The sequence below is a fragment of the Rattus norvegicus genome, chromosome 10, assembly GCF_021556685.1.
Source record: "Rattus norvegicus strain SHRSP/BbbUtx chromosome 10, alternate assembly SHRSP_T2T, whole genome shotgun sequence".
NCBI classification, from domain to species: Eukaryota; Metazoa; Chordata; class Mammalia; order Rodentia; family Muridae; genus Rattus; species Rattus norvegicus.
Window position 1 is genome coordinate 21074915 of NC_141543.1, and position 227961 is coordinate 21302875.

The window sequence follows — 227961 nt, forward strand, 5'->3', positions numbered from 1 at the left end:
AGCGCAAGGCCCTGGGTTCGGTCCCCAGCTCCGAAAAAAAGAAAAAAATAAGATGAAGAGTGATTGAGGAAGACACTAGACACTTTTAAGATGTCAATTTCTGACTCCCACAAACACAGGCACACACAGTTGTACAAACATAGGACTGAAGCAGAATTGACGTCCATCCCAGGCCAGAGGCAGAAACAAGACAAAGAAGGAAAAGAGAAATAGCAGCTATTTTTTCCTGAAGAAGTGTTAACACCTTATTTAGACAGACAAGAATTAAGGCAGAAAGATAAGGCATTGCTCTAACCTTGCATGGCGAGGCCACACCCTGGAGCAGAGGCAATCATCACAGAAGAACTGGATTGCTCCCCTGGAGTGCTCACAGCCCGAATGACCACCTTGCAGAACCAGAACTGACACGTGATCGATCGGACCACACCTGGACGTAATTGCCTGGCCCCACTCATCCTCTACTTAAAATCTAACGCATCTAATGCTCACACCAATCCCAGGAAAGTGGGCTTAGGATCCCTGATTCCGCTCTGTTCTTTCCACTGTGGCCACATTAAGTGAGTCCTCCCTTTTCTGCTTTTCACCTCACTCATCTTTAATTGGCATCTCTGCAAGAGCAGCCAAGACAAAAGTATTATTCTAAAAATTTCAGGGGTTGGGGATTTAGCTCAGTGGTACAGCGCTTGCCTAGCAGGCACAAGGCCCTGAGTTCGGTCCCCTGCTCCGAAAAAAAGAAAAAAAGCGTTTCGAAAAAAGCGAAAAAAAGAAAATGAGCGTTGAAGCCTAGGTCCCCAAGCTGGTGGCACTATTTTGGGATGTTCTGGAAATCTGAAGAAGTGGGGCATTAGGGATGCATTCTTAGAATGTGTGGACTCATGCATGGGTGAGTGTTGTCTGTCTTTCTGTCTCCCCCATTTCCCGTGTGCCACGAGGTAAGAACCTGTTCTGCTGCTATGCTCTGGGAAGAGCAATGGAACCAAACACCCGTGAGAAAAGTAACTGCCAGGACTGTGGTGTGCTTTGAGTGAGAACGGCCTCCATAGGCTCATGTGTTTGAATACTTGGTCCTTAGTTGGTGGAACTGCTTGGGCAGGATTGGAGGGTGTGGCCTTGTTGGGGGAGGGGGTCTCTCTGCCTCAGTGTTGTGTCTGGAGACGTAAGCTCTCCCTACTGCTCCAGTGCCAAGCCTGTCTGCCTGCCTGCTGCTGTACTCCCTACCATGGTGATCATGGGATCTAACCCTCTGAAATTGTGAGCCCCAATTTAATACTTTTTCTTTTTATAAGTTGCATTTGTCATTCATGCTGTTTTATCATAGCAATAAAAAGAAAAAACAACAGTTTAACTTGTAGTTTTTCTGTTTCATTTATGCCTACATTGAGAAAACTCATCTAGGCGTTTGCTTTTTTTTTTTTTTTTTTTCCCCTGGAGCTGGGGACCAAACCCAGGGCCTAGCAGGCGCTCTACCACTGAGCTAAATCCCCAACCTAGGTGTTTGTTTTAAATGCCTTTCTTCTTGGGGGAGAGTGAGTGTGACTGCTCAGGTGTTAAGAGCACTTGACACCAAGCCTGACAAATTGTGTTAAATCCCCATAACCTGGGGCTGGAGAGATGGCTCAGTGGTTAAGAGCACTGACTGCTCTTCCAGAGGTCCTGAGTTCAATTCCCAGAAACCACATGGTGGCTCACAACCATGTGTAATGGAATCTGATGCCCTCTTCTGTTGTGTCTGACAGCTACAGTGTACTTTCATAAATAAATAAATCTTTTTAAAAAAAAAAATTCTCCACAACCAACAGAGAGGAAAAAGAGAACTTACACCAAGTTGTCCTCTAACCTCCACATACCCCATAACAGATATGCATGTTCACACACACACACACACACACACACACAGAGAGAGAGAGAGAGAGAGAGAGAGAGAGAGAGAGAGAGAGAGAGAGAGAGAGAGAGAGAAGACATAAAACAAATAAATAAGCCTGCTAAGCCACCGGGAGGCTGTGTGTCAGGGCCTCACCTCTCAGTGCTATTGTCCCAGGGGCCTGACCCTGAGCAGGTCAGCTCCACAGAAGGTGCTGAACCAAGCCCTTCAATAGATGCTGGACCGAGGTTGTGGGTGTGTTTTGCCACCATCAAGGTGATGGAAGAGCGGAATGGGTGAGACCACGCAGGCACAGAGGGTCTACTAAATGAGTTCACCGGGCTTGTCGTCTACAGCCAGGCTTGCGAACTTCGCCTGCTCTTTCAGCAGATCACGCCTCCGCTACTAGAACTTTGTGTGGAGCCCCTGTCTTTCCCACTATTGAGAGTAGTTGGTAATCTGATGTTCAGTAGTGTTAACTCAGATTTACAAAGGACGATCTTGGGAATTGCTTTTGTTGCCCTTAAGAGGAACATATAAGGTTTGCTTCAAACAGCAGCAATATTTGCATCAGGCACACCACAAAAATCCTAAATTATTCAGAGCAGGGAGAGGCATAAATCTGACTTCTGGTTATTCTGAGGCCTCTCATCCTGACGAGCCTGCTGTGTTCTGATTCCATCATTGATGCGCTAGTGGAGACTGGCGGTAAGCTCCTGCTCCTATGTTCTAAGAGATATGATAAAGCACGCAGGGCAGGGGGAAGCCTCTCAGTAATCACAGAACCTAAGTCACGAGTCAGCTCTGTAATTTGTACTTCTTCCACAGCAGTCGGCTAAACCATTATTTTAGCGTGGTAAAACTGAGTTCGTTCCTATTTCTCCAGACAAAAAAATATAAAGAAAACTGTACAAATATTAAAAGTGGACGTGTTGTTTATTCTGACACCTCTTTTGTGTATATTCATGTTCACTGGTTTCTTAGAAACAGCACCTCGATGAAAGTTTGTGTGCCCTTGTGTGTGTGTGTGTGTGTGTGTGTGCGCGGGCGCATGCGTGTATGTATGCACTTATATGCTATATACATGTGGGTACCTCAGGAGTTCAGAAAAGGGTGTAGATACCCTGGAGCTGGAGTTACAATTGAGCCCCTTGACATGGGTGCTGGAAACCAAACTCAGGTCCTCTGGGAAAGCAGCAAGTGCTCTTAGCCAGTGAGCCATTTCTCCAGCACTGAAATACCTTTTTTTTTAAATTTATACTTTTCAAAGCTAGGTTAACATTTTCTATTTGACAAGCAAACTTAGGTGAGAAGTCAATTTTAGGTCCATGTCACACACCCCTGGGGCCTCCAGCACTCAAGGGCACAGAGCCTCCCATGTTTACTGATATTTTATTTGGTGGGAAGGATTTTTTTTTTCTCACCTTCGAATTTGGCAAAGTACATCTCTTTGAGTAAAAATAGAGCGTGAGTTTGTAAGGCAGAGTTTAATTCCTCCTGACTCAGCCTGAGGATTTGCTGATTTTCTTATTTTAACATCTCATGCTGAAGTTGCTCACACCCACCCCTGTCTCCCTGGGAAGGCGCAGCAACTCCAGCCCCCACATTCTCCACCTACCACGCCTCCCCGCCTCCCCTCCACACCCTTTCCACACACACAGCCTGGGGCAGGAGAACTGGCTGCAGGAGAGCTGTCTTCTCTGTAGCACCCATCAGTTTCTGTCCCTGGTTGGAGAATGCTTCCGTCCTCCTCGTCCTCCTCGTCCTCCTCGTTGTCTGGATACCATGTAATTACATACGGAACAATCCCAACGTGATTCTTCCTTCTGTTTGGAAACAGAGTCTTGCTATGTAACCCTGACTGACATGGCCCTCTATGTTTAGCTCAGGTTGGCCCCAAATGTTTGCCAATCCTCCCAACTCAGTCTTCCCAAGTGCTGGGAGTAAAGAGACCACCATGTCTGGCTTCAACATCAATTTTATTTATGTATTCCTTTACAGCCTCAGGTAGCTCAGCTTGCTCTTGAACTGGCTGTGGGGCTAAGAATGATCCCACACCCCGATCCTACTTCCTCCTTTAGCGTCCTGGGATTACAAGTATGTGGTGCCACCATACCCAGTCATAGTTTCTGGGTTTTTTGTTTTGTTTTGTTTTTAAATAATCTCTTGCTCTACTGCTCAAACTTTACTTAAGTAAAGATTTGCTTATTTATTATACGTGAGTACTCTATAGCTGTCTTCAGACACACCAGAAGAGGGCATCAGATCTCTTTACAGATGGTTGTGAGCCACCATGTGGTTGCTGGGATTTGAACTCAGGACCTCTGGAAGAGCAGTCAGCGCTCTTAACCACTGAGCCATTTATCCAGCCCCAAACTTGACTTTTAATTGGCAGCCCTCTTTTTAAAAAAAAAAAATTTTATTGTATTTTTATTTACATTTCAAACGTTACCCCCTTTCCTGGTTTCCCCATCAACAAACCCCCTATCCCACCCCTCTTCCCCTTCTTCTATGAGGCTGCTCCCCAACCCAACCACCCACCCCTTCCCAACTGACGACCCTCTTCCCTCAGCCTCCTATGTGGTGAGATTACTGCTCTGGACCGTGACGCGCAGCAACTTTTTTTTTTTTTTTTTTCTTTTCTTTTTTTCGGAGCTGGGGACCAAACCCAGGGCCTTGCGCTTGCTAGGCAAGCGCTCTACCACTGAGCTAAATCCCCAACCCCGCAACTTCTTATTTTTTTTTTTTTTTTTTTTTTGGTTCTTTTTTTTCGGAGCTAGGCAAGCGCTCTACCACTGAGCTAAATCCCCAACCCCGCAACTTCTTATTTTTTTTTTTTTTTTTTGGTTCTTTTTTTTCGGAGCTAGGCAAGCGCTCTACCACTGAGCTAAATCCCCAGCCCCGCAACTTCTTATTTTTAACAAATGTTCCTCCTTCCTCCTCTGGCTGCCATCAAAAACCACACTTTGGGTTTCCAAGATTCCTTGGCACCAGAGAAGGAGTACGATGCACGTGGTCACATGAAAGGACTCCAAAGGAACATTGTATACCCTCAGAACTAGAGCATAGCTTGTGGCTGGGGTCTGACCCAAGCTCTTCCGTCCCAGGTCTGGTACTCTTGCGTTGTGCGTCTTCCCTGAGACCTGGCTTGTGTGGTACTCAAGGATCCAGGGTTCTCTTTAGATCTTTGGGGCCAGAGTAGATCTGCCTGCATCCAAGTAAAAGCCTAATGTGTCCTGAAGGCAGTGCCTCAGAGACCATGCCCAGCTGACAGCTGGGGCTTCCAGGAGGTCCTGACACAGGGCCACTTGTTCAGTGTTCTACAAGATATTGTGTGAACCAGAGTCAGACAAAACACCATTCGCTGCACCTACACGTCCATTGGAGAGCTTCACCATGGTAAATGTGGTTTAATCTGTCCCAGGGGAGAAGGAGAAAATGATGCAGGCAGGGTTAATCCCACTGGTGGAGAATAAGGCCACTACCACACTTTTTTAAGCCAGATTTAAATCAAGATTTTATTAAATACAAGCCAAGATGATGGACCTCGGCCAGGTCCATACCTTGAATTCTCAGAGTACAAAGGTGAATTACATTAGTAAGGGTTCTATAAAAGCCAAACCCACAAGGCTGCCGTACTTCCCACCTTTATCCAATCAGAAACCAGCACACATCTTTATGTACTTCCTGCCTACATACCTCTTGTGCAGTCGGGGCAACCAAGCTTGTTTATAGAAGCCATGTGTCTTGCTGTTATCTTACGTGAACAACAGCCTCCAGCATACAGGAAGTCATCTGTTCTTGGGCAAGTGAGGCTTACAGGTTGGAGGCATTTTTGTGTTATAGATCACTCTCTGTCTCTCTGTCTCTGTCTCTCTGTCTCTTTAAAAGATTTGTTTATTTTATGAATATGAGTACACCATTGTTGTCTTTACACACATCAGAAGAGGGCATTGGATTCCATCACAGAAGGTTGTGAGCCACCATGTGGTGGCTGGGATTTGAACTCAGGACCTCTGGGAAAGCAACCAGGGCTCTTAACCGCTGAGCCATCTCTCCAGCCCCCGTCTTATAGATCTCTTAAGCGCAGTAATTTAACCTGAAAACATTTTAGCCATCATGTTACCTGTTAAAAGGTACATCCACTGGCCCTAAAATGGTACGGCTAAAGTAGTTTTCCAGAAAATACCATTTCAGCTTGTCTCTCCTCCACTCAGTCAGTAAACCCATATAGATACAGGCAGAGAGACTTTTTTATCAAAAGCTACAACCACAGACACCAGTGAGGTTCAGTTCACACACTCTGGGTTCCTGACACTTGGTATCTAGAGTGCCCACCAGTGACTGGACCCTCCTGTCAGCTCTTCTGTAGATACTAACTGAGAGCCAGCCATAGCCTTTCAGATGAGTAAGGCTTCAGACAACACTGAGACAAGGTGTTCATCAGGTTAACAGACAGAGATGTGTAAGCCATGCAATGAGAGGAAGAAGAGGAATAAATAGGGGAGCTATTAACTAACTAGTCTATACGTTATAACGCCAATGAATTCTTATTCATTGGGCAAATTGGTTTGGACGTGATGGTTGTCAAGTTGAGAAATGGTCTTTTTTTATTTAAATGGGTGTGCTCATTTCAACGACCTTTATTAATAAAAATGCATTTCAATGTCAAAAAAAAAAAGAAAAAGAAAAAAGAAAAGAATTCTGGCTGCTCTTGCGGACGACCTGGGTTCAGTCCTAGCACTCACATGGCAGTTCACGGTGACTCCCATCCCAGGGGATCTGATGCTCTCTTCTGGCCTCTGCAGGCACTGCATACAGGTGGTGCATAGACACATTCCGGAAAACATTTTTTCAGACGTGTAAAGTAAGTAACGCCCCCCTCCCCCAATAACATTAAAGTGAAGAGATCATCTTCAGGGGCCGATGAGGTAACTCAGTGCGTAAAGACACTGCCAGCCTCACAACCAGAGTTTGCTTCCTGAAACCCACACAAAGGAAGAAGAGAACGGACACCACCACAGTTGTCCTCTGACCTCCGCACATATATGTGCTCCCCTCCCCACACTGTGTACTCACACAGTGAGTATGGGCCAGCAAGATGCTCAGGCCACCAAACCTGCCACCTGAATTCAATCCCCAGAACCTACTTGGTAGAAGGAAAAAAACAAATCTCTAACGTTGTCGTCTGATCTCCACGTGAGTATCATGACACATGTGTGCCTACACATATACATGCAAATAAATGACAGAGAAAAGCAAAAACAAAGCAGAGAGGTCCCTTCAACCTGTTTCCTATGCTTTCGAATGGTGGCCCTGCTCTGGTAGACAGAGAGGAGGACCCAGTGCTTGGGAAAATCCCCCAGGGAGACAAGTGGATTTTAGTGCCAGATCTTGTAGTGCATATAAGCCACAGCCGGGCTGCTCCAGGTTACCAAGGCAACAGAAATCAGTGGAGAGGAACCCCCTCCAAATGAGCACTGTTTATTTTGGGCAATTTTAAGGTTTTTGTGTTCTGGATAGGCAAAGATAAACACACCCAGACCTTCATTTGTAGCCTATGGAAATCAATGACACGCTAGAAATCACCTGTATGGCTCAAACCAAGGCACGGGGGTGAGTAAACACTGTTTTGTTTTTCCTTCATTTAACACATACAACCCAAGGCACTTTGTTCTTTTTCTGTAGGAGGGAGGATGTGAGGGCTTTTTTGAGACACAGTTTCTCTGTAACAGTCCTGGCTGTATGTCTTAGGGTTTCCCCTGCTGTGAAGAGACACCATGACTGAGGCAACTCTTATAAGGAACAACATTTAATTGGAGCTGGCTCACAGGTTCAGAGGTTCGGTCCATTACCGTAATGGCAGGAAGTATGGCAGCATCCAGGCAGACACAGTACTGGAGAAAGAGCCAAGAGTTGTACATCTAGATCCAAAGGCAGTCAGGAGAAGACTGACTTCCAGGCAGCGAAGAGGAGGGTCCCAAAGCCCACCCCCACAGTGACACACTTCCTCCAACAAGGCCACACCTACTCTGTCAAGGCCACACCTATATTCAAACCACCACACTGTCCTAGACCTCACTCTGTAGACCAGGCTGGCTTCAAGATCTCACAGAGATCTGCCTGCCTCTGCCCTGAGAGATTAAAGAGGTTCGCCACTGCCACCTGGCTGCTTTACCGTGCTGATTTGAAGATAGTTTTGCTATGTATCCCAAGCCGGCTGATAGTCAATCTATAGCCATGCTGACCTTGAAGGGTGGCAGTTACACTAGGATTACAGTGTATACCACCAAGCCTGGAATGTGGTTGTTGCTGAGGGATTTTGGTTTGATCTCACTGTGTAGTCTAGACCACCCTTAAATCAGACTTCCTGCTTCAGCCTCCTGAGTGCCGGGATTACAGGTATGTGACATCGTTATGGACGAATGCTTTTTTAAAATCTGCATGGAGGGGGGGAGCTGGATAAATGACTCAGTGATTAAAGCTGTATCCTCCTTTCAGAGAGGAATGGATTTCAATTTTCAGGACCCATGTCATGGGACTCAAAACAGATTATAACTCCAGCTCCAGGGGATCTCACAGATGCCCTCTTCTGGACTCTGAGGGCATCTACACTAACACATTCGCATATACTCATAATTTAAAAAGAAAATAAGGCTATAGAGATGGCTCAGTAGTTAGGAGTTACTTCCAGTTCTTCCAAAGGAGCTGAGTTCAATTCCCAGCACCCACGTTGGGCTAGGAACGCCGACTCCAGGTGTTCTGATGCCCTCATCTGTTGTCCAAGGGTATACATTTCACATGCATGGGATATATTCACAGATATATACACATAATGCAAAAATAAAAATAAATTTTACAGAGCTCTGCATCTAAGGAGCCGGAGAGATGGCTAGGCACTTGTTACTCTGGCAGAGGACCTGGGTTCAAGCCCCATCACCCATATAGTGGTTCACAACCATCTGTTATTCCAATTCCAGAAGATCTGAAGCTCTCTTCTGACCTCCTCTGACACCAGGCATGCACATGCATATGCAGATGTCCATATAGACACACATGTGGGCAAACAGTCATACACATAAAAATAGTATTTTAGGAGCTGGAGAGATGGCTCAGTGGTTAAGAGCACTGACTGTTCGGGGCTGGGGATTTAGCTCAGTGGTAGAGTGCTTACCTAGGAAGCACAAGGCCCTGGGTTCGGTCCCCAGCTCCGAAAAAAAGAACCAAAAAAAAAAAAAAAAAAAAAAAAAGAGCACTGACTGTTCTTCCAGAGGTCCTGAGTTCAACTCCCAGCACATGGTGGCATACACCCCTCTGTAATGATATCTTGTGCCCTCTTCTGGTGTATCTGAACACAGTTACAGTGTACTCATATATAATAAATAAATAAATCTTTTTTAAAAATCTGCATTTAAATTGAATGCGGTGGTACAAACGCATAATTCGGACCCTGGGAAGCTAAGGCAGAACGATCAGTTTGTGTTTGAGGCCAGCCTGAGCTACAAAGTGAGTTCCATGACATCCTGGGCTACCATGTGAAAATCTGATCTCAAAAACCACACTTGCTCTTGCAGAGGCCCCTGGTTTGATTCCCAGCCACCGACACGGTGACTTACAAACATCATAATTTCTGGCTCCAGGGGAGCTGACACACTCTTCTGACCTCCAAGGACACAAGGGACACATAAATACATGTAGATGAAAACTCATTCATACAAAATAAATATTTTTTTCCGGAGCTGGGGACTGAACCCAGGGCCTTGCGCTTGTTAGGCAAGCGCTCTACCACTGAGCTAAATCCCCAACCCCAAATAAATATATTTAAAGACGAATGAACTGATTAATTATGGATCTAGAGCATACATAGTAGCAAAATCTTATAATCTTGCGACACGAGAGGCTGAGAAAAAAGGATCATGAATTCAAGACCTGGCCTACACTGCAAGACCCCTTCCCTCCCCCAACCTCCACCCAGAGCTGAGAACCAAACCCAGGGCCTTGCACTTGCTAGGCCTGCACTTTACCACCGAGCTAACCCCCAACCCTGCAAGACCTCTTCTCAACAAACATCCTCCAAAAAGAAAGGCTCTGTAATTATCTGGTACTGGGGTCGCCCGAAGTCTTACGGACAGTGAGCAAGTGCTTTGCCTGTGATTCACACCTACCCAGGGAGGATACTCTTTTATGTGAACTGGATCAGAAAGTTTTCTGAAACTATCTGTAGAAGTGAATATTTATCCCTCCAGAATGCTCAGCTTCTGCCTCTGATGTCTGTGAAGATGTTCAACTCTTATCCTCTGCCATGGTTTGAGTATGCTTAGCCAAGGGAGTGGCACTATTTATAGGCACTTGTTGGGGTAGGTGTGTCACTGTAGGTGTGGGGTTTAAGATCCTATCCTAACTGACTGGAAGCCAGTCGTCCCCTAGCAGCCTTCAGATGAAGATGTAGACTCTCAGCTCTGTCTGCACTATGCCAGCCTACATGTTGCCATGTTCCCAGCTTGATGATAATAGACTGAACCTTTGAACCTGTAAGCCAGCTCCAATTAAATATTGTCCTTTATAAGACTTGCCTTGGTCATGGTGTCTGCTCACAGCAGTAAAACCCTAAGATATCCTCTGAGGCAGAAAGACAAATGAGGCAGAAAAAGCTTCGTCCTTTGAAACAACGCATAAAACAGAACCAAGACAGATAGCTGCAAACCATCGTGTCTTCGTGGTGAACATTTCAGGAACAGATGTACATTTAACTCTGTGCAATATTTGAAATGCTTCTGGCAGCCAGGCCTAGGCATAAAAGCCTAGAAACTCGACTGAGGCTGAGGTAAGAGAATTATAAGTTCAAGGCCCATCTGGACCATTTAGTGAGACCCTACCCCAAGATAAAAAGTAAAAAATAGGTCCTGGGGTTAGAGAGATGGTTCTGTGGGTAAATACACTACTTGTCGCTCTTGCAAAGGACACAGGTTTGGTGCCCAGCACCTACATTGTGTACATGGTAATGACAACCATCTATATATAATTCACCAGTCCCAGGAATCCAGTGTCTTCTTCTGGCCTCCATGAATATCAGGTATGCACACAATATATGTATATATACACAGGCATTATACATACATACATACATACATACATACATATATATATAATGACATGTACAAATATAATGACATATATATAATCACACACACACATATATATACATATAAAATGATAAAATGGAAAAAAGTTAGGGTTGAGCTAAGCAGTGATACTATGTTTGCCTAGCATGTATGAGTCCCTAGATTCAATCCCTAGGACCCCAAAATGCTCCTGGAATTTTATTTTTGTCTTTAAGGAGGTTGTATTGTTGATTCTTGCACTATGAAGCACCAGCTGGCCTCAAAGTTATGGTCCTCCTAATTCAATTCAATTTCCTAAGCACTGGCCTTACTATGGGTACACACCATGATGTTGCTAAGGGGATTTCAGAGACTGTTGATGTGAATGGAGATAATGTAGTTCTTCACCCATCATTGTGTTATAAAATATTTCCACAGAGTGATATAGCCAGGCCCAGGAGCCAGATGGCATATGCTGGATCGAATACCACTATCCTCCTGGCCATAGAAACCTGGGCTTTCTTGCCCTATTGTCTGTCTTCCAAGCCTTGTCAATAGAAAAGTGACACTTGCTAAGGATGCCTGTGACTAGGAAGTCCCCATAGCTGTCCTAGGCCTGCAGGCCTACAGATCTGTCAGTGTCTCTGAGCCAAATGGACCTCTACACACAGGTATGAAACTGATTCCACTCTGGGCATAGAAAATGGTCTGGCTTTAAAGCGCCTGCTTCTGAAGTTGGCTGCCTTGATGGACGAGAGCTCATTAAGGGGCTGCAGGACAGGTCCTTTCCACAGTTTTCTACTTAGATGGGTATGGAAACACACACCTTTCATCCCAGCACTTGGAAGGGAGATGCAGGCACATCTCTGTAAGTTCTAGACCAGCTACGGCTACATATAGGGCTAGAGAGGTAGCTGTGCTAAGAGCACATACTGTTGTTGTTGTTGTTGTTGCAGAGGACCTGAGTCCAATTTCCAGCACTTATGCTAGATATCTTTACAATGCGAACACACAGACCCACACACACCTTTTTTTTTTTTCGTTTTCTTTTCTTTTTTTCGGAGCTGGGGACCGAACCCAGGGCCTTGCGCTTGCTAGGCAAGCGCTCTACAACTGAGCTAAATCCCCAACCCCCCCCCCCATTTTTTTTTTTAATTTATACTATGTATGTGAGCACACTGTCACTGTCTTCAGACGCACCAGAAGAGGGCATCAGATCCCATTACAGATGGTTGTGAGCCACCATGTGGTTGCTGGGAGTTGAACTCAGGACCTCTGGAAGAGCAGTTAGTGCTCTTAACCACTGAGCCATCTCTCCAGCCCCTCCATGCATGCCTTTTAAAGTTTAAAATTTATTTTTTACTGGAAACATTTTACTGATGAGACCCCGCCAGCTGCACGAAGTACTCCTGGCATCAGGCACCTTCCTCCTTGGCAATGCGATCTTTCTTGAGTGGTCCCATGAACGCTTTCTTCCCCTCCATGGTCTGGAAGTGACCATGTCCGAATTTGGACGTGTTGTCAATGAACTTCAGGTCAATCTTCTCCAGAGCCCGACGCTTGGTCTGGACCAGCAAGGACTTCCGAAGAGTAAGCACTCGCTTCTTGGTTCCCACCACACAGCCTTCAAGCATGAGGAAGTCATTGGTCACCTCACCATAATGGACAAAGCCACCCAGTGGGTTGATGCTCCTGTCAGACAGGTCGTAGTCAGTAGATGCATTGTTCTTGGTCAGCTTACCATCCTTGATGAGGTAGCCTTGACCGATCTTGTAAATCTTCTTGTTGGTTTCTGTTTGGTGATGGTAGCCTTTCTGCCCAGCTCGAGCCACAGAGAAGGCTACATGGGCAGGGAGCCAAGCTCCAATACAGGCAACTTTGCGCAGACCTTGGTGGGTCTTTCGGGGTGGCTTCTTTGTATGCCAACGGCTGGTCACCCCTTTGTAGCCTTTGCCCTTTGTCATGCCCATGACGTCAATCATCTCACCCTGCCCAAACACCTGGTTCAAGGGACCTGCTGCTCCTGCCGCCTCTCTGGCCCAGTCTAGCTTCTCAGCCACAGTGCCCCATTCACCTGGATCTCCATCAGGTGTGCCTTCCTCTGGCGCAGAGGAAGCAGACGAATCTGAGTGTGAGCAATTATGCGGATGACCTGGCAGCCTTCATGCTGTTGAAGTCCTTCTCCAGCTGCTTCTTGCCTGTGTCACCTCGCCATTTCTTACAGCATTTGGTAAAAGCCTTCTTCTTAGATGCCACTTTTTTTTTTTAAGATTTATCCATTTATTATATATAAGTACACTGTAGATACACCAGAAGAGGGAATTGGATCTCTTTATAGATGGTTGTGAGCCACCATGTGGTTGCTGGGAATTGAACTCATGACCTCTGGGAGAGCAGTTGGGTGCTCTTAACCGCTGAGCCATCTGTCCAGCCCTAGATGCCACTTCTTATAGAAACGCCTTTTACACTCATCAACTTCTTTCTTTTTTTAAATATTTATTTATTTATTTTATGTATGAGTACACTATAACTGTCTTCAGACACACAGGGCATCAGATCTCATTACAGATGGTTGTGAGCCACCGTGTGGTTGCTGGGATTTGAACTCAGGACCTCCGGAAGAGCAGTCAGTGCTCTTAACCACTGAGCCATCTCTCCAGCACCCACAACTTCTTTCTTGTTCACCTTAGATCCTGGCCAGTCAAGTTCCCAGACAATGTGGGTCATGCCAGCCTTGTACCCTAGAAAGGCTGTGAGGTGAACAGGCTTGGAAGGGTCACCCTTAGGGAAGCTCCTCGCTTTCTCACGATGCCGGCTGCTGCGCTTCTGAGGCAAGAAGCCCAAGGACCCATGCCTAGGCGCTGAGAATTTCCTGTGAGACATCTCGCTGCCACACACTGCCGATAGAGCAAAATTTAAAATATTTAAGTTACTCTATGTGTATGTGCGTGTGCGTACCACAGCGAACCTGTGGAAGTCAGAAGACAACTTTGTAAAGTCAGTTTCCTTCTTCCAGGTTTACCTGGTTTACGAAGATCAAGCTCAGGCCACACAAGCCATGCCTAGAAAGTGCTTTGCCAATGGCGCTGTCTCACTGTCTCTAACCTAGGTTGGCCTTGAACTCACTGCCGTCCTCCCGCCTCTGCCTCTCCAGTGCTGAGAGTACAGATGTGACCTACCACACACCTGGCTCAGTGTTGGGTGATTTCAACAAGAGGATCGCATGGAGTCCGCACGCCACACCTAACATCCTGCCTTGGTGGACTTTATAGCACCGAACTCGGGCCTTCAGGACATGTCAACGGCAACTGGTGCCAATCACAAAATGCAAAGTACTCTCTGTAAGTGGCCTCCCTAGGCTGGCCAACCATTTCCCTGCATCTGGTGCCTCCTTCCAGGGTGTGGGGTTGTATGTGAAGTGCGTACAACCTAAAAGCAAAGCAAACTGACAGATGCAAATGGTATTTGGCAGGGAGAGGCAGCAACCTGGAGGCCTAGCTGTCCAGCCTGCAGAGGTAGGCCTGCACAACAGCCTTTATGGAAGCTCGGGGGTCAGCTCTCTGAGTGACTCAAAAATAAACATGGTACCTGCCCCAAACCGATTTTGGCTTCTCTAGGACTGCATTGCTCAACAAGGCCTTGCCCAAGGCTTCGTGCATCCTGTTCTTCCTGGGCCTATTCTCTGGAGAAACACTGTGTTTCGTTCAGTTCTAGAGAGCAAAGGAAGCTTGGAGGCAGTCTCCAATGAAGCCACTGTAAGGCTCTGTGTGACGGCAAGCATGGGCAAAGGACTAACACCCTGAGAAATAATGAGCTCTCATTGGTCTGCACAGTATAACCACTCCCAGGAAGGTGCACTGGTTGTGCAGAGGTACCCTTGAGTCTTTCACACACCCAAGTCTTTTTTTTTTTTTTTTTTTTTGTTCTTTTTTTCGGAGCTGGGGACCGAACCCAGGGCCTTGCGCTTCCTAGGCAAGCGCTCTGCCACTGAGCTAAATCCCCAACCCCCACACCCAAGTCTTAAAACATTAGGCAGCAGACGCAGGTTCCAGGGGAAGCCACCCTCTTGTCAAGACCCCTCAGAAAGAAGCCTCATCTGGACTATCCAGGGTTGCTAGACAAAGCTGGACACCAAGTGCTCTGGGTGCATCAGCATTGTGGCCACATGCTGTAGCTGGCAGCTAAGTGTAGACCCTTATCTGACACCCGTGGATGGGGCAGCAGGACTGCTTGTACTTTATACATTGAGTGAGAACTGAAATGGCGTCCTCCCTGAGCTGGCCCAGCAGCTAAGAGCTCAATACTGTGCTGGCCAAAAGGGCCTGGAGTAAAACTCCACAAACAGCAGAGCATGCTCAGGATTTGAAGTTGAGCTGGGTGTTCAAAGATGACAGGTGATGGGCTGGAGAAATGGCTCAGTGGTTAAGAGCACCGACTGCTCTTCCAGAGGTCCTGAGTTCAAGTCCCAGCAACCACATGGTGGCTCACAACCATCTGTAATGAGATCTGATGCCCTCCTCTGGTGTGTCTGAAGACAGCTACAGTGTACTTACATATAATAAATGAATAAAATCTTTTTTAAAAAAAAAGATGACGGGTGACTAGAGGGCTGAAAGGTTTTGGGGGCTGGGGGGAAACGCTCCCTCCCACCAGGGTGGGCGCAGTGCCACACCTCCCTCTGATCTGTATTCCATTGCTAAGAAGTCAGGGAGCTGTGCTGCTGGGGCGGCTCGATATGGGAATGTGGTGGGGAGCACTGGTCTCTGTTGGTGGGAAGAGGGTATGAGGGGGAGGACTGGGCTCAGTTGGTGGGAGGAGGGCACAAGAAGTAACCAAGCTGAAGAGACATGGAAAAAAAGACAGGAAACACAATTCAGTGACAGAATCAGTCAGCAATCTTTTAAATTTTCTTTCTAGAAACTTTTACAAATTCCAACTCAGCTATTTTTACAGTAAAAAAGATGATTTTTTTTTTACAAGAAAGTGCATTTTTTTTTCTGGTAAAATCATAGTAACTCTTCAGATACTGTAAGCAAGTATCAGGCTAGGCTCACAATCCGGCCATTTCTACTCAGGATGTGGGCAAAGGAGAGGCAGAGCTTGGAAATAGCTTGATCCCGGAGGAAGGGCAGGTGGGCTTGGATTTCCCAATCAGATTCAACATTCCTCGTGTGACTATAGACCTATGTGAGACAGGAAGCCTTCCCCATGAAGAACACGGCCTCCTCAGTACAACTTTCTTAAGCGCAATCAATGTTTATGTGTCAAAAAAGGTATCCTGGGGTAGAGGACGTAGTTCAGTTGATTCTGTTGCTTTAACATGCTTGAAGCCTTGGGTGTGCTCTTCAAACACTGCAAAAATTGGCATGAGAGATCTTCTGTAAAATCACCTTCAACTACACAGTGTACATGAGGTCCTGTCTTTAAAAAAGAAGAAGGCAGATCTCCACGGAAGGACTCCCCTTCTCTGAGAAGAAAGGGAGGGGGAGGGGAGTGGGATGGGCTGGGAGGAGAGGAAGCTTCAATCAGGATGTAAAGTTAATTAATTAATTAATAAAAATTAATCATTCATCAACATTGAATAAACTTTGTCCTCTGATGAACTTACGAGGAGGAGGAAGAAGAGGAAGAGGAGAAAGAGGAGGAGAAGAAGGAGAAGAAGAAAGTGGAGGTGGAAAAAAGAGAGAGAAGAAAAGAAGAGAAGAAAAGAAAAAGTTGGGCTAGAGAGATAGTTCAGCAGTTAAAAGCACTGACTGCTCTTCTTGAGGTCCTGAGTTCAATCCCCAGCAACCATCTGGTTCACAACCATCTGTAAAGATGGGCACCCAGGGCTGGAGAGATGGCTCAGTGGTTAAGAGCACCGACTGCTCTTCCCGAGGTCCTGAGTTCAATTCCCAGCAACCACATGGTGGCTCACAACCATCTGTAATGAGATCTGATGCCCTCTTCTGGTGTGTCTGAGGACAGCTACAGTGTACTCACATATAATAAATAAAAAAAAAAAATTAAAAAGATGGGCACCCAATGCCCTCTTCTGGTGTCTTCAGACAGTGACAGTGTACCCACATACATGAAATAAGTCCAAGAAAGAGAGAGAGAGAGAGAGAGAGAGAGAGAGAGAGAGAGAGAGAGAGAGAGAGTTGTATCCTAGCATGTACTTCTGTAATCTCCACACTTTAGAGGCTAAGATAGGAAAACTGCAAATTCAAGGCTGTATTCCTCCAATAGGAACAAGGATAAGGTCACTGGGGAAAACCCAGTGTCAGGAGCTCACTTTCTTCACCTTCTTTGAGACTGTGTCTGCGCACCTGGCACAGGGCCCCCTCTGTGCCAGGACAAGGGGAGGGATGCTCCTATGAAAACATGGCTGGTAGTTTATAGCTGCACTTAGAATAAAAGATGGGGGGGTTGGGGATTTAGCTCAGTGGTAGAGCGTTTGCCTAGCAAGCGCAAGGCCCTGGGTTCGGTCCCCAGCTCCAAAAAAAAAAAAAAAAAAAAAAAAAAGAAAAAAGAAAAGAATAAAAGATGGGACATCCAAGAACTGGGAGCAATACCTTACCTACAGCTTAGCAGAGGAGGATTCAAACTCTAGCAGTCGCCCAATGTCATTTGGGAGCGTCATCCAGCTACCACCATCAACCACCAACACAATCCCTGAGACATAGGAAGCCAGAGGGCTGGCTAGGTACAGCACGCTGTGGGCGATTTCTGTCTTGGTTTCGAGTCTTGGAATAGGACTTGAAAGATACTTAAATTTCGAACTGGCCTTGGGGCCTCCTGGAAAGCAATAGGAAGTCAATGAGCTCCTACACCACTGGCATCTGCTGCTCTCTCCAGCTAGTTCTCTCCCTGACCCAGAGCATCTGGAAACAGCGGTTGCTCTACCAAGGCCAACAGCAGACTGACTGAGAACCCACATGAGGGAAAGTGATGTCCGTTGGACACTGAAGACCCTCAGAGTAGGCCAAGTTAGACAGGGTAGAAGGTTAAACATTTAGATAATTTTTTTTTTCGGAGCTGGGGACCGAACCCAGGGCCTTGCGCTTGCTAGGCAAGCGCTCTACCACTGAGCTAAATCCCCAACCCCAAGATAATTTTTTGACTTGAATAAGAAGATTGTTGTTGTTGTATTTGTTTTAAGACAGGGTTTCTCTGTGTAGCCCTGGCTGTCCTGGAACTCACTCTATAGACCAGGCTGGCCTCAAACTCACGAGATCTGCCTGCCTCTGCCTCTGCCTCTCAAGTGCTGGGATTAAAGGCCCATGCTACCACCACCCAGCGAGACAGAATGCTTATATCCTGCTACGCTTCTAGAAGCTTCAATGGATGCCTCAAGCTCCCAGAGAGACTCACCTAATCTCCGCAGACCCTCAGTGCCGCTGATGGCACCAGGAGCCAGGCTGTTGACACGGATATTCTGGGGACCCCACTCCACAGCCAAGTGTCGCGTCATAGCATCTGCGTGAAAGAAATACATATAGGAGGGGAAATTCTGAGGCTGCTCTGCTCTGGGGTAGCCCAAGTGCCAGGGTGAGCTGCACAGTGTCCACAGCTAGGATCGAGTTCATGTGGAGATCATCGGCCTCCAGGGAGAGTTAAGGGAGGCAGCCCATGAGGGCACTCATACCCACAGCCGCCTTGGCAGCGCCTGCATGGAGCTGCAGCACCTGCCCCCGCATACTGAGGGTGGCGGTAATGTTCACGATCACTCCTCCATGGTCCTGAAACATATAAGGGAGGGCGATGAGCAGGTAGCCAACAGGAGGAAACCGCACCACCACCACCACCACCAGGAGGATACCCACCCGGAAGAACTTCTCGTAAAGCACACGAGACACATTGAAGGTGCCAAGGGTGTCAATGTCCACCACAGTCTTAAAGGCATTGAAAGACAATGCACTGGCAGGGCATAAAAAGTTCCCTGCAGCACCTAGAGAACAGAAGGGAAAGCTGGTGGACTGTGGTTCTGAGAAGACAAGGCGCTCGCAGGCTAGGCCCTGTCAAGAACATGAAAAGGAGGGGTTGGGGATTTAGTTCAGTGGTAGAGCGCTTGCCTAGCAAGCGCAAGGCCCTGGGTTCAGTCCCTAGCTCTGGAAAAAAGAACCAAAAAAAAAAAAAATATGGGGATAGACAGACAGACAGACAGTCAGTCAGACGGATGACAGACTGTTGGTTTGTTGGTTGGTTAATATTTTGTTGTTATTTTGTTTTGTTTTGTGAATGTGACCTTATTTGAATATAGAGCCTTTAACCAGGCATGATGGCACACATCTTTATTCCCAGGAAGCAGAGATAGGCAGATTTTCTCTGAGTTCAAGGCCAGCCTGGTCTACCAAGTGAGTTCCAGGACATCCAGGGCTACCCAGAGAATCCCTGTCTCAAAAAACAAACAAAAAAATCCCACAAGAACAGGAAACAGAATGCTTACTATCAAGTTGAGGTCATGCTGAATTAGGGTACACACTAACTGATTTCTTTCTCTAAGAAGAGGTAAGGGGATCTGGGGTGTTGCTCATGAGGACAGAAAGAGAATATGTAAAGACAGAAGAGCCACAGGAAGATGAAGTCAGAAATTGGGGTGACACAGCCACAAGCTAAGGGACACTAAGAAGTGGTACAACTCTGAAAGCTGAGGTAAAGTCACAGAGTGATCCCCGTCGGCAGCCTGCAGACAGCACAGTTCTGATGACACCTGATTTCAGCTTGTGATGGCCTCTAGAACTGAGGGATGGCAACTCTTCTTTGAAGTCACCAAGTTTGTGGCACTTTGTCATTCCAAAGAGGCTAACATACAAGATGTCTGCATTTTTTTTAAATTTTTGACTACTTTTTAATAACATATATGTATATAGTTCTCTTTACTTTGTGTTAAGTGTTAGCCTGCCTGTGTAACATGTGACCATCTGGTGCCCATGGAGGCCATAAGACTGAACCTTGATATATGATCATATTATCAATTATCCAGCATGTAAGTAACATTTGAGTAGTAGCAGATCCAGTAAAATGATTATATAGAATTCTGTTTTGTCTACTTAATTATTCTGAAAGGCTATGAAATCGACTCTCTTCTCAGGGCTAATGAGAGTAACCGGGGCTTTCTGTGTGCTGAGCTCTGTTCCTAAATCTATTACATTGGTTTATAGGTTTATTTGTTTATTTAGAGACAGGTCTCTTATGTAATTCTATCTGTCTTGGAACTCACTATGTAGGCCAGGCTGGCCTCACACTAAGAGATCCCCCTGCCTCTGTGCCGTGAGTGCTCAGACTAAAGGCGTGTGCCACTATACCTGGGAGCCGGCCCATACTTTTAACATGTATTTGCTTTGTGTACATGTACGATGTGTGTAGGTGTGCATGTGCCATGGCATACGTGTGGAGGTCAAAGGACACCTGGTTGTAGTAGATTCATTCCTTCCACCACGTGGGTTCCAGGGGTATGACTTAGCTCTAAGCTGCTGAGCCATCTCCCCAGCCCACCCACGTTTCTGTTGTTACTGCTGTTTTTTGTTTGTTTGTTTGTTTGTTTTTCAAGACATAGTTTGTGTAGCCCTGGCTGTCCTGGAACTCACTCTGTACACCAGACTGGCCTTGAACACAGAGATCCTTCTGCTTCTGCCTCCTGAGTGTTGGGATTAAAGGCTATGCCACCACTGCCAGGCCAGCCTGCTTTTTAATTTTTTAGTTTATTTATGTTTACCTATGTGATGGTGTCCGATCTTGGCATTTCAGACAGTTGTGAGCTGCCATGTGAACGCTGGGAATTGAACCTGGGTCCTCTGAAAGACCAGTCAATGTTCTTAACCACTGACTCCCTCCAGCCCTCAGCCAACTTTTTTTTTTCTAAAGTAGGAATTTCAGTACACAAAAGCACCCTGTATGTGACTTAGCTGTGTTCAGAGGGCATCCAGGGTAGCTTAGGGTTTGCTGACCCATGACTCGGAAAGAGTAAAGCTAGTCCTGTACTCTAGACGGTGGCTCTGTCAAGTGGAAAGGTCATGGCTGGGCCAGGACAGGCGCTGTTACCTGAGTAACTGTAAGGCCACAGTCAAGCCAAGACAAACACCTAGGCTTTCTGTCACATTGCTACCCCTGGAACAGAGTTCTGGAGCTTCCAAACCGCGCTTCCAACTGATCAGAAGACTCCGGCCCCGCTGAACCTGACTCACAGTTAATGAGGATGTCGATTTTGCCAAATTCTTTCAGCGCTTGGTCCACAGCAGCCATGACAGCTGGGGGAACTCGGACATCCATAGACAGAGGGAGACACCGCTTTCCAGTGGCAGCAACCAACTTCTTAGCAGCCTAAGACAGCAGAGAGAGAGTTGGATAGCAGCCTTAGTCCGGAGAAGCAGCGTCAGCCTGGAGTAGCATACCCTTTAGAAATTCATGAGAATGACTCATCTAGGTTATATTAGGACCCCAAGTTTGTTGGGGTACCCCGCCAAGGAGACTTAGCTTGAAAATAGGCACCTCTGGGGCGAAACCCCTGGCGGATGTTGGTTAGACATCCTGCATTCTCTATAGCCTGTCACCTGTCCCAAACTCCACTCCTTACTCCAGGCCATTCCTCCTGGACCTAGATGGCTGGAACGATGGCTTTTAATACTGATGATCCCACTGAACCATTCTGGAACCATATTACTTCTAAAACTGTGACCCAATAACCACGGGACCCCAATAGACAGCCAAAACTTCTAAAGAAAAAAGTCAAGGGTATCTCTAAGGGTCTGCTTCCACTGAGTTCCTCTATGCAAGAAGAAACAGATTTTAGTTTGCTTCTATCCTCCGGGTCTCAGGACTCTTCCCCACAGCCTTCTTCTCACCTCGGACACTCTCGGCAGACTCCTGCTGACGATGACAGTGTGGCAGCCATGCCTGCAAACCGAGAAGGCAGGTCTGAGAAGAAAAGTATGAGGGACACACCCTGGGGAGCTCCCACCAAGTACTACTGCAGAAGGAACTCTCCAAGATTCTTAGTTTCTTGGCCTGAGCCAGGAATCAAGACTGAAACATGGCTGGCGGTGGACACAGCTGAGTAACCCTAGATAGACTACTGGATGCTATGGCTGTCCACTCCTAGGGTTCTTTGATGCGTCTCTGGCTTGGTGTACCCTACCCCAGATACCATGTACATACAGAGTGGGTGTGATGGGCTACTGGTACAAATTTGTGCAGGGCCTCCTGGGGCACTGGAGTGAAGGACAGGGAGCCCATTTTGAGAGAGGGAGCCTCCTGGTGACACAGTGTATGTGACCTGTTCCAAAGGTTTTCACAGAAGCTACACTAACTTATCTAATCTTCATGACTCTGAAGAGACAGAGCTTTGTTCTACTAGGAGAAATCGCATGGAGCCACCAGCTCTGAATAATAACCTAACCTACTCCTTGGGCCTAAGTCAAGGCGTGTGGGACTCGCATCCAGTTATAAAAAGCTGAGTACTGAGGAGGACTGGAGAAGGGTTCTTCTACCTCCACCTCAGCCTAATCCTGAGCCTCCACCAGCTTTGGTAGCAAAGCTCTCAATGAGGCCACAGAACCTGTGTCCAAGAGACACTGTTCTCCCACAATAGCAGAACCCCATCAACCTATGTTGCTCTGAGGCTGGGCACACAGTCTCATCCACTTCTAGGAGACCCTAAAGGTCCTGTCTCCCTACCCCCACCCCCAGGGAACATTCAACTACTCCCCAAAACCCACCAGGATCCAACCAAAGGGAAGTAAGGCAGCAGGGAGGGTTCCAGAATAGTGTGTACCTCATGAAAATCTCGGCGATCCGGAAGCCAATCCCAGAACCACCACCAGTGATAAAAGCCACTTTGTCCCTTCGAAAACAGGAAAATGTAGTCATTTTTAAAAATATTTATTTGTTTTACCAGTATGAGTGTTTTGCCTAGGTGTCTACAGAGAGTTGAGTCCTCATGTGCATACTGAGGATCGAACCTGGATCCTCTGCAAGAACAGTAAGTGCTCTGAACTTACTCAGCCATCTCTCTAGTCTCTAGAATCTACTTTAATAAACAATCTTTTAGCTTGATGCGGGAAGCGTGCCTGGGATTCCAGCATGTGAGAGGTAGAGGTAGGGAGACCAAGAATTAAAGGCCAGACTGGTCCACAAAGAGAGTTCCAGGACAGCCAGGGCTTTACAGAGAAACCCCATCATGAAAAGCGATAGATAGATAGATAGATAGATAGATAGATAGATAGATAGATAGATAGATAGATGATAGATCGATCGATAGATGACTGTCAACCAAAGGTCAATAGATAAGTGGCCATGGAGGCCTTTCACCCCATGAACTTCCACCTAGTGTCGTTGTGAAGGAAAATATGGTTCTGATGAGGAAAAAAAACTCAATGGATTTGCTAGACACAAATCCCCAACCCTAAAACTGCAATCTTTAAAGTCGGCTATTTTTAGACTTCCTAGAACTTTGGAGGTGAAGGAGACTATTTAGCCTAAAGTTTTCTGCGAAGTCAGTTATCAAGAAAGACATGTTTTCAAAGGTGAGCAAGCTTCCTCTCACAGTCCCTCATCCCTTCATTCCAGAACCCCAAGAAACTTCAGCTCTATGATTGCCCAGGAACAGGGTACAGAGCGTCTGTCCTCTGTGCTGTCACATCCAGTGGCAGATTCGTTTTTGACCCGTGCCCCTACTCCGGATCGCTCCTAGTTCCCTGCTTTAGCTCACTGGAGAAGGTCCGGGCAGAAGAGGTGGTGGTATTCAGAAAGACAGTCATCCTCCTCAACGTCAGGCGGCTGCTGGGTCATGTTTGCTGTGTGCGGTCGCGGGTGGGGAGTAGAATCGGGAACCAGATGCACCTTTTCAACGCAATGCACAACGTTTTGCGGGTTGCTCGCCCAGAAAGATCCAGGATCAAAGTCCTGCCCCCACGCCACTCCGCCCCCCAGACTCCCTTCGCGCCCTCCTATCACACACCTTCCTTCTACTCCCAGCTTCCACCTCTTCCCACTCAACCAGGCCCCACCCTCGGTGGCGCGCAGCCTGCTGGGACTGCGAATTGGGAGGAGGCAAGAGGTAGAGGGGTGCTCCGGCCAGTTGAATTCGGTTTCCTTTCCCAGTTGGTGTTGGTGCAGCCGCTTAGTCCATGTACCCAAGCTGGCTGGGTGGCGTGGTATCAGCCGTGGAAGTCGGGACTCCGGACAATTTTGGACACTCCCTCCCAGTGCAGAAGATCTGGAGCTTGCAAACACAGTAGCGCCCTCGCGTGGCTAACCCGGGTGGAAATTCCAGAGTGACCCTCTTGCTGGCTGGCAAGGATCACTGCTCTGAAATTCAAGTAAAGCTGCTCAGGCAGAAGCCAGTGCTGAGAACCCAGAACTGGGTTCCATTGCCTAGATGTCAAAGAGTGAAATGACTTGTCAAATTAATCTCAGAAGCTGTCATAATGTATCTGCTACTGTATCAGTGACTCCAGAATCAGTGGTGAGATGTGACTTACACGTGTCAATGTGAAAATAGATGGACATCAGGCAGTGGTCATCATCATGGTCAGGAGGGAAGGATGCTCTCCCGTGCCTGGGTTGCATTGAGGGAGAGATGAGAGTAGCCCTTGGAGTGTAAGCCTTTACTGTTCCAACTTCAGGAGACATGACACACAATACCCACAAAGACTGGTGTGCGCTCCTACTGCAGGCTCACTAGAAGCCTCAGGCCCCATCTGTTCTTTGTTGCTACCCTCTCAGACAAATCAGATGGGAGGGAGCTATACCAGCACCAGCCAAAGAACTCTGTTTGGATTCTCAACTTCATGGGCCCTGGACTCTTGCTGGTTCATATATTTAACCAAAGTCAAGGGATCTTCCTTCTGGGGGAGTTAAGCACTAAGCTTCAGGTCTTTTACACCATGTGTAAAAGCACTCATTAGAGTGCTTGAGTAAAGCAATTTCCTGGGCTGGAGAGATGGCTTGGTGGTTAGGAGCACTGACTGCTCTCCCTGAGCTTAACTCCCAGCAACCACATGGTGACTCACAACTATCTATAATGGGATCTGATGCCCTCTTCTGGTGTGTCTGAGGACAGCTACAGTGTACTTACATGCATAAAATAAATCTTTAAAACAATTTCCTATGGGACATGGAGCATCATTGCTTGGTGACCTATAGTTGTGACAATGAAGTAAGTAGAATGCCATGGTACCTGGGACTAGGGTGGCACTGGGGGAGTAGTAATCCAGAGCATTACAGATTTGTCTTAACCCCACACCTAGTGCCCCCTATTCCCAGTGGTTTGGGGGCAGGGATGCCAGGGTATGTAAGAGGTAGGTTAACTGAAAGCAGGATTCCACCAGGCTCGTTGTCACTGGGTGGGGGGAACCTTTCCGTGATTCAGCTGTTCCGAGGTCACTCATGCTTCCATCCACGTTCCCATAAACCATTCCAATGAACTCATGGGTTCGCCAACTGGGAATGGTGGGAACTGTTACTCTGCTCTGTAATTGGTGCCCTACCAGAGGGTGGGGAAAGGTCACACAAAGCTGAGACAGCAGAAAGAGTAAGTAGACCATTTCCATTTTAAGCATAAAATTTTAATGTCTCTCCTTTGAGGCAGGCGAGGTCACCTTTGGCAATGCCCCAAAGGTTGCCGGGCACTTTTGTGCACAGGATAAGGTCCAATATTTGTGCTGGCTTAGGATACAAAAAGGCACATAAAGTTGAGGCTTAGACTCCCCTGGGCTGGCGTTGGACAGAAGGGGAGCAGGGAATGGTTTGGGGACATGGGAAACATGTGGGCTTGAGTTCTTGTTGCCAGAGGTAGTTGGTGGTTGATGGGCAGACCCTCAAGTGCAGAAGGCAGTGCAAACTCTCAGGCAGGGTAGCAGCTGCTGTGGTGACCACCGTCTGCCCAGTTCAATAGTTCGCTGCTCTGAAACCATAGCTCGATCTCCCTCTGGGCCCCGTCCACGGAATCGCTAGCATGAATGACATTCCTACGAGAGATGGGAATGGTGAGGTCCGTGCCTCAGGGATAACTTGCCTCTAGCCTGCTGCCCTCTGTCAGGGGATCAAGGTGACTGTATGGAAGAGAGATGTTCTGGAGCTGGTTACGGTGCTACACGCCTATATATAACGCAGCGCTGAAGAAGCAGAGATTGATTGCAGGATTGCCTTTAGTTCATGGCCAGTCAGGATTACAGAGGGAGACCCTGTCTTAGAAAGGAAGAGAGGGGCTGACAGATGGCACAGCAGCTAAGAGCACATCCTGCTCCTGCAGAGAACCTGACCCTTGGTTCCCCGCACCCAAATACTGTGGCTCACAACGACCTGTAACGCCGACTCCGGGGCATCTAGCGCCCTCTTCTGGCTCCCACAGGCACTACAGGCATATGCACGCACAATTAAAAATGAAATAAAAATAAATAAATAAAAGGGAGACCGGAGCTAGAGATGAAGCTCAGTTGATAGAGTGCTTGCTTGCCTAGCACGCATAGAGCCTTGATTTTGCTCTCCAGCGCCATAATCCAGTACTTGGGAGGCAGAGGCAGGGGCAGGGGAAGTACATATTTATGGCTATGCTCAGCAATATAATTAGTTTGAGAACAGCCTAGGGTACACGAGATCCTATCTGAAAAACAAAACAAAACATGAGATCCTATCTGAAAAACAAAACGAAACAACAAAAACAAAAACAAAAAGCAAACGGAGGAGGAAGGAAACAGGGTGGGAAGCAACAGGGGCTGGACATTTCCATCTCTCCTGGCCTTAGTTTCTTCCAAGCTCAGAGGCCAGCCTATAGAGCAACTTCTGAGAGCTGCCTCTCCCTAACAGGTATCGGAGATGACCCTCATGGTTGGCGACCAAAACAGAATACTAAAGAGCCAGGAAAAAGTGGTTTTAGTCAGGCATGGAAGCCTACTGTAAGCTCAACACTCAGGCAGTAGAGGCAAGAGGATAAGGAGTTCAAGACAACCTGGACTACACAATACGCTCAGAGCTAGTCTGGCCTACCTGAGAACATATCTGGGAAAAAAAAAATTGTCTTTTCTTTCACCCTAGCAAGATACCAACTTCTCAAGGATCTTTCTTTCTTCCTTTCTTCTTTCCTTCCTTCCTTCCTTTCTTTCTCTCTTTCTCTCTCTTCCCCCTCTTTCTTTCTTTCTTTCTTTCTTTCTTTCTTTCTTTCTTTCTTTCTTTCTTTCTTTCTTTCTTTCTTTCTTTCTTGCCACAGGGTTTCCCTGGCTGTCCTGGAACTCCCTGTGTGATCAGTCTGTCCTCAAACTCACAGAGATCCTGCCTCCTGAGTGCTGGTATTGAAGGCTTGTGTTACTACCACCTGACTAATACTGGCCTTCTTTACCCTATATGGGGAGACTAAAGGTGTCAGGGTCTCCATACCTGCTGATGTGAACACTGAAGTCGCCCCTGATTGTCCCAGGGGCTGCCTCTGTTGAGTCCGTGTGTCCTATCATGGCCCTTGAGATGTGGACCACATTGTGGCCTTCCCAGACCTGCATCACAGATACAGAGGTTCCTGCATGAGAAGCTGGGGATCCCAGGTGCTCTGAGCTCAATCCAAGCCCTTTCCTTTGCTTGGGGGAGGACACCCCAAACCCCGTTCCATTGCCCCTGTCCTGCTGTACCATGGCCACCACTGGCCCAGAGCTCATGTAGCTGATGAGGGCTGGGTAGAATGGCTTCCTCTGTAGGTCCCGGTAGTGCTCAGCAAGGATGCTCTCTGGTGCCTGTGTGGAAAGAGGGGTGAGAGCAACCCTTGGAGAATAAAACCCCAATTGGTGTCCTGAGTTTGGGGGCACCTTTCAGACACAACTACATAATCTAGCTCCCACAAAGGTTACCTCCCAACCCTTGCAAAGGCAGCCAGTCCTAAGAGATGGATACCTGCAACATCTTCATCCCCACCAGCTTGAAGCCCCGCCTCTCAAAGCGGTGTATCACAGTCCCCACTAGCCTCCTCTGTACCCCATCTGGCTTCACAGCAACCAGGGTCCGCTCTTGGGGCCAGGGGGGCCCTCCTGTAGAAAAGGACAAGTCGGGGGTGAGGATGCTCTGTATTTTCAGGTCTCCCCCACCTAGATCCCTGACAGAGCTCAGACATCACAGGACTGGAAAGTGCCTGCTACGACACAGTAGCAGAAGCTGCCCAAGGTGAAGATGGTCTCCCTGAAAAGGCTCAGATAACTCAGGGGCCAGAGAGGCCTGGTGATCCCCCCACCCCCCAATCCCACCCCCGTGTCGTGCCTCACATGACCCCAGGTACTAGTTGAGCCCCAGGCCTGCCCACAGGGACTTATCCTTTGGGTGTGGAGAAACAGCATTGAAACCAAGGAGTAGGGGCTGGAGAGATGGCTCAGCGGTAGGAGCACTGTCTGCTCTTCCAGAGGTCCTGAGTTCAATTCCCAGCAACCACATGGTGGCTCACAACCATCTGTAATGATATCTGATACCCTCTTCTGGTGTGTCTGAAGACAGCTACGGTGTACTCATATAAATAAAATAAATAATTTAAAAAAAAAAAAAAAGAAAGAAAGAAAAGAAACCAAGGAGTATTAGTGTACGATGTCTAGGCGGGCTGAGTGCTGGGGACCAAGGAATTGAGGACAAGGAGAGAGGATGATTCACAAGGTAGGAAAGGAACTTAGCTCCGAGGCTGGCCCTGGGGAGAACACTTAAGGGAGTCTGCAGTTGTCAAGCTCCTGCTTCGGCCAGGGCATTAAGGGTCTTCTCCAAGATCGAATGCTACTTCCAACAGTCCTAGCCCCTGGTTGTCTCACAAAATGTACCAAGTTAGGAGAAACACCAAGTTAAGAGAGGAGGGATCAGGCTCTATCCTAAGGTCACAATGGATGCCCACTAGACTCAACAGGCTGAAAAGGAGGGGCGTCTCCCGAACTTGCAAGTTCCCCAAGTGACAGGAGACTCAGGGTAGCCCCAGAACGCTGATTCCTGCTGGTCTGTACCTTGTTGAGACTATTCAATTTCCAAGGTTCATGAAAGGAACACCGGTTATCTGGCTCTCAGAAAGCGTTCCATAAATGGATAGCAAGGGCCGAGACCCCAGGAAATGGCGGGGGTTGTCTTAGGCCTGCTCTGGCTCAGGTTTCAATACCCTGGCAACAACCGTTCCATGGGGAGAACGTGACCCCATAGCTTTAGGAGTCACGCGTCTGCTACTCTCCCAGCTCAGGCTCTAGTTTTTGCTGAAAGCCCTGGCCCTTGGCTGCTGAGGGTTGTACTTGCACAGTCCTCCGGGACGAGACCAAGCCTTTGGCTGCCACACGTGCGCAAACAAAGGCCGAGCAGCCGCCATCCGCCCAGTTCCCCACCGGCACAGGACTCACCGGAACTGGGGCGCACCAGCAGGCACTGAAAGCGTGGCCCGCACAACAGCGCCCGCAGCGCGGCGCGATCGAACAAGCAACCCATGGTGCGGGCTAGCCCGGAGCTGCACGCAGCGCGCAGAGGGCAGTGGGCGGTGCCACGCATCAATCCGCCCCGCCCTGCCTCCACCCCAAGGGGCCCACTGGGGCCCCCTCACCTTGTCCCCTGGAGCTAGTGGGGCCTTCTAACACTAATCCCCGTTAAAATCAGGGTGCGGCTCAGGGACGGAGCGCTTGACTGTCATGCGTTCCATAGAGAGAACGTGACCCCATACTTGGGCTCGACCAACCCCAGCACTGCAAGGAAAAACATTAATAAAGGAATAATTTATACACACACACACACACACACACACACACACACACACACACCCCACACACAGTCAAATATTATTATCTACTTTATAGAGGAGTAACCATCGCAAATACCAATTGGCTCTAACTAGGTTTGACAGTTGGACTATACAGTTCTGTTACTACATCTTATTTATTTATTTATTTATTTATTTATTTATTTATTTATTTATTTATTTATTTATTTATTTATTATGTATACAGTGTTCTGCCTGCATGTATGCCTGCAGGCCAGAAGAGGGCATCAGCTCTCATTATAGATGGTTGTGAGCCACCATGTGGTTGCTGGGAATTGAACTCAGGACCTCTGGAAGAGCAGACAGTGCTCCTAACCACTGAGCCAACTGTTACTACATCTTTAATTTTTAACTTATTTATTTATTGGAATTTTTAAAATTTTGTTTAAACATCTCTCTCTAGATTAAAGAAAATTTTTTAATTTGCTAGCAGGGTGGTCAGCAGGTAGAGGCAAGTTCTCTGAGGAATTCTTTCTCAACCCACCCCCAAAGAAAAACGATTTACATTAAACAGTTGTGAGCTGTCCAGGATGGGTGCCAGAAACCAAAAGCAGATCCTCTGGAAGAGCAGCACTGCCCTCTTAACCCCTCAGCCATCTCTCCAGCCTCACCTGTGTACCACAGGTGGGAGCTGGGAATTGTTTTGTTTGCCTTTATGACAAAGGTGTAATCCTTGTTGCTGTACCTGCTATCCATATGTAGGAGAGGCTGACTTGGAACTCATGGCCTTCGTGCCTCCCGTGTCCTTAGTGCTGGGGTGAGAGGAATGCTCTCCCAGACAAGACTCAAATTATGTATTCATTTAACATTTATTTTATTATTTCATGAAATAGACTCTCACAATCTGTGTGAACTTGAAAAAAATACCCTGCTAAGACTAGGGAGGTGGTCCAGGTCTTAAGAGACCTGGCTGGTCTTCAGAGGCCCATGCTTTGATTCCCAGAACCCACACAGTAGCTCACAACCATTTCTAACTCCAGACCTAGGGGATATAACAACCTCCTCTGAGCTCATCAGGTGCCAGGCACACAGGCGGTGCCCAGGGAAAACATACACAGGGAAAATGCCCATACAACATGGACTAATTAAATGAAATTAAAGAAAAAGTTCTGTTATAGTCAGCCAAGGCTATAACTATGGCTGAGGGAGAATTGCAGGTTCAAGACCTACCTGGACAGGAATTTGACTTTAAGACTTTAAATTTAATTCCAGCCCTGTGGGGAGGGGGTGGAGAACAGGGAGGAGAGATGAGGCCTCTCTCTAGTGCTTAGGTTGACTCCAACTCCTGGGTTCAAACTCTCTTCTTGCTTCAGCCTCTGGCTTACACTACCCTTGCCTCTCTCTCTGCCTTTAATTTTAGTACTTAGACCGTTAATATTTCAGTGTTATTGATAGGGATTTAGGTATATTTATTTATTTATTTATTTATTTATTTTCTTTTTTTCGGAGCTGGGGACCAAACCCAGGGCCTTGTGCTTGCTAGGCAAGCGCTGTACCACTGAGCTAAATCCCCAACCCCTAGCTATATTTATTTAGTTAGTTTTTTATTTTGTTTCTTTTTTTGTTTCCGTTGTTGTAAGACAGAGCCTCATGTATCCCAGCTGTTTATTCTCATGTATGTCTTTTTCTTCCTTCCTTCTTCCTTCCTTTCTTCTTTTTTTTTTCTTTTTTCAGATAGGTTCTAATGGTGTAGTTGGCCCAGAACTAGCTATGTAAACCAGGCTGGTCTTGAACTCACAGAGTTCTATTTTTTATTTTATTTTATTTTTTTCCGGAGCTGAGGACCGAACCCAGGGCCTTGTGCTTGCTAGGTAAGTGCTCTTCCACTGAGCTAAATCCCCAACCCCTCAGAGTTCTATTTAAATACCAGGATTAGGGCTGGAGAGATGGCTCAGTGGTTAGGAGCACTGACTGCTTTACCAGGGGTCCTGAGTTCAAATCCCAGCAACCACATGGTGGCTCACAACCATCTGTAATGAGATCCAGTGCTGTCTGGAGACAGTAACAGTATACTCACGTACATGCAATAAATAAATCTTTAAAAAGAAAAAAAAATAAATAAATACCAAGATTAAAAGCATTGCCAGGGCTGGTTAAGAGCCCTGGCTGCTCTTTCTGCGTTCAATTCCCAACAACCACAAGGTGGCTCACGACTATTCTACAATGGGATCTGATGCCCTCTTATGGCATGCAGGTGTACATTCAAATAGAGGACTCAAACATAAAGTAAATTTTTAAAAAAATCCTAAAAAAAAAAGAGTACTGCCACTAACCTGACAATGGTGCAGCGCTCTGGTTTTTTGTTTGTTTTTGGGTGTTTTTTTTTTTGGGGGGGGGTTGGTTTTTGTTTGTTTGGTTGGTTGGTTTGGTTTTTTCAAGACGGGGTTTCTCTGTGTAGCCCTGGCCGTCTTGGAATTCGCTCCGTAGACCAGGTGCCTCTGCCTCCAGAGTGCTGCAGTTAAAGGCTTGCCTGGCCACTGCCCTGCTAACAGCACACTCCTTTAATCCCAACACCCAAGAGGCAGAGGCAGGCGGATCTCTAATTTTGAGCCCAGCCTGGTGTACAGAGCGAGTTCCAGGACAGCCAGAGCTACCTCGAGAAACCCTGTGTTAGGAAAAAAAAGCTCTCTTCCGGGGACGGTGCTTAGAGGCACTGAGGACGGTCCAGTGTTTGACATACCGTCGTAGGCTTTCCTCCAATACAGCCTCTAACAAAACTAGGCTGTCTGAAACCCCTGGCAACAGGATTGTTTACCTTTACACCAAGAAGGGTGGGAAAGCACCTAAATCCGAATGTGGCGGATGCCCAGGCACACTGTGAAGTCGTGCTGTGAGACCTAAAGTCCTTATGAGATTTTCTAAGGCAAAGAAGCACGTCAGGGCCTATGGTGGTCCTATGTGTACCATGTGTCCATGACATATCAAGCGGGCTTTCCTTACTGAGGAGCAGAAAATCGCTGTGAAAGTGTTGAAGGCACAAGCACAGAGTCAGAAAGCAAAATAAATGTGCAACTTTTTTAATTAGTAAAAGTCAAAGCTTGGCAAAAACAAACAAACAAACAAAAACAAAACATAATAAAGAAATAAAGGGAAAAAAGGCATTGCCACACACTCAGCTGCTTTTCTATTTAATTTATTCATAGAGTGTACGTGTAGTGTATGCACGTGTGTATGAGTGTGTATGTGATGTATGTACGTGTAGCAGATGCACATGTATATGTATGTGACATGTGTGTAAGAGTATGTGTCGTCGTGGGGTTGGGGATTTAGCTCAGTGGTAGAGCGCTTGCCTAGGAAGCGCAAGGCCCTGGGTTCGGTCCCCAGCTCCGAAAAAAAGAACCAAAAAAAAAAAAAAAAAAAAAAAAAGAGTATGTGTAGTCTATTCATATGTATATATGTGTGTGATCTATACATGTGTGTATGAGTATGCATGTGTGATATATATGTGCATGTGTATGACTGTGTATAGTGTTGTATATGTGTGTAATATATGTGTGTATGAGCATATATAAGTGTGTGTGGCATAGGTACATGTGTATGAGCCTGTATGTGATGTGTTCACGTGTATGAATGTGTATATGTAGTGTATTCACATGTGTATATGTGTGATATGTATGTTTATGAGTGTGCATATATGATGTATACACATGTATATGTGCGTGATATATGCACATGTATATGTGTAATATATGCACATGTGTATATGTGTCTAATATATGTGTGTATATGAGTGTGTGTGTGTGTGTGTGTGTGTGTGTGTGTGTGTGTGATGTAGGCACATATGTATGAGTGTGTATGTCTCTGCACAAAGAAGAAGTCATTGGTTGCGCTGGAGAGATGGCTCAGTGGTTAAGAGCACTGACTGCTCTTCCAGAGGTCCTGAGTTCAATTCCCAGCAACCACATGGTGGCTCACAACCATCTGTAATGGGATCTGATGCCGTCTTCTGGTGTGTCTGAATAATAAAAAAGAAATACTGGAGTTTCTTGTGAAGAAGAAGAAGAAGAAGAAGAAGAAGAAGAAGAAGAAGAAGAAGAAGAAGAAGAAGAAGAAGAAGAAGAAGAAGAAGAAGAAATAAGAAGTCGTCACTGGTCGTCCTTCTCCATCACTTTCACCTTATTCTCTGGGGTAGAGTATCTCCCAGAACCTTGAGCTCTCGTTCCTTTCGGAAGCTGGCAGTGAGCAGGTCGTCAACCCTCCTGTGTTCTCTATTCTCGGTATGGCTGGTGTTACAGTCCTTCCCTGGCCCATCGCTGGGTGCTGGGATCCAGACTCAGTGCAGCACGTGCCCTTAAGCATGGAGCCAGATCTCCAGCATCTGTTGTTACGATTGTTGCTGTTCGGACAGGATTCCTTGTAGCCTAAGCTGTCCTCGAACTCATCATGTAGATAAACTGATTCTCCTCCACCTCCAATGTGCTGGCATTCCAAGCATGGGTCACTACACCAAGTCCGTGCCTTGCTGAAGTTTAAACCCAGTGCCCGAGCATGCTAGACAAGTTTTCTACCACCCCCAGATGAATGCGTTTATTTATTTTAACCTGTAGGTTACCCTGACAGCTCTTGATTTTAAAATCTTCCCAAGTATTGGGAGAGCTGGCTTGTAACACCAGGCAGGGCTCTGCACTGATTCTTTTATTTATTTATTTTTATTTATTTATTTATTTATTTATTTATTTATTTTTGGAGCTGAGGACCAAACCCAGGGCCATGCACTTGCTAGGCAAGCACTCTACCACTGAGCTAAATCCCCAACCCCTATTATTAATTTTTTAGAAGATTTATTTATTTTATGAGTGTTCTATCTGCATGTACACCTGCAGGTCAGAAGAGAGCATCAGATCACATGATGGTTGTGAGCCACCATGTGGTTACTTTTAACCAATAAGCCATGTCTTCAGCTCTCTCATTGTTAATTATTACTATTACTTTTAATTTTTTATTCATGTGTATGTTTTGTACCTGCATGAGTTTGTGTACATCACACACATGTAGGTGTCCTAGGAGGCCAGAGGATATGAAGTTATGACTGCCACATAAGTACTGGATTCTAGGTCCACTGCCAGAACAGTAAATACTACTGATCCTTCCTTCCCTTTAGATTTATTTACCAGAAGAGAGCATCAGATCCCATTATAGATGGTTGTAAGCTACCATGTGGCTGCTGGGATTCTAAAGGTTAACTGGGCTGTTCGAATTGGTTAATTAATGCCTTTCTTCAAGTCTGAAAAATATAGGTATTTCAACCAATATTTTTTTCTATCTCAATCTCTTTCCTATTCTCCTGGAATTCCTTTAGCCCTCTTCCTGCCCTGCTAAAGTTACTGCTGGAAGCATGTGGGAATGAGGGCTGCTTTCACGTAGAAGATCCAGGGTAGTCACTCCCACTTGCCGGGTTGGGTAACCTGCTGAGAGGCACCAAAGGGAGCCTTCAAGGCAAAGCACAGTGCTTGATGACCCCCTCCCTACATCGCTTGGAATAGGGCAAAGACACTGGCACTGATCCCCTGTTCCAGGACAGATGGACCTTACCCCAGGCTTACCAGGGGCCAGAATGTTTTCTTGAGGTTGATGGCCTGAACCTTTCATCTTCTGGTTCATTGGTGCCCAACATCCAAGACAATTTTTTTTTTGTCCACTTCGTGGTTAATCTTGTTAGTCAGTGTAATAGGATCACAAGTGATCTAAGAGACAAGCCCATGAGTCTGGTCTGAGATCACAGCTGGTAAGTATTCACAGGGAAGACCCTCCCTCAGAAGACCCTCCCTCACAGTGGCAGCAACATAGTTGGCTGGGGTGGGACTTTGGGGGTGCAAATAAAAGGTCAGAGGCAAGAGCTGGGCTGTTTGCTGGGCCTTTCGTTTTTAAATTTATTTATTTATTTTATGTATGTGAGTACACTGTAGCTGTCTTCAGACACACCAGAAGAGTTTGTCAGACACATGCTGTACCACCAAACTCCACTTCCTGTTCTCCCTGTACACAAAGCAACAATTAATAGACATGTGAGTACACTGTAGCTTTCCTCAGACACACCAGAAGAGGACATCAGATCCCATTACAGATGGTTGTGAGCCACCATGTGGTTGCTGGGACTTGAACTCAGGACCTCTGGAAGAGCAGTCAGTGCTCTTAACCACTGAGCCACCTCTCCAGCCCCTTGCTGGGCCTTGGGAGGCAGAGGCAGATGGATCACTGAGTTTGAGGAGCAAGTTCTAAGACAGCCATGGCTACACAGAGAAACCCTGTCTCAGAAATCCAAAACCAAAAAAAAAAAAAAAAAAGCCAAAACTAACAAACAATCAAAAAAGACCCCAAAACACAAAAAGCAAACCCCTCCTGAAATTGTATATTGTTACAAATGGGAAGCAGTGGAGCCACAGCGATGGGAATTGATTACCTAGATGAACAAAGATGTCCAAATACAGCTCTGATTAACCCAAAGTGAGCGGAAAGTGGAGAGTGCAGGGGAGGAGGGGCGGTGAGGCTCAGTGAGTAAAGCCTTTGCTGCCTGAGGATGCACCCTAAGGACGTGAGTTCAATCCTCAGCATCCACGCAAAGGTAGAAGGTGACGGCTGACGAGGTTGTGCAGTGGCCTCCACAAGTCCACTGTGCCATGCACCAAACATGTCCACATCATGTGTGTGCACGCACACCATGAAGGTGATGATGATGAATTAAGGGAAGGCTAAGCATGTTGAGATACAGTTTTCATCTCAACACTCAGGGGAGACAGGTGAATGTCTGTGAGTTTGTGGCCGGTGTGGTCTGCATAGTTAATCCCAGCCAGGGGTATACAGTGAGACCTTTTGAGAATGAGGAGGGGGAAAGATAGATGATAGATAGATAGATAGATAGATAGATAGATAGATAGATAGATAAGGGGGGAGAGTATCAGTTCTCATTTAGCATACCAATCTTTAAGGTATTAGAATTTGGGGCTGGAGCGATGGCTCGGTGGTTAAGAGCACTGACTGCTCTTCCAGAGGACCTGAGTTCAATTCCCAGCAACCACATGGTGGCTCACAACCATCTGTAATGGGATCTGATGCCCTCTTCTGGTGCGTCTGAAGACAGCTACAGTATACTTACATAAAATAAATAAATAAATCTATAAAAAATTTTTTAAAAAGGTATTAGAATTTGACTCAGTGTGGCGTAATCCTCCTGCCTCAGTCTTCTAAGTGTGGGGATTGGAGGTAGGTACCGTCATACTCTGAGCTACTAACCACTTAGATGAGTCTAGACAATGACTGTGGAGGGAAAGGGCAAGGCAGCCCACAACTTCATGCTGAAATCCTTCCCCTGTGTGACTAGCATCATGGGAACAGTGGCTGCTCTGGCAGAAGCAGAAGCAGAGGTGGACACAGAGTGCTGACTCACAGGCACAGAGGCAGGAGTCCCTTTGCACAGGAGAAACTGCTGACCACGGCTGTGCTCAGATCACAAGCACTTTTAAATTTGGAACTTGCTCTTATTTCTTGTCAGTAAGCAAAACCTGCGTACCCAGAGAGATCTCCCTGGAAATGGGCGCTTTTAAAAAAAATTTATGATGTCTTTTATTGGTCAGAGCACTTTGCCTGCACATATGTCTGTACACCACATGTGTGCCTGGTGCCTGAAGAAGTGGTGAGCCTCCATGTGGGTTCTGAGAATCACTAGGGAGTGCTTTGTAAAGAACAAGTGCTCTTTTATTTTTTTAAAGATTTATTCATTTATTATATATAAGTACATTGTAGCTGTCTTCAGATACACCAGAAGAGGGCATCGGATCTCTTTACAGATGGTTGTGAGCCACCATGTGGTTGCTGGGAATTGAACTCAGAACCTCTGGAAGAGCAGTTGGGTGCTCTTAACTGCTGAGCCATCTCTCCAGGCCCCAAGAACAAGTGCTCTTAACCACTGAGTCAACTCCAGCCCCAAAATGAATGCTTTGAAGAGCTTCAGTAGGGAGGCTGGGGAGATGGGCTCAGGGGTTAGGAGCAGTGGCTGGCAGTTCTTTCAGAGGACCTGGGTTTGGTTCCCAGCACCAACATGATAGTTCACAATTGCTTGTAGCTCCAGGTCCAGGGCAGCCAATATCCTCTTCTGGCATCTACTGTCACAGGCCCATAAGGGGTGCACAGATATACATGTAGGCAAAATACCTGTACATGTAAAATAAAAGTAAGGAAAGAAGGAAAGGAAAAGAAGGAAGGAAAGGAAAGGGAGGAGGGAAAGGAAGGCAGGAAGGAAAGGATGAAAGGAAGGAAAGGAAGGAAGGAAAGGAAGGAAAGGAAAAGAAGGAAGGAAAGGAAGGAAAGGGAGAAAGGAAGGAAAGGAAGGAAGAAAAGGAAGGAAAGGAAGGCAGGAAGGAAAGGATGAAAGGAAGGAAAGTAAGGCAGGAAGGAAAGGAAGGCAGGAAGGAAAGGAAGGAAAGGAAGGCAGGAAGGAAAGGATGAAAGGAAGGAAAGGAAAGGAAGGAAAGGAAGGCAGGAAGGAAAGTAAGGCAGGAAGGAAAGGAAGGAAAGGAAGGCAGGAAGGAAAGGATGAAAGGAAGGAAAGGAAAGGAAGGAAAGGAAGGCAGGAAGGAAAGTAAGGCAGGAAGGAAAGAAAGGAAGGAAAGGAAGGAAGGAAAGGAAGGAAAGGAAGGCAGGAAGGAAAGGATGAAAGGAAAGGAAAGGAAAGGAAGGCAGGAAGGAAAGGAAGGCAGGAAGGAAAGGAAGGCAGGAAGGAAAGGATGAAAGGAAGGAAAGGAAAGGAAAAGAAGGAAGGAAAGGAAGGCAGGAAGGAAAGGAAGGCAGGAAGGAAAGGAAGGAAGGAAAGGAAGGAAAGGAAAAGAAGGAAGGAAAGGAAGGAAAGGAAGAAAGGAAGGAAAGGAAGGCAGGAAGGAAAGGAAGGAAGGAAAGGAAGGAAGGAAAGGAAAGGAAGGAAGGAAAGGAAGGCAGGAAGGAAAGAAAGGAAGGAAAGGAAGGAAGGAAAGGAAGGAAAGGAAGGCAGGAAGGAAAGGAAGGAAGGAAAGGAAGGAAGGAAAGGAAGGAAAGGAAAAGAAGGAAGGAAAGGAAGGAAAGGAAAAGAAGGAAGGAAAGGAAGGCAGGAAGGAAAGGAAGGAAGGAAAGGAAGAAAGGAAGGAAAGTAAGGCAGGAAGGAAAGGAAGGAAGGAAAGGAAGGAAGGAAAGGAAGGCAGGAAGGAAAGGATGAAAGGAAGGAAAGGAAAGTAAAAGAAGGAAGGAAAGGAAGGCAGGAAGGAAAGGAAGGAAGGAAAGGAAAGGAAGGAAGGAAAGGAAGGCAGGAAGGAAAGGAAGGCAGGAAGGAAGGAAAGGAAAAGAAGGAAGGAAAGGAAGGAAAGGAAGAAAGGAAGGAAAGGAAAGGAAGGAAGGAAAGGAAGGAAGGAGAGGAAGGAAGGAAAGGAAGGAAAGGAAGGCAGGAAGGAAGGAAAGGAAGGAAGGAAGGAAGGAAAGGAAAGGGAGCCGGGTGATGGCGGCAGCAACATCAGTGGTCCATGCTTTGAATCCCAGGATTCAGGAGGCAGAGGCAGGTAGATCTTTGAGTTTGAGGCCAGCCTGGTCTGTAGAGTGAGTTCCAGTAGAGCCAGGGCTACACAGAGAAACCCTTTCTCAAAAACAAAACAAATCAAAACAAAAGAAAACAAAACAATACAAAAAACAACAAAAACCCCAAAGAAACGAAGAAAGGACTGCAGTAGGTAGGTGTGGTGACACAGGATCAGAAGTTCAAGGTCATCCTTGTCTATACTGGGAGTTAGGAGATAGGTGGAGCTACGTTAGACCTGCCTTTTGTTTTTCCTTTCCTCTCCCTTCTTTTCTTTCTCCTCCTTCCCTCCCTGCCCCTTCTCCCCCCACCCCCTTTCCCCCTCACCTCCCCACCCCCTCACTATAGCCCTGACTGTCCTGGGAACTCAACAGAGATCTAGATCAGCTCGCCTCAGTCTCCCAAGTGCTGGGACTAAAGCACTCATATACATGGCTACGTTTTTTAAAAACAGTGTTGCAGCAGAGTAGGGCATCCTCTATGGTGGAATCTCCCTTGCATTCAGAGAAAAAAACTAGGGTCTGGAGAGGTAGCTCAGTGATTTAAGTGTTTGCTGTGTAACAGGAATGTATCCTGTCTTTTGGCTAATTTGTGAGTTCTTTTTTCCAGCCTTCTCCACCCTTTCAATCCCCTAACAATGGATAGGAGAGAAAACAGGATAGAGAGGAAAGAAAAGAGCTTCCTGAGGACTGGAGGGATGGCTCAGCGGTTAAGAGCACTGACCACTCTTCCAGAGGTCCTGAGTTCAATTCCCAGCCACCACATGGTGGCTCACAACCATCCGTGATGGGATCCGATGTCCTCTTCTGGTGTCCAAAGACAGGGAGAGTGTGCTCATATATACATTAAAAAAAGAGCTCTCTGAATAAAGTCACAAGTTGGAAAGGTGTGGGATGATGTCACAGGTGAGGCAGGTACAAGATAGAATGAGGCCTGTCATTGGATGAGAAGGAAAGATGGGCTGGAGCAAAGTTTGAAGGAAGAGGAGGAGACAGGAATAGAAGAGAGGAGGGAAGGAGAGTAGCTGCAGCAAGGAGGGACCATACAGAAGCTGACATTAAGATTCCACACTGTACTTTACAGGTTGTTATGAATGCTCTTAATTGACGGATGTATATTGATTGGGCTTTGTATGTTTAGGTGGGTAATTATATCATTTTTTTTTTTTGGGTTCTTTTTTTTTTTTTTTCCGGAGCTGGGGACCAAACCCAGGGCCTTGCGCTTCCTAGGTAAGCGCTCTACCACTGAGCTAAATCCCCAGCCCCCGGGTAATTATATCTTATCAATTGGATCAAAGGTTATTGTGTTGTGTGTTCTTTCATGTGTAGCGATTTAAGTGTAAGGGAGTGTGGGATGGCTGGTCTGGGCCACCACGGATTGGGATGTGTGTTTCTGACAAGAAATCTAGGAGATTATCTTGGGGCAGCACAGTGCCAGACCTAGTGGGGGATAAAAGACAGCTTTTTTTTTTTTCCCCCTTCGGAGCTGGGGACCTAACCCAGGGCCTTGTGCTTGCTAGGCAAGCGCTCTACCACTGAGCTAAATCCCCAACCCCAGCTTTTTATTTTTTATATATTTTTTTTCTTTTTTCTTTTTTTCGGAGCTGGGGACCGAACCCAGGGCCTTGTGCTTGCTAGGCAAGCGCTCTACCACTGAGCTAAATCCCCAACCCCAGCTTTTTATTTTTTATATATTTTTTTTTCTTTTTTCTTTTTTTCGGAGCTGGGGACCGAACCCAGGGCCTTGTGCTTGCTAGGCAAGCGCTCTACCACTGAGCTAAATCCCCAACCCCTATTTTTTATATTTTTATAACAACAGAATGGGGGTAATGTCATCTTTAGACTGCTTAGGGGCACTGAGTTCCTTGCAGTAACTTTGATCTTCACTGTCAGGATATCTAATTTCTTCTTGTTGTTTCTTCTTTCTGCAGGACTACTTAACAAACCATGACCAACGACAGCCAGCAAACAAACAACAAACAACAACTCCACCTCCCCAGGGCCTTAGCATTTTTTTTTTTTTTGGTTCTTTTTTTTTCGGAGCTGGGGACCGAACCCAGGGCCTTGCGCTTCCTTGGTAAGCGCTCTACCACTGAGCTAAATCCCCAGCCTGGGCCTTAGCATTTTATACACTCTGAAAAGACCCCAGAATTCCAAACATCACACAATCACAGAAAACTGTCTGCAGCTGGCAAAATTGTGCCTCTGCTAGAGCATGAGCCAAATCATAGTCAGCTGCTGGGGACAGTCTGAAGCAGCCCCGTATCCCACACCCGGGATTAAAATGAAAACATATTCCTCCTCCTCCTCCCCATCCCCTTTCCCCTCCTCCCCCTCCTCCTCCTCCTTCTCCTCCTCCTCCTCTACCACCACCACCACTACCGCTACCAAGAAATAAGCCAGAGAGGAGCTTGAGAAATGGGTCAGCGGTTAAGAGCACTGACTGCTCTTCCAGAGGTCCTGAGTTCAATTCCCAGCAGCCACATGGGTTGTAATGGGATGTGGGGCCCTCTTCTGTAGACAGCGACAGTGTATGCATATACATAAAATAAATAAATCTTTTAAAAAAAATCTATTCTTTCAGTGTATATGCATTTCTGTGTGTGGTGTGTGTATGTCACTGTTGAGTGTGTCCATGTATCTGTGTGTGTGGTGTGTGTATTCATTGTTGAGTGTATCTGTGTATCTGTGTGTGGTGTGTGTATGTCATTGTTGAGTGTGTCCGTGTATCTGTGTGTGTGGTGTGTGTATTCATTGTTGAGTGTATCTGTGTATCTGTGTGTGGTATGTGTATGTCACTGTTGAATGTGTCTGTGTATCTGTGTGTGGTGTGTGTATGTCATTGTTGAGTGTGTCCGTGTATCTGTGTGTGGGATATGTGTATGTCATTGTTGAGTGTGTCTGTGTTTCTGTGTATGAGAGGTATGTGCAGGTGCCCTGGAAGGCAGAGGAATCTGCTCTTTTTGGAGCTGGAGTCACAGATAGTTGTGAGCTGCCCAATGTGAGGTCTGGGACCTGAACTCTGGCCCTCTGCAATGGCAGTGTGTGCTCTTCTCCACTGAACCATCTCTGCAGCACACAATGAATGATTTTTTTTCAGGTCTCAATATAGATGTTTTGTTTTTATTTTGTTTTATTTTTTTTTCTTTTTTTTTTTTCGGAGCTGGGGACCGAACACAGCTAGGCAAGCACTCTATCACTGAGCTAAATCCCCAACCCCTTTATTTTTTTATTTTATTTTATTTTTTTAAATATTTATTTATTTATTATATATAAGTACACTGTAGCTGTCTTTAGATACACCAGAAGAGGGCATCAGATCTCTTTACAGATGGTTGTGAGCCACCATGTGGTTGCTGGGAATTGAACTCAGGACCTCTGGAAGAGCAGTCGGGTGCTCTTAACTGCTGAGCCATCTCTCTAGCCCTTATTTTATATTTTTAACATAGAGAAATTATTATAGAAATTTACAACTTGCATAAAACAACTAACTGTGGGGTAATGAACCATCTCTACAACAAAATTCCAACACTTAAGGGTACAATGAATGATTTTAAGGCTTGTTTTTTCATTATGGAGTATGTCCTTCACATTTTCCTCTGAGAAAATGATCTTTCCTTCCTGAACTTGTAGAGGGTAGTGGAATTTGGAAAAATAAATGTTTTAGTGTAACTAAGGTTCAGAATTTTTTTCTGTTTGGAAATAAAGTCTTATAACACCCCCCCCCCCCACACACACACACACACACACACACGAGCTGGGGACTGAACCCAGGGCCTTACACTTGCTAGGCAAGCGCTCTGCCACTGAGCTAAATCCCCAACCCCAACCCAGGGTGATCTTATTCTCAGCAATCCTCCTGCCTCAGCCTCCTATATTTATAGTACTATAATTACAGTACTAATTGTAGTACTATATTATCTTGCCCAGCAAGGTTTAGAAATCTTATGCTGGTGAAGTAGAGTAAGGTTAACAAGACCAGTGATTAGATATTGATTTATTGACTTATTTAATGATTTACCCAAACGCGGTTGTACACCCATTTGCTGCTTCACTTGCTCTCTGAAGAATCCACCGGAGGAGTAGCTGAAACTATTGGTTACTGCTTTTAACCTGTTGAGTGCCATGTATGCTTCTGCAAAAGAGCTCTTTTTTTTTTTTTTTTTTTTGGTTCTTTTTTTCGGAGCTGGGGACCGAACCCAGGGCCTTGCGCTTCCTAGGTAAGCGCTCTACCACTGAGCTAAATCCCCAGCCCCCTGCAAAAGAGCTCTTAATTACCAGCCCCATCTATAAAATGAGAACGGAAACCGGAGGTGGGGACGAGACCTTTCAGGAGCAGTCATGGCTTCCATCCACATGTGTCGTCTGCTCTCTTCCACTCTCTTTGGTGTTGGGGTGCTTATCACAGAAGGAGTCTCACAACACTGACTGCGAACACTGAACATGAGACCTACACAGCCCTGGTCTACTTCTAACTCATTCTAACAAGTTGGGGTACTGGGGAAGGAAGGGAAGATAGAGAGAATATCTGTCTCCCCTCCTTCCCTCCAGGTCACACAGAATACAGCTTGGTGGCCTTGAACAAACACACCCTCATCCCTTTGTGAGGCAGTCGGGAGAGAAGGTCTTCACTTCCTTTCCTCTGCAGGAGCTTGGAGGCATCCTTAAAATCAAAGCTCTATAGTACTTCGTCCTGTTATTTGGTTCAAGGTAAATTATAGAGGCCCTTCTATCCTCTCTCCCTCCCTTTCCTTCCCTCCTTTCTTTTGATACTGGGGGCTTTGTGCGTACAAGAGAGGAACATTATAACTTAGCACTAGATTGGAATCTTTTGTTGTTAAGCTTTTGAAATTTGTACCCAAAGCATGAGACTGAAGGGCACATTGTCTGAGAACAGATACTGTGCTAGGGAGTGGGGACCAAGGGTTTCTAGTCAGCCTGGAAGTAGGACAAATTCATGTTTTTCAGCAACTAGATCCTCCCAGTGTAGCAATCATTCCTCCAGAAGATCCACAGATAGACCTAAGAGCGTCACAGAAACTCAGAACGTGCCAGGTGTGGTGGTATATATCTAGAACCCTGTAATGAGGGTATGAGCCTGGGGTTGGGGGTTTGAGCTGGGGGTCAGTTGTCTAAAGGTTCTTCCCTGGGGGACAACTGTCCGGGGATTCAGGCTCTTCCCAAGAGGTGAATGAATAATTGGACACCAAGTACTAGAAGGAGCAGAGACTCAGAGAAAGCAAAAGCAGGTGACTGAAGCAGGCAGTGAGCACTCTTCAGGAGAGGTGGGGTCTCTGGAGGAGAGAAAGGCCTCATGGAGGATAACTGAGTACCGAGTGTTCCATGAGATGAGGGTGTTGTCTCCTCCTCTGGCCTCTCTCCTAACTCCCTATTCCCAAGGGACCCTCTCTCAGGGTAAAGTTAGACCTCTGTCTGAAGGTAAAAGGGCAGTGGCTGTGCGGGCTTCTCCAGGCCGGGTGTACTGGAAGTGTGGGTCCTGAGAGGGACAGCCTTCTTAGAGGTTGGAGGGTGGCAGATAAAAGTCCAGGGGCATAGTCATAGTAGGTTCTATGTGGACCACCGTTTGGTAATTTAATGGCCTCAGTGGGCTGAGGGATGAACCTGGCAACACAAGGACAAGACAAGGACAGAACTTGAGGGCCATAAAGAGTATAATCAGAAGTCCTGGGAGCCATGACAGCACAGCCCTTAATCCTAGCACTCGGAGGCAGAAGCAGATGGCTCTCTGGGAATTCGAGGCCAACCTGCTCTACAAATTGAGGTCCAGGACAGCCAGGGCTGTTATACAGAGGAATCCTGTCTCAAAAAACTGAAAATAATTAATTAAATGAATAAACAAATAAAGGGTTGAATTATTTTTCCTAAACACAAATTTTAAAATATTTTATAGAAAAGGCTCATATTTGATATTTCTTAGGTTTTCCACTATAATAAGGGTTAAGGGGCTCCTTTTTTGACTCCTTGACTGTCACTGCCCAGTTTAGTGGTTAATCTCAGTAAGATTTCCGTGTGATATAATCAGACCCAAGTTAGATTAGACTCCATCAGCCAAACCAAAGGGGTCCAAACATTGTAACCCTAGCACTCAGAAAGTTGAGGCAGAAAGATCAAGAATTTCAGCCCATCCTGGGTTTCATAGTGGGTTTTTTGTTTGTTTGTTGTTGTTTTTTCAGATTTATTTATTTTGTATATAGTGTTCTGTGTTCTGCTTGCATATATGCCTGCATGCCAGAAGAGGGCGCCAGATCTCATTATAGTTATGAGCCATCATGTGGTTGCTAGGAATTAACTGGAAGAGCAGCTGGTGCTTGTAACCTCTGAGTCATCTCTCCAGCCCCAGTTCCCATCGCGTGTGTGTGTTTGTTTTTTTGACTTATTTTATATGTATGGCTGTTGCCTGAATATAGGTTTGTATACTATGTCTGTATGGTGCCAGATGAGGCCAGAAGAGAGTCACATCCCTTAGGATCTGGTACTTTTTACCTTGGCTTGGTTTCATTGACCTTGAGTTGCATTCTGGTCAGTCACACAGACAGGGTCATCACTAAGGAGCTTCTGTTTCCCCATTTCTTTCCCTACAAGGCTAACAGCCAAAAGAACCATCATCTTAAGCCTGTAGTCTCCTTGGATTCCAGAAACAGCAAGGCTTTGCAGGCGGGATGGACAAACCCATTTCTGGATGCTCTTCCAAGTTTGCAAATTGAGGGGAATTCCTGTGTCCTTTCAGGGTCCCCAGCTGAAGATGAACAGGGAGTGTTCCCCCCAAACAAGGTCAGCTATTTATAATGGAAAACCTGCGTTCTGAGTACATAGTTCTGTTGGAATCAGATCAGTTCCACTAGGTGAAGACGGTGATTAACAGATCAGACAGCAATTAACAGCTTTTAAAAACGTTTTCATTTTTAATTACTTGTGGCTCACAAGGGCCTGCGGAAAGCAGAAGAAAGGGTTGGTTGGGGCCATCCGGATGAGAGTGCTGGAAACTGAAATTGTGTCCTTTGTGAGAGCAGTTCATGTTAGACATGGAGCCATTTCTCCAGCCCGGATTAGCGACTCACCAAAAGACATTTCCGGACTGACACTGAGATAATGGGGGACCCACCCTTGGACTAGGATGGTTTAATTAGGTGTAACTATTGGCCTCCGTTTGGATTCTTTATTCCTGAAGTTCACATCAGTACCCTGAAAATGACCCTGGAGTCCCCGGACCCCTTCATCTGTTCTGATTAAATTGTCTTTGCTTTTCACCATTCCTCCTCCTCTTCTTCCTCCTCTCTCTCTCTTTCCCCTTCTTCTGGATACATGGTCTCACTGTGTAGCCCTGGCCGACCTGGAACTTGCTTTGTAAACTAGGCTGACCTTGAACTCACAGAGAACTGCCCACCTCTGCCTCGAGTGGTAGGACTAGAAGAGTACACCACCATGCCCACTGTCTTTGTCTTTTAGTAAACACGTTTTTATTTCATGTGTATGTAGATTCGTCTGCGGGCATATATGTGGACCAAATGGATGCAGTGCCCAAGGTAGCCAGAAGGCAAAGTGTCAAACCCCCTGACACTGGAAGAATGACGGGTGTTGAGAGCTGACATGTGGGTGCAGCTCTACACTGAATCCTCTACAAGAGCAGGAAGTCCTTTGATGAGCCATCTCTCCAGCCCTATTATTCATCTTTTTAAGCTGCTGAAAGCAGGGTTTTTGCCCTAAAATTCTGCTTACAAGACGGCTGGCTCACAGTCCTGCAGCAAACTGGACTGTGCTAACTGCCAGGCCAACACAATAAAGTGTGTCTTTGCATTTGCTGTTCCCTAACCACAAGTGTAATTTCCTGGTAGGGTTCATTGCTCAGCTGTTACTCAGCAGAGGCCCTTACTCAGACTGTGCGCCAGGGCTGAGTGTTCACCCGCAAGCTCTGTAGCCCTAACATGGGCACCGCTGGGTGTTCTGCTGCCTGTTTTCCACCTGTAAAGCACAGCAACCCTACTTCACACTTCAGTACTGACCACATCTGCCGCCCGCGATGACTGTGGAAGTTTCAGCAGTACTCTGAAAACACAACTCAGCAAAGTCCCAAATGACCTCTGTCCCTTTAAATTGAGAGCAGCTGGAGGGCCCCCTGCAGCTGGGGAATGGAGGGCTCAGCCTGGATTCCACAGCAACAAAGGGTATCCTCTGAGTTGGCTACAGTGCCTTCCTTCCTCTGTGGCCAACACCCTTCACCTGCCCTTCGGTCCGTCGGCTTCAATGCCTTGTTGCTAGCTGGCTTAACTCTCCCTTCCCCCTACTTTGTAAAACATTCAAGAGATAAAAGCAGGTATGGCCCCGCCTTCTATTCCTAGCACCTGTCTCCCCTCCCCCAAGGGCCCAGCAGAGTGGCCAGACGCCAACTTCTTTGACAAATATTCCGTATCTTTGATACATAGACATGAAAATTTATTTTTCTACAGGAGTGGCCAAGGAGGCCAGAGCAACTTATCTGACCCTCTGGAGTTTCAGTTGGTTATGAGCCACTGATTGTGGATTCTGGGAAGTAAACTTCAGCCCTCTAGAAGAGCAGCAAAGGCTCCTAACCTACGGCTATCACTCTCTGCAACACAAGATGTGAATTCTCCCACCCAATTAAAACAAAACAAGAGGGCTGGGGAGATGGCTCAGCGGTTAAGAGCACTGACTGCTCTTCCAGAGGACCTGAGTTCAATTCCCAGCAACCACATGGTGGCTCACAACCAACTCTAATGAGATCTGGTGCCCTCTTCTGGTGTGTCTAAAGTCAGCTACAGTGTACTCATATATAATAAATAAATCTGTTTAAAAAAGAGAGAGAGATCCCGGTCTGGGTGCTGGGATAAAGGTGTGCTCTGCCCAGTCATTCCTCACGTGACCACAGTATTCCACAGTCACTTTCAGTATGGATACTTTATGATTCTATACCCCTCCCCTAGTTACCAATTTAGAGATGCATCCCCCATTAGAACAGTGGGTAGACGCAGGAGACAGAGGAAATAAAGTGTGCCTGCAGGCCAGGGCTATTTTTGGAGAGTGCAGAGGCTCCTTGGGGACATTCCTAATCTAGGCCCCATCTCCCTGAAAGATCAAGCTTTTTTTTTTTTTTTTTTTTTTTTTTTTTGCCAAAAAGATAAAGATGGCCGCCACGTCCTTTAACATTCTCTAACCCAGGAGGTGGTCCTGCTCTAATTTGCACAATGTTTTGGAATCCTGTAGCCTGTAGCACTTTGACCTTTACTTTTTTCAGCTTTTCAAAACAGGGTTTCTCTGAGTACCCCTGGCTGGCTGTCTCTGCCTCCTGAGTGCTGGAATTACAGGCGTGAGCCAGAACCGCCCAGGTCCTTCATCACTTTCCTAAGAAGGCAGGTAATACTGACGAAGGGAGCACTCTGCAGTATCTGTAGGCCAGGCTGGCCTCTCGAGGGGTACTTTTCTTGCTATAGTCTTACCAGCACTGGGACTTCAGTTGAGATCCCCCATACTCAGTTTTACATGATTGCCTTTTGAGCAGGCTGCAACCTGTCCTGGCGTTTCTTCTTCTTTTTTTTTTTTTTTAAGATTTATTTACTTACTGTATGTATATGCATACACTGTCGCTGTCTTCAGAGACACCAGAAGAGAGCATCAGATCCCAATACAGATGGTTGTGAGCCACCATGTGGTTGCTGGGAATTGAACTCAGGACTCAGGAAGAGCAGACGGTGCTCTTAACCACTGGGCCATGTCCTGGTGTTATTTATAAATTGTTTTTTTTTTTTTTTCGAGACGGGGTTTCTCTGTGCAAAGCCCTGGCTGTCCTGTACTTTCTTTGTAAACTAGGCTGGCTTCGAACTCACAGAGATCTGCTTGTCATTGCCTCCCCAGTCCTGGAATTAAAGGCATGGGTCAGTGGTGCTTGGTTTATTTTTGTACATATATTTTTAATGCCCTGCTTTACTTTTGTTGTTGCATCGAATCCTTTCTGGAAAAAGCCTCAAGTTCACTTTTAGGGCTTTCAGTTTGCAACCATATCTTTAATATATTTGGAATATATCCCTTTGGTACCCAGAGTAGTTCAGGTATCACTGACAAGAAACTCAGTTACTCAATTCTCAGAGGTGCAAAGAGTACCTTCCCGGTTCCATTTAGTCTCTTATACTTTTGTGGCAGTTTGTGGTTATGGTGTGAGGGGTCCTGAGGTTCAGTTCTTCAAGGCAAGGTCAAAGCGCACCTTCTGCCATACATATTGCTGTGCTCTGTACTATGGCCCTCCGGCTCGAACATCCTATACATTCCAGTTCGCATCTACTCTACGCTTCGTTTTGCGTGGCCCCTCTGTTTGGTTCCCATTTCTTTTAGAGTCATTCTTCTGCCTCCCGTCTCCAAATGAGTCCGACATAACACTTCTATATGCTCCCATGCCTTCCATATGACTATTTTATCTGTGTGTCCCATGGTGCCTCCCCTACGACCATTTCCCCCAACTTCCAAAGCCTCACGTCTCCAGTCCAGCGTCCTTTCGTGTTCCGTTTGGCCCCTCTGCCCTGAATTCACCCAGGTTCCGAGTGATCCCTCTGCTCCTCATCCGGTCTAGTGTCCTGCCTGGCCCCTTTGCCCGGCATCCCACCTCGCCCCGTGTCTCCCACGTGACGTCTGTCGTCTGGTACCCCAAAGCGTTCGACAGGACGCTTCATCCTTTGCTGCCCGTCCCCTCAAGCTGAGTGATCCGCTGTGAATCCAAGTCCCCTTCAAATGCGACCTTCCCGGCCCCCTGCGGTTCGCCTCCACTCTGGCCAAGGTGACGCGGTCCAGCATCCTCAGGGACCTAGACCGCAGGCCGGCTCCCCGCGGGGCGGGGCCTCGGAGGCGGAAGTGCCCGGGGCGCTGGCGGCAGGTCCATCCGAGCCATGGGAGCTCCGGGCAGAGGCAGCGGCGGCGGCCGCAGAGGCGGCAGGGGCTGCCCAGGCGGGGGCGAGCGGCGCGGGACTCGGGAGGGGTAGCACGGGCCAAGCGTGGAGCCATGGGCCGGGTTGGGGCCGGGAGCACAGCGCGGGTGGCAGCAGCCGGGTCACTGCTGCTACTGCTGCTGCTCCTGGCTCGGCCTCCGCCTGCCGCCGCCCGCAACATCAAGGAGAGCGGTGAGCCCGCGGGCCTACCGCGCCATCGGCGGCGCGGGCCGGGGGCAGGGGGCGGGCGGGGGGCGGGGCGGATTGTGACTCACGGGGGGCACCTGTGCGCTCACCTGGCGCGGCGTTGAAACGAGGTTCTCATCCTGGGTTGCGCCCCCTGCGGGGCATCCGGACCAGAAAAACCCCCCATGCCGCTTTTCTGTTCCGGGCCCGCCGAGTTCGCTCAATTGGAGCGTACCCTACCGGTCCGTCTCTCCTGTGCTTTAGAGGCGCGACTGTGGCAGTCGAGCTGGGAGGTAGAGGAACCCATCTCCGAAGAATAGCTGAACCGTGGTGACCCAAGGACCGTCATCCGGTAGAAGGGTAGAGCTAGAGAAAGTTGGGCAGGCCCTGTACTAGGGGTCTAGCCTGCATTTTGTTTATATTTCCAATCCCAGGAAGGTCACTCTTGATTGCTGATTTTGCTTCTCACCGTCTGTGCTGCCAGCTTGCCCTAAAGAAACTGACTGACCAGAATGGATGTAACGAAAGGGTACTCCCTTATAGGAGAGCTTTTCAACTGCATTTTGTATTTCTGCTCCCTAAGTGGGAACGTCTTGGTCTACAGTTTAAGGAAACAGTTAGATCTTTGACCCTCTGGGTTCTGCTTGAGGCAGGACAGTGGTAAGCAGTCCTGCCTACCCCTAGACATTTAGAAATAGGAAAGCTGAGCATCTTCCCTTGTCCAGTGTCGCCTGAAACTCCCCCTTTGTGCTACCTGGTGTTCCTTAGACCGTTCCTGATGGTCTCTATGTCCCGTTTTCACCCCCTGCCCCCGGCCCCATATTTCAACGAAATATTGCTCCTCGGAGCTCTAGTTTTCCTTGAGGACTGTTCCTTCTCGTTTCTGAGCATGGCACAACTTGAAATGAAAGGCAGTGTTCCCTAAAGACCTTTAAATTGCTCCATACCACATTCTATTTGCTCCTCTTTCTCCAGCCCTGGGATTAAGTTTAAGAACTCGGATGGCTAGGTGAGGGACAAGTAGCTCTGTGGTCATGGCTATTTTCACATGTAGGTGGGCAGTATCTCTGACAGTTGCTGGGGTTTGGAAGGTGGGGGGATAGAGTACTTTCGCTTAAGTTCCCAGGGAATGTTCAGGACTTCCTTTTCCCACTCCCTACACAACTTTATGCCAATGGGGGAGATGTCTGGGGTAGGCAGGGGCTTGCCCAGCTGGCCCTCCCCATCCTTTCTAATGTTGCTTGTGGCTCACCCTACCGTGCCAATTGCCGAGTGTGTGTTTCATCAAGGAATCCTGGAGGGGTTATTTAGACATGAGAGTTTGGTACTTGGCTTTAAGGCAGATGAGTAAGGGTCATCTAAGTATCCAGACATCACAGATGTTCCAAGTGTCTCCCATTCACAAAGGCTTTGCGGGGCCTAAGGGCTTTTCCCTTAGCAGGTTAAGGGTGCTGCACACTGTAGGGTGATCTCTCCCACCAGGCTTCCTCAGAGGTTTGGGTATCTGCCTATCTGAGACCCCACAGTCCTAGGGGGTGGGGATCCTGTTCTGCCTCAGCTGGGAGAGCAATAGTCTGCCTCCTCACAGAATCCCTCTGCTCCATTATCATGTTACCATGTAGCAGCTCCTGGCATTCAGTCCTCAACCTGGTGAATGGGACCTGCAGATACCAGAGAGCTTGGAATTCACCGAGGGAGCTTCACCCTGCCCCCACACCAGGGTCCTTTGCAACTCCCTCAGCTCTCCTCCAGCAGCCTGCTGCTGTCTTTTCTCCAGGTGCCTGTGTTTGGAGGAGTCACGTGGCTGGCAAGAAAGCCAGCTGCTCACCTGAGTCCCTTTCCCCTCTCCTGGGGGAACCAGGCACCACTTTCACAGTGGGGGCAAAGGGAGGCTTACCAAGTGGGAAGGGTGCCAAATAATACTGTACTTCCCTTAAAGCACTTTATTACTCATTAACCTGAAAGGGACAAGCAGTCGGCTTTAGCCTACCCATGGGGATACAGGGATCTAGAAAGGTAAGGGACACCCAAGATCATGCAAGCACAAGGCCTGAGCTGGCACTGGGTATGGGGTAGGAGTCTGTAAGATGATGCAGAGTCTGAGGCCACATGATGTCCTAGTCTGGGGGGCTTTAGGGAGTTTATCTGCCTGGGCTTTTGTCTTTGTACCTTGCATGGATGTTGCCCTGAGGGCAGTTGGAAGGCTTACCCATTTGGAACAGAGAAGCCACCTGCCCCTTGGTTCTTATGGCTGTCCAGGCTTCTGGACTGTAGTCCCTCATAGTCTTTTACTGGGTGGAGATCTAGCTGTGTCCTAAGTCATAACAAGTTGGAGAGACAGCCACCTTCTGAACCTAAGCCTCCGTACCTGCCCATGTGATTCTGGAACATTCAGAGGAGTCAAGGTGGGGGGTGGGGGAGAAATCTTTGCTGTGGTCCTGTGTTCAAGGTAGATATTAGCAGGGTGGGGTCTCCTTCCAGACTGCCTCCTGCTGTCTTCTTGGCCTGGATGTACCGGGGGTACAACTGACTAGCTTGCAAAAAGACCCACCCTGGGAGGGTGCCTCTGGAGGTGGTGGTTGATAGGGCTACTGTTTACAAGTTGTTGTATTGTGAGAAGGCAGAATCCCCAGCCATCTAGGGAGAGGAGGCCAAGGAATAACTGCTCATTGTTAGGAGAAACTTCAGATACTGCAGACAACTCACAGGTGCCGGGAGGCATTTTCTACTTCGGCTAGGGTCAAAGTCTGAATGAATGACAAAGTTCAGGGTGGGTCTAAGACTTGATAGACAAGTACTTCACAGCCACTTGCTTCCTACCTGCCCCACCTACCTGGCCCTTTACCTTTTCCTTATAGAGGCTGGACTGGTGTCTGAGCACTTCTCACAGGCCCCACAGAAGCTGTCCTTCTATAGCTGGTATGGTAGCACCCGGCTTTTCCACTTCCGTGTGCCCCCAGACACCGTGCTGCTTCGATGGCTGCTGCATGTGTCCCAGGGAGGTCCGTCATGCGCCGACGTAGAGATCACAGTGTAGGTACCCAGTGTTCTGCCCCTAGCACCTAGGCCTGGTGGAAACCCCGACTCTGACCCTCGCTCGACATAATCTCTTGCAGGCATTTCCGCTATGGCGCCCCTCCTGTCATCAACCCGCTGGGCACCAGCTTCCCTGACGACACCTTGACCCATGCCTCCTTCCATATCAGGACACTGCTGAGCACCATGTTACTGGGCAACACCTCAGTCAACATCTCCCACCCAGCCCCTGGGGACTGGTTCCTGGTGGCTCACCTCCCTCCCTCATCCCAGAAGATCCAGGTGAAGGTGAGGGGGCTGACCTCCCCCGATGGAGGCCAAACAGACCCCTCGATGCGCGGAGGACCCAGACCTTACTCTTAGCTACCCGACTCTAGATTCAACTCCGTTCCCTATCTTCTTCTTTGTCCTACATCCTGCGCTCTCTAACCCATCACTTCCTGCTTTATTTCCTCCCAGGGCTTTGTTCCAACCTGTGCCTACATCTTCCAGCCTGATATGCTGGTAATGAGGGTGGTTGAAGTCTCCATCCTAGAGCCCGACATTCCCCTCCCACAGACGCTGCTCTCCCACCCCAGCTACCTCAAGTGAGTGGAGATCAGGGGAGGGCAAGCCTGTCCTGTAGCCCCAGCCTTTGGGTTTAGGGTGGGTGGTAGTGCCATCTCACCTTGCAGGTGAGAAAGCTTAGAGACACCCTGGGAAGAGCTACCTCCCCTAAGCACCTTAGAAGAAGTAAGTACCACAGCGCCGGCTAGCAAGTCTGAGTCACCACCTTGCCACAGGATCTTTGTCCCTGAATACACCCAGGAGCTTCGCTTGGAACTGCAGGGCTGTGTGTCCAGTGTGAGCCCCGGCTGCCCAGTACGTCTCACAGCGGGGGTGACCACCCTGCCTAGAAACTTCCAGAGGGTATTGACTTGCACTGGCCTTGCTCCATTCTGCCATTTGCTGCTGTCCTCTCCGCCCTGGGGCCGGTGGTTACAAGTGACAGTGGAGAGCCTGGCTGAACCTCACGTGACAGTGGGCTTCACTGCTAAAGCTGCCTTTACAGGTGGGCTCCATGAGAGGGAAGGAGGGAGGGCTGGACTGGCTCTATCTGCCTCCCCCCAAAACTCCGGGCTTTCTTCTGGCTGATCCCCTTGTCTTTTTGACAGCGTGTAGGCCATGGAGTGTGACCTTCCATCATCTAATACAAAACAACCCAAACCAGACTTACGATACCTCTGCAGTCCAGCTGTCCCAAAGTGCTGCCCACTGGGACCTGGGCAGGAGTGGCCCCTTCTGTCTCCTGAACTATCCAGTCCTGAGGGAGGACACAGATGTGGTGTCTGTACACTTCCAGCCCCTGAATGGGGCCTTCGTGCTGGTGCATTCAAACATGCCTTCTGTAATGCAGCTCCGTCTTGATACAGGCATGGACAGCGGGGGCTCCTTCATCATTGTCCTGAGGGCTAACAAGGTATTTCCTCTGGAAAGCCACTCACTGAAGCTGTCTACAGCTGCCTGTGACCTGGGCTTGGCTCGGGGCACAGGGTAACTTCAGCATTTGAGACTGGGGTGAAGGTGCCTTTCAGGTCATAGTGTGATACCAATAGCATAGGCCAGAAGGGGATTCCTCTGAGGAGAGAAGACTTTTCCCCTAGCTGCAGCCCTGTCCCTGTCAGAAGTTATAATTGTATCTGTCAGAACAGGAGATAGCTGAAGAGAATCCCGGCCATGATGAACTTTGGGCTAGCAGGAGGCTCCCCTCCCCTCAAAAAAGTACCCAGCATGACTGAGCTAATATACAAGGTTGTGGGGGGCAGGCTGCTCCTTAGATGCCTTTTGAGGGGTGACAGTGACTAACCTGCACTACTTCCCCTTCCAGTCAGAGGTCACAAATGGCACCTCGGTAGCAGCTTGTGTGAATGTTGCCTCACCTTTCCTCAGCTTCAACGCTTCACTCAACTGCACCACAGGTATTCTGGGCAGGCAGTTTTGGCGGAGAGACTGACTGGCCCCTCTAGCCACCTCTGACAGGCCCTCCCACCCCATGCAGCCTTCTTCCAGGGCTATCCCATGTTTCTGAGTGCCTCATCTCACATGGCCAACCTCATCATCCCCTATCCGGAGACAGACAACTGGTACCTCTCCTTGCAGCTTGTGTGCCCTGAGAGTCCTGAGTATGTGAATCTGGGCCTGGGCAACATGGCATGGGCTGGTAGCAGTGAAGAGTGGGACGTATCTATGAGTTAGGAGGGGTTCTCCTTTTCCACCTGCCCCCATCCCACAACAGCACAAGCAGGGGAAATGGGAATTTCAGCTATTGGAGCCTGGAGGGCTTGGCTCTAGGCTTGGGAGTCCTAGTGATAGAGCTGCCAGCAAGAGCACTACAACCAGCCTTCTCAGGCCACCTCTTTATAGGGATTGTGAACAGGCTGCGGTTCGCGTGGAGACCGTCTTGTATCTGGTGCCCTGTTTGAATGACTGTGGGCCCTATGGCCAGTGTCTCCTGCTCCGTAGATACGGCTATCTGTACGCAGGCTGCAGCTGCAAGGCAGGTGAGGATGCGCTTGCTGAGCAAAGCAAGGAGAGCACCCCCTCCCTCTCCTCACTCTCCCATGGTTCCTCCTGACTGTAGCATTGCCTGCATCCTGCCTGCCCTTGATTGCCCACACCCACCCAGCGCCTACAGCTGTTTGCCTTGCCTACTCCTGTCTGTGCCGTGTCCTGCTGCTTACACTTTTCTGTGACTGCATGCTGATTCACACTTTTTCCATGATAGTTTCTACATATTCACACTTGTTTCTGTCTGTCCATACGTGCCACACTGGCTCCTATGTGTCCACATCTCTCTATATCTGTCCCTACCAACTCTCATCATACCTGCCCCTACCTACACATACCTGTTCACATGTAACCTTTCTCCATGTTCATGCCTGCTCACAGCAGGACATAATTGGCCACAGCTACCTATGTCCATGCACACCCGTCCATACCTGTACCAACTATGCTTATCTCTCCTTCTCCACTCCTGACCATGCCTGCTGTGAATGCACATACTAGTCCAGACTCCCCCACCCCCACCCCACGTGCCCACGCCTGCCCACCTTGTGAATACCGGTTTTCTATCGGTGCTGACTTCCTATTCCATTGGGCTTGTCTATACAGCCTCCCTCCGGGTGAGTAAGGGGCCCTAGAGTTCAGAAGCTCACACCTGGGTATGGTTTTGTCCCCCAGGTTGGCGTGGGTGGAGCTGCACGGACAACAGCACAGCCCAGACTGTAGCCCAGCAGAGGGCAGCAGCACTTCTGCTCACGCTTAGCAACCTCATGTTCCTGGCCCCCATTGCTATATCCGTGCACCGCTCCTTCCTGGTTGAGGCCTCTGTCTACTTTTACACTATGTTCTTCTCAACGGTAGGCTTGGCCCTAACCCTCTTGGGAACTCTGGGAGGGGAGGTCAGGCCTGCTTGCTCATTGCTTCACCTTACAGTTCTACCACGCCTGTGACCAGCCTGGGGAGGCTGTGTTGTGTATCCTCAGCTATGACACGCTGCAGTACTGCGACTTTCTGGGTTCTGGGGCATCCACCTGGGTGACCATTCTTTGCATGGCCCGTCTGAAGACAATCCTGAAACAGGTGAGTGTCTTCTGATGCCAAACCTGGGCTCGGGGGAAGCAGAGGCCCTCACATACACTGTGCGAAGCGGCAAAGACAGATAAAACGGAAAGAGCTGGACGTCAGATCTCACACGAGAACTCGTGGAGGAAGTCTTAGGAAGCTATGAAAGAAGAGTGTAGGCATCAGAGGGATCTAGGAAAGAAGACGGGGGACCAGGACTCTAGTCTCAAAGAGGAGCCGGGCCAGGCCTCCCTGAGAAGCCTCAGCCATGCTCCTGGGTTCCTTGTCTAAGGGCACTCGGGGACTTTATACAACAGCTGGACAGTAGGGGTGACTCTTCACTGTTTGTGAACCGTGTTCTCTGTCTACAGCCTGGGTACTGCCCATCAGGGGGGCACCCTTATCATCTCAAAGAGTGGGCAGAGAAAGTTCTGAAGTATGGGGATCCGGCGGGCTGAAAGTATGAACTTTCAGGCTGTGGGCAGATGGGGTCCGCTCCCAGGGAGCATCTAAGGCCATCCTGATTACAGATTCTGGAAGGCTTGGTATGCAGGATCATGCGAGTGTGTACAAGACTGCCCATCAGGAGTGGGCATCACCACCTAGTCCTCGAAGGGTCCTTTGGACACAGTAAAGGGACTAGAGGAAGGACACTTCCCTCCCAGGGGCTGAGCAGCAATGAGGCAGAATCTTCCAGTGACACTTAAGAGGAGCTGGCAGAGGAGAGCGGCCAGAATGGTGGGAAACTGATCTGGGTAACCAGCATGCCTGGCCACCAGTACCAACTGTGTCTTGTGCCATCACCAGTGATTCCAGCCAAAGGCTCCCATGATTCCACAAACCACTGTGTCTCTCCTAGGTACTACTTGTCCTCGGCCTACTGGTCATCGCTATGTCCTTGCAGATGGATCGCAGGGGCATCTGGAACCTGATGGGACCTTGTGTCTTTGCCTTTGTGATCATGGCTTTCATGTGGGTAAGGAACAGGGCATACACGGTCTCCCATTCAGACTCAGGGAGAAGAGATCCAGGCCCTTAATTCTAGTTATGCTGGGAGGGCCTCAAAACCCCACATCTGTTCAGAGCTAGTAGCAGCTACCCATAGAGCCCCAGGCTGGCCGTGTGCCTTAGCTGATATGAGCTAAGCATATCACACTAGGCATGAGTCCATATGAGTCCAGTCCTCCTGCCTAGATCTAGGCAGACTCCATAACTCCTGGCTCTGGGCCTCTGGGAACTATAACTGACTTGGCCATCCGCTCTAGATATACCGCTGTGGGCACCGACGTCAGTGCTACCCTACCTCGTGGCAGCGCTGGGTCTTCTACCTCCTGCCTGGCATCTCCATGGCTTTTGTGGGCATCGCCATGTACACTTCAATGATGACCAGCGACAACTACTACTACACCCACAGCATTTGGCACATCCTACTGGCTGGCAGTGTGGCATTTCTTCTCCCTCCACGAGAAGAAAAGGCTGGGTCCTGGGCCTGTTTGCAGAAGTTCCCCTGTCACTACCAGATCTGCAGGAATGATCGGGATGAGTTGTACACAGTGACATGATAAGGCTAGCTCACGGACACCCGAGACTCTAATGACCTCTTCAGCCAGGACAGGAATGAGAGAGGTGCCTGTCTAGCCCCAACCAGGTTTCCATCTGAATAAAACTGTCCTGAGACCCTTGGCTTCTTTCTCCAGAGGAGAAGACCCTCTCCACCCATAAAATCTTTATGGCCGTTGCCAGTCAGAGCTGCTTCCACCTGGAGATAGACCACAGGTGCCACGTGTGGGCAGAGCACTCTGTTATGGCTGGAGACACAGATAAGGGGTTCCCGTGGTCCCCTTCCTTTGGGAAGCTGTGATGTGAGAGCCACAAGCAAGGAAGGCTGAGTGCACAGAGACCACTGTCCATGACATCGTGTACCCTTGAATGCCACCCTGCCTTGGCATGGGGATGCCCTGCTGCTGCAGTTGCTATGGCAGAGGCCAAGGTCATCAGAGAGCTGATTAAGACCTGGGGTGCTGTGTGCTGTCCCTCCCTCATTCTCTGTTGGAGTGGGGGATCCTGGAAAGATCCTGGGGTAGCAGGCTGCTCAGCTGTATGAGGTGTGGCTCCAGAAGGCACACAATGCTATGCCAGTGTCCTTCTCACCCTAAGAGTCCTAGGCCCCAGTCTGGTGAGCATTCTCTTGTGCTGTCCTAGGCACTAGGTTGAGGCTGACCCCTACTGGATCAATCGAGGTTTGAGGAGTGGGTTCTGGAGCCCTGGTCCAGTCTTTCTGGTTTCCTGGGATCACTGAGTTGGCAATGCAGTGTGCTCTGTCTGTATGGTTCCCACTATGAGGCCCATCTGCTCTGAGTACTAGGATTACAGGTGTAGGCCTCTGGGCTCCTTCCCAAGCTATTAACATCCTTTATTTGGCCACCAAAGCACACTTTAGTCCCTGAAAGGGGAAACATGTATATATTGTTGGGGGGAGGTGGTAAAATGTTACTGTTCTAAGATATGAAGGCATATTTTTATGTAATTGGTGAATTTAATATTCTACAATGATTTTTTCAAACCAAATGAGTGTCTTTTTTTTTTCTTGCGTCTCTGGAGGGAAAGGGAGATTGAGCTTAGGGTAGCCTTTCCCAACAGGCCTACCAAAGCTGCTGGGGAACTCCTGGGCTGCACTTGGCAGACGGTGCCTTGTATCATTGCATTCGCAGTAATTTCTCATGGTCCCTAAAGGAGGCGGAGGGAAAGGGATTAGTTTAGATGGATAGGCATAGCTGCCAATCGGCAGTGAGCAAAGGTGCACATTTGGTGACGCTATTCCGGTTCCGGCAGGCGCGGGCGCGCTTCTTCCAGAAGTAGAGGGTCGCGCAATGCCGCTGCACAGGTATCCTGTGCACCTGTGGCAGAAGCTGCGGCTGCGGCAAGGCATCTGTGCGCGCTTGCCCGCCCATTTCTTGCGCTCACTGGAAGAAGAACGGACGCCGACCCCGGTACACTACAAACCTCACGGGGCCAAGTTCAAGATCAACCCCAAGAACGGGCAGCGCGAGCGCGTTGAGGACGTACCCATTCCAGTTCACTATCCTCCAGAGTCCCAACAGGAACTGTGGGGTGGAGAGGGCTTGATTTTGGGCTACAGATACGCCAACAACGACAAGGTGGGTGCGGACCATCTCGGTGGTTCTGCATGCTTTGCTGAGCAGGCTCTGCTCTGGGCGTTATGGACCGCCAGCCTGGCTGACCCAAGCGTTTTGTTTACGGAGCACGCTAAAACGTGATGCGGGGAGGATTTGAAAAACTCCACTAGTAAAGTCTAGTGCGGTCCTGAAGTGGGGTGGTCCTGGATCAGGTAGCCGTCAAAAGTAAGGATGGAGTGGGTGACAATGGAGAAAAGAAAGGAAGAATAGATTTGAGGCTTGTGCTGAAGAGGAGGGAGAAGTAAAATCTGGTTGTCACCTGCTAGTTTCTATGCACATTTCCCTAATTCTTGTGACAAGATACCTTTGCTCCTTGTATATAAAAATTACAAAGGCCGAGATGCTTACAGGGCAGAGCCTGGAGTCTATCTCTTCTGGTGATGCTCTGCTCCTAGCCAAGCCCTGTTGGAGGAGAGTGTATGTTTCCGGCCTTCCAAGGTGTGGTTCACTTGCCTGTGCCTACTGAGTTTCAGCTGTGTGAGAGTCTGGAATAGTAGCATTAGGGCTAGCCTGAGAGAACCAGACATCTAGGTGGGTGGGTATCCGGAGCCAGCCCAGGAGCCCTGACTAGCTAGCATCAATGGTCCTGAGGAGTTTCTGAGGAAGTGAGAGGGCATGGCTTACTTAGCCCAGCTTCCAGAAAGGGTGCTTTGGGGCCCACTTGGCTGTAGGGAAACAGCACGTTTCTCTTGCACACTTAGCTCTCCAATAGGGTGAAGAAGGTGTGGAAACCTCAGCTGTTCACTCGGGAGCTTTACAGTGAAATCTTGGACAAGAAGTTCACCGTGACTGTGACCATGAGGACCCTGGATCTCATTGATGAGGCCTATGGATTCGACTTCTATATTCTCAAGGCAAGCAGGGGTTAGTGCACTACAAGTCTTGTTAAGACTCAAGGGAAGGGGGGCTGGAGAGATGGCTCAGAGGTTAAGAGCACTGGCTGCTCTTCCAGAGGTCCTGAGTTCAATTCCCAGCAACCACATGGTGGCTCACAACCATCTGTAATGGGATCCAACGCCCTCTTCTGGTGTGTCTGTGGATGGCTATAATGTACTCCTATAAAAATAAATAAATTAAAAAAAAAAGACTCAAGGGAAGGGCAGAGAGCACTGCATGTGCGTGGGAGTGTGGAGCACCCAGGATAGCCGTAACAGGTCTTAGCGATACACAGTGGGATTGAGTCCTCATTGGTACAGCCCCTTGAAGCTTTCTGTCTCGACATGGTCACTCCCTGTGAGCTTCTGACTTGACCAATGATCCTGGACACCTCTTACCCTTCTCTTGGGGTTGCCTTGGGCCTGACCCACATAGGCTTGGGTGCTTGGATCCCAATGGCCCGTTCTGCTGTCGTCTAGCTTAGGGCTGCTGTAGGTCAGCTGATGGGGTGGGGTGGGAGCCTGCTGTAGCACCTGGCCCTATGTGAACCTTCCGCCAGACCCCTGAGGAGGACCTGTGCTCCAAGTTTGGCATGGACCTGAAGCGAGGGATGCTGCTGAGGCTTGCCCGCCAGGACCCCCAGCTCCACCCTGATAACCCCGAGCGGAGAGCAGCCATCTATGACAAGTACAGGGTGAGAGTTTCCCCATACTGCTTGCTGCCTGAGGCTCCTGGCCTGGCCCCTCCACCTCACGCGGTTCTCTCCTGCTTGTTCAGAACTTTGTCATCCCAGAGGCAGAGGCCGAGTGGGTTGGCCTGACGCTGGAGGAGGCCCTGGAGAAACAGAGGCTTCTGGAGGAAAAGGTGAGCACCTGTGTACCGGCCGACCTCAGGCCACTGAAGTTGAGTGGTGAGGGGGGAGGAGGAGACTAGCATTTAGGGACTGCCACATGGAAATGCTGCCATACCTTTGGTTCCTGCCACTTTGATGAAGCATGGCGTCTCCTGAAGTCCTTCCCACTCTTTCCCCCCTCAATGCTCAGGGATCTTTGACACTAGGTGTTTACTTAGCCACTCGGCATCACCTAGGACATTCCATTTGTGTCTGTTTCCCAGAATAGTCAGGAGCCTGTGGTGGCCACCAGTTACAGAAAAGATAGGGGTAGGCATGTGAGTTTTGGTGTCCTGTCCTGGTGGTCAGAATCCCTCACCATGCTCAGCCAGAAGCAGCCGGCTACCACCCTCCTTAGAGTTCCATCCCTGGGCTACATTGAGCCTTACCATGACCTCTCCCCTTCAGGACCCTGTGCCCCTGTTCAAGGTCTACGTAGAGGAGCTGGTCCAGCGGCTTCAGGAGCAGGCTCTGTCCAGGCCCGCAGTGGTGCAGAAGAGAGCTGGTGACCACGTCTGACCACTGGGCTCAGCCTCCCCTGTGGGCAGAGGGCGAACCCCTGCTTGGCATGTGCTGACTGCACAGCTCCTGTAGTAGACTTTTCAGAGAACCCTTCTGTGCCAGGACTCGTGGAGGTCTGGAGCGGAGCAGATGCCTGTCTGAGCTGGTCAAGTCCTTGCAGCATTATAGTTCTTGGGCTGAGCTAAGTCTGAGGCAGTCTGAGCCACAGTAAAGTGTTGGTTTGCTTGGACATCTGGAGTCCTGTGTGTTCTTGTTCTGGTCATTCCTCTGTCCCAGAAACACGGGTGGACTGTTTGCACTGTCCAGCTGTAGCCGCTGGCCCTTTTGGGATGTGGACTCTGAGGTCCTCTTTGGTGTTTATATCTAACCTCAGGGCAAGGGTTCCTCGAGTGTGAGGCATCAAGGACCTAGCAAGTTTGATTACATCCAGTGTGTGCCCCCTGCCTGCTCTGGAATGTTTTCCAGGACGCAGGAAGGGAGCCTTGGCATGGGCCAGACCTGGGGAAGGGTCTCTGCAGTATGCCTGAAGAGCTAAAAGGGGGAAGCTTTCTGGGTCTCCCCTGAACTGATGCAGAAGGTGGGGCGCAGTGGACTTAAAAGGCCATGACTTCAGCACCCCCATCCTTAACTACCCCCATTACTTGTGGTTGGGGCTATGGCTCGAGGTAGGAAGTCCGGCCAGTTAGTGACTTGGAGCCTGTTTTGCCCTGAGAGCTTGGGACTCAGAGGCATTAGCACTGAAATCCATTCTTTTCTTTGGGAAGGACAAGGATGGTCTCCTTAACCATGTGTGGAGGAAGATGAGCTGGTAGTGGGAACTGGGCCATCAGAGCCCTACATCTGGCTGGTGTAAAGGGGAGCATTAGGTACCTGCTTGACTTGGGCCTGGTCACTGACTGTGGGATCCCTGATGGGGAACAATAGGGACGCGCCTGTGCTTGGCTGTGTTCATGATGCTCAGTCCAGAGCTGGCATGCAGCCCTTCTTCCGGTGTTAGAGGGCCCACACAGACACTTATAAGGGCTGGGGCCCGCCTTGGGGTCAGAGCCTAAGGGGTGTACCTAGGTCTTTGTCTCTTCTGGCCTCTCTGTTCCTGCACATCACATAACATTCTTGCTCTGTGTATAATTGTTAAGTTAAAAGTTTTCCAATCACATTTATCTAGTGTGTATGTGTGCTTCCATTTGCCATGGTACATGTGGAGGTCAGGAGGCAACTTGTGGTAGTTGATTCTTCTACTTTGTGGGTTCCAAGAATCGAGTCAGGCCATGAGGCTTGATGGCAAGTGTCTACTGGCTCACACATCTTGCTGAGCGTAATTTAAAGGTTTTTTTTTTTTTTTTTTTTTTTTTACCTGAAGCAAACACTACTTGGCCAGTTATTGCATTGGTGAACCCAAAAGGCTCACCCTAACTGTTTAAATCATCAGTATGGTTCCCATATCACTGTCTTTAAATTTGAGTTCTAAATATAAACCAGTATCCACCAGCTAGGGCTAGGTCCTTGTTGGGATGGGAATAGAGTGTCCTCACTGTCTGACTCAGTTCAGTCAGCTCCCTGTCTGATTGTCTGTTTTATTTACTGCCAAGGCCTGGGTCCAGTAGGACCTGTGTAGAGTTTTTGTTGTTGTTACTGCTTCTTTTTTTTTTCTTTTTTTCGGAGCTGGGGACCGAACCCAGGGCCTTGCGCTTGCTAGGCAAGCGCTCTACCACTGAGCTAAATCCCCAACCCCTACTGCTTCTTTTTTTAGAGGAGCTCTCCATTATGTAGCCCAGGCTGGCCTTGAACTGCAGATCTTCATGTCTTTTTCCCCCATGTGCTGGAACTGTAGACACTAACTATAGATGTAACACAAACACACACACACGCACGCACGCACACGCACCTACCTCACCATCCCACTCCTGAGGCCTGGCTAGGTCCTGTAGGATATCGTGTGTCAGTTTCCTAGGGCCCCAAGAGACACTGGCTACCTTAGGAAAATAGAACAGGGCAAGGGCTACACTTAAGATCTTACAGGCTTTGACTTCTGTCAGAATAGGTCACTGCCAGTCACTGCTAGCCACTTCTGCTGAGGTCTAAGGCAGTTTCATTTTCCTAAAGAAGGCCAGGCAGAACTCTGTGGCCCTAGCCTTGAATCCCAGAATAGCCCCATTCTAGTGGGATATAGTATTTGCTTTTGCTTCACTACATCCTCATACAGTTTTTTGGTTTTTTTTTTTTTTTTTTTTGAGACAGGGTCTCATTTTAGCCCAAGAAGGCCTGGGACATGAGGTATGCTTAATGCCTCAACCCTTTTGAGTTCTACGATTCTAGGTGTGGGTCCTGCCCAGCTTCACTAGCATCCTTGGGTCAGGAAACTGTGATGCTCTACAGTAAATGATTAGCTTATCTCCTCTCCCAGTAAAATGACTCGGGCCAGAGGTGGGTCCCAAACCATTTACACCCTGTGCTGCCTTCTGGGGTGCGGTGAGGGAGAGTCCCAGCTTACAGAGTGGAGCTGATGTAACATAGAGTGTCCCTGCTCATGCGCTCATGCACGCACGCACGCACACGCCCAGGCCATCCCGTGTTAGTACTGTAGCACACTAGACTAGGGGCTGAGAACCTGTCAGGAGTCCTCAGCCTCCTCCACTCCAGCTGCCTTAGCCACTCTCCTAGGCTCTTTGTGTGCCCCATGAACCTGCCTGTCCATGTGCTGTGTGTTTCAGAGCCTGCACTGGGACTGTGTACTAAGACCAACTGTCAAAAGCCAGAAATACCTCCCGCTGTGTTTTTTTTTTTTTTTCTTTTTTTTGGAGCTGGGGACCGAACCCAGAGCCTTGCGCTTTCTAGGCAAGCGCTCTACCACTGAGCTAAATCCCCAACCCCTCCCGCTGTGTTTTTAAGACTACAGTCTGAGGTCAGCCTCAATGTCAAAAGGACTGCAGCTGGTTGTGATGAGGGTCACAGGAGGCTGTACCACTGCTGCTGAGATTCCTCACTGCTGCTATTCTTGTTCACTGGGGGTTGGGCATTTGTAGGCCTGAGAAGCTGCGACTCCATCATTCCAACTAAAAATGACACCAAGGCCAGAAAGAACCTTTGATATTCAAAAGTGAGATGACCTAAGGTGGTCTGTGAGCCCAGCACAGAGCTCTGTACCTGACTTGTTTTGAGAGTTTGTCATATATGTTGATTCCTACGGTGGTCTCTAGAGTGGTAGGGGAGTGCAGATGGGCCCTGGGGAGTTGCTTAAGGACCTCTGATCTTGTTCTGTGCCCTGTCAGCACTCTGGGAGACCTTGCTCTGTGCTACCACCAAGGACTCCTGGCAACTTGAACCCTTCCTGCAAACACCAGTCAGGTTGTATGGTACCCACGCCTTCTCCTGTCTTTTCTGAGCCATCCCACGTGGGATCCCTGGGCCCGAAGAGCTTAGCCAGTTGGAGGAACACCACATCACCCCAGCTCATCTGATGCAGATCACCCCAACCTTCCTAAACTCACATTGTGCTGTAGAGTGGACCCTTTCCCACAACCAGCTGGCCGGGGCTCCCATTCTCACCTAGACCCTGCCCATGGATGAGATTTGTGTATTGGTGGCCTCCAATATGGTAAGGGGACCCTTCAGTTCTAGGTGTTGTTCTGTCAGCTCAGGAGGCACCAGACCTGAGCAGTGTGAAGCAGTTGAGCCATGAGCTATGCCGGGATTGGTCCCCAATTCAAGCTTGGGGCCCTGAGACCAGCTCTACTTGTTCTCACCCTGCTTCCTTGGATGCAAGAATCCCGGGACCTATCCTGGCTCTCTGGTCTCTTTGTCTTGGCAGGACCCTCTTTTTTGGCCACTTAGGTTTCTGGGGCCTGCACCGGCTCTGGCTTTCTCTAAGGAGCTCCTGGAAGCCTGGGAGGAGACTGTTCCACAGGTGTGACCTGGGCTTTACCTAGAAAGTGGGATGCAGTCTGACAGCTCCCAGAGGCCTTTGCAGGGCTCTCAGCCAGGCTGTGCTGCTCACAGGGGTGTCTTGACCAGACAGGGCTATTTCTGAATGTCCAGAACTGGGATGTTGATGGCTTCCAGGTTGTTCGAGGGTCTGTAACGAGGACAAGCAGCCTGTGGAGGTTGCCACACCACATCCTTGCTGAGAATCTGCTCTAGGGGTATCCTGGAATGTCTCTCTAGGGACTAATATTAGTTGGCTCTGGAGGTAGTGTTCTCCAGAAGGATTCCAGAGTCTTTCCAGTTCGGGGACCCAGGTCTGTAGAGAGCAGGGCCATACTTAGGGCCTTGGGAGACTCTTGGCAGCAGGCGTGTATTCAGCAGGCAGTGACATTACCATAAGAGTATGGAGTGCTTTGTGAATAGAGGCGATGTTGACAAACTTTCATCTGAGGTAGGTGGAAACCTTGTCTCTTCCCACCAGGGGCTGGGGTGGGCCTTCTCCCTGTTCTTCCTCCTACTGCAGTCCATTCCCCATGTCTCACTGGCTTTTCACCTGCAGTGGCTTGGCCTTCAGCCCCTGGGGCAAGCCTGACCTGAAATCCTTTTCTCGTAGGGCTTCAAAGATGGTTGTTTGACTTCTGCCAGGGAATCAGGCAGGACATGGAACAGCTCAGGAAAGGCCATAAGGTGGACAGAGACCCATACACATGGGACATGCATGAAACACATAACAAAAATGCTTAACAGCTAGTGTGGGGACAGTTACCATGTAGTCAATCCCAGTCGCCCCTCTGAAGGGACACTGGCATGGGGCCACTGGCAGCACTGCCTGCTCCCTCCGCAAATAGGAGTGGCTTGGGGGGTGGCGGTGTCTAAAGGGGCTGGTTGCCATGGCTACCATAGGGTTCTGAGGCCCGTCATCTGGTCTCTGCCTCAGCCAATAGGCGGCAGGAGCCCGAGCTGCAGCCTAGAGTCACGCTTCTGCCTTCCAGCCACACAGTGGCCAAGAGCAGGGACCGGCTTCCTGGAGTGGCTGAAAGTGCTCGGACGGACAGCCAAGCCCATCATGGCGGACAGCGGGACAGTGGGTCGCGATCAGGCACTTGGAGCCAGGCAGGTGAGGTAAGCCAGGCGGGTGGACAGATGGATGGAAGAATGGGTGGACAGGTGTATGTAGGTGGTCCTTGTAGCCCATTGTTCTTGTGGTTGTGGCCCTGCCCTCAGCCCACCCCACCCTCAGCACACCCACACTCTCCCACCGAACCTTCACTTTGGATCCTCACTCCACATGGTCCATGGAAGGGTCAAGGGAGGAGACAATAGAAAGTCTATGAGCAGAATGGAGCCACACCACACCACCACGGGCCCGAAAACCGCCTTGGTTGGTCTCTCCCGTCAGATTCCATACAGAGGCAGCTTCAAAGACCCCCCCCCCCCACTAGCCCAGGCCCTTGGTGTCCTGACCACCATGCCAGGGCTCTGCGGCAGCCGCCTTAAATCGGCAGTTGTTTTTTTTTTTTTCAATAAGGGGGAAAAAAAAGAAGCAACAGAAAAAAATGTCCACCTATAACAGGGGGAGCAGCCAGCCCAGATAGATCAGAAGCGCCAAATCCCATTACTCGGGACTTCAGAGCACAGCCCTGCACAGGCAGCTGCGATTAAGAGCTTGTCAATGGAGTCCCCTTCGGAGATCAAAGGGGCATGCCTGTGAGAGAGTGTGTGTTTGTGTGTGCGTGCACGAGCGCGTGTGCATGCACATGTGTGTGCATGTATGTGTAGGAGCACATGCTGTGGGGTGACAGTGGAGGGGCCATGTGCTGTAGTACAGAAGAGCCTTGTGTATCACCTGCCTCCTGTGGCCACCCTCCATGTTGCTTCTGTCCTTGCTGCTGCTGTGTATGACATGCGTGGATGCATCAGGGGCCAGGCTGGGCAAAAGAGAGGCCTGGTCCCTAATGCATCCCCTGTAAGGCAGTCCTGGCTAGACCTAGTCCCCATTTCCGGGCCTTTACCCTTTACTTGGTTCATGTCCCTTCCCCAAAGTCTACCTATAGGAGCCTGGAGGAGCTGGGAAGGCATGCTGGCCATGGGCAATGGTGGGTGTGAGGATGGGCTGATCAGGGTATATATGTAACTACTACAACCAGGTCCTGCTGCCCACGGGCCATGAGCTCTCAGCTGCCCTGGTAAATGCATCCTGGGGGTTGAAAGCTGCTGTCGATGTGATTGGTAGGTTGTTAGGTAAACTCTGAGAAGCAAATCTTTTAATCCACTGTGGCTAATCCAGTGCACTTTTGTTTGCCAAGACAGATTCTGCGGCAACAAAGGGGCTGGAGGGACCCCAGCATACATAATCACATACTTAGAACTTGGCCGCCGCTGCCCACAGGGTTCCTAGGCAGCAGAGAGAGACATCTCAGGACAGCAGTGTAGAGGGTAGGAGGTAGAAGGAGGGGCCTTCTGGACTGAAGGTGTGTTGGCCACTAGCCTTCCTAGGTGATACCTTTTCACCTGTTTGGATAGCCCCTGACTGATGGGTACTTTGCAAGTTTGTGGGGGCAGAGGAGCAGAGCCAGAGAGATGGAAAATTAATACCCAATGCACTGTACGAGAGTGCCTGGGACACAGGCTTGTGAAGATGTAAGGAAGCTGGGGACGATGGCAAATGACATGGGGGGGTAGGGTGGGAACAGAAGGAATAAGGTGGCAGTGGGCAGCAGGAGAGCAGGAAGAGAAAGTGGCTTGGGTATAGCGAAGTAGGAAAGAACACCTGCAGAGTATCGTTAGGGCCTGGCACGCTCACAGGGGAGAACAGTGCTGACGCTGGACAAATGGTACTGAGGTTAGGGAGGCCAGCAGGCTCCTTCCTCTTTCTAAGACGTATACCAGGCATAGCAGGAGACTTTACTCTGCCACTTGATCTTATCCGTGCAAAGCTGTGCATGGACCTCTAAGGGAGCCTCACTCTGGCAGACACAGCAGGTATTCAAGTCTCCGGAGTGGCTGGTGCCATTCCCTTGTGTTCCTGAGGTTTCCTAGTTTGGGTACAAGGGGGGGGGGGTACGGGGCTTGGTATCGAGCTACCCGCCCCTACTGTTTACTGGGCTGAGGAAGTAAAACAGAGCTTAGACCTCCCATTTTCCATACCTACCTGCTGACCCTGATCGACTTGCCTGCTACCTTGGTCTCTGCATTGCCCTTCCTCCCAGATGCCCCCAGACAGATGACTGCCCTTAAGACAGTAGGGACTCAGACCTCAATAAGAAAGTGTGAGTTGGTTGGGGATTTAGCTCAGTGGTAGAGCGCTTGCCTAGCAAACACAAGGCCCTGGGTTTGGTCCCCGGCTCCGAAAAAAAGAAAAAAAAAATCTAAAAAAGAAGGTGTGAGTTGTATCCTGAGAAGGGTTTACTTCTTGGGGTCCCCTCAAAGGGCGAGCTAGTGCAGCCCCACCTTCATGCCCGTTTACCTGCTTTCCTGCCTTCGTGGCTCTTGACTCCTGTAGGCTGGCAGGGAAGTGGTATGCTGGGTCAGACGTGCTAGAGAGGAGGACATGGCTACGAGGACCCGGAGTCTAACTCAGGGGATAAGCATGCTAGCTACTGCAGTGTCCATCTCTGAAGAGGCCATGATAGCAAGGCAGTTACTCATTCTCTAGTCCTCTGTGGACAGATGCCTCTTACCCGGGAGGGGAAGGCAGACACTCAGCTGTAACAGCATTTTGAAGCAGGAGCCATCAGAACCCTCCATTGCAATGCTGGCTGGCATAGAACCTGTTATTTAGATGTCTCAACAGTGGTTAACACTGCAGCCGTGTTGAACCATATCATTTAGGACAGTCATGCTCCTGTTGGGCGAAATACAAACACCAGGAGTAATGCAAGGGGCCAGCTCAGAACACACATCACCAGGAGTGATTCAAGGGGAGCAAGAACTTGGGGCCGGCAAAATGGCTCGGCGGGCAAAAGAGTTTGCTGCTAAACCTGATGACCAGTGTTCAATCCTGAGGGCCCATGTGTAGAAGAAGATAATCAACTTCCAAAAACTGTACTCTGACTTCTACATATGGTCCCTGGCTAGCTTGTACCCGTACACATTAAAAATAAATAAATCTGGGGCTGGGGATTTAGCTCAGTGGTAGAGCGCTTACCTAGGAAGCACAAGGCCCTGGGTTCGGTCCCCAGCTCCAAAAAAAAAAGAACCAAATAAATCAATCAATCAATCAATCAATCAATCAATCTGTCATGGGTCATGCCCGTGCCAAGGTGGCAGCTGGCACAGAGTTAAGGCCTCGGGCCCTACCCTGGAGTGAATACAGAAACACATTAGCTAATGCTGCCCGTGAGCAGTTTCATCCTTCCAGGGCTCACTTTGCTATTGTGTTGTTCCTATTACTTATGCATCGATGTCACTGGAAGGTAATAGCCACTGCAGAATTGTCAAGGCTTCCATTTCATTGTAAAGGCAATATTATTGCAGCACTCTGCTTTTTCTTGTTTCGGGTTTTCAAGACAGTTTCTCTGTGTAACAACCCCGGCTCTCCTGGAACTCGCTTTGTAGACCAGGCTGGCCTTGAACTCACAGTGATTCACCTGCCTCTGCCTTCCGAGTGCTGGAGTTAAAGCCATGTGCCACCACAACTGGCTCTGCTGCATTTTCGTGAAGAATAAAATAGGGCTGGAGAGATGGCTCAGCGGTAAAAGCACTGTCTGCTCTTCTAGAGGACTCGGGTTCAAATCCCAGCACCCACATGGCAGCTCACACCTGTCTATAACTCCAAGATTTGACACCCTTACATAGGCATAATACAGACAAAACACCAATGTACATAAAAATAAAAAAGAATAAATAAGATGCATGCTGGGCGTAATGGCACATTCATTCCTGTATTCCTAGCCCTTGGAGAGCTTGGAGCACCTTAAGTTTAAGGCTAGCCTGAGCTATACAGTGAGACACTGCTTATTCTCCAGGGACCTACATGAGCCCTCTTTTGATAAGCTCTTCCTGCTTTCATAGATACTTATTCTGATACAAAAATTAGCATCTGTGTTTGTGCCATTACGGCTTTTCTCACTGTTGCAACTCACTATCCTTATAGCAAAGAGGTCCTGGACACCACACTCCCACACCTGAACTCCTCAACCCTAATCTCAGAAATGATGGGAAAGAAGATTCATTTGAGGGGTGGAGAGTGGGGGAAAACATAAGCTGGGGTTGGGCTAGGGCAGGAAGGTAGCTGGTTGACAGAGGGAGGAAATTGGGCCACCTAAGTCCTCTGAGCATTCTGGGTCACATTGGGTCCAGATGGCTGCTGTATTCTAGAACGGCAAATAAGACATATGAGGCTACAAGGAATTCAGTTGCATCCTACCACTACCTACTACACTTCTGCACTGGGTAGAGGGGGCAAGGGACAGACAGAAACCAGCTGAGCCTGAAGCCCCTCTTCCCCTAGAATTGAGGATCAAAATGGTCCCTCTTTTCCTGAGCTGTGACATCAACAGTGGCCATTCATGTCTGCCGCTGGCTTTCTGCTGTGCATTTTCCTGCAATGTATCTCTGGGCCAGACCCTCTGTTGCATGCATGCCAGGTGGTGCCCGGTGACCTTCTTTGTATCACTTTATTTAAAAGTATTCCTAGGCGAGACAGATTGTTCAGAGGTTGAATGCACTGACTTCGCTTCCAGAGAGCCTGAGTTCAATTCCCAGCAACCACACAGTGGCTCACAACCACCTGTAATGTGATCTTGGCGCCCTCTTCTGGCATGCAGGCAGAACACTACATAATAAATCTTTTTTAAAAAAGTATTCCTATGGGGGGTTGGGGATTTAGCTCAGAGGTAGAGCGCTTGCCTAGCAAGCGCAAGGCCCTGGGTTCGGTCCCCAGCTCCGGAAAAAAAAAAAAAAAGTATTCCTATGTCAGGCTGGAGAGATGGCTCTTCCAGAGATTCTGAGTTCCAATTCCTAGTAACCCCATGGTGGCTCACAACCATCTGTAATGGGATCCGATGCCCTCTTCTGGTGTGTCTGAAGACAGCTACAGTGTGCTCACATACATAAAATAAATAAATCTTTTTTTAAACAAAAAACATTTCTATGTCTACATTGAAGAAAATAATTTCTGCTCATGAGTTTGGGTTTTTGGAACTCTTTGATTCCTGGCCAAGAAATCTGAACAAATGCCATGAAAATAAAGTTAAAGCTGCTAATGGCAATTGTGGGTGGAGCAAAGGATATTGCATTTGTAGTTTAAGGTCCCTATCTCTCAGAATGAAGGCTCCCAGGTACTGTCCTTAACCCCCCCTCATTGCAGAAGTCCCCTCAAGGTCTTTATAATTTAGCCCTTTCACCCCCTATTTATAATTTCTCCTCCACCACACCCCCACAGCCCTCCTTAGCAGGCTGTTGCATTTCCTCCAGGCTTCCTGATTCCCTTCCTGTCCCTGCAGGGCAGGGGTCCCGAGGAGCTGGAGGCCCGAGGGTCCTCTTCTGGTCCCAGGGCTTGGGGATACCTACCACCGTGGGCTAGCAGGAGGATGGACGTGGACTTGATCCCGAGAGCCTGGCCTGGCCGCAGCAGCAGCTCTACAGAATCAAGGCAAGCGTTGGGGCCCGGGTTTGGGAGTGGGGAGGAAGCCCAAGGCCAAGGCTATCCAGTGCTCACTCAGTGGCCATGATTGGTTCTTCTAAATGATATGAGGCTGAATGGTCTGGGACTTCCAGCCCGGAGGGCCTGGGACCTGGGGCTGCATCAGTTGGACAGATGTGAACAGGAAACCTGTCCTGGGATTTGAGTGGGGCTGTGTTGGCTTAGCACTGTCTATACCCCAGCCCCAATCCTGAGGCTCAGTGATGGGTCAATGAGAGGAATTTGGCAGGCTAGGTCACCCTAGTAGCTATAGTTCAAGTGGTTCCTTCTCTATACATAGTAATTCTGGGCCTCAGCACTGTGCTAAGTCCTCTCAAGAGACAGGTGGCAGGGTTAGGATCACTTCAAGCAGCTGGGTGGAAGATGGCCTGTGGGTTTAGAGTCCTAAGCCAATACTACTGCTTTTGCCTGGAAGCCATGATGGATAAGGGACCAAACAACGAGGGAGAACAAAGCCCAGAATAAAACATAATAGTGGCACTAGCAGCATGTAGATGTAGGCACTAAAAGCATGTAGATGGGCAAGTGCGGATGCAGCCAGGATAGATAACTGGAGAGGTTCTGAAAGAATTTGGGGGGGGGGGGGTTGGGGATTTAGCTCAGCGGTAGAGCACTTGCCTAGCAAGCGCAAGGCCCTGGGTTTGGTCCCCAGCTCCGAAAAAAAGAAAAAAGAAAAAAAAAAAAAAGAATTTGGGTACCAGGACTACTCTGGTCAAGGTGAAGCATTGGGTGTGTACTGAGCATGGGTTGCAACCTCTTGTCTGTAAAATGGACTACCTGAGAGGTGTCCGACTGTGCTCCAGAGTCCCGATTTGACTGGTAGATGACATTCTTAAGTGCAGTAATTCCTTGTGTACACATCCATCTTCTTGGGGCGTGGCTGACCGAGGGTTGCGGCCTGTCAAGTAGAGAGCTGGGTATCCATGTTCCTGATACTGTGGCCTTGTGTACGTAAGCCTGTGGTGGGGCATCATGGAGTTGGCTCGTTGCGCCTTCAGACTCAGCAAGAGCTGCTTTGGGGGACCGTATATCTGTTATGTGTGTGTTTGTGTGGAGAGGTCCGGTTACCCAGAGGCCGTTTCAGGGTAGCGTTTGCGACCAGACATAGGTGGTCTGCCTTCAGTGTACTGGCCTAGGGTTCGGTGATGGCCGAGGTTGTTGAGCGCGCTCAGGGCTGTTTCCCATGCCACCTTTCGGGACGAGCAGTAGTTGCGGCCCCATTGGGCATCCTCCGCGACTACGTTCCAGCGGCGCTCCTAGTTCACGCCCCGCCTCCACCACCGCAAGACACTGCTTGGCTCCGGTTTCCTTCCAATCTTGAGTACGCCGCAGCCCCGCCTCTCAAGACCCTGCCCCTTACTCTTCTGGTCTTCAGCCTCCCACCCCGCCCATGTTAGAAGCTCCGCCCCACACCGTGGTTCTGCTTTCACACAGAGACCCAGCCTCCGCAGCAGTCCCGCCCCACACCACGGCCCCGCCCCCGCACTTCCGGGCGGCGCCGGCGGGGGCGCTCGGGCCTGGGCTTCAGGGCTCTGGGCTCCCGGCTCAGGGAAGCGCTTGCGGCCGTTGCGGCCGGTGCCGCCGCCGCCGCAGGAGCCTGCCGGGGTCGGGCTGGAGCCTCCTTCCAGAGTGGGCTGGTGAGAGTGAACAGCGGGTCTTGGCGGCGCTCTGCGGCCTGCCTCGCGCCGCCTCCAGGCCACGGGTCGCCGAGCCGTCGCCGCCGCCGCGATGGGGGCCCCTCAGGGCCGCGCCCCCGCCGTGGCCCGCCCGCTGAGCCGCCGCTGAGCGCATGGGCCTCGCCGGGCCGGGAGCCAGGCCCCGGGCCGCGCCTCCACAGCCGCCGCGCGCTGGTGAGTAGTGGGAGCCGGCGGGCGCGCTCCTGTGGCGCGGAGGCCTGCTGCCCGGGGCTGCGGGAGTAGGCCGCGCTAGGCCGGCGTACGCGGACCCGGAAGAGAGGGGCGCGCGGGTTGCGGGCGGGAGGCGTGTCGGAGCGTGGCCCGCGCTGTGCGAGGTTGTGCCCGGTGTAGGGAGAACAGAGCTCCAAGCGGACGCTAAGCAGGAGAGGTGGCAGGTTCCGCAGTATGTGTAGAGGCGTGGGGACTGCCTGGTATGCTAGACATATTGGGGAGAAGGGCTTTGAGGGGGCGATGTGCTAGGGACGGGATGATAGTAGGGCATGAGGAGAGCAAAGGCCTGTGTGAACAGGACAAGGGAGTACGGAAAACCAAGGATTCTAAGAATGGTCTACAGTTAGGTGTGTGTCTGCTGAGCGTGGTATACTTGTTCATGGGCCGGGGACTCGTTTAGGATGTGGGTGAGTTGGTGTTGAGGAGCTGCTGGTGGTAGACTATGTTTGTGTCCTCCGAACTGGGTGTGTGTGTCCTTCCTTCACATCATCCTAATCCCTATGAAAAAGTAAAGTAGGGTCAAGTAAGAACAATCCAAGGAGGGCACTCTATGGTGTGGTTTGACTGGCCAAATACCCACTTGTTCTGGTGTCCATTGCCTTACTTATGCTCCCCCAAAACAAAATACCCCCCTCCCAACCGAAACCCAAAGTGCACATTTTTAGTTGGGCATAAAGAAAGTAGAAAGAAAAAAAAAAAACCTAAGGATTTTTCTCAGCTCATCTTCAAGATAAACGTGTGCATTTTTCCCTTTTACTCTGACAAGTCCATTTACTCACAGCCAGTTTGGAGAACATGGGAGTCTGACTTTACCTGAGAGAGGCAGTACTGGCTGATTTCAGTTTTAGAGCTTCACTTCAGGATCAAGAAAGTATATGAAGCACAGGGATTCTGTTTGATTTTTCAGCAGTATTGACTTGTGCTACATCTTTTGGAGAAACAAAGTGGGTTTTATTGTCCGTTAAGACTTTATTTGAAGGGGTTGGGTATTTAGCTTAGTGGTAGAGCTCTTGCCTAGCAAGCGCAAGGCTCTGGGCTCGGTCCTCAGCTCCCCCCCCCCAAAAAAAAGGACTTTATTTGATGGGTGACTGGATTAGATATGAAATGAGAACCCTGACCTTTCAAGAATTTAATCAATGGCTCATTAGTAAAATGCTAGTCATATTATTTTCACATTCAACCTAAATCATAAGCTTATACTCTTTGTGTGTGTGTGTGTGTGTGTGTGTGTGTGTGTGTGTGTGTGTGTGTCAGACTTGTATATTACCTTTATGGAGTTACTTTATAAGTGTTGGTTGCAGGTTTGAGGCTGGATTTGGTACTATGGGTTTTAGACTTATTGAATTATCATAGCTGCTTTTTGTGTGGTATTTCTGTGTACCTTACCTGTTAGGTGTCCTCTGTGGGAGCCCAGGGATTATTGGAAATTGGGCTGTTTTAATGTTAGTAATTTGTGGGAATGTTGATGTTCAGGGACAGGTGCAGGAGTGCAGGCCCCTCTTTCCTATGATGATATCTTAGATAAGAGCAAGGAGACATGATGGGCTGCTGTGGTGTTTCAGATGTCCAAGATGCTTACCACATGTAGACAGAACTCCCAGAAAGTGACTAAGTTAAGGAGAGGTATAGGAGGTCTGTGAGCAGCAGGAGACCACAGTCATCGGCTGTGACCTTAAGAAACAGGCTGATCCTGCTGAGGCTGAGATTATAGCTTACCTAAGAAGTCATTAGTTGCAGAAATATCATAATTGTGACCCATCTTTTATTTGTACATGCCTCTTCCTTCTAGCCATTAGTAATCTAGTCATCAGCATCGTTAGCAGGTAAAGTGTGTATTGTGTGAGAATGAACAAAAGATGGATTTCATGGAAGTCAGGGCTCAGCACTGTAGAATGGTGACCAAGGACAGCATCTCCCTTTTTGGTTGTTGATGTGTATCATGTTTTTTGTTTTTGTTGTCTCTTGTACCCCAGACTGCCCTCCAACTCTGATGTAGCCAAGAATAACCTTGAATTCCTCATCCTTCTGCCTCTACCTCCACACACTCATTTTTTGCAGTATTGGGGATCTGGGGATGAAGCCCAGGCCTCAAGCTTGCTAGGCAACACTCTGCCATCTGAGCTACATCCCCAGCCCATGACCTTGAACTCTTTGATTTGTTTTATTTTTGAGACAAGGTTTCTCTCTATAGTCCTGGCTGTTCTGGAACTCTGGCTGCTCTGTAGACCAGGTGGGCCTTGAACTCAGAGATTCACGTCTCTTAACCTCCCAAGTTCAGGGACCACCCACCATCTGGCTGACCCTGAACTCTCGATCGAGCCTTGAATTCTCCCTCATTTTTTCAAGTGCTGAGATGATAGATTTGTGTCAATACACTGGGTTTATTTATTTATTGAGACGGGTCCTCATTTTATAACCCAGGCTTGCCTTGACTCAGGATGATCGTCTTCTTGCCTCAGTCTCCTGAGTGCTGAGAGTACAAGCATGAACCATGATGCCTGTCTTTTGTTTTTAGGATTCATTTTGTTCCGGTTACCTGACCCTGACATATGCCTCTCTAGCTCACTTTAGCTGGGACCAATTGGGGCTTTGTTGCTGTCTCCCCTTTGGATATGTTGAGATATATCAGATGTAGCAGAAAGGACCAGAGATCATAGCAGGGTCCAATCCAAATTTGAACAAATTTGCTCCCTTTTGCACACCCCACACGGCAACAAAGGTATAGGTGGTACAGTTTTCATTTGGCGGAGCTAAATCACATTTCTTGTATGCTTCTTTATTGAAAAAGCATACTTGTATTTGTAACTGATTTTTTTTTTTTCTGTACCTTTTCTGTCTTTCCAAAGTCACCATATGCTATCAGAAGGGAATCTTCTTGTAAGAGAGAAATTAGCAGCCAAGTACAGCTTTCTGAATCTCTAAAGTTGTCTGTGTAGACAATGCATAGATGCCTCTGAGTGTGGACTGTGTTCTTCCATCACTGGTCCAAGGTGTGCAAGGTAGCCAGCCTATGATCACTTGATCTCTTACTTGTTGAGAGCTGGAAGGACATCTTGCTGTGTGGTTGCTCATAAGGCATGCCAAGTATGAAAAATAATAGAATAGACAGAAAATAGAGACTCTGTTAAACTTGCCCTATGCCTGTCTACCTGAGGATCTGTAGTGTGCCTCTTCTTTGTTTCTGAGTGTCACTAGGGCAAGTGTGGTGATTGTCTTCATGGATGAGGGACCAACTGACTGATGTGATGCTGGTGACTGGGGACAGAGGCACCTTTTTCTAGCTTTCTTGTCCTCTTGACATTCATTTCTTTAGCCAGGATGGGTGATCTTCAGGCCTTACCACTGAAGGCATCCTTTGAAGGAGAGATGTCCCCCATGATCCAGACTTTCACTTAGTGTGAGAGGCAGTCTTGTAAAAGTTCCAGAAATTGCCTTAATGATAGAGCAAAAATTGTGGCCAAAATATGTCTCTGCTAGAAGTCTGCACTGAGTCTCTGCTCCAAGTGGGAGTGGGAGGGCATCCCTGCACATCTCAAGAGAACCTCTGGTGTTTCCATGGACCACCTTTCCTAATCCTTGTCCTCTTAATGGTTTTAACAGGAGAGATTGATTCCCTTGGGAGCTGTAAGTACTGAGGTATTAGGGTGCAGCGCTCATTGTTCACTGATGCAGAGTCCCAAAATGAATGTCCAGGAGCAGGGTTTCCCCTTGGACCTCGGAGCAAGTTTCACCGAAGATGCCCCCCGGCCCCCAGTGCCTGGAGAAGAGGGAGAACTGGTATCCACTGATTCGAGGCCTGTCAACCACAGTTTCTGCTCTGGGAAAGGTACCAGCATTAAAAGTGAGACCTCAACAGCCACCCCAAGACGTTCAGATCTGGATCTGGGATATGAGCCTGAGGGCAGTGCCTCCCCCACCCCACCATACTTGAGGTGGGCTGAGTCACTGCATTCCTTACTGGATGACCAAGATGGGATCAGCCTGTTCAGGACTTTCCTGAAGCAGGAGGGCTGTGCTGACCTGCTGGACTTCTGGTTTGCCTGCAGTGGCTTCAGAAAGCTTGAGCCTTGTGACTCAAATGAGGAAAAGAGGCTGAAGCTGGCAAGAGCCATCTACCGAAAGTACATCCTGGATAGCAATGGCATTGTGTCCAGACAAACCAAGCCAGCCACTAAGAGCTTCATAAAGGACTGCGTCATGAAGCAGCAGATCGATCCTGCCATGTTTGACCAGGCACAGACAGAAATCCAGTCCACCATGGAGGAGAACACCTACCCTTCCTTCCTTAAGTCTGACATTTATTTGGAGTACACAAGGACAGGCTCAGAAAGTCCAAAGGTCTGCAGTGACCAGAGCTCAGGGTCCGGGACAGGGAAGGGCATGTCTGGATACTTGCCCACTTTGAATGAAGATGAAGAATGGAAATGTGACCAAGATGCAGATGAGGATGATGGCCGAGACTCTGTCCCCCCCAGCAGGCTCACCCAGAAGCTGCTATTGGAGACTGCTGCCCCGAGGGCCCCCTCAAGTAGACGGTACAACGAAGGCAGAGAGCTCAGGTGAGTTCGGCACAGGGTGTCCATTTTCTCTACACAGCTCAGAGACCTGGCAAAGGAGCGAGGGAAAGGTGTTGGTAACAGGTGGCCTTGTTTTTAACCCCAGCTGAGATCTCTGCTGCTGCTGCTGCTGCTGCTGAATTATAGTTTTATTTCCTACTTAGATACTTCATACTTGTTATTAGATACCTTCTTATATTTTGTGGCATTGAGAACGCAACAAACAAGACTTGCCAGGTGTAATCCCACCTACTTGGGAAGCTGAGGTAGGAGAATCGAAAAATTGTGTGTCATTCTGGGCAACTTGTAGAGATTCAAAATGAAAAAGAGTAAAGGCTTAGGAGAGTTCTTGCATAGCATGGAGGAAACTCTTTGAGTTCCCTCTTTAGTAACACGTGTACTACTAAATATAGGGCTTTGTGAATTATAAGCATATGGCTTGTGAATTATTAGAAGCGTGAGAATTCTTAGAAGCTATAATGGTTTGGTTTGTTTTTTTTTTTAAAGATTTATTTATTCATTATATATAAGTACACTGTAGTTATCTTCAAACATACCAGAAAAGGGCATCAGATCCCATTACAGATGGTTGTGAGTCACCATGTGGTTGCTGGGATTTGAACTCAGAACCTCTGGAAGAGCAATCAGTGCTCTTTTTTTTTTTTTTTTTTTGGGTTCTTTTTTTTTTTTTTTCGGAGCTGGGGACCGAACCCAGGGCCTTGCGCTTCCTAGGCAAGCGCTCTACCACTGAGCTAAATCCCCAACCCCGCAATCAGTGCTCTTAACCACTGAGCTATCTCTCTAACCCAGAAGTCATAATGTTTAAACTTTACCATTTAGCACAAAATTCATGTCTTCTTGCATAGAAGGATCTTAACCCTTAATAATGAGAGGGAAATACATTCAAATACATAGACAATTATAATTACTTTATTTTTATTTTAGATTCATTTAGTTTTTTTATGGGGATGAGTGTTTTGTATGTATGTATGTGCATATGTATGTGCACCATGTATGTGCCTGCTGCCCAGAAGGGGGTGCCAGATCCCCTGAGACTGGAGTTAACAGATGGTTGTGAGCCACCACATAGGTGCTGGTAATCAACTCATGCCCTCTATAAGAACAACAAATACTTTTAACTTTTCTTTTTCTTTCTTTTTTTTTTTTTTTCAGAGCTGGGGACCGAACTCAGGGCCTTGCGCTTGCTAGGCAAGTGCTCTACCACTGAGCTAAATCCCCAACCCCCATACTTTTAACTTTTAACCCATCATTCCACTCCCTTCCACATCTTGCTAATTTTTTAGTCAGTACTTTGGATTCTTTCTGGAGGATGAGACAGTAGTGGGGCAGTTTAGTCTGTGTAGACAGTTGTTGGAGGGTTCAGAAACTCCTGATGGCTGTGCTTGGATTTCTAGAATTGGACCTTTTCCCTCCATGGCGTGATCTGCTGAAGGGAGTTCTGATTGTGTGTTCTGATGTATGCAACTTGAGCAGCATGATGGTGCTCTCCAGAAGAGAGCATAGCTTTGAAACTTGTTTCTTCACCTTTCTCTATAAAAAAAAGGTATTTTTACACTTATTTGTGGTGCGTGTGTGTGGTGTGTGTGTGTGTCCATCCACCTTATATGTGGATGGGGGAGGCACTGACTTCAGGCTCAGGTGGCTAATATGTGGTAAGAGAAACTCCTTATAGGGGGCATTTTTAATCCTGTGAGTTCTGTGGATTGAATGTGGTCATTAGGCTTGGTGACAGACCCCTTTCCCTGCTGAACTGTCTTATCAGACCAAGCGTTGCTGTTTTTTAAATTCAGAATCATTGTGGTTACAGGAGGCTGGATTGGCTGGATTGGTACTTACTGCACTTATGAGCAGAGTTTGCGTTTTTTTGCTTATTTCCCTAGAACTGATGATTAGATACCGAATTTACTATTGTTCCCAACCTGAAAACCATTTCCAGATGTTGAGGTAATTGTTGTTTAGAACCAGGACTGAGCTGGGTGTGGTGGCTCAGGGATTAAGTCAAGTGGGTTCTCAAGAAAGGAGGTTCATTGAATTCTGAAGAAAAGCAGTAGTCAGATGTGTTGGCACACACTTTTAATCCTAACTCTCAGGGAAGCAGAGGCAGGGGGATCTCTGAGTTTACTGAGCTAGTTGCAGGACAGCCAGGGCTACACAAGAAGTCCTGGGGTGTTGGGGGCAGTTTGTACATGGACACAGACCATGGCTGTTCTTTAAGTTTACTATGAACACAAAGAAATTAAAATTGGTCACTTTTACAAAGCCACAGAATTAACACTTCTTTAGTTCAAGAGACACAGTTCAATATGTACTGTTTTTATTCATTGTCATTAGCCAAGTGATATTTACTTAGCAAGATTTTAAAGGACAATTTGTTTTGTTTTGGAGACAAGTTCTTATTCATCCCAGGTAGGCCTCAAAAATTCCCTATGTAACTGAGAATGACTTGAGCTTCTCCTGCCTCAACCTCTAGAATCCTGGGCACAGGCATGTGCCAACAGTTTACGCAGTGCTGAAGATTAAACTGGAAGCAGTGGATGTTGACAGACATGTGACCAATTGAACTACATTCTCAGTATGTTCAGTTTTTGAAACAAAGTCTTTTAGAGCCCTTTAATGTGCTGTATAGCTGAGGATGACCTTGAATTGCTTCTGTGCTGAGGTTACAGGCAGGTTCCATCACACCTCATTTCCAACATGTCTTTTGTTGGTATTTTTTCATGTTTTTGTTTTCAATGTTAGTGATTTTATTTAAGACCTCATTTATTAGAGGCAAGTGCTTACCAGTAATTTACACCCGCCCACCAACTTTCATATTTGAATACATTCTGCGTTTCATGCAGTGGGCTGTAATTAGGAAGCACTAGATTGGGAATAAGAAAATCCAGTCTAGGGGGTTGGGGATTTAGCTCAGCGGTAGAGCGCTTGCCTAGCAAGTGCAAGGCCCTGGGTTCGGTCCCCAACTCCAAAAAAAAAAAGAAAGAAAAAAAGAAAAAAAAAGAAAATCCAGTCTACTGGGATTAATTTTTGACTTAGTTGGCTAGTGTTTCATGTGCTTTGATCAGAAATTCAACACTTTTCTTTTTCTTCTTCCTCCTGTTCCTCCTCTTCCTCCTCCTCTTCCTCCTCTTCCTCTTCCTTTTTTGTTTTTGAGACAGGGTCTCACTATTTAGCTCTGGCAAATTTAGTACTCTTTGTAGACCAGGCAGGTCTCAAACCCTCAGAGATTCCTCTTCTTCTTTTGCCTCATGATTACCAGGACTAAAGTTCGTGTGCCACATCTGACTAGCACTTTTCTTTATAGTTTAATGAACCTGCTTTTTTTTTGACAACCCACTTGGGGTCCCTTGTGGAGGTGGCTACCTCTGTGAACATATGCTCTTAACTACCCTTAATTACAAGACTTTCCCACACCAGTGAAGGAAGGCTCTTTACTGGCTCATAGTAGGGAACAATTTTGCTGCTATGTCCTGCCAGTCCTTGAATGCTTAGAGCATTCTGAACTTGTGGGTCGTGACCCCTTTGGGGGTTGTCAAGTGACCTCTTCATAGGGGTCACCTAAGACCATTGAAAAATACAGCTATTTGCATTATGATTCATAAGAGTAGCAAGATTACAGTTATGAAGGAGCAGCAAATATAATTTTACGGTTGGAGCCAATACAGCATGAGGTTGCAGGTTAGGATGATTGAGATCCACAGACTTAGAGCCTGATGATGTGCTGTTACACTTAAGCCAAGTAGGGCCATCCAGTAAGGAAAGTGGGGAACTTTACCCAGACAGCATGACTGTTCCCCAGTAGTGGTACAGGTAATGGGGGAGGGTCCTCTAAAAGAAGATTGGGGCTGATAGGAATTGGGAAAAGATAAGTTGATACTGAATAGGTGACTAGCAAGTGTTCACTAGGAAGGAGGCCCTGGAACTAAGTCTTCCTGGGTGTTAGCTTTACAGTGAATGGCATGTTAATAAGATGCAAGGAGCCTGATGAGGTATAGATGGTATCAACAGACTTGGGTCACTGGCCTCCTTGCTTGGTGTCTCTGTGGTTTGGTGCTCTGCTCTGCTCTTGTTGGTGGCTATTCTGCCTTGGCAGGAGTTGCCATTGCTGTCCTCTTGTGCTACTGCATGTACATGGTGATTTTCATATAGATGATTTGAGGATACTGTCAAATCTGAGAAGTCGTGATAGTCTCACATGAAAACAAGAAGACACACAATACTCTTGATTGGTTTTCAAATTCATTATGCTCATGCAGCATCTTTTCATGTATCTCCCCCCACACACGCTGTTTTTTTGTCTTGTTTGGTGTTTTGAGACAGGGTTTCTTTGTGTAACCTTAGCTATTCTAGAACTAACTGTAGAGATCAGGCTGACCTTGAACTCACAGAAATCTGCCTAGTTTTGTCTCCAGAGTGCTGGGATCAAAGTATGTGCAATCACTAACTGGCTGTTTTGATCCTTTTGAAGACACGGTCTAGAACTTGCTACTTAGCAAAGGCTGATCTTGAACTTCTTTCTCTTCTGTCTCTTAAGTCCCAAACCTTGAGATTTTAGGTATATGCCACCATATCTGATCTCTTTTTTGTTATTTTGTTGCTTTTTGAAGTTTTAAGATGTAGCCAGGTGGTGGTAGCACTGGGCAGTGGAAACAGAGATAGGGGGATCCCTAAGTACAAGGCCAGCCTGGTCTACAGAGTGGGTTCCAGGATAGCCAAGGCTGCACAGAAACCCTGTCTTAAATCCCGAAAAGGGCTGGAGAGATGGCTCAGTGGTTAAGAGCACTGATTGTTCTTCCAGAGGTTCTGAGTTCAATTTCCAGCAACCGGGGTTGGGGATTTAGCTCAGTGATAGAGCCCCTGGGTTTGGTCCCCAGCTCCGGAAAAAAAAAAAAAAAGAAAAGAAAAGAAAAGAAAAAAAAAATTTCCAGCAACCACGTGGTGGCTCACAACCATCTGTAATGGGATGCGATGTCCTCTTCTGGAATGTCTGAAGTCAGCTACAGTGTACTCACATATAATGAATAAATAACTTTTGTAAAAATAAAGCCCTGAAAAATTCTTTTTAAAGGTTTATTTGTTCATTTGTGAGTATGGGCACAGTGCCTACAAAGCCAGAAGAGGGAATTAGAAACTCCGGAGATGGTTACAGGAAGTTCTATGAGCCACCTTACTTGGGTGCTAGGGACTGAACTTCAGTTATGGGCTCTGAACTGTAGAATCATCTTCCCAGACACTTTTACTTTTTTGTTTTTTAAAGATTTATTTCATGTATGTGGGTGCACTGTCGCTATCTTCAGACACACCAGAAGAGGGCATCAGATCCCCATTACAGATGGTTGTGAGCCACCACATGGTTGCTGGGAATTGAACTCAGGACCTCTGAAAGAGTCGTCAGTGCTCTTAACTGCTGAGCCATCTCTCCAGCCCAACTTTTTACTTTATGTCTTCTTTTCTTCCTCCCTCCCTTTCACAGGACTCACCTTGTATGCCTGGCCAACTTGGAACTTACTAGGTAGACCAGGTTGAACTCAGAGAAATCCATTTGGTTCTTCCCCAGTCCTAGGATTAAAGGTGTGTGTCACCACATTGGATCCCTTTTTACTTCTTAGCTCACATTGGTCTTGAACTTAGCAGTCCTATCTCAGTTTCCCGAGTACTGGGATTATAAGAGAGCCTCCATACCCACTTATTACCCGCTGTTTGTCTTTTTTCAAATTTTATTTATGTGTCTCTGTGTTTGTATATATGTGCATGTAGTACAGAGCACATGTGAAGGTCAAAGGACAATGCAAGAGTCTCTCCTTCCACTATGTGATTCCTGAGGTTTGAACTCAGATTGGCAGGCTTGGCAGCTAAGCTAGCTCCTTTACCCACTGATCTAGTTCTCCAAGGTTTGAATGGCATAGATGATGGGGTTTTTTGTTGTTATTTTCAGTCTTAGATTTTATTATCTTATTTTTCATGCTTGTATGGGCATTACTAGATGGTTGTGTATGAATGTGTACTACATGTAGGAAGGTACACTTGGAAGCCAGAGTGCTGGATTCCCTGGAACTAGGATAATAATTACTTGTGAGCTTGATGTACCTGCTCTGTAGCCCCAGAGTTTTAACAGGTGTGAGTTAGCAGGGTCCTGGCAGATTCCTGAATGGCTTGGCACTCAGGTCTGGGGATTATGATAACTGGCAGACTTGGGTTTTACTCTCTTTGGTAAGTGATCCTGGCTCATAAGTGTCATTTGATTTTGGTTGGGTTTCTTGGCAAGTCTTGATGATCAGGTTTAAAGTAAGCCTGCTATTTGCTGGTTTTAACCCTTAACTTCTGAAATGATCTCTTCTTACATTTATGTTTGCTCTTCTTATCATTCTTGCTAGCTGTGTCCGTCCCTGTACATAGAGTCTCCTGGCTCTTTTCCTAATGTCTTTTTGAGGCCAACACTCCTGGTCAGACTTGGTTGCTGCTGCCATTGACATGGAGTGGACTTCAGATGGTGTTGACAACAGGAACAGTATAGTGGCTTGGCTGGGTTCCTGCCACACAGCTCTCTCCACTCAGAAAACAAGAGGATCTTTTAGACATGGTAACTGGTCCTTGCTCTCTTGCTAGAGGAACTAACTATTAGGCCTACCTGTTAATGTACTTAGTGTTTCTGATGATGGCTTAAGTAAACAACAAAAAGAGAAAGAAAAAAAAAATTTTTTTTTTTTTTGGTTCTTTTTTTCGGAGCTGGGGACCGAACCCAGGGCCTTGCGTTTGCTAGGCAAGCGCTCTACCACTGAGCTAAATCCCCAACCCCGAAAATTATTTTTTTTTTTGGAGACAGTTTCTCTGTATATCTTTGGCAGTCCTGTTTACTGTTAAAGGCCAGCTTTGACAACCAAAAGTTTAAACTGATTGGGGTTGTTGCTAACAACAACTGATGGGGTGGGGGTGGGGTCAGCCCTGGTAGTGCTGCCATGGGAGCAAAAGCCAATTATCTGGGGCTGATAATCTCTGTGGCTGGCAAGAAACTCAGAATTCTTTAAACTCTAGGGATGGCAAGAAAGAAAAGAGAAAATTCATACACTCATACACACAAACTTAGTGGCTGAAGTGTATCAGGCTCCTACAAGCAAGCTCCAGTAATCAAGCTCCAGCAACTTTATACATACATACATGCATGCATGCAGACAGATACACATTCATACCTTGAGTGAATAGAGCAGAGCTCTAGCGAACAAGCTCTAACCATTTATATACATACACATAGTTGATGGACAGAGCAAAAGTCTAATGAGCAAGCTCGAACTATTTACATATACACATATATACATACATATATCTCACACACACATTTGATGGATAGAGCAAAATTCTAGTGAGCTAGTTCTAACCATTTTACATATGTACACAGTTGGTAGGTAGAGCTCTAATGAGAAAGCTCTAACAATTTATTTTTTCTCTTAGCTTTTTTATACCCCCAAGACTAAGTTCTTTATGTAAAAGGAAGAATTACCTCATTAAAAAGCAGATAAAATACAAAAGAAAAACAGATAAAATGTTATACAAGAGGAGGTTACAGCAGGATTGTTAAAGTGCAAAACAGTAGTTTTATCTATCATTCGATAAGCTCAGTAAAGCAATAGTTTTATCTATTTTCTACTTCACAAATTCATTATAAGTTTAAAGCAATAGTTTTTATGTCATAGATTAACAAAATTTTACCAAGAAACAAGTCATCTGTCTTATTTTTGAAGTCTAGCTAGTCATCCATTCCCTGTTCGTACACTCATAATAGAGTTACCCACTCCTTCTCCAAGACCTTACTTACCCTGATGCACACCTGTGGCCTCATCCCTGGACCTAACCTAGAATGAATGTTTTCCTTGATCATTAGTTTGTTCCAACCTGATTTTCTTTATAGTGAAATGTATATGTTTGTAACTCATGAAAATTACTGTATTCCTTTTCTATGAGGAGGAGCACATTCTATTCTTGATTCTAACATCTTTCTGGCAAAACAACTTAAACCATCTCCTTAAACTTTCTATCGATTATTTTATCTCCCTAAAACTATTTAAATCAAATCAAGAATACTGTAAAATCATTAAGTCATTTAAACAATAAATTTTATAATATTGTTCATCTTGGGGAGTTCATCTTGGGGCTGGAGAGATGGCTCAGCAATTAGAGCACTGACTGCTTTTGCAGAGGTCCTGAGTTCAATTCCCAGCAACCACATGGTGGCTCACAACCTCTATAATGAATATATGCAGGCAGAACACTGTGTATATAATAAATAAATCTTATAATAAAACAGAGTTCACTTGACGTTGATCTACAGGAAATTTGCTCAACAGAATAGGCTAACATCCAGGAAGCAATCATAACAGAGTATAGGCAGAAAAGGTCTTTCTTTGTGTAGTCACACCATGTCAGAACAATGAGGAATACAGCCATGACACACATAAGAAGCAGATCAGCAGAAAGAAACAATCCTGAGACAAAGGCCCTGAGGTGGTGCCTTTCCAGGGTTAACCCATCGCAGCCATGCAAAACAGTGGGCCATTCCCAGGAGGCTCACTTGTCTATTGCAGCTCTTCCTGCATGGCGTCTGCCAGTAGACCAGGCTGACCTTGGACTCCTAGAGATCGACTTGCCTCTACCTCCCAAGTGATGGGAGGGTATGTCTATATCAACCAGTAGAAAAAAGAAATTGAAAGAGGAAGCACCCAGTAGGTGCATAACTCTGAAGGTTAACTTTGGATCATGATTTGAGGGAGTCAGAGGCTCCAAAGAGAACATCTGGTCTCACTTGATCTTATCCAAAAGGCCAGAAAGGTGTGAGAGAACATCTATCTAGTTTCAGAGGAGGGTGTAGTCTACTGAGCCTGCATTTGAAGACTTAGACTGACTTGACCTATCTCTTCATGGCCATTTGTGACTAAAAATTCATCATTTAGTCTGACTAAAATAATTTTCTCTTGGTACTCTTGCTATTGCCTTGGACATGGGGTTAAGGAAAGCTAGTCCCTGTTGCTGGCCTACCATTTTTCAGATGTCTGGTTGGTTCTATGGAGTAAATTCTTTTTTTTTTTTTTTAAAGATCTATTTATTTTATGTGTGTGAGTACACCGTCGCTCTCTTCGGACACACCAGAAGAGGGCATCAGATCCCATTACAGATGGTTGTGAGCCACCATGTGGTTGCTGGGAATTGAACTCAGGACCTCTGGAAGAGCAGTCATTGCTCTTAACCACTGAGCCATCTCTCCAGCCCAGAGTGAATTCTTACTACATGACCTCAGAATGAGGAGCCTCCTAGACTGTCTTAACATACAGATTTGGATTCTGGGGAGGAAACCTGAGATATCTCACCCTTGGTGTCTGAGTGGCTCCTTGGCTCTTTTTTTTTTTTTTTTTTTTTTTTTTTTTGGTTCTTTTTTTCGGAGCTGGGGACCGAACCCAGGGCCTTGCGCTTCCTAGGTAAGCACTCTACCACTGAGCTAAATCCCCAGCCCCGCTCCTTGGCTCTTTTAAAACTTATTTCTCTCCCATTACTATTAAGGAATGTCTGGCACAGAAGCCAGTGGGTAGCCCTGGTTTTACTTAACTAGCGGATGTACACTTTCCCTATGTGAACGAGATCCAAAAAGTTTTTTTTTTTTCAATAATTTATTTAATCGTATGTGCATTGGTGTGAGGTTGTCAGTTCCCCTGAAACTAGACAGTTATGAACTGCCATGTGGTTGCTGGGAATTGAACCTGGGTCCTCTGGAAGAGCAGCTAGTGCTTATAACCTCTGAGCCTTCTCTTTAGTTCCCAAATCCAAAAAGTTTTTAAAACAAAACATTGTCTTATGTAGCCCAGATTGTCCTCAAACCTGTTCTATAGCTGAGGATAACTTTAAACTCCTGGTTTTCCTGCCTCTACTTCCTAAGTACTGGGATTACAGGTGTAAATCCTCACATACAGCTTGAGAAATTTCAAAGGTTATTTTTAAGTGTGCGTATACGTGCACACATGCACACTTGTAAGTACACATATACACACAAGTCCAGGGACCCACTGAAGCCAGAGACATAGATTCCTGAGAGAGATGGAATTATAAGCTGTTGAGGTGCCCAACATGGATGGTGAGAATCAAACTTTGATCTTCCATAAGAGCAGTACATTCTACTAACTGCTGAGCTATCCTTCCCCCCCTTCTCCAGATTTTGTCTGTTATTATTATGTGTGTAGATGCACACATACCGTGGTGTGTGTGGATATCAGAAAACAACTTTGTGGAGTCCATTCTTTCAGCTTTGTGTAGTGTCTTAGGGTTTTATTGCCGTGAACAAATACCATGACCAAGGCAACTTTTATAAAGGAAAACATTTAATTGGGGCTAGCTTACAGTTTCAGAGGTTCAGTTTATTATCATCATAGTGGGAAGCATGGCAGTGTGCTGGCTGACATGGTGCTAGAGAACAAGCTGAGAGTTCATCTTAATCCCAAGGCAGGAGAAAGAGATTATCTTCTGCTGCCAGCCAGAAGAAGGGTCTGGTTCCACACTGGGCAGGAGCATAAAGCCCACCCCAACTGTGATACACCTCTTCCAACAAGACCACACCTACTCCAATAAGGCCACACCTCCTAGTAGTGCTATTCCAGGTGAGCCAAGCATTCAAACACATGAGGCTATGGGGCCAAGCTATTCAAACCACCACCTGTGGATCCCAGGGATTGAACTCAGATTGCCAGACTTGTTCAACAAGGACTTTTACTCATTGAGTCATCTCATCAGCCCTTAAGAAATATTGTGAATATCTAGTGGAAAATGCAAAAATTCTTTCTTTTTTTTTTTTTTTTTTAAGATTTATTTATTATATATAACCACATTGTAGCTGTCTTCAGACACACCAGAAGAGGGCATCGGATCCCAGGATCCCAAAACAGATGGTTGTGAGCCACCATGTGGTTGCTGGGATTTGAACTCAGGACCTTTGGTAAAGCAGTCAGTGCTCCTAACCACTGAGCCATCTCTCCAGCCTGCAAAAATTATTTAACTAAGTACGTAGAACTACCTTTTCCCTTTAAGTTGTTTTGAAGTGCTCACACCTTTAATCCCACCGATGGCAAAAGAATCTCTGTGAGTTCAAGCCCAGCCTAGTTTGCTTAGAGAGATCCTGTCTGTCTTTTTGTTTCGTTTTGTTTTCGAGACATGGATTCTCTGTATAACAAAGCCCTGACTATCCTGGAACTGGAGCTCTGTACACCCTGATGTCCTCAAAGTCTCAGAGATCTTGCCTGTCTCTGACTCCTGAGTGCTGGGATTAAAGGTGTGGGCCATCATGCCCTGGATGAGAGAGCCTGTTTTAAAAGTAAGAAGAGAGAGAAAGTCAGTTTTGTGAGGGCTGGTGAGATGATTCAGTAGTTAGAAGATCCTGCCTCTGAGCCTGAGGATCTGAGGTCTGAGTTCCATCCCTAGGATCTGCTTAGTGAAAAGAGAGAAATGACTTTCACATGTTCTCTGATATGTACAAACACACCATGACACACACCCCCACACATGTACACATCTCTACAAATACATTAATATGCAAGAGTTAGGTTCATAGTGACTTTAGAAACCCCAGTTTAAGCCTGTTTTGGTGGCACATGCCTTTGGTCTATCCTAGCACTAAAGGGAGGCAGAGGCAGGGAGATCAGTGTTGTGGTAACTATTAATAAAGGAATCTAATACCATCTGCCTTAGTGCCGGCTCAGGTGGGCCACATGGCATCTGCTGGGTATTTTCATCTCAAAGAGCAAAGCATCAACCAACTCACCATCTCATGCTGCCGCCAGTTACTCTCTGAGCCTGCCAGGCCACTGCCATGCCAGTTCCTCACAGAGTCTGCCTATTTCGTGGCTTTCTTGCTGTGGACTCTGATCACATTCCCAGCATTCACCTCCTGTGGTATAGTATATTCCCAGTATCCCGTTAAATCAAAACTCAATAAGCTTGTAATTTAGCAATCATATTTATATCTTAAATTCTCAATCCACAAAACGTCCACATAATAAACTCACAACCAATTGATAATGATATAAACTGCCTACCTAGATAAGACAAATTGTCCTATAAAAATCTATCCCTTAAGAAATATTCATAACTACTTGTAGCCATTTAAGGCCATACAGATCTCGATAGTCCTTCTCTGCCTTCTCTTGGTTCTTCCTTTTCCTCTCCTACCTTAAAGAAACTCTGTCCCTGCCTTACTTTTTCACAGGCCATGCCTTATCTTGTGCTTGCCCTCACTAGCATATAGACATCAACTACAGATCTGCATGAGTTTGAGGGCAGCCTAGTCTACGAAGCAAGTTCCAAAACAGCCAGGCCTACACAGAGAAATTCTATATCAAAACAAAAAGAAACAAAGAAGGAAAGAAAAGAAAAAGAAACCCTAGCTTAATAAGTTCACAGGCTTTATTTTGTGAAATTGACTACCTTCCTACTGTGCTTTTTATGTTTTTTATGTATTCTGCAGAATAAGGATGTTGTAGAGAAGCCATAGATAGATAATATGTGGGAAGTGCAGAGATTCTTACCAGATGACTGTTTACCTCTACTTGGGCATTGAGCCTCCTGAACAAAGTTTATGTTTAGATGCTGGTAGAATTAACGTCTGAGTTTGCAAAGGTAGGATGGTGCATGACACATTGAGGGTTCTAACACTAGGTCTTCCTTCCTCTGCCCCAACTTGGTTTTTGCAGCAGCCCAACTCTGCTTAGCCACCTACGTCAGTTTAGCTGCAGCTCTGATCCTACCACATGAGCTACCACATGAGTGCAGGGAATTGAACCCAGGTCATCTGGAAGAGTTCTCTGTGCCATCTCTCCAGCCCCATTAGAGCAAATCTTAAATATACTATCCCTTGTGCCAGTGCTGCAGAGATTTCTTATGAACCCCAATGTACCCACCATACTATCCGTACATGCCTGTCAATAGTCATGCAGAATTCCACAGTCTGACAGAACTCCACAGCATCCATGAAATACAATGGGTAGGGGTTGGACAAAGAAATTGAGATTAGCTCCAGTCTTGAGCTCCCAGGCCATGAGATGCTGGTACTTGATATTACTGGTTCGCTGGGTTTATGAATGGGAAGCACTTACAGGCAACACAAGACTGAACACTTTAATCCCAGAACTTGGGGCAGAGACAGAAAGATCTCTCTTGAGTTTGAGGCTAACCTGACCTACACAGTGACTTCCAGGACAGCAAAGGCCATTAAGAGAGACTGTTTCAACAACAACAAAAATCACAAACCACAACAAAAAAAATGGGATAGCTTAACATTTTTTAAAAAGATGCATTTGTTGTGTTGGAAAGATAGCTCAGTGGTTAAGAGCACTGATTGCATTTCCAGAGGTCCTGAGTTCAAATCCCAGTAACCACATGGTGGCTCACAACCATCTGTAATGGGATCTGATGTCCTCTTTTGGTGTGTCTGAAGACAACGACAGTGTATGCATATACATAAAATACTTTTTTTAAAAAAATGCATTTGTTTTTTGTTTTGTGTGTTTTTTTTTTTAAAGATTTATTATATATAAGTATACTGTAGCTTACAACCTCTGTAACTCCAGTTCCAGGCAGGGCATCCAGTTCTCTTTTCTGGTCTTCATGGTCACCAGGCTCACAACTAATACACAAACATATATGCAGGTAAAACACTCATACACATAAAATAGAAAGAAAACACATTGACATTATGTTCTCGGAAAAAATACAAACAGAATGTTACAAATTTATGTAGCAATAACTACTTCACATTATACAAAAGGTACGTTAATCAAGATAATACAGCCTTTAGGTTCTAAACTAAAGGATTTTTTTAGTTTTCCGCAGAATCCTTAAAGCTTGTGACACTTAAATTTGCTAGCCTTTCTCTTGGGAGATAAACTATTATATTTCAGCAATGATAACAAAGACTAACAGACTCGTTGTTTATTATGAATCACTAAAACTGTGTTCAACCATGGCTAAAATGTCTCATGTTCTTGTTCTGTTGATAAAGCTGTACTTCCCAGCTATTGGCTGGACTATTTATATTTGGTTCATCTATCAAGAGACTGAATTGAGATTAAGATAGAAGATAGTTATGTTAAAGTCCATCAACTCTGAAGAATTTCTAAACATGTTATCTGATGAAATACTTTGGATAAAAGCCTAATAATTGTTTATTTAAATGTTCTTTAGAAAATTCTGTTGGAAGGTGCTGACTTACAGAGTTTCCTTTCTGTTCCAAGTATAATCGGGCTCCACTGAGTAATATTTTCAGTTAGGGTGCCATTGACCCCTGCTCCCCTCCCCCCCCAGGTGGGTTCTCTTGAAATTGCTTGAAGTCCCTTTATTCAGACTAGGGTTGGCATGCTATATAATTTTCTTCATGGTCAGTCTGAAGTAGGTCCTCTATGTTTGCATTTCTGTTCCCCAGTGATCAAATCACTTTTTGAGATTTATTTTATTTATCTATGTGAGTACACTGTCGCTGTCTTCAGACAAAACCAAAAAAGGGCATCAGATCCTGTTACAGATGGTTTCAAGCCACCATTTGGTTGCTGGGAATTGAACTCAGGACCTCTGGAAAAGTAGTCAATGTTCTTAACTGTTGAGCCATCTTTTTTGTTTTTGTTTTTTATTTAATTAAGAAAACATTTTATGTGTATGGGTGTTTTGCCTACATATATGCTTGGGCACTGTATACATGCCTGCTACTTGCAGGGACTAGAAGAGAGCATTCGATCTCCTGAACTGGGTTACAGATGATTGTAGTGGCCACGTTGATGCTGGGAATCTAACCCTAGTGTCTCTGGGAAAACAGCCAGTGCTCTCTTCACCTCTGAGCCATCTCTCCAGGCCCTAAGATTTAAAATTTTTATTTCTTTATTTAAAATTGTGCATGTATATATGAGTGAACACCCGGGGACCTAAGGTCTCAGATCTCTAGAGCTGAAGTTACAGGTAGTTTTGAGCTACTCGACATGGGAGCTGGGACTAGACTCAGGACTCCCCGCCCCTTTCCAGCCCCTTTTTAAAAAAATTTAATTTGTGTGTGTGTGTGTGTGTGTGTGTGTGTGTGTGTGTGTGTGTGTGTGTATGTGTACATGTTTGTATGGATATTCAGACTGAGTGCCTTGTACTTTTGGATGTAAGAGAGTGTTGATTCCCCTGGAATTGGATTTACAGACTTTAGTTGGTATGTGGGTGCTAGGAATTGAAACTAGGTTCTTTGTAAAAACAAGTACTCTTAACTACTGAGTCATTTTTCCAGTCTCTTCATGAATCTTTACCAACATGAAGTGCTATATTTTGTGATATATGAGTAATAAACTAGTTTTTCCTGAACATGTTTCCCAAAGCCTTCTGTGTTCCTACTCTAGCTGAAAGAATTAACCTGTAGGCATTTTGTGTCTCTGAGTACTGTAGTACAAGGTACTGTGTTGCCTTGGTGCTTGGTGGTGTATATGATGTTCAATAGTGTGGTGCTAGGTGCATGGTGTCATCAGTATAGGTGTCCTAGATGCTCTCTGAGTTCCTGAGATACTGTGTTATGGTGTGCTGTGTTCAATGCTGTGGTAATACATGGTGTGGTTGAGTGCTATGGTACTACTGGGTGTTAGGTTAGTAATAAATGATACTAGTTGCTGTTCTTTTTTTTTTTTAAGTTTTTTTTTAATTCTATGTATATGAGTACACTGGTATGTCAGACACACCAGAAGAGGGCATTAGATCCCATTACAAGTGGTTGTGAGCCACCACATGGTTGCTGGGATTTGAACTCAGGGCCTCTGGAAGAGCATTCAGTGCTCTTAACTGCTGAGCCAGCCAACTCTCCAGCCCCTAGTTGCTGTTCTTGTGTAGTTGTCAAACTCACTTTGTGGACCCTAGTTGGGTAGGATTTAATTGGGTGGCATGTCTCTCAAGTGTATTATACCTTTATGCTGGAGTTGAACTGGTGACCCTTTCTGTGGCTATGACTTCTTTCCCAGGATGGCTTTTGAGACAAGGTCTTGCTGTGTATCCTAGATTAGCCTAGGACTTGAGTTATGATCCAGGCTGGCCTTATACTTAAAAGAGATCCTCCTGCTTCCACTTCCTGAGTGCTGATGTTATTATTTTCTTTTTTTTTTTCCCTCCATCTTTATTAACTTGGGTATTTCTTATTTACATTTCAATTGTTATTCCCTTTCCCGGTTTCAAAAACAGTTGTTAGATGCCACGAAGTAGGTGGCAATGCCTTAACCGTATGTGTGTTGTTAGGCCCAAGGGCCTCTTCCATTCTTGTCAAGGGGAGTGCTAACCTTCTCTCCTTTCATACAACACGCTGATGTTATTATTAACAAGTGTTGACTGCCACACTTGGCTTTCCTGTTTTCTTTAAGGTGTTGGGTATTGAATCTGGGGCCTTAATCATGGTAGATAGACACTCTGCTGCTGAGCTACATGCTGACCTTACCCTGAGGATGGATGTCTTTGAATGTGTTCATTGTTGTTAGTGTTGTTAGTGTTCTCTCGTAGTATTGCAGGTTTTTCCCTTTAAGACTTTTTTCACTTGAAGAAACTTGTCTTTCAGTTGTGTGATTGATCTTTTGATAATTTCTTCTAATGTCATTTTTTGAATACTTTCGTTCCTTTCCATCTCCCTGTTTTTTGTTTTTCGTTGTTTGTTTTAATTTAGAGAGCCTGTGCATTATAGATCTCGATCTTATGAAATGATGCCTTTCCACCCTTTTTTGGGGGAGTGTCTTACCATGTGGCCCTGGCTAGCTTGAAACTCACTATGTATCCCAGGCTGGCCTTGATCTGTGGAAGTCATCATCTCTATGCTTCTTGAATGCTGGAATTACTGGTGTGTATCACCATATGTGGGCCTTTAAATATTTTTTAACAGAATTAAGAGGAAAAGACATGTAGACTAGCTAGTTAGAGAAAGTCAAATGTGACACCCATGTAGCATGAAGATGGAGGTAGAAGGTCATATTTGTTATACAAGCTCATTATGAGTGAAAATTACATCCTTCTCAGGAGCATAGTGTTCTGTGTAGCAGGTTTTCCTACATGAGACATAGCTAAAATCTTGGCTTGTGTGTGTGTGCTTCCCATTCTTCTACAGCTCAGGGGTTCTACCTGATCTGCTAGAGGACCTTTGCTCATCACAAGAAAATTGGGCCTGGCCTGGGTGTTGCATGCACTTTATCCCAGCAGTTGGGAGGCAGAGGCAGCCAATCTCTGACTTTGAGGCCAGCATGCCAGCCAAGACTGAGATCATCTCAAAAAAAACTCAGAAAGGAAGAGGAAGGAGGGAAGGAAATTGGTTTCTTAACTCAGATATACTTATCTCTGCTTCCCGAGTGGGGACCGAACCCAGGGCCTTGCGCTTCCTAGGCAAGCGCTCTACCACTGAGCTAAATCCCCAACCCCTAGGTACCCATTTTTTAAATTGTTGTTTATTGTATGTATGTACACCATATGTGTGTATTGAATTTTTTTGTGTATGCGCAGGTGTACATGTGGAGACCAGAGATTGTCAGGTGTCTTTTCTCTCAGATATATTGAGGCAGATCTCTTACTTGAACCCATTGTTAGCTCCTTCTGTTAATGTTTGCTTCACTTCCCAAGCACTAGGATTATGGGGACCAGGATGGAGGAAGGCAGTGGATCCCATCAACCTGACATTTATATGCCCTATTAGATATGAGGAACAAAGACCCCTTAGTGAAAGCAAGACAGTTTTAAAACTTTGCAAAATTAGGTATCAGAGTCAGCTCAGAGTTGGGTTTTATATCCCTAAATAGAGCTTCATTCTTCTTTTCCTCATTGGCTTCATAGTCAGGAGAGTACATCTTAATGTCATCTACATCTTTTCTTTCCCTCTGCCACCTACATTTGTCTAGTTTCAACAGATCATGGATGGATTCATTTCTGTTTCACATTCTGTTTATTTTAAAGCTTACCAGACATGTGACTGTCATATCTGTAGTCAAGTTTGACTGTTAATTTTCTATTTTAAACTTCTTGTTTAGGTGAGGGGTAAGCTAAACCAGCAACTTGGGTAAAGGGGTATAGCTAGATTAGCAGAAGCAAGGAGAGTCTAATGGTTTTTATTTGTATCTGAGCCTAAGCTGGCTCAAGACACTTTGGGTGTATGTATGTACGTACGTGTACAGGAGCCATTGGAGTCAGAAGAGGTTATTAAACATTCCCTCAGATGGGGGTTATTCTGAGCTGCCATGTGGATGCTGAGAACCAAACTTGGGTTCCCTTTCAGAACAGTGAGCACTTTTAACCACTTTTAATCTCTCCATCTCCCCTGCTCCCCTTTCTAAATTTCTTACATGGAGATCTGAACTTGATTTCTTAAATGCCAAGCCTTTTAACACCGAACCATCCCCTAGTGCCTATAAATATCTTTTAACTCTAAGTTTATAGTTTTAACAAGTTGTATTTTACACTACACACATACACGCATGCTTAAGGTGAGAATGCTAGATGAAGGTGTACCACCACATCTTTTCAGTCCTTCATGGCTGTTTTTGTATTCATGATGGATACATATCTCTCTCTCTCCATCCCAAAGAAGCATAAGACTTGATGAAAGCTGGGTGTTATAACACATATCTTTAATCCCAGCTGTTGGAGGCAGACACAGATGGATCTCTGTAAGTTCAAAGCTAGCCTGTTCTACATTGTGAGTTCTAGGCTAGCCAGGTCTACACAGTGAGACCCTATCTTAAAAATAAAACAAGAAAAAAGGAACGAACAAGCATCTGCATGTGTCCCAAAGTTGAAGCTCTTTGGTGGTTGCTACTTTACAGTACTTATTTGACTATCTTGAGTCTATGAAGGAGAGTTGGCATGTCTTTGGAACTGACAGTCCTCTGAAATATCTGCTTATTAGGACAAGGCTAGAGTGAGGGACTGACATCTCCACATAACAATATTATATTTTATATTATTTTATATTAAATAAGACCTTCCCTCTCTTTTTTTTAAAGATTTATTTTATTTATTATCTATGAGTACACTGTAGCTGTCTTCAGACACCAGAAGAGGTAGGGCATCAGATCTCATGGTGATCCACCATGTGGCTGCTGGTATTTGAACTCTGGAAGAGCAGTCAGTGCTCTTAACCACTGAGCCATCTCTCCAACCCGACCTTCCCCCTCTTAAGGCTTGCTATCCTTCTACTTCAACCTCTTACATGCTGAGATTACAAGTTTGTATCAACATTCAGCTATTCCATTTATTTAATCCCACTATTTAAATCTCAACTTCATCAGTTAGAGTGTTTATTAGATTTGTGACTTACAGAATTATTCTGAAACCATTTATATGAGTCTAGGCTCTTGAAGAAAGTGATAGGAGCTGTGTAATCACTCAGGTGCAAGCAGAAAAGAAAGGGGTCTCTAGGGCCTCAGTGCTTTTGAGCCCTGACTAGCAAGTCCAGTGTATAGTTTTACAGAGCTTTCTCCTTTTATTTTTTTTAAAAATTTATTTATTATATATAAGTACACTGTAGCTGTCTTCAGACACACCAGAAGAGGGCATCAGATCTCATTACACATGGTTGTGAGCCACCATGTGGTTGCTGGGATTTGAACTCTGTACCTGGAAGAGCAGTCAGTGCTCTTAACCACTTAGCCATCCCTCCAGCCCGAGCTTGCTCATTTTAAATTCCTCTTTGCATCTATTAGTCCATAGTTTTCACTTTGATGTTAAGAGATACATGAAATAGATAGATTTGCTGCAGAAAAGAGAAAGTAAGGTAAACAGAGGTGTCTTATCTTTCTGTCACCCAGAGACAACCTTATATGGCCTGGATTCCTCTAGGTTTTTCTTAATACATAGTCTAGTTTTTAGTTCATGCATGGTATATGTGTGGCATAAAAGGACAATTTTCAGTAGTTCTCTCCCACCACGTGTATTTAGTGATTGAACTCAGGCGGTTGGATTTGGCATTAGGCACTTTTACCATCTAGGCTACCTTGCTCATCCTTTAGCAGTTACTTTAAACATTTGCTGATTGGGTTAACACTGGAATGTGTAGAATTGGGCTGGAGACGATATGAAATCAGATATGGCCCTCACTTGCACACTTTCTATTCTGTAGAGCCATGGTAGAGTCAGCAGTGCTTGGGTCCTGAGGATCTGTTGTTCTGACTTCAGAATCTTGAATTGGTTGCATATTTATGTTATTTAGCTGTGGCCTGTAACCAACTTTTTTTTTTTTTTCTCTCTCCTTCCAACTCTGAGGGATGCAGGGCCAAAGACAGTGTAGTCTATGTTGAGGTTCTTCTGCATTGTTTTCTGAACCCTCTCCAAGCACTGAGTACTGTACATTTACTAAGAGCTCAGAAATCCTACAGAGAATCTATTGTCCCTCCCTCCCTCCCTCCCTTTCTTTTTAAATTTTAGATAGGGTTTTTCCATGTAACTCTAGCTGGCTTAGAAATCACGTGTAAATCAAACTGGCCTCAAGCTCACAGAGATCACCCTGCCTCTGCCTCCAGAGTGCTAGGATTAAAGGCTTATGCTACCATGCCTGGCTGACCATTATCATTTCTGCTTTACAATGAAGAAATGGTGACTTAGTGGTAACAGGAAATTCAGTCAGAATTCCTCAAGGCGTGATGACATCACCTCATCTACTGCATTTGCACAGTGGGAGCCATGTACCCTCTTTACCCCCACTCAGTTAGGTTGTTCCCAGCCCAATCAGAAGCTGCCAAGTGGGTTTACAGTGAATGGCAGGCTGCTTCAGATTCTAAGGTCACCTGGGCCTGTTCACAAGGGTTCTAACATCTGATTGATGTACTATTGGAGGGTGCTGGTGACTGATCCACACAGGGGAGAAAGAGGCCGGATTCCTAATGAGGGGATTTTGCTGGCTACTGGTGGGGGTTGTGGATTGCATCCAGTAGGATGTTCTTTTCCCTCTAGGTACAGAGGTGAGTGAGGTGCTTGTTCTGTACGTAACTATATTTACACAGTAGGGTATACCCAGGAAGATCTTGTTTGTGAGCCAGGGTTTTGTGGTAATTTAGAGTGAGATGTTCCCTCTCACCCTTCTAGTATCATCACAGGTTCTTCTGTAGTTCTGAAGCCCTGTATGAGAAGATAAACTCTGGAAGAGGAGATATCTTGGGAAACTAGTCTCTTGTCCAAAGGATATAGCATAGGGAATGTGGAATGAAAGATATATTGGTGTCACGGTCATGGTGATCTAATGAGATGGACACAGTCAGAACCTAGACATCACCACCTTCTATGAGTGGGTATGCATTATAACATGGATAAATAATAGTTGTCATCCCTGGGTGGACACCATCCAGATATCAAACAATATGTTTTTTTTTTTTTCTGGGTGTGGTTTCTCTGTAGTTATAGCTATCCTGGAACTCAGTCTGTAAACAACTTCTGCCTGCTACATGCTGAGATTAAAGACTAAAGGCATTCACCAACACGCCTGGCAATAGCATGCTCCTTCCTGTAAGTGGATGTGCATCTGAGCATGGGTGGCATGCTGTCACTCATGAGTGGACAATGTTAGGACTTTAATGATATGCTATCATGCTTTCTGTTCTTTGATGTCAATTGCCTTCATCTATTTGGGACCATAGATGTAGTATCAGAGACTGAGTATTATCTCTTTGTTCTTCTGGAATCACAGCTTGTCTGAATCATTACATGGATGTTAGCAGGGTGGGTTCCTGTTGTGATTGGTGAGGGGACTGAGACTCTGGGATTAATGGTTCTGAGCCTGGAAGAGGATGTTCGTTACTCCTGCATGTGCACCTTATATTTACTCTTTGCTGTTCTCAGGGCAAGATGCAGGCTGGTATTGAGGGTAGGAATGCAGCTGAGGGTAATCTCTGCCAGTCAAGTGTAGATCTAGGTTCAGATAGGAACGATGAGCTTCAGGGACAGGTCTGGAGACAATGGTCTGCAGGTAGTGGGGCATGGTCAAGTCTACTCACATGCCCTTGTTTGGCTTCTATACTCTGCTAAGACACTGTCCTCACCACTGCTGTCTGAGCTCCAGAGATGTCATAAAGAACCAGCAACTATTGGATGAATTCATCCAATTTGAGTTGAGTCTCTGGGATTTAGTTGGCCAAAGACACAGGACTGGGGTGGGGTGGTCTTAAGAGTTAGACAGACCTTTTCCTCTAGCCCACATCCCGTTCAGTCCAGGATGTCCCCCTGGCGTAAGACAGATTTGTCCATAGGTACCAGGGCAAGGGGCTGGGACAGTAGGAACAAGCCTTGGGAGAGGATACATATATTTGTTGGTTCTTGGCTTATGCCCATTTGGAGCAGCAGAGTAGGCAGAGTTCAGGCCAAGTCTACCAGCATAGGAGCTCAAGGCCTCTGATTCTCAGGAGTATTCCATCATCTGTCACAACAAATTAAAGCCAGTAGAGCCCCTGCCCCTACCTATGGATGTTAGGTTGCTTTCTCAGGAGACTGAGGCAGTCAAGTGATCACTCAGCACAGGAGAGAAGAAAGAACAAAACCAAAACAAACAGCAGCAACAAAAACCAGTGCTTCAAGCTGGGCCTGCTGTAGTACATACCTCTTAGGAGGCTGAGACAGAAGAATAAATGTGAGTTTAAGGCCAATTTGGGCTGTATATTGAAGCCTTATCTCAAAACAAAACAAAGCAAAACAAACGAGGAGCTGGAGAGTTGGCTTAGTGTTAAGAGTTTTGGCTACTCTTCCTGGAGAACCCTGGTTCAGCTCCCCGCATCTTCATAGCAACTCACAACCATCTGTAACTGAAGTTCCAGGGAATCAGTAAACCTTTCTGGACATGTATGTGGTACACAGACTTACACGCAGGCAAAGCATCCATATGCATAAATAATTTTAAAATTCTCTGTGTGTATGTCCGTCAGTCCATCTGTCCCCTGGCACTTAGCCACATCTCAGTCCTGCTTGCCCGTTAAGGAATGTGCTGAAAAAGTTGGTTGTAAGCTCTGCTTTTTCTTTTCCGTTTTTCTTTTGTTTTTCTTTTTCTTTTCTTCCTTCCTTCCCCCTTCCCTTCCCCCTTCCTTCCCTCCCTCCCTCCTTCCTTCCTTCCTTCCTTCCTTCCTTCCTTCCTTCCTTCTTTTTGAACTGGGTAGTGATGGTATACATCTTTTTTTTTTTTTCTTTTCTCTTTTTCGGAGCTGGGGACCGAACCCAGGGCCTTGCGCTTGCTAGGCAAGTGCTCTACCACTGAGCTAAATCCCCAACCCCCATACCTGGCTTTTTATGAACGATGAACTCAGGTCCTCATGCTTGCATAGCAGTTGTTTTATAATTGAACTATCTCCCTAGCCCTAAGATAAGTGTTTTCATTGACCCATGTTAGAAGATATCCTAGGAAGCCTGAAGAGCATTTAGTCACCAAGTAGCTTCTAGCTGGGAGAGACAGATGAACCAGGTATTAAGACGCCATAGCTGTGTCAAATGTGGGTTTGGTTCCCAGCGCTCACATCAGGCAGTTCATTCCTGCCTATACGTCAGTTTCCGGAGATACAGTACCTTCTTCTTGCCTCTGTAGGCACTAAGCGTACACATCGTGCAAATGCATATATGAGTATATCTGTGTGCACTCTGGGTTGGCCACGGATGACCAGATTGCCACTCAAAATAGCCTGAACGTCAGCTGATATGTGGTGTTACAAGGGCTGGAAAGAAGCACTGATGCTCAGGACACTGTGTCAGGGCCTGTTGCTGAGTCAAGGTGGGCAGAGGCCAAGTGAATGGAGTGTGGAGCATCCTGAACACAGGAGCTGCAGGGCTTGGCTTGGTGTAAGTGTGGGATGTAGATAAAAGTTTGTTCTTTGGGTCTGTGCATGTCTAGGTGCCATAGCACCATTTATTAAAAAGACTGCCTTTTCTTCATCAATTTGCTTTTGTACTTATGTCAAGATGGGCATGTTTGCGTGGATTCCATTAAATTTTTATTTTGAGAACTTTGAAAAGTGCAGTGGGCTGGAGAGATGGCTCAGTGGTTAGGAACACTGACTGCTCTTCCAGAGGTGCTGAGTTCAATTCCCAGCAACCACATGGTGGCTCACCACCATCTATAATGAGATCTGATGTCCTCTTCTGGTGTGTCTGAAGGCAGCAACACTGTACTCATATATAATAAATAAATAAATCTTTAAAAAAGAAAAGTGCAGAGTGACTATAATGATGTACACCTGTAGCATCCCTGCCACCGCTGCGTACTTGTAGGTGGTCAGAGGATGCATGTGGATGGTTAAAGGAGGCCTGTTCCCTTAGAAACAGTTTGGGTGTTCCTCATCTTCCTACACTGAGGGTACCATACAGAGTGCCTGGCAGGCAAGTACAGTCTATGGCTTACTGCTTAGTGGGAAGGGCTCTAACCCTAGGATCTAAGATCCAAACAGAGAAACCTCTTAAATAGCTCCATTTTTGTTATTTTCTATTTTACTGACTTCAGGTACAGTGAATAGAGTTATTGAAGGCCATCACTATATAGCCCTGGCTAGCCTGGAGCTCTATATCAGTGGTTTTCAAGCTGAGTCATAATCCTTTTGGCAAACCTCTGTCTCCAAAAAATATTTACAATTTATAATTCATAACAGTAGCAGAATTGCAGTTCTAAAGTAGCAATGGAAATAATTTTATGGTTGAGGGTCATCATAATATGAGGAACTCTATTAAAGAGTCACAGCATTAAGGTTAAGAACCACTCTACAATCTGATACCCTCTTCTGCTGTGTCTGAAGACAGCTACAGTGTACTTATATATAACGAATAAATAAATCTTAAAAAAAAAAAAAAAAGAACCACTCTACACAGACCCAGAATTCACCTGCCTTTGCCTTCCAAGTGCTGAGGTTAAAGGGGAATGCACCACCATACTCAGCCATCTTTAGAGAAGAGACTTGTCAGGAGGCCCTATGTAAATCAGTGGTTCTCAACCTTCCTACTGTGAACCTTTAATATGTTTCTCATGTTAGAGTGACTCTAACCATAAATTATTTTTGTTGCAACTTCATAACTGTAATTTTGCTGTTATGAATCATATAAATATCTGATATGCAGGATATTTGATACGTGACCTCTGTGAAAGGGATATGTCACACACACCCCCAAAGGGGTCTCTTCCCACAAGTTGAGAACCACTGCTATAGATGTGCAGCTGCTACAAGTTTGTCTCTCAGCACAGCACCATGGATCCCAATTCCCACGTTAAAAGTCAAGTTAGGATATGGCTAAAAGCAGCATTTAATTTCTAATCATGTAGTAGTTAGTGTTACCAATTGGCCATTCATTGTGAATTCAATAAAATGCTTGTTATGTAAGTGTGAGGACCTTAGTTTGATTCCCAGCACCCATGTTAAAAGCCAGATGTAATGATCAGTACTGGAGAGATGAAGACAGGATCCTTGGGAATTACTGGATAGCTATCCTAGCCTTATCATCAAGCCCTAGGTCCCAGTGAGAGACCCTGTCTCAAAATAAGATGGATAGTCTTCTAAAGAACACTCTCGGGTTGGGGATTTGGCTCAGTGGCAGAGCGCTTGCCTAGGAAGCGCAAGGCCCTGGGTTCGGTCCCCAGCTCCGAAAAAAAAGAACCAAAAAAAAAAAAAAAAAGAACACTCTCAGGGTGGATATTGGAAGCCTGGGTGGTGACATATAGATGTAACCCCAGTATCTGAAGAGTTAAGGCAAGGGAATGTGAGTTGAGCCAGCCCGGACTGCATAGTGAGACTTTTCTTAAAACACGAGCAAAAAACTGCTGGAAGCTTGATATGATAGGTCATGTACTTGGGAAAGCAGAGATAAAACCAGTACAAGTTCATCAGCCAGAGCTAAATCTCTGCCTCAAGAAAATCTTTTAATTGTTTTAAAGAATAATAGAAGAATATGTTTATGACCTAAAATTAAAAGGCCTGTGTGTGCTCAATACAAAAAGGGACCAGGTATGGTGGTACAGTCCTGTAATCCCAACTACTCAGGAAAACTAAGGCAGGATCATGCATTCAAGTGACCAGAGTAAGAGGGCCTTGACTGTAAGAAAAAGTATGTTTAGGGAGAAAATATTTTGCATGCACTACTTATATAGATAAATATTAATATATATTAATTATAACACACACACAGTAAAAATACGTCTGGAGGGCTGGAGAGACGTGACTCAGTGGTTGAGAGCAGTAACTGCTCTTGCAGAAGACCTTGGCTGGGTTCCTGGCACCTCAACAGCAACTCACCACTGTCTCTAACTCCAGCTCCAGGAGATTCAGTATTCTCTGGATTCCATGGACACTAGGCATGCATGTAGTATACACGAGTGCATGTAGGCCAAACACAACGTGACAGGGTTCCCCCCCCCTTTTGTTGTTTTTCATTGGTTGGTTGGGGTTTTTTTGTTTGTTTGTTTGTTTTTGAGACATGGTTTCTCTGTGTAGTCATGGCTGTTCTAGAACTTGCTCTGTAGACCAGGCTGACCTTAGACTTAGAGAGATCCACCTGGCTCTGCCGCAGAGATGTGTGTCCCCACACCTGACTGAGGCAGGTTCTCTGTGTAGCCCGGACTTCCTGGAGCCCACTTCTCTGCTCTCTGCAAAGCTTGCCAGGTTGCCCTGCACTTACAAGATCACCTGTCTCTAGGAACTGGCTCTGTAGACCAGACTGGGTTTAAACTCATAAGATATCCACCTGCTTCTGCCTCCAGAGTTGTGAGATTAAAGGCATGTGCCACAATGCCTAGCTAATTTTTTTTTAACTTGAAAACTTGTAAAGTGTTAAAACAACAACAACAACAACAAAATAAAAATTCCAAAATGTAACAAATCAGCTAGTAGGCAAGTGCCAAATGCTGTAGAGAGATGAAGAGAAAAATAAGTATAGCAAAGTGCCCTTACAGAAAATTCAGGTTATGTTTCTTGTTTTTGGCCAATCACAGAGCAACAATCAGACTCTGTTACTTTAGTAGTGGGGCTTTGATCTTCTTCCCACACCAACCAGCAACAGATTTCATTTGTGTTTTTTGTCCATGGAACATCATGATGCCTGACACCCAAGGACTTGAATTAGAGTCCTGGTGGCTCTGGCTGGCTGATCCAGAAAAACCTATTGAGTTGGGCCAGAAGTGGGTTACTTTGTAGTTGTAACAAAGATAATGGTTTCTTTTTTCTTGTGCTCTTTAGTAGAAAGATGGAGTATTGTCCGCTACCCAAGTGATATGCTGTGTTTATGTACCTAAATGCCTTTTAAAAAAAGAGGAAACATCTAGAAAGAAAGAGTTTAGACCTCTTTCATCCCTTCCTTGGAATTGGGAAAGATGGAAAGAGGGGAAGAGGAAGGGGATGGAGGCACGTGATCTTCTGCTCTGTTTCAGATAACTGACTGTGTGTTAAAACAGAATAATTGCTCTGCTGCCACTCACTTGCCTTTCTTATTCACAGGTATGGATCTTGGAGGGAGCCTGTCAACCCCTACTATGTCAACTCTGGCTATGCCCTGGCCCCAGCCACCAGTGCCAATGACAGTGAGCAGCAGAGCCTGTCCAGTGATGCTGACACTCTATCCCTCACGGACAGTAGCGTGTAAGTCCCATGCGTGCTTGCTGTGTGCTTCAGTGTTCTCTGCTGATCTAACAGGCTGCTCCTTACTGATTGATGCTCTCAGAGCTTGACTGAGTTGTTCCTAAGGAACAGACATGAAGCTGGCCACGGCAGAATATATTTGTAACGCCAGCACTGGGGAAGCTGAAGCAGCCTTGCCATGAGTGCCAGGTCAACCTGGGCCAAGAATGAGACTGTGTCAAAACACAAACCCTAAAAATAATGACAGACTGCCCTATAAGTGCTTATTCTTCAAAACCTAGCCCAAGGGCCAAGGTGTAATTCAGTGGAGGTCCTGGTTCAGTCCCCAGCACAATAGCAACAAAAGCGGTTTAAAAATCCTGGAACAGAATCCAACCTACAGATGAAGTTTGTATTAGCTGACAGTCTTGGAGGCCGCAGCTTCCTGCTGCTTTTAAGAGTAGTGGACTCAGAGTTACAGCTGCCTGTAAGAAACTTGCGGTTTGTTTTCTCCTAGCTATAGAATGGGGATTTCAGTGAGAAGACAGACACAGGGAACAATCAGACCAGGCGGTCTTCTCTCCTGGGAGCCATCAGTCTGCATAAATGGGTTTCTTGCCTGTGTTGTTCTTCCCTGCATCTTTTTATGATACAGACTCTTGATAGATCATGAATGGTCTGGATCAGCTGGGGAGCCTGCGTTCTGTACTAAGACTAGTTCCCTGAGAGCCTAAGTTCCAAGCTATGGAGGCAGATCTTTCCCTCCACATCCCTGATATGATCACAATTAGGAACTTGTTTTGTCTTGTGTGGTCACATTCCCAAAAGCCCTTGTAGGGTGGACCTGTCCTATGAACCCCTTCCTGTGGGTGGCTTTTTGGAGCCTTGGTGACTATTAAATAATTAAACTAAATAATTGAGTGGCATAAAACATTTTGTTGAATTGACCATCCAGACCCAAGGTTCCTGGGGTTCTGACTTGGTCATGTTTGGGCTGAGCTTAACCCCATGCCTGTGCTTCCTCCAATCCTAGTGTTGCTCTAGCTTGTGCTCATTACTTGTGATCAGAGCCAAGTCTTCCAATTGCTAGATGGCTCTTAATTCATGACTGCATAGGGTCCCCAAAAGGGTTCTTGGCCCAGTTCAGCAGTTCTGCCCTGATTTAAAATTTCATTTTTTAAAAATTTATTTTGGGGGTTGGGGATTTAGCTCAGTGGTAGAGCGCTCACCTAGCAAGTGCAAGGCCCTGGGTTCGGTCCCCAGCTCTGAAAAAAAGAGAAGAAAAAAAATTTTATTTTGGCTCACACCTTGTAATCCCAGCACTTGGGAGACAAAGGCAGGTGGATCTCTGAGTTTAAGGCCAGCCTGGTCTGCCCAGTGAGTTCCAGGACAGTCTGAGCTATATAGTAAGACTCTGTCTTAAAATACATACATACATACATACATACATACATACATACATACATACATACATACATTTTGTTTCTACATGTATGTATTTGTGCCATGTGTGTCTGGTACTCTTGAGGGCAGATCAGAATGTCATATCTTCTGGACGTGGAGTTCTATATAACCACTGTGTGGAAGCTGGGTCCTCTGGAAGGGCTCTTAAACCACAGGGCTGATTCCACAGCCCCCTAAATTTTTTAAAAAATTTATTGTGAAGTAAAAAAGAGTATATAAGTGCATGTGTGTGCCATAGCACATGTGAAGGTCAGAGGGCAACTCTAGGGAGTTGGTTCTCTGCTGTCCCTTGTGGTTTTTAGGGATTGAATTTAGGTCATCAAGCCTATGGTGCTCCAAAGGGCCTCTACCTACTTGCTGACACTGAATCTGGAGATCCTGATTCAGTAAAACTAACTGACCAATGAGCACCAGAGACTGTTCAACACTAGGATTATAGGTATATACTACCATGCCCAGATTTGTTTTGTTTTTTTAAGTAGATGCTGGGGTGTAAGCACTTCACATCTAAGCCATCTTATCTGCTCAGCCACCTTATGGCTTAATTAGTAAGGGGGAGAATATTCCCTAAATATTTTAGACAGGAAACCAGCTGGGCAAACTTCAAAACTTTTCGTTTCCATGTCTGATGTCAAACTGGTCTTTAGCTCTCCAGTTCCTTTTTCATGTTTGTTGACTGTAACAAACTTCTTTCTCCTGGGCTGGTTGCACTCTCTGTTAGCAGCTTTCCTCAGCAGACACAGCTCATGGCTCTGGCATCTCAAACATCTTGGGGTCTCCAAGGCAACTTCAATGTTACAACTTTTTTTTTTTCTTTTTTCTTTTTTTCGGAGCTGGGGACCGAACCCAGGGCCTTGGGCTTGGTAGGCAAGGGCTCTACCACTGAGCTAAATCCCCAGTCCACAACTTCTTGTTTCAATGTCTGGGATCCACACATGATCTTCTGGGCTCCTCCAAAAGACTGGTGCTCTGCTCTCTGTAGCACACTAAGCTCAGGTTGACCCACTCCACTGCTGCTGCTGTTCTTGGTGATCATCCCATGGTACTGGCATCTCGGATATGCTAGGGTCTTCCACTGCAACTAGGCTTCACCATAGCCTCTCACAGGCTCTCTCATGGTGCCAAGCCTCAACTCCTTTGCATGACCCTTTCATCCTGGCCCATCAAGTGCAACTGAGTTTGCACCTTCTACCAATGGCCTTCCATGGCTTCACACAGAGAAGTGTGAAGGGAATGCCAAGCCTTCAAAACCAGTACCACTTGGGTGACTCTTAGACCTTACCAAGTACAGCTACAGCATGGTGTACAACCTTGGCTATCTCTGGAACACAGCTTCTTTGTGCTCTCAGAAAACACTTCCCAGAAGATTTCACCTCAGTGATGCTGGCTCTTCTTAATCACCACTGTTTTCTTAGCTCCACCTACCCAGCATCAGCTGTCCCAGTCGTCGTCTTCTCTAGACTATAAAGCCACAGCCACATGGCGGAGTGCTGAGCTCTGCTGCTTGCAGGGAATAGGACATGGCCCCTTGTTCTATTACATTATCCCCAGCTTTCTGTTTTCCAACTCCTCCTCCACTGTCTAAATTTAGCTGTCCTGGAACTTGCTCTATAGACTGACTTTGAATTCAAAGATCTGCATGCCTGTCTCCTGGGATTAAAGGTGTGTACCACCATGCCTGGATCTAAACTTAGCTAGGTAGGATCTTGTCCCAAACTCCCACTCCCTTAACCTACTATCTTCTAGAACACAGGCTTCAGCTCCATTTCACTTCTGGTGCCCCTTTAATACTGGAACCATATATTTTATATTTTTCCTTTCTAAGCTTGCTACAATTGTTCAAAATGCTCTTCATGAGACTTAACCAGAGAACAAAAGAGAAAAAAGCTGGGCTTTTAAAAGACTCCCTTTACCAATGCAATTAATATTTATCTCTTTACCTCAGCCTTAGAAAGACTCTTCAGACAAGGTTACCAAAATGCCACAAAAACAGTCTCTAAGCCACATACTGACTGAAATTCTTCTCCTCTGAAACTTCTTGGACTAGATCTGCACAATACTCAACAACAGTCTTCCATATTCCTACTAGGATGGCTCATTAAGCTGCACTTAAACCATTCCATTGTTGGGGTTGGGGATTTAGCTCAGTGGTAGAGCGCTTGCCTAGGAAGCGCAAGGCTCTGGGTTCAGTCCCCAGCTCCGGAAAAAAAAGAACCAAAAAAAAAAAAAAAAATTCCATTGTTGGGGCTGGAGAGATGGCTCAGTGGTTAAGAGCCCTGACTGCTCTTCCAGAGGACCTGAGTTCAATTCCCAGCAACCACATGGTGGCTCACAACCATCTGTAATGGGATCCGATGCCCTCTTCTGGTGTCTCAGAAGACAGCTACAGTGTACTTATATATAATAAATGAATAAATCTTTAAAAAAAATTCCATTGTTTCAAATCCACATTCTTCCAAACAAAAGCATGGTCAGGCTTATCAAAGCAATTCCTCTGGTACCAGCTTCTGTCTTAGTTAGGGTTTTACTGTTGTGAACAGACACTATGACCAAGGCAACTCTTTTTTTTTTTTTTTTTTTTTTTCTCCTTTTTTTTTTGGAGCTGGGGACCGAACCCAGGGCCTTGCGCTTGCTAGGCAAGCGCTCTACCACTGAACTAAATCCCCAAACCCCCAAGGCAACTCTTAGAAAGACAACATTTAATTGGAGCTGGTTTACAGGTTCACAGGTTCAGTCCATTATCAAGGTGAGAGCCTGGTAGCATCTAGGCAGGCATGGTTCAGGCAGAGCTGAGAGTTCTACATCTTCATCTGAAGCTGCTAGTGGAAGACTGACTTCCAGTTATCTAGGGTGATAACTTCCAGTTATCTTAAGCCCACACCCACAGAGATACACCTATTCCAACAAGGCCATACCTCGTAATATGGGCCAAACTTATAGAAACCATCACATCATATTCTGACTAAATGCTAACTACCCAATCCTAGATGTCAGTTCTTTTTAAGTAGTATATTTTTAAAGCAACTGTAATCAAGAAAGTAAACCTATTACAGAATGATTTTTGCTGTTGTTCATTGCTGGGTCTAAAATTTTGCCTGGCTACTAGTGAGGGGCCCAATACCTGTTAAATGAGTAAATTCCACACTGGTTTTGCAAAATTTACAGGCATTTTTTTAAAAAATATATATGGTTTGGCTATAGTTGTATTGATTCATAATTAAATCAGTATTAAAAACAAATTTGAACTGGTTGGTAGTGGTACATGCCTTTAATCCCAACACTCAGAGGCAGGCAGACCTCTGAGTTTGAAGCCAGCCTGTTCTACCAAAATGAGTCTCCAGGACATCCAGAACTACAGAGAAACCCTGTCTGGAAGAAGGAAAACAAAACAAAACAATTTTGAAATACTTGATACTATTTTAGTATGGTATAGTGTTTATAAAAAAAATAAGGCTAGAGGTTTGAAATTTTGCTGCTGGAAATTTTGTCTTTATTCAAGAAATCTGTAGCAGTTTTTAGGACTCACTCCAGAAGTCGAACTAACATGTCAGTAAACCAGTCGAGAAGTACAGCAGCACCAGATCAAAAGACAGAGCTGAAGACTCAACCTGCAGAGGATTTTGAAAACTCATTTATCCATGACTTGCAGTAGTTCATAATGATTCTGTTTCCTCCAATCTCCATATCATCATCTCCTCTGTCCCTAGCACAGCTGGACCCCTTGCCAGGCACTCACCTCTATTTCACTGTCACCACATTTGGTGGTTTGAATAGGTATGGCCCGCCTTGACGCATGTGTTTGAATGCTTGGCCTTAAGAAGTTGGTGCTATTAGGAAATGTGGCCTTGGGGTTGGGGATTTGGCTCAGTGGTAGAGTGCTTGCTAGGCCCTGGGTTCGGTCCCCAGCTCCAAAAAAAAAGAATAAGGGGGGAAAAAAAGGAGATGTGGCCTTATTGGAGTAGATGTGGTTTGGTTTTTTTTTGTTGTTTTTTTTTTTTTCCAGAGCTGGGGACCAAATCCAGGGCCTTGCCCTTGCTAGGCAAGTGCTCTACCACCGAGCTAAATCCCCAACCCCTCGGCTTGCTTTCTTATAGAACCCAAGACTACCAGCCCAAGGACGGTACCACCCACAGTGGTCTGGGTCCTCCCCCCGTGATCACTAATTGAGAAAATGCCTTACAGCTGGGTCTCATGGAGGCATTTCCTCAACTGAGACTCCTTTCTCTGTGATAACTTCAGCTTGTGTCAAGTTGACACACCAAACCAGCCAGTACAGTCCCCCCTTAGCATCATCATCATCATCATCGTCATCATCATCATCATCACATCCTCCTCCTCTGTTCCTCCTCCTCCTTCCTCTTCCTCCTCCTTCTCATCCTACTCCTTCTTCTTCGTCGTCTTCGTCTTCGTCTTGAGATACGGTCTCTTCCTGCCTCTGCCTCCTGATTACTAGGATTAAAGACATGTGCCATCATGCGCCATTTTTGTGGCTGGTGCTTTTCATCTGCCTGCCATTTTACAGTCTTCCAATACTTAACTTTTAAAAATAGATTGTGCCCAACCAGGTTTCCACACAGAGAAACTCTGTCTTAAAACAAACAAACAAACAAACAAACAAACAAACCGCATGCCATCTCCTGCTGCTCAGAAGCCAGTTTGGCTGCTGCCATGTGGCATATATTGGGATGTTTGATTTTTTTTTTTTCTTCTACTACAATAAGCATGTGGTAGTAACACAAGGATAGCCTCTTTTCTCTTTGGGTTTTGTTATATCTGAGGAATGTCTCATATCCTTCTATTTTAATTAATTAATTTTGAAATAGGGTCTTACTCTAAAAAGCCCTTGCTGACTTGCAACTCACTGTGTGGACCAGGGTGGCCTCCAGTTTGGAGATTCACTGCCTCTCCCACCTTAGCGCTGGGAGTGAACGTGTGCCGCCATGCTTAGCTTTGTTTCAGTGGCATTTCCAGCAACACTTTTTTGAAGTTTCTTGAGGTTTTTGTAGCTTCTCACTTAAAAAGTATTTGCCAGCCCCCGTCCCATCAGAAGAAGACAACAAGCTGTGTCTGTAGCACCTGATTTTCCTCATCCTTGGAATTGATGAATCTTAACTTCTAACATAGTTTGTTTCTGAAAACTCTGAATATTTCCTTAAGAAAACATGTTACCCAAATGGAGAAGGTTAAAATCCATGTAAATGTGTTTTATTTTAGGGATAAGAGTTTCATGTAAACAAGGCTGCTTCTGCCTCCCAGGGCCTGAGATTCCAGGCATCTGCCACTCTACCCAGTTAATGCAGAGCTGGGCTCAGACCCACGTCTTCATACATGTTAGGCAAGCATTCTGTCAACAGAGCAATGGCCACACACTCAAGCATAGACAAAGTTTCTTTGACAATTTTGGATTTTATTAGGAGACCTAAGAATCTAGGATACAAAATCTCCATCTATATTTGAACACACATCTGAGGTAAAGACATGAAATCTGACCATATCTGCTGGGTTGTTCACGAGTTTCCCATGTTGGAGTCACAGTTGGATCACACAACTGTTCAACAAGGTGTTTCCTAGTATGTCACCCATCCTTAGATGTAGATTTTGAGGACAAGCCTAAGCCCCAAATGCTAGGGATTTTAAAGTGTTATATCTAAGTATGGAAGAAACAGGTTTCAGCTCTTGGCTTTAGGCCATCTACTATCCTGACTGCCTGGAAAGCCAAGTCATATGAATTTTAAACTCCCATTCCTCAATCCTCTGTGCCTCCTTTTTGTCTATAAATGGAAAAACACTGTAATACTACCCTCTTGCCTGGGCACACTGACCACCTGGGCAGGTTGCTGGGGCAACCCTCCCTTGATTGAGGCTGTGTCTTTTACTGATTTTACTGAAAAATACTCCAAGAGTATTATTGTTGGGTTTCCACTGTCCTTAATGGCTTCCCACCTTCTCCAGGGCAGAGTACACAGACCACATTCCTTAACTGCTGCCCTATAGAGTCTTTCATTAGTAAGATAATTTAAAAATGCATCCCATTCAGGTTGGTGATTATAGTCGTCCCCCCCCCCACCCGCCTGCATTCTTGTCACTAGAGAGCTATGGTGAGAGAGCTATGGTGAGAACACCAAGCACTTTTTTTTATCAGCCTGTCTTTTCTGGGTTGTTCGTTTCAGTTAGTGCAATGATTATTTCTAGAGCAGTTCCAAAACCATGGAATGGAGGCTAGGCAGTTTCAAGTTTGATGTAGCATCTATCTTGAATGAGCAAAAAATAGCTTGGCCTTTTAGTGAACTTAGTCCCTGGATTTATAGCTACCAAAGGCTGTTTCCAGTTTGCCTTACATGTTTATTTCACTCTTCTAAAAGGATGACCTAGATTCAAGCCCTAGAATCCACATGCTGAAAGTTGTCCTCTGACCTCCACACATGCTGTAGCACATGTACTCACTACATGATGTGTGTGTAACAAAAATTCTTTTAGTGTGAAAATCATTCTTAGCTACAATGTTTGAGACTTTGTAGACTCGGAGATCATAATGTGAGAGTGGCTGACCTTGGTTGAAATGCTGCATGAAGAGTAGACAGAATAACATTCCATGGTTGAGTTCTTGGGCTTTGTTATCATATATAAGTTGTGGGCTGGAGAGATGGCTCAGCGATTAAGAGCACCCGACTGCTCTTCCAGAGGTCATGAGTTCAATTCCCAGCAGCCACATGGTGGCTCACAACCATCTGTAGGGAGATCGATGCCCTCTTCTGGTGTGTCTGAAGACAGCTACAGTGTACTTATATATAATAAATAAATAAATCTTTAAAAAAAAAAAATAAGTTGTGTGCGTATGCTGTGTAGTGCATATAAGGATATTGGTGTCTGTGTTTATGTAGTTCCATGTCTACATGTACATGGGATGATACAATATGGAAATCATTACTATCAGTAATGGCCATGGGCTGGTAACTGTATGATGTTCTGCTGAATACCTTGTTTTCTGATTGAGCTAATGACTACATCTTTTGTCTATGCAGGGATGGAATCCCCCCATACAGGATCCGTAAGCAGCACCGAAGGGAGATGCAGGAGAGTGTCCAAGTCAATGGGCGGGTACCTCTACCTCACATTCCTGTAAGTGCTGGATATTCAACAGTACCCTGTATTTTCTCCTGGTGCTTAACTGGTTTCCACTATGGCACCAACCAGTGGGAAAGGTACCTGGTAGACTTCCTAAAACCACAGCTTATCTCTGGGCTCAGCAGGCAATCTGAGTGATGTTGGGGTGAGAGATAGCCTTCCCAGTAGATAGTATAGGATAGCTCCCAATGTGTAGAGGGCTTCTTTTGCTTAATAACAGGAAGTCCTCCAGATACATCCTCCTTTCGTTGCACTCCTTTCCCTGTAATGTGAGATATCTCTCTGATAGTCACTGGCCATATGCTTCGCTAGAGGGTAAAGGCTTTAAGAAATGGGTGACTTGGGGCTGGGGATTTAGCTCAGTGGTAGAGCGCTTACCTAGGAAGCGCAAGGCCCTGGGTTCGGTCCCCAGCTCCGAAAAAAAGAACCAAAAAAAAAAAAAAAAGAAATGGGTGACTTTTCTGCCTGAGCAGTGGATGCTGCCATGTGGACATCTTAGGTCAGAAGCTGCCCAGCTTCACCCTTGGGTGATAGCAGTAGCTTTTCCTGAGCCTGTACTATGAGGCTTTGTTGACTATATGTTTGAGCAAGCGTGCATAGCACTGACCACTGGTGACAATCACACAGAACAATCATTTCTTCTTCCGGCACATGGGCTTGGGCCAGAAAGACTTCTAGGAGAGGCTGGGAGCCTGTGGCAGTGTCCTCCACCCATGACTCCTCTGCATGTTGTTTATAGAGCCTGTATAGGGCTGATGGGCACTTCAGAGCATCACATCACCATTATCATTTCTTTTGATTGGTTTTATTGTTGTCTTGAGACAGCAGCTATGTAGCTCTCGCTGACCTTGAGATCACTATGTAGACTAGGGTAGCCTTGAACTCACAGAGATGCTCCTGCCTCTGCCTCTCTGCCTCTCTGCCTCTGCCTCTCTGCCTCTGCCTCCTGAGTTCTGGGATGAACGGTATGCACTATCATTCCCTGGCTCATCAGAATTTCTTAGTTATAATCTTTCAGCTTTTTGACTGCATCTTCAGTTTTAGGGAGTAAACATTTGTGGTTAGAAGATGGTGTTTGTTCCTTGTATCATGAATTTTGTCTCACTAGTCACTATAACAGAGTTTAGAGTCCCAACGCTCCTGAGTGCAATCCCATCCTGCTTACACTCAGCCATACATCAGTGCTCCAGGATTTCATTTGAAGAGGTGTAAGCCTGGGGGATGCTATGGCTATTTTAGGACCACAAGTTCACCCTAGGATCTTCTCGTGACCAGTGCTGTACTAACTCATCTTCATCCTATGTTTGCACTGAGCTCTTCCCCATTTATGTCATGAATGTTTCTTTGTGACAAGCTGGGAGTATTCAGTGTAGAACATGTTGGCCAAGGCATTAACCATCGCCTGTCTGGGTGTTCATGTACACATGAACACTCAGGGGTGCCATAGCCAGTGCATACCAGGACCCTGCTCAGGCCTCCAGGAATGTGATTATGAATGGCTAGAAAGCAGTCTACATCTTCACATCAGCAAAAGAGAACAGTGAGGATGCTAGTGTTCCAGTGAAAGGGAACAGTAAACACCTGCTTTTAAAAAAGCTATGACTAAGGCTGGAGAGATGGCTCAGCGGTTAAGAGCGCTAACTGCTCTTCCAGAGGTCCTGAGTTCAATTCCCAGCAACCACATGATGGCTCACAACCATCTGTAATGGGATCCGATGCCTTTTTCTGGCACACAGGTGAAGATTCAGATAGAACATTCATACTTAAAATAATTATATAAATCTTAAAAAAAAAATTTAAACATATAACCAGCAGGGTTACTTAGTGGGTAAATATAACATTAAAAACTTTAAATAAGGGCTGGAGAGATGGCTCGGAGGTTAAGTTCAAGTATCACTTACTAGAAGGCTGTTACTGTGCTGCTCCATAAGAGATGCTATATCTACTGACTGTTGTATTTCACCACAGCGCACTTACCGAATGCCAAAGGAGATCCGGGTAGAGCCACAGAAATTTGCTGAAGAGCTTATTCACCGTCTAGAGGCTGTCCAGCGTACTCGAGAGGCTGAAGAAAAGTTGGAGGAACGGCTGAAGCGTGTACGCATGGTGAGTAGACTGTGTGCTAGGACCATGTTTAGGCCACTATTTCTTGTGGCTTACAAGTCCCACATTTAGGGAAGCTTCCATTCTGAGGTGTTCTGTTCAGCCTTCTTCTCATTGTGTTTCTTTGGCCTGCCTTCCTTCCTTCATATTCCATACCCTGTTCTGTCTCTTTTACCAATAAATGAACCTAGTGCTTACCCCTAGCAATTCCTTTTCCCAACAGAAGCTCCCAAGGCTTCTGACATTTGAAGAAGACAGGAAGCTGACAAAATGCCTAGCCTTAGCAGTTAGCACAGGAACTGAGGAAGGCACAATAGGGCCGTGGTATGCAAGCGAGGCAGGCAGGTGCAAGCGAGGCAGGCCTTAAAACTCCCTGAGCTCTGTGGAGTGCCAGGTAGAATGGCCCTGTCCCTAATAGCAAGGATAGCAGCAGATGTAGAGTCTGAAGAGTAACACCACAGATCTCTAGAGAGAGAGAGGCTAGGTCAGTGCCGCAGGTGAGAATGGTGCTATTGTTGTTTTTATCTGACAAATCACTAAAATGAAAAGCCCTGAGTGACTGACCCTGATAATCAGCTCAGGAAATAACCTGTGGCCATTGGCCCTCAGGCTTGATGGGCTGCCATATATGCCCCAGCCTTTATTTTTGTGTCATCCTATCCTGAGGTGTCTCCTGTTGAGTGGATGACCGTGTAACCACAGACATAGAATTTTGTAGCTTGCATACATTGATATGTTTACATTAACTGTAGATTTTATTCTTTTGGGGGAGTGGTTCAAGACAGTGTTTCTCTGTGTAGCCCTGGCTGTCCTGGAACTCACTTTGTCAACCATGCTGGCTTCAAACTCAGAGATCCACCTGCCTCTTCCTCCTGAGTGCTGGGATTAAAGGTGTGCGCCACCACTGCCCAACATAATTACCCAGTTTTATTTTTATCCAAAACCTGAGAAAATAAAACTTCTGAAAAGGTCTGAAGAAATGGCATGCTCATCAGGACTAGAGTTCAGATCCCTTTACTGGAAGAGTGTGCTGGGTGTTCCCAGCTAGGAGGAGTGAGGGCTAGAGAGAGGGGACTACCGGACTTGTCTGGGTTCCAGCCTGTTTGAGAAAGTCCCTGGTCAACGAGAGACCCTGCTTCCTGGAAATGAGTGGAAAGTGACAGAGGAAGATACCTGATAGTCTCTTCTGCTCTTCCCGTGTGCCAGGTGAGATGCCTTACAAATTCCAGGTCAAAACTGAGCAGTGTAACACATGTCTTTAATCTCAGCACTCAAGAAGCAGAAACAGGGTGCTCTCTGAGTCTAAGGCCAGCCTGGTTTACAGAGCAAGTTCCAGAATAGCCAGGGCTGCACAAAGAAACCTTGTCTCGAAAAACAAAATAAAAATTCCAGCTTAAGCCTAGGGGAGCATGATGTACTCCCACTTGTGTGCACACATGTGTACACACACACACACACACACACACACACACACACACACGAGAAGAAGAAGAGAGAGATCTTTAAGGAAAAAAAATAAAGCCAGACAAGAGCTAGTTCCAGAATAGCTAGAGCTACATAAAGAAACTCTGTTTAGAAAGAAAAGAAAAAATAAAGAGAGAGAGAAAAGAAAGGGCAAAATAAAAGAGAGAACATAGGGTATCCAGGAGTCAACACCTCTCCTTGACCTGGCCACACTGCAGACTGCAAAGTCTTTGGCTTGACTGTCAGACTGTGACTCACTTCCAGGTCAGTCCTTAACCTTGTTCCAATGGCACTGCTATTTCTCCACAGGAGGAAGAAGGGGAAGATGGGGAAATGCCTTCTGGCCCCATGGCAAGTCACAAGCTGCCTTCTGTCCCAGCTTGGCACCATTTCCCACCTCGCTATGTGGATATGGGCTGCTCCGGACTGCGGGATGCCCATGAGGAGAATCCTGAGAGCATCCTGGATGAGCATGTGCAAAGGGTCATGAGGACACCTGGCTGCCAGTCACCTGGCCCAGGCCACCGCTCTCCTGACAGCGGGCATGTGGCCAAGACTGCAGTGCTAGGGGGTACAGCATCTGGGCATGGGAAGCATGCTCCTAAGTTAGGGTTGAAGCTGGATTCAGCTGGCCTGCACCACCATAGGCACGTCCACCACCACGTTCACCATAATTCAGCTAGACCCAAGGAGCAAATGGAGGCTGAAGCTGCCCGCAGGGTCCAGAGCAGCTTCTCATGGGGCCCAGAAACACATGGTCATGCCAAGCCCCGAAGCTATTCAGAGAGCACAGGCACCAACCCCAGTGCTGGGGACTTGGCCTTTGGGTGAGTCCTGATCCAGCCTTCTTAATGTTTCCAGTGTGTCCTCTTATCCGAGTCATAGTTCAGAGGGCCCATGGCCCTGTGGTGACCTGATCCTCCCCAGTACAAGTCATACAATACCGGGGTCATGGGCCAGTCAGGCTCCAGGCCTTGCTATGACTTGATGAGGAGGGGCAGGCTTTGGGTTTGTCTTGGGCTCTGGTCAGCATGGCTCTCCTACCATAGTAAAACAAACCGCAGACAGCTGACCTTCACAGAGGCCGCTGCCTTCACAGTGGGTTCCAGGTCATCTTGTTGAGCTTGAGGGTTTAGCAAGCAGCAAGAAAGACCAAAGTAACCTCATATGCCTTGTTCTCCCAGTGGTAAAGCTAGTGCACCCTCCAAAAGAAACACCAAGAAGGCTGAATCTGGGAAGAATGCCAGTGCTGAGGTACCCAGTACCACAGAGGATGCAGAGAAGAACCAGAAGATCATGCAGTGGATCATTGAGGGGGAGAAGGAGATCAGTAGACACCGGAAGGCAGGCCATGGGTAAGTACACTGCAGGGGCCTGCCCCAGAGCAGCTGGTCACCTGTCCTCTTGTTGCCAGCACCCTTGCCTTTAGGAGTATATTTCTGTCTTCAAGGTCTGATGACTTCACCTAACTCCTTGTCACCTATGAACTTACATAAGTGACAACTGTGAAAGAGCCTTTTGTCTTTTATACCTGTTTTTCTTCACTCCTGAGGGTTTGATGCTGCTTAGCTTCAATGTGACCTCTCTCATCTACCTTGTCTCATATTGCTTGTGTGTTTGCACAGATTCCTGGTTCCACAGGGAGAGGTACCATCCTTGTGATCCTCCCTTTGACCCAATTCTGAGCATATTAGGGGATCTAGGAGTAAGGCAGGTTCCTTTCCTCAGTCCCAGATTACTCTAATGTGCTACCTGCTCACTACCTGCCCTCAGCATACTTGGGAACAGTGACTACGAGGCCACCTTCCTATGGAGCAGGAGATTGTAAATTGAGCAGTAGACATCCTGGTACCTGAACCTGTTCTTTTACGGGCAGAAAGACTATCTTTGGAATCATAGGTTCCTATTGGCCTATTGTCTGTCTGTGCAGATGAAGCCTAACCTTTGTTAGATGAAGCTTGTGATTTTCTTTCCTCTACCTCCCAAGTTACTAGCATTATAATCATGTGCTACCACACCAGCTTAGCCTGGAAGCTTAGGAAGAAGACCTTTCTCAGAAATAAAGGAGGCTAGCAGGATGGCTCAGTAGGTAAAACCAAGCCTAAGGATCACAGTTTAATCTCTGGTGCACACATGGAACAAGTGTCCTCTGACATCCTTACATAGGCTGTGGTACATGTGTGTTTGTGTTCACACACAAAATACAATTAGTAATTTTTTCTAAATGTAAGAAAGGTTTAGAATGCAGTTCAGTGACAGTGCGTCATGAGAAAACTCCTTGTTCAATCTCAAATCACTCACAAAAAGAAAAGTCTGCAGGAAGGGAAGAGGTGTATCGATGTGACCCTGTAGTTGAGTGTGGACACACTTGGTCGCTCCCACTGCTCATGTAGTCACTGTCCTTGTCCCCCAAGGTCTTCTGGGATGAGGAAGCAGCAGGCCCATGAAAGCTCCAGGCCCTTGTCCATTGAACGTCCTGGGGCCGTGCACCCCTGGGTCAGTGCTCAGCTTCGGAACTCTGTCCAGCCTTCTCATCTCTTCATCCAAGATCCCACAATGCCACCCAATCCAGCCCCTAATCCTCTGACCCAGCTGGAAGAGGCCCGCAGGCGTTTGGAGGAAGAAGAAAAGAGAGCAAACAAACTGCCCTCCAAGCAGAGGTAGGCTCATGTGGAATAGGTGACCTTACCATGACCCTAAGGCCTAAAGAGGGCTGCTTCTCCATGGAGAATGCTACAGGACTGAGGGCTGTGAGGTGAATGTTCTTACCAGGCATATGGTCAGGTTGCCAGCAACTTCTAGACATGCCTGGCTTAGGGGTAGATATTCTGACCATCTCTAATGGTCACACAAAGCACAAGTGTGAGCCTATGGAGACCTCCAGTGACCAAGGACAAGTTTAAGCAACTACAGGATGGTCCTGCTAGAGACCAGAAGTGCAGGGTTGGACAGTCATGAGTCATAGCATCTGAGGGAGTGAGAACCCTGACTCCAGAATCCATACATTCCAAGCTGAATAAAAGAGCTGATAGGTTTAAAGGCAATAGTGGCCTTTGTGTGACCATGGTGTCAGGGAATGGGTAAGAAACAGACCCTAAGCCCTCATGGAGAGTATTACCTATTTGGGAATTGCAATCAGTCACAATGTCCAGGCAACTGACTCAGAGCCAAGATAAAAGGGTCAGAGAAGGCACATTCTGGCTCCAAGAATGTTGCTACCCAAAAAGAAGTCTCTTGAGTTTGGGCAAACCCGCTCCCCAAGAGACAGAACAGGCTTGCTGAACTGTGGTGGCAATGTGGCTGATACTGATGTTCCTCAGGTTAAGGAAGACAGGGAGAAGGATTAGGAGCTGCGGTCTTTCCAGACAAGTCCTACAACTGCCTGCACATCAGAACTGTCCATCATCTCCTTTGGTTGTGCTCTGAGCCTATACTAGTTTTGTTTCCAAAAGAAGATACAGTTGCCTTGAACACAAGAGACCACTATGTCACCTACTATAAGCAACATTAGGCTCTTTTGCTACCTGTTTTGTGCAGGAAGTGTTCGTCCTGGTGCTGAAATACTGCGTGTATCTGGCGAGGGTCAGAGGCAGTTTGAGCAGGGTGTCTATGTGGGATCTGTTAAGACTGATGCCCTCAGTGGTCTGGGCAGGGTGCTCTCAGAGAAGCAAAGTGTTCCTAGGAGGCAGGATTTACTTATGGAGCAGGTGACACTGCAGAGGTGACATTTGTTCATCTGGTTACCAGCACCTGGCAAGCACCACATGATGACAGTGACTGGTTTTCTCTTGTCAGTAGCATCAGCTAAATCCTTCTGGTTTATGTTTTGGGGTATGACACCACCACAACTATCACCATTACTCATGTGTGCGCTTGTACACACACACACACACACACACACACACACACACACACACACACACACACAGCACAACTATCACCATTACTCATGTGTGCACATGTACGCGCACACACGTGTACACACACACACACACCAGCACAACTATCACCATTACTCATGTGTGCACATGTACGCGCACACACGTGTACACACACACACACCAGCACAACTATCACCATTACTCATGTGTGCACATGTACGCGCACACACGTGTACACACACACACACACACACACACACCCCAGATCTTAGCTGGTGCCTCCAAAATCTTCATTTGTGATAAAACTGATCATGTTAAATCTGTCGGTCTGGAACTGTGTAAGCAAGTGTAGACTTATGAAGTGAAAGTCCTAGGCGTTGGCAGGCCCTATTAAGATAGATCAAAGTAAAGTCACTATTAGGAACCCATAGTGGCATCACTCCAAGGTAGAGGGTTCACTTAGAAAGGCTCTGCTCAGACTCTGGGACATGCCTTAGTCACAGCAATAAGAATTCCCCAAGATATTGTACAGCAGAACCACTGCTACCGACCATATCAGATATCCACATCATCTTCAGGAAGCTTGTGCTAGAAACTGTAAGAAAGAGCCACATTTCTGTCCTGGCAGATCCTCTTTAAGACATCTGAACAAGGGGTGAAGTAACAGCTTATAGCATCTAGATCAGCAGTTCTCCAGAGTGTATTCCAAAGAACAGACTGACATTGACCCTGTGTCTAGATACCTATGGCAGGGCATCTGATAATATGTGAGTAGGAGTTTTTGACGGCGAGGTCCTGCTTCTCACCCTTTCTATGCCCATTGTCCACAACACTGGCTGAACCCCATCCTCTTTGATGCGGGTTGTTCCCTAGGTATGTGCAGGCAGTCATGCAGCGGGGACGCACCTGTGTCAGGCCAGCATGTGCACCGGTGCTGAGTGTGGTACCAGCCGTGTCGGACTTGGAACTCTCCGAGACAGAGTATGTGCGCCCTGTGGGTCCTCCTGGTTTTGCCCAGCCCAGCCCAGGCCAGACCAAATTCCAAAGTGGACCACCTATTTTGATAGGTTTTGTCACTGAGCCAGAAAACAGCAGGGCTGGAGAAAGACGTGCTGGGGCTTCTCCCTCTTGTCTCCCAATAAAGGAGATCATGCCTCTTCGTGGTGGTAACATGATCACTAGGTCCTACAGGTACCACAGCCTGCCTTTCATTTTGTCTTTGCTCTCCTGAGCTTCTCAGCGAGGTTCAGGGATTGGCAGGTCTACTATCTGGATCCTGGGACTTTGAGCCAGCTTTAAAGTAGGATCTGGACAGTGTGACTGCAGCCAGGACTTAGGCTGTGTGCCTCCTCTCCCATGGTCACATGTAGGTTAGGGACATGCCTGACTTCCTTCCTGTACTTTCATTCAATTAGGAGGATGAGCCCTGCTGCTGACCCAGTACACGTTCCATCCCAGTCATTGCATAAGAGAGGGTGTCATCAGAGCCTGTACTGGGGCCTCTGCAGGTGGCCCTCCTGAAGCCCATTGCAGGAAAAGTCCAAGAACCCAGACAGTCTCACAGCCTAAATGGCCCACTTGTGGCCATGGGTGAAGCCAGCTGTGGAAGCTTCTGGGTGATTGAAAGATACAGGAGCACAGGAGCATTGCCTGTCATCCAGACTTGGAACAGCCTCACAGCACTTTGAGGACCTGAGCAGGAAATAGCTCAGGTCTCTAGTCTACTTTGGAGATCCTGGCCATCCTGGGAACACTTCCCTTCCAGATCTGTACAGCACTGATTGGTCTATGGTCTATCCTTGAGACTTAGGGAAGTTTGGAGAGGTTGGAACTTGACAGGGCCTAGGAACCAACTCCCTTTATATCCTTGGAGATGGGACTTTGTGTGCCTGGCCTGGTCATGATCTGGTGGGGCGTGTGTTCTTAAAGCTAGACCTGTACTTCATTTCCCAGTGAGTGGTTCACACAGGACTGGCACCCAGATTTGGGTAGGTGGGTGGCAGGGCCTGTGAATACCACATTGGTGAATGAGGTGCTAACCCTGGGATATCTTGTCTTCTGCTGATAGATGGTACCTTTGAGGTACTCTCTGTGATATCACCCTGAGCCCACTACTTACCACTTTATTTCTGCCCCAGGACAAAATCACAAAGAAAGGCAGGTGGCGGGAGTGCACCACCATGTGACAGTATCGTTGTGGCCTACTATTTCTGTGGTGAACCAATACCCTACCGGACCCTGGTGAGGGGCCGTGCTGTCACCCTGGGCCAGTTCAAGGAGCTGCTAACCAAGAAGGGGAGCTACAGGTGAGAGAAGCTGAAGCCATTGAGCATATTTGCCCGCTATGCTATTGGTTTAGTGTCTAAAGGAAAAGCTTTCTGTTCCATTGGTCTTATCTTCCCCTTCACCCTACTCCTCTCAGCCATGGATGCTGCACACTGTTGTGTGGTGGCATCAGGCCCTGCCTCAGAGCCTGACTGGCCCTTTGTTCTAGCCTTAGACCTGTCTGTCCCTCCACGTCAGCCAACTTGGAAACTCCAACAGACAGACAGATTACTGCTCCCTGAGTGACATGAGAACCTGTCAAGCCTGCTGGAGTCAGCCCATGTAGATGGCAAAGCGGGGCCCGAGACCTCTGCTCTCTTTGCATAAGAAGCATGTCAAGACTGGGGCTCCCAGATTTTTCGTTTTGTTTTGTTTTTGCCAATTCCCAACATGCTGTAACTCAGCCCATCCGTGGTCCCAGCTCTACCCCAAGTGTTGCCACCGCCCAGCAGGCACCAACCAGGAGCCCCGCTTGATGTCTGGGGGAAGCCTGTACTCTAGGGTGGCTAGACTTCTAGGGGGTCAAGGACAAGCAGGCATCCCTCTCTTGGAGCAGGTTTCTCACTGTCTGCACACTTTTCTGTCCCTAGATACTACTTTAAGAAAGTGAGTGACGAGTTTGACTGTGGTGTGGTATTTGAGGAAGTACGGGAAGATGAGGCCATCCTGCCTGTCTTTGAAGAAAAGATCATCGGCAAGGTGGAAAAGGTGGACTGAGCCCTGGGCAGCACACCCAGAGCTACCATCACTACTGTGCAGTGGCATCCGCCAGGTGGGCAGCCTTGTCCTCAGGAGCTTGGTGTAGGGAACAACACAAGATTGTCACGAGCTCTTCCAGGGGATGAGGCTGGGGGCCTCAGATGTCTGCTAATTTCTATCCCTCTGGCTCTGGGAAAGTGGGGGTGGGAGGGTCATCCTACTGAGTGGTTCCATGGGTTTCTCTGTTTTGCTGTTCAAAGGGAAAGCCGCACCTACCCCCACACTACCCCTGAAGCAATACCAGGAGCCATCTCATGACCCTCAGCAGCTCTTGCTTCTAAATACAGTCTGACCTAGGGATACTTTGCCCTGGGCTTGTATCCTAGTGTCCTCTTCTCTCTCTGGGACCTATCCACTGCACCTCATTGGGCTCAGGTCCAGGAGCAGGGGATCCTGTGGGGGCCTCTGTATATTGTACATGTCACTGAGTGCCTTCAACATAGCTGTCTCTTGCCTGCCACTGTGTGAATCTGGCGGCTGAATATCTCAGGCCTCTTTGCCTGTCTCCAGCCACCAGCTTGGTTCAGCAGAGGGGGGGGTCTGGTCCCTTCCAAGTGTCCATGTAAATATGTACATTTCTCAGGCCAGGGCCAGCAGGGGATACCCTGAGCCCGTTTTTCATGCGATGACTTGTACAATTATCTTTTCAAAGGTACTTGGATAATAATGAAATAAAATGTTTTTGAACCTCCCTTGGATATGTGATATACTATCTGCTGCCAGTGGGGCAGGGCCAATGGCTCTGCGGCCCTCAAGCCAAGTGGTGAAGGAGGCAAGTGGTGAAGGAGGCAAGATGGCCTCTGAACATGTTACCCATTCTTGCCCAGGCAAGCACTAAAGGCCAGGAACCACGCTAGGCAGTCTAGCAGCCAACCCACCCTGCTCATGAACCACACCAAGTCTGGGACAGCATGTTTATTCATAGTGCACAGCTCCCTCCTGCACCTGAGTGAGGACACCACTCTCTGGAATACAGTGTCCCAATGGCTACAGCTCCTCCTTGGGACCCAAGGTGGAATTGGGTTGTGCTTCCTAGAAAGAATCACAGAAGCCCAACTCAGACCTGCCTCTGCCCACTTTGTTAGGAGAAAACCTGTTCAGGGGCTGGATAGTGTCCTGAATGGAGTACCCACTGGGGCAGAGACTGCAGGCTCCTTGGATTCTTCCTCAGGCAGGTCACCTCCTCTGTCCAGGAACTTGGAGAATGTCTCTAGGTCCCTGGTGCTTTTGTATTCTATAATCTGAGAAGATGATGACTTGAGGGGATGTTCCCCAGCCTGGAGCCAGCTTTGGAGTAGTAGTCCACTCCCCACCCACCTCTGTCCCTTCACCTTTCGGTCAGGTCCTGCAGGGAAGAACTTGAGAGTGGGATAGCCATGCACAGAGAAGGCCTCCAGCTCGTTAGCTGTAGCATCCATCTCAGCAATGACAATGTCCTCACGATCCCTGTACTTCTCTGCCAGTGCCTCCCAGGCTGGAGCCATCTCCTTGCAGTGGCTGCACCATGGGGCATCTAGAGAAGCAGTCAGCTTATCGAGCTCGACCTGCCTCTGCCCCTGCCCCTGCCCCTGCCCCTGCCACCTTCTCCCCTTTCAGCACTCACAGAACTTGACAAACACATTCTTGGTTTCATCAAAGGCAACCTGCTCAAAATTCTTGCTCACAAGAGTCTTGACTGGCCGCTGGTCCCAGTCGGGGGGTATCTCCTGGCTCAGGAGATAGTGCTGGGAAACACACGAAACAAAACTGGGGTCATGTGCAGGGCCAGGGACCTAGGACTGCTGTTTCTCCTCCCTGCTAAGAGCTACAGACCTTGACTTCCCCATGGAGGACTGCCTGGCAGAATGCAGCCACAGAAGCTGCAGTGATGGGTATCACCCCTGCAGGTGCATACTTCTTGGTAGTCTCAACATTAATCAGACGCAGGGTGGGGGCTTCCTCAGCCTTGAGGCCAAAATAATTTAGCACATGGCTGTTGTCAGCGGCCACATCCACCATCACAAACAACACCTACCAAAAGTAATACCAAGTTGGGGTCCCATTCAGCTCTACCCCCCCTCCCTCCTCCTGAGACCCCAGTACCTGTCCCCGGAATGGAGGAGCTGCCTCCCTGAAGCCTGTCAGTAGCTCCCTGTGCTGAGCTAGTGTCTGGTTCACAAACAGCAGCAGGTGGTTGAGGATCCTGGCTGCAAAGATCTTAGGTGATGTCTGGAGGGGTAGGAATCTCATGTTTGAGGGCCCCAGCCAAGCTCCCTCCACCCCAGCCAAGCCTCCCACCTCCTGGGGGTCCCTTTACCTCACCGTGACCCACAGCTTTACTTGCCTGGCTGTTGAATTCTGTGACCAGGTGCATGCTGTGTGTGATGAGGAAGCGGGACAGGTCCCCCAGGTCCAGGCCAGCCTCCTTGTCTACCGGGAAGTCGGCCCGACCCTCATCAAACTGGACACCAGCAAGGTTAGCAGGAGCTATGACTCTGACCCCAACCCTGTACTTAGCCCCAACTCACCTTCTTGAAAAGGACCACAGTGTCCTTGGTGAGGCCAAACTTCTCAAAAAGCTGTGGCTGGTCAGTGAAGCCAAAGGCCATGTCCAGAGCATCCCTGGCCAAGGCCAGGAAAGTTGCCACATCCTCTTCCTGTAGATCCTAGAGGCCCAGCCCCATGAGAAACGTGGATGCCACCAGCACTGTTCCCACAAGCTGTCTACCCCTGCCCTTGTACCTGAAAGAAGCCAATGACCACCATATCCCATTTGGCCATCAGTGCCTGGACACCTTCCTCATCCTCCAGACGTGTGGCGCTGGGCCCCACTCGCCGCCTCAGCCACTCAGCAATGCCCTCAGCTGTCTTGGGCCCTGCAGAGGGATCTCTGTTTTAGACTGGACTTCTGCCCCATCCCTAGGCCACACCCACTCCACACTGTGTACTTGCCCACCCCAGGCCATACCCACCTCATACCTATGTATTCTTCTGGGTTTGTGCGGTTTCCATTCTGGAAGAACTTGAGTGTAGGGTACCCTACCACTCCAAACTCCTTGGTCAGCTCTGGTTCCGCAGGCCCATCCACCTTGGCCAAGGTGACCGCAGCTGACTCAGCTGCCAGCAGGGCAGCTGCCTTGCTGTACTCGGGAGCTAGTGCCTTGCAGTGACCACACCATGGGGCATCTGAGGGATGAGGCTGTGAGTACCCCAGTCCCCAACAACTCTAGCTGCAACCCAGGTCCAACAGGGGGCATATTCTGTTCACATCCCCTCAGGCTCACCCTCAACCCTGATCAGAGGTACACATGGGTCCCAGATCCCAGATAACCCTTAGGTTCCAGGCACAGTGAGGTTTGGGAGAGTTTGAGAAGAACCCTGCTTCCTCTCTCCCAGGGCCACATGTAACTACTTTCTGAAGCCCACCAGCTAAGAATGCTTTGACATTTTTTAAAGATTTTAAGAAACCACAGAAGAACCAGTGACCAGCTGTTTAGAATAGAGGCTCCAAAGATAGTAACATCAGTATGTGGCCATGGCAGACAGAGCATTGGGGGGGCGGGGAGTCTGAGGGTCCATGTGTCCTCAGGGTACCCCCTATACCAACACCTCTCCTTCTGGACCACCAGCAACCCTTCTCAACATCACAACCTCTAGTCCAGGCATTCTCTCAGAGATCCTGGGACTCAGGAGGCAGGGTGCCCACAAGAAAGGCCACATCCAGGAAGTAGAGGCCTGAACCCCTATGCTACCACCATGGTTTCCAGCCCACTGGCCCAAGCACTTACAAAACTCCACCATCAGGGCTGAATGCTCCTGCAGTGCCAGGCTCAGGGTTTGGTTGTTCAAAACCAAGATTCCATCCTCCTCGGGGACTTCTTCCCCAATGGACTCCTCAGAGAGCACCTCTGGGGGACCCCCCGGCTCCTCTCCCTGTCCCCATGAGCCTGAGACACCCAGCAGGAGCAGCAACACTGGCAGAAACCGATCATCCATGGTGTGCTGGGCCCTGCAGGCTGGCACAGATAAAGTGACCGGGGACCAAGCAGCGACAGCCACGTGGCACCTGGCTGGGTCTCAGGGGAGATAAAGCCTGAAAGGCCCCTCAGGGGCGGAGACAGGCAGAAAGAGGCAACACACAGGCAGCAGCAAGACAAGGTAACATTTAATAGGCACCAGGCAGGGAGGACACAGCAGAGAGTAGGGGACATCTGGTCACCAACCGGGAGGTCTAGGGAATGCTTGCAGGTCTCTGCAACTGACAGAGATTGGGAATACAGACCCCCCCCCCAAGTGGGGTTCAGTCCTTCCAGTCCTGGCAGACATGGAGGCACCACTCCCAGGACAGGTGGTTCAGCCTGTCATCATCGGTGAAGAGGGACCTGACCACGTACAGACCACGTGCCAATGCTCCCCTGGGTGCTTCCTCCACTGGAGTCACAAATTCATACTCCTGGGCCCTGGGGCCATAGCTTCCCACCATGAAGGTGGCCTTGTCCACTGTGGGAAGGAAGGTCATCAAGAGCCACCCTACACCCACCTCCCCCAGACTTGGGGTGCCCTCCACACTGCCTCACCACGCAGTCCCCGACGATAGGTGTGATGTAGACATTTGAGGCCACTGACAATCTCCTTGTTGACCTGGGGAAAGGAGAAGGTTTAAGAGCCTTCTCTGGAAGGCCGGGGCATGGCTGGCCCCTACTGCAGCTACCCTCACCTTGAAGGTGATCTTCACCTTGTATTCAATGCCCTCCTTCAGGACAAACACCTGGTTTTTCAGTGCATCTAGGTCTCCTGTTAGGGAATTGACAGGTACACTCTAAATCTCTAAGATGTACAAAACCCTACGCCAGCAACATCTATGTGGGGACTGGTGGTACCCATGAAATCTGTGGCAATGCACCCAAGGAACTAGGATTCGGCACGGGGTCCAAGGATTGTCTTCATCCAAAGATGGGTTGTGGCCCTCAGAAGGGGTTACCTGTAAGGTCCATGACCATAGGCCCTGGAGCATGCTCCGTCAGCAGTGTCAGCCTAGTCACTTGCACGTTGGGCAGGCTGGGGTCTGAAGAGAAACAGCATCCACAGGGTGCTCTGCTGTCCCTACCGTCCCCTCCCCCTGTTTGCAGCCCTCCACATGCAGGCCCCAGGCCATACCCATAATGGGTGGCAGGGGCCCAAGGAGCGCCTGCTTGTACTTGACCAAGCTCACGTCCCCAGGGTCCAGCTGCCAAATCTCCAGCATGCTCTTCTTCCCAGGGGCCCGGTACTCTGGTACAATTTCGTCCAGCACCTCGTCTGATGGAGTTGGCTCCCCATCCTTGTCAGCCAAGAGAACTGTGAGTAGGGGAAGGTATGTAAGCACCTGCCACCTGCTGACCCCAACATTCAAGTGCTGAGCTGGGACCCACACGTTCACCAGTTGTTCCTCCCACTACCCAGTGGAGCCAAAGAAGCCTTAGGAGCTGTCATGGGCACACGGTGACCACCCAAGTCCCTAGAAATCACTAAGCTTGGTCTCTTCAGAAGGGGCTCTTGTGACTGGAAGGGGTTCCTAAGAGACCCTGGAGAGACCAATTTGTTTGTGGTTAGCTTACAGGCTACAGCTGAAAGTAGTGGCCCTGGGGTACTCCCGGGGCTCCCCAGCTCTATGCTCTTCCCATAATGTCCTAGTTCCCTCCGATGGTGCCCCAAACTAAGGGTCTCCATAGTCCCTTTGGGTGTCTAAAGACAGGGGTCTCACTGAGATGCTGCCCACTGCCCTCCAACCTTTGGATTGCCTCTCACCGGAAGAAGCCCCAGCCCCACCTACGGGAGAGGCCGCAGCCTCCCGGCTGGACACACTCCTTTCCTCCTAGCTTCCTCCCACAGAAGGGTCTGCGTGGACTAAAGTCTCACGCCCGGCCAGAATACATACACGCCACGAGGTCCCCACGCGCCCCAAAGTTGCCGCGGGGACTGACCCCCAACCGCGCCGCTCCCTTGCTGCCCCCGGCGCACGTGGCCGCCACCCGGCTCCTGCGCTCACCTCGGGCGCACAGCGCCAGCCGGAGCAGCTCCAACAGCTGCGCCCCCAGCTCGCACGCGTCCAGGCCCAGCATGGTAGCCGCGGCCCGCCGCGGAGCCGCCGCCCGCTCGGCTCAGCCCCGGCGCGACTGCGGTGAGCTCATCCCGGCCGGGAGCGCCCCCCGCGCCCAGCGCCGCGCCCGCGCCGCGCGCCCCCAGCCGCTCCGCGGACCCCGCGCAGCCCGCAGAGACGCGCGTGTCGTCCGCACCGCGCCGGAACCCGGTTGTCCCTGCCGCGCCCGGCGCTGGGACGCGTCGCCAGGGACCCAGGGCTGCCCCACCCCCACGTGGAGTCGGGTCCCCCGGGATCCCCTGGGCGGGGCGTGCTGGTCAGGGACGCCAAGTGGAACAGGTGCGACGCCCCCACGTCCCTGGACTCCCATTATCGGCAAGCGGCACAGGGCACACCTGGAGCCCCGCAATCCTCCACCTGCTCCCTCCCTCTTGTCTGGGCAAAGGGGACTCCTGGGACCTATCAGCCTCCAGCTGGGCCACACCCTGTTGGTTCTTGGTACCCACACATTGAAGTGCAGTCTGGGCCACACAGACTCAAGATCTCTTAAAGCTTATTGATACAGACTGTGAATGTGGGGGTGGGGGGGGATGTCTGTGAGGACCTGGGATGCAGACAATTCTGCAGGTTCCTAGACAGGAACAAGACAACAAAAAGGGAAAGAAACAAAAAGTAGGTGCTGGGGGATTTCTTAATCTTGACATCCAGAGGAGACCTAGGGGTGGAAGTGAATGTTGGTTAGCCAAGGCAGGTGACTGGTGAACTGGGCCTTCAGCTGAACAAGGGCCGGGATCAGAGTTAGGAAGTGGTGCAAAGCAGTGTCTTGCATTTCTGGGCATATCCAGGCATCAGGCCCAACTTTGCTTTGCTGTGCAGCACACCAACCATAAATGCAGAGGTTTTGGGCTAGTGACCACGCTGTCCACTATCTTTCCAAAGCGAGATTCTGCAAGGAGGCCAGGATGCCAGGGAGACCCAACCATGCCCTTTGGCGAGTGTGTAATGTTAGACACTGGGATGGATAGCTTCAGCTGCCAGCAGCCTGCAGCCTCCAGAGATGCCTACTCATCCAGGGAGGACAGCTGGCCTGGGGGCAGCCTGGTTGTGCTTAAGTGAAGTAGGGCTGGGAGAAAGCTGGGGATCTTTGGTCGATGTACCGTATCTGGGTAGGACAGCCTTCCAGCTCTTCTGATTCGTTGGATAAATTCAAACGTCGTGTTGAAGGTTCCTGGTCTCAGTAAGGCCAGTTACCCCTCCTATGGCACCTGGCATTCCTTGAGTAGGGAAGAGAAAGAGGTCCTCCTATCTTCGGGAAAAAAGAAACAACACACTTGTGACTTTTATAAATGGATCAATGACCTGCCAGGCGAGGCTTACATCATACAAAACCCTTTGGCTACGCACATGTCACCTCTGTGAAAGGATACTCTTGGGCCAAGTCAAGCTGCACCCTCAACCCCACAACCCTGACTCTGCTGGCCCTCGCACTCCTTACTGGCCCACGAATGGAGTAGTGGCTATCAAGACCCTAAAACACTGCTTCCAACCTGATCTGTCTGGCTACACTCTGTCCTGTTCCAGAGCTTCAGAGATAGGTCCCATCTCTAAGACCAAGGCCTGCGGCAAGTAAGCCACCAGACGAAGACAGGATCCTCTGCCTTGTAGGCATCTGACTTCAGGCTGCCCACACTGCAGGCTATCCCAAGTCACAGTTTGTGGGGGCTCAGGCATCTCTGTGGTGAGGGAACTGGTGCCCCGAGGCTCACACGGTTAACCTTAGCGGGCGGGGCCGGCATGGGGCGGGGCGTCTCCTCTCCCGAGGTCCGCCATGGCCACGGTTAGAGGCTGCACACCCCATCGCGGGTGCTCCCGAATGCAGAGACCACATCTCAGCAAGGTTGGGCCCTCGGCCTGAGGGCATAGAGTTTGGGCAGGAGAGGGGACGTGCAACGCGGCAGATGAGAGGGGTGAACAGATCCAGGAAACCACTGGGAGTTCATGACAGCACTGGATGGCTGGGGTCCTGGCCTTTACTGCCCTAGTCTGTTGTCCCTGCGCGGTGACCTGGGAAACCTGGGGGCAAGTGTACGCGATCTGAGTTGTTCCTCTCACTCCCCTCCCAAACCCCGCCCCCTCTCGCGTTCGCTCTCAGATGGAACGGGTGGTCGTGAGTATGCAGGACCCTGACCAGGGCGTGAAGATGCGGAGCCAGCGCCTTCTGATCACCGTCATTCCCCACGCGGTGGCGGGTGAGGCTCGTGGGCACCCTGGGGGAGCAGGGCGCCGCGGTCTCCGCCCATTTCGCTTCTCCTGTGCAGGCAGAGACATCGTGGAATGGCTGGTCCAGAAGTTCTGCATCTCGGAGGAGGGTGAGATTCGGCGTACCGCGGCTTGAGGGGCGGGGGGAGGCTGGCCGAGCGTTCACTTTCGTTCTCCTCAGAAGCCCTGCACCTGGGCACACTCCTGACACAGCACGGCTACATCTACCCACTGCGTGAGTCCCGAGACCTGACGCTCAGGCCGGACGAGACCCCCTACAGGTTCCAGGTCAGGTCCAGGGTTGCAGGGTGCACCCCCACTTAGGGGAGGGTGGAGCTTATTGGGGTTGGAGCGGGACGTTGTGACGTCACTAGGCTGGAGCCGCCCTTTCTCCCCCCCACCTCCCACCCCCCACACCCAAAAATATGGACTGAGGCAAATCGAGGGAGCTTCCACTTTCTGGTGCTGCAGCAACCACGCAAAGGCCAATGTCTGCAGAGCGTTCATCTGGGGTCCCAGCAGGTCTTATCCTTGAAAAATTATCTGCTGGGTGGAGTGATAGGATCCCTGCACCTCAGTGTGTGAGTCCAGGCCAACCCAAGCTCAGACTGTGGTCACATCCTTGGATTACCAGGCTCCACAGACATTCAGAGTCAGGGAGGTAGTTCCAAGTAGAAAGAATGGGCAGGGGTGGTACATGCCTTTAATCCCAGCACTCAGGTGACAGAGGCAAGCTGATCTCTGTGAATTCCAGACTAGCCTGGTTTACAGAGTGAGTTCCAGGACAGCCTACACGGAGAAACCCTATCTCAACCCCCCCCCCCGATATGGGCAGTGGTCAGAAGGAGCGTCCACATTAGGAGGCACCCTCTGACCAGCTGTAGCTGGGAGCTATGAGATGGTGGGAGGTACTTGGGAGATAAATGGGAAGGTATTGGACATCGTTTTCCCTGCACAACACAAGACACCCTACTTTTGGACAAGCACTCTGTGGCCAGCTGCTGAACTGGACTATGGTGAGTGGGGTGGGTGGAAATCCAGGCTGGAAACAGGTGACCCCAGGGCAAGGCCATGGGGTTTGCAGCTGCACTATGCTCCTATTCTTTCAGCCATCTACCTGGCTAAGAAGAACATCCAAAAACAAGGGGCCTTGGTGGACTATGAGAAGGTGAGCCCTCCAGCAGGCTGAGTGCAGCACACGCTCACCCCTTGAGCCGCAGCGTACAGCTTAGGCCACTAGACAATACACACATACCCCTGTTCACCCCCTGCAGCCTCACTGGGAAGGGCCCTCCCCTCCCCCCATAGGGGGAGGATTAGGGTTCCCAGAAGGGGAGACCGCCCCTGTTTAAGACCCAATGGGTTGAGCTGGTATCTGTATCAGGTAGGGACACACACACACACACACACACACACACACACACACACACACACACAATTAGCTCCCTGCAGTGCCCCTGGGAGGAGCTGCAGCCCATATCCCAGAGGCCTGTGTGGGGATTAGCAGCTTTACCCACTGGATTCCCTGCTGCCCTCCAGGAACATTACACCCTGCTGCACAAGAAGATCAACCATGCGTGGGATCTAGTATTGATGCAGGCTCGAGAGCAGCTGCGGTGAGACACCACACCATAGCTGGTGGGACGCTGAGCTCAGAGTGTCCAGGATGTCATCGAGCTGGCCACCGGCAGCCTTGGGGCCAAGAACATGACATCGCAGGTTCCTCTGCCCATGGCTGAGTGTGGGGAGTGCTGTGGTAGAATCAGCTTCCTCTCACCTCTGCCTACTCTTTCCCAGGGCTGCTAAGCAGCGCAGGAAGGGAGACAGGCTGGTCATTTCGTGTCAGGAGCAGACATACTGGCTGGTGAACAAACCCCCTGTGAGTCCTCGTGTGGTGACAGTGGAGGAGTTTCCCTGAGAGTCTAAAGGGGTCTGTGTGCTTTGCTAAAAGACCCTCTCGAAACTGCTTTCTTAAGCTGTGGGAAAGTGGATTTCAGGGTTTGGGTGGGTGTCAGGGAACTTGCTTTTGTTTCTTGGTTGACAATGTAGAGGTGTCATGGTCAGATCTGAAGCTGCCTCTAGTCCCAGACCACAGAACAAGCCAGGTTCATTCTGTTTAAGGGAGACACACAGGAGCCAGTGTAGGGCTGAGGGTCCTAGGACACAAGGCTGATCTCAGCTGCAGCGAAAGGACTGGGCTGTGGGGGGCAGTGCTGGGAAACTGAGGTCTGCTTATTATCCAAGGGGATCCCTCTGAGTCACGGTGGGCAGAGAGATGGGGTTCAAGGCCAGGTCAGGGCTCAGTTCCCAAGTTCCTAGGAATGTCAGTTCCCACACCAAACAGTATTGAAGTCTGTGGGGGTTCGGGGGCTCAGCACCCCCATCTTATCATCCTTCTGCAGCCTGGGGCACCTAATGTTCTGGAGCAGGGTCCTGAGAGGGGTTCTGATAACCCCAGTCAAGTGCAGATGGTAAGCACTTCACACTCAGCCGTGTCACCCTAACTGCTGCTGCTTTAACCCCAAGTCTAACACACACCCTTCCACTCGGCACACTTCCAGTTTCTTTGGACTGCTCACCCCATTTATCTATCATTTGATCTACCTAAATGGACCCTCCCTCCCGCCTCAGACTCCCTTAATAACTCCATCCTCTTTCTCTCACCTGCTGCCTTGGGTGCAAGTAAGTGGCAGTCCCAGTCCCAGGGGAGGGCGGAGGAACCCTCTTCCTCCAGGGCTGAAGCAACAGAGTTCCCAGGGAAGTGAAGTGGTGACCAAAAGGCTTTGGCCTGAGGGCTCTGGGTCTGCAGGCATCTCCCTCCAAAGCCTTTGGTAACCTGTAAACTAGAGAAGGTGAGACTCAGAGCAGAGAGCCTTAACTAATGTAGCAGTAAGTGACAGTACCCCTACTTGCAAAAGCCACTCCCACCCAAACCCAAAATTTAGAACAGTTCCTGTTGTCTCCTAGCATCTTGCTAACTTCAGCCCCTAATTTTTTTTTATATATATAAAAGCAGAGAGAGCTAGGATGGCTATTGGAAGTCAGAGATGTCATCCACCTACCTCAGCACCATGCCCAGTATGGCTAAGAGGGGAATAGTTGGCCAGTCTACTAGGTGGCCCCTGCAGTCTAGCCACACAAACCTGCCTAGAGGGGCTATGGCTCAGCTAAACCAGGCTCCCCAGAGAATTTCTCAGTATATAAGTCTTTAAAACGACTTTAAAGGCCAGGCATGGCGGCATGAAGAAGCAGGGACTCTGTGAGTTTGAGGCCAGCCTGATCTACATCGCAAGTTCCAGGACTATATAAAGCCAGAGCTACCTTAAAGATTCTGTCTCAAAACAAGCATTCAGGCTTAGTGGCACACACCCTTAGTCCCAGAAGCAGGGAGACAGAGGCATGTGTATCTTTGTGAGTTCTAGGGCAGCCCAAGTTCCAGGACACTCAAGGCTGTTACACAGAGAAACCCTGTTTCAAAAAAGACCAATCAGCTCCCCCCTCTTTCCCACAAAACAAAACAAAACAAAACAAAAAACAAAAAAAAACCAACCAAACAAAATATTTTAAGTGCCAAGGATGGTGGCACACACCTAATCATAGCACTTGGGAGGTGAAGACAGAAGGATCATAAATATATGGGTGTCCTCAGCTACATAGTGAATTCAAGGCCAGCACAAAGAAACGTCTCAACAACGACAAAAACACTTGAAGTCACTGGGAAATGTGACAGGTTAATAACAGGTGAGCAGTTTCTAGACAGACTTAGGGTTTTGTAGAACATCGTCAGGGTCCCTGAGTAAAGTCTGGGAGAGTTCTCCTGGACGGCTAGGAGGAGAGGGTTCTAAAGACCGGGTGCAGGTCTGAGCCATTCTTGGCTACACCCTGGTGGGGAAGGTCTCAGCCCTGGGTGGTGTTTCTGAATCCCAGAGGGCTGCTTGTAACTCAAAACAACTGTGTCTTTCAGACCTAGAGCTCGGATTTCTATAAGTGTGAGGTAGGTCCGAGGGACTTGGGAGGGTACGATGCCCATTGCCCAGCACAGGTCCTGACTCAGCTCTGGTGTCCTAGATCGAGTGCTTCAGGAAGGCGCTGAGCAGGAACCGGGTGAAGTCCTCTGTCTGCCTCGAGGCGTGAGTGAGAGGCAGCAAGAGCCCCTTTCCAACTCAGACCCTTTATAGAGCTCTGTCCCTGAGGCTACCCTGCACTGCCCTCTGGAACCCCCAGGTACCTGAAGTTCAGCAGCCAGCATGGGCCGCACGATCCCATCCTGTCAGGGTGCCTGCCCAGCAACCCCTGGATCACAGACGATGTCACCTACTGGGTCATGAATGCGCCCAAGTAAGCCCCCAGTCTTTGGGTGCCCTTGTTAAGTGCTCCTGGACTGGTAAGATCATGAATATCCTACTCTCTTGCTTCCCACCTCTCCCCTCCCAGTGTGGCTGCCCCGACAAAGCTCCGCGTCGAGCGATGGAGCTTCAGCTTCCGGGAGCTCCTGGATGACCCCGTGGGGCGTATCCACTTCATGGACTTTCTGCAGAAGGAATTCAGTGGTAAGAAGCCTACCTTCCTGCTGTAGGCACCCCCAAAGGAGGGAGCTACTACCTGGGACCCTGCCCCAGGTTTTCTCTAGCCAGTTCAGTGAGAACCCTTAACCCTGACTGCTGCCCTGTCTTTAGCGGAAAACCTCAGCTTCTGGGAGGCGTGTGAGGAGCTGCGCTTTGGCGGACAGGCCCAGGTCCCCACCCTGGTGGACTCTGTTTACCAGTAAGTGTGTGGAAATGGAAGCTAGTTGGCCATCACTTAGACCCAGCGTGGGTCACGCTGTAGCAACGGTATCTTAGGCAGTTCCTGGCCCCTGGAGCTGCCCGCTGGATCAACATTGACAGCAGAACAATGGAGTGGACCCTGGAGGGGCTGCGCCAGCCACACCGCTATGTCCTGGATGCAGCACAACTGCACATCTACATGCTCATGAAGAAGGTGGGCACATCCTGGTGTCCTGGCTATCATGGTCCCTTCTACTCTTTCTCTGTATTTTTTTTTTGGGGGGTGGGGGTTCTGTTTGGCTTTGTCAGGAGTGAGCACAGCCTCTGTCACTTGCTGCTCTGGTACCAGTAAACCAGTGTGGTGGTATCCAGACCCCACCATTGCCTACAGTTCATTGACTGGGCTGTGCCTTCCCCACCCCACCCTTTGTGTACACTCTGGTCATATGGTGGGACAGATGGAATCAAAGCTTTAACTTTACACTACGGAGCAGTTTAAAACAATTAGTCGGATCTTTGGTACTTGCTCAGAGTGGTTAATGGGGGGTTTTCAGTTCGTCTGAATCAGGGTCTCATTCTGTAATCTCATACTATGTATAGATGTCCAAACTGGCTTTTGACCTGTGGGTGATCCTCCTGCCTCAGCCTCCTGATGTTGTAATACCATAATAAATTCACAGAATTCTTAGGGCATGGGATGTATTTATTCCTGTCGTTAGGAAGCCAGAGGCAGGTGGATCTGTGTGAGTTCAAGATTAGCCTGGATTACAGAATGAGATCATGTCTCAAAAAACTCATAGATTTCAATATATTTAATGTTTCAACCCGCAACGACCAACTGCCAGGGTGTCATTAGAGACAGTTTCCTATAGTCAGACCTGCCCTGATTTTGCTACAGGTGACTTTGAAAACTTAATCCTGTGACAGCAACCAAGTGCCAGGATTTCAGACATGCACCATCACACCATCAAACGTCATTTTTTTTTTTTTTTGGTTCTTTTTTTCGGAGCTGGGGACCGAACCCAGGGCCTTGCGCTTCCTAGGCAAGCGCTCTACCACTGAGCTAAATCCCCCCATCACACCATCAAAAACAAAAAACAAAAAACAAACCAACAGCAAGGACAGCCAGGGGTACACAGAGAATCCCTGTCTCAAAACAAACAAACAAACAAACAAACAAAAAACAAAACCAAAGAAAAGTGGGTCTTTGTCCCTCAACTGTGACTTGAGTTCTCCCTCTTGACCTGGTCATTTTAATGGCCATATTCCATGTCTGCCCAGACCTTGGTGGCCTCCTGCTCTCTGGTGTGTTTTTTCTTTTGTTTGGGCAGGGCCTCTCCACATAGCCCTGGCTGTCCTAGAACTCACTATGTAGACCAGGCTAGGCTTGACCTCACAATGGCTGCCTATCTCCTGAGTGCTGGGATTAAAAGTGTGCACCTCTACACTGGACTCTCATGAGGTTTTTCGAGATTTTTCTATGGAGTGCTCTGCCCTTTAGAACATGGCTACCTTTTATTTGTCTATGTAGCCCAGGCTATCCACACATTTATGCTCCTCCTCCCTTTGCCTTCCCTGTGTTGGGATTACAGGTGTGAACCTTCAGCCTTGCTCAGCTGTGTAGATAAAATCCCACATCCTTGCCCTTCCTCTGCAAAAGTGGAAGCACTCTGGCTTCTTCTTTTTTTTTTTTTTTTCTTTTTTTTCGGAGTTGGGGACCGAACCCAGGGCCTGTGCTCGCTAGGCAAGCGCTCTACCGCTGAGCTAAATCCCTAACCCCGCTAGCACTCTGGCTTCTTATCCCTGGCCGGAGGTGCTTGACTCATCCCGGTGTGAACACGAGGTCTCTTGCCCATGTTTTGCAATCTAGCGGCCCCAGTAGATGGGGGTCAGTTCTCTCTAGGTCCTGCTTTGAATAGTTGGCCCCCCAGCAGGGTCCTCCAGGGCCTCTGAGCAGAAGGTGGTCCCAGCAATGCCTGGCTGGATCTAGCTCTGAGGTGAAGAGTCAGAGACTGGACGCTCTCTTGCAGGACTCCTATCCAAGGTTCCTAAAGTCTGACATTTACAGAGGGCTGCTGGAGGAAGCTGTGATTCCGCTGGAGACCAAGCGCTGGTGAGCCAAGCTGGTGCCCAGTGTTTGCTGAGCAGGGAGGACCTGCAGGGGGACCTGTGCCCTCAGCGCTTTCTTGTCCCCAGGCCATTCCCATTCTTGCGGAAGCCTCTGCACTCAAGTCCCAGCCCTGCTCTCCAGTCGACCTCTGGGGAGCCTGCAGCCACCAGCTCCCCTGCAGGTGGCAATGAGGACGACTAAGTGGCTCTTGCTGCACATGTCACCTTATCATCACCTGCCTGACACCCTGTGGGGTCATGTTCTCCTCACTGAGATACTCCCAGCACTGGTGTCTCCCTGTAGAGGGCCCAGCCTTGCTACGAGGCCCTTTAGCCTCCACTAAGTAAGCCCTCTCCTTCCCAGAAGGGACTGGCCCAGCTGATTCCTAGGGCAAGATTTCATTGGCTGATCCTTGCCAGGACAGAACTTGTTCTAGGAAGTAAAATCAAGGTCCTCTGTTCCTGGTATTCTGTAGTCTTCAATTCAGGACTAGGAGGCCATCTCAACCTTAGAAAGTTGTCAGTGACACATGCGGAAGTGTTGTTTCTGGCCATGCCATCCTATTCAGGAGGACTCCTCCCCTGTGTAACCTACTCCTTAGGCTAAACCCAGTGACTTCTCAGTAGACTATGTGTGCAGATGCCGTTTTACTGCCATACATGGCATCTCGTCCACCTGCCTTCTGACCAGATGTGTAGAAAGGCCACTCCACAGTGGTGTCCTGACTGTAGGGCTCCCAGATCTCTTAGCAAGTCTTTGTCAAGCTGGCAGCCGTAGCATCCAGGCTTCCTGTCTAGGTTGTCCTGTGCCACCAGCATTGCCACCCCCACCCCAGAGGTAGAAATAGAGACGGCACCTCCTTCTGCTATGCAGCTCCCGGCAGGGCTATTCTCTAGTCTCCCTCACAACCCATTCCTACAGAAATAAAAGTTTCAGGCCCTGGCACAGTCTACTCTTCTGTGGGTCCAGCTTGGCTGCGCCTATGACTTGAGTGTCTGTGGTTCAATGCATGGGTGCATAGTGGTAGGTGTGCATGTTGCATGTGACGTGTGGTATCTGTGGTGTGAATATGTTGTATATTGCTGTGTGTGTGTGTGTGTGTGTGTGAAGTGGGGGGAGATCAAGGGTGTGGTTCTGGTATAAAAAATAACCACCATGGCGTGGTGGGATGATTCAGTGGGTAAAGATCCTTGCTGTTAAGCCTGGTGACCTGAGTTCAATCTCCTACATGGCACCTATGTTAGAGAGGACTCCCACAGGCTGTCTTCCGATTTCCATATATACCCCCACTCCTATATAAATCAATGGTTTTTAAGTGGTTACTGTGGATGGTGCCTGTCTGGTTTGGGCTCATGAGTGACCCAGCTCTCTCAGGCTTCAGTGGCAGTTAGTCTGTACTTAGTCTGTGGAGGAGAAAGGGCACCAAAGACGGGTGTGTGAGTACAGCGAGGGCCAGAAACCTGTGAAAGAAGCTGAAGGTGGACAGGATGCTGTACCTGCCATTGTCCCCTGCCACAGGTGTGCCCAGCCACAGGAGGCATGACCCAAATCAAGCCCAGGGACCCTAAGAAACAATGGCAGGCTAGAGGGTCATTCAGCCCCTTAATGACCATAAACAGGTCACTGTCCTCAGCAGCCACCAGGTGGGCTATGGGGAGTGAGGTGTGGGGCACAATCTAGCCTGGCACTGAGTGGTAGGTGCCTTTGGATCCCGACCTCATATCATCTTTTGCAATAGAGAGCCAGGCTGAAATCTGGAGGCACACCCCTCTTCTCATCTCCTTCTCAGGGTCACATGTAGGCTGGGTTACCTTTACTTGGCAGGGCTGAGGGACCAACTCCCTGACTTGAAAACATTATCAACCTCAGCCATCATGTTGACACGGCAGGCACACCTGTGCACTCTAGGCTTCCATACATGTGCAGTTATGACAGTAAGTTTGTTTAGCAAACCTTGAAGGGTTCTCAGAAGAGAAGGCCTCTCAGGCCAAGCCCTCCAGGTTCTCCTGTGCTGTGACAGCCAAGGCTCACCTGACCTGCATTTCGCTGCATTCCATAACAGAACTCAGAGTATAATGACTTCCAATAACCCCCTCTTTGTCGCAAGCAGAGAGACATCCAGACAGACTGCAGGCTCACGCTGGGCTACTGGGGCTTTCCCCATCAGTGCAAATCGTTTATTGTGTTGGTTTCCATGGTGGCTGGGGTCATGGGACGGCTTTGGCTACAGAGCTAGAGATCTGGTCTGGGCAAAGCTGCTCTGCAGCCCTTGGGCTTCAGGAGCAACAAGGCACAAGGTGAGACCTTCATCAGGTAAGCACCAGAGAGTAGGGAGGGGATGTGCCTGCTGTGCCAGGGTGCAGGGACTTGTGCAGACAGCAGGTCCAGTGTACTGAGGGGAGGGACTGACTTAGCGCAGTCTAAATCCCTCAAGTGCATCCGGAGGCCCAGGACAGGGTCCTTCCTGCCCAGTCAGACTCAGTTGCTCACTTCCCAGGAGACATGCTCCCTTCTGCTTTGGAGAAGCAACTTCAGAGCCTCAGGTTCCAGTTACGGCCCTGAGCTTCGTGACTCCTGAGAGACAGTGCAGACACAGGAAAGCCAGGCTGGACTGAGGGCCCAGGGAGAAGCTCACCAGAGGTGGCTTTCCCTGTGGGAGGGTGCGGAGGCAGTCAGTGACAAGTAAGCCTCCTGCAGGGCTGACGTGCCCACCCGAGCTGGCCCAGGGAGTCCTACTTGACCAGATCAGATGGGCCACACAGTGAGACCTTTGAGGGAGGACATGGTATAGGCAGGAGGCTGGAGGTGTAGAACTATCCTTAGGTAGAACTGGTAAGGCCACAGCTCCCAGAGGGCCAGAATCACCAGGGCAAGCAGTGAGGCCAGCATGAAGGCTGAGGCAGGCCAACTTTCCAAGAGGCTTCGTTTTCACAGTTGGAGTCTCTCCATGTGCTCCAGCTGACACCACCTACACCTCACTCCGGTACCGTAGTCGGGAGAACCGGTCCCGGATAGCCTGGTCACTGTCGGAGCTGCCTTCGCTCAAGTGGATCACTCGACTGCCTGGGACAAGGTCTCGCACTTTGTGTTTGGTCAGAGAGACCAGGCCAGGCACATCTGAGCTTGCTGGGCCCGTCAGGAGCACATAGGCAGCGTGGCGGCTTGGCTCAAACAGGACCGCTGTAGGGGGAGTCAGTGCTGCTCAGGACCAGCCAGAGCAAACTACGGGGGCGGGGGAAGATCTGGACCCAGCGCCTGAGCCCATGCTCACCATCAAAGGCCACGATGTTGGCGGACACGTTGGCTAGCTCCAGCAGGATGCCGGGCAGGGTCGGGTGGAACATATACAGGCTGTGCTGCGTGTCCTGGGGATCCTGAAGTGAGAACAGCATGTGTCCCACTCACCTGTTGTGTCTGGGCCATAGCCACGTCTCAGCAGATCTTTGAGTTCCTGGAACTTTCCTGGGCAGCCCTCAGGTTCCCTTCAGAAGCTGCTATCCAAGTAACCTTGTTCACGACTATGTCCCCCAGTGTCCCCCAGTGTCCCCCAGAAGGCTAACTCCCATTCCGTGACGCCTGCCTGTTAGCCCCCTGCTTCCCCACATGGGGCCTGGTCCTGCCTGGTGTTCATCAGCACCTGCCCTCCTGTTACAGGTCTGCTCCTGCCTCCAACAGCCTCCTCCAACAGCCCCACGGCCCTGCAGGGTACTTCCCCCTTGGCCTGCACCCTCACCCAACAGTCTGCACTACACTCAGTGGACTTCCAGAGGGTCTAGTCCTGGCAGCCTCCAGGGGGATCTGGGTCTGGTCCCTCTGGCCTCGGATCCCAGACATCATACCATCTCATTAGCGCTCACAGGGTCATGGAGGCCCCAGAAGAAGAAGGCTGAGCGGTGGTCTGCAGTCATCAGGCTTGTGGATGGTGGGGCCCCAGGAAGGCTTGGGAGGGGCTGGCTCCACAGCATAGACCCAGTGCTGAGGTCCAGAAGGAGGATCTGGGGAGGGTGGGGACATTATTGGCGGACAGCCTCAGCCGACATAGGAATGTGTAGCCCAGCCATGCCAGTCACAAAGGCTGCTCTCGGAGCAATCTCACCATCTGAGGGCAGCAGTCTCGGCTCAGCACTGTGCACTCATGAACCGTGGACAGGGGAGACTCTCAATTCACACAGAAGCCCAGCCTACCTGTCTATCAAGGCTGGTTCCATTTTCAATTACCACAGACAAGGTGTCTGGTTTGTAGTGGCCAAGGATAGGTTTTCTGGAGGGATTAAAAGAGAAGACCTCACAGAAGGTGTTGGTTCAGGGAGTTGAGATGAAATTTTCATGGCTGCACACTCCTGGATTGAAAGGTGCTACCTATGCTGGAATCCAGGATGAGGGGCTGGTATCTGTGACCAGCACTTTCAGCAGCCCCTCCAGGGATAAAGGACAGATCCCAGGACAGGCCACTCCATCATCCTGCCAGCCTGCAGGACAGGCTGAGGTCCTGAGCAGGGAGTGCCCACTCAAGCTTAGCAGGAACTGCACATACCTCAGAACCTGAGTTGCACCAAGAGTCCACCTGGGCACCAGATCTTGTCCATCCAGCAGCTTACAGTCCTCAGAGCTCACAAGAAGCAAGTCCTGGCCAGTTTTCCCTGGGACATTCATCAGGTATCGAACTGCTCCAGAGCTAAACAAGGAGGTGGGGGTGGGGATAGGGAGGGATGGGAGGCAGACATATGTGGTCTTTGGGATGAGTCCTTTAAGAGGGGTCTGCTGAGGCTGGAGGGTGGCTTCCCTCAGGCCCCGGTAGTATATTCCCATGTTTCTCAGTTCCCTGACTAGAGAGAGTGAGATTCTGTTTGTGGAGCATGGATGAGCCCCTGTATGATAGACATTCTTCTTCGCTACTGCGGGATGAAAGCCAGAGACTCAAACGTGTTCGCCACCCCAGCCATCTCAACTCTTTCTCTGCCTTTGTTTGCCCGTTTCTCATTTCCAAGTGTTGTACTCAAATGAAGACCTCACAGTACTGCAAAGCCCTAGCCTGACTGGCCTGTGCCGCACACGGGGTTGTCCCTAACTAAGGCCTGTGTCAGACAAACCTGTGTAGGCAAAGTTTTGGTTTCTTTAAAAAAAACCTAGTTATCAGGGCTGGAGAGATGGCTCAGAGGTTAAGAGCACTGACTGTTCTTCCAGAGGTCCTGAGTTCAATTCCCAGCAACCACATTGTGGCTCACAACCATCTGTAATAGGATCTGATGCCCTCTTCTGGTGTGCAAGTGTACATGCAGGCAGAACTCTATATATAATAAATAAATCTTAAAAACTGCAGTTATCTTATGTGAATATCTTTTGTTTTGGGCTCAGGTGTGGGACAGAGGCTGCTTCATAGCAGCTGACATGATTTGCCTTGCACACCACAGGGGCAGGATCTTTGCCAGCTGCAGACAGTTTAATTCTGAGGACTCTGCAGAGGGCATACGTGGGAGAGCCTCAAGAGGGCCTGTGGTGGCTGCTGTTCCCGTTTCATTACTGGATTGCTGGTTTGCTATTGTTGGATGGCAGGAGATAGATTAGACTCGCCCCTAGGAGCCCGACATCCCTAATCAGCAGGAAGTAGTCTATAGAGTTAGTTATACACGCCCTTTCCCCTTCTGAGCCTCCTACCTAGTGTTGGGGAGGCGGGAGGGGTTAGGGTGGCATAAGGGTGGAAGGGAGGTAGAGTAAGAACTAGACAAGTACGCCAACAAACCTGTGCAAAAGCCTCCTGTGAGCAGAGTGATTGAGCATGTTCTCCCAGGATGGGTCTTCCTTAAAATGGTCATCTCTCCCAGTAATTCTCTTATAGAGACCCTTCACAGAGACGCCACAGAGGGCACTTGCTATTCAAAACACAGAAGGGCAGTCACCATGGGGATCAGGTGCATCCGTCAGCCCCACTTCTGGAACCACATTGTGCTATACCGGATTTATCCTTGGGCTTCCTGACCAGTGACTAAGTGTCAGCTCATGAACAGGAATGGCCGCAAGGTGGCCAGTCACCAGTTTCTTTGTATGCTTCTTTCTCTAGCCCCAAGCCAGCCCAGCATCCCAAGAATGTGGCATCCAACGTACCACAGGGCAGGAGAATATACTGAGCACCCGTTCTGGTCACGTGAAGGAGGGCGACACCATCTCCATCCACACCAAGGCTGCCTCTGTGGCCAATCTGGTACCCAGTGCTACCTGAATAGAGAGCGCCACTGACCTGTGTAGCAAAGGGTAGTAGGGGAGACAGAACCAGCTTCACCACGGGAGGGCAAGGGCAACTGTAGGGAGTTTGGAGCAGGGAGTCAACACTCATTGGGTCTGGGGAAGAGAGTGACCAACACAGAACACATGACTGTGCTGCCTAGGCTGCCCAGGAGGCATGGCAGCTGTGGGCTCAAAGCTCATACCAACACACACAGGCCATGTATATTCGGCTCCTCATGGGGAAGGCCAGCAAGCTGCCTGCAGAGGAGCCTCCCAGCGTGTTGGATGTGTGGACCTCAGGGCACAGAGCCCTAGGGGGATGCATTGAGGGGTAGCCACACGAATTCTCTTTAGGGAGAAGTGGATGAGGAAGTAGAGAGGGGGCCTGGAGGGAAGTGGGCCTGGGCACTTGAGAGCTATGCTGATCACCTCCTGTCCCTCCCGGGAGAGCATCAGCAGGTCTGGAGCACCGTCACCGTCGATGTCAGGCACCTGGAGCAGAGGACTCAAGATGGACGCATTCCCACTAAAGCTTCTGGGATGGCTCCACAGCGTTTCTCCTAAAACCAAACACATAGTAGCTCCAAATCCCCATGACAAAGGAATAGTAGGCTTACATGAGAGCATTCATCCTTGGGATTCTGAGGTCACTTAGATACAGGAGTGTGTACAAACAGCCCAAGATACTTGTTGAGAAGAACAAGTACAACCAGGCAGCCTCTTGAAAAGGCAGCTCATGTCTGTAATCTCAGCATTTGGAAAGCTTGTTGCAAGTAGGTCAGCCTGGGCTACATAGTATGACCTTGCAAAAACCCCAAAAAGGCAGCAAAGCAGAGAGATGGCTCCGTGGTTAAAGCACTCGCCACGCAAGTGTGAAGACCAGAGTTCAGATCCCCAGGAACCCACATAAAAGTTGGGTGGGTATGCTTTTCTTCCTCTGGCTCAGAGACTTATTCTAAGAGCAAAGGGCCATCTATAGACTCAGTCCAGCCCTCAAAGCCCTCCGGAGCCAAGGCCCTCCACAGCCCAAACAGGCATCCCTGTTGCCTCATAACAGGCAACACTAGTTGTCTCTGCCAGCATCCATAACAAGACACAACTGTTTGCAAAGACACAGCTGCAACAGGGCAGAGCGGCTGAAAAAGGTGGCATCACTGACTTCCAAATGGTCACACTCTCAGTTGGAGGGTTTTTACCCAGGCACCAATCCCTGGGAGAGAGCCAGGGCTGACCCCTCCAATGAGAACCACCCAGAGCCTTCCCCAGGTGGCTGACCTGTGAAGAAGTTGACTGCCATGAAAGAACCAAGTCTTCCCACCAGGACACAGGCAGAAGACACCTTGCTGTCCCGTGTCTGTGGCACGGCACACTTTACATGGGCAACATCTTGGGCCAAAGGCCGCTCCCAGAGCACGGTTCCGTTGGTCCCTGACACAGCAGCCATAAAGGTGCAGGGAGTGGAAAAGCCTGTAGGGTAGAGTCATTTGGTCAGTCTGAGACTGTGTTCTGCCGCCTCCTGTCTTCCACCTCCTGTGCTTCAGCCACATGACAGCCCATCTTCTCTAGTAGCCCCTTATCCCCGAGCCTCATGGGGCATCTGAGGTGTCCCCAGGTGGAGGAAGGGGGCTGACAGTGTTACCTCGTCTATTCTATAAAGAAGAAAATGTGATGAAGGGGTCCCCTCAATCCCCATCACCCACAGGCCCCAAATGAGAGGGGGGCCAGGACAAGGAGCCCTCTTCCCATGTGGCCACCGTAGTAGACAGAGCAGGAGTTACCTTCGTCAGCACAGGACCTGGTGGAATTGTTACTGCTGTTGGTGTTTTTATAAAGAAAGAGAACGTCCTGAACCTCGTCCCTGTCTACGTCTCCCAGAGCCAGAAAGTCGTACGTGACTGAAAGAGAAGGCCCCAAGTTACACTCCACGGCGGTGCGTGCCTGTCACCGGGAAGATCAAGCAGAATGCTCGCTCTGACTGCTTTGGTGTTCCCGCTGCACAACGTGCCACGGTGAGGTCCCCTGCTGCCAATAAGGGCAGGGTCTTCAGAGGCAGGTGGATCTGTGAGTTTGAGATTAGCCTGATCTACCCAGAAAGTTCCAGGTCAGCCAGGGCTACAAAGAAAGATCTTGTCTCAAAATATAAGTAAAAAAATAAAGAAATCTGAACATATGTGCAGGAGGCTTTCCTCCAAGCCTGGCGTGGGACCTTGGAGGTCTGGACTCTGACAGCTGGGCTCCATCAGGGAGGCCTGGCGCTGTCTTGCATCCTAGGACTCAGCTGATAAGCTTTAATAAAACCGAACACTCAGAAGGTGAAGTTTGGACATTTATCATACTCAAAATTTCAAAATGGATCGGATCCTAAATAGTTAAAATTATAAAATACAGGCCAGGCAGTGGTGGCACACTCTTTTCATTCTAGCACATGGGAGGCAGAGGCAGGCGGGTCTACAGAGTGAGCTTCAGGAGAGCCAGGGCTACACAGAGAAACCTTGCCTTGAAAAACCGTGAATAAATATATAAATTATTATAAATAAATTAAAAAACCTAATAGCTGGCAATGAATGTAGCCTAAGTGTTAGAGTATCTGCCTTGTACATAAGCCCAGGGCTCAATGCCTAGCATTACACAAACAGGGCCTGGTAAAGTGAGACAAGTGAACAAGCCATAAGGAGACACCGCCACAAACCCATCAGGATGGCTGCTTGGAGAGCCGAACTGGAAATTAGTGTCAGCAGATTAGCTGGTGCCCTGGCATGGGAGCAACAAACCTAAAATTAAATTCATTAAAAAGTCCCTTTACGGGGTTGGGGATTTAGCTCAGTGGTAGAGCGCTTGCCTAGGAAGCGCAAGGCCCTGGGTTTGGTCCCCAGCTCCGGGGGGGGGGGGGGGGGGGTCCCTTTACAGGCTGGAGAGATGGCTCATTGGTTTAGAGCACTGACTGCTCTTCCAGAGGTCCTGAGTTCAATTCCCAGCAACCACATGGTGGCTCACAACCATCTGTAATGGGATCTGATGCCCTCTTCTGGTGTGTCTGAAGACAGCTACAGTGTACTCATATATATGAAGTAAATAAATCCTTTTAAAAAGTTCCTTTATAACGAAAGTAAAGTGAATACTTTGAAATATTAAATTTCAAATGAATGAATAAGTGAAATAATAAGTTAATTTGTTAAAAGAGCAGGAGTTGGGGGCAGGGGCTGCAGCTCAGTGGTAGAGTGATTTCCTAGTGTCTAGGAGCCTTGAGCTCAGTTTCCTGTGCCACATGAAGCCAAGTGTAGCTCACACACTCCTGTAATTCTAGCAGTTGTGGGTGGGAGGCAGGAATTCAAGACTAGCCTGGATATACAGTGTATCCAAAGCCATCCTGAGGTTAAGGGAGAACTTGCCTCTAAATAAAAAACAAAACAAAACAAAACAAATCCTCAAAATTAAAAGGCTTTTCAGTTGTTTTTCATAAGGGCTAACTTCATGGGCTGGAAATAAAGTGTGATTTGCTTCAGCTTCCATGTCTGGAGCACGCAAGCGCCTGGCACAGCTCTCCACAGCTGATGGCGCCTTCTCTAATCCCTCGGCCAGGTTGAGTTTCATTGAACTGTTTCCACTGAAGCCTGCGAGCCTGCCTCTGCCTGCTTACCTGATCACAGGAGTGCTTCTAGTTCCCCCGAAAGGCTCCTAAAATCCCCAGGTTCAGAGGTAACCCAGGAGCCACTGAGGGCTGACTGTCAAAGACCACATGACTAGGCCATGTCTGGTACTGGCGGCGAGGGGGGGGTGGCGGCCTGGAACCCCGCTGGGAAGAGCGGCCCCTCCCCCACAGCTCACCTGCATAGTCATAGTCCAGCCTCCACTTGTCCTCAGAGGACGGTCGGTCTGGGCATGGGATGATGAAAGAGAGGACAAACACCACAAAGAGACAGATGAACAGGGAAAGGAAAAATGCCACCGTGCGACACCGGGACAAGCGAGAAGGCACAGGCTTGTTCTTCAAGTTGTCCTCGGTCTTTGGTAGGTTTCCTAGGTTTTCCTGTGACTTTTTGTCCTCATTCTTCAAGGGATGTATTTCAGCTTCTAGATCCTTGTCATCCATCATTCCGAGCACATTCCAGAGCTTAACCTGCGGTCACTGAGCAAGAAAAGAAATGGGTAAGGCGGCCGTGAGCTGTTACACCAGGCAAATTACAATATTATCCCCCGCCTTTTTTCTTTTCTTTTTTGCTAACAGGAAACAAACTATTAATTAGTATTATTGTACGTGTCTAATGCATCCCCGCCACAGAACACGTGAGCTCGGAGAACACAGCACATGTGTCTGGGTGGAGACAGGTCTTCTCCTCTACTTTCTGTGGGTTCAGGGGATCGAACTCCCTGGGCCATCTCACCTGCCCTGTCCTGTTTTCGTTTGTCTTGAGATGATGTCTCTGTCTTAGGATTACTATTGCTCTGATGAAACACCATGGCCAAAGCAAGATGGGGAGGCAAGGGCTTAGCTAACTTCTATTTCCACATTGTAGCCCGTCACGTCACTAAATGGAGTCAGGACAGGACGCCAACAGGGCCAGAACCTTGAGCAGGAGCTGATGCAGAGACCATGGAGGACTGCAGCTGCCTGCTTGCTTGTTTTTCATGGCTTGCTCAGCCTGCTTGCTTGCTTCCTTCTTTCCTTCCTTTCTTTTCTTGTTTTTGTTTTTTTTGTTTGTTTGTTTGTTTGTTTTGAGACAAGCTTTTTTCTGTGTAGCCTGAAAGTCCTGGTCTACAAACCAGCTGGCCTAGAACTCAGACATCCTCCTGAGTGCTGGGATTAAAGGTGTATTTAGCATGTTTTCTTATATAACCCAGAACACCAGCCCAGGGATGGTCCCACCCACAATGGGCGGGGCCTGGTCCCATCAATCACTAATTAAGAAAATGTGCCAGGGGCTTGCCCAATCTTTAGGAGGCAATTTCTTTTTTTTTTTTTGGTTCTTTTTTTCGGAGCTGGGGACCGAACCCAGGGCCTTGCGCTTCCTAGGCAAGGGCTCTACCACTGAGCTAAATCCCCAACCCCAGGAGGCAATTTCTTAATTAAGGCTCCCTCCTCTTCTCCAAGGACTCTAGCTTTTGTCACCTTGACATAAAACTATTCAGGACAACTGACCCTTTGTCAACTCGACACACAAAGGCATCACTATTAAGTCACAACCTTTCCTTTCTTGTTCACCCACCCCCTGCCAAATTACACATTAATAAAAAAAACACACAATATAAAACATTTCACAAACTTTAAAAGTCCCACAGCTTTTGCAAATTCAAACACTTAAAAAATTACCAGTCTGTTTTAAAATCCAAATTCTCTGTAAAACTCCAAAATCCCATTTAAAAAAATTAAAAATCGGGGTTGGGGATTTAGCTCAGTGGCAGAACACTTGCCTAGGAAGCGCAAGGCCCTGGGTTTGGTCCCCAGCTCCGAAAAAAAAGAACCAAAAAAAAAAAAAAAAAAAATTAAAAATCTCTCAACTGTGGGCTCCAGTAAAATAAAAAACAAACTAAGTAAGTACTTTCTTACTTTAAGAGGGAAAAAGTGAGTGTGCCTTGGGGGGAAGGGGAGGCACCAAGGGAGGGGGCAGCAATCACTCTTCATCCCAGCAGAATCAGTTTGGTCTATAGAGTTCCAGGACAGTGAAGGCTACAGAGAACACTGTCTCTATGAGACAAGCGAGCAGGCAAACAAAACAAACAAGGGAAGAAGCAGGGCGCAGTCACAATCTGAACGACAGTGTAAATAACTCAACATCCAATGTCTGGGATTCTTTCATGATCTTCTGGGCTCCTCCAAGGGGCTTGGGCCACTTCTCTAGCTTAAACCTCTGGGGCACACACGACTTGTCTGCTAAGCTCCACTCCACCGAGGCTGCTGTTCTTGGGGGATCTTGGTGGCCATGTAGTATCTTCAAAATGCTGGGGTCTTCTGTGGCAACTGGGGGGCACTCTCACTAACAGCTTCTCTGGGCTTACGTCATGGTGCCAAGCCTCAACTTCTCTGCATGATCCCTCCAATACTGGGCCTTCGACTGCTACAGAGGATGCACCTTTCTGCAACCGCCTCTCCTGGCCCCTTACAGTGCCAAGCCTCAGCTGCTCTCCATGACTCCTCTTCATGCCTTCAAAGCTGGTTCCACCTTAATGACTCTTACGCTATCAAGTTCGGTAGTGCCAGCCTGAGGTATAACCTTCCTTGGCTGCCTCTGGAATACAGCTTCCCAGACTTTACCTCAGCGAGGCTGGAGGCTGGTCTCTTCCTAATCCTCTCCAATTGCTCAGCTCCAGCTGACCAGCATCAAATGCCCCAGTAAACAAAGGTTCTCCGTTAGTGGTTTTTGTCTCGTTAATCATGGCTGATTCTTCAGCTCCAGCTGACCAGACACCGCAGCTTCCTCACACAGAAAGGTCCTCTAGAGTCCTTCCTTCTGCTAGAGCCAAGCCCCACCCGCTCCTGAGTCGGGCACGCAGATGGGAAAGGGGAAGTGTGCCGATCTAATGGAGCCAGCACCCTCACAAATGGACTACCAAAAGATCTGTCGGGAAAAGGTTTGCTCGAATGGAAACATTCTCTTCAGGAGGGATGGGGAGGCAAAGTGGAAACTTGCAAGATTCTAAAGGACCCTTCAGAGCTTTACAGAAAAAGTAAGTAGCTCTCGGAGATGGAGACTGACCAGCCAAGTGCTCAGGAGAATCTCAGACCTGTAGGGCTGTCTGAGTTGTGGGGGAGGGGGAGGCTTTCAGCAGCCTCTCAGTCTTGCGCTCCTGTGACCTCTCACTCATGCTCTTGTTAGTAACAAGAAAAACTTATTGGACCACCCCATTCTGGGGTGAGTAGATGTTTCCTCAGAAAAAGTCTGTCACATAATGTAGGGCGGTTCTGATGCTAAGGTCCTGTTCACCAATTAGTTCTTGATCTGTCAGTAAAGAAGCCATGGGCCAATGGTTGAGTAGAGGAAAAAGGCGGGACTTCTGGGCCCTGGAGGCGAGCAGAGAGATGCAAGGAAGGAGAGTTTGGCTTCTGAGGGAGAAAAGTTGGCCAGTCGTGTGAGATCTTGAAACGGTGGCCACACAGGTCCCTCCTACAGGTGGGCAGTCTTGTGGGGCGTCTAGCTGGGACCAGATGTAACTGAGCAACTCAAGTTTATGGCAGGTGGGAGGTGCGGAGCTGGGAGCATTGATAAGGGCACGATGGCCTCTTTAATGATGCCCAGCAATTGTGCCAAGATGGCAAGCTGAAAACGAACAACGTGTGTCTGTGTCTTTATCCGTGGACTCAAGAGAAGCTGGGCGGGGGCTGGCAGCCCAGCCCGTTTCCAGTTTAGATGGGGTAGCAAAAGTTACATGCAACAACTTAAGATCTAGACTCTAATTTTAATGAAACTTTTTTCATGCGATAAGTTATCACTACTTAGTCCTGGCCGGCTGGGAACGCACTATGGAAGATTAGGTTTACCTTGAACTCAAAGAGATCCACCTGCTTGTGCCTCCCCAGGGCCAATTTAAGATAATACTAATTAAAGTAATATTAATTATTTTAATACTGGGCTGGGCAGTGGTGACATCTTTGATACCCGCACTCAGGAGGCAGAAGCCGGCTAATCTCTGAGGGTTCAAGGCCAGTCTACAGAGTGAGTTCCGGAACAGCAGGGCTACTACAGAGAGAAGCCCTGTCTTGAAAAACAAACAAACAAACAAACAAACACACACAGAGAGAAATGAAATCTGGAGTGAAGGTAGGTTCTGGGGGCACAGCCTTGCTCCTAAGTATGTGACCTGGGACAATGACCTGATTTGTCTGCACCTCAGTTTCCTCACTGGTAAATGAGGTGCAGCTACTTTAGAAGACAATAAAAATGTTTATCTGTTCTGAAACAGGGTCATCCATAGCCCAGGCTGGCCTTCACCTCCCTATCCTATTTCATTCTAGTGCTAGGATAATAGAGTTAAGATCGAGAGCTGACATGTGGGTGCTGTGAACTAAATGAAGAACAGCAACTTCTCTTAACAGCTGACCAATCTTTTCCACCTCCGTGGTTTTTGTTCTGTTTTGAGATAGGGTCTTACTATGCAACTCAGGCTGGCCTCAAGCTCACAATCTCCACTGTACAGGGGTCACAGTCAAGTGTTACCATATCTTTCACCACAAGCGAAATCTGCGTATGTTCTCCTGAGTACTGAGCGCTCACTTCTTGAAGGTCAGAAGAGGCATTCCTATCAAAGGTAATGAGCTGGACACAAGGAAAATCAAACACTGAGTCACGCCTGGCACCTCATTAAGCTCGGGCACCTGAGACGGGCAGGGCGGGCGGGGCAGTGGGCGGCACGGAAAGATAACCAGGGGAAAAGTCAGCAACTGCAGCTGGCAAGGGTCAACTCGGGCCCACGGGCGAGGTGAGGGCCTGGAGCAGAGCAGAGCTTCAGCAAGCAGTGCCACGAACACAGGGACTGGAAATGGGTAAAGCAGAACTGTCTCTGCAAAGCAATGAGGCCCAACTGAGAAGCCGAGAGCTAACACTTTGGACTCTATCTGTAACGCTCTGGAAGCCTTTCTCTAGGCAGGGACCTCCAGCCTGAGCTTGGCGGCCATGATCACCTATCGGAAGCCAGGACAGGTTTGCTGCTGTGTGGATAAGCTTCATACACCACACCAGCATGGTGGCTTCTACCTGTAACATTGGTGTTTGGAAGACTGAAGCAGGGGGACTGTCCTTGTAGACCAGACTAGCTACAGAACCAGACCCGGTCTCAAAAACAACAAAACCTTCACACACTGGGTGTCAGCCAGGGTGCTAGGAGTTTGAAAACATAGCCCATCTGTCCTCAAGGTCCGAATTTCCCAGACCTACCTGGTGGGTGGGGCGCCTGAAGGCGTGTTCACTAGAAGATCCTGGACAACTGCTGGGTCTTTGTCTCCATGAGCCCAGGCAGACCTAAGGGGTTGTAAAGCCTTCAGTAAACGCATTTCAGGTCACCGATGTCTGCAGCAGCTCCTGCCACAGCGATCCACACTACAGCCACCTGATGCAGTGGCCCAATTTATCTAATGGCCCCTAAGGGTGAGGTCTGAGTCAGGATCTGATTAATGTTCTCCTAGGTCTCGCAGGAGCAGCCAGGTGGAGAAGGGCTGTTGAGAACCTGCCCTTGTTTGCCCATTCCCATTAGGCACCATTAATTTAGCCATTACTGTTCCTCCAATCAGAATGGAGTCTGTTCTCCTCACTGCACACTGGGCCTCATCTCCTTACTGCCAACCAGGAAAGGTACAGAGGGGGAGGGGAGAGGGGAGAGGGGAAGGCCTCACTCAGCTCAGCCAATGTGGGTGTGGAGTTGTTCCTTTTGGCAGGAATTCTCGTGGCTCCAAGTACAGACTTCAAGATACTATATTTGTGTGTGTGTTTGTACACTGAACCTCCAGACCTTGCATACCCGAGCCATAGCACTTAAACGCTGAGCTACAACACAACCCCTCTTTCCCTCTTTTGTTTCTTTGGTTTTTTTTAAATGGTGGTAGTTTTGAGACAGGGTCTCACTATGAAATACTGACTGGCCTGGTATCATTATGTAGCCCAGGCTGGCCTCAAACTCAGAGAATCATCTGCTGTTGCCAAGTACTGGTCTAAAGGCAGGTGCCAGCCTGGTCTACAGAGTGAGTTCCAGGACAGCCAGGGCTGTGACACAGAGAAACCCTGTCTTGAAAAAAACAAAATAAGGGGGGTCGGGGATTTAGCTCAGTGGTAGAGCGCTTGCCTAGGAAGCGCAAGGCCCTGGGTTCGATCCCCAGCTCCGAAAAAAAAAAAGAACCGGGAAAAACAAAACAAAACAAAACAAAACAAGGAAGACTAGCTTAAAAATTCTCAGTAAAACCAGCGGTGATCCCACACCTGTAATCCCAGCGCCTGGGAGGAGGAAAGGGGAGGGTAAGGGGGTTAAGTCATCCTCCCTACTAATTGAGTTTGGGGCCAGCCTAGGCTATCTATGTGTGATCCTGACAGAAAATAAATACATAAAAGTCCTCAATAAGGGGCTGGAGAGATGGCTCAGTGGTTTAGAACACCGACTGCTCTTCCAGATCACAACCATGGTGATCACATGGTGACTCACAACCATCTGTAATGGGATCTGATGCCCATTTCTGGCTTGCAGGCAGAATATTGTATACATAATGAGTTAAAAAAAAATCCTCAATGAAATAAAATCCCAATCAATCAGCATAAACTCTAAAGAGATTAAATATGTGTATTTGTAAATTATTTTTTTAAGCTGGTTCTCACTATGTGGCCCTGGCTGGTGTGGAACCCAGGGATGCACCAGCCTCTGCCTCTCGAGTGCTGGGATCAAAGACACTCAAATAACAGGTACTCACTGTGCCTAGGTAAGTAACATTCTTGTTTAGTTTTCTTTTTCCCTTTTAGCACCATCAATACCTTTTTATTAGGAATAAGTGGCTTAACACAAAGAGGACACTTAAGTTAGAAAATTATAAAAATACATTGGCAGACACCAAAGGCATCCAGCCATAGTACCAACTACTCTGGAGGCTGAGGCAGGGGAATGCTAGAGTTCAGAGGTTTGGAGCCAGCCTGGACAACAAAGTGAGACCCTGACTCAAAATTCGCTGAGAGGGTTAATGTTTTGGGGAGGGGCTGCGGGTTCCACTTCCTTAAAGAAGACTAAGCTTTCAAGTAGAAACAGCAGGAGGAGTCAAAGCAACAGAGGAGGGAGCTGAGGAGAAAGGCCTCCTAGCCTCAAACAGAATTGAGAAAAGTGGCAAAAAGTCAGGGACTCTCTGTGCCTGAGATGACAGTGACTCTTCCATATCGCTGGTTAACCACCTCGCTTTCCCGCCATAGTGTCCGTCGCCTGCCACCCATGCCTAGAACTAAGTGTTGTCTCAGAGCCTGTTGCACATTGTAATGACCTTTGGTGGGCAAAGGCTGAGCGTGTAGCTGACCAGGTAGATGCTTGCCTGGACCCATGAATCCCTGAGTTTGATCCCCACCACACACACTGGGCATGGTAGTATGTGCTGTGAGTCTGGGGAGCAAAAGCATCAGAAGTTCAAAGCCAGGCTTTAAACTGACTACACAAGACACCACTTCAGAAAGAAAACAATAGGAGTTGCTTGAAGGCCTGTGGGGTAGACCCTTGCCAACAAGTATTACAGTCTGAATTTGATCCCTGGGCTTCACATTGTAGGAAGAGAAATCAGCTCCTGCAAAACTGTCCTCTGACCTTCACACACACACACACACACACACACACACACACACACACACACACAGCCCCCCCCCCCCCCAGCTATTTAAGAAAGAAATAAATCGGGGGCTGGAGAGATGGCTCAGTGATTAAGAGCACTGACTGTTGGGGTTGGGGATTTAGCTCAGTGGTAGAGCGCTTGCCTAGGAAGCGCAAGGCCCTGGGTTCGGTCCCCAGCTCCGAAAAATAGAACCAAAAAAAAAAAAAAAAGCACTGACTGCTCTTCCAGAGGTCCTGAGTTCAATTCCCAGCAACCACATGGTGGCTCACAACCATCTGTGGTGAGATCTGACACCCTCTTCTGGTGTGCATGAAGACAGCTACAGTGTACTCATAAAATAAATAAACCTTAAAAAAAAAAAAAAAAAGAGTGAGAGACGGATATGATGGCTCACCTTTCAATCCCAGGACTCAGGAGGCAGAGGTAGGCAGAGCTCTAGAGTCTGAGTTCGGCCTGGTCTACTGCGTAAGTTCCAAGACAGCCCTCTCCCATAAAAAAGAAAAAGTGAAAGAAAATGTGTGGGGTTTGTGGCTGTGGCTCAGTGGCAGAATATCTGCCTAATATTTAAGAGGCCAGGGGTTCGATGCTCATCACTTAAATGTTTCTTAATCATAAACATGGCTGTAGAAATGGCTCAGTGGTAAAGGTGCCTGCTGCACAAGCCAGATGACCTGAGGGCAATCCCTAGACCACAGTGGGAGGAGCCCATCCACTGACGGTCACACATGCGCTGTGGCTTGTGCATAAGTGAACAATGACGATGATGGTGATGGTGATGATGATGATACAGTAAGAAAAACTATGACAGCACTTCAACTTGCCTGTAGGATTTATTCTTGTGTAAAAATCAGTTTCTACAGGAGGCGCTAGTGAGTGGCATTTGCTCCCACAGTGTAGGGCAAAGGAGGGGAAGTAAGGCCTTACTCCGCTTGGGCATGGAAGGAGTCCTCAGAGTCCCTGACCCAGGCTGACTGCCTGCTCTGTCCTGCCCTTGGGTGGTGAGACGTGGCAGCTGCTGCATTGTGCTTTACAGACAGGAACAGAGGCCTAGAAAGGGGAACTCACTCACTTGTTGCTGACAGCCATTGTCCAGGGAGCAGCACAGCTGCATGAGCCATCTCCAGACTCCCAGGCAGAAGCTAGACCTGACTCTTGGGCAAAGTGAGGGTGGCCTGGGAACGCACCCACTAGACCTAGAAACCTGGAACCAAGAGGCGAGCTTGTGACGAGGGACACAGGGTTGGTGAGTGAGGGACACCTCATTGTATTATTTGTGACACTAGAGACTGAAGTGAGGGTTTCTCATACAGGGGCCCAGTGGTCTCCACTGAGCCACAACTGTAGTCCTCCATGGGCACTGCATTAGTGTGCTGCACAGACACACATGCAGCCAAAATACCCATACTCAATAAAACATAAACTCAAAAAAGATAACAAATGAATAACTCAGTAATGGCCCAGGCAAGACAGCGCATGTCTGCCGTCCTAGCAACTGAAGGGCGGAGGTGAAGTGACCAGGAGCTCAACATCAGCATCGACTTCCTTTACACAGCAGGTTTGTACATGAAGCCTTCAGTCAAATGAAACACAGGCAGTCTGGGAGAGAGGAGGGAGAGACAAGCACCAGCTCACAGGCAGTGGGGCATGTTTAGCAGGCTGCAAGCCGTAGTTTTAATCCTGTTGTGACCTCCAAAAAGAGAAAGTCATGATTCTATGTTACTCAGCCTCCATCTGGAGGCTGAGCTGAGTGCGAGCTCGGCCACAGGGGCATGAATGCTGTGCTGGAGGGGTCAAGGCTTTGGAATACTGGCTCAGACATGAAACCTATTTGTGTATTGCCTTGTAAACAACAACACTAGACACTTCCCTGCCGGCTATTAAAGCCTCTGCAAAGTATTTGGTCTGGAAGCATTAGGAAGGCCGCTGGGAATATGGTAAGCAGATTTCCCAGTAAATCCCGATGAGACAGAGGGAAAGAGGATTAAATAGTCACTATAGTAAAGATTATGGAACAAAATGACCACAGAAATGGCTTCTCCCAAAAGAGAGAAGTCAGGCATGGCTGGCCCATGTGATCCCAGCACTTGGCGGGCACGGGCAGGAGCACCAGAGGCTCAAGGCTATTCCTGTCAACACAATGAATTTAAGGCTAACTAAACAGATCAAACCCTGTCTGAAAAATACAAGGCCTGGTGTGGTGGCACAAACCTTTAATCCCATCATTCAGGAAGCAGAGGCAGGTAGATCTCTGGTGAATTAGGACAGATTCCTCTTTATAGTGAATTCCTATGAGCTACATAGTGAGCTTCCTGTGAGACTTCTTTTATTTTTCAAAGTTCATTTAACGTATGAGTGCTGTGCTGCATATACATCTGCCTGCCTGAAGAGGGCATCAGATCTCCCTAAAGATGGTTGTGAGCCACATGTGGTTGCTGGGACTTGAACTCAGGACCTCTGGAAAAGCAGCCAGTGCTTTTAACTGCTGAGCCCCTGAGAGATTGCCTTAAAGTAGAAAGGAAGGAAAGAAGGAAGGAAGGGAGGGATGGAGGGGGGAGAGAGAGAGAGAGAGGAATGAAGAAAGAGGAAGGAAGAAGAAGGGAAGGGAGGAAACTCAGTAGGTAGGTAAGTCAGCAGAGTGCTAGCCAATCAAGTATGAGGTCCCAAGTTTGTCCTCCAAATCTGTGTAAAATGCTAAGCAAGCTTTTTAACCCCAGCGCTAGGGAGGTGGAGTCAGGACTCCTGAGGCTTACTGGCCAGCCAGCCCAGTCAGAATGGAGAGCAGCAGGTCTTGGTCACAGCCTCCAAAAGGAGGGACAGCTACAACACTAGAAGCTGACCTCTGGTCTCCACGTGCACATGAATATGCACGCACATACACACACACATGTGCACGCACACACACACACACGCACACACACATGCACGCACACAGAATGGTGAGCACACAAAATGGTGAAACTGTGAGGTGGCCTTGCTGGAGGACATAGGCAGAGGCAGAACATCAGCCATGTGGTGCTTCCTCACCTCAGTGCTTGTTTCCTTATCTGTGTTTAAATTATTTCCTAATCTGTATCTAACAGTGTGATTTTTTTGATCTTTATTTTAGTTCTGATTTTTCTTTTTTTTTTTTTTCTTTTTTTCGGAGCTGGGGACCGAACCCAGGGCCTAGCAAGCGCTCTACCACTGAGCTAAATCCCCAACCCTCCCTTTTCTTTTTTTAAAGATTTATTTATTATATAAGTACACGGTAGCTGTCCTCAGACACACCAGAAGAGGGCACCAGATCCCATTACAGATGGTTGTGAGCCACCATGTGGTTGCTGGGATTTGAACTCAGAACCTCTGGAAGAGCAGTCAGCGCTCTTAACCACTGAGCCATCTCCCCAGCCCCAGTTCTGATTTTTCTAAACAGTCTGTTAAATACACATCTAGCCAGTGACATTTCCATTTTAAACATTAATTTAAAGTTATGTATGTATAAACCTATAGATTGGAGGCTGGAGAGATGACTCAGCAGTTAAGAGCACTGACTGTTTTTCCAGAGGTCCTGAGTTCAATTTCCAGCAACCATATGGTGGCTCACAACCATCTATAGTGAGATCTTGGGCCCTTTTCTGGTGTGTCTAAAGACAGCTACAGTGTACTTATAGATAGTAAATAAATCTTTAAAAAAAGATAAACCTATGGATTTATGCTGAATTGGACATAAATATATAATTGAATCATATCCACAACTGTTGAATTTTGATTTTGATTTCCGTACATCAGAAGTGTGTTTTCTTTTTTTTTGGTTCTTTTTTTCGGAGCTGGGGACTGAACCCAGGGCCTTGCGCTTCCTAGGCAAGCGCTCTGCCACTGAGCCAAATCCCCAACCCCAGAAGTGTGTTTTCTTTAACTTCATTTATTAGCCCAACACACATAATTTTTAAAAAGTTTAAAACCATGTTCTATGTGGATGAGTGTTTGCCGGCCTGTGTGTGCACCACATACACCTGGAGGCCAGAAGATGGCGTTGGGTCCCTTGGAACTGAAGTTACAGGGGTTGTAAGCTGCCATGTGGGTGCTGGAAATAAAACCCAGGTCTTCTGGAAGAGCAGCTGGTGCCATTTCTCCAGTCCCATAAGTTTTAATTAAAAGCAAATAAACAAAAGAAACCAAAACAAACAAGGGGTTGAGGATTTGGCCCAGTGGTAGAATTCTTGCCTAGCAAGCGCAAGGCCCTAGGTTCGGTTCCCAGCTCCAAATAAAAAAGAAAGGGAAAGGAATCCAAAACAAACAAACAACGAAATAGGAATCAGGCGGTGGTGGTGAAAGCCTTCAATCCTAGCACTTGAACTCAGAACGCAGAGGTGCGTGGATCTGAGTTTGAGGTCAGCCTGGCCTACAGAGAGAGTTCCAGGACAGCCAGGGCTACACAGAAAAACCTGTCTTGAAAAAACAAAAACAAGAAAAGAAAAAACTAAGCCCTCCTCCTCTGGCCTGCACTGGTTAGACTCCAGTCACCAGGCTTGTGAGACAGGCACTTTAGTTGCTGACCGATCATTTTCTTTAAAGATAAAGGTACTCAACTAAGCCAGATGAGCCTGGAACGCCTGTATAGTCAAGGGTGACCTTGAGCTCCTGATCCTCCCAAGTGCGCCCCGCTGAACTCTCCATTTCTAAGCTTTGCCTTCAGAGGACACTGCCTAAGTGGATCACGGCTGGGAACTGAAGCTGTTTTTCCAGTTCAGGATAATGAGGCCCACCCAAGTAGTCACAGGTATTGGCAAGCTCTTCCTTTCATGAGCAGCCCATGCTGTGGAAGCTGCAGCAGTTAGCTCAGACGTGCACTGAAAGATATTTGAGTTGTTTCTACTTTGAGCTATTACAAATAAGTCACAGTGCATATAAACATATCAGCCCCGGGCTTCTGAATGCTGCTGGACTAGCCGTGTGGTCACTGCTGGTCATGCCCAAAGGCCACATCTAGACACAGGCTGGCTTCACAGGGCTGTTTTTATATTGGAGTCTATAACAAATGACTCACAGAAGAGATTTTAAATTCTACCTGGGATGTCTTTGGAAATTTTAAGGCTTCCCATGGAAAGGAGCCAGTAGACAGAGACCTTGGGAGGTACTCAACAATAAAGTAAAAGAACTTCTAGGGGGGTAGGATTGCCCAGTGGGTAAAGGCACTAACTTGAGTATCCCCGGAGAACTGAGTTGGATCCTGGGAAGTGAAGGCGAGAACAGACTTCACAAACCTTGGTTTTTTGACCTCCACATCTGCACCAGGGTACATATGCTCCCTCTACACGTAAACACACACACACACACACACACACACACACACACACACACACACACACACACACACACACACTAAATAACAAGAGCTCAATTAGCTTGCCTACTAATTACTAATAGTCTTCCAAGGCCTAAACGTCTTTTTAAAAGAGATTTATTTGATGTGGATGAGTGTCATCTGTCGGAATGGATGGATATACGCCATGGAGCATGGAGATCAGAAAAGGGTGTCCAAGTCCCTGGAACTAGAGTTACAGGTGGTTGCGAGCTACCATGTGAGTTCTGGGAAATGAAACCGGGGATCTCTGCAAAAGCAACAATTGTTCTGTTTGTCTATTTGCTTGTTTGTTTTTAGAGGTAGGGTCTCACTATATAGCTCTGGCTGTCCTGAAACTCACTTTGTGGACCAGACTGGTCTTGAACTCACAGAGATCCACCTGCCTCTACCTAGAAACGTTGATAAATTCTTGGGGGCTGGAGAGATGGCTCAGTGGTTAAGAGCACTGACTGCTCTTCCAGAGGTCCTGAGTTCAATTCCCAGCAACCACATGGTGGCTCACAACCATCTGTAATGAGATCTGATGCCCTCTTCTGGTGTGTATGAAGACAGCTACAGTGTACACATATAAAAAAATAAATGAATCTTAAAAAATAAAAATAAAAAAAAGGTAAATACTTTGTGGAAGATGTGACCTTTTTAAAAGTGTAAGTATTTTGGCTGTCTGAATGAGATACACATCCGTATAGCACCTGCCTGCTTGATTCCCACAAGAGCTGGAAGAAGTAATGGATGCCCTGGAGTCAGAGTCACATGGTGAGGAGCTGTGGGCACTAGGAACTGAACCCAGTCCTCTGTAAGAGCAGCGAGGGCTCTTCATCACCGAGCCGTCTTTCCAGTCTCACTGTGATCTTTCTTTACGTTTCTGTTCTGAGAGAAAACTAAAGATTCAAGCACTGGGAAAGACCCTAGGCCTAAGTCAAAGAAAATAATGTTCTTTATCTCTAAAACGCCCCTGATCCGAACAGATGGAGGGAGGTGGCTTTTCTTCTCCCTCACCAAAAGACAAGGAACGATGTCTCGTTCTCATCAACACTCACTTCTCCCAGAGTCACAGCCTGGCGTAAGGGCAGGGAGAGACTCTGCCCTGAGGTACAGACGAGCATCCTTATGTGAAGGCTGGGCACATCACTACCACCTACTGAGATGCTTGATGTAGCCAGGCACGCACACAGACCAGGGCATGAAGGCGGGCGGACTGATGAAATAAAAGTCACCCTCGTATTAACAGACGCTGTACATCTGCGTAAGGCAAGATGTACAGTTTCATACAGGGGTCGTTACCATCCAGGTACAGGGCAGTCAAGACAACACTACACTATTTTTACAGTATCCTTTGATTGCAGAATTAGTTCCAAACAAAAGCTAACTTAAAGCAAAGGAAACCCTTCAGGAGAGGAGGTGGAGTCAGAGGTTCACACAAGTTCAGGAGGAAGCAGCAGCTGCCGGGGGCGCCTTAGCCAGAGCCTCCAAGCCTTCATCTTGTGGGGCTGTTTTGCTCCAAAAGACAGGAACCTTTTGTTTTGTTTTGCTTTGCTTGTGGATGGAAGGATATCATTAATGGAGGGTTTTTTTTTTTTTTCAGTAACTCGGGGACATAGTCCGAGAACTGCCAAGCCACTGGCCTTCTGCAACTCTTTATTCCCAAATAATTACTGGCTTCTTGAAAGCCACCCTCTGAGGTCACTTCCCTTTTCAGAGTGGAGAAAAACAATACAGCGTAATTCCTTAGCAATGGAACCCCAAAACTCAGTGCTGAGCAGAGACCACAGTTTACCAAGGATCACTCAGGCTGACCCTGGTGACAGCTTAAACAGGGAAAGGGACAGTTGGTGAGTTCATTGCCGCTAAACGCCCTCCACACAGGATTTAATTCCCTGCTGCAGAAAGAGCAAGTGCAGGCTTAGCTTTAGAATGTGAAAAATGAAAGGGCTGCTGAGAAATTCCTTTATGGCACCCATAAAATCAATCCCTAAGGACTTCCTCGGTGGGACTCTACTCAGACACCAACAAAAATAGTTATTAAGGGCCTCAGGAGCAACAAAGCCAATGCCAGCCACTTCACATTTCACTCGGCTTTGCAAACAGGCACTGAGAGTGGCTCAGAGATGTGTCCTTCATTGCCACAGAGGTATTCATGTTTTCCTTTGCTGTGGTCAGTAATAATACCTGGAGGACCGACCAGACAAAGCCTCCCAAGACCTGGCTGCCAAGAAAACCTGGTATGGATTCCAGCTCGATGAAACTGAGCCAGATACTGTCCCTAAGACGCTGCAGACTCTACACTAACAACTAGAGTCTGGACATTTGGTTATTAGGAAAACAAGACCAGACATAGTGGTAAACACTTATAAACCCAGCACATGGGAGATAGGGCCGAAGGCCTAAGGATCGGGATCAGCCTTGGCTACATAGCAAGTTCAGGGCTAGCCAGAGCTACATGGGATCCTAAATTAAAAACAAAACAAACAACTCCCAAAGAATCCCAGCTTTACATTAGGACTAAGTTTCTACAGTTTCCTAGATGGCTCAGAACTTCTGGCATTTATTTTATTTATTTAGTATGTAGTATCTGCCTGCATTTATGCTGCAGGCCAGAGAGGGCACCGGATCCCATTACGGAGGGTTGCTGGGAATTGAACTCAGGTCCTCTGGAAGAGCAGTTCCTGCTCTCAACCTCTGAGCATGTCTCTATCAGGCATTTTTTTATTATGCATTTATACAAATACAAAATTTACATTTACAATACAGTACAAATACAGCATTTACAAAATCAAAGTTGTCATGGAGCCCAGCAAGCTCTGAAGACCCCTGTCTCGCAGTATCACATATTCAAACTAACTTTATTGAGACAGAGTCTATTCATAACCCTGACTGTCCCGCAATTCACTATGTAGACCAGGCTGGCCTCAAACTCACAGGGATCAGCCTGCCTCCTGAGTGCTGGGATTAAAGATGTGTTCTACTACATCTTGATCTTTATTTTAAAATTTTTAAATATTTATTTACTTTTGAGACAGGGTCTCACTGTGTGTCCCTGGCTGGCCTCCAACTCATTAAGTAGTGCAAGTTGGCCTTGAGGTCACAGAGAGGCACCTGCCTCTGCTTCCCAGGCTCTGCGATTGAAGGAATGTGACCTCGGCCTAATTTTAATTTCACAGGTAAAAATAAAGAAGCACATTTGGCACTAGGATGCCAATTTCCTCCACTTCAATAACTGCTACAATTACATGTAAACAAAAAATTGTTTTAAAATACATTTCTTAGCAATTTATTGTCAGGGCTGCAGAGATGGCTCGACAGCTAACAGCACTGGCCGATGCTCTTCCAGAGGACTCAGGTTCCATTCCTAGCACATGCATGACGACTCACAACCACCTCGAAGTCCAGTTCCGGGGGATCCAACACTCTCTTCTTACCTCCACAGACACTAGGAACTCATGTGGTGAAGAAACATACTCACAGAAAAAGCACTCATGTGTATAAAATAAGGAAAAAAAAATACAGTAGAGAAGAACTGAGAAAGATACCTGATGTTCATTTGGCCTCCCAATGCACACTCAAGAACAAGTACAAACACACACACACACACACACACACACACACACACACACACACACACACACGTTGAAGTACTAGGAGTTGGGGATCGAAACCAGTGCTTACTTCACGCCAGATAACCATCTAATAAGCAACACTCCAACCCTATGCTATGTATCACATAAGCGGGCAAACAAACCAGGATCGCTCTGAGGCAAGGCCGTTGCTATGATGGCTTTTGAAGCCAATTACACCCTGGCACCATGGACTATCAGGAAACTGTGCACTCTTCCAGGCAAGTCCCTGCCACGCCTGTCCATGCACACAGGCGATCATGACCTGGGTAAAAAGGTTGATTGTGGGGCAGAACAATAAAATTGTGCAACAGCTCCTTCAGCTCATAACAAGGGAGGTGCAGGGGTTGGGGATTTAGCTCAGTGGTAGAGCGCTTGCCTAGGAAGTGCAAGGCCCTGTGTTCGGTCCCCAGCTCCGAAAAAAAAGAACAAAAAAAAAAAAAAAAAAAAAAAAACAAGGGAGGTGCAGGAGAGAAATGAAATATGCTTCCCCGTCCCCAAGTGCTCTACTCTAAGTCGCTGACAACCGAGAGTAAGAGAGTCTGGTTCTGTTTGCTTCACATTTATGGAGGGTTTGAAATCCCATGCCAGAAAGAACAAATGGTAATGGTAATTGTACTGATATCTGAAAGTAAAGGGACACACGGACACACGAGAACACATATACACATACAAACACACACACATACACACGGGCACACACATACACATACAAACACACACACATACACACGGGCACACACATACACATACAAACACACACACATACACACGGGCACACACATACACAAACTCACACATGCCCTCTCACACAGACACACATGATCTCACATGATCTCACATGCTCTTTCTCTTGCGCTCTCACATGCACTCCTACATGGGCACACAGAGCCTGGAACATCTACCCCTCCATTTCATTCAAGTCTCATCTTAAGCATCAAGTCTTAGAAAAGTTTAGTTTGACTCTACCGACCATGGTTAACCTCATCCTACCCCAGAAATATAAATGAGAGGGAGGGAGGGAAGAATGGGAGGGAGGGAGAGAACGAGCAAGAGGGCGCACGCACGCACGCACGCACGCACGCCACTCAGGCCTTGCACATGCCAGGCCAGCATTCTATTACTGTGGCATACCTCCCACTCAAAGCCTTCCATGCACACTCATCTTCTGCCAGATCAGCAGCTGTTTAATGGCAGAAAGACATCTATGGCGTCCCACAGGCCACACAAATATCATTGGAACCATGGTGGGCACAAGACGATAAGGAGTAAGTCTGGACACAAAGATGAGCAAGATAATTCAGTCTCCTTGTTCTAGAGCCTAACAGTATACACACAGGTAATTAAAAAATGTATTTACCAGGCTGGAGAGGTGGCTCAGCGGTTAAGAGCACCCGACTACTCTTCCAGAGGTCCTGAGTTCAATTCCCAGCAACCACATGGTGGCTCACAAACATCTGTAAAGAGATCCGATGCCCTCTTCTGGTGTGTCTGAAGACAGGTACAGTGTACTCACATATAATAAATAAATAAATCTTTAAAAAAAAGACAATTATTATAAAAAATGTATTTACCATCTGGGCATGATGGCACACATTGGTAATTGAAAGACCCCAACACACACACACACACACACACACACACACACACACACACACACACACTCATATGGAGCTGAAATTCAGCCTGGGCTATATGTAGCAAGATCTGGTCTTAAAAAACAAGATCAAGGGCTAGAGGAATGGCTCAGTGGTTAAGAGCACTGACTGCTCTTCCTGAGGTCCTGAGTTCAATTCCCAGTAACCACATGGTGGCTAACAACCATCTGTAATGGGATGTTCTCTTCTGAAATGTCTGAAGACCAAATACAGTGTACTCACATAAGGATAAAATAAATAAATCTTAAAAAAAAAAAAACAACAACAACAAAAAACAAGGTCAAGGCTAGGCATGGAGGTACACACATACCTTGAGGAGGCATACTCAGGAGGCAGAAGCAGGCTGATCTCTGGGTGTTCAAGGCCAGAGAGGCAGACAGGTCAACAAAGCAAGTTCCAGGATAGCCTGGAGTGTTAAACACAGAAATTCTATCTGGAAAAACAAATTAAAACAAAACAAAACAAAATAAGAACAAGCTGGGTGTGGTCACACACACCTTTAATCCCAGCAGCTGGGAGGCAGGTGGATCTCTGAATTCAAGGCTGGCCTCACACTCAGGTCCAGAATAGCCAAGGTGACAGAAACCCTGCCTTGAAAACCAAAACCAACAAAGGAAAGAACAAAGAATGTCTTTGACACTGTGTGGCCGGTGCCACCTCCAGGACTGCTCCCTGCATTCCAACAGGAGATACTTGAGAGAGACACCCACAAAAACCCAGCCAGGCAGCACCCGGCTTTCCAGCTGAGCCAAGCAGATATGAGACAAAGATAGTTAGTGTTCAGTTGTTTACAGGGAACCACCACTGACTCCCTCCACAAAGCGCAGTCTCAAAGGACAGAGCCTCAGCCATTTCTCAAAGGGGAATGAATTTTAAGGTCATGGTTCCCTGCTGAGACAAAAAGGTTCCCAGCACATACAGGCCTGATGCTCAGAAGAAAAATGGCCTCAGATAAGCCTTACAGATTAGCCCAAGGAATAAACTTTTCCCTGAAATCCAGATTAGCTTTATTTCCTGCAATTCCTCCATAAATCAGTATTATTCCTTTTTCATTCCTGTATTTAGTAGGGGGCATATTAAGATAAATTATAACTCTAATTTTGCATTAATTTGCTTTAAGTTTCACATAGATTTATTTATAATTTTTTGTGGTTTGTTTCCTGTTTTTTGTTTGTTTTTTTACACAGGGGTCTCATAACCCAGGCCGGCCTTCAACTTGCTATGTAGCTGAGATCGACCTCAAACTCATACCTGTCCCTCCCCAATGCTAAGACTGTAGGCTGGTGCCACCTCACCTGTACACCGTATCATCTTAAAAAATGTTTACAATGCACATATCTATACATTCACAAAAGCAGAGAGCAACAGCTCTGTGAATCAACTACCAAGACCGACTGAGGTAACCTATGAGCTAGCATGCTTATCCAGCATGTTCAACCTAAGAACACCCTAAAATATACTCCACTTCAGAGATGAGTCACCCCCAACTGTCGGCATCGATTTTCTGGTTATTTAGCTAAGAGTCAGCATTTTCCGTGTGTGTTATATCGTGACAACAATCGTTCCTAGAAGGAGTTTACAAAGGAGATTGGGAGCACATCACATCAAGCATATGGGTTTCAAGATCAATTTTGGGTGAGATCCATGATAAAATTTTAAATGCTTAATAAGCCCTGTAGCTTCTAACCTGTCAGTCTGGCTCCTCCTCTTTGTTTCGTTCTCCTTAATGTGTGTGTGTGTTTTGTGTATGGGTGTGGGCACACGCATGCCACAGACAGAGCACATATGAAGTCAGGACAACGTGCAGGAGTTGGCCCTCTCCTCATGCCGAGTGGGATCTAGGGCTCACCAGGCTTGGTAGCAGGTGCATGCACCTGCTGAGCTGTCTGAGCAGCCCTGGGTCCGCCTCCGGGAGACCACATAGGTTATATTTTAAAACCTCTCACAGTGGGCTGGAGAGATGGCTCAGCGGTTAAGAGCACCCGACTGCTCTTCCAGAGGTCCTGAGTTCAATTCCCAGCAACCACATGGTGGCTCACAACCATCTGTAAAGAGATCTGATGCCCTCTTCTGGTGTATCTGAAGACAGCTACAGTGTACTTATATATAATAAATGAATAAATCTTAAAAAAAAAAAAAAAAAAAAAAAAAAAACTCTCACAGTGAATCCCAGAGCTTTCTCTAATGTTCCCAAAATATCTGCTGGGCATGTTACTCCTGCTACAATTCCAGAATGACTCATCGCCACTTTGGAACAAAGTCAACACCTTGGATAACTCCAGGTCTTTCCATCCCTGTCTGTCTGTCTGTCCAGTGTCATCCTCCCCCTGTATCATACCCACTGTTGGTTCCCATCATACTGCGGCTATGCACCTGTCCCTTCATCTGCCCTTACCCCTCTGCTCCTACTCTATCTGCAAAACCCTGATGTGCCCAGAATCTACTGGGACACTTTCCCATGATGATTTACAGCACTGTGGTGTAGGGCGCCTCTCACATTGGTTTCCACAGATATTTCCAGAAATTAAGAACACACACTTGTCCTTGCTTCCCCATCCCCCATCCTAGTCCCACCCAAGGACAAGGCAGAATAGTAGCTGGCAGAAAATAGACTTAAAGTACACACTGAATAAATGTTCTTAATATGATCATCGGCCTCTCTTGGGAGAGTTATTAGCACGTGTGCCTATAAAACACACATGACTTACTAACATGTTATGTTCACTAAAGAAATCTCGCAGGATTGGGTGACTTTAAATGCCGATTGTAAATTCAGAACGTCAGTTAGATGTGACAGCACCTATGCCTTCATTCTACTCCTATGGCCACGTATTTCTCTGTAAGACTAGCTCCATTTTCTACAGGGAGGTCGGCTCTTCCAAGGGCTCAGCATCATCCCTGGGTGCTGAATGCTTCCCTTCCCTGGGAAAGCCCCATACCAAGACCAACCGACCAGCCATTCTCACAGCAATTAAAGCTCATGTGAGTGTTTGGTGGAAGACGTCAGCTGTAATTAGAAAGAGTAAGCACCTCTGCCCACAATAGCAGGATTTTAAAATAAAATCACAAGGGGCAGGAGAGTTGGTTCGGAGCACTGGCCGTGACTCCCCAGCACTCACATGGTGGGTCATAAAACCATCTGTAACTCCAGGTCTGGAGGATCCAACACCCTTTTCTGACCTCCACCGGCACCAAGCATTCCCATGGTGCACATACATACATACATACATACATACACACACACACACACACACACACACACACACACACACATATACTTACAAGCAAAACAGTTTCACACATAAAATAATTCTGAAAACAGTAACAATTCACAAGCTGGACTTGGTAGCACATTTCTGAGACCCCCAATAATACTTGACAGAGCAAAGAGGCTCACCTCTGGTTTGAGGCCAGCCTGGTCTATATCATGAGCTCCAGGCTAGCCAGAGATAAAAGCAAAACTTTTCCTCAAAAAACTCCATTCCTGAAAGAGAGTTTGGGAGCTGGGGTGCTAGGTCAGTCAGTAGGGTTCTGGAATGGTGACACACAATTCCAGCACTGGAGGACTCGTGACAAGAGGATTCTCTGGACCCCATATAGAGGAGGGAGAGCCCCAAGTTGTCTTCTCTGACACATGTATACCTGCACTCACACTTGAATGCATGAACACACTTCATAAGCTCTGCTGCATATACTTCCTCCTTAAACCTAGTAATACGGAATGTGGAAGGGAGTGTTAGATTTCCCAAGCTGGGTCAAAGAACAGTGGTTTTTTTTTTTTTGTTTTGGTTTTTTTTTTTTTGGTTTTTTTTTTTTTTTTTTTTTTGTTTTGTTTTGGTTCTTTTTTTTTCGGAGCTGGGGATCGAACCCAGGGCCTTGCGCTTCCTAGGCAAGCGCTCTACCACTGAGCTAAATCCCCAACCCCAGAACAGTGGTTTCTATCTCCCCACTTCCCTTACAGATAACTCCTTATGAGGAAAGACAGTCACCAACAGAAAACAAGAGACAACGAGGACTCCTGCCACTGGTCTTTTTGAGTCCACTATCTTGGATTTGGATTGGAGAGAAATAATGGACCATCAACACCTAGGTAGACTACATCTGATTCCCTACCCACTGAAAGTGTTGACTAATAAAGGTTGTTTTATTTCTTGCGTTTATTTGGAGACCTCATATTGTGTAGCCCAGGCTGATTTCAAACTCAGAATTCATACGTCTCAGCCTCAACTTCAGGGATTGCACCACGCCTAGGATAAAGATTGTTTTAAACCAATACACTTCGTGTTTGTTATGAAGCAACACAGGGAGGCAATGGAAGGAGTAAGAAAAAACGCCAATGCAGATGAAACAACGGGCAGCTCGGGGTAATGACTAGCACCTGCAAGTCCCCCATTTCAGAGACTGAGGCAGGAAGATTACTTCCAGTTCAAGGCAGCAGCGGGAGGAGGCGGCCGCATTAAAAGAACAGCAGAAAGAACTGTGAGGATGGACTACATTGCCATCACCCCTCTTGACCACCTACCTCACTGCTTGGCTCTTAACTTGAAGAACATGAACTGATTCTCACTGATACCAAACATACCGTGTCCAAAGAGCATTAGGATTTAAGGAACTGCAAGAGATTTAACACAAGTCCTCCGGAGCAAAGGGTCCGGAGGATAGGTCAACCCCTGTCGCTCCGGGTCACTACAGCGCCCTCCAGGGAACAGTACACGACGGAGCTCAGATTTGTTTGGCCGAGTTCCTCAGGCTTGAAGGTGCCAGGCCCCGTGCTCTTGCTACTCTGGGAGCGCAACCCGGGCCGACCTTAGCTGTGCGCCTCATTCCGGGAGGCGGGACCCGCTCCAGGCCCCCACTAGCGCATGGCGATAGGACGCAGACCGCTTTGGCCCGAACTAGCACGCGCGTTGAGAGTTACCTAGTCCGATCCTGACCTGCTCTCGGACGCGTCCACGAGATCCTGTTCTTCAGCAAGTGGTACAGGACTGCCGAGACTGGCTCAACTGCGGTCCCTGGAGTCTGGGATCCACATTCCCAAGGTTCCGGGGAGGACAGCGGTTGAACAGGAGCACAGACTACACGGGACAGCAGCGCCCCTCCCCGGCGCGCCCTGGCCCGCCCCGGCCCGGCGGGCAGCGTGCCACGCCCCCACAGGGCCCACCCAAGAGGCCCGCCCCGTAGCAGGCCCCGCCCCAGAGAGGCTGCGCCCCCCCTAGTTCTGCCCAAGTGGACTGTGCGTCACTTCCTGTCAGCGGAAGAGGTGTACCAGAGCGATTCCGTTCTGCTGTCTGAGTGATTGCTTAGCAACGCGGCCGCTGGGTCTTGTTTTGCCCCTTTTTCAGCAGAGACTATCTGAGCAGAAGCATTTTAGCATGATAATGCTGTGAAGGCTTAGGCCTCGAGTTGCGATACTAACCTCAAGAAACCATTGTTGAAGGTGAGGTCACCTGACCTGCAGGAGAACCTCACTGAGGCTTTTTTCTAGGTTGTGTATTGTTCTGAGCAGGTACTGGCCATGGTATTTTCTTTCCTCGATACAAACGCAGGCACACACAGACATACACTAAGACAGAGAGTGAAGGTCAGAGGACAATTTTGTAGAGTTGATTCTCTTCTTTTGTCTCTATGTAGGTCCTTGGGATCGAACTTAGGATTACAGGCTTGCACAATTGCTTGACAAGGACTTTTACCCACTGAGTCATCTCACGGGACCTTTACTGTTTTCGAGACAGGATTTGATGTAGTTTAGTCTGGTCTCGAGTTCAAAATCCTTACTTTCTGAACTATATCTACTGATCACAGTGTAAGACTCTCAGAGAGAATCTTCCCTCAGGAGGGAGATCCTCGAGCCCAATGACCAGTCCGAGTCCACAGGCTGCAATCTGCAAGAGGGTTTATTTTGGGGTACACAGGTACCTGTGGGTGTCCCAGTCAGCTCGAGAGGACTGGCGCACCTAGCAGAACCAGGGGCGGGTTTTTATAAGGTGTTGGGGAGCAGAAGCAGGCTTACAGAAGCAGATGTATGGTTGGTGGATTCAAGTGAGGCGCGGATGTATGGTTACACCCAATTGGCTATTCAAATGAGGTTGTCACACAGCAAGAGAATACGTGCAGGTTGGGACGTCCAGAATGTAAGGGGCTAGGGGCTTATCTCTTGTTAGGTGGCCCATAAAGCAATACCAATAATTTAGACTGGTTTCTGTATTTTGTTTTCTTTTATGGTCTGTTTTGTCTAAATGATGGGTCAGCTTGTCCCACAAAGCTTGGACACATCTGAACTTTCCCAGGCTTATTTTAGTTCTGAGTCTGTGTATCTAAAAACTTACTTTTTACTTCTATAGTTGAGGGCCTTGGGCTTGTACAATTCCCTTTCTGGGAGGGGGTCTTTCAACAGTGATTATAGGCATGTGCTTGTAGCCATAAAATGCATCTTACTTTTTTAAAAAAATATTTACTTTATATATATATACATATATGTGTGTATATATATACATATATACATACATATATATATATATATATATATATATATATATACACACTGTAGCTGTCCTCAGGCGCACCAGAAGAGGGCATCGAATCCCATTACAGATGGTTGTGAGCCACCATGTGGTTGCTGGGATTTGAACTCAGGACCTCTGGGAGAGCAGTCAGTGCTCTTAACTTCTGAGCCATCTCTCTAGCCCACATCCTACTCTTTTTTTTTAAATAAAGATTTATTCACTTATTATATATAAATACACTGTAGCCGTCTTCAGATACACCAGAAGAGGGCATCAGATCTCTTTACAGATGGTTGTGAGCCACCATGTGGTTGCTGGGAATTGAACTCAGGACCTCTGGAAGAGTAGTCGGGTGCTCTTAACCGCTGAGCCTACTCCCACATCCTACTCTTAATAAGGGTTCAACCTCTCTTCTCTCCTCTAGCCCACCACCCAGCAAAGGTAGTGGAAGAGAAAAGTTATTAGGATATGGGGGAAATGGACCGGTTCAGCAATAGTTCTTTGAGAGCAAGCTCCATCTTCTTGGGCAGCAGTTCAGTCCTGTAGCAAACACCAAGTACAATTCAGCAGCTGCAGACCAGTCCTCGAGGCAGGCAAACCCCAGGCATGAACCAGCAGCTACAGTCCAGTCCTTTCAGCAAGCAGTCACCAGGCAACTGTAGTTCAATCCTGAAGAAACTGCTAGGCTCACTGACTGGCCTGAAGCCCGGCCGCAGAAGTGGCAAACTGCCAAAGGGATCTCACAAGAAGTTCCTTGGCGAGTTTCTCTCAATGGCAATGTTACCATGAGGCGAGCTCAACAATGCTATTTAAGGCAAACACATGCCTGTCTTTTTTTTTTTTTTTTTAAAGATTTATTTATTATATGCAAGGACACTGTAGCTGTCTTCAGACACACAGGAAGAGGGCATCAGATCTCATTACAGATGGTTGTGAGCCACCATGTGGTTGCTGGGAATTGAACTCAGGACCTCTGGAAGAGCAGTCAGTGCTCTTAACCGCTGAGCCATCTCTCCAGCCCAAAAACCCAGGATTTTTTTTTTTCTTTTCTTTTTTTTTGGAGCTGGGGACCGAACCCAGGGCCTTGCGCTTGCTAGGCAAGCGCTCTACCACTGAGCTAAATCCCCAACCCCCACATGCCTGTCTTTAGCAAAGAATATCAAGGCAGAGCAAACCAAACCAAAGCTCAGTGCTCCTCTCCCACTGTCTGTGGGGTCTTATTTACATTCCTTCATCAAGAATCCTTTTACTGGGCTGGAGAGATGGCTTAGCAGTTAAGAGCACTGACTGCTCTTCCAGAATCCCCTAGTTCAATTCCCAGCAACCACATGGTGGCTCACAACCATCTGTAATGGAATCTGATTGCCCTCTTCTGGTGTGTCTGAAGACAGTCACAGTGTAGTCACATAAAATAAAGAACTAGAAGTTTCTACATCATGTGCCATTACACTGATTGTATGCAGTACTGTAAATCTAACTGAGAGTTTCGTGGCTGGTTGGTAATTATACCAAAATTATAGCAATTTAGGTATAATCCTAGCCTTTTTTTTTTAAAGGTGAGGTTCTCATTTAGCCCAGGTCAGCCTTACATTTTTTTATGTATTTAAGGCTGGCCTTGAACTCCTGGTTTTCCTGCCTCTCTCATTTGCTGGGCTTATAGGTCTGCAACACGACACTTAGTGATTTGAAAGTTGGGAAGGGTGGTCCTGGGAGCTTAACTCATGGCCCAGTGTGTATGCTAGGCAAACACTCCTCTCACTGAGCTATATCCCCGACCCTCAGTACACTTTAAATGTTAATTTGCCGATGGCGCAGTCTCATTACCGTGGATAATTGTGGGGAGGGCTGTCTTCCTCTGGAGATTTGTTGGAGCAGAAAGGTCGAGGATAATCATTAATACTTGCTGTAAGTTAAAGTAAAGGAGACAGACAGAAATGAAGTCAGAAATACTAGTCCTCTTTTTTTTTTTTTTTTTAAATCCGGTTTCTCTATGTAGTCCTAGGTGCTATGAAACTCACTCGGCAGACAAGGCTGGCCTTGAACTCACAAATCCACCTGCTTCTGCCTCCTGAGTGCTGGAATTAAAGGCGCTCCACAGCACCGCCCAGCTTCTTCTACTACTTTTATTTACCCTATGGGCCTGACTGAGGAGTAAATATATTTTAGCAAAAACAACTGCTTAGTGCTTACTGCAGTGTGTACCTAAGTACCATTGTTCCTAACTATCTTGTTGCTAAAATTTGTCAACTTCTTTTGTTTTTTTCTTTCTTTTTTTTTTTTTCTTTTCTTTTCTTTGGAGCTGGGGACTGAACCCAGGGCGTTGTGCTTGCTAGGCAAGCGCTCTACCACTGAGCTAAATCCCCAACCCCCCTTTCTTCTTTTTCTTAAAAGATTATTTATCGTATATATGTGAGTACATTGTCGTTGTCATCAGACACACCAGAAGAGGGCATCGGATCCCCATTACAGATGGTTGTGAGCCACCATGTGGTTGCTGGGAATTGAACTCAGGACCTCTGGAAGAGCAGTCAGTGCTCTTAACCGCTGAGCCATCTCTCTAGCCCTCCAGCCCTCTTCATTTGGTTTTTAAAAGTATTTTGAGGTGTATGTCAAGGGAGAGTATATGTATTTCACTGCAGGTGCCTCAAAAGGCCAGAGGAAGGTGTTAAATTTCCTGGAGCTAAGGTTACAGACAGTTGTGATCTTCTAGCTATGGGTGACAGGCACCAAACTCTGGTCCTCTGCAAGAACACTATGCTCTCTTAACCACAAAGTTCTCTCTTCAGCCTTTTGCTTGGTTTTTAAACTGAGCAGCAGTTTGCCAGCACAAAGGCATACATAGTTCTTGCCTAGAAGGGGATAAGAGATGACACAGAAACAAAGAATCAGTTTGTCCCTTGTCTTATTTAGGGTTCTGTTGTTGTGAAGAGACACCATGACCATGGCAACTCATAAGTGGAAAATACATAATTGGGGCTGGCTTACAGTTCATAAGTTTAGTCCATTATTATCATGGTAGAAAGCATAGAGGCACACAGTCGGATGTGGTAGTAGGGAGATAGCAAAGACTTCTACATCTGAATTCGCAGACAGCAGGAAGAGAGAGCGTACACTGGCCGGGCATGAGCATCTGAGAACTCAAAGCCCACCCAGAGTGAAGCACTTCTTCCAACAAGGCCACACCTTTTAATAGCGCCAATCCCTATGAGTTTATTGGGGTTGGGGGAGGGGTCATTTTCCTTCAAACCACCATGCCTCTGAATACTATTTCCTAACTTGGGAAAGGCCTCATGAATTTTTAATTTTAATTTTTTCTTTTGAGAAGGGGTCTCTGTGTTTTGTCTGTCCTGGAACTCACTCTGTATACCAGGCTGCCTTGAATTCTGAGATCTGCCTGCCTCTGCATCCTGAATGCTGGGATTAAAGTCATGGGCTACTATACCTGGCTCATGAAGCTATTATAGGTGGGAAGGGGAGCCATAAATTGAGACACACACACACACACACACACACACACACACACACACACACACAGGGTTCACTATGTAGCCCTGGTTGGCTTGTGGCCCTAGGTAGCCTGTAACCCTCTTTGTAAGCCAGGCTGGCCTCAGTCACAGAGAACCACCTATGGGTCAAACTCAGAGTAGACAATAAATGGTACTACAAGGACTAAAGAAAGCTCATGATAATTTGGTTCTAGACCAGCAACATTCTAACACTCCACATTCGGGAAGCTCTTTCTCCCCTTTCCCTTCTTTCCTTCTTTCCTTCTTTCCTTCTTTCCTTTTCCTTTAGACAAGGAGTCGTGGGGCTGGTGGGATGGCTCAGTGGTTAAGAGCACTGACTGTTCTTCCAGAGATCCTGAGCTCAATTCCCAGCAACCACATGGTGGCTCACAACCATCTGTAATGGGATCTGATGCCCTCTTCTGGTGTGGCTGAAGAGAGCTACAGTGTACTCACATAAATACAATAAAATAAAATCATTTTAGACAAGGAGTCATGGCTGGCTTTGAACTCACGTAGTTGATGATGAATCTGAGATTTTAATCCTCCTGCCTCTATCTTCCAATTGCTTTGATAACATGTGAACAGCACCGTGTCTGGTTTTGTGTTGTGCTGAGTATAGAACCCAGGGCACACTAGGCACACTAGGCAAGCACTATTTTTAAGGGCAAACCCATTTATTTTATTATGTATGTGAGTACACTGTTACTGTCTTCAGACACACCAGTAGAGGGCATCGGATCCCATTACAAGATGGTTGTGAGCCACCATGTGGTTGCTGGGATTTGAACTCAGGACCTCTGGAGGAGCAGTCAGTGCTCTTAACCACTGAGCCATCTCTCCAACAAGGCAAGCACTATTAAATGAGCGACCTCCTCGGACCCTTCTTTTTTCCCTTCATACAGCTATAATCAGTTAATTGGCCTTATAGAATCTTTACAACGAGTGTGGGCCTTTCCTGGAAATTCCAATTTCCATCATCTTGTAAAAGTATGTTTTATTCTCCTGATGTGCTTGTCCTCTCAGAGGTTTACTGCCTTCATCTGCTAAGCTAGGCCTAGTCCTGGAAGCTTCTAGCCTCCGTACAATCTAATTTAGGCCTAGAATGGTTTTAGCCTCTGAGACTTACTGCTGAAGAAATTCATCACTTCCTGGCTTTTTCTGAGCTCTGGATGGCTGGTTCAGCCCAGCTGTTCTGGCTCCAATGTCTCTCTGGAATAACTAATTCAATCTGTCTTCTCTTGGACTCTCCTGAATTGCTGTGCTTGGCCAATTGCTGTGCTTGGCCTCATACTAACACTTTGGCAGTTTGTTCTAATCTTCCGACTCCTTCTCTTTCTGTGGCTTCTTCTGTCTTCGCCTGTGTCTAAAGTGTTTAATTAAGGGCTGAACCACACCACAACTAGAAACACTTTGATCGTGCTGTGAACCCCATGATTCTGTCATTTACTGGGAAAACCTGTTTTTAGTTGTGGTGTGGCTTAGCACACACCTTTAATCCAAGAGCTTTTAGCTTGAATACTTTAAATAGGATCAAATAAAGTCAACCGTAGGTCAAGAGGAGGGGCAAGCAACCAGTTGGCAGGAAGCGAATGTATGATTATTCTTTTAGGAAGTAACCTTGGAGAGTAAAAGGGAATCAGGAAGACAGACAGATGTGCATACACAGGAAGTAGAAGGGAGGCGTTATTCAGTTTGAGGAGTGTGGTTTGAAAAGGAGGTGGGGGCACTGTTTCTGGGGCATTGGCTGTGAGGGAAGGTCAGCTTGGTGTTTTCTCTGCCTCCATGAGCTAGCAGGCTTTCACCTGGGAATCGGGACTCCCACGCCTCCACGAGCAAAATAAAGCAACTGAGATTTTAAAACAACAATCGCGGGGTTGGGGATTTAGCTCAGTGGTAGAGCGCTTGCCTAGGAAGCGCAAGGCCCTGGGTTCGGTCCCCAGCCCCGAAAAAAAGAAAAAGGAAAAAAAAAAATTAGACTGAGACATCTGTATTGATGGACCAGAGCACAATGGCCAGTTCAATGGAGAAAAAAAAAAAAAATTCACCGGAGACAAGAAGGAGAAAACAGGGCTGAAGAGATGGCTCAGTGGTTAAGAGCACTGACTGCTCTTACAGAGGTCTTGAGTTCAATTCCCAGCAACCACATGGTGGCTCACAACCATCTGTAATGGGATCTGATGCCCTCTTCTGGTGTATCTGAAGACAGCGACAGTGTACTCATAAAATAAATAAACCTTTAAAAAAAAAGAGAAAACATATCAATGCCATAATAAAGCTATGTGTGTCAGCCCTCAATAGCGAGTGGGTGGGGCCAAGGAAACTTTTTTTTTTTAAATTTCAAAAGTCTTTATTGAACCAATTGCATGTTAGGTTACAAAGGTATTTCACTTTTCCAAAAATGCTGTTTCTCTTTGTAGACCAATCTGGCCTTAAAGATCTGCAGGCCACAAAAGGCTACCCGGCTAAGTATTAGCCAGAAACTTCAAATCCCAGTGTGATCTTCTTGTGGCATTTTTCCAACAAATAATGCAGACCAAATCACATAATGGCCGCCACACTGGTCACATGGTCCTTAGCTTAATGAGCAGAGGCTGACAGGCTGTCTCCTCAGACTCTTCCAAGAACCGCGCAAGTGTACACTGCAGAAGGAAAGTTTGTTGTGAATACCACAGGACAGCAGAAGGACAGACGGCTCCTAACTCCAGTGGAAAAACATATAGGAGAGCTGAGTGGCAACTGCTGTGATGACCTGGGCTGTCAAAGTCTCTCCGTTACTCTGGCATGCAGTTGGAGATCCCATGGCTAAGGAAACTCTTTAAAAAGAAAGTTAGTTGTAGATTAGAGAAATAGCTTGGAGGTTAAGAACACGTACTGTTCTTGATTTGGTTTGGTTCCAAACACCTACATGGCAGATCCCAAACATTTTTTTTTTTTTCGGAGCTGGGGACCGAACCCAGGGCCTTGCGCTTCCTAGGTAAGCGCTCTACCACTGAGCTAAATCCCCAGCCAAACATTTCTAACTCCAGTTCCATGTAGTATATTAGAAAATGATATTGTACTATTATGATTCTGTGTGAAGTGCGAACTCCGACCAACATGGAGAGCACATAAGCGTTCAGAGAGAAAGGAGAACTATTTAATAAACACATGGGCTAGATCCTCAAAACTGTCTAGTGTCATGGTGGGACATTTTACAATTTATATAGAGCAAGCAGCTTTGTCACGAAAGTCTACCATCACAGTGTGATCTTTTCCTCCCAGCAGGAAAAGAAATCCCTTGCCTTGAACTTTATAGATGCAACACCTACTTCCCCAGATTTCGGACATGAACCACCCCTGCCCAGTTTTAAATATACATTAAAAAGTGCATATTTCATTATTTTGCTTTGTAACCTAAAAACATAACATTACTCTCAATAGCAATTGCTACTTTGCAGCACTGATAAATCAACATCCAAAAGAATCTTACATCTAATTAAAAAAAACAGGTCTCTTTCTTTACTTGCAATTTCATAATCTGCTCGAAGGGCCAAGTTGTGGATTTTGGTACATTCTCCTAAATCCATGCGCTGTGGGGAAACAAAAGTTATACATTAGCACCTGCCCATTTTAGAAAGCATGTAATTAATATGATTTAGCATTTCAACTTTCACTGAAATAAGCAATATAGTTTTATAGATAGTAAATGAAGAAATGGACCAAGTGTAATGGCGTATGCTGATAATCTCGACAGTGTGGAGGCTGAGTGGCAGCAGGATAGTAAGTTCAAGTCCAACCTGGCCTATGTAAGACCCCGTCTCCAGTGGAAGAAATGGTGACAAGCACATTTGCACGTTTCTGTAACTGGAGCACTTGGTAAGGAAGGAAAGGTAGGAGGGTCAGGAGTGGAGAGACGGCTCAGGCTCAGTGGTTGAGAGCACTGTCTTCTCTTCCAGAGATCCTGAGTTCAATTCCCAGCAACTATATGGCTCATAACCATTTGTAATGAGATCTGATGCCCTCTTCTGGCCTGCAGGCATACATGCAGGCAGAAAACTGTATGATGCATATATAATAAATAAATACTTAAAAAAAAAGAAATGCAAGTCATCTTTGGATTCATAGTAAACAATTTTCCAAGCAAATGGTCAGAAGAAGCAAGCTGGAGTAGCCATTCTAATATCAAATAAAATCAATTTTCAACTAAAAGTCATCAAAAAAGATAAGGAAGGACACTTCATATTCATCAAAGGAAAAATCCACCAAGATGAACTCTCAATCCTAAATATCTATGCCCCAAATACAAGGGCACCTACATATGTAAAAGAAACCTTACTAAAGCTCAAAACACACATTGCACCTCACACAATAATAGTGGGAGATTTCAACACCCCACTCTCATCAATGGACAGATCATGGAAACAGAAATTAAACAGAGATGTAGACAGACTAAGAGAAGTCATGAGCCAAATGGACTTAACGGATATTTATAGAACATTCTATCCTAAAGCAAAAGGATATACCTTCTTCTCAGCTCCTCATGGTACTTTCTCCAAAATTGACCATATAATTGGTCAAAAAACGGGCCTCAACAGGTACAGAAAGATAGAAATAATCCCATGCGTGCTATCGGACCACCACAGCCTAAAACTGGTCTTCAATAACAATAAGGGAAGAATGCCCACATATACGTGGAAATTGAACAATGCTCTACTCAATGATAACCTGGTCAAGGAAGAAATAAAGAAAGAAATTAAAAACTTTTTAGAATTTAATGAAAATGAAGGTACAACATACCCAAACTTATGGGACACAATGAAAGCTGTGCTAAGAGGAAAACTCATAGCGCTGAGTGCCTGCAGAAAGAAACAGGAAAGAGCATATGTCAGCAGCTTGACAGCACACCTAAAAGCTCTAGAACAAAAAGAAGCAAATACACCCAGGAGGAGTAGAAGGCAGGAAATAATCAAACTCAGAGCTGAAATCAACCAAGTAGAAACAAAAAGGACCATAGAAAGAATCAACAGAACCAAAAGTTGGTTCTTTGAGAAAATCAACAAGATAGATAAACCCTTAGCCAGACTAACGAGAGGACACAGAGAGTGCGTCCAAATTAACAAAATCAGAAATGAAAAGGGAGACATAACTACAGATTCAGAGGAAATTCAAAAAATCATCAGATCTTACTATAAAAACCTATATTCAACAAAACTTGAAAATCTTCAGGAAATGGACAATTTCCTAGACAGATACCAGGTATCGAAGTTAAATCAGGAACAGATAAACCAGTTAAACAACCCCATAACTCCTAAGGAAATAGAAGCAGTCATTAAAGGTCTCCCAACCAAAAAGAGCCCAGGTCCAGACGGGTTTAGTGCAGAATTCTATCAAACCTTCATAGAAGACCTTATACCAATATTATCCAAACTATTCCACAAAATTGAAACAGATGGAGCCCTACCGAATTCCTTCTATGAAGCCACAATTACTCTTATACCTAAACCACACAAAGACCCAACAAAGAAAGAGAACTTCAGACCAATTTCCCTTATGAATATCGACGCAAAAATACTCAATAAAATTCTGGCAAACCGAATTCAAGAGCACATCAAAACAATCATCCACCATGATCAAGTAGGCTTCATCCCAGGCATGCAGGGATGGTTTAATATAAGGAAAACCATCAACGTGATCCATCATATAAACAAACTGAAAGAACAGAACCACATGATCATTTCATTAGATGCTGAGAAAGCATTTGACAAAATTCAACACCCCTTCATGATAAAAGTCCTGGAAAGAATAGGTATTCAAGGCCCATACCTAAACATAGTAAAAGCCATATACAGCAAACCAGTTGCTAACATTAAACTAAATGGAGAGAAACTTGAAGCAATCCCACTAAAATCAGGGACTAGACAAGGCTGCCCACTCTCTCCCTACTTATTCAATATAGTTCTTGAAGTTCTAGCCAGAGCAATCAGACAACAAAAGGAGATCAAGGGGATACAGATCGGAAAAGAAGAGGTCAAAATATCACTATTTGCAGATGATATGATAGTATATTTAAGTGATCCCAAAAGTTCCACCAGAGAACTACTAAAGCTGATAAACAACTTCAGCAAAGTGGCTGGGTATAAAATTAACTCAAATAAATCAGTTGCCTTCCTCTATACAAAAGAGAAACAAGCCGAGAAAGAAATTAGGGAAACGACACCCTTCATAATAGACCCAAATAATATAAAGTACCTCGGTGTGACTTTAACCAAGCAAGTAAAAGATCTGTACAATAAGAACTTCAAGACACTGAGGAAAGAAATTGAAGAAGACCTCAGAAGATGGAAAGATCTCCCATGCTCATGGATTGGCAGGATTAATATAGTAAAAATGGCCATTTTACCAAAAGCAATCTACAGATTCAATGCAATCCCCATCAAAATACCAACCCAATTCTTCAAAGAGTTAGACAGAACAATTTGCAAATTCATCTGGAATAACAAAAAACCCAGGATAGCTAAAGCTATCCTCAACAATAAGAGGACTTCAGGGGAAATCACTATCCCTGAACTCAAGCAGTATTACAGAGCAATAGTGATAAAAACTGCATGGTATTGGTACAGAGACAGACAGATAGACCAATGGAATAGAATTGAAGACCCAGAAATGAACCCACACACCTATGGTCACTTGATTTTTGACAAAGGAGCCAAAACCATCCAATGGAAAAAAGATAGCATCTTCAGCAAATGGTGCTGGTTCAACTGGAGGGCAACATGTAGAAGAATGCAGATCGATCCATGCTTATCACCCTGTACAAAGCTTAAGTCCAAGTGGATCAAGGACCTCCACATCAAACCAGACACACTCAAACTAATAGAAGAAAAACTAGGGAAGCATCTGGAACACATGGGCACTGGAAAAAATTTCCTGAACAAAACACCAATGGCTTATGCTCTAAGATCAAGAATCGACAAATGGGATCTCATAAAACTGCAAAGCTTCTGTAAGGCAAAGGACACTGTGGTTAGGACAAAACGGCAACCAACAGATTGGGAAAAGATCTTTACCAATCCTATAACAGATAGAGGCCTTATATCCAAAATATACAAAGAACTCAAGAAGTTAGACCGCAGGGAAACAAATAACCCTATTAAAAAATGGGGTTCAGAGCTAAACAAAGAATTCACAGCTGAGGAATGCCGAATGGCTGAGAAACACCTAAAGAAATGTTCAACATCTTTAGTCATAAGGGAAATGCAAATCAAAACAACCCTGAGATTTCACCTCACACCAGTGAGAATGGCTAAGATCAAAAACTCAGGTGACAGCAGATGCTGGCGAGGATGTGGAGAAAGAGGAACACTCCTCCATTGTTGGTGGGATTGCAGACTGGTAAAACCATTCTGGAAATCAGTCTGGAGGTTCCTCAGAAAATTGGACATTGAACTGCCTGAGGATCCAGCCATACCTCTCTTGGGCATATACCCAAAAGATGCCTCAACATATAAAAGAGACACGTGCTCCACTATGTTCATCGCAGCCTTATTTATAATAGCCAGAAACTGGAAAGAACCCAGATGCCCTTCAACAGAGGAATGGATACAGAAAATGTGGTACATCTACACAATGGAATATTACTCAGCTATCAAAAAGAACGAGTTTATGAAATTCGTAGGCAAATGGTTGGAACTGGAAAATATCATCCTGAGTGAGCTAACCCACTCACAGAAAGACATACATGGTATGCACTCATTGATAAGTGGCTATTAGCCCAAATGCTTGAATTACCCTAGATCCCTAGAACAAAGGAAACTCAAGACGGATGATCAAAAGGTGAATGCTTCACTCCTTCTTTAAATGAGGAAAAAGAATACCCTTGGCAGGGAAGGGAGAGGCAAAGATTAAAACAGAGACTGAAGGAACACCCATTCAGAGCCTGCCCCACAGGTGGCCCATACATATACAGCCACCCAATTAGACAAGATGGATGAAGCAAAGAAGTGCAGACCGACAGGAGCCGGATGTAGATCGCTCCTGAGAGACACAGCCAGAATACAGCAAATACAGAGGCGAATGCCAGCAGCAAACCACTGAACTGAGAATAGGTCCCCCGTTGAAGGAATCAGAGAAAGAACTGGAAGAGCTTGAAGGTGCTCGAGACCCCAAAAGTACAACAATGTCAAGCAACCAGAGCTTCCAGGGACTAAGCCACTACCTAAAGACTATACATGGACTGACCCTGGACTCTGTCCCCATAGGTAGCAATGAATATCCTAGTAAGAGCACCAGTGGAAGGGGAAGTCCTGGGTCCTGCTAAGACTGAACCCCCAGTGAACTAGACTATGTGGGGAGGGTGGCAATGGGGGGAGGTTTGGGAGGGGAACACCCACAAGGAAGGGGAGGGGGGAGGGTGATGTTTGTCCGGAAACCGGGAAAGGGAATAACACTTGAAATGTATATAAGAAATACTCAAGTTAATTTAAAAAAAAAAAAAAAAGAAATGCAAGTCATCTTTGGATTCATAGTAAGTTCAAGGTGAGCATGGGCAACATGAGACTATATTATACAAACATGAGACTATATTACACAAACTCCAGACTATAACGAGAAAGGAGACTTAACCTAGAAATTAATATATCATTAGTTTGTTTTTTTGTTTTTTGAAGACAAGGTTTCCCTGTGTAACCCTGACTATCCTGGAGCTTGCTCTGTAGATTAGGCTGGCCCCAACTCGGAGATGTGCTTGCCTCTGCCTCCCCAGTGCTCTTGCCGTGGTGGCCCAGTTTTGTTTGTATTTGACTAAAGTTTCATTAGAATCAAGGTGGGGGTTGGGGATTTAGCTCAGTGGTAGAGCGCTTGCCTAGCAAACGCAAGGCCCTGGGTTCGGTCCCCAGCTCCGAAAAAAAGAAAAAGAAAAAAAAAAAAAAAGAATCAAGGTAAAAATCAGTGTTGTAGTTTTGATCTAGTCTTTTTTTTTTTTAAGACATTTATTTATTTTATTTATTATAGCTGTCTTCAGACACACCAGAGGAGGGCATCAGATCCCATTGCAGGTGGTTGTGAGCCACCATGTGGTTGCTGGGAACTGAACTCAGGACCTCTAGAAGAGCAATCGGTGCTCTTAACCACTGATCTTTCTCTCCAACCCTTCCTTTTAAAAGGAGGAAGGATTTTAGTCTCACAATGACCACACTTCCACAGGGTAGCCTGACATCCAGGTCTCTGGCCCTGATCTCTCAAGCACGATCCTGCCTCAGCCTCCCAAGCTTCTGGGATTTCAGGCATGCACCACGACGCCTGACCAAATCAGGCTGAGTTGATCTAGTCTTTAGGACAATTTGTGACCGCTCCACTCAGCAACTCTTGGCGTTACAAACTACATTTCCCAACAGGCCTTGCATCAACGTCTACGAACTTCCTCCCAGCATTCCGCGCGGCGGGAAAGTGCGGTGCGGGGTTCAGGCGGATAGGATCGTCTTTCGTCGTCGGTGTTTGCCGCTTCTGCTGTTGAGTTGTGAAGAGCTAGCCGGCCCTCCCCACTGGCCACCATGTCCGCCCAGGCGCAGATGCGGGCCCTGTTGGACCAGCTCATGGGCACGGCTCGGGACGGTGAGTCTGAGCAGCGGTCCAGGCTCTGGGCGGGGTGGGAGTAAGGCGAGGCCGCCTGGAAGCCTGAGGTGAGGGCCGTGACAGCGTGCGCCTGCGCGGGGCGCCATTTCCCTCCCCTGCTTGCGGACCCCAGGCTCGGGGCCTTTGCCTTTGTCTGATCTGCTTGGCCTGCCGCGGCCGTCGTGTTCTACTGGTCTGGGCTGCCTCCTTCCTGAGAGTCCGATCCGACGGTGGGGACTTTGTCCCCTTTTCGTTTTCTGTCATGCGAATTCCTCTTGGTCCGCACCGCGGTTCGGCGCCGCCGGGCATACTGGAGCGTCGGCGAAGGGCTGGAACCTGCGTGGGCTCCGGGGTGCTGGCTGCCGGGTGGCGGAATTTCTCTGATACTCCTCGGAGGAGAGGCGATTCCCCGAAGGAGCTGGACGGGTTTCGAAAACCCGGGCGAGCTTGCTCCATACGGTTACTACAAGGGGAGCCACAAATGAGCATTTCTAACGTGGGTTCCCTCGGTGTACTTTTCTAGTCTTCCCACCCTTCATTCCCCTGCCTCACAGACTAGCCTCGGTTTAGTCACCTCTTGGCATTCGTTAGGTAGTTGGTTCTGTTAGGAGGTGTGCAAGATCATGGTGGTGTCTCAGGAAAAAGCAGTTGCATCCTACCTAGTAAAGCTAGATCCCTGCTGTGGTTTGTGTTTTCATTTTTACTAAAGTAATGAAGTTGTAATTTCACACTGGCACATTTCACAGGGCTGTGCAGATTCTTTGCACCATTTCATAGGTCAATAAGTGCTTTTAGCTTTCTTTGTATGTTGAGTTGCTTTTGAATTGCTTCCCATATTTTTATTTCATACAAACTGAACAATTGTGGCCCCTCTATTTTATTTATAAAGGTTCAGTGTATCTTTGCCTGCCTACATCAATCTGCAAGGGAGTTGCAGAAAAGCCTCATGTTCATCGAGCCGTGAGTCACAACCAATTTCTAAGCTGTTATAACAAAAAAGTGTTTGCTTTTTTCCCCCACAAGTAACTTTAAAAGTGTAGTTTAGAAAGAAAACATTTTCAGTAAAAAGACACTACATTAATCCTGGATGCTTGCAAATCCTGAAATATATTCCTCCTTGACTATTACACAGCACTGTGTCCTATACACAGATAGCCTTAAAATTTGTCACATACCACTTTGCCTTTACTTTTATGTATCATTCCCCCTGACTTCCTTACTGCAGGTGTGGGCAAGAAAACTTTTCCTTTAAAACTTTTCAACAGCGGGCATAAAATTCTGCAGCTGAGTTCTTGAAGATTGCAGATGGGTACAGTATGTGTTGGAGTTCACAGTGTGTATTGACTAACCAGATTCCTTTTTGCTTTCTTTGGTATTGTCTTGTTAAAAGTGACTCCCAGGTGCCAACTTTCCTTTTTTAAGGGTGGGGATGAAAGGGGAAGAAGAAAAGGTCCAGTGATATTTAAGTCAGTGATAGAACTTGAAAGCATTCTTCCTTTTGTAGTTCGTTGGTAAAATACTGCCTATTAATTTGACTCTAACAGAAAGATTAGATTATTGAATAGCTGTGGCTGGTGGTGACTAGCAGCTGTAATGACCGGTGGTGGATTCGTGGCACAAGTTACATGGGTCTGAAGTGTCATTGCCCACATGTAAATTTGGGCAGATGCCTTCTGGTGCTCCCTCCTACTTCTGACTCCGTGAATTAATGGTGGAGTTAGATGTGGCTTCTTCATAAAATATTTAGCTTAGAAACTATTTGTATTTTATTCCAGTTGTAAATATCTTTAGATCAGTTTCTTAGTGTATATGATGGGAAGAATACAGAAACACTAGTCTGCAAATCATCCAAATATATTAATTTTGCCAGATAGCCTTGTGTAGTGAATGAGATAATACTTTATTTAAAACCACAAATGAATTTCAGGAGATGAAACCAGACAGAGGGTCAAGTTTACAGATGACCGTGTCTGCAAGAGTCACCTTCTGGACTGCTGCCCCCACGACATCCTTGCTGGGACGGTAGGTGCATTCCAGAGCTTTATGATTCGATTACTTAGAAGGAGTGGTCCAGTAGATGTTAAATACACACACACACACACACACACACACACACACACACACACACACACACACATACATCCCAAGAGGGAAATTTTGTCTTAAAAAATTACATAAGGGCTAGAGAGGTAGCTCAGTGGGTAACAACACTTCCTGCTGTTACGGAAGACCCATGTGGTGGCTTACAAAATGTCTGTAACTCCAGTTCTAGGGGATCTAATACTTCTGTACTCTAGGTAACTACATTCATGTGCATATACCCAGACACAGGTATATACATATGCATAATTTAAAAATAATGAAATTAAGCCTTAAATAATGTAATGTTTGAAAATATGAGTGTTAGGATTAGAATTACGAAACACCCGCTTTATACTGTGTATAAAGAGTTACAGGGCTGAAGAGATGCTTTCATGGTTAAGAGCACTGGTTGTCCTTTCAGAGGACCCTAGGACTCAAATAGCAGCTCACAACTGTCTTAACTGCACCCAGGCATGTACATGGTACACAGACATACATTCAAGCAGAATGTCCATACACATAAAATGTAAACAATTATAGAAGGGATAATGCCCATCTTTTTTTTTTTTTTTTTTTGGTTCTTTTTTTTCGGAGCTGGGGACCGAACCCAGGGCCTTGCGCTTCCTAGGTAAGCGCTCTACCACTGAGCTAAATCCCCAGCCCCATTGCCCATCTTTTATCTTTTAAAAAATAGTGGTTTGATTATTTCATACACTCATACTCTTTATATGATTTTGAGGGTCTCATGGGACAAATGGAGTGGGAGATGTGGGGGGAGTGAATGTTTGGACATAGAGTTCCATTTTCCTGCTATGTAAGTCTGCTGCTTTTCAGGTTATAGGTTGTTGGTAGAGTTTTTGGGTTATGAGACATTTCACTAATGAGAAATCCATAAAGCAGGTTGTTTTGAAAATTTGGCTAATCTTGTTTAATTTCAAGTTGAATATATATTAGACCTTATACTAGTATATTTAATAATTTACATATAATTTTGGCTGGAGGTGCCCACAGAGGCCAGAATGCATCAGATCCTCTGGAATTGGAATTATAGGTGGTTTTGAGTAGTTCTGATATGATACGGTGCTGGACACTGAACCCAGGTTCTGAAAGAGCACCAAGTGCTTTAATTTCAGGGCCACCTTTTTTTTTTTTTTTTTTTTGAGCTGGGGACCGAACCCAGGGCTTTGCGCTTCCTAGGTAAGCGCTCTACCACTGAGCTAAATCCCCAGCCCCATAGGGCCACCTTTTTAACCCGTGCTTGTTCTCACCTTATTTATTTGTTTATTACTTATATTGAGTGTGTATTTGTTGGGTGTCTTATCTGTGTAGGTGCCAAGGTGTTCATGTAGGTGTCAGGATAACTTGGAGGAATGATTCTGTCCCTCTTATTGGATCTGGGGGTTGCATTCAGATTGTCGGGTGGCTTTTCCTGCTGAGTCATCTTATCAGCTCCTAATATAAAATAAAAATCAAATGGAGATCACATTGATTACATACTTTTGTAACTCTTTCAAGAAATCTATTAAACATTAATTGTAGAATCTGAATAACACAGATAAATTTTGAGAAGTGTGCCTTTTTTTTTTTTTCTTTTTTTTTTGGTTCTTTTTTTTCGGAGCTGGGGACCAAACCCAGGGCCTTGCGCTTCCTAGACAAGCGCTCTACCACTGAGCTAAATCCCCAACCCCGAAAAGTGTGCTTTCATTTGAAATTAAGTTAAATTTAAGATTAAGCAGTGAAGAGAGTCAGCCGCCATATTTTAGCCACTTAGAGTGAAAAAGTGTTTTGGTCCAGTTTAAGACTTTCACAGCTATTTTGAGGAATGTACTGATCATATGAAAGTATGTGTGGTTGGGGATTTAGCTCAGTGGTAGAGCGCTTGCCTAGGAAGCGCAAGGCCCTGGGTTCGGTCCCCAGCTCCGAAAAAAAGAACCAAAAAAAAAAAAAAGAAAGAAAGAAAGTATGTGTGCCAAAGAAAACATTTCCTGGTGAATCATGGATTAAAATTTGTGTAGTGGTGCTTACGCATGTGTGTGTTTATGCACTCTTGCAGAAGCAAGGGGATAGTAGGTCTTATCTTCTTGTCTCTTTTTGTGGCTGTAGACGCACGCCTTTCAGCACTGCCTTCTTAGCTTTTAAGGCCTTCACTTTGGCTTCGGCTTTGGGAGGGGCAGGCGCTTCCTTCTTCGTTTTGGGCGCCATCTTGGTGAAAAGGAGACATAGTCTTTTGAGACAGTGTATAGTCTCTGTATAGTTCTGGCTGTCCTGGAACTCATTTTGTAGACCAGGCTACAATTGCTAAAACCTTTCTTTTATTTTTTTACATTATTTTATTTATGAATACACTGTCACTGTCTTCAGACACACCAGAAGAGGGCATTGAATCCCATTACAGGTGGTTGTGAGCCACCATGTGGTTGCTGGGAATTGAACACAGGACCTCTGGAAGAGCAGTCAGTGCTCTTAACCACTGAGTCATCTCTCCATACCCCCAAACCTGATTTCTTTGTGTACTCCCCTCCCTCTCTGGAAACAGGGTCTCCATGTAGACCAGCTGCTTCCTCACAGAATCCAACTGCCTTGATCTCTTAAGTGCTGGGATTAAAGTTGTTCACTACCTCTCCTGACTAGTGAGGATTTTGAGGATTGCCTAGAAAGCTGCTAAGTAATATTGTATTCTTGCCCTTACCAAGCCCTTATCCCCCCCCTCCCCCCGCCTGAGGACCGATCCTAGGGCCTTGTGGTTGCAAGCGCTCTACTACTGAGCTAAATGTCCAACCCCTTTCTTCCTCTTAACTGGATGCTTGGGAAAATTAAAAAAATTAAAGTTAAATTGGCAAAAGCGAATACATTTTTTTTGTTGTTTTTGAAAATTTGAGACAGGGTCACTATATAACTATCCTGGAGTTCCCTGTGTCCGGACTGGTCTGGAACTCAAGAGATCAACCTGCTTCCAGAGTGCTAGGGTTAAAGGCATAGACCACCACTGCCTGGCTAAATAGTTCTAAAAAACGAAATAAGAAAACACATTTCGGGGTTGGGGATTTAGCTCAGTGGTAGAGCCCTGGGTTCGGTCCCCAGCTCTGAAAAAAAAAAAAAAGAAGGGTTGGGGATTTAGCTCAGTGGTAGAGCACTTGCCTAGCAAGCACAAGGCCCTGGGTTCAGTCCCCAGCTCTGAAAAAAAGAAAAAGAAAAAAAAAAAGAAAACACATTTCTAGGTTATCTCTCAGTTCTTTGTGTAATATAGTCTCATGTTGCCCTTGGTGACCTTGAACTTATTATGAATCCAAAGATAATTTGCACTCCTGACCCTCCTACCTTTCCTTCCTTACCAAGTGCTCCAGTTACAGAAACGTGCAAATGTGCTTGTCACCATTTCTTCCACTGGAGACAGGGTCTTACATAGACCAGGTTGGACTTGAACTTGCTATCCTGCTGCCACTCAGCCTCCAGACTGTCGAGATTATCAGCATATGCCATTACACTTGGTCCATTTCTTCATTTACTATCTATAAAACTATATTGCTTATTTCAGTGAAAGTTGAAATGCTAAATCATATTAATTACATGCTTTCTAAAATGGGCAGGTGCTAATGTGTAACTTTTGTTTCCCCACAGCGCATGGATTTAGGAGAATGTACCAAAATCCACGACTTGGCCCTTCGAGCAGATTATGAAATTGCAAGTAAAGAAAGAGACCTGTTTTTTGAATTAGATGTAAGAATTTTTTTTCTTTTGGATGTTGATTTATCAGTGCTGCAAAGTAGCAATTGCTATTGAGAGTAATGTTATGTTTTTAAGTTACAAAAATAATATGTACTTAACCAACTACTTTTAAGTTTTTTTTGTTTTTTTTTTTTTTTGAGGGGCCACTCAGATACTTTTAAGTTTTAATGCACAACAGGTGGTTCTCAACCTATTACTATATTGAATCTTATTTCATTGTTTGCTTGCTTGCTTCTTTCTCTCTCTCTCTCTCTCTCTCTCTCTTTCTTTCTTTCTTTCTTTCTTTCTTTCTTTCTTTCTTTCTCGGAGCTGAGGACTGAACCCAGGGCCTTGCGCTTTCTAGGCAAGCGCTCTACCACTGAGCTAAATCCCCAACCCCTGTTTGCTTTTTTTGTTTGTGTCTGGTATAGTCCATGCTGGTAGCACTTGGCTACATAGCCAATTATGATCTTGAACTCTTTTTTTTTTTTTAAAGATTTATTTATTTATATATATGAGTACACTGTAGCTGTCTTCAGACACACCAGAAGAGGGCATCAGATCCCATTACAGATGGTTGTGAGCCACCATGTGGTTGCTGGGAATTGAACTCAGGTCCTCTGGAAGAGCAGTCAGTGCTCTTAATCACTGAGCCATCTCTCCAGCCCATGATCTTGAACTCTTCCCACTGAGTGGTAAAATTACAGCAGTGTGCCATCATGATAGATTTAGATACTGCTGGCAGTTGAACTGAAGGCCTCATGCATATTGGACAGCATTCTACCAATTAAACTGGATTCCCAGCCCCTGGAAAGTTTTAGGAGAAACTGTTACCTTGAGATATCAGGTCTCAAAAATGATAGGATTGAAGTCTCACTTTAAGGACTGTATCTCTTGGATGTACTAAACTGAAATGACAATATACTTATTCATTCTTTTATTTTTTTTATTTTTATTTTTTTATTTATTTTTTTATTTTTTTATTTTTTTCCACGTGGAGAGGTTTAATGAGAGAAGAAGAGGAGAGGAGAGGAAAGGCCGGCCATGAGCACGTGGAGGGAAGGGGTGGGGGTAGAGAGAAAGGACAGGGAAGAGAGGAAGAGCAGGGAAGAGAAGAGAACAAAGAGTTATTTTTATTTTTATTATTATTATTATTATTATTATTATTATTATTATTTTTTTTTTTTTTGGTTCTTTTTTTTTTTCGGAGCTGGGGACCGAACCCAGGACTTTGCGCTTCCTAGGCAAGCGCTCTACCACTGAGCTAAATCCCCAACCCCTCATTTATTTTTAAATGGGCTTTTGTCAGCTTGTATGTCCTAACCATCTGTCTGTGTAGGGCCAGTGGAGGCCCAAAATCGGTTTTGGGTTTCTTGGAACTGAAATTAAGATGGTTGTGAGCTACCTTGTAGGTGCAAGAGACAGAGCCTAGGTCCTCTCTGGAAGAGTATCCGATGTTCTTAACCCTTAAGGTGCCTCTCCAGTCTCTTTTTTTTTTAAAGATTTATTTATTTATTTTTATATGAGCATTACAGATGGTTGTGAGCCACCATGTGGTTGCTGGGAATTGAACTCAGGACCTCTGGAAGAGCAGTCAGTGCTCTTAACCACTGAGCCATCTCTCCAGCCCGCCTCTCCAGTCTCTTAATTTTTATATATTAGCTTTATTTATTTACTTTTATGTATGTGGATGTTTTATTTAAATATATATTATGTACCATGTATGTACTTTGAAGCCTTTGAAGACTAGAAGAGGGCATTGAATTCCCTGGACTGGAGTTAACAGCTAGTTTTAAGCTACCCAGTATGGGGTGGGTGGGTGGGTGGGTGGTTGTGTGTGTGTGTGTGTGTGTGTGTGTGTGTGTGTGTGTGTGTGTGTGTGTGCGCGCGCACGCGCGCGCGCATGCGCGTGGGCAAACTAAAAACAAATTGTATTTTCCAAAAATTTTTAGTTTAATTTTTTGTTTCATCTTATTTTTAGCGAGGGTTTCACTATATAATTTTGTTTTGCCTAGAACTCATATAGACCCAGGTTGGTCGTAAGTTCACAGAGCTCACCTACCTCTGCCTCTTTTTTTCTTTTTTTTCGTAGCTGGGGACTGAACCCAGGTCCTTGGGCTTGCTAGGCAAGCGCTCTATCACTGAGCTAAATCCCCAACCCCACCTACCTCTGCCTCTTGAATACCAGTTTTAAAGGTATACAGTGTCACACACCCAGGTTCTATTTCTATTTTTATTAATGTGGATGCCTGTTGGCCTTCTAGAGAAGATGGCTTTCCAGGCAGCTAGGAGGAGGGTCCCAAAGCTCACCCCCAAAGTGACACACATCCTCCAACAAGGCTACACCTCCTAATAGTGCCACTCCCTGGGCCAAGCATATTCAAACCACCACACATCCATTTTCTGTTCCTGGCACTTAATGGAGAGCTCTTCTCCCAATCCCTTGGATGCATTGATACATTTATTTGTGTAAGAATTCAAGGTGGCAGGTCAGACATTTTATCTGTGAAAGAGTTTGGGGTGGGGGCTGGAGAGATGGCTCAGTGGTTAAGCGCACTGACTGTTCTTCCAGAGGTCCTGAGTTCAATTCCCAGCAACCACATGGTGGCTCACAACCATCTGTAATGGGATCCGATGCAGCTGAAAACAGCTACAGTGTACTCATACACATAAAATAAATAAATCTTTAAAAAAAAAGAGTTTGGAGTGGGGCGGTGTGGTGAAATTTTTTGTATTATGTACATGGATGGACTATTTCCTTTTTACATAACAGCCTTTCTCTTGAGATTTTTAATGTAGCTCAGTTTGGTCTCAAACTTGATGTATAGCTAAGTTTTCATCGTTTTCTCTCTGCTTCCCACCACACTGGGGTTATGTCATGATTGGGATCAAATCCAGGGCTTTGTACCTAGTAGGCAAGCATTCTACATATTGGATCACCGCCCAAGCTGGTATTGATTAGTTTTTTTCTTTTTTCTTTTTCTTTTTCGGAGCTGGGGACCGAACTCAGGGCCTTGCGCATGCTAAGCAAGCACTCTACCACTGAGCTAAATCCCCAACCCCTAGTTTTTTAAATATTTTATGTATTTATGTTTGAGACATCGTCTCACTATAGCCCTGGTTGGCCCTCAACTCAGATTCTCCTGTCTCTGCTAGGATTAAAAGTACGTTCCAGCAGGCTCAGTAATTTTTATTTTTGGTTTTAGTTATTTGAAGCAGGGTTTTTCTGTGTAGCCCTTGGTGGCCTTGAACTCAAATTTTGTTTCTAGAGTGTTGGAATTCAAGGCATATGCCACTGCCTGTCCTGGAACTTGATATGTAGACCAGGTTGGCTTCCAACTCACAGAGATTGGAATGCTGAGATCAAAGGCTTGAGACGCCAAACTTCCTATTTCCTTTTTACTTTGCTTAGCAAAAATTTTTTTTTTTTTAGTTTTGAGATTTATTTTGGGGCCTAGAGACATGATTGTTCTAGAGGACCTGACTTTATTTCCCCAGCAACTCACAGGGTGACCCAACAACTGTTTTCAACCCCAATCCCAGGGGATCTCACACTGTCTTTGACTTTCGACAGCATTGCATACATGGTGTATATACATGGACATACGTGCAGGTAGAACATCCATAAAAATTTTGTTTTAATTTAGTTTTGAGGTGGGGATTACAGGTGTGTACTACTGGGGTTGGGGATTTAGCTCAGTGGTAGAGCGCTTGCCTAGCAAGCACAAGGCCCTGGGTTTGGTCCCCAGCTCTGAAAAAAAAAAAAGAAAAAAAAAAACTAAAAAAAAAAAACAGGTGTGTACTACTATCCCAAGACCCCCCGACTACTTTTTTTGAGACTGTGTCTCTTTATGTAATATAGTTCTGGTTCTCCTAGAACTCTCTTAAGTAGACCAGGTTGTCCTCAAATTCACAGAAACCCACCTGCTTTTCCTCCTGAGTGCTGGGATTAAAGGCATGCACCACCACTCTTGGCCATACCAAGGTTTTGAGGGGTTTTTGTGTGTTTGTTTGTTTTTTAATGTGCATTGGTGTTTTTTGCTTACATGTAATTTCTCTGTGAGAATGTCAGGTCTCTCACACAGGGAAACCTCAAGCATGCGGACCTGAGTTGAACTCCAGAATCTGTTTTAGTTCCTCAAGAAATTTCCTTTTCCCTAAGTGTGGTATTTAGACTGAAGCCAGCTTGAAGATAGTTCATTTTGCTTAAAGGTATCGTCTTATCTCCTTGTCTTTTGCAAAGGGACTGGTGGCTGTTTGATTAATATATGACTGGTGCCTATTAGCATTCCAAGGTTTATGTTAGCTTCTAGGCTTCCTCAGTCCTAACTCATAAACCTGACCTCTAGAACTGGAGGTGTGAACAGTTGTCAGCTGCCAAGTCATGGTGCTGAGAATTGAATCCAAGTCCTTTGGAAGAATACCCAGTGCCATTAACCAGTGAACCATCTCTCCAGCCTCACACCAAGCTTTTTTAACAGAAGTGCTAGGGATTAAACTCAGATTTCCATACTTAACCTAGCCATCTCCCCAACCTTTTGAGTTGGTATTTTAATGAGTTTTACTGTCAGTCAGTTCAGCATCAAGGTCAAAATCTTGCCCGAGTGATAGGATTATAGGCATGTACCACCAAGTATGCGCCCTGAGTAGATCTATGACTTTAGGAACTGGTCTTTTATGAATTTAAAATGGTCACTTCTGGGCTGGAGAGATGGCTCAGTGGTTAAGAGCACCCGACTGCTCTTCCAGAGGTCATGAGTTCAATTCCCAGCAACCACATGGTGGCTTACAACCATCTGTAAAGAGATCCAATGCCCTCTTCTGGTGTATCTGAAGACAGCTACAGTGTACTTATATATAATAAATAAATAAATAAATAAATAAATAAATAAATAAATAAATAAATAAAATGGTCACTTCTAAAGAACTGTTAAAACTTATTTAGCATGGTCTAGAGGTAAGGTATGCTTAGCTGTAGAGTATTTTCCTAACTTGTGGAGGGTCCTGGAGAATTTCATCTCCAGCACCCTCAAAAGAAATGGGGAAGGGGGGTTGGGGATTTAGCTCAGTGGTAGAGCGCTTGCCTAGCAAGCACAAGGCCCTGGGTTCGGTCCCCAGCTCCGAAAAAAAAAAAAAAGAAAAAAAAAAGGAGAAAAAAAAAAGAAATGGGGAAGGAAGAGTGAGAAGGAGGAAAGGAAATACTTGTGTGAGAAGTAAGAGACTTCATGAAATTTTTTTATGAGGTCATTTGGAATTAGTGAAGCAGCAAAAACTAAAGCATTTATTTATAGAAGGGATTAAGGTCTTTTGTGTTAAGAATGGTTTAATGGGGGCTGGAGAGATGGCTCAGTGGTTAAGAGCACTGACTGTTCTTCTAGAGGTCCTGAGTTCAAATCCCTGCAACCACATGGTAGCTCACAACCATCTATAATGAGATCTGATGCCTTCCTCTGGTGTGTCTGAAGACAGCTACAGTGTACTTATATATAATAATAAATCTTTGAAAAAAAAAAAGAATCGTTTAATGGGTCTGGAGAGATATTTCAGTTAGAGCACATACTTCTCTTGCAGAAAACTGGAGCTTGGTGCTTCATTCATGTAGGGTGGTTCACAACTGCCTATAACAACATCTCCAGGGGATCCATTGCTCTCCTGGATTCCTTTTTTCCCACGTCAGACGGGTAATGTGCCCGTCATAACAAGGTTTAGTGGGCTGCACATGTCCCGCAACGGCATGAACACCCAATCATCATGCTTTATGAACCGAAAGGATCGCTCTCCTGTATTCCTGAGTGCATATCCACATACAGACAAGAACATGTGTACATAATTAGAAAATAATATCTGTCTATTGGGCTGATGTAGAGCATAGAATTTGGTGATGATGTGAGTTGGGGTATTCTCAGTCCTGTCCTCCAGCTCAAACCCTTGCTCAGATTGCTTACAGTAACATGAACAGTACGGGCACAAAGCACTTTTATTTCTGTGTGTTTTTCTGCATGTGGGTATGTATATTTGTTCTGGCTGTAAAGACCAGGGACATCAGATCCCCTTGGAGTTGGAGTTACATGCAGTCGTGAGTCACCTGACAAACTCGGGTCTTCATTAAAAGAAGCATTGGTTTTTAACCACTGAGCCATCTCTCCAGTCCCACAAAACACTTTTTGGGTTCTCTTTATTGGTCATGTATTTCTAAATAAATTCATAGTTTCTCTAAAAACTGCAAACCTTCCTTTTCCTCTGGAGACAGCCAAAGCAGCAGGTTAATATTCCTGCTGTAAACATCTTTTTCTTTTTCTTTCTTTTTTTTTTTTCTTTTCTTTTTTCCGGAGCTGAGGACCCAGGGCCTCTACCACTGAGCTAAATCCCCAACCCCTGCTGTAAACATCTTGATTGATCTCTTTTTTAGCCATATTTCAGAGTAGTTCACAGAGGGGCATGTCATAATGTGAGACTCTGCTAGCCAATGTGGGGATGAAGTGGGATGGATGTTGCATTTATAGAAAATTTCTAGAATGATGTCATAGGTAGAGTCAAACATTGCATATAAGTTTTTATTATAAGTTCCCGAATTTATTTATGTTTGCTTGTTTATTTTTGGTTGTTGTTTGATACAAGGTCTTGCAATGTAATCTTGTCTGCCCTGATTCTTTTTTTTGGGGGGGGTTCTTTTTTTTTCGGAGCTGGGGACTGAACCCAGGGGCCTTGCGCTTCCTAGGCAAGCGCTCTACCACTGAGCTAAATCCCCAACCCGGGTGCCCTGATTCTTACTGTATAGACTAGTCTGGTCTTGAGCTCATAGATTTGCCTGCCTACAGCTAATCTCACACACACACACACACACACACACACACACACACACACACACACACACACCTTTTTTTTTCACTTTTGTTTTCTTGGAGACAGTGAGCTTCGTGTAGCTAAGGCTAGTTTCAAACTTTGTAGCCATGGTTTGACTCTTCCTCCCAAGTGTTGAGATTACAGACATTTGCCTAAATTCAAATAGATACTTTTCTACAAAAATACTATAGCTTAGAATCCCAGCACTCAGGAGGCTAAGGAAGAGGTTTGTTGTTTAATAAGGCTGGCATAGAAAAGTTCAGAGCTAGCCAGGTCACAGTGTAACCTTGTTATTGGATTATCGGGCAGGGTTAAATATGCCAAGATGCTCTTAGGAATTGGATCATTGTACCACCTTGTAGGACCATTGTAGACATTCTAGTAAATGGTCAATTGTGATTAGAACCTGAGTTTTACATTTAACTTTTTCTAGCCTTTAAATTTTCTGCCCTTATTTAGCCAAGCTACATCGGAAGCACTTTTAAAGGAGAGAAAAGGACAGCAAAATGGATCTGCATTTTAAAGAGCTGTCTACTGGAAGACACTCCAAGATCTGACACATGATGTTCTGCTCTTGTATTACCATTTAGTTTTTAGATTTTTAGACATTTGAGTTCATTGCCAATGGACTAAGAATCTGCTTAAGGTAAAGGCATTTGAATGATAAAGGCATGGCTCATTTTGGCTCCTGAGTGGGTCATTGGTTTGTGTAGGCATACAGTACAAAGTATAATGTAGGGATCACTACTTGAATGAGCTTGGGGGAAACTTTAGGATTGTGTTGGGGAACACCTTACTCTAGGTAAGGTGGCCAGCTCTTCATCTTTCCAGAAAGAAGTACAGCTTAACAAGGATCCTAACAAAACAGGCCAGATCTTCCCTTTCCTTGCCCTCTCTTTCTTCTGTCTCTCCTTCCCTCCCTTCCTTCCTGTTTTGACACAGTGTTTCTCTTTGTAACCCTGGCTGTCCTGGAACTGACTCTGTACACTGGGCTGGCCTAGAGCTCACAAAGACCTGCCTGCCTCCTCCTGGGATTAAAGGATTACCACTGCCCAGCTGTCTCTTAAGAGCTCCAGGAAACATATTCAATCTTAATACTCCCATACATTCTCTGCAAAGTCCTTATTAGCCACTGAACCACTTCTGAACTGCACATCCCCTCTATATGTGGAGCGCCTCTCTTTATCTCATACTAAAGCCCCAAATTAACCTCTAACTCATGATAACCCTGCTGTGTGCCTGTGGAGACGAGATGACAAGCTTGGCTGCTTTTCCATAGATGTGGGATTTTTGTTGTTGTTTGTTTTTATTTTTTAATTTATTATGCTATATACCTTTAAATATTTTACTTTTACATTTATTTATTACACACACTTGTGCAAATAGGTTCTCTCTTAACATCATGTGGGTTCCAACGACTGAACTTAGATTAATCAGGCTTGGTGCCTTTACCCACTAAGCTAGCTAGCTTTTCAGCTCCTAACCTTGTTATTTGAGACAGGATCTCTCATTAGCCTGGGATGTACCAAGTAGATCAGCCTGGTTAGTTGGGAAGCCCAGGAGATCCTCCTATCTCCACCTATCCAATGCTGGGATGATAAAGGCTTTCTTTTTCTGCCATGTGTGTACTTTTGAGGGAGTGAATTCAGGTCCTTATGTTTGCACAGCTAACAGTTGACTACCCAAGCAATTCCCTTAGTTCACTTGGTAATGATACAGAGAGTAGGGAATCCTTCTACAAGTTTGGAAATAAGTAAATCAGATAGCCATTTGGTCTGACAAAGCAATCATAATAAATTGGTAAGCAGAACATCAGCTTATGCTGTCAGTACAAATGCCAGTAGCAGAGATAGGAATTGGAATTACTTTTTATGAGACTAGATCTCATATGTAACCCTGGCTGGCCAGAACTCACAGAGATGGGCCCACCTAATGTATATAGGGTGTTTGAGGCCCACAAGGCTTATGTAGTATGACCTTATCTCAAAACAGTAACAGTGAAACAAATAAATACGGACTCGTGTTCCTATTATACACATGGGTGGTTAGACTATGCAGTGTTGGCAGAATACAGTGTGCATACCTACCATCCAGCACTTTGGAGGCTAAGATAAGATTGTGAGTTCAAGGCCAATCTAGAATACATACCAACTTTTGGGGCAGCCTGGTCTATGAGGCTTTGTCAGGGGAAACTGGTCTGGAGATATAATTTAGTAAGGTGCTTTCCTAGTGCATTCATGGTCTTGGGTTTAATCTCTAGCACTTCTCTTCTCAAATAAAAGCCAGAGCAATGGCAAAAAAAAAAAAAAAAACTATGTAGTATTGATCTTAACTTTCTGCTTTTCCCAAACTAGGCTATGGATCACTTAGAGTCCTTCATTGCAGAGTGTGATCGGAGAACTGAACTTGCTAAGAAGCGGCTGGCTGAAACACAGGAGGAAATAAGTGCAGAAGTTTCTGCCAAGGTATATTAAGTAACTGCTATAACTCAGCTTATTGTCTTGCCCTCACACTAGGTGAGGATTCTGGATGGTGCTTTCCATCTTGTTGGTTTTCATTGGAGACAGGGTCTGTAATCAAGCATTTGTGTGCCAAGGGAACCTGTATGCCTCCCTGCCTGACTCTTTTTTTCTTTTTCTTTTTTCTTTTTTTTTTTTTTTTTTCGGAGCTGGGGACCGAACCCAGGGCCTTGCGCTTGCTAGGCATGCACTCTACCACTGAGCTAAATCCCCAACCCTCTTTTTTTCATTATTTTTGAGACAATGTCTAATGAAGTAGATTAGGCCAACCTTGAATTTACAGAGATCTGCCTGCCTCTTGAGTACTATGATTAAAGGCATGCAGATCTAATTAAAATTTCTTAGGCTATAAGCAGTTACTAATTTAGAAAAGATGCTATTTTGCTGATAAATCCTAGTAATTGGCTATTTTGCATGGAGCCTAAGTTTGTATGTTAAACTTGGACATTTTACTACCCATACCCAGAAGACACAAGATATGCAGATAGTTTTATCTTCTAAAGTGTCACTTTTGAGATGATCTGTGTGCCATTGCAAAACAAAAACAGCATGCAGTGGAACATGTTGCTATACTTGGAGTCTGGTGTACTGACAGTAAGGATGTCATAGTTTTGTTGTGGCACAGGGCCATTTATGGTTCCAGCTAGCCTTGAATCAGCTATGTGATAGTGATCTTGAACTCAAGATACTCCCATCCCAACCCTCCTTCAACCTCCATCTAAATATTGAATCATAAGCCATCTAAAGTAAGTTTGGATTGTAAGGGCTTTTTTTTTTTTAAGATTTATTTATTCATTTATTATATATAAGTACACTGTAGCTATCTTCAGATACACCAGAAGAGGGAATCGGATCTGTTTACAGATGGTTGTGAGCCACCATGTGGTTGCTGGGAATTGAACTCATGACCTTTGGAAGAGCAGTCGGGTGCTCTTAAACGCTGAGCCCCCCCCCCCTTTTTTTTTTTTTTTTTTTTTTAAATTTTCAGAGGAATAGGCCAGACATACAGCAAGAAAAAGTGATACTTGGTTCTTTTGTATTGATACTTGGTGTCTGATTCTCTGTCTTCAGGCAGAAAAAGTACATGAATTAAATGAAGAAATAGGAAAACTTCTTGCTAAAGCTGAGCAGTTAGGAGCTGAAGGAAATGTGGATGAATCCCAGAAGATTCTTATGGAAGTGGAGAAGGTTCGCTCAAAGAAAAAAGAAGCAGAGGTTGGTGATTGTAGATTTTGAGACATGGTTTCTTTATATAATCCTGGTTGTCCTAAAACTTGCTGTGTAGACCAGGCTGGTCTTACAGAGACCAGCTTCTTTCTCCCATGTGCTGGAATTAAAGACTTGCACCACTATGCTTGGCTCTCTGTGTGTGAATATGTGTGTGTATGCATGAATGTATGAGTGTTTCTCTATTTTGTTTGTTTTTCTTTTCTTTTTTTTTTTTTTTACACCTCCAACCCCCTTGTATTTTTTCTAAACAGGGTTTTTCAGTGTAGCCTTTGTTGTTCTAAAGTCACTAAACCAGACTGGCCTCAAACGCAGATCTGTTTGTTTCTGCCTCCTTAGTGCTGAGATAAAGGCATGCACCACCACCACCACCACCTGGCTGTTTGTTTGTTTATTTATGCATATTTTTATTTTGCCTACATGTATGTGTATCATGTGCTTGTATGTCTGGTTCTCCCAGGAGACCAAACGACTCTGGAACTGGAGTTAATTTTTTGGTTTTGAACTTGTCATGTGAGTGCTGGGAACCAAACTTAAGTCCTCTGGAGTAGCAGCAGTCATTCTGAGCCATCTTTCCAGCTCTACTGTTTTGATTTTTGAAATATGGTCTGTCTTTATTGCCCTGGCTCATCTGTAATGTAAGATAATCCCTCTACCTGGGCTTCCCAATTATAGGTATCGGCCATTATTATTCCAGGTAAGAAATGTCTTAAGATAAGGGAAGTATAGTATTCAGTCACAGTGGACACACTTGTGATCCCAGTTCTTGGGGTGGGGGTGGGCTAGGAGGATTAGGAATTCAAAACCAGCCTTGGCTACATAGTAAGTTTGAGGCCAGTCTGGGCTGCTTGAGTTTCTACCTCAAAACAAGAAGAAAAATGGCATTAGGGGAATGATACTAATATAACAGATTAGTGTCTTTGGGCCAGTGCTAGGCCATTTCTATATTTTTATTTCAAATAATAATCTTTATAACTTAATTAAATAAATAAATAAAACTTGGTCACAAGTTTTCAGAAAATTTAAGGTTGGGTCAGAAACTTCCAAATGATTACCTAAAGTGCCCTGTTATCAGCATCCCCCAACCACAATGGTATGTTACCATTAGTATACCCACATTTAGACATCATTGTCACTCCAAATGTCATAGTTTACATTAATCATGGTATTTTATATTCTGTGAATTTTAGAAAGTGTATTAAAGGACATGTATCCATCTTTTATATAGCTTACATTTGCTCCTAAAACTCTTTTGATCCACCTGATTGGGGGTGGGGGTGTTTGAAAGGGGATGAGCATGGCTGCCTATGACCAGGATACCTGGAGGAATTGCCCTCACCCCACCTTTGCTTTCCTTCTGTTCTCCCTCTCTGTTGTAATTCTTGCCCCCAAAAATAAGTCCTTTATTTCTGTAAGTTCTTTATTTCTGTAGTGGTGTAGAATGAAGCCATTAGATAGTCTTGTTAAACCCAGTATTGTTGATTTTATTTCTTTTTATTACATGTTATTTTGTGTATACAAGTGCATATGCAATCGTAGGTGCTGAGGTCAGAGGGCAGCATTCAGAGTCAATTTTCTTTTCACCATGAAAAGTCCCAGAGATCACATTCAAGTTGTTACATTTGACAGGCCTGTTCTGCTGTTTGAGTCTCTTCCAGTGGTATAGAAACTGGGGGTGAGGGAGAGGCTTATAGTACTGTGCTGAAAGAGCAGGTGATCCTCAGTAATGATGTCAATTACTAGAGTGTTTGTAGAGGTTTTTCATTAATGTGTGTAGTGCTTTGGTTTGAACCTATGGCCTTATGCATGCTAGGGAAATGTTCTGTGTACTGATAAGTTTTCTGTCATTTTTTGTCACACTTTAGAGTCATCTGGGAAGAAGGCACCTCATTTGAGGAAATGTTTCCATCCGAATGGTGTGCAGGATATTTTTCTCTATCATTGTACTATATTTTCCCAGCCCTTAAAAGAATGACTGCCTGTTGGTTATTTTTGTGAGGTTGGGATGACCCTATGGCCTGTACATGCTTCCTAAGCACTCTGCCACTCTGCTCCATCATCAGCACCACCCAGAAACATCATCTCTAATTCTGTTAGTTTCATAATCATTCAGTTGTAAGAAATATGAGTTAGTGAGAGTTTCAATAGATAAGTAACACCTGCTGGAGAAGCCTGGTGACTTGGGTTAGAGTCTTGGACTGTGTGGTAAAGAGAGAACTGACTTCTGAATGTTTTCTTCCCATGACACAAATCTGTGCAATCATACACACACATAGCCCCGAATTAAAAGGAAAAAAAATTAAGAAATAGGGGCTGGGGATTTAGCTCAGTGGTAGAGCGCTTACCTAGGAAGCGCAAGGTCCTGGGTTCGGTCCCCAGCTCCGAAAAAAAGAACAAAAAAAAATAAATAAATAAGAAATAATAGAGATCCTATTGTCCTTCTGTAGTCACAACTCCTTTTCTGATCTCTGATGATTAGGTGTGGTGTTCTCATTAGCTCTTCAGGGACATTTAGGGCTTCTGCGAGGAGTTTAATAATGATGATACAGAGACATCTGGCCTACTTGCCAAGGCAGTCCCTCAGCTACCCAGTTAGACCATTCCCTGCCCTGTCTGTTATGCTTCACTCTTCTGTCTCAGCTCCAGCTCTTTATCTGTCAAAAGCCACACTCCTTTTTTTTCATTAATTAATTAATTTAGTTTTTATTGGATTTTTTTTAAATTTACATTTCAAATGTTATTCCCTTTCCCTGTTTCCCAGACATAAGCCCCCATCCCATCCCCCTCCCTTTCTTCTATAACTCACCCCCCCCCCCCCGCCTTCCCCTGGGAGTCCAACCTTGGCAGGACCAAGGGCTTCTCCTTCCATTGGTGCCCAACAAGGCCATCCTCTGCTACATATGCAGTTGGAGACATGGGTCAGTCCATGTATATAGTCTTTGGGTAGTGGTTTAATCCCTGGTTGGTTGGCCTTGTTGTTGTTATGGGGTTGGAAGCTGCTTCAGCTCTTTGAATCCTTTCTCTGATTCCTCCAATGGGGGTCCTGTTGTGCCACACTCCTTTCTTTTTCTTTTCTTTTTTTTTGGAGCTGGGGACCGAACCCAGGGCCTTGTGCTTGCTAGGCAAGCGCTCTACCACTGAGCTAAATCCCCAACCCCGCCACACTCCTTTCAACTCATTTCAACAACTCATTCTGAACCAGTCAGCACCAGGACTATGCCCCCTCCATATCTTAGAGTTGCCTTTTGGCCAGATTGGGAGCCCCTTGACCTTCCCCATGGCAGTTTGCTTTTTAACTTGATAATCTTAGAGAATCATGTTTTGGGGCAGGTGAGAGAGTGTGTACAAGAACAGGTATTGTGGGTTATAGAAATGACAATGCCATATATCCTGCCAGCATTTAACAATTGAGATTGCAGGGACACACCCACAGACAGTTGATTGATTATTTGTAGGGCAGATTACCCCAGCACTCTTCATTTCTGTAACTGATTTTTAAGCTAATGATAAGCTGGGCATAGCAGCCCATGACAGATATCCCAGTACTTGAGAGCCTGAGCCAGGGGAATCATGCATTTCAGGCCAGCCTGACCTAAATAATACGGATATTATCTTTTAATGTGTATGGGTATTCTGTTTCCTTACCACCTGCCTGAAGAGGCATGAAGAAGGCATTGGATACTCTGGAACTGAATGGTTGTGGATGCTAGGAGTCCAGCCTGGGTTTTCTGAAACAGCATCCACTGCTCTTAACCACAGAGCTATTTCACCCAGCCCTAAAAGGTAGCATTTAAGCATGTCTTTTGTCCCTCAGGAGAGGTTATAGGATCACATCAATTTATGAGTTCAACTTCTGCTTGGTCAACTTAACACAAAAATAATTTGTAGTCTGGGGGTGAAAGCATGTCCTTAATTCCAGCACTCTAGTGTAGCTGTTCTCAACCTGTGGGTTGTGACCCTCAAGGCGTTGTCAAATAACCCTTTCACTGGGGTCATAATGTGACCATCAGAAAACACAGGTATTTTCATTTTGACTCATAACAGTAGTAAAATTACAGTTGGTAAGTTAACAACAATACTAATTTTATGGCTAGGGGTACCACAACATGAACTATAATAAGGGTCACAGTATTAGGAATGTCGAGAACTGATCTAGAGCCAGAGGCAAGCTTATCTCTTAGAGTTCAAGGCCATCCAGGGACATATAGACCATGTCTTCAGGGGGAAATTTTTTTATTAATAAATGTTAGGCTAGAAAGATGGCTGGGTGGTTGAGAACACTGGCTGATCCTGTAGAGGATTGTGTTCAATTCTCGGCACCCACATGGCAGCCCATAACTGACAGTAACTCCTACTTCAGGGGATCAATGGCACCAGGTATTCATCTGGATGTATGTGTGGGTGCAGACAGAGTACCCATACACACAAAGAGAGAATCAGTGAACTGTGTTTGCCACATAAGTTTAACCTCTGATTATTGGAACCCATGGTTAAAGGGGAGAACCCAAGTTGTTCTCTAACCTAGCTTCCATAGTATAAACTTGGATCTTTTAGAATTGTCGAAGGTCTTTGGTTACTGAATATATAAATCTGTGCTAAGGTTTTGGGTTTTTTTGTTTTTTGTTTGTTTTTTTAAAGATTTATTTTATATATATGAGTACGTTGTTGCTGTCTTCAGACACCAGAAGAGAGCATCAGATCCCATTACAGATGGTTGTGAGCCACCATGTAGTTGTGGGAATTGAACCTCAGGATCACTGGAAAAGCAGTCAGTGTTCTTGACCACTGAGCCATCTCTCCAGCACCCTTGTTTTTTGTTTTGTTTTGTTTTTTAATATTTATTTAATACATGAGTGCTCTGCTACATGTACAGCTGACGTGTCAGAAGAGGGCATCAGATTCCTTTATAGATGGTCGTAAGCTACCACATGCTTGTTGGGAATTGAACTCAGACCTCTGGAAGAGCAGCCAATTCTCTTAATCTCTGAGCCATCTCACCAGTCCCTGTGTTGGCTAGTTTTATATCAACTTGACACTTCTGAGCAGAATAAAGGTCAATTGAGAAAATGCCTTCAGAAGATCAAGTTTTAAGAAGACAAACCTGTAGGGAAGCATGTTCTTAGTGATTATTGGGAGAGGGACTAGTCCACTGTGAGTAGGGACATCTATAGGCTGATGGTCCTGGGTTTTATAAAAAAGCGGGCTGAGCAAGCCAGTAAACAGCACTTCATGACTTGTATAGCTTCTGCCTCCGGGTCTTGGCTCTTACTTCCTTCAGTAATAGACTAAGATGTGGAAATGTGAACCAAATAAAAATAAGCCAGTTTTCTCCCCAACTTGCTTTTGGTCTTGTTTCAAATAGCAATAGTAAGCCTAATAAGACAAGATCTTACTTGGTTTAGTGCTACAGGCTTCCATTTCATCCACACAGAACAGTTAATGGTAGTTTCTCAATTTTTAGTGGGTACTTATATTAAATTGTTCTAAAGTAGTGCTTTGTTTTTTTTTTTTTTTTCTTTTTTCCTTTTTGTCGGAGCTGGGGCCGGAACCCAGGGCCTTGTGCTTGCTAGGCAAGCGCTCTACCACTGAGCTAAATCCCCAACCCCGTGCTTTGTTCTTAAATACCTGCTGTCACAGGGTTTTCTAGTTCATTACCTGGAAGAATTCCTGGGTACTGGTGTACATGGAGATGTTCTTTCTGTTTGTGTGTGCCCGTGTGTACACACTCACACATGCATGCACCTAGCCTGAGACAGTTAGATCTCAGGGAGTTCAAGATTATAGGGTTACTGGCTATCTATCTATATATGACCAGTCTTTTTTAAAAAAATAGGAATTTTTTTTTCTTTAGTACAGATTTTATGGCAGTGTTTTAACTGGAGTTTTAGTACCAGTTACAGTGTGTATGGTTTCTTTTTGGTTGTAGTTTGTTTTGAGGCAGAGTGAGAGATATTTATATATACATTTTAGTGTTTCTGGAGGATGCATTTTATATGTTGGTACTTTTCTCTTCAAGGAAAAAGTGCCAGTTTTAGCCTTGCACAGTAACTCTTAGACCTGCATTTGATATATCCTGGATATCAGGACACAGTCGCTTTGGCTGCTCTAGTACTTCTATGTGGAGGGCTATATGTATGTGAGTGTAGGTGGCTGGAATGGACTAGAGGCATTGGATCTCCCTTGAGTTGGAGTTACTGGTGGTTGTAAGCTGCCTAACACGAGTGCTGGGAATTGATCTATTTCGGATTTCAGGTCTTTTGCCTGAGCAGTATAGGTTGGTTTTTTTTTTTTTTTTTTTTTTTTTTTGAGATGTGGCTTTTCTGTGTAACAGCCCTGTGGCTGTCCTGGAACTCATGTTGTAGATCAGGCTGACCTCAAATTCACAAAGATCTACCTGCGTCTGCCTCCTGAGGTTAAAGGTGTCTATGACCACACCCAGGGAGCAGCATATATTCTTTTTTTTTTTTTTTTTTTTTTTTTGGTTCTTTTTTTTTTCGGAGCTGGGGACCGAACCCAGGGCCTTGCGCTTCCTAGGCAAGCGCTCTACCACTGAGCTAAATCCCCAGCCCCTTTTTTTCTTTTTTTTCTTTTTTCTTTTTTTCGGAGCTGGGGACCGAACCCAGGGCCTTCTGCTTGCTAGGCAAGCGCTCTACCACTGAGTTAAATCCCCAACCCCAGCAGCATATATTCTTGAGCAATCTCTCCAGCCCAACTTTGTGTTTTTCTTTCAAGTTAAAAAAATATGTATTTGGGTTTTTGCCTTTATAGATGTATCGTATTTAGTGTTCTCAGAAGCCAGAGAAAGCATCAGATCCTGTAACTGGAGTTAGAGATGATTGTTAGCCTCCGTGTGGCTGCTGGGAACCACCCCTGGGCCTCTGAGAGAGCAAATGCTCTGAACCACGTCTTCAGCCCCAATTTTTACTTAGTTTTAAATCCTTTTCTATTCTTATTCAGAAACTTATATTCTCAGAACAGTCCTTATCTGCATGTTTGAATTGTCTTTGTTTCTTTTGCTGAGACATACATAAATGTTGCGTGTTTTTTATTTTTCAAGACAGGGTTTCTCTGTGTAGCTGTTGACTGTCCTGGAGCTCAGAGAACTACCTGCCTCTAAATGTTAGTTTAAAAAAAAAAAACAACAGTGGAATTGAAATTTACAACATACCTAAAGCTCAACAATCCAATTTCAATATATAGTAAAAAGTTGCCTATTTTTCAGGTTTTTCTATTTGGGGGATCTGTGCATAGTTGCAGTTTTCAAATGCCTCATCTTTATTTTCCCCTCATAGGAAGAATACAGAAATTCCATGCCTGCATCCAGTTTTCAACAGCAAAAACTCCGTGTTTGCGAGGTTTGTTCAGCTTATCTTGGTCTCCATGACAATGACCGTCGTCTTGCAGACCACTTCGGAGGCAAATTACACTTGGGGTTCATTCAGATCCGAGAGAAGCTTGATCAGTTGAGGGTATGTTAATATATTCTGTTTCTGGAGAACTCTTTGGAGTCTTGTAGTCACCTTTAGCTTCTTTAATAAAAAAAAATATATTTGTATTCTTTAAGTTGAATTTGAACATGTTTCTGTTGTTTTGTTTGTTTTGCTGTTTGTTTGGGGTTATTAACTTTGTGTGTGTGTGTGTGTGTGTGTGTGTGTGTGTGTGTGTGTGTGTGTGTGTGTGTGTAAATATCAGATCCCCTGAAACTGGAGTTATAGTTATGAGCTGCCATGTAGGTTCTGGGAATTGAACCCTGGCCCTGGTCCTCTCTGGAAGAACAGCTGGTGGTCTTAACCATTGAGCCGTCTCTCTAGCCCCCTTATTTAGTGTTTTTGAGATAGGGTTTCTCTGTATCTCTTGCTGTCCTGGAACTTACTCTGTAGACCAGGCTGGCCTCAAACTCAGAGATCTGCCTGCTTCTGCCTCCTGAGTGCTGCAAATAAAGGTGTGGATCACAACTGCCTGACATATTTCTGGGTTTAAAAAAAAAGTGTCATTTTATGTGTGTGAGAAATGATTTGTCTGCATGTATATATCTGGGTAGCATGTTCTTGCAGTGCCTTTGGAGGCCAGAAGAAGGCAGTGGATCCCCTTGAGTTAGAGCCAGGTTTTATTCACCATGTGTGTTCTAAGTTTCTTGGGTCCTGTGGCAGAGCAACTTAACTGCTAAGCTGTCTGTCTAGTCCCATTCTTTCCTTCATGTTCGTTCTCTCTCTCTCTCTCTCTCTCTCTCTCTCTCTCTCTCTCTGTGCGTGTGTGTGTGTGTGTGTGTGTGTATGTGTGTATGTGTATATGTGTGTCTCTGTCTCTCTCCTCTTCCCTTTTTTTTTAATTGTGGTTAGATATAGCCAGAGCCTCCTGCCTGCGAGTGCTCTATCACTGAACTAAATCCCAAGGTAACGTTCTTTTTGATAAGTTGAATTATCAGGCTTCAAAATGATCATGCTTCCACTACTTATTACATGTAATTGAACTGTGATAAGGTATAAAGTCAACTCTACCTCTCTATTCATGAAGTGGGAAAACATGATATGTGGTACCCGAATGCAAAATGTAGAATGCTCTAATATTTCCTAGTCACTGTTGGGAGCCTTGTATGTTCCCAAAGCAGACCTACTTATTTAGGCAACAGGGAAAACTGTAATTCCAGGAAGTTTCCTAACATGCAATAGGGAGCTTGGAGCTTGAGGGACTGGCACTGAGAGTGTCCTCCACACACTTTGCTGAGGTCTAATGAGGTGTCTAAGTAAAGGCACAGAACACTGCTTCAGTCCCCCAGACCCACGAAGGAGAGAGCTTACTCACAGGGGCTGTCCTTTGACTTTCGTATACCCTAAATTTGATTTTTTTGTTTGTTTGAGGCAGGGTTTCTCTGTGTAGCCCTTGTTGTAGAATTCCCGTTGTAGACCAGGCTGGCCTCAAAATTCACAGAGATCTGTCTATCTTTGCCTCTGGAGTACTGGGTTTAAAGGTGCCTGGCAGTAACTCTGATTTTAAAAACATTTTGCTGGGGTTAAGAATGTAACTCAGGGGCTGGAGAGATGGCTCAGTGGTTAAGAACACTGACTGCTCTCCCAGAGGTCCTGAGTTCAAATCCCAGCAACCACATGGTGGCTCACAACCATCTGTAATGGGATCTGATGCCCTCTTCTGGTGTGTCTGGACAGTCATAATGTACTTATATATAGTAAATCAACCAATCTTTAAAAACAAAAAGAATTTAACTCAGTTGAAACTCTGGATTTGATCAGTATCACATAAAATAGGTGTGCTTTAAAATCTTGATGTTGAAGAAATAGAGGCAAGAAGGTCAGAATTTTAAAGTTATCTTCAGGGATCTGGCCAGTTTTGTTGAGACCTTGCCTCAACAAAAATAATTGCTTCTGTCTTCCCAATAGCATTTTAACATTCTACATTAGATTATCTTCATGGGTATGAGTTTGGCTTGCTGGTCATGTGAAATGGTAGATGATGATAGGACTTGGAAAGGAAGTCATGTCATACCCATGGGTCTGTTCCAGCCAGACCTGCTTTAGGGAAGTGTGAAAGGGATTTGGAGCTGACTGTGTTGTACACCTAGCTCAGATGAAGGACTCTATTGGAAGTGTAGAGTTTGGGGTGCTAGATGAGACAGCTCACCTGGGTCTTGTGGTGTCCTCATTTAAAGAGGACTTGCTTTAATCACTGGGCATAGAAAGTATTTTGCTATCTCTGCTCTAAGTAGGGAAGACTGATGAGTGTTTGTATTATGGTATATGGCTCATTCCCCCATTTAAGACTTCATTTCATTCACTCTTCCCAGATGATGTATTACAGGGTTCGAGTTAGTATTATTGGTGTGTTTATTATGGAGGTATTTAACACTTTTCAAGCTAGCTTAAGGTGATGCTGATTTGGTGGTAGAGGTTCTCAGAGCCTCCTGCCTCTGTTGCATTTAGGATCAGACTTGATGAATTCAGTGTATAATTGTGCTAATGTTGTCATAGCACACACCAGATCAAAAGTGAGCTACACACCAGATCAAAAGTGAGCTGCTTTTGGCTACCTACAGTTCCACTCCCAACAGCGTGGTGCTATTGCTGTTGGTCTAAGTTAAGTTTCTTTTTTACTAATGTTTTTTTTTTAATACAAAGCTTGTGGAGAGGCTATAGGATAAACAGCTATGTTTATGGCCTGGTTTGAAGCATTGTGATTAAGCCCTGTGCCTTAGAAGTTCAGCTCCCTTTTTGTAATTTGTTACCAAATGTAGAAAATGGTTAATTTTTTCATATATTCTGTTTTTAAATGAATAGAATATTGTTTCCTAAAAGCTGTTGCTTTTCTTTTATCCTCCCCCATACCCCCCATTTATTTAGAAAACTGTGGCTGAAAAACAGGAAAAAAGAAATCAGGATCGATTGAGGAGAAGAGAGGAGAGAGAGCGAGAAGAGCGCCTGGGCAGGCGGTAAGCATGGGCCAGCCTTAGGAAACTGCTGTTTGCTGTTTTATGACTTGGAGCCATCAGTGTTTGAGACATGCAAAAGCATGCATTTATTTATTTTGAAGCAGGATCTGCCTAGAACTTGCAGACAAGGGAAGGAGGAGCTGATGAAGGTTGCCCCTCCCTCCCTCCCTCCCTCCCTCCCCCTGACCCCCTCACAGACACTTTCCCTGTGTATCTCTGGATGGCCTTGAACTCAGATCCACTTGCATCTGCCTCCCAAGTACTGGGATTAAAGGTCTGTCCTACCACCTCTCAGCGGTCTTTTTTTTTTTTTTTTTTGGTTCTTTTTTTCGGAGCTGGGGACCGAACCCAGGGCCTTGCGCTTCCTAGGCAAGTGCTCTACCACTGAGCTAAATCCCCAACCCCTCAGCCGTCTTTTAACCTCAGCCAGCCAGCCCCTCTGACAGCTGGGCATGGATCTCTTACCAAATAGGGAAGGCAAAAGTGGATCTAATACTGGTGGCTAAGCAGCAGTCTCGTGGCAGTGCATTGAGGGGAAATCATCAGCTTTGGATTTGAGGGTGGAAGCTTTGTATGGCTGTCTTACTTTTTTTAATCAGTCATGTGGGGCCACTGGACAGACTTTCCCATTAAAGATGCAGTTGGAATATGTTCTTGCCCATTGAGAAGCAGAGTCTAAGGTGTTCAGCAAAGGCCACCACACCAGTGAGGCACTAGTGGGAGTTTTGAGGCAGGAAGAATGTAGGTGATGTGGTCTGGGCTAGGCTGTCTGGAGTAGAACTGAATGGACCTGGTGATTGTTTGAGAAGGAATGAAGTTTGGTCTTTTGATACAGTGTTTTTCTGTGTATCCCAGGCTGTTATAGAACTTGCTTTGTAGATCAGGGATCTGATTGTTTCTGCTTCTCTATGCTGGGATTAAAGCATGTGTTATCATGCCCCAGCAGCCTCTTGGTTTCTGATCTGGAATTGTTCCTTAACTAGTCCAGGGAGGGTAGAACCAGGACGGGTTAGAATTTAGCTGTATTTAATTTGAAATGCTGGAACAGTACTCAGGTAAATATTTGGGATTGATTTAAAAAAAAAAGATCAGAGCCAGACTCAGCTATGCACTCTAAGCATCTCACTAAGTTGCCTTAGCTGGCTGCAGGTTCACAGAGATCCATTTGCCTTTGTCTCCTGGATGGATTAAATGTGTTCATCTCTTTATTTTTCTCTTTAGGTCTGGATCAAGAACCCGAGATCGGAGGAGGTAGGTTTCAAGATCTGTCACAGGGCTCTTAGGTTGAGTGCCTTTTTCTGTAAAAACATTTAATTGATGCTTACAGCCTCAAAAGGCTGGCATTGGTTAGGGTTTACCACACGGACTCCCATGCACTCACGCATACCCTGCCACCACTGGGACGAGGGAAGATGGAAGACCCTGCTGAAGGCCGACTAGGAATGTCCATGTCCTTCATGGGGGGGGGTTGTTTTTTGTTTGTTTGTTTTGTTTTTGGTTGGTTGGTTGGTTTTGTTTTTTGAGATGGGGTTTCTCTGTATAACCTGGCTGTCCTGGAACTCTTATAGAAGAGGCTGGCCTTGCATTTAGAGATCCACCTGCTTCTGCCTCCCAATTACTGATATTAAAGGCATGTGCCATCACACCTGGCCAAGTCTATGCTTTCAAGAAACATTCAGGGAAAAGGTTTGGTCATTGGATTAATTCAAGGGACTTTTTCATTTCTAAATTGTACATTTGTAGGAGGAAAAAGAAATCCCAGTAACACTGAAGGACAAAAGATGCTGAGAGTTGAGGAATGGGGTGGTTTGACATCTTGATTTTCAAAATCATCTGGGTTTCCCAGGTCACGTTCCCGGGATCGTCGAAGGAGGCGGTCTAGGTCTACCTCCCGAGAGCGGCGGAAGTTTTCCCGTTCCAGGTCCCGAGATAGATACCGGCGACATCGCAGCCGTTCCCGGAGCCACAGCCGGGGTCACCGACGGGCTTCCAGGGACCGGAGTACAAAATACAAGTAACTACTCTGACTCCTCAGTAACTGCAGCCAGAAGTGGGCCCTTTGCCTTTGTGTTCCCAAGATCGGCTAGGATCTGCCATCCTAGTCTTTTGACCACTACATCTGGTTGGGACAAGGTTGGGCTTGTGAGGGTGCAGGTTCTGGGTGACTAGCACTCTGGGTTGGTGCCCTGAGGAATAGAGAGTGGCATGCAGTGCTGGGAATGGGCTAGGGCATTGAAGCCCTCTGCTTGGCTGGGCTTTATGTACTTTATGTACTTTAACTTGGTAAGGAGCAGCTGAGATTTTTATCTTGAACAGGTCTTGCTTAATTCCTTGGAATTTTTTGTTTTGTTTTGAGACAGGCATTCCCTTTGTAACTTAGGTTGACTTGAACTCAGGCTCCTCCTGCTTCAGCCTCCTGAGTGCTGATATGAAGTGTATACTACCGTCTTGACCTGTGCTTTTCCATCCTCCTTCTCCCATCGTCTTTACAGACATATTTCACACGTATTGCTTTGTTGTATTCCCATTTGTTTTGTTTCTGTTACACTAAAAACTTTGCTTATTAAAATTCCTTTCTTTTTATTTATTTTTATTATGTGTATACATTAGTGTATTGTGTCACATGTGCTACTGTGAGTGAATGTGTGTGGACACATATACTGTTGGAGAACAAAAGGGTGTTAGATCCTCTGTAGTTGGAGTTTCTGGTAACTCTGAGACAACACCCAATATGGGTGCTGGGAAATAAGCTGAGCTCCTCACAAGAGTGTCCTCCTGTCCTCCTTGTGTCTCTATCCCTTAGCCTTTTCAGTGCTACTCTTGTCAGTCACTTTCTGGCCACATCTCACTTTCTAGTGCAGGCTGGCCTTAGACTTAATTACTCCTGTCTGTCTCACCCTCTTCAGTGTGAGGATTACAGGGGTTAGCCACCATCACCAGCCAAAAGGGTCAGTTTTTTTTTTAAATGATTACTTATGTTGTCAGAAACTAGATGAAGTCAAGCTTGGGGCACCTAAGGCTAGCTGGTGCTGGAGCTGCTGCTGCTGCTGCTGCTGGTGGTGGTGGTGGTGGTGGTGGTGGTGGTGGTGGTGGTGGTGGTGGTGGTGCATTCCTTTAATCCTAGCACTGAGGAGGCAGAGCAGGTGGATTTCTGAGTTTGTTGCCTGCCAGGTCTACAGATTGAGTTCCAGTAGAGCCAGGGCCACATGGAGAAACCCTGTCTTAAAAAGAAACAAGTGCCTGAATGTGGTGGGAGCATGCCCTTCTCTCATCCAGGGTTGAGGGTCTGCCTTACTGGTTCCTGTGCAACAGCTGGCCAGAAGGAGATGGCAGCCTCTGCTGAGCCTCTGGTTCACTTTCCCAGGTTCTCCAGGGAGCGCTCATTGAGAGAGGAATCCTGGGAGTACGGGCGGAATGAACGAGGGCCCACTGACTGGAGGCTGGAGAACTCCAATGGCAAGACTGCATCGCGGAGGTCGGAGGAGAAGGAGGCTGGCGAGATCTGAATCTGGTTCAGGCGCTGTAAATAGTCTGACAAAAGTTCAGCACAGCCTAAATTACCCTTTATATTTGCTGACTACAACTCATCTTTTGTAGTTAAAATTTCTATTGTTTGGCCCTAGCTGTGAGTTTCTAGATTGTTCAGAGCTGCTTCTGTGTTTGGGGTTATGTTATATAGGAACAAATAAATCTGGCGGCTGCCTCCTGACAGCTGTGTGGGGTGTCTGCTGTCCTCTGCACTAGAGGCACTTCACTAGGACCCTGCCTGCCTGCACTTGTGGAGAAATGGCTGGTGCTGCCGTCACTTTAGAAAACTGACCAAATATCTGACCAATTTAACTTTTGGCACTCCCAACACACTTAACCGAGCCAGATGTATGTGGCTTCCCTTCCCTGGTTCACACTCTGCATCTTAGCTGCTCATGTGCTCTCTGAGTGCAGACCATTGAGCAGGTTCTGTGGATGGAAGGGGGCGGCCATATTATACAATTATTCCTTAGGAAGAGCTATGTCTATTGAAACCTTAGCTTAGGTCAGCTACATTGCAGTTCACTTTGTTCACTTAGGTGGAATAAAGACATAGATGGCCCCTACCTGCCCAACAAGAAGTCCTTGAGAGAGAGAGAGAGAGAGAGAGAGAGAGAGAGAGAGAGAGAGAGAGAGAGAGAGAAAGAGAGAGAGAGATACAGCTTAGGTCAGGTATCGTGGGTAGTTTATACCCAAGATCGGCCTCTTGTTATGTTCTGAGCATATGCTGTTGCTCTCAAAGGACTAATGCCTTAAGACCAAAGTGAAGCCCAAATAGAAAGGGTCGCTGAATAGGAGTTGCTCCCTTTATTTGTCTTGGGGAGGGAGGTGTTACCATTTGTTTTTGGAGGGAACTTTAGTTGGTTGTATTAAAGAAGCCTTCCCTTCTCCATGCTGTGCTTGTAAAAAAATGTAGGTGCTGTTCGTGAGCTGTTGGTTTGATGGTTACACCTAGGATCTTGTGGTTTTTGTAATGTGGCTCCTGGTGATGCCCTGGACTACCGTCTATAGGAGAGTATGTGTGAGTGCCTACCTGCTCTGCTCATGTGAAACTGGCTTTCCTTGATCAACTATCTGTCTGTGCAAGGAGGTAGGGCAAACTATCCCTGAAGGACTCCCTGGGGCTCAGTAGCATGCACAGGTGCCATGTGTAGGTTTTCTTCATCTCTTCCCCTTGCCTTGGCTTCCAGGTGGGGCTGAGTTTAGCTCTGCTCTGCTCTGCAGTCTTCCTGGGATAAGGTCTCTACCTGGGCTTCTTAGTCCCGGGAGGACATTTTGACTAGCCGTGGTCACTTACGCTGGGAACACTTGTTTCCTGGACTATTTTGGGCCTTAACTGGACAGACCTAACCTTAGAGCCTGTTGGTTTGGATCCCTTTCTGTCTAAATATAAATTTGTATATGAAGAAACAGCTGTTTTGCTTTATTTTACCATGGGGTAAAGTTACTGGAAACATTTCTGTGCTGTGGTCTGTAGTACCCATCACATACTATACAACTACAACCCCCTGCTTAGGTAGCATCTTTTTGAGTGGTCAGGTTCCTCAGGGTTGCAGAAAGGCTGCTTTGCACCTCAGTCTCTTGTGGAGGGTGATTTTTACCAGGACGCTGTGGCAAAAGTTTTTTGAACTTTTTCTAGAAGGACAGTTTTGTCTGGGTAGACTTGGATTTCAGGACTCCAGGCACTTTTGTCTCAGTCCCAAGTAGCTTTTTCTTTGGGGGTGCAGTGGGGTGGGGGAGGGTTCTCTGTGTAGCCTGACTGTCCTGAACTTGCTATGTAGAACCAGCTAGCCTCAAACTCAGATCCACCTCATTCTTCACTCTGCCTCCTGATGTTTTGTTAAACTTCCTTAATTGGAGTTTCCTGTAGAAAGGGAATTAGGTGGACATAGATAATCAGAGATGCGGTGATGGCGCTGGCCCTGGCCCTGGCCCTGGCCCTGGCCCTGGCCATTATGCAAGAAATCAATAGGGTCTACCATCTGTAACCTGAGGGCCTGATTAGGCCAAGTACTAACCAAGTACTGATTAGGTTCCAGACTAAGCCTCCAAGCTGAAGAACTGGGAGGGCCAGTAGTTTTCAAAAACCCCATAACCAGTAGCACCCATGGGCCAGGGCACAGGAGGTAGATGTCCAGCTCAGAGAGAGAGAGAGATCCTTCCTGGACCCTCTTGTTCCTTCCAGGCCTTTGGTGTTGACCAGTGCACTGAGTGAGGAAGTCATCGTTCTGACTGGTGATTCTAATGCTTCTCTCAAATCCACTCTGTTTTCCCCATATCATATGACTTCACAATTTCTTTTACTTGGTCACACAGGACATAGTTTGACTTGTGTTGAGTAATGATGATGGGCATGCAGGACATATTCCTATATCTAGGATATAGCAAAGGGGGAGCAGTTTTAATTAGGTTTCTGCAATGACCATGATTGATTGTTAGGCAGGAATAAGGCATTACTTTCCCTCTGAAACCAGAGGGAAACAGGGTAGCTCCTGCTCCCCTCGTCTAGGTGATAGGCAATGGGCCTGGAGGGCCGATTCCAACGTCTGCACTCATCCAACATCTTGCTTTTTTTACTAAGCCTTTTGTCTTGTCTTGTGCAGGTCAGCTTTGTGCCAGTAGGTGGCACTGTACTAGTTTTGGAGACTGTCTTAGATGTTCAGGGTCAATCAGCACCCACACGACAGGCAGCCTAGCCTATCAGTGAATTAGGCCCAGCCCATCCATGTGGATCTGAAAACAGTCAGAAGGATGAACATGGAGCATCCCTAGAGAGTGATCAAGACTATAGAACCCATAATGCCGGCCTGTTACTTTCTGGGGGACAAAAGTTGCAGTATTTGTTCAGGGTGGCCAAATCTAGCCTCAGTATTTGTGGCGAAAAACCTCTTGTTGGAGGCCTCTTAAATTTCCCAATGTCTCACTGTCATTGTAACAGGTAAAAGACTGGGTTTTCACTTGGGAGATTTGTGACACTTGGAACTTGGCTCATTGCATTCAAAGTGTAGTCCCTTAGTACTCAGACATGAGAGGAGGTAAAGATTGTGCTCTTTGGAGGACCCATCCTAGTCCAGCAGTATTTGGAAGTCAGTACCTGAGCCATGTGGTTCAGGAATGTCACTTCTGTTGAGGCCTGCCTCATGGGACAGAGGTATTCAGAGTGGGGCCAGGTGAAGATGAAGGAGCCGACAAGGTTCAGGAAGCTCTTGTTTATTTATCTTGGTTGGGGGCCCAACAGCAGGATCAGTTGTCAGCCTCTTGGCTTTACTCTGCAGTCTAGTCCTAGAATGTGTAGTCAGCTGTGGCCTGGGAGCTTTAAGCTTTCTGGATTCTAAGGCCTCACGTTTTTTATACCTAGCATGCACTATTAGAATACACTGAATTTTAGTGTACTGTATCAGTGTCTGCTGCCTACTGAGTTCTTGACACACTTCCTTGGGTCTAAACTTAAATTTACTGCTAAAATGAAAGTAAAACTGGACAACTGTTTGACTTGTAGCACATGTTCCTTTCAGAACAGTGACATTTATAGAGTGCTGTGCTGTATCCCAGTGATGGTAACAAAATGCCCTGAAGCTTCTTATAATCAACTACCGTCATAACCGCTTCTGATGTTATGTGTCAGTAGCATTTATGTGTCCAGTGTTGTGCGGTCATCACTGGTACCAAGTTGCAGGATGTTTCATCCAGACAAAAACTTCAACCCACTACTTAGAACTGTCCAGCTTCTTCCTGAAGCCCCTGGCAACCAGGAACCTGTCTTCTGTCTATAGGTTGCTCATTTGGGTATTTCACAACATAGACTCATGCACTGGATGGCCCTTGGTATGTTGGCTTTATCCACCCAAGGTTTCTGCAAAACTCAGCTGTGTGATGTAATCTCATTTCTTTTATGGGTAAAAAACACTCTGTTCTGAGTGTGAGCTACATGTTACTCTGATGGTTAACCCGATAACTCGATGGGCTTAGAGTCACCATGAAAACACCCCTGCGTGTTTCCAAGGGTTTCAGAGAGACCCACCAAGAGTGTGGACTGCACCATTCTATATGCTGGGCTCCTAGACTGAATAAAAAGGAGGGCAAGAGCTGACCACCGGCCATTGTCTATGTCCTGCCTGCAGATGCCATGTGACCAGCTGCCTTAAGTCCCTGCAATCATGACTTCACCACAAGGACTGTACCCACTTATACTGTGAGCCAAATAAACCTTCCCTCAGTTGCTCTTTTCCGGTACTTTGTCACTCATGGGCCCAGGGAAAAAGACACTACTGTTAGTGCCCAGAATTACTAAGAACCTTGACTTTGTAATTTTTGGCTGGGTTCATTCCCACCCAGGGTTTGCTTTTGTCTGTTTTTTTAAGACAATTCCTGCTCTGCAGTGTGGATTTACATCTAAAGAAGCATTTGGTTGTTAGCCTTCCACCTCTGCCCTGTCTGAATGAAATAAAAGGTAACATTGTGGGGAGGTAATTATATTCCAGAAAATTCATGTTGAAGGTGAGACCAAGGGTAGGAACCAAATTAGGAACTAAAGGGCCAAGAGTTGTCCAGGAACGCTGTGCAAAGGACCAGTTGGCCTTTCCTTCCTATACTCCCTTACTGACTGGCCTTCCTCAGCATAGGGACCAAGGCTAGAAATGTGTCCCCCTAGACTCTAGGGCGGAGAGACTTGGAATTTAGCCTGCAGGTTGTGACTCATTTGGGGCCCTATAAAATTATCCTGTTTATCAGGTATTTATTTACACTACCTAATAAAATAATAGTTATGAAATAGCAACAAAGTAAACTCATGGTTGGGTGTCATAACCATATAAGGGGGTGCAGCATTAGGAACACAGTAACTGAAGGGCTTAGGGGCATCCCCACACCAAACATGATACTGCACATGCAGAGATAGAGGCACACAGACTGCTTCCTACTCAGGCTTTATTCAAAGACCAAGAGGTACAGGGACAAGAGAGGGAAGAAGGACCTGGTCAGAAGGCAAGCCCAGTAGAGGCGACTTAACGGTACTTGGAGGTGAGCACAGTGCACACAGGCAAGGAATTTGTCTAGAGAAGCAGGCATGGCCAGGGTGAAATCCTAAAGGAGGTGGTAAGCCAAGATCTTATATGCTGCAGCACCTGGGACATGCCTTTTGGGCCGTCCTCATTGGCTGGGCTGTGCTCTGTCAAACAAGGTTTGTGAGGGCCCAAAAGGCTGGGGTTGGGGATCTGCCTCCCCTGGGTGCAGGGAATCCTTATGCTTCTTGCCTTTCCTGTGTCTCCAATGACTGGTGTTTGGGAAGAAGTTAGGGTTCCCCTGCCTTGTGCAGAGAAGCGAGTTGCCCAAACCAAACTGAAGCTGTGTCAACCCCACCACCACCTCGTAACTCTGGATCCCAGTTCCACACACTCCTTCCCAGCCCACACCCTGCTTCTGACCTCAGCCCCAGGCTTCACCATGATTCTGGAAAAAGGATAGGATGCTAGCGACCCACAGAGCAGCTCTCTCCGCTTTCCTCTTTTCTTTGTCTGTTCTCTCCTCCCTAGGCTCCTCCTTTATCTTTTCCTTTCCTTCTTTGTCCTTTTCCTCCTTTTGTTTGACCGGGTCTTGCTCTAGTGTCCAGGCTGGCATGGACTCTGACTTAATCTCCTCGCTCAGCCTTCTGGGTCCAGGTAACTGCAGGGCAGGTCCGAAGACTCTTTGTGACTGGCGTCTTAGCTGCCCAGTGCTACCGTGGATGAATAAGGCAATTCTGAGAGCTGGGACTCTTGTTACCACCCAGCCCATGGCCCTTTGGAAGTGTAGTTTATAAATCCCTTCTTTCTACTCTATTCTAAAAGTTGATTCATTCAAGGTGTGACCCTCTCCTTCCTAGTTAGCTACACTTTCTGCAGCTTGGAGCAGTTTGGTACACAGGAGACCCCTCCCCCTTCCCATCCCCAACACAAACAATAGGATAAATAAAAATAAAAAGAACCACAATGGGCCAGTTATCATGGAGCATGTCTTATAATCCATCATGATTGGTGGGGATTGGGGGATGGACAGAGATGAGGGTGGGAACACAAGTGTCAGGAGTTCAAGACCAACCTAGTTTGTATGATGGATTTGAGAGGCCAGCCTGGCTTACATGAGAGCATAAAATGTATCTCAAAGGCAAAAATGAATTAAAACAACAAAAACAAGGGAAGCTGACTTTCCTATGAGGTTTTTCACACTAGTTTAGCTGTAATTCCAGTCTCTTGGAACCTTTCGTTTGATACTGTGTGTGGGGTATCTTTCTCCTGTGCAACTCTGCATACAAGACAGCAATGCAGTCCCGGGGAGGTTTACTCAAATATTGTGAATTCGAAGAAGGGCAGGGGCGAAGACTACACCGCTGTGTATCCTCAGTTCAGCGATCCTTGCAGACCAGTGCCGAAGTCACGTGACCCAGAAACTTGTCCAAGGAGGCATGCATCCCCGGGTTGAAGTCTCTGGGATGGTGCCGGGCAAGAGTCACCAGCAGACAGTGGCTAAAGAACTGAAGAACGAGAAGCGCCCCGCCTTGGGTTTATCTCTCCGGAACAGCGAGCCTTGAAGGGACCCACATATCCAGCAAGGGCGGGTGCAGCTCAGTCACAGGACTCACCTGAAAGTTAGCAGGGTCCACGCAGAGCTCTTGTGCGTGTAGGTCACTGAGAGCAGACAGAGAACCAGGCAGGTCGTCCAGGTGGTGGGCAGTGAGCGTCAGTGCATCGGCCACCTTTTGGGCATGGGCTTTAACCTGGCTGGAACCTGGTTTCAGGTCCAAGTGTGGGAAGTAGGTTTTGGTGGATGGGAAAGCCAGGAAGGTCCTGTGGAAAGATTGAGGGTTGGGTGCAACCAGACCCAGAGGTAAGGAGAACCCGCCTTCACCGCGCAGTTCATTGGATTCATTGGAAGGTGAGCCCGAGGGCGTACCTCTCCAAGGCCTCGGTCGCTTAGATTCCAACATTGCTGCCTATCTTCCAGAGCGCGAGGACCAACCTGTGATCAGCTTGGGATAGAGCCATCTTCACTGAACTGTGGCTTCACGCTCTGTGCCCTGGCTGCGCTCCAAGAGGTTCTGAAACCCATGAAGTCGCCAGGGGACGTTGCATTGTTGCAGGTTGCTTAGGAGTTTCCTTGACAGGCAGCCCTCTGTCTCTGTAGGCTCCTTATCCAAGCCTTACATTTCAAAGTATTTCCTATTTCCTGTACGGACAATGGCATCTAATATATACTACCAGATTACGATGGATTTTAGTGTCTATTTTGGCACTGTCTGCTTATCCTGCCCCTCATCCCCACCCCGGAATCCTTAAGACACTTCGTATATTTTCTTTCCTTTCTTACTCATTATTGAAAAGGATTGACTTGTCTTTCTTCTTGGTGCATTTCTCCTTGGAGGAGCACATACCCATACTTACCTTTTTTGCCCTTGAGCACGTCTCTTTTCGTTAAATATTCCATAGTTAAGTCTACATTAAAAGGGCCTGGAGACATGGCTCAGCAGTTAAGAGCACTGACTGCTCTTCCAGGGCACCGGGCTCAGATTTTACACCCACGAGTGTAAAATAAAATGAGATTTAAATCTACATTTAAAAACCCTTCTAATCTAGGTCTTGTGGGCCAGGTACAGATTATTCCTAGCTTTCAAGAGGCAGATGCAAAAGGATCTCTGTGAGTTCAAGACCATCCCTGTCTACAACATGTTGCTTTCCAGGACAGTAAGGGTATATGAGGCCCTGCCTGACTCTGCATGCATACATGTATGTATGTATGTATGTATGTATGTATTATATATATGTATATATATGTATGTATTATGTATGTATGTACATATACAACCTTGAGTTCAATTCCCAAACACTGCATAAACTGGGCATGGAGGCAAATATCTGTAATTTCAGCATTCAGGGGTAGAAGCAAGAGGATCGAGAGTTCCAGGGCAGGCTGGAGGGATAGCTCAGCAGTTAAGATAGCTCAGCACTGGTCCCGAGTTCAATTCCCAGCAACCACATAGTGGCTCACAAGCATCTGTAGTGGGATCCAATGCCCTCTTCTGGTGTGTCTGAAGACAGCTACAGTGTACTCATGTATAATAAATAAATAAATCCTTAATGAAATAAGAGTTCCAGGGCATCCTTGGCTATTAAAAGTGTTTGAGGCCAGCCTAGACTACATGAAGCTTTATTTGAAAGAAAGAAAGAAAGAAAGAAAGAATAAATTAAGGAAAGAAAGTAAAGAGAAAGAAAGAATTAAAGAGAGAGAAAGAAAGAAAGGAGGAAAGGAAGAAAGAAAGGGCAAAAGAGCAGGCATTTCTGGATGGGCTACCTGTTGCCTACCCACATGCTCATATGTTGTCTGTTTTTAGCTGTTTTTCCAGTAGATCCCACACTGAAGGAAGAGAGGTATTAAGAACTTCCCTACCTCAGAGGGCCAGTGATTCATTGGCTCAGGGAGATAAGACATGGCTGTCAGTGAGGGGCTTGGGATGAACTGATGC

At 46.7% G+C, this 227961-nt stretch overlaps 10 protein-coding genes, 3 long non-coding RNA genes, 2 other non-coding genes and 4 pseudogenes across 50 annotated transcripts; 7 read left to right on the plus strand and 12 right to left on the minus strand.

The window, feature by feature from the left end:
• Positions 1-12361: 12361 nt before the first annotated feature.
• Rpl3-ps2 (ribosomal protein L3, pseudogene 2) lies at positions 12362-13845 on the minus strand (annotated as a pseudogene).
• Positions 13846-15834: 1989 nt separating this feature from the next.
• Positions 15835-24148, minus strand: Decr2 (2,4-dienoyl-CoA reductase 2). 5 transcript variants are annotated; one of them, XM_087574167.1, is made up of 10 exons: positions 23949-24148; positions 23651-23781; positions 22715-22783; positions 21786-21837; positions 21129-21264; positions 18768-18892; positions 18590-18683; positions 18316-18420; positions 17522-17739; positions 15835-16314 (listed from the first exon to the last, which is right to left on the minus strand). In XM_087574167.1, the coding sequence occupies exons 2-9, from the start codon at positions 23728-23730 to the stop codon at positions 17522-17524; spliced, it is 879 nt and encodes a 292-aa protein (XP_087430293.1). In that variant the 5' UTR covers positions 23731-23781; positions 23949-24148; the 3' UTR covers positions 15835-16314.
• Positions 24149-25486: 1338 nt separating this feature from the next.
• On the minus strand, positions 25487-29398 carry Nme4 (NME/NM23 nucleoside diphosphate kinase 4). Of its 2 annotated transcripts, none has more exons than XM_087574277.1 (5): positions 29280-29398; positions 27820-28699; positions 27561-27662; positions 27316-27428; positions 25487-25910 (listed from the first exon to the last, which is right to left on the minus strand). In XM_087574277.1, the coding sequence occupies exons 2-5, from the start codon at positions 27832-27834 to the stop codon at positions 25787-25789; spliced, it is 354 nt and encodes a 117-aa protein (XP_087430403.1). In that variant the 5' UTR covers positions 27835-28699; positions 29280-29398; the 3' UTR covers positions 25487-25786.
• A 1427-nt stretch (positions 29399-30825) lies between these two features.
• Positions 30826-32693, plus strand: LOC103693300 (60S ribosomal protein L34 pseudogene; annotated as a pseudogene).
• Positions 32694-50110: 17417 nt separating this feature from the next.
• Pgap6 (post-GPI attachment to proteins 6) lies at positions 50111-59562 on the plus strand. 3 transcript variants are annotated; one of them, NM_001106991.1, is given in 13 exon segments: positions 50111-50361; positions 53214-53388; positions 53472-53679; positions 53851-53978; positions 54174-54442; positions 54546-54850; positions 55259-55349; positions 55430-55553; positions 55795-55931; positions 56611-56789; positions 56866-57012; positions 57854-57970; positions 58260-59559. In NM_001106991.1, coding segments are annotated over 13 exon segments (2295 nt in total). In that variant the 5' UTR covers positions 50111-50243; the 3' UTR covers positions 58557-59559.
• Positions 59563-59824: 262 nt separating this feature from the next.
• On the plus strand, positions 59825-62710 carry Mrpl28 (mitochondrial ribosomal protein L28). The gene is given in 5 exon segments (NM_001398816.1): positions 59825-60152; positions 60893-61045; positions 61627-61761; positions 61845-61931; positions 62368-62710. Coding segments are annotated over 5 exon segments (774 nt in total). The 5' UTR covers positions 59825-59864; the 3' UTR covers positions 62479-62710.
• Positions 62711-74551: 11841 nt separating this feature from the next.
• On the plus strand, positions 74552-126905 carry Axin1 (axin 1). 4 transcript variants are annotated; one of them, XM_087574585.1, is made up of 11 exons: positions 74552-74898; positions 78556-79514; positions 106973-107113; positions 115579-115675; positions 117650-117787; positions 119558-120075; positions 120433-120603; positions 121663-121908; positions 124003-124110; positions 125268-125435; positions 126045-126905. In XM_087574585.1, the coding sequence occupies exons 2-11, from the start codon at positions 78622-78624 to the stop codon at positions 126169-126171; spliced, it is 2607 nt and encodes an 868-aa protein (XP_087430711.1). In that variant the 5' UTR covers positions 74552-74898; positions 78556-78621; the 3' UTR covers positions 126172-126905.
• LOC120095465 (U6atac minor spliceosomal RNA) lies at positions 95739-95864 on the minus strand. Its single transcript, XR_015632517.1, has one exon. It is a non-coding gene; the product is annotated as a U6atac minor spliceosomal RNA (small nuclear RNA).
• A 208-nt stretch (positions 126906-127113) lies between the features above and the next one.
• Pdia2 (protein disulfide isomerase family A, member 2) lies at positions 127114-130193 on the minus strand. 3 transcript variants are annotated; one of them, XM_087570227.1, is made up of 11 exons: positions 129981-130193; positions 129172-129378; positions 128935-129068; positions 128721-128858; positions 128537-128653; positions 128296-128421; positions 128026-128157; positions 127817-127937; positions 127545-127726; positions 127347-127454; positions 127114-127245 (listed from the first exon to the last, which is right to left on the minus strand). In XM_087570227.1, exons 1-11 carry the CDS (start codon positions 130186-130188, stop codon positions 127201-127203), a joined length of 1518 nt encoding a protein of 505 aa, XP_087426353.1. In that variant the 5' UTR covers positions 130189-130193; the 3' UTR covers positions 127114-127200.
• A 144-nt stretch (positions 130194-130337) lies between these two features.
• Positions 130338-132500, minus strand: Arhgdig (Rho GDP dissociation inhibitor gamma). The gene is given in 6 exon segments (NM_001108269.1): positions 130338-130692; positions 130770-130833; positions 130910-130986; positions 131174-131257; positions 131350-131529; positions 132221-132500. Coding segments are annotated over 6 exon segments (678 nt in total). The 5' UTR covers positions 132294-132500; the 3' UTR covers positions 130338-130492.
• A 1590-nt stretch (positions 132501-134090) lies between these two features.
• Positions 134091-142351, plus strand: Rgs11 (regulator of G-protein signaling 11). Its single transcript, NM_019338.2, is given in 17 exon segments — positions 134091-134168; positions 134424-134520; positions 134590-134640; positions 134712-134818; positions 135495-135546; positions 135640-135698; positions 136070-136146; positions 136328-136409; positions 136933-137001; positions 138501-138524; positions 138599-138660; positions 138755-138868; positions 138965-139080; positions 139207-139294; positions 139372-139510; positions 141327-141409; positions 141493-142351. Coding segments are annotated over 17 exon segments (1404 nt in total). The 5' UTR covers positions 134091-134099; the 3' UTR covers positions 141608-142351.
• A 1190-nt stretch (positions 142352-143541) lies between these two features.
• On the minus strand, positions 143542-174661 carry Fam234a (family with sequence similarity 234, member A). 15 transcript variants are annotated; one of them, XM_087572836.1, is made up of 14 exons: positions 169833-170284; positions 169225-169321; positions 156496-156579; positions 151454-151754; positions 149407-149523; positions 148904-149095; positions 148058-148188; positions 147509-147641; positions 147147-147276; positions 145941-146081; positions 145592-145667; positions 145246-145401; positions 144678-144780; positions 143553-144586 (listed from the first exon to the last, which is right to left on the minus strand). In XM_087572836.1, exons 4-14 carry the CDS (start codon positions 151719-151721, stop codon positions 144375-144377), a joined length of 1659 nt encoding a protein of 552 aa, XP_087428962.1. In that variant the 5' UTR covers positions 151722-151754; positions 156496-156579; positions 169225-169321; positions 169833-170284; the 3' UTR covers positions 143553-144374.
• Positions 162019-164280, plus strand: LOC148002793 (uncharacterized). The gene is made up of 2 exons (XR_015631492.1): positions 162019-162207; positions 162502-164280. It is a non-coding gene; the product is annotated as an uncharacterized LOC148002793 (long non-coding RNA).
• Positions 174662-181855: 7194 nt separating the features above from the next.
• Positions 181856-189151, minus strand: LOC108352066 (uncharacterized). 2 transcript variants are annotated; one of them, XR_015631490.1, is made up of 3 exons: positions 188929-189151; positions 183004-183103; positions 181856-182347 (listed from the first exon to the last, which is right to left on the minus strand). It is a non-coding gene; the product is annotated as an uncharacterized LOC108352066 (long non-coding RNA). The 2 variants fall into 2 exon arrangements; XR_015631489.1 differs by having other exon boundaries at positions 188696-188935.
• Positions 182247-182352, minus strand: LOC120095416 (small nucleolar RNA SNORA44; annotated as a pseudogene).
• Positions 188947-223686, plus strand: Luc7l1 (LUC7 pre-mRNA splicing factor like 1). 9 transcript variants are annotated; one of them, XM_087572849.1, is made up of 12 exons: positions 188947-189122; positions 190012-190082; positions 191050-191144; positions 194823-194921; positions 198995-199121; positions 204107-204217; positions 205343-205486; positions 212791-212967; positions 215851-215939; positions 217161-217190; positions 217786-217953; positions 219304-223686. In XM_087572849.1, exons 6-12 carry the CDS (start codon positions 204110-204112, stop codon positions 219443-219445), a joined length of 858 nt encoding a protein of 285 aa, XP_087428975.1. In that variant the 5' UTR covers positions 188947-189122; positions 190012-190082; positions 191050-191144; positions 194823-194921; positions 198995-199121; positions 204107-204109; the 3' UTR covers positions 219446-223686.
• On the minus strand, positions 190392-194379 carry LOC148002794 (uncharacterized). The gene is made up of 3 exons (XR_015631491.1): positions 193123-194379; positions 192448-192656; positions 190392-192343 (listed from the first exon to the last, which is right to left on the minus strand). It is a non-coding gene; the product is annotated as an uncharacterized LOC148002794 (long non-coding RNA).
• Positions 200581-200682, minus strand: LOC120095468 (small nucleolar RNA U13). The gene has a single exon (XR_015632515.1). It is a non-coding gene; the product is annotated as a small nucleolar RNA U13 (small nucleolar RNA).
• On the minus strand, positions 225734-226613 carry Hbq1 (hemoglobin, theta 1; annotated as a pseudogene).

Bases quoted from the DNA above. Each gene is read 5' to 3' on its own strand.
- Pgap6 (XM_087571551.1), top strand. From the start codon at position 53,578: ATGTTACTGGGCAACACCTCAGTCAACATCTCCCACCCAGCCCCTGGG. The intron at 55,554-55,794 runs GTATGTGAATCT...ACCTCTTTATAG, and splicing joins GTGTGCCCTGAGAGTCCTGA to GGATTGTGAACAGGCTGCGG. The intron at 56,790-56,865 runs GTAGGCTTGGCC...TTCACCTTACAG, and splicing joins ACACTATGTTCTTCTCAACG to TTCTACCACGCCTGTGACCA.
- Pdia2 (XM_087570227.1), bottom strand. From the start codon at position 130,188: ATGGATGATCGGTTTCTGCCAGTGTTGCTGCTCCTGCTGGGTGTCTCA. The intron at 128,422-128,536 runs GCAAGTAAAGCT...CTACCCCTCCAG, and splicing joins TCACAGAATTCAACAGCCAG to ACATCACCTAAGATCTTTGC. The intron at 127,727-127,816 runs GTGAGTGCTGAA...CTGCTTCTCTAG, and splicing joins GAATGTGTTTGTCAAGTTCT to ATGCCCCATGGTGCAGCCAC.
- Axin1 (XM_087574585.1), top strand. From the start codon at position 78,622: ATGCAGAGTCCCAAAATGAATGTCCAGGAGCAGGGTTTCCCCTTGGAC. The intron at 117,788-119,557 runs GTGAGTAGACTG...ATTTCTCCACAG, and splicing joins GGCTGAAGCGTGTACGCATG to GAGGAAGAAGGGGAAGATGG. The intron at 121,909-124,002 runs GTAGGCTCATGT...GTTGTTCCCTAG, and splicing joins AAACTGCCCTCCAAGCAGAG to GTATGTGCAGGCAGTCATGC.
- Fam234a (XM_087572834.1), bottom strand. From the start codon at position 151,721: ATGATGGATGACAAGGATCTAGAAGCTGAAATACATCCCTTGAAGAAT. The intron at 149,524-151,453 runs GTGAGCTGTGGG...CTTCTCTTTCAG, and splicing joins GCTGGACTATGACTATGCAG to TCACGTACGACTTTCTGGCT. The intron at 144,587-144,677 runs GTGAGCATGGGC...CTCCCCCTACAG, and splicing joins CAACATCGTGGCCTTTGATG to CGGTCCTGTTTGAGCCAAGC.
- Luc7l1 (XM_087572848.1), top strand. From the start codon at position 194,826: ATGGATTTAGGAGAATGTACCAAAATCCACGACTTGGCCCTTCGAGCA. The intron at 204,218-205,342 runs GTATATTAAGTA...CTCTGTCTTCAG, and splicing joins GTGCAGAAGTTTCTGCCAAG to GCAGAAAAAGTACATGAATT. The intron at 212,968-215,850 runs GTATGTTAATAT...CCATTTATTTAG, and splicing joins AGAAGCTTGATCAGTTGAGG to AAAACTGTGGCTGAAAAACA.
- Decr2 (XM_087574167.1), bottom strand. From the start codon at position 23,730: ATGACCCAGCAGCCGCCTGACGTTGAGGAGGATGACTGTCTTTCTGAA. The intron at 22,784-23,650 runs GTGAGCTAAAGC...CTGTTTTCGAAG, and splicing joins TTCTGCCCGGACCTTCTCCA to GGACAAAGTGGCTTTTATCA. The intron at 18,893-21,128 runs GTGAGTCAGGTT...TCTGTTCTCTAG, and splicing joins AATCGACATCCTCATTAACT to GTGCTGCAGGGAACTTTTTA.
- Nme4 (XM_087574277.1), bottom strand. The intron at 27,429-27,560 runs GTACAGCAGGAC...TCTGTGATGCAG, and splicing joins CTGGGCCAGTGGTGGCCATG to GTCTGGGAAGGCCACAATGT. The intron at 25,911-27,315 runs GTATGGAGACCC...CATCTCTCGTAG, and splicing joins TTCAGTGTTCACATCAGCAG to GAATGTCATTCATGCTAGCG.